This window comes from Meles meles, chromosome 20 (genome assembly GCF_922984935.1).
Source record: "Meles meles chromosome 20, mMelMel3.1 paternal haplotype, whole genome shotgun sequence".
Lineage (NCBI taxonomy): Eukaryota > Metazoa > Chordata > Mammalia > Carnivora > Mustelidae > Meles > Meles meles.
Window position 1 is genome coordinate 14877917 of NC_060085.1, and position 231779 is coordinate 15109695.

General features: G+C 53.0%; 11 protein-coding genes across 28 annotated transcripts; 4 read left to right on the forward strand and 7 right to left on the reverse strand.

Annotated features, from left to right (window-relative positions):
* Window positions 1-33241: 33241 nt before the first annotated feature.
* SUGP2 (SURP and G-patch domain containing 2) lies at window positions 33242-67194 on the reverse strand. Of its 7 annotated transcripts, XM_045990253.1 has the most exons (11): window positions 66838-66969; window positions 65336-65467; window positions 59815-61419; window positions 56514-56634; window positions 47638-48125; window positions 46506-46617; window positions 41788-42308; window positions 39995-40056; window positions 36715-36851; window positions 35899-36019; window positions 33242-33506 (listed from the first exon to the last, which is right to left on the reverse strand). In XM_045990253.1, the coding sequence occupies exons 1-10, from the start codon at window positions 66887-66889 to the stop codon at window positions 35899-35901; spliced, it is 3351 nt and encodes a 1116-aa protein (XP_045846209.1). In that variant the 5' UTR covers window positions 66890-66969; the 3' UTR covers window positions 33242-33506. The 7 variants fall into 7 exon arrangements, with proteins under 7 accessions (XP_045846209.1, XP_045846215.1, XP_045846210.1 ...); XM_045990259.1 differs by having other exon boundaries at window positions 33242-36851; window positions 47638-47827; window positions 47900-48125; XM_045990254.1 differs by having other exon boundaries at window positions 33242-36019.
* ARMC6 (armadillo repeat containing 6) lies at window positions 67177-82919 on the forward strand. Of its 4 annotated transcripts, XM_045990261.1 has the most exons (10): window positions 67177-67308; window positions 71429-71602; window positions 72715-72797; window positions 76785-77358; window positions 78951-79096; window positions 80437-80568; window positions 80900-81037; window positions 81139-81147; window positions 81246-81289; window positions 82158-82308. In XM_045990261.1, exons 2-10 carry the CDS (start codon window positions 71476-71478, stop codon window positions 82174-82176), a joined length of 1272 nt encoding a protein of 423 aa, XP_045846217.1. In that variant the 5' UTR covers window positions 67177-67308; window positions 71429-71475; the 3' UTR covers window positions 82177-82308. The 4 variants fall into 4 exon arrangements, with proteins under 4 accessions (XP_045846217.1, XP_045846216.1, XP_045846219.1 ...); XM_045990260.1 differs by lacking the exons at window positions 81139-81147; window positions 81246-81289 and having other exon boundaries at window positions 82158-82919; XM_045990262.1 differs by lacking the exons at window positions 67177-67308; window positions 71429-71602; window positions 81139-81147; window positions 81246-81289 and adding an exon at window positions 76286-76352 and having other exon boundaries at window positions 82158-82919.
* A 5311-nt stretch (window positions 82920-88230) lies between these two features.
* Window positions 88231-116086, forward strand: SLC25A42 (solute carrier family 25 member 42). Its single transcript, XM_045991654.1, has 8 exons — window positions 88231-88282; window positions 104841-104955; window positions 108496-108601; window positions 110200-110225; window positions 111189-111355; window positions 111730-111846; window positions 112493-112644; window positions 113840-116086. Exons 2-8 carry the CDS (start codon window positions 104875-104877, stop codon window positions 114145-114147), a joined length of 957 nt encoding a protein of 318 aa, XP_045847610.1. The 5' UTR covers window positions 88231-88282; window positions 104841-104874; the 3' UTR covers window positions 114148-116086.
* Window positions 116087-120606: 4520 nt separating this feature from the next.
* TMEM161A (transmembrane protein 161A) lies at window positions 120607-136509 on the reverse strand. 2 transcript variants are annotated; one of them, XM_045991844.1, is made up of 12 exons: window positions 136473-136509; window positions 133521-133624; window positions 132782-132865; window positions 132341-132438; window positions 132073-132154; window positions 130228-130379; window positions 122556-122616; window positions 122311-122454; window positions 122075-122188; window positions 121723-121897; window positions 121500-121596; window positions 120607-121170 (listed from the first exon to the last, which is right to left on the reverse strand). In XM_045991844.1, exons 1-12 carry the CDS (start codon window positions 136473-136475, stop codon window positions 120917-120919), a joined length of 1368 nt encoding a protein of 455 aa, XP_045847800.1. In that variant the 5' UTR covers window positions 136476-136509; the 3' UTR covers window positions 120607-120916. The 2 variants fall into 2 exon arrangements, with proteins under 2 accessions (XP_045847800.1, XP_045847799.1); XM_045991843.1 differs by having other exon boundaries at window positions 132073-132229.
* Window positions 136510-140558: 4049 nt separating this feature from the next.
* MEF2B (myocyte enhancer factor 2B) lies at window positions 140559-158171 on the reverse strand. 2 transcript variants are annotated; one of them, XM_045990965.1, is made up of 9 exons: window positions 158024-158171; window positions 144548-144630; window positions 143824-144027; window positions 142726-142860; window positions 142114-142261; window positions 141810-141943; window positions 141623-141716; window positions 141329-141440; window positions 140559-140995 (listed from the first exon to the last, which is right to left on the reverse strand). In XM_045990965.1, exons 1-9 carry the CDS (start codon window positions 158169-158171, stop codon window positions 140770-140772), a joined length of 1284 nt encoding a protein of 427 aa, XP_045846921.1. In that variant the 3' UTR covers window positions 140559-140769. The 2 variants fall into 2 exon arrangements, with proteins under 2 accessions (XP_045846921.1, XP_045846922.1); XM_045990966.1 differs by lacking the exon at window positions 158024-158171 and adding an exon at window positions 152116-152346.
* Window positions 158172-158184: 13 nt separating this feature from the next.
* BORCS8 (BLOC-1 related complex subunit 8) lies at window positions 158185-173878 on the reverse strand. Of its 3 annotated transcripts, none has more exons than XM_045990972.1 (6): window positions 173782-173878; window positions 170964-171076; window positions 170423-170487; window positions 166685-166795; window positions 165321-165396; window positions 158185-158249 (listed from the first exon to the last, which is right to left on the reverse strand). In XM_045990972.1, the coding sequence occupies exons 1-5, from the start codon at window positions 173816-173818 to the stop codon at window positions 165363-165365; spliced, it is 360 nt and encodes a 119-aa protein (XP_045846928.1). In that variant the 5' UTR covers window positions 173819-173878; the 3' UTR covers window positions 158185-158249; window positions 165321-165362. The 3 variants fall into 3 exon arrangements, with proteins under 3 accessions (XP_045846928.1, XP_045846929.1, XP_045846927.1); XM_045990973.1 differs by lacking the exon at window positions 158185-158249 and adding an exon at window positions 163875-165013; XM_045990971.1 differs by lacking the exon at window positions 158185-158249 and adding an exon at window positions 163875-165082 and having other exon boundaries at window positions 173782-173877.
* Window positions 173879-174600: 722 nt separating this feature from the next.
* Window positions 174601-179742, forward strand: RFXANK (regulatory factor X associated ankyrin containing protein). 2 transcript variants are annotated; one of them, XM_045990968.1, is made up of 9 exons: window positions 174601-174834; window positions 175276-175474; window positions 176800-176879; window positions 177018-177083; window positions 177293-177393; window positions 177550-177675; window positions 178060-178126; window positions 178502-178582; window positions 179522-179742. In XM_045990968.1, exons 2-9 carry the CDS (start codon window positions 175284-175286, stop codon window positions 179590-179592), a joined length of 783 nt encoding a protein of 260 aa, XP_045846924.1. In that variant the 5' UTR covers window positions 174601-174834; window positions 175276-175283; the 3' UTR covers window positions 179593-179742. The 2 variants fall into 2 exon arrangements, with proteins under 2 accessions (XP_045846924.1, XP_045846923.1); XM_045990967.1 differs by having other exon boundaries at window positions 174603-174834; window positions 175276-175470; window positions 176796-176879.
* A 43-nt stretch (window positions 179743-179785) lies between these two features.
* LOC123932590 (nuclear receptor 2C2 associated protein) lies at window positions 179786-181208 on the reverse strand. Of its 2 annotated transcripts, none has more exons than XM_045990970.1 (5): window positions 180901-181208; window positions 180659-180749; window positions 180339-180444; window positions 180195-180262; window positions 179786-179920 (listed from the first exon to the last, which is right to left on the reverse strand). In XM_045990970.1, the coding sequence occupies exons 1-5, from the start codon at window positions 180936-180938 to the stop codon at window positions 179804-179806; spliced, it is 420 nt and encodes a 139-aa protein (XP_045846926.1). In that variant the 5' UTR covers window positions 180939-181208; the 3' UTR covers window positions 179786-179803. The 2 variants fall into 2 exon arrangements, with proteins under 2 accessions (XP_045846926.1, XP_045846925.1); XM_045990969.1 differs by having other exon boundaries at window positions 180195-180286.
* Window positions 181209-186370: 5162 nt separating this feature from the next.
* NCAN (neurocan) lies at window positions 186371-212238 on the forward strand. Its single transcript, XM_045989663.1, has 15 exons — window positions 186371-186469; window positions 191568-191647; window positions 192535-192948; window positions 195098-195272; window positions 195386-195513; window positions 196067-196360; window positions 196740-197330; window positions 197525-198988; window positions 202779-202895; window positions 203934-204047; window positions 205422-205580; window positions 206583-206665; window positions 208579-208723; window positions 209471-209653; window positions 209895-212238. Exons 2-15 carry the CDS (start codon window positions 191575-191577, stop codon window positions 210038-210040), a joined length of 4086 nt encoding a protein of 1361 aa, XP_045845619.1. The 5' UTR covers window positions 186371-186469; window positions 191568-191574; the 3' UTR covers window positions 210041-212238.
* Window positions 212239-216479: 4241 nt separating this feature from the next.
* Window positions 216480-223990, reverse strand: HAPLN4 (hyaluronan and proteoglycan link protein 4). Of its 2 annotated transcripts, XM_045991091.1 has the most exons (5): window positions 223039-223990; window positions 222034-222151; window positions 221377-221739; window positions 219459-219794; window positions 216480-219033 (listed from the first exon to the last, which is right to left on the reverse strand). In XM_045991091.1, exons 1-5 carry the CDS (start codon window positions 223039-223041, stop codon window positions 218642-218644), a joined length of 1212 nt encoding a protein of 403 aa, XP_045847047.1. In that variant the 5' UTR covers window positions 223042-223990; the 3' UTR covers window positions 216480-218641. The 2 variants fall into 2 exon arrangements, with proteins under 2 accessions (XP_045847047.1, XP_045847046.1); XM_045991090.1 differs by lacking the exon at window positions 223039-223990 and having other exon boundaries at window positions 222034-222373.
* Window positions 223991-224116: 126 nt separating this feature from the next.
* TM6SF2 (transmembrane 6 superfamily member 2) lies at window positions 224117-230822 on the reverse strand. 2 transcript variants are annotated; one of them, XM_045991092.1, is made up of 10 exons: window positions 230648-230822; window positions 228821-228924; window positions 228299-228396; window positions 228128-228231; window positions 227641-227723; window positions 227122-227246; window positions 226823-226924; window positions 226419-226511; window positions 225605-225724; window positions 224117-224879 (listed from the first exon to the last, which is right to left on the reverse strand). In XM_045991092.1, exons 1-10 carry the CDS (start codon window positions 230740-230742, stop codon window positions 224673-224675), a joined length of 1131 nt encoding a protein of 376 aa, XP_045847048.1. In that variant the 5' UTR covers window positions 230743-230822; the 3' UTR covers window positions 224117-224672. The 2 variants fall into 2 exon arrangements, with proteins under 2 accessions (XP_045847048.1, XP_045847049.1); XM_045991093.1 differs by lacking the exon at window positions 228821-228924 and having other exon boundaries at window positions 230648-230802.
* Window positions 230823-231779: the final 957 nt, after the last annotated feature.

The following is a 231779-nucleotide window of genomic DNA, read 5'->3' on the forward strand; positions in this document are numbered from 1 at the left end:
CCAGCGAGAAAAAGCAAAATCTACCCCCCGGAAAAGGCATTCTGGCGAGGTGAGGTGGGGGACAGAGGGGGGTCACACAGTTCCTGGCCTCTCTTGGCTTGTAAACCATTTCCCTTGATGTCTAGTTTTATGAACAGCCGGAGGGCAAATGAATGGTGTGCCTTTAACCACACAGAGCGTGGGAGGTGAACAGAAACTTTTCCAAAGGGTGACTCCCCAAGGTAAGGGTAAGAAGGTGTCCCAGGAGGTGACAGGCTGGGGGTTCTGGCCCTAGGGAGGGGCCTCCGGGCCTTGAGTGGCTGCGGAGTGGGACCTAGGGGTTGGGGGTAGCGGAGAGAAGGGTTGCCCTCTCCCGGCTTGAGCTGACACCATAATTGTCTCCAAACATAAAACATGAGCCCTGGGGCCCCATTGGTTGCAGTTCCTGGTTCCTGGTCAGCATGAGCACTCTCTGGACAGAGAAAAAAACAAAACAAAACAAGGGATGCCTGGGTGGTTCAGTTGGTTAAGCGGCTGCCTTCGGCTCAGGTCATGATCCCACCGTCCTGGGATCGAGTCCCACATCAGGCTCCTCGCTCAGCAGGGAGCCTGTTTCTCCCTCTGCCTCTGCCTGTGCTCATTCTCTCTGACAAATAAATAAATAAAATCTTTAAAAAACAAAAACAACAACAACAACAACAAAAAAAAAAGCAAAACAGCCCAACCTAAGCACCTGGGGGAACCTGTATGGAGGTAACAGAGGGGCCTCCCAGTTGTACGTCTACTAAACAGCTGGGGAACAGTCGACATGCTTCCCTGTTGGACGCTCTGAATTAATTACCCCCAAACAGGAAGGAAACGACCTGAGGGCCTAGTTCTGTCTCCATCCTACCCTTGTGAGCATGGTCTTCCAATGGCAGTGTGAGGAGTCATCATAAATAAACAGGACTTAGTGCCGGACAGCTTGCATACAGTAGGTGCTCAATAAATTCTGGAACTGGTTATGATTCTTACAGGCATCCACGCCCCCTGTGATCCAGCTCAGCCTTCTCTCCCACTGTTCCCCACAGTGCAGTGACACCAGGTCAAGCGCAGACCTCCAATTCCCCTTCCACCCCTTTGGCCACCACACCTTTGTCCCAGCAGTGCCCTCCACTTGGAATGCCCTTTCTCTTTCCCCTCTTGCAAAACTGCTCAGCCTTTGAGGCCACTCAGTACCTGCTCCTGAAACAGACAGGAGGTTCTCTGCTTTGAGGCTACTCGACACATCAATTATCATTACCATCATGGGTTTCTAAGAGAGTGGTTCCCTCCTGTGAAACGGGAGTGAGAGATGGCCTCAGTCTGGGCCTCTGTGGGCTGGCAACTGCTTCAGTGGGGCTGTGTGTCCCCCAGGGGCCAGGCTAGGGGGCTGGGCCTGGGGGGGAGGTGGGAGGCAGCAGGTGAGGGGCGGGGCTCAGGAACAGTAGGGCGGGGTCTCAGGCCTGCTCTCCGTCAAAGCAAAGCTGGTGGTGACCTCAGGCCATTAGCAGAAGCTGCACTTTTCTGTGAGGCTGTAAGTAAGAGGTGTATGGGCCCTACCGGGCTGAGGGGCTAGTGAGTGGCAGGCTGCCTCTGACCTTCAAAAACAGGCTCTCCCTATGGCCCAGCAGCCTTTGGATGGAGTGGGCAAGGGGTAAGTACTGGGATCTGAAGCCTCTTCTCTGGCTTCTTCCCAGTCTTCCTGGCCTCCAGTGGGCCCTGCACACAAGGGCAGGGCCCTCCAGGCCAGCAGGGCAGCAATGAGGCCCTCCGTCTAGCACCTGAGGGTGCTGGGGAGCCATGAAGGTATATGAGCAAGGGAGGTGGGCCAGGAGGCCCACCCACCACTCTCTGGGGTGAGCCATACCTGGGGTCTAGGGAAGAATCCCGGTGGGGTCTGGGTGGGAACCTGGGAACCATGGGGATAGCAAACTGGTCAGCTGAACAGCTGAGGACCAGGGACCCGAGTGCATGTCGGTTTGGGCATGAGAGGCATCAGGGGCTCCCCTGGTTTTAGGCTCAGGGGCCCAGAGTAGGTGAGGAGGATGGAGGAGACCAGGGATAATCTGGGGACATGTGGCACCGAAAGAGGGACACAGAGGGAACTTCAGGGCTGAGATGCTGGGTCCTTTCCCTGCCTGCAATCCTGAGGGATCACATGGGGGCACACAGTCAATAACTGTTTGCTGGAGGAAAGAATGGCAAAGGGAGGACCTAGCCTGGGTGTGGAGGATGAGGTGATGGAAGAGGTTTATTGGGCACTCATTGAGTCCTACTGTGTGTCAGCCCTGGGCTGATCCTGGGATGCTACTGGGAACAACTAGAGACCTGGGCCTGTCTCCATGGAGCAATGATCCAGTGCAGAAGATATAGTCAGAGAAATGAATGTCTAAGTATGAACAGAGCTATTTGGAAAGAAAAGAATTTGTTCAATGAGAGCTTATATCAAGGAGCCAGACCTGGCCTGGGGGAGTGGGATAAGGCTCCCCAGGGAGGAGGGTAGCTAGACTGAAGGGACAGAGGAACTCAGTGAAAGGGGCAGAACCAGGAGAAGGAGTTCCTGTAGAGGGCATTGCATGTGCAAACACCCAGTGGTGGGAATGATGTATGTGACAGACGTAGACAAAAAGTAGCTTGAGCTCACTTGCAGGTAGGGGTAGTGGGAGGGTCCAGATGGGGCGGGGCCTTGGTGGGGAGTTTGAGTTCTATTCCCACCAGGCTGGAAGATCACAGGAGGATTTGGAGAAGCCCCCTTCAGCAGAATTAGGGAGGCACGAGAGAGCTGGAAGCAGGGCTGAGGGCTTCTGGGAGGAGACTAGGCCAGCACCAGGTAAAAGTAGGTAGACTCAGGATGTCTTCGGGGCTGAAGGGATAAGCTGTATGAAGGGACAGACTCTTCATGGGTCAGGCTGATGACCAAGGAGGTGGTGGCCATCCCTTCTGGAAAGTCGGCTCCGTGAAACCCACAGCCTGGGAATCTCGGGGCCTCTTCCCTGCTGACCATCACGGCAGTCTCCATGGGTCTTGGGCAGGTACCTGTTGTCTGGGGGTAGGACACCAGAGGTAGGCTAGAGCGCCAGGCTTTGCCTGTCCCACACAGACCCTGGGGGCATCTTGGGTTTGCCCTGTCCTGGCTGTGTGACTGGGGCATGTGCACACCCTCTCTGGGCCTCAGTTACTTTAGCTACTCAAGAGGGCACTGACGCCAGGCTTGAGGGGCGGGGGAGGATTCACTGGAATGAGGAGCAAAGAGCAAGCACTGGAGCGGTTTCTTCTGTCCCCCTAGGACCTGCCCGGTTCTTAATGCCATTCTTAAAGCCCACTTTGCCCACCTGTGGGGCTGGCCGGAAGTGCCAAGTTATCCCTGGAGTGGGACCATTCTGCCACGTCCCCCGGGTCCTCAGTGGGACTGTGCCCCTGTTGCCCAATGTCACCTGCAAGGCTTCTTCCCCATCTTATGTCCCCACCCTGGACCACAGCTTCCTGGGATCAGCATCTGCGGGTCCCAACTAAGACAACGGTGACCAAATTGAACATCATATGCTCTGGGTTTGCTCGTTTTCTCTACAACCCTTTAAAGAGGACCCCTCCCCAGTCCCTGCACACACATACACACACACACACACACACACACACACACACACACACTCCTGGCCAGACCCTCCCCGGCCCCCATCTCCAGGGCATTTCAACCTCCCAGGCTCACATGTTCATCCCCACATCACAGATGCAGAAACTGAGCCCAAGGACTGTGATGGTCACAGCCACAGCCACAGGCCCCGGGCCCATGGGGGAGGAGGAGCAGGGGCAGCACCGGGGGTGGACACAGGCCTGACTCTGGACTCTCCGTGTCCTCCCAACTTCTCCCAAAGCTCCAGGATGTGTGGAGCTTGGAATGTGAGTTGGGGGGTGAGGTGTCTTTGCAGGGGCAGACGTGAGCAGACCCAGGCCAACTCCAGGCCAGGACTCAGTACCTGGAGTTGGCCTCTCAGCCCCTCCCTCTGCCACAGACCCCACAGAACTGCAGGCCAGTCACACTCTCCCCTCCCACTCAGTTGGAGCCCCGGGGGAGGGATCCTCCTTGGTCTCAGATGCCCAGTGCCTGTCCCTCTCCGCTCCTCCCCACTCCAGCCAGACTCAGAAATCTTGTTCTTAAAAGTGCCAAGCACATGCCAGCCTCCAGGCCCTTGGGGCACCTGAGGTCTGCTTGAGGCAGGGGCCAACGAGAAATATTTCTAGAATAAGGGTGGACCACCTGGGGATGGCTGTTCCTGAAACGACCAGAGGGCAACCCCTCATGTCTAAAGCACCTGTTCTGCGGTGTCACCAAGCTCCCGTGGGGGAATTCCCTTTGACCTCACCACAACCTCACAGGCCCATTTTGCAGATAAAGAAACTGAGGTTCAGTGCTGCCCTGGGACCTTGGTCTGCAGGCTTCTCCCTCAGCCAGCCCCCTCCAACCAAGCCTGTTTCTGCATCTCCTCTCCTGGACCAGCTGAGTGAACGACCTTAAATGTTTATTGAGTACGTGTTTTACATGGAGCGACCAACCTACAGGCCCAAAGTTCGCCCTCCCGGCAGCCCCACTGAATGTGAGTAAACTGAGGCAAAACGCAGTTAAGTGCTTGCCAAAGCAAACACGGCTGGGGAACAAGGGGTAGGGTTTTCAAGAGGGAGTGCGACCCACACCCATTGTACAGAAGGGTAAGCTGAGGTTCGGAGAGGTGAAGTGACACCCCTGAAGTCACAAGCAAGAACGCCCAGAGGCAGATATTGGGGGCAAGGTTAGTCCTGTGTTCACTGCACAGAGGGGAGGGGAGGCACAGAGATCAGCAAGGTGCCGGAGGCCACACAGCTGCGGGCAGCGAGGAGTGGACTTGAACCCAGAAGCGCCTGGCGGGTTCTGGTGGGAATGGACGCAGCATCTCTATGCTGAGGCCGTGTGCAGCTTGGAGTCTGGATTTCCAGGGGACGGGTGGCAAGGTTGCACCTGGGGGTGCAGGGCTACTCTACTCGGGTGGGCGGAGCCACAGGGCTGGGGGCGGGGTTACCCCTTGGGGCGGACTAGGTGTAGTACCTGGTGGGCGGGGCCTGGGCGGGGCAGAGAAAGTTTATGGGGTTGAGAAGAAACTGTCGGCCAGATGAGGCAAGCTGGGTTTTTGGAGATTGCAGTGTCCCCTCTGGCAACTCCAGGGAGCAGGTGTAGATGAGGCTGCCGGCCCACCTGGTCCACGCACTAGGAGAGGGGAGGAGGCCGCTGGCCTAAGGTCCTCTTCAGGGAAATGAGGTCGCGATCCTCACCCCCTGTCTACGCTCGGTTCCACCGGGCTGCCCTATGTCTGTTTCCGCATCTGACAAACGGCAGGCCAGGCCATATGTGAGCCAGACAGGACCTTTTGTACACCAGAGCTGGAAACTTCTCTGCACACCGGAGGCTTCAGAATAAAGTCAGACTGCTCTCCTCTCCACCTTCTCTTCCCTCCACTCTCCCTCATTCGCTCGCTCCAGCCACAAGCATTCTTCTTGGTCCTCACTCAGGGCAACAACATCCCCACCTCAGGACCTTTGCACATGCTGGTCCCTCTGCCTGCAGCTCCTTCCCTCAGCTCTTCCTCCTGATTGCCTGTTCCTTCAGGTCACTCAGCTCAAGTGCTGCCACCTGGCCAAAGTAGCTCCCTCCCCTCAGTTTCAAATTTATGAGAGGAAAAATGTTGTTGGGACAACTGGAGAGTAATACAAAAACATATAAAATTGGGTCTATATCTCACCAGGTACAGTAGGATAATCCCTAATGGATCAGAGATGTACTTGTAAACAGACACCTACAACCCTAGAAGACAATGTGTGCACATTCCTTTACTGTTTGGGAAGGAAGAGAGCTTTCCTAATTGTAATTCAGAGACCAAAAGAAGGGAAAGGATGTAAGTCCGTGAATATGTAAAATAGAACAAAAGTTTTGTATGTCACCACACATCATTATCAATGTAATATGGTAGATGATGAAGTAGGAAAAAGCTATATTGCAAGTTATATTGAGAAGAGTTAATACACCTAATATATAGTTTCCAAAAACAAATAAGAAAATCAACTATTCTATGTCCAAAAAAGGGGGGGGGGCAAGAAGTGACAGTAAATAAATACAATTGCCTTGAAAACATGTTCTAATGAGAAATGCAAATTAAAATCCCACGGAGGACATCTCTTTGGACCGTCTTTATTCCATTTCTCCTTCCTACTACCTGGGATGCAAATGACGGCTGGAGCTGAAACAGCCACCTTGAGCCAAGAGGCAGTGGGCATGGAGGTCAAGATGGAAGGATCCTGGATCTCAGAGGACTTTGTGGAGGAGTCACCAGGCCTGCCCTGGACCATCTACCTCTGAACTCTTACAAGAAAGAAATTAAATTTCCATTTTGTTTGGGGAAAAAAAATACATGGAGATAGAAGTGTGATCTTACTTCCTTGGTGAGGCTGCAGAGAAACAGGTATCCATTGCTCGTAGGAATGTAAAATAGTATAATGGCATGAAAGAGGGGAAAGGAGAACATGATGAATGAACAAATCTACATGTTCATTTACCCTTTGAAGTAGCCACTTTACTTCTAGGGATCTTTCCCAAAGAGATGTGAGTGAACTGCTTGATAATAACAGAAACTGTAAGCAACTTAGAGGGGATGGTGGAGGTGAACGACCCATACATCCACCCAGTGGCGCACACGACCATAAGAAGCAACCAGAGTAATCTTCTGTATGTTACAAAGTACAAAGAGCAAAGCAGGGAAAAGTACACAGAATATGCTATCATTTATTGCTTATATTTGAAATGGAAAAATAATCCTCAAAATTTAAGAGTAAGAAACAGGATGAAAGGGACCATCTAAAAGCTGGTTTCTTGGGGCGCCTGGGTGGCTCAGTGGGTTAAAGCCTCTGCCTTCGGCTCAGGTCATGATGCCGGAGTCCTGGGATCAAGCTCCGCATCCAGCTCTCTGCTCAGCAGGGAGCCTGCTTCTTCCCCTCTCTCTGCCTGCTGCTCTGCCTACTTGTGATCTCTGTCTGTCAAATAAATAAATAAAATCTTAAAGAAAAATAAATAAAAGCTGGTTTCTTGTTTTCTAAATGCAATTTTGGGATCATGTCAATTTTGTATGGTTATAAAATAAAATTAAGTGCGCCTGGGTGGCTCAGTCAGTTAAGCGTTTGCCTTCGGCTCAGGTCGTGATCCTGGGGTCCTGGGATCGAGCCCTGTATCAGGCTCCCTGCTCAGTGGGGAGTCTGCTCCTCCCTCTGCCCACTTGTGCACTCATTCCCTCTCTCTATGTCTGTGTCAAATAAATAAAATCTTTGAAAAAAAAATTATATGAGAGAAAGACCAAAAAGAAAAAAAAACCAACAAAATAAAACCTTGAAATCAAAATGAGACAAATGAAACTAACTGTTTTTGAGCTGGTGGTTTAATGCTGCAGACAGGAATTACTTCAGATGACTTTAAAACGCAGTCATCTGAACACAGTACATTCCCTGGTGGGCTTTACCCCAAGGACAAATAGAATCACTAAGACATCTTAAACTGTTTTTGACAATCATAGTGTTAGTAATAATATTGGTGTTGCTATTCTGAAACTATTATATTTTTTGATAAAGTAAATAAGTGATTTTTTTAATGTTAGCAACCAAGGTTTTCAATGTTAAAGGAAAGATGGACCCGTATAAAAAAGCATGACAGTTAAAATTTTGCAATCCTAAATAACTGAATGGGAAAATCAGTCGGAACACAGGATGTATTATCTTCTAAAAAGAAAAAGCGTGCTTTGGCTCAGTCCACTGAAAAGGCCTAGAAACAGTTATCAGACCTGTAGCTAGGAGCCCCTTCATGACCCCTCTGGTCTCCCTTCCCACAAAAGAAGCCAGGGCTCCTTCCTAGAGAAAGCACTGGTTCCATATCTGGGCAGGAGAAAGGCCAGAAGAACCAGGAGTCTGTTGTGAGACCAGAAAGCAAGGAAGCTTCTACAGATCTTGAGGTCCTGTGAAAGGAGCAAACACCGAGGGACGCCTGCAGGCTAACGATGGGATGAGTAAGCAAGAATTAGAGTAAGGACCCTAGGGGTTGGAGCAGGAGTGTTAAAAATCCATGAGTTCGTGTGGATGCTCAAAGGAAAGAGGGAGGGAGGGAGGGAACCAGACAGGGAGGGAAGGAGGGATTTCTGGGTGTCAGATGGGAGGTGCTCAGAATCATCTCACACTTCCACAGCCTGGCTCTGCGCATGCCTGGCACTCATCGGCATTCGGAAGCAGGCGTGTTTGGTCGCTTTTGCTATCATCCTGCAGCATGGACAGCCGGCCTGGATGCCCTTGTATCAGGAGGACCCGGGCTTTGTCCCTCCCCACTCTGTGCCTCTGGGTGGTCAAAGCAACCTTCCTGAGCCTCAGCTCCCCCGGGCCCCTCCTCAGCCTCTACTGGATAGGCCCAGACAGACATTGCTGGGAAGACCTTGATAAGGGCTGGACAGGTAGGGAAGCATCTCTGAGCCTCAGTTTCCCCATCTGGGCTGCCATGAAGCTCGGGGTTCTGTGGATGTTCCCTCACTGGGGTGATGTGGGGATGGGGACCCCCAAGGCCCCAATGCCCCATCTTCTTCCCTGAGTGGGGAGAAGAGGCAGGGGGAGGAGAGGCAGAGGGAAGTACTAGGAGCTCCACACATCAAGACCCCAAAGAAGGCAGGGAATGTAACTATGACTCCCTTCGGCATTGATTAAGCACCAACCACGGCTCCCAGGCCTCCTGGCCCCCCACAGTCCCAGCCGATGGTGTGTCTGGACCCCACCCCTGCCCAAACCAGGTGGAGGGAGGTGGGCTGGAGAGGTCACTATGATAACTATGCCTGCTTTTCCAAGAAGGAAACAGGCTCAGAGTGCTGGCTTTGCCCCAGGGCTAAATCCAGTGGCTGGTGGGGAGGGGGTCTGGGCTGCACCCTCACCCTCCACCCCTACTGGCTGCTTTCAGAGGTACCCATCTCCAAATTGGGGAAGGTACAAGCAGTCCACCCTGTAGCTGGGCCTCAGAAGGGGGTTCTTGTCATTTCCGGTCCCCTTAACTGGATCTGTCCCACCATTCTCTCATCCATTCTGCAAATACATATCAAGGCATCTTTACATCACAGGTTCTGGGCTGGATGTGGAGGATACAATAAACAGAAAAGGCAAATATATAAACACAGAGAGGTCACATGGCAATATGTACTGAGAAGAGAACCAAACAGGAAATGGGAGATGGCCTGGAGAGCATGGTGGGGGTGGGGGCCGCTGTTCTGAGGAAGTGACCTTTGAGCTGAGATCTGAAAGAGGGGAAGAGTCAGGCACTTTGAGATGGGGGAGGAAGGGCATCCCAGCTGGAGGGCACAGCACGTGCAAAGGTCCTGAGGTGGGAAAGGAGTTGGGCATATTTGAGGAAAGGAGCTGGGTGTGTTTGAGGAGCATCAAGGAGGGGGAGAATGAGGGAGAGAAGGCCAGGGAGATGGGAAGGGACTGGGCCTTCTGGCAGGGCTGCACGGAGGAGGGAGATTCCCTTCTAGGATGATGGGAGCCACAGGCAATTTTTAAAGGGTAACTTGGTGTATTTTTCAAGCTCTGAAAAGCCCCTTGTGGTTGATGTAGGGAGAAGGAATCGGGTGGTGGCAGGAAGCATAGGGTGTAACTATTACTAAGTTCAGCATTCATTAGGCACCAACCGTGGCCCCCAGACCTCCTGGCTCCCTGATCATCCCCAGACCAAAGATGAGCTGGAGCAGTCTCTTGGGGAGAGACAGCCTGCCCGAGGGAGTATCGAGGAGCGATCCTGAGAAGTTGGCCAGGGTAGGGAATGTTTGATGAGGACTCTCCTTGATCTGGGGAGACTTGGGGGGCACTGGGCAGATTTGAGGGTGGCCTGGGAGCCTCATATCCACCAATTCCAAGGGACGAAGGGAGGTGCTGGACATGGGCATGATCTTGAATGTCCCCTTGCTGAAGATGTGCTGGATCTCCTGGAATGGATATGCAGCCAAGACAACCACATTTCTCCTTGAAAGAAGGCAGGAAAAGGGAAAAAATAAAAATAGGTGGGGTCAGACCAGGCAGGAGGCAGCGTGAGATGTTTCATCGTCCCTGCAGGAAGGAAGCGAGTTAGAGCTGGCCTGTGCCTCCCCACCCTGTGTCCTTTGGCAATGCTCGAGAAAGTCATTGCATTTTGCTGACAGGGCAAAGCTTGCTCAGCTGGCTGGCCGTTAGGACAGGCCCCCAGGGAACGTGGAGACTGTTCCGGAGTTGAGGGTGGAGTCAGACGGATCAGGCTTGGAATCCCTGTTCCTTCCCTGGTTACCTGTGTTAAGCTTAGACACGATGCCTTTTTCAAATAATTGTTCTGGGGCAACCAGATATCCATGTGGGATCAATCGGACCCCGATCCCTACCTCATGCCATATACAAAATTTCAACTTTAGGCAAAGCCCTTTCTCATTTTGAGTATCCTCTGGGAGATTGTCCCCACCTTGCGGAGTTGTTGTGCTATTGGATCCAGCAGGCCTGTTGTGTGATTGGAACTGAAACACCGCTGCCATTATTGTTATTATTATTATTATTATTATTATTATTATTATTATTATTTTAAATTCTATGAGACACCCATGAGTGCATGTAAAACTAGAGAAATCTGAATAGTCTCTTGATTGTCTTTAAATCAACTTCCTGGTTGTGATAATGTATGAATCATGCAGGAGGTCAGTATCAGGGGAAGTGATGTGAAAGGTAACCCAGACCTCTCTGTATTCTTTCTTCCTTTTTAAAAAAAAAAAAAAAAGCTTCATTGAGATATGACTCACATACCATAAAATTCACTCATTTAAAGGGTTCAGTTCAGTGGTTTTTAGTATATTCACGAAGTTATACAACCATCATCACTGTCTAATTCCAGAATATTCTCATCACCCACAGAAACTCCATGCCCATTAGCTGTCACTTCTCATTTTCCTCTTGCCCCGCCTCATGCTAGCCACAAGTCTACTTTCTTCTGTCTCTGTAGACTTGTCTATTTTGGACCTTTCATAGAAATAGACTCATATAATATGCGGTCTTTAACGTCTGGCTCCTTTCACTCGGCATCATGTTTTTGTTTTTGGTTTTGTTTTTAAAGATTTTATGTATTTATTTGACAGACAGAGATCACAAGTAAGCAGAGAGGCAGTCAGAGAGAGAGAGGAGGAAGCAGCTCCCTGCTGAGCAGAGAGCCCGATGTGGGGCTCTATCCCAGGACCCTGGGATCATGACCCGAGCCAAAGGCAGAGGCTTTTACCCACTGAGCCACTCAGGCGCCCCAACATCATGTTTTTAAGATTATCACGTTTCAGTATTTCATTCCTTTTGGTGGCTGAGTAATATCCCACTGTGTAGCTAGTTCACATTTTATGCGTCCATTCATCGGTTAGTGGACATTTGGATGGTTTCTACTTTTCTTTTTAAGATTTTATTTATTTATTTGACACAGAGAGACACAGCAAGAGAGGGAACAGAAGCAGGAGGATTGGGAGAGGGAGAAGCAGTTTTCCCACTGAGCAAGGAGCCCAATGCCAGGCTCCATTCCAGTACCCTGGGATCATGACCTGAGCTGAAGGCAAACGCTTAAAGACTGAGCCACCCAGGCACCCCTGGTTTCTACTTTTGACTACTCTAAATAATACTGCTGTGAATATTCAGCTATAAGCTTTGTATGAATACATGCTTTCAGTTCCCTGTCTTACTTTTGACAACTGCACATGAATCTAGAATTATTTCCAAATAAAAAGTTTAATGAAATGGTGGGGGAGATATGCAGGGGTGCCTGGCTAGCTTAGTCAGTGGAACATGAGACTCCTTTTTTTTTTTTTTTTTTTTTAGTTTTAAAAATTTATTTGACACAGGGAGAGATCACAAGTAGGCAGAGAGGCAGGCAGAGGGGGAGGGGGAAGCAGGCTCCCCACTGAGCAGACCCCGATGACTGAACCACCCAAGCGTCCTTTTTATTGAGATACAATTGACATGTAACATTACAGTAGTTTGAGATGTACACGATTTAGTATTTGTGTATATTACTAAACGCATACTCTTTAACAGTTAACATCAATGACCACACAGAGTTACAAAGTACTTTTTCTTGTGGTGAGAAGTTTAAGATCTACTCTCTCAGCAACTTTCAAGTATACAATAGGATATTATTAACCCTAGCCACCACGCTGGACATTCCATCTAGGATTTATTTATAATCTCAGGAAGTTTATACATTTTGACTATCTTCACCCATGTTGCCCTCCCCTCTTTGTATTTATTTATTTTTATTTTTTAAAAATATTTTATTTCTTTATTTGACAGAGAGAGAGGTCACAAGTAGGCAGAGAGGCAGGCAGAGAAAGGGGGAGAAACAGGCTCCCCACTGAGCAGAGAGCCCGATGCTGGGCTCGATCCCAGGACCCTGAGATCATGACCTGAGCAGAAGGCAGAGGCTTAAACCACTGAGCCCCCAGGCGCCCTGTCCTTTGTATTTAAAATAAAATAACAAAAGGAAGTCTTGCTTAAAGAATTACCTTTAGGGGCGCCTGGGTGGCTCTGTAGGTTAAGCGCCTACCTTCAGCTCACATCATGATCCTGGAGTCCTGGGATCAAGTCCTGCATCGCGCTCCCTGCTCAGCGAGGGGGACTGCCAGCCTTGCCCTTCCTACATCGGATATTGTGGGTGAAGTACGTATGTCTAATTTTTGTAAGTAGAGGAAAGAAGTATCAAAATTAAGCTTTTAAAAATGTCTTAGGTACAGCGACTGCATGATCTCCATTTTCACCGCGCCCTTGGAGGAAGTCAGAATGATGATCATCCTTCCTGGTGTACAAACAAGGAAACTGGGGCTCGGAGAGGTGAAGCTATTTGTCCAAAGACACACAGCCAGTGGGAGGAGCTGGGATCTGAACCTGAGCTGTCTGGGTCCAGGTCCAGAGCCTTTGCTCATACCCACTTGCTATCCTTCATCTGACGAGCATTCATAGTGTGGAAAAGCACAGAGTTTAACCAGGCACGTCTCTGGGTGGAGGAACGAAAAAGCAACCACTCTGCTTTTGCTATTCTGCATTTTCCAAATTGTCTGCAGTAGATGTGAAGGGTTGCGTGCAAAGAAAAATAAATACTTTAAAGTATTAACAGTTCTCATCTGGGAAATGATAGGTAATTTTTGCTTATTATTTCTTTCTGCTTATCTCGTTGGTTGCTTTTTCTCCAGTAGAATCACATTACTCGGATAACAACGACAACAAAATAATGAGACCATTTTTTAGAGGCTGGAACGCAGTGCCTGAAAATACCAACAGAGATTATCTCCATGCTGGGCGATTATGGGAGAGGTTGTGACTTTTTTCGTTTGTTTTCTTTTCTGCTTCTTTGATTCTCCATCAGGAAATTGCCCAACATTTTTTATAATCAGGGGAAAATGGTCACTGGGGTGGGTTAGTTACCCTGGGTGCACCCCCTCGCAGCGACCGGTCTTGAGGGTGGGTCTCGGCCCCTTGCCCGGTTTGAGCTTCTAAGAGCTTATGGGTGCAGGCGGGGGTCACAGGCTCTGCAATTCCCTGGAATTCGCACTGTGGCTCCTGGAGCAGGAAAGCTCTCTTGGAGGCTCAGTACGCAGGGTTCAGACTCTCTCTGTTGCCACGCCCTCCCTGTGTTGGGGTGACGATGGAATGAAGCGATGCGGATCCAGGACCTCCACCTGGTCACGCCTCCCTGCAGACTGGGGTTCAAATCCAAAGCCAAGAACCTCCCTGAGTGGCTGTTTTAGCCTCTGACAACAAGAAGCTGACATGAGGCCAACATACAGTGGGTGTCATATTATTGCTCTCAAGAGGCACAGAACTGGGTGCCTGAGTGGGTCAGTGGGGTACGCCTCTGCCTTCGGCTCGGGTCATGATCTCGGAGTCCTGGGATCGAGCCCCACATCGAGCTCTCTGCTCAGCGGGGAGCCTGCTTTCCCCTCTCTCTCTGCCTGCCTCTCTGCCTGCTTGTGATCTCTCTCTGGCAAATAAATAAATAAAATCTTAAAAAAAAAAACTTTAAAAAGATCACATTTGTTAAAAAAAAAAAAAAAAAGAGGCACAGAACTGATGTCCATTTACCACGGCAGCATAATGATCCTCATAAGAGCAAGTTTCTCCCCTGCAGGACGTTGAAGTGGGAGCCGGTCTCAGGATGGAGCAGAGGAGGCAGACCTCGAGGAAGACATGGCCGCTGTTTCTGCAGGAGACGCTCCCCCCCACCCCCGAGGTTGCTCTGTAAACAGGGATCCCTGAGCAGTGTCCCTGACCTTGGTGTGTGCACCTGTTCACGGTTCCCCAAGTTTGCTCAATGTTCCTGCCCTCATGTTCTTGCAGATTCCCTCTGTCAGGTTCATCACCACTACCTTGCCACCTGCCGAACTCCTATTCATCTCTCAATACCCACTATCTTTTTCCCAGGAAGCCTTGTCCAACCCCCCAGGCAGGGCCCAGCCCCCTACTCTGGGCATCATCCAGCCTCAAGTTTTTCCCTCTAGCCTAGCCCTGACCCTGTGGGGCTGGGAGTATCTGGGTTTGGTTCTGCTCTTCGGGAAGGGGGGCTCATCAGGACTGAGGTACTTCATAGGTCCAGAATCACTGGGCCCCGGGGCCCTGCACAGAGCGGAGCCATCCATAAAATTTGTAAACAAATGATGTGAACATGAGCATAGTGGCACCAGTTTCTGGAACTACCTTTTATTTATTTTAATTTTAATTTTTTTTAAAAGATTTTATTTATTTATTTGGCAGACAGAGATCACAAGCAGGCAGAGACAGGCAGAGAGAGAGGGGGAAGCAGGCTTCCCGCTGAGCAGAGAGCCCGATGTGGGGCTCCATCCCAGGACCCTGGGATCGTGACCTGAGCCGAAAGCAGAGGCTTTAACCCACTGAGCCACCCAAACTCCTCTATTTTATTTTTAAAAGACTTCATTTATTTGAGAGAGAGACAGAGAGAGAGAGAGTGCATGCACAAGTGTGGGGCAAGGGAGGGGGAGGGAGGGAGTAGGAAAAGGGCAGAGGGAGAGGGAGAAGCAGATTCCTGGCTCAGCAGGGAGCCCTACACAGGGTTCCATCCCAGCACCCAGAGACCATGACCCAGGCTGAAGGCAGATGCTTAGCAGAGTGAGAGAGCCAGGCCCCCCTGGAACTACCTTTTTTTTTTTTTTTTGGTCCCCCTGGGAGAAGTTCAGAACATTCATTTGTCCCAGGCTCTTCATTTTAGAGCCCAAGGAGAAAGATTTGAAGGGGAATCAGCCTGCAGACACCGTCTGCATGGGACTGGTTGTTGGGGACTGTCCCTAGGAAAGGCCAGATGGCGGGAGCAACAAATACCTCAGACGCCGTCCTTCTGTGAGAGGCAGCTGAGGGGCTCTGGCTCAGCGCAGCCCAGCTTGGAAAATTTCTAGGACTGAGGGGCAATTCGGAGCAGCCCCCAGTCCCAGACTAAAGGGCCTGCCTGGTTAAGTGAGTGTCTCATGACAGTGATGCAGCCAGGAGAGAGTGGAAATCGAAACAGTCCTCACGCATGGGAGACCACGCCCACACCGGCAACCCCACTGCTGAGACGTGCCCCCCAGAAATGCAACACCAATGTGCCCCACAGTACCACTGCTAGTCACCCCAAATGGAGACCCCCGCAAAATAGCCCTCCATGGGAAGATGGAGACCCTGTGCTTGAGGCGTCTGGGAGATCCTATAGACTACGAAAAGAGCTGCCAGCCACGTGGAAGGACCTCACAGTCATTCCGCTGCCAAGCTGCTCCCACTTACGTGAGATTCTACCAAATCTCACCAAACAGATCCATGTACAACAGACAATGTCATACAGCGAAAGATACAGGAAAGATAAACAGGGCATGGTCAACCCAACTGATGCAGAAAAAGTGCCCGACAAAATCCAACGCCCATTCAGGGTAAAAAACAAACAAACCTGCTCAACCAGTAAGAGAAGGGGACTTCCTCAGTGTGATAAGGCTACAAAGCAAAACTCACAGGTCACATCATACTCAGGATGAAACACAGAGAGCTTGTCATCTGAGATCGGGAACAGGATAAGTGTCTTAGTCTGTTCAGGCTGCTGTGGTAAAGTAGCTGAGACTCGGTGGCTTATAAAAACCAGGAATTTATTTCTCACGGTTCTGGAGGTTGGAATTCTGAGATCAGGGTGCCAGCACGGTCAGGTGCTGGTGACAACCTTCTGGGCTGTCATTATATACTCATGTGGCAGAAAGAGGGCAAGAGAGTCCTCTGGGAGCTCTTTTATAAGCCCACTTTCGGGACCCCCCCCATGACCTCATCACCTCCTGAAGCTCTCACCTTCTCATACCATCCCATTGGGGGGTTAGGATTTCAACATATGAATTTTGGGGGGACACACTCAATCTAGAACAACATTGCCCACTTTCCACAATTCTATTCAACTTAGTTCTAGAAGTCCTCTCCAGAGCAATTAGGCTAGAAAAAGAGATAAAAGGCATCCAAGTTGGAAAAGAAGTAAAATTGGGGCACCTGGGTGGCTCAGTGGATTAAGCCGCTGCCTTCGGCTCAGGTCATGATCTCAGGGTCCTGGGATCGAGCCCCGCATCGGGCTCTCTGCTCTGCAGAGAGCCTGCTTCCTCCTCTCTCTCTGCCTGCCTCTCTGCCTACTTGTGATCTCTCTCTCTGTCAAATAAATAAATAAAATCTTTAAAAAAAATAAAAAAAATAAAAAAAAAGAAAAGAAGTAAAATTATCTCTGTTTGCAGAGGAGGTGCTCTGAATGTTGAAAACCCCCAAAGATTTCACCATTAAAAAAAAAAAAAAAAACTGCCAGAGCAAAATAAAAGGATATAAGCTCAACATGTAACAATCAGTTGCATTTCTATATACTAACAATGACAATCCAGAAAGGAAATGAAGAAACTAACTCTATTTACAATGGCCTCCAAAGAATCAAATACTTAGGAATGAACCACGGAGGGGAACGACTACACTGGAAACTACAAAATGTTGTGGAAAGAAATTAAAGAAGACGTAAACAGATGGAAAGACCTCCCAAGTTCATAGGTTGGAAAATTTAATATCGTTAAGATGATAATATTATCCAAAGGGATCTATAGATTCAATGCCACCCCTATCAAAATCACGGTGACATTTTTTTTTTCAGAAATAGAAAAACCCATTCTAAAACTTATATGGAATATATTTCAAGGAGTCTTGCATAACCAAAACACTGAAAAAAAGAAGAACAAAGTTGGAGGACTCAAACGTCCCCATTTCAAAACTTACTACAGGGGCTCCTGAATGGCTTAGCGGGTTAAACGTCTGCCATCAGGGTCATGATCCCTGGGTCCTGGGATTGAGTCCCCAGACTGGGCTCTCTGCTCCACTGGGAGCCTGCTTCTCCCTCTCCCTCTGTCTGCTGCTATCCCCCACCCCACTCATGCTCTTTCTCTCTCTCTGTCAAATAAATAAATAAAATCTTAAAGAAAACTTACTACAAAGCTGTAGTAAAATCAAAACAGTACGGTGCTGACATAAGAACAGATATGTAGACCAGTAGGAGAGAAGAGCGAGCCCAGAAATAAACCTTCAAATATACTCAAATGATTTTTTTTTTAAAGATTTTATTCATTTGACAGAGGTCACAAATCGGCAGAGAGGCGGGGGAGGGGGTGCGGCCGCAGGGGTGGGGGGGAAGCAGGCTCCCCGCTGAGCAGAGTCCCAGGACCCCGGGATCATGACCCGAGCCTAAAGCAGAGGCTTTAACCCACTGAGCCACCCAGGCGCCCCCTCAAATGATTTTTGATTGAGATACCAAGACCGTACAGTTCGGGGAAAAAAAAGTCTTTTCAACAAATAGTGCTGGGAAAACTGAATCTCCACATGCAAAAAAAAAAAAAGTTGAACCCTTACCTCACACCATGTTCAAAAATTAATTCGGAATAAAAAAAAGAAAAAAGGGGCACCTGGGTGGCTCAGTGGGTTAAAGCCTCTGCCTTCGGCTCAGGTCATGATCTCAGGATCCTGGGATCAAGCCCTGCATCGGGCTGTCTGCTCTGCGGGGAGCCTGCTTCCTCCTCTCTCTCTGCCTGCCTCTCTGCCTACTTGTGACCTCTGTCTGTCAAATAAATAAATAAAGTCTTAAAAAAAAAAAAGTTAACTATTTAAAAAAACAAAACAAAACTCAAAATGGATCAGAGACCTGAACATAAGAGCTAAAAATCAGAAAACATAGGGCAAAAACTTCACAACTTTGGATTTGGCAATGGTTCATTGGATATGAACACCAAAACTACAGACAACAAAAGAAATATATGTGTATGCCTTCAGCTGAGGTCATGATTCCGGGGTCTTGGGATAGAGCCCTGCATCGGGTTCTCTACTCAGCGGGAAGCCTGCTTCTCCCTCTCCCACTCCCCCCGCTTCTGTTCCCTCTCTCACTGTGTCTCTCTCTGTCAAAAAAATAAATAAAATCTTTAAAAAAATGCATATATATATGTGTGTGTCTATATATATGTATATAATTAGAATTTATCAAAACTAAGACTTTTGTTTTTTTAAAGATTGTATTTATTCATTTGACAGAGAGAGAAAGGGCAGGGGGAGCGGCCAGCAGAGGGAGAAAGAAACTCCTGCCCAGCAAGGAGCCCAATACAGGACTGAATCCCAGGATCCTGGGATCATGACCCCAGCCGAAGGCAGACATGTAACCCACTGAGCCACCCAGACGCCCCTAAACTAAGATCTTTCTTGGATCAAAAGAAACAATCGGGAGTAAAAAGGCAACCTACAGAACAAAAGAAAATATTTACCAATTATATATCTGATAAGGGATTAATATCCAGAATATATAAGAACTCTTGCAATTCAACAGCAAAAAAAGACGAACAGCCCAATTTTTAAACAGGCAAAGAATTTGAACAGACGCTCTTATGAAAGCAGATACACAGATGGCCAATAAGCTCACGAAAAGATGCTCCGCATCACTAGTCACCGAGGAGACACAAATCAAACCCCCAGTGAGGTATCACTTTATGCTCATTAGGGCAATGATGATGAAACCAAAGGGAAAACAAGCATGAGTGGGGATGTGGAGAAATCAGAACCCTCGTGCGCCGCTGGCTGGAACGTGAGAGGTACAGTGTTGCAGCTGCTGTGGAGAACCGCCTGGGTTTTTTTTACTGGCAAAATTAAACTTAGAATTGCTGCATGATCCAGCAACTCCATTTCTGGGTGTGTCCCGGGAGAACTGACAATGGGGACTTAGACGTTTGTACACAGGGCTCGTGGCAGCATTATTTACAATGGACAAAAAGTAAAGGCCACCCAAGTGTCCATTTATGGATGAACGGATAAACAAAATGTGGCGTGTATATACGGTAGGATACTAACCTTGAAAAGGAATAAAGTTTTGATTTGGATGAATCCATATGGATGAACCTTGAGGACATTAGGCTGAGTGAAATAAGCCAGCCACAAGGAGACAGATACTGGTCGATTCCACTGTTACGAGTCCCTGGACTGGTCAAATTCATAGAAAGAGAAAGTGGAATGGTGGATGCCAGAGCCTGGGGGAGGGAAAATGGGAACCGAGTTTCAGTTTAGGAAGAAGAAGTTCTAGGGGGAGGGGGTGCCTGGATGGCTCAGTTGATTAAGCATCTGCCTTTGGCTCAGGTCACAATCCTGGGGTCCTGAGATCAAGCTTCGCATTGGGCTCCTTGCTCAGTGGGGGCATCTGCTTCTCCCTCTGCCTCTCACTTGTTCTCTCCCTCTCTCTCAAATGAATAAAATCTTTAAAAAAAAAAGTTCTGTGGGTGGATGGATGGCGGTGACGGTTTGCACAACCATGTAAACATACTTAATACCACTGAAAAGTACACTTACTTAAACGTGGTTAAGGTGATGAATTTTGTGTTATATGTACGTTTTACCACCAAACAAAAAACTGCAAAAAGTAACAATAAAGAAAATTAAAAATTAAAATTTAAAAGGTAATAACGACAATAATAGCATGCTGTGTGCCCCCTGACATGGATCTCCAGGGCGTCTTGTCACCAAGTTGGAGCATGGTCCCCTTTACTCAGATGACAAACGTGGGGCTCAGTGATGTCCCGTGTCCCACTGTGGGTCCGGGCAGTCCAGGCTAGGATGCCTCCCATGGGGCCATCATGAGGCAGCTGAACTGTCTCCTCGTTTCCCAGAGTCTCCAGCTTCTCATCTCTAAGATTAGCACCCAGCAAGGCTGCTTGGAGGCGCCTTAGGCAAGATCCTTCCATTCAGTCAGTACAACCTCTTGCAAAAAGGTGTGGTTTTTTTCCTGTTCTTGTCAGTCTTACAGAGCAACTAAGTATCAAAAAGACAGAATATTCCCGAGAGGGACGGAACTCTCTAAGACATGGCCCAATGCTCCTCCTTCACCCATATGGGACTTTTAAGCTTTTTGCCATTCATTAGGGGATAGCTGACAAATTGCAAAAAAAAAGAAGAAGAAGAATCACAACTCCTAGAAGAATCTGGAAACACCTTGAATCTAGTCCCAACTGCGAAAGGGAGGATTTGTGCTTGAGGGCAGCAGGTGAAAGATTTGTGTGCTCTTGTCCAAGTAGAAATGTAAGAAAACCTTATAGAAAAAAATGGCGCCGCACCGCAGGGTAGCGTCCAAGGGGCCTCTGCTGCAGACATTCAGGGTTGGGTCCTTGACCTTGGGCAGCCCAAAGAGGTATTTCTGGCACTGCACCCACAGCTCAGGGCTCAGAATGATGGTTTAGCAACTTGTATTCGTATATCCCAGGCTGACTCAGTATCCCCCCCCAGAACCTCTTGAATCTGCACCCCCCAATCCCTGTAGCCCTTGGCCCAGGCCTTGACATTTCCTGCCTGGACTTGGGCCCTGACCTCTGCTCCCCCACCATTTCCCACTCAGGATGCTAATAGACCCATAATAGCCAGTGATAAGTCTTGCAATAGATGGTATATCTAACTAGATACCTGTTCGCAACAGTGCGTATTACGGATCCCCATCACCTGGGCTCCTTGGCTGGCCTCGGAGCTCTTGCCTCTGCTGAAATACCCACCACTCCTCCAAAGGCACCCCTCCCGCTTTCCCTGCCCGCTCTCCTTCTGGCTCCCTCTGCCCAGATGCAGCTAGTCACACACCTCCATGTTCTCTCCTTTGTGGTGGGGCACATCACAGAAGACTTCTCAGAGGAGATGGCATTCTAGGAGTGGTGTACAGGGGTAGGGGTACAGAGGGACAGCGTACTGATAGTTAAAACTTATGTGTCAGCTTGGTCAGGCAATGGTGCCAAGCTGTTTGGTCAAACACTAGTCGAGATGTTACCGTGAAAACATTTTCTAGACGTAGTTAACGTATCTGATCAACTGACCTTAAGGGAAGGAAATTATCCAGGACACCCTGGGTGGGCCTTATCTAATCAGTTGAAGGAGATAAGGGCAAAAGCTGAGGTTTTCTAAGGAAAAAGGCATTCTCTTCAAAACTGCAACATAGACATCCCCCGACCCTGAGTTTCCAGGGAGGAAATAAAGTTGGAAATAGATTTCAGATTTATTAGCTCCCACAATCACATGAGATAATTCCTTAAAACGAACCTCTTCGTATGTATAATATACACATATCATGTTGGTTCCATCTCTCCGGAGAGCCCTGACTGATGCCAGACACCCAGGTGCCTGGCACTGGGGGTTAGTAGGGCTTGCTTTTCAGAGACAGCATTCTCTTGACAAACAGAGAGCGCCCAGAGGCAGATCTCAGGCACTTACCTTGGCCTTTCCCCGGCTGGACGCAGACCAGGCTTTCAGCCTCGGACACTACCCAAGACACCTGCAGGCCAAGGACACCCATTAGAGGCCTCAGGTTTCACAGTCCTGGGCAGAGGCTGCCCCCAAGGTGCTGACCCAGCCCGCTACCCTCGACCAAAATAAACTCTGGAGACAGTGCTTAGATCAGCTACCCCCAAAACCCCATGGCCTGATCTGGGGTCACAGAGAGTTGCAGACCCAATGGTTGCTGAGACATGGACCAACTGATTTAGAAAATTTTCATTCTGGAGAGATCTAGGCAAGAGGAAGTGATTACAGCGGCTGACAACTTTCTGCCTGGGTGGGGGGGAGTCCTGGGGTTCCTCCAAGGCAATTGGTGTAATATCGGGCCCCCGGGGCTCCCTTCACAGATGAGTCAGGACAGGCAGCCCACATTCCTGATTTCCAAGCCTGCACGACTGGATCGCTCCTCTACCCAACCCAGGTGACTACTGACCACAGTTTAACAGGGGTCAAAATAACCAGTCAACACTTACCGATCTCTGTCTACAACTGGGATGAGTGAACATAGACGTCCACACAAACATCTGGACCTACCTGGTCATAGCAGCACTATTCCCAATAGCCAGAAGGTGGAAATTAACCCAAGCGTCCACCAACAGGTGAATAGATGAACACAATGTGGCCCATCCACGCCGTAAAATACTACTTAGTCGTAAAAAGGAACAAAGCTTGGACGCACGTTACCTTGTGGATGAACCTTGAAAACCTTGTGCCAAGTGAGAGAAGCCAGACACAAGAGGCCACCTGTTGGGGGATTCCTTTTCTGTGACATGTCCAGAACAGGCAAATCCATGGAGACAGAAAGTGAATGAGTGACTGCCAGGGATGGGGGGAGAGGGATGGGGAGTGACCGCTAATGGGGGCAGGGTTTGTCTGGGGGATAATTTAGTTTTCTAAAATTGAATGTCGTGATGGTTGATCAAAGCTGTGATTTGCCTAAAAACCATGTATACTTTAATGGATGAATTGAAATGGTATGTGAATTATATCTCAATGAAGCTGTTTTTAAAAATGTTCCCCCAAATCCCCGCATTTACTGAATATCCACTGTATACCAGGCACTGAATTGGGTGCTAGAACAGGGCTCAGATGGGGAGAGTCATAAACAGATGGTGGTAGCAGAGAGAGGGGAAAGATGGAGCATTTGCGTGGACATATGAAGGATGGAGGAGGGCATATGTGTGTTGGGTTTTGAAGGATGAATAGGAGTTTGCCAAGCTGAAGCTGGGGTTAATCATGAACTCAGCTTTATCAAACCTAATAAAGAGAATAAAATAATATAACTGAAATAATGAAAATGAAAATGAGTGCATCCTCATTCATCTTCACGAACTGAAGGAGTAATATACTGAGACATTTCCACACTCATCCTGAACCACACCTCACTCTTCCAGGTCAATTCCCGATGACGTTGCTCATGTCCACCACAAAGACAGTGCTGGAAACAGCATGTCAATCTCTTCCTTCATTAAGAGTGTGACAAAATGAGAAATTCGGGGCCACACACACCTCTAGTTGCTGTCTATGAGGATAAACAGAAGGTCAAGGGTGGGCCTGACCTAGAACCTTCCCCAAGACCCTGCGTCCTCTCAGCCAGGCTAGATTCTTTCTGGCCTCCTTTATCCTGGTGTGGCCAGTGCATGGCTCTGGCAGGTGGCCACAGACAGTGAGGAGGACCGACGTTCTGGTCCGAAAATAAATCGTGGCCCTGAATGGGTAAACAAGAAAGTAGGGCGGAGGAGGGGGCCGGGAGGGGCAGAGGGGAAAGAGAGAATTGTGCCTTTCCCGGGAAGATGAATGCAGCCTTCAGAGGCTGGCTTCCCAGGGCTGGGCTGGCAGCACATGCTCGGCCTCTGCTCCCAAGCGCCTGGTACCCACTGTACCTTCCCTGCTGAGTCCCGACCCCTGGAGCTGATGCCTCTCCCAGCGTGGATCCGGTCGTCACTCCAAGAAGCCCTTTCCCTGCCCTCTCAATGTGGGTTTTGTTTTCTGCAACCCCAGCGTGGCCTTTGACCGTTCACTGAGTGCAAGATGCTTCCTCCCTGTGACCCATTTTACAGATGAAATTGAGGAGGGGGAGAGTGGGTTTTGGGTTTCGGTGGTGGGGGACTCCCGGGGTCCTCCCCAGGACTGATGAGGGCGATTTGGAAGCTGGAGGCGTGTGCAAGGGTGAATGTGCTAGGACAACAGCTTCTGAGCTGAGTCTATCTCAGGGATGGAGTCCTGGGTTTGGATCCTGGCTCTACCCACTCTCAGAGTATGTGCTGTTCCCTCTGGGATTGACATCTTAGCGTGTATAGGCTTCTCCCTTCTCAGCTAGGTCACTCAGGCCCTGCCAGTCGGTCTATTGCGGACCTTTGGTCACTGTGGTTGGTTCAGAGACAGTCATATGCCCCAGGTTGGGTCAAAAGATGCAGTGCTGCTTCCTCTAAAGCTATCAGGTGACAGAGCTTTTGCAATGTTGCTTGAGTGGATAAGGGTCAATCCAGAGTTGTTGGTTGCCATCTTGCCTGGGAACGGAGATGACACAAGGGCAGCAGAGCCAAGGAATGGAGAAAGATGCTTCCCCGTGATGTTGGTTAAGTCCCTTGATGCAGCTGAGCCTGAAGTCATCATTTTCAATTCCATTAACCAATGAGTTCCCTTTTGGTTTTATGCAGCCAAAAAGTTCCCATGGATAGAACCCTTATTAATGGTGTGATAAAGATGTTAAACAACCTCTCTGGGCCTCACTTTCCTCATCTGTAAAACAGGTTGCGATCGTCTAAGAGGAAAGGAACATGTGTGGTGAGCGCTATGTGGTGGGCTATGGCTGATGTTATAAAACATCTGATGTCATTAACAACACTCCCAGCTCCACAAGACCCCTGTTTACTCAGATCTGGAAAGTTTTCTGAGGGACACGGTTGGGCCCAGCCATCCTCGACCACTGCAATAAGCCACTCAGAACACTGAAGACCAGAAGGTTGGAGTGAGTGGGCATCTCTGGTCTGGGCCCTGGGACCATGGTCACACGATGGCTGTTATGACATGGCTTCGTTGACAGGGCATCCATGCACCGATGGAACTGCTTGGAAAATCTTTCCTGGTGAACTCATGGGGTCATTTGGCCAAGCAGCTGTCTGGTGCACAGGGTCGGCCACTCTGTTTCTCTTGGCCCACAGTGAGGGCAGGAGTGGCTTGTACGTGGGGACTGGAGGACATGACACCCTCCACCCTGGCCTCCAGCACCTGTGGCCTGCCCTAGGAGCAGAGCCTGGAGAGAGGATTTGCGGGTGAGTGATTTTGAAAGCAAGCTCCCAGGCAGACAGGGGCGGGGAGCTTGTGAAGTCAGTGGAGGAGGGGGGTGCCTTGTCTCTGTCCTGCTGGGTGGTCTGGAAATGCTTCCTGCTTGAAGGGAAGGCAGCAGGGGTACCTATACCCGCACACCAACTGGTCAGGGCTGCCCTGGGGATATCAATTCCAGCCCAAGCACCCCCCCCCACCCAATCACACAGAGCCAGAGAGAGGATTTGCGGGTGACTGATTTTGCAAGAAAGCTCCCAGGCAGACAGGGGGGCGGGGAGTTTGTGAGGTAGGTGGAGGGAGGCGGGACTAAGTAACAGGGGTGCATTCAGCCGCGTTCCTGGGGCTGTTGCTAAGTGGGGCAGGCATCCAGGGGTGGGGATGGCAGAGCGCAGTGCCTGCTTCCATTCTCGCCCTTCCAGGTTGTTCTTTTTAAAGTATACATTGAAGAAGTCAGACACACGAAAGGTCACATAGTGTGTGATCGTAGTGATAAGAAATGTGCTGAAGAGGCAAACCCATAGAGACAGAAGGCAAATGAGTGGTTGCCGGGGGTTGGGGGAAGGAGGAAAGGGAGTGATGGCTCATGGGCACAGGGGTTCTTTTGGGGGTGATAAAAATGTTGGGGAGGAACTACATAGAGGTGATAATTGTACAATATTGTCAATGTACTAAATGCTGTGGGATTGTTTGCTTTAAAATGGTTTATTTTACATTACATGAATTTTACCACAACAAAAAATGTATAAATAGGGCTCCATCCCTGCTGTGCTCTGAAACCTCCCATGGCTCCCCATTGCCTCAAAACAAAATACACCCTCAAACCCCCCCACCCTTGATTCCCTCTTGCCTCTTTGTCCTCTTTCCACAGCCAGGCTCATTTCTACCTCAGGGCCTTTGCACACGTCATTCCCTCTGCCTGGCATGCTCTTATCTATCCATCCTTCAGATGGCTCACGAAATGTTACCTCCCAGACTGGGCCCTATTACTACCCTTTCTTTGTACCTCAGATGTTTCCTTCAAATCACTGACTGCAGTTGGTCATTTCACTGGGGTTTTAGACATTAGGCAGAAAGTTCCAGCGGTTAGGTGTTCCTCAAATGTGTGGCAAATGAATGAATGAATGAATGAATGAATGAATGAATGAATGAAGAGTGAGCGAACCAACAGATAGATGGAGGAAGGCAACGAGGGTCTCTGCCAGGGAGAAGCTGGAGCGACTTTCACAGCAGCCTGCAGACTGAGGTCCTAAAAGGAAGCGACGCTTCATCACCCAGTTGACACGGAAAGAGACTGTCTCCATTCAAATCTGGTGCTTTTTTTCCTCAGAAAAGCACAGCTGTCTCCAAAACAAAGACCCACAATTGCTGCCAACACGAGCTCCGTCATTTTTACTTCCTTTGAATATTCTTCAATGGATTTTCTTTCCAAACTGCACAGGCTTGCTTTCATGGCGTGACAGGCATGCAGCGGGGGCGGGGTGGGGCGGGGGCGGGGTGGGGGGGCGGGGGGAGGAGGGAGGAGGAAGGAGCAAAGAGGGAGGAGGGGGGGAGGGAGGAGGGGCACAGGAAGAGCCCCTGCCCCGCCCTTACCCATTTCCCCAGGTTAGAAGCCCCGTTTTCTGGTCTTCTTGGGGGCTCAAACACAGCTGAGCCTCCTTGTAGATAGGGGATCGGTCCCCATTGCACAAAATTTCTATGAAAATCACATCATACTTCGTAATGGGATTTTATCTCCATATTTATGCTCTTGGTTAAACGCTCCATCCCATTTCACATCTGTAGTTCCCTTCATTTTTCCCTTTCTTCCCTCTGTTTGCTTTGTCCCTAGGATTCCACCAGCACAAGTGAGAGTCCTAGATCTGTGGATAGACCTCATGCCCTGGGCTGACCTTAGTGGGTTTGCCCTTGTGAGGGAGAGGAACGAGGCTTTTTGTTTTTTTGTTTTGTTTTGTTTTGGTTTTGGTTTTGTTTTCGTAATAAGGCTTTTAAAGACACTGTCTTGGGTGGGTTGGTCCAAAGGCTGGAGTGGGGTACAACCCTGTGGAAAACAGCTTGGCACTTCCTCAAAACACAGAAGTACCTCATGATCCAGAAATTCCAGTCCAAGGTACAGACCCCAAAAAAGGGAAACAGGTGTTCACACAAATCCTTGTACACCTTGTTCACGGCCGCGCTGCTCATGATTGTCAAAAAGTAGAAACCGTCCACATGTCCATCAATGGATGAATGGATAAACAAAATGCGGTCCATCCATGCAGTGGAATGTTGTTCAGCCAGAGAAAGGAATGAAGCGTGGAGACACACTACGATGTGGATGAAACTTGAAAACACCATGCTCAGTCAAAGAAGCCAGACACAAAAAAACCCACATGGTGTGTGGTTCTATCTATAGGAAATGTTCAGAGCAGGCAAATCCATAGATTTAAGGAGGAGATTAGTGGTTGCCAGGGTTTGGAGAGGTTAGGAGAAATAGTGACGGCTAATGGGCACAGGGTGTCCTTTTGGGGTGACGGGACAGAATGTTCTAGAACCGGACAGGGCTGCTGGTTGCACAACATGGGGAATGTACTACCTGCCACTGAATTGTTCCCTTTAAAATGGTTAATTTCATGTTATGTTTACATGAATTAGAAACCAAAAAGTTGGGGCAATGCCCACGGAAGCCAGCAGGGAGGAGGCGTCGTCCTTGCCAACACAGGCAAGCAGGCAAGCGCTGGGTGTTAGCAGTTCTAACATTTAGCTGGCATGTGGTCAGCGGGAGGGCACTTCTTCTCCGGCAATTTATTGGCTGCCTGCATTGCTGTCCTCTGAATCCCTGACACAGAAATTATTCTCGGCTGATGCTCCAGGAGGGGAGGGATATCCTTCTTCTACAAATGAAGAAACTGAGGCATTAAGGGGTGAAGGGAATTTTCCAAGGTCCCCCATTGTGGCCCGCCCAGCACATCACAGGGTTTAGGTAGAGGCTTGCCACCTTTATCTGTAGCAGGAGGAGCACGCCAAAGACGATAACAGTATTCCAAACCTCAAGTTCCGCTTTGCTGGGATCTGCCTCTGGGCAAAAAAAACAAGTCACCAAGACGTGGATGTTGAAATCTCTGAAGCGGAAACTTCACTGCTCACAACTAGACTAGGAGCACCAGGAGCTGAGGGCGGGTGGCACTCCCGCAAGTGTGACCTGAGAATTCCCTGAAGCAAACTAGAGCGAAGCAAAGCTCAGCTCATGAGGTCCCCCTCCCGGGGTCCAAAGGAAGTGGCTGGTCCCCGATTCAGAGAGAGCTTGATTCCTGGGAATGTCCAAGTGACCAGGGCGGTGAGCGTGGGCTTGGTGGGAAGTAAACTGTGTGTACACGCGTACCTGTGAGTACGTCTGCCCGTGTCTGCATGTAGCCATCTTTGCGCTTGTCCAGGCACACGTGTATCTTTGGGTGTGGGCATGCATGTGTGTGTATGGGGTTGCACGTATGTGCACACATGTGTGTGTCTGTGCAGAGCTTCAAAACCAGAGAAGATCAAGTGGAAATCCTGGTGTGGAGTGGGGGTCTGGAGTCACACTGTTCAGGGCCCATTTCTCCATCGAGAAATGGACCTGCTTTTGCTGGATACGAGGATTGGACTCCACCGAGACCAGGAACTATCAGAAGATCTGGCACAGGATACAGTCTGTGCTATGGGCTCTGAAGTTGACACCTGTGATAAAATTTGACTCTCAAAGCAAATTCAAGGCTGAGTTTATCATCCACATTTTCAGACCCTTAATTTTCTTGCCATTTTAAAATGATACAAGCAGAAGCTTCAAACCACACAGAAACGTATGCAGTAAAGCGAATATTTGGGGCGCCTGGGTGACTCAGTGAGTTGAGCCTCTGCCTTTGGCTCAGGTCATGATCCCAGGGTCCTGGGATCGAGTCCCACATCAGGCTTTCTGCTCAGCAGGGAGCCTGCTTCCCCCTCTCTCTCTGCCTACTTGCGATCTCTCTCTCTCTCTGTCAAATAAATAAATAAATCTTAAAAAAAAAAAAAAAAAGAGTGAATATTCTACCCACGACCCAGCCCGCTTCCCAAGGGAACATCTGTTAATAGGTGGGTGTGGAGTTTTCCAGAATTCGTGACCACGCATTTACAGATTGGAGTTTGTATTTCTATTTCTATATAGTCCAATACGGTATATTTAAATGGTGATGGAAACACTGTAGAAAAGTGGATTTTTTTTTTTAAAGATTTTATTTAGTTATTTATTTGACAGACAGAGATCACAAGTAGGCAGAGAGGCAGGCAGAGAGAGGGAGAAGCAGGCTCCTTGCTGAGCAGAGAGCCCGATGCGGGGCTTGATCCCAGGACCTGAGATCATGACCTGAGCCGAAGGCAGAGGCTTTAACCCACTGAGCCACCCAGGTGCCCCGAAAAGTAGATTTTCAATTAATGGGGCATCCTTGACTCCTCTAGCTCACGCTTCCTTATCCAATATTATGGACGCAGGCAATGGAGTCCCAGAGGGCACGGAGCTTGCTCAAGGTCACCTGTTGTCGTAACCCCCAAGTTGAGACGTGGCTACGGTTTACTCTACCTACCCAAGGCGGGTCCCTTCTGTAAGGATGGGACTTTAGACACAGTTCACTTGTTTGTTGTCCTTTCATTAAACATTCACTCGATATGGTCCCCTGTGGAGGCAGCCCCAGCCTGGGTACGACAGAGCTGGGCACCCTTGGCTCAGGGGGTCAGGGACAGGCTTGCGGAAGCCAGGGGGCTCTATTTGGAGGGAGAAGGGTGGCAAGTGGGCCTTGGAGGTTGAGTGGAGGTCCCCACAGACATGGTGGGGTCTGGGGGCAGGGGGAAGCATCCCCCCCGTGTTGGCCGGCTGGGTGGCTTTGGAGCCCCTCAATACTTGACATTCACACGTAGGAACCGATACCTGACTCCGGGGCTAAACTCAGAGTCCCAGCCACTGGCTGGAAAGGTTGCTGCCTGCTGCAACGCCGTGCCAGACCCTCCTACATGGGGAAACTGAGGCTGGAGCAGGTGTGGAGACTTCGAAGGCTTTGAAGAACCGGTGCAGCCTGGAGCCAGGCTCTTCCTCTTTCTGAGCCTCAGTTTCCCCAAGTGTCCAATGCGGGGAGGGGCAGCTGGCAGAGGGCGAGTTAGGCAAGAATCTACCTCCAGCTCCGGCACTGTCACCCTCCCTCCACCCCGCAACTCTCAACCCCCCCAAACACACGGGAGTTCCACATTGCTCCTCTCTGGCTGACCCTAGGCCCCAACCCTTTCTCTCTCAAAGGGGGTTAATTTGGGGGTGTGGTCCCGCCCTCCAGCTGGCAGCAGAGCAAGGCCTGCGTGTACTGTGACTGGGCTTGGGGATCTTCGTGCACGAGGTCTGCCTCCTGGGAGGGGAAACAGGCTCCAGATCAGGACCAGCCCCTCCTAAGTAAGCCCTCTCTCCGTGAGAGGTCCTGGATTACTGCTTTTAATTCTGCAAGCCCAAGGCCTCATCTTCCAGGAAGGCAACCAAGGCTCGGAGAGTCGTACTGCTCACTAGCTGTGGGGAGCTGCTGTGGCCTCCTCCCTGCTGGCCCATCTCTGACCCTCGAGACCTACCTCCGTGGGTGGACGCCAGGCAGCCAGTGGACGGAAGGGGACATCAAGAACTGGAGGGACCCAGGCTCCCCCCTGCCCAGGCCAAACAAGGCCACCCGCAGGAAGCTCAAGGTTGGGGGGCTCAGAGTGGGGGAATCTGGAGGAAGCACAGAGGGGTGGCAGCTGGTTCCCTATCTGGAGCAGAGCCTGGGGACTGGGTCTGGAGGGGTCAGGGCCCACGCTCTGTGGCTCAGTCCACCTTGAGGGCAGAACCTGCCTCTTCCAGGGACCATAGCCCCCCACATCCCAGAGAGGCAGGCACAGCTAGGGAAACTGGGGTGCTAACGGGGTCACCCCAAATCGCATAGCACAGGAATGCTGTGGAGGGAGGCAGTGAAGTGGGGAGATGCCAGGAGCATGCCCTTGGTCCCAGAAATGCCATTTTGATGGCTTAATCCACAGAGAGTGCTGGGATGTAGGAGCCAAGGTTTGGGAACAACTCAAATGCCTCTGGGTGAGGAACTGAAACAACAGTTCATTACATATATATGTAAATTTTCTGGGGAAAATTTTTTTAAAAAAGGATTTATTTATTTGACTGCGGAGCTCCAGTCACATGAGGATGCAAGTCTCCAGGGAGCATACCTGGCGGGGTTTTTTTTGTTTGTTTTTTAAAGATTTTATTTATTTATTTGACAGAGAGAGCTCACAAGTAGTCAGAGAGGCAGGCAGAGAGAGAGTGGGGGGAAGCAGGCTTCCCTGCTGAGCAGAGAACCTAATGTGGGGCTCAATTCCAGGGATTATGGGATCATGACCCGAACCGAAAGCAGAGGCTTTAACCCACTGAGCCACCCAGGCGCCCCTGGCTTTATTTTTATTTGATATTTATATTTCATGTTTATGTGGGAGTGGGAGGGCAGCTTCTGTGTCTCACTCTGCAAGTATCTGCTTCCATCGTTTGCAAAGAATACATACACGTGTTGCTTGAACATGAAGGTCTGCGTGCGTCACATACCCACGTTACGGACACCCATGTGCGTGCACGCTGAGCGAAAGCTTGCTTTAAAACCAAAAGCTGCTTTACACGTTTTTATCAGGGCCTTGGGGCACCCCAAAGGCTTCCAGGAAAGGGTGCTGGGGAGGAGAAGGAAAGGGGAGGGGCCCTCCGGGCCGAGAAAGGCATATTTAGGTCCCAGTAAGCTCTGAACAAGAGAGCAGAGGAAATCCTTCCTGTCAGACTAGAACAAAATCCTCCCCAGGCTGAGGTCAAAGACTAGACATGGGTGTCCCAGGCTGGAGACTCTCGTTCCATGTGTCCTCATCTAAGGGAACTTCACCAGCCCGGGCAGGTTGCAAAAGGAGGTGTTGCCCTGTTAGGGGCAGCTGCTGGAGAGCCATTCTGCACATCCCCTCCCTCCCGTCTCTTGAGAAGGGGTGGGAGATGAGGTGGGGCTGTGGGGTCCGAGTGACCGTCTCAGGGAGGGCACTGAGGCCCACGGTCAGACACTGCCCTCTTGGGCTCTTGTCAAGATGAAGGCAAGAGGAGCCCCTGGGTGGCTCAGTGAGTTAAGCCTCTGCTTACCGCTCAGGTCCTGATCTCAGGGTCCTGAGATCTAGCCAGGTATCAGGCTCTCTGCTCAGCAGGAAACCTGTTTCCCTCTCTCTCTCCCTGCCTCTCTGCCTACTTGTGATCTCTCTCTCTGCCAAATAAATAAATAAATAAAATCTTAAAAAAAAAAAAAAAAAAAAAAAGAAGTCAAGAGAAGGACGTTCTCCAGGACACAGTAGGGTAAGGGGCACCTGGGTTTCCACATCGGCTCCTAGGGGGCCCTGTTTCATCCGGCCCTAACTGGCCCCTTCCTGAGCCCCCTCTGCCCTGGGTCCAACAGCAGCCTGGCTCCCGCATGTCAGTCTGCCCTCAGGGGGAAGCCCCTGCAGGTCTGGTTTGTGCCTGATGCAGCCTCTGCCCTCAGACCTTCCCCACAGGGCCAGAAGCTGTCAGTGGGGGAGTTAGACACAGAGTCACAGCCCGCAGAACAGCAGGGAGCTGAGAAGATGTCCCATAGGCAGGCCTCTTTGGTCAGGGGGAGGCCTGACCAGTAGCCCTGGTCGAACGCCTGACAGCTGGAGCCCCGACACGGGAGTGGGTGAAGCCTTGAAGGGGGCAGTAGGGCAGGTATCCCCGACGCTCTCGAAGGTGGGTTTCATACCCAGCAGTAATCCCCCATTCAGAAGAGGACATGCCCATGCCCTATGGTTAGCCCTGGTCCCTACCTGCTCTCTGGCACCCTCCGGGCTTTCCCAGCAACTCAACAGGCCCGCCGGTGGGGGAGAGCTGGTGGAGAGGCTCCGGCGGGCAGAGGGCGCACCTGGGAGGTCGCGGCGTGTCCAACCTGCTTCCCTGCAGGTACTTCACCATCCGTCACGTGGTCCCCGACCCTCCACGTTTTCAAACCACATCACCAGAGACCACGGAAAATTGGGTTTCCTCTACATTTATTGCAACTGCTAAATGATTAACAACATTCACAACTTCTTAGATTAAAAAAAAGAAAAGAAAAACAAACCGAAAAACTTCCGTTTTGTAACATCACAAATGTCTTCTAGGTTTTACCAAGGACCAAAAACGCTAAAATTCTCTATATGATTTCCAGTGATGGAAACAAGCCAGAGACAGTAAGCACCCAAAGTGGCGAGTTAGCACTTTCCGGATGCCTGTCGTCCTCATGGAAGAGACTCTGGAACTAGAATGACAGAAAAGACACTGTGACTTTGACAAGGCTACACAACCGCACATCGCGCTTGCACACACACTCCCTGCGAGCAGCCCCTGCCAGAGAGGGCGAGGGCGAGTGCAGAGGGCCTGTGTGTCCTGGTCCCTAGCCAATGGCTGGCATGAGGACACACCATCAGGCTCCGTCCCAGCTCCCATGACGCCACCCCCCAGGAAAAGCATCACCTGAGTGCTCAGAGGACATTCCAGGATCAAGAAGGTGTTCCCTTTGACGTTTGCCAAAGGCTCCCAGGGTCAGCTCAAAGCGGGATGTCCCCAGGAGGAAGAGTGGCAGGAGGCTGCGGGGACAGGGCTTATAGCCTGGGAATCCCTATTTTACTTACAGATAAAAGCGGAGTCGACCAAGAGCGAACATACTAGCACAGAGTGAAGATGATGGGAGAGCTATCTATGCTGCAGAGAAAGAGCCAGAACTTGTCTGGGGAGTCCATGTCTTGCTCGGGGCCAGTGGGCGCTCTGTGAAAGGCCAGAGAGGACCAAGGCCCTGTTCTCAGAGTTCCATCCACAAGCTCCACCCACGGCCAACAAGGAAAGCTACCGGAAGGATGAGGAAAGAAAGGAGATGAACCCCTACAGCTGTGGTCCCCCCGCCCTGCAGGTTGCTTCAACCGTGCCGAGGAGTCTCGCCATCTCCCCAGCCATAAAGATCTGCCAGGGGCCCGCGCAACACAGCAGCCAGAAGCAAGGAGAGCCTGGAGGCCGCACCTGATGCGAAGAGACACAGCACAGGCCTGCGACGGGGGGGGTGTAGACCCCCCAAGACGGAGTCTGAGGAGCCTGGGCCTAGAGGCGAGGCCTATGGCTTTAAGAAACGGAAGAAGGGCCAACACGGTAACTCACAGCTGTGCCCCCTCTGTCCCCTCAGCTTGCAGTCAGCAGGATCCCAAGGTTCCCAGATTCCAGCACACATTTAAAGCTTCCACTCTGCTGCTCTACGAGAAAGGCTTGAGAGCCCCGCAGCCTGAGAACCTCGCACGTAGCTGCAAGGAGCGTGAGCCGGGAGAAGAGGGAAGGGTGGCCTAGAAATAGTGAGCAGCTGCAAGCCCGCCCCACGAGGACGCTTTCTGTTCTGTACAAGGGCCCTGACAACACAATTCTTTGCCCTGCGGCGCATGCCAGAAACAAAGCTTCCTGAAGAGTCTACACCCCCACCCCTTCGTAGAAGAGACTCCATATGTGGTTTTTCAAAAAAGCAAACTGCAGTTTGTGGATTCTAGGGAGATAAGCGAATTTGAGGGAAGTTTCATCAACATAATGATTACTCCCCACCAAATACAGCTCTGTTATCCTGTCGCTCAACTTCCACTCCGTCTCTCGGGAGGCATGTAAGAGCCGAGCCTCCATCAGTCACGCGTTCGTGGAATCCAGCATCTCCACTTCTCGGAGAGCTCCCGAGCCCCAGCCTGCAGGCTGTGTGCCAGAGCGGACTCCGCTAATACCGGATTACAGCCCCTATTTATGGCCAGAAGCAACGAAAAGCCCCCATCTGTCATCATTTTGGCACCAAGTTTGCAAAGTGAGCACCTCAGACAGCAAGGCGCCCTGCGACGGGAGACCCGGCCAGAGCCGGCGCTGGAGCACCAACAAGGGACCGGTGCTTCCAAGGGCAGCACCACCTCCTGCGGCGGGAGCCAGAAAAGACTTGCAGGGGACTGGCTGCCGCAGCATTTGGAAAAGGGGAAAGGCAAAAGCAGATCGAAGTAGTGCACTCTCTTCTAAGAAGAAAAGCCAGCGGGACCTCCACACCAGAGCTGCAGAGGCGCTCGTCTCTCGTGGACGCACCAGACCTACTTGGCTACTGGCTCCAGGGCAGATCCGGGCAGAGGTGGTACTTTAAGAGTAACTGCTGCTTCGAGCCTTATTTGTCTCACCAATGGTTTCATCTATTCAGGGAGAGAATGATTTTGTTCATAACTGAGTTGGAAATTACGGGTGGGAAAGCTACTAAGAAGAGAAGAGAAAGAAGGGAATGTTTATATGGGCCCAAGACCCTCGAGAAGGAAAAGGATTTGAAGATGCTCAGAAAAGGGATGCGGCAAAGCAGCTGGCCAGTGCGGCGCCGGTTTCCAGATCGCCCTCACACTCGCAGACACCAGGCCCCTCCCGAGGCCGGGACTGCACGCCTGTGAGCGCCGGGCTCGCGCCTTCAACCAAACCTGGAAGGGGAGAGGTGGGACACATCCACATCCAAACACTCCTTGTTACCCTCACAGAATGTTTTCGTGCACGTCCGTGTGTGTGTGCGTGTGTGGCTTCCTGTTTGGTTTTGGGGGAGGAACCGCCTCTACGTACCAGCACGTCAGCTTGGGCGGAACGCCCCATGCGCCAGCTCCCACACATACCTATTTGTTGGCCCGTTTGTGTCTGTACATCTGCATCATCCTCTGACGGAACACGTCAAATGTGTCTTCCTTGTGCTCCTGCCCGTCGGCACCTAACCCCTCCCCTTCCGATGCAGTTCCCCTAGGAGCAAAATGGAGAGTTAGCCACACCCAAGCACAGAGCCTGGCCACCAGGGGACTGGAAATGGCACAAGGAGTCAGAGTGGACGGAGGCACGTGGGACACGCAACAGGAAAAAGGAGAGGGAAAGTGAAGACACGAGTCACCGCGCCGAACAAGGGTACTCACCTGCGCGGGTGTGCGGACTTTCTGAGGGGCGCGCTCAGAAGCCTGATTACAGCAGAAAGCCTCCCCCAGCAGGTGGTAAGCTCAGTTTTAAATGAAATCCCTGCTGGATACTAATGGGGCCTAACAAACTCTGGGCCATCTTCTCCCACCCTGGCTAGGTGGCTTATGGGTTCCCGGAAAAAGCAAAGTGGTTTTTATTGTAACTACCTAGAATTACCACTGAGCTTTTCTGACAATAAGGAATGTGGCTGAAATGCCAGGGGCCAAGAAACCATTTAACTCATCTGTGTGAGTGCAGCCAGGAGCCTGTAGGAACACCTGTATATGTAAATCATCTGCTTCTCACCTCATCTGAAGACTCCCTTTGTCAGGGAAAAAACCCTGCCAGTTTGAAGCCATGTTTAACATGAGGGGAGCCAAGAAATCAGGCTGTGGACCCAAAGACTCAGGACCAGAAGCCCAGAGAAAGCCTCTTCTCTCCAAGCACGTTGCCCACCCCATCCCTGGCCCCAGGCGCCTGCTGCGTACACGCTGACGGGCTCCCTGATGCCCTTCCCACAGGAGCCCAGGCCGTGGCCCTCCTTCCAGCCCATCTTCTGCAGCATCTGGAACCCCAGGTTCTTGTCAGTCAGCTTCTGCTGGGCAAAGTCAAAGTCCTTGGGTTTCTGAGGAGAGAAAAGGGTATAGCACGTGGTCTGCGCAAAGCGCCCGGAGCAAGGGTCTGCTCGCGCTGCACCTGACTTGGTCCAGCACCCCCTCCCGCCCCTCAACTGACTCTGATTCCGCAGACACTGGGAGACACTGGGATGAAGCCACGGGCCGCTTCCCACTTCCCAGCAACACTTCCTGGGTGGGCTGGGTAGCTTCTAAAAGTGGAGAGTTAAGAGATGCCGCCACAGAACCCAGCCAGACCAGCCTCTCAGGCCCCAGTGTGACCACTAGCACTGAGGTGCTAAGACCATGAGGAAAACCCCAAGGGGCTGGAGGGTCTTGGGGCCAAGGGGTTAGCAGGAAGAGCCCTAAGTGGTGGTGATGACCAGAGGGTACAGCCCCACGCTGGGGGTAACCAGAGCAGAGGCTTGAGGCAGCAAGGCCCCTGGTGTACAGGAGTCAGAGGGGAGGCAGGGCTGAGGCAGGAGGGGGCCGAACAGGCCATGAACCTGCTGTAGAGAGACTCTATGTGAAAAAGTGGCTCGCAGGGTCCTCCCTACTCCCCCACCCCGTTTGGAACACACCTATGGGCTTCCGGAACCTGAGCAGTGACCCTATCCTGGAAACCTCTCCGGTCACCCTCAGACATTGCTCAGCAAACCTGAATGACTTGTTCATCTGTCCAGCTACCCCATCCCAGGTCTGGGAGCTCCCCAGGGGCAGAGACTGGGTTTTACTGGGACTCTGGGATCCATGTCTAGCACAAAGCAGACCTCACTGAGAGCTGGGAAAGCTGGAAGGAATGGGGCTTGGGAAAGACCGTACAAGTAGAAGAGCAAGAAGCCCTGGATTAAATAAAAATTAAAAAATTAAAAAAAAAAAAAAAAAAAAAAAGCCCTGGATAAGACATGGGCGCCAGAGCCGGCTGTGGGAAGACAGGTTAAAAGGCCTGGGGAGAGCCTGCCCAGTGTGAGCAGAAAGTATTTCCGTTTATGGGGTGCCTGGATGGCTCAGTTAGTCAAGCGTCTGCCTTCAGCTCAGGTCCTGATCCTGGGATCGAGCCCCACATCAGGCTCCCTGCTCAACGGGGAGCCTGCTTCTCCCTTTCCCTCCACCTGCCGCTTCCCTTGTTTATGCACGCATGTTCTCTCTCTGCCAGATAAATAAGTAAAATCTTAAAAAAAAAAAGAAAATGTTTTAATTTACTCATGAATATTCGTAAGTACACACTGTCCCTACCACCTGAGCCTATTTTTAAAAACATTTACTTAACACCGAGGACAGCCTGGGTAGGCTGAGAAGGCCGCACGGGAAAAGGGCTCCTCCATCCTGATCAGCTGGTGCTGGGGGTAATGGTGAGAGTCTGAGGGTCCGAGCAGGAACAAGTGTGGGAGGACAAGAGGGTGGGTAAGGCAAGGGAAAGGCCGGCCACAGGTCCCCTAAGGGCAGATCCGCACCCCTCTGGGAAAGTGGCTCAGATGGAGCAAGCTGGAAGCTCTTGGCCCACGGAGAGACTGGAGCTCGCAGGCCTCAGCTGCACAGCCAGTTAACATGCATTTCGTTTCACCCATAAAGCCCTTCTGAAACGGAGACTCGGGAACATGCTGAGATCGGGGGGCCAGGCTGCGCCCGAGCCCGGGTGCCCCCTCACCCAGACCACCGGATGTGCAGCCGGGTGTGAGCACCAATTCAAACTAAGCACATCAGTTAGGACCACGAGCTTTGGGCCCAGGAAAAGTCCCCCCTCCCTGTGTTCACCGACCCTGCCTCTGGCTGCTGAGACCGACAATGCTCTCAAACAGATGTCCACCACACAGACTTTCCTGACCACCCCACACCGGCAGAGACCTCACCTGGTTCCTGACTCATCTCCCTGACCTCTAAGGACCTGGGATGTGCCCACATATGTCCTAGGTGACCTCAGCCAGCCTTACCTGCCCCCACGTATGCACCTAGCTGTCTGGAGTGCACCCCATCTCCCTGAAGACCTGCCCCCCACCCCCGCCCCGGGTCTCTCCATTTCAGACAGTGGCAGCTCTGAACTCCAAGCTGCCCAGGTAGACAACCACGGAGGCGTCCTGCATGCGGGGCTTTGGCTATTCCATCTGGGCAATCCATCGGCAAGTCCCACCGACTGTGTCTTCACCCTCCCGGCCCCTGGCTCTCCCCAGCCCCCCGCGGACAGGCTGCTCTCAGCACAGCAGCCGCAGCGGCCATGTCTTCCCCTTAAACTACCACCATGGGTCCCCGAGGGCCTCCCCAGAGAAGCCTCACTGCTGACATCCGCCCGTAGGCCCTCTATGACCCGGGGTCTCACTGCCTTTATTTCCTTACCTCCCCACCCCATGTGGGTGCCACAAAGGGCTACCCATTGACACAAGACCACCCTGGGGCCTCTCCCAGGCTTCCCTGACTAAACGGCACCCCCAACCCCACATTAGTCCCTATTTCCCTTAGACCTGCTTCCAGCACACAGGCCACAAGAGTCTCACACATTCCTGTCCCTGTTGGCCCTGCTTACTGCTGCCTCCAGGTGGCAGACGGGGCCTGGCACATGGGCAGGGTCTGCTAGTTACTGCACACGTGTGTGCACACACCCATCCACACAATGTCTTGGCTTCTAGCCCATCGGCGAGCTCTGTATCTACATTTACAGTCCACTAAATCCGAACTTGAAGGGCCAGGATGTTACCTTGTTCATCTCTCTCAACACACTGCGTGTATCAGGCCTCACCTATTGGTTAAATAAACCCACCTGTGCTTCCGGCAACACAAAACAGTTTCAAGAAATCCCCGAGAGGGGCGCCTGGGTGACTCAGTGGGTTAAGCCGCTGCCTTCGGCTCAGGTCATGATCTCGGGGTCCTGGGATCGAGTCCCACATCGGGCTCTCTGCTCAGCAGGGAGCCTGCTTCCCTCTCTCTCTCTCTCTCTCTGCCTGCCTCTCTATCTACTTGTGATCTCTCTCTGTCAAATAAATAAATAAAATCTTTAAAGAAAAAAAAAAAAAGAAATCCCCGAGAAAAAATGCTATTTGTTATGCTTTGTACGTTGTGCGGTCTGAAGTACCAGTGTTCCTTAGTTACAAGCCCAGTGTCCTTTAAAACTCTGGCAAATCCCAACTGACTATGACACGTGTGAGAACTCAGTCATGCTCACCTTCTTTTTGGACACGGGCCGACCCCGAGGTCTGTCGTAGGCGATGCGAACTGGTTCATGAACTGGAAGACACAAGAAACATACCCGTACACACACATGTCAATTTCTCCGCATCTCAGCACCGCCCGCACCGCAGCCTGCTGGGCTGCCTCTCAGGAATCACGGGCACCAGGAGCACAAAGGCAGGAATACATGGGCCCCAGTGAGGGCTGCTCGATGGGGAAGAGTCTACTTTAACACAGGACTTCCTGTGTGTATGATGAAGGGTTCGATGCACGGGCCACTTTTCACGTCTGTAAGAACACGCTTTGCTTCAACAAATAAATTATTCGCAGTCTCCTGCCCTCAAGTCTCTGCAACTGTTCCACTGATAAAGACTTAAAGTCCACAGAGAACTTTCCAGTACAAAACAACCGTGCTTCTCATACAGAGCGCTGAATCACATTATAGCCTTATTTTTGATAAAGGAGAGATCAGCAGGGCTCGGTTTTTTCTCATTAACCACCCAAGGAACTGAGAGCTTCCAAAACAGAAAGAGCTCCACTTTTCCCCCATGAGGGACCTGAGGCATTGGGAGAGGCTGCCAGCAGCAGCAGAAGTTCTGAGGGACGTCTGAATTGGGTAGAACAGCTCTCAATCCGTGGTAACGCCAAAGTTTCCAAACACAAACCACAGGACTGTTCTGTCATCAGGAGAAACTGAACTGATGCTCTTGGGAGTAAGTGTGACAGTGAGCACAGAGGTGACACAAGACGGGGCACCGTTTGCCACAACCACCTCCCAGGAAGGTACGGCAGCAAGCACAGCCCAGGCCTGCGTTTGTGATGACACCTGGAAGGGTGGGGGGCACGAGGAATAACGAGGGCCAGGGCCGGTCCATCAAAAGGTCGCACACGATCCCATTCTGCCTGCTGACAGTCTAGAAAAGGCACGATCATGAGGCCAGAAAATGGGGAGGGGACCACAGTGACACACAGACATTTCTGGAGAAAGGCTCCAGCTCCACCGTGCTGGAGGAATTCCTGGCTGTACACGATTGCCCAAACTCCTCAGACTGTGCCCTTAAAGAAGGGTGTGTGTTACTGTTGTTAAACGGTACCTCAAGAATCTTAACTGTCCCCAAGGAAGAACAGCAGATGACCTCCCGTGGCCCAGGCAGCAGAGCACAGGGCACATGGCTCCCACTAACCCTGCCCAAGACCTGCCTCACCTGTGCCCTCCTTCCTTATCATCACTAAGCAGACATCACTGCCCTGGGCCGTCCAGGGACTCAGAAGGCTGGGTACCCCCCAAGGTCACGGGCAGGAAATAGCTGACATGACTAAGGCCTATGCCCTTCATGGCCAGGGCTCCTCCCCTGGACTGTGAGCAATCCTGGAAACACTGAGCAGCCTCTGATGCTGACACACGGCCGCTGCACCAACACAGCAGTGCGTCCTCGGACTGCCAGCCCTACACCAGCTGGCAACACGAGCTTTGCAGGAACGTTTCAGAGTGCTATGCAGAACCACTACAATTATTTTAGGTTAAAAACACAAGACCAAAGAACTTCATGTTCTGTTGGCCCTGGGGGGTTTGGGGAGATAACGTCCAGGCTGGCAGGTATAATCAGAGGTGGGAAGGGAGACAGGGACCAGCTGGTCATCTTGTGGCTAAAAGCCTGGTTAAAGGCCAGTAAACTCTTCCATACAGTCAAGCGACATCAACTGGTCTCCACTGAGAAGCAAGGCTGCTCCTGAGGCGCTGACCGGAAGGCTGTGTTAGGGGAGATGGGACGATGACCTGGCACTCACCTTTGGGCTCTTGGATGAGACACAGCCTCTTGGGAGCTGGGATCATGCCCACCTTCAGGGACTTGCTGCTGACCCTCTTCCGGGGGAAGCAGGCCCCCGAGGAGGCCTGTGATAGCGCAGGTGCCCCAGCTGGGCCATCTTCGGCCGCCTCGCTCGGAAGGCCATCAGTGGAGGGGCTGCCCTCAGAGCCCTCCGACTTGGCCGCCCCTCCTGCAGACCTGGACGACCCTCTAGGAGTGGAGACCTCTTCACCCCCCTCCTCCTCGTCGTCCTCCTCCTCCTCGTCATCCTCCTCCTCCTCAGGCATCACCTCTGGGCTTTCCAGCTCAGCCTCGTGCTGAGGGGGCTCATCTTCGAACTCTCCTTCCCCTTCCATGGGATTAAGGGGGCCTTCCTGAGAATCCGCGCTCTCACCAGGGTGGAGGTTCAGTGGAGATGATGTAAAACAAATCGACGGGCATAGTTCAAATACTTTCTTTCGATAGAACTTGAAGGCTGAACTATTTTGGTCATGGAGAAACCTGGGACAAGGATGAAGGACACTGGTAAATCAGATCTTTACTGATGGCTTAAAAATCAGATATTTACATTCATATTTACTAAACTGTCCAGAAGAGATCCAGCAAAGCTGGGAGTGGGACCAGGGATCAAATAACCTAACCTCTTTCTACCAACTATGGTTGATGGTGTGGCTGCACAAGGAGATAGAGATACGAGGACTCGGGGTAACTGAGCAAAGTTAAGAGGCCTCATTGCTTTTCAGGGGAGGGAGGTGGAGGAACACGGTATGCAGGAATGACCAAGGAATGTGCTGGAAAACGCTCTAGCACTGCAGTGAGAGATCCAACCTGGCCCTCTCCTCATCCCCTTCTAGTCTGTCACCAGCCACTCTGGGACTCCCGTGCACTCACTGTGACTGCCCGGTTCCTTTCACACTGCCAGGTAGGACAGAGGAAGGCATGTCACTCCTGCCCCTCATTCTACAGTGAAGCTGCGTCAACGTGGTGGCAATACCGCCTCTCTAAGTCTCTGGGTCCCCCGGCCACCTTGATCCAGGGCCACAGCTAGTGTGAGAAACTGAAAACATGCACGAGGACACAAATATACTTGGACCCAAGGAAAGAAACCCTTGTTCTTGGCTAGAACAACTCTACCTCATAATGATGTCAATTCTTCCCTGATCAAAGTATCAACACATAAATCTATTTCAATAAATGCCTCATTTTTCCCCTGCATTTGAACATGATTCTAGACTTCACAGAGGAAAAAAAATCTGTAAGGGTATCTGGGAGAACTCTGAATAAAATCAGTGAAGGGTTCTGGCCTTACAGATATTACAGTGTATGAGGCCCCTACAGTTACCGCAGTGTGGCACCAGCCCTTGGACACACGGACAGGAAACACCAACACAAAGGCCAGAAACATGGTATCTGAAGTCAGGTACAGAGATGGCTTAAAAATAAACTATGTTGGGGCGCCTGGGTGGCTCAGTGGGTTAAGCCTCTGCATTCGGCTCGGGTCACGATCTCAGGGTCCTGGGATCAAGCCCCACATTGGGCTCTCTGCTTGACAGGGAGCCTGCTTCCCTCTCTCTCTGCCTGCCTCTCTGCCTACTTGTGATCCCTCTCTCTCTCAAATAAATAAAATCTTTAAAAAAAAATAAATTACATAATCTCCATACCCAACGCAGGGGCTTGAACTCCTCACCCCAAGATCAAAAGCTGTATGCCCTCCCGACTGAGCCGCTCAGGCACCCCCAAAATGAAGATCTTTATTAAAAAACTGAGAAAGAAAAAGTCCAAAAAAACCAATAGAAAGAAGGGCAAAGATTAAGAACTTGAGACCTCCAAAAGACAGCGAGAATGAGAAAACAAGTCAGAGACCAGGAGAAAACATCTGCAAATCATACATCGATAAAGGACTCCGATAGAAGATGTTTAGTGAACCCTCAAAACTGATTAATAAGTTAAAAAACAATCCAATCAAAAGACGGACCGAAGATCCAGACACTTAAGTATAGAAAACACACAAGGACACCTGAGGGCACTCAGCACTGCTAGTCCTTGGAGAAATGAGAACCACAGCATCTCCCTGCGCTGGGACGCTAACAGGACAAAGCTGACACCAGCAAGTGCTGGCGAGGATGGGGAGGAACCAGAACTCTCGTCCAGGCTGCTACAAATGCAAAATGGTGCCACTCCTCGGAAAGGCAGCTTGGTAGTTTCTTCAGAAGTTAACCATAGACCCATCATGGAGCCAGCCTTTCCTTGGTATTTCCTGGAGAAAAATAAAGACCTTATCCACAGCTGCTCACAGCTGCTTTATCTGTAACCGTCCCAGACTGGAAACATCTCAGTGCCATCAACAGGCAGTGGGGAAACCACTGGTCCAGCCACACAGTGGGACACACTCAGCAGCAAAGAGGGATGAACTGGGCGTACACGCAACAAACACGGCTGACTCTGAACGACTGCGCTGAGTAAGGGGCAGGACAAAAAGTGAGCACAAGCTGCATTTACACAAAACTGTAAAAAATGCGAACTATTCACAACACCAAAGCTTTTTAAAAGGACAAACCCTTTTTTTTTTTTTAAAGAGACAAATGAATAGTCCACAGGAAAATAAAGGACACTTAAGTTTATGAAAAGATGTTCAATTTCACTCCTAAGAAAAATGGAAACTAACATTTCATGGAAATGAGAAATTTCTCATAAATCCTATTGACTCTAAGGCACGCCAAAAGGTGAGGGATGGGGACAGGTACTCTGGACACTGCTCTAGGCGTGGCCCTCGGGGAGGGGAATTTCCATTATCTAACAAAATTACAAGTGCACTGACCTTGGGGCCCTACAGTCCCCCTTCTGAAAGATACCTGAAGATTCTCTCTAGGAAGTCATTGTGTGTGAGGCCACCGATAAGGCCAAAAGAACAATGTGAATGCCAAAGGCTGGGGAGTGACCCTGGTGTGGCTGTAAGTGGAGAATGACAGCGGACAAAAGAGTGAAGGGACAGGTGGGGAAGGCACAAGGGACTTCTGGATAGGTGGTGAAGGGTAAAAAACAAGACCCGAAAGTGTCTATTACATATAGAAAGTTACACGTAAGAACAAAGGGGTTAATGGTAGAAGAACAAAGGGGGAAATGCACACACCCCCTAGAACTGAATGCAAATGGTTTCCTGTTGTTGGTGGGGGATTCCCACTCAGAGACTTCTCTGAGCTTACCTTCTGTAATTTCTACTTTAGAACCATTCAAATGCTGAATTTATTCTTAAAATTAAATTAAAAAGGGTAGAAAAATATAGCCCTAAACTGAATCTCTGTAGAAACAAATGAACCTGACTATATGTCAAACTGATGACCTAACCACACACACAAAAAGGAATTAACTCAGATGACTATGAGCACGTTAGAGGTATAATTTTTCTAAAGGCAAAGAAACACAAAGTCACTTCGACCGTTAGTGCGTATGTGTGCTGCTGGGTGCAGTCATTCTCAAACTGCTCCCTGAGCACCGGACTGGGGGACAGAGGGAATCACTCCACCTAATGTTGCCGTACAGTGGGGGACTGTGCGGGGACGGAAGGGACAGTGCTGCCTAAGGAACATTGCTCAGAAAAGGCTGTCAGAAATGGTGACAAATAAACTCAAACCTGGTAGTTGCAGGTGCCAGAAAACTGCAGAACTCTCACTTGGAGAAAGACAGACAGACAGACAGACAACACAACCGAGGGAATGCTCCCAGCTGCCCTTAGCGGAGCCATCCCCTTGACCGGGTCCTGCCCAACTGTGAGGCGTGCTAGGCCCAGCTGGCCCCAAGGTCACCAGGCCTGTAAAAGGCAGAACAGGCTGAACCCCACGAAGCCGTCGGTGCTCCCCAAGGCTGGACTGGGTCTCACAGGAAGCAGGAGGCAGGCCTAGTGCAGAATCTACTCAAGGTCCCCAACAGGCTACATCAATGTGCTGGGTCACTACTGGGTCCCAGCAATGCTCTAGGACACACGTAGTTTTCAACCCTAGTCTTCATTAATTAGACTAACGCATGGCTCTCCAGCATGGTAGCAGCAAGGCAAGGGTGCAGAGTTCCCAGCCGATGGGAGGATACAATTCACACAGCATGGGAGCCCCACCTGGGTTACAGCTCAGTACCAGGAACACAGGGCTCCTGGGCAGCCTCCCCCTGAAGGAGGTGAACCCACCCCATAAGGCAGGAGCAGGCTCCTGGTTCTGTTACCCGCAGGCTGTGTGCTGTGAAGTGGGCACCGCATCTGAGGAAGGACAGTGGTAGCAGCACCCCCTCCTGGCAAAAGGATACCAGGCCACTGGGAAGCGGAAGTGCCGGCTGCCCATGGCTGGACCGGGCGCCATCCAGGGACAGTGCCCCGCCTCCCTCTCCCCAACAACACTCAGCCTCTGCAAAGGTTCTGGGGAACCCACTGGCCTCTCTGCCTGGGAGCTCTCTCCCCCTTGCCCTGATCAAAGTCCACTTGACCTTCAAATACAGCTTAAACTTCCCTCCAGGGGAGGTTTTTTTCTGATGCCCCAGATGAAGGCAGTACCACCCAACACCCCGAAGCAGATGCTTCCTCCTCACAGCCCTGAGCTCGGTAGAAGTGAAGCCATGACTTTTCCTTGGGTGTCTCCTGGGGCAGAAGTGTCTGCCAGACCATCCCAGGGGCTCTCAGGACACTCAAATTCAAAGGGCACGATGGCTACATACCACAAGTCAGGGTTATCCGTGCTGTTTTCTATGCTGAACTGTTCAATCTCTGGTCCCACCTGAGCAACAAATCTGGCCAGTTTCTCCGCAGTCTCCATGGTCTTCATGTCAACTACAAAACAAAGCAACTGTCACATGTCAGTTCTGAGTTGCTGCTTCCAATTTCTGCTTTGGGGGGGTGGTTATGGAGACTAATTATAAGGACAGCCCCTGGTGTCCCCTCACTGCATCCCTGCCCTTTGCCATGGGACTCTGAAGCTCTGTCCAGATCTGCAGAGGCAGATCCTCTTCTGTCCCCCCAAATTGGGGCAGGCCCGGAGCCACCTGCTGACTGACAGGAGGAGGCGACAGTGTGGAACCTGGGCTTGAGGCCTTGAGCGCCTCCACCGCCCTCCTGACTATTGGAGAACAATTCCAGGCTGGCTGCTAGGGGGCGACAGGCATGTGACCCAGACACCTGTTACCTCCACTGATGGCCCCACACAACCTGCTGCCTGCAAACACACGTGTGGGCCCAGCCCAGTTCAGCAGACTCGGAGCACTGCGCCCCCCGTCTGAAGCCACAGTTCAGAATGGCTTGTTATATGGCGACAGCTAGAGATTGTAGCAGCGGTGTAGATTCTGGTTCCCCTCTCCGTTCGCACCCAGTGCTAAGTGGGTCAGGGGCAGGCTTGCCACACAGAGAAAAAGTAATGGCCGGGAGAAACAGAAGAAACTGCAGGTCAGCTAACTCTGAGGAAGGAAACAGAAACCTTGGGGAAGAAGGAGCAGAATAAGAGATGAGGGCAGCCCTATGGAACATAAAGAGGGGCAAGAACAGAGAAATGGATCGAGGCGCTCGAAGCCCCAAGCGTGGGCCCACAGGACAACTCGGGGGTGAGGGGCAATAGGACGACCTTGTAGGGGAGCACGGTGAGTCAGCTCCATCCCCGGACAGGAGGAACATGGCTACAGGACTGGAGGGCCAGCCCCTCTAGGAAATAAGCGGAGTGCGCCTCCGCGTGCACCTGTCCTGGCCAGGTCCCTGTTGCTTCTGCCTGCTACACCACCTCTCAGACCACCCAGGTCTCCCACCCCCACGCCCGAGAGACCCCTGGAGGTTGGAGAGGTGGGGCTGGGAGGGAGTACCCACCATCAGCAGATGGGCAGGGAGAGGAGGTTTGAGGGGCTCCAGAGACTTCCACTCCTGCTGGCTTGGGGGATGGGCCCGAGGCTTCTGGGCTGGGGTCCCCAGGAGAGGGTCCGGCCGGGTCAGGTGGGCAGTCCTTGGCAGTATCATTTCCATCTGGCTGGGACAGCTTTCCCTGCAATGAACCTGGAGCCTGCCGGCCATGGTGTTTCAGTCTGGTGCCCGAGGAGAGGAGGGTCTGGGTCCCAGTGGTTGCTCTCCTCACCTTCCAGCCCCGGAGCCCCTGGGTGCGGAGCAGCCCCCGCCGCCGGCCTGGGAGGAGCCTCTTCTTGAGGCTCCGGATGGCCCGGGCGTACAGCATGGCCCGGACCGCACACTCAGCCGCTGTCGGCTTTTGATCTGCTCCCGGCAAGGTGTGGCTGACCCGCTGCACTTCTGCCAGCTTCAGTTTGTAATACTTGTACTCCAGACTACTGTCATCAGACAGAAACCTACGTAACAAAACAGGCACAGGACATTGGTTAAAATACCACCACGTACCAAATCAATGCTACAATCCCATTTCTGCACACCCTTGCCTGCCGTCTGAGAGGCTCTGCCCCACAGACGACCTGGGTCCCCTCCTGCCCAGAGTAACTGCAGGGCAATGGGGGCTCTAAGCCAGCACTGGTCGTTCCTCCTTGGGTTTCATCTCCAGCGATGAAGGTGCTCACGACTCCTGGTGGCCTCATAACACAGTCACTCTGTAGCCACAGAGTCACTGCTACTCTGTCGCTTGTGGGTGCTGTTTTTGGGAGAGGACATACTTCAGAGGGCTCAGGGAGGCTGGGTACTCAAGACACCCTGGCTTCAACTGCACCACCGAGGCCAGGGTGCCGTGGTTGTGAAATCACATGCCGGTGTCATAACGAGACAGAGGTGCTGGGGGTGGTTAAGTGTCTGCCTTTGCCTTGGGTCATGATCCCAGGGTGCTGGGATCGAGCCCATTAGGCTCTCTGCTCAGCAGTAAGCCTGCTTCTCCCTCTCCCTCTGCCTGCTGCTCCCCCTGCCTATGCATGCTCTGTCAAATAAATACATACATACATACATAAAATCTTTAAAGAAAGAAGAAGAAGAACAGTATAGGAAAGAGAAGGAGGGTGAGTCCCAAGTACTGACGCAGAAAGACACCCACAGTAAAGGCGGAGAAGGCAGCTACAGAAAAACAGCATCGACGTGGACCACGTGAATCTGCTCTGTGTACACAGATCCTTGTGCATTTGCTTTCCTCCCATGGGTGGAAAGAATATAAAGCAAACTTAATTAGCCCTGGGGAAAGGACAGCAAGAGGCATGAAGAGGAACTCTTTACTGTTTTCCACTTCGTTAGCACCTTCTTTCATCTCCATCAATCCTTCCCTTCTAGGGTCTGGGCTTTTCTCGCCATTTCCTTCTGGCCTCATGGGTGAATGCTCACATTCACTCTATTTCTGAAAAAGGCGGCCCACATTGAATGGCTGCAGCTGGATTTAGGGTGCAGAGCGCCCCCTGCTGCTTCCTTGTGAAGTTTCTAATGTCCATTCTCGTTCCCCTTTACTCAAAAATTATTTAGAAGCAAGTTTTATCTTGGTTCTTGCTAGTTTTGACTTATATGCATTGTGTAATGTGGCCCATGTGATTTTCCTTTCCTGGGATGTCCTGAGAGTTTCTCTGGGACCTCTCATATTTCAGGAGTTTGAGAATGTTCAGTTTCAGTTTGTATTCAAGAGGAATGAATACTGTTTGGTGGGCAGGGGAACATTTCCGGTGGCCTTCAGACTGCCTGACGTTAAAAGGTGGCTGAACTGGTGAGGTTCTCGACTAGCAATGACAGAGGCTGACTGGATGCAGGGCTGCATGAAGCAGGGTGTTGGCAGCATGGCCTAATGCGGAGAGCCGCCGGGGAGCAGCTCCCTGGGCAGCCCTCGCTGCTGCTATCCGCACCGTTAAGGTCCAGCTGGATCAGCGGAAACAGGCTGCATGCCCGCTCCATCGCTGCCCTGGACACTCTGCTAGGCCGACACCACCATCCTGCCGGATGGCCCCATAACAAGCAAGGGTTCCCACATAAAGGAGCACTGACTAACAGAAACGGTCTGGTTTTTCTGTTAATTAAACACAGCCCCAGCAAGGGTACTCCCTCACCCAGAGCAGAAAGCAGAGTCAGCACCAAGGTGACTCTGAAGCCCCGGATACAAGCCCCGTTCCCCCAGACAGTTCTGATGCCAAGTGCAGTCTGAGGATGTCAGTCACAGATCCATCACCCAGAGTGGAACATAACAGTAAGGGCACCTGGGTGGCTCAGTGGGTTGAGCCTCTGCCTTCGGCTTGGGTCATGGTCCTGGGATCAAGCCCCGCATCGGGCTCTCTGCTCAGCGGGGAGCCTACTTCCCCTTCTCTCTCTGCCTGCCTCTCTGCCTACTTGAGATCTCTTTCCCTCTGTCAAATAAATAAATAAAATCTTTAAAAACAAGAAACAAAAAACAAAAACAAAGCAAAACAAAATAAAAAAAGAGCACAGAACATCCCCAAGCCAGCCTGCTGGGTTCAGTATATGTGCTGCCGAAGCAAGCACAGCCTGCTGGGTTCAAATCCCAGCATAGCCACCTATTAGACAAGAGATTTACTCAACTTTTCCGTGCCTCAGTTCCTCTATCTGTAAGAGGGATAGATAGTAATAATAAACTACTTCCACGTTGTAAGGCTTGAATTACACTTTTTGTTGTAGGGAAAATGCTTCAGATACTGTGTGGCATTTATAAACTGCTCAACAAATATTAGCACGTCATTTTTACCTGTCTATGCCCGTTCACTGTGTTCTAAATATTGTTATCTGGATGACATGTCAGAGAATTATATTCAAGCCTCCTGCTATGATATAGATTGGTCAATTCCTCTTATATTTCTAAGTATTGTTTATTTATTTACACAGCTTGAAGCTACATAGTCCAGGCATCAATATTCCCAAGTATTGGGGTGCCTGGCTGGCTCCATCAGTTAAGTGTCTGACTCTTGGTTTTGGCTCAGGTCTTAATCTCAGGGTTGTGAGTTCAAGTCCTGCCTTGGGCTCCACACTAGGTATGGACACTGCTACTTAAAAAAAAAAAGAAAGAAAGAGGGGCGCCTGGGTGGCTCAGTGGGTTAAAGCCTCTGACTTCGGCTCAGGTCATGATCCCAGGGTCCCGGGATCAAGCCCCGCATCGGGCTCTCTGCTCAGCAGGGAGCCTGCTTCCTCCTCTCTCTCTCTCTCTCTGCTTGCCTCTCTGCCTACTTGTGATCTCTGTCTGTCAAATAAATGAATAAAATCTTAAAAAAAAAAAAAAAGAAAAAAGAAAAAAAAAAAAAAAAAAAAAAAAAAAAGAAAGAAAGAAAAAAGATTCCCAACTGTTGTAGGTACATGATGACTATGCCTGGTCAGTAGACTACTTTGCCCCTTTTTATGCTTTTCTCTGTTTTTCTGAAATGACTTTTACATACCTCCTTTCTTCTTCTTCTCTCTCTTTTTTTTTTTTTAAGATTTTATGTACTTATTTGAGAAAGAAAGATCACAAGCAGGCAGAGAGGCAGGCAGAGAGAGAAGGGAAGAAGGCTCCCCCACCAAGCAGGGAGTCCGATGCGGGGCTTGATCCCAGGACCTGAGATCATGACCAGAGTCGAAGGCAGAGGCTTAACCCACTGAGCCACCCAGGCACCCCTCCTCCTTTCTTTTTGATAGCATTTGCTTGGTATGTCATTTTTTCATTTTATTCCCTACTCTCTGTGTTTTATTTATCTCTGAGGGGAAACAACAGCTGGTATTTTTAAACCCAAGTCCCTGGTAAAGGTGGTGCCATTGCACTGTTTCCTACTCGCCCTCCTTTTAAACTTTTTCCCTTTCTTGCTTTTTACTGGGATGAATACATCTTCTTTTTGGCTTCACCCTCTACAGTAGTGTGGAAGTTACAAATCCCACTTCCAGGTCTTTATGGGCTAATCAATATATACTTAAACTACTATTTTCTATGTTCAGAACTAGTCACCAGATATATCCTCACTTTTTTTTGGTCAGAGAGAGAAAGGGAGGGAGAGAGAGCACAAGCAGGGGGAGCGGCAGGCAGAGGGAGAAGCAAACCCCGCACTGAGCAAGGTGTCTGAAGCAGGACTCAATCCCAGGACCCTGGGATCAAGACCTGTGCCAAGGCAGATACTTTAACCGACTGAGCCCCGCAAGCATCCCTATATCCTCACTTTTAACAAGACAAGAACTTTAGTATCCACCTCTTTCCTGCTCCTCATCACCTTATACATCTAGATTATCTGGGGTATTAGGGTCCATTGCCCAAACCCCCCACCCTAGGCCAAGCATCAATTTGTTTAGATCTTGTATTTGCTTTGAGGGCCTTGGACAATCCTGCTGGGGCCAGCCAAGAGGGATTTGTGCCCACCTGCCTTTTCCCGAGTCTGTAAACACACGGACATGGTGGGCTGCCCTGGAGAACATGGGGTCAGGGCCCTCCCACTCCAAAGGGACAACTCAGAAGATTCTTTCACTTCTACATCTTGTACTCTTAGGACCATTCTATGGGCCTGCCGCTTTGCACTCTCAGAGAGAACGGAGGAAGCCTTGCCAACTGGCGCCCCACACAAGGAGGCAACACCGTAGTAGGTGTAGGCACCACCGCCAGTTTGGCACATAGGAAGGCGCAGGCTGCCTCAGGGACAGGCAGCGGCCCGTTCTGTCCACGAGGCGGGCTGTGAACAAACCAGTGTTTGTTCCTCCTTGTAGGGAGGTGGGAATCTCAAATCTCTGCTGTACCTTGAAGGGTGGAGACATTGCAAAGCCTTCTTACCTTATCCCTCATGTCTGAACTTTTCATTTGTTAACTAAGACAAAGAACCCAACACAGCATTGGAGCCTGTCAAGTAGGTGGTCTTCTGATGAGTGACTGAGCGGAAAGCAGCTAAAGCCTCACTTATCTTCCGGGATTATCAACAGTGATGCCTAAAACTGACAGATCAAGGCTTATCATCAAGAGGTAACTATTGGAAGCAGCTTAAAATACCGAAAGAGACTGACTCTGAGGAGCAGAACTGGTATGAGAACTAGTCAAAGTGGAAACATTATGCTTTCTTTTTTTTTTTTTAAAGATTTTATTTATTTATTTATTTATTTATTTATTTGACAGAGATCACAAGTAGGCACAGAGGCAGGCAGAGAGAGAGGAGGAAGCAGGTTCCCTGCTGAGCAGAGAACCCAATGTGGGGCTTGATCCCAGGACTCTGGGATCATGACCTGAGCTGAAGGCAGAGGCCTAACCCACTGAGCCACCCAGGTGCCCCAATTCAAATGATATTTTTGATGAACTACATACACGTACTCTTTAAGAATTCTATGTACACACCAAAGCCCTAAGTTTACTGGTTTCTTATCATTCTTTCTTGGCACCATATCTTCTCCTCTAATAGTCTCCAGTAATTCCATCTGAAGGAGTTTTCATAGTCAAGTCTGAGTTCAGCTCCCTAATCCGTTCTTCATCTGGCTCTATTCTAGCCAACCACTGACATTTTTATTTCAACAATGAGACTTTTCATTTCCAAGATCTTTAACACAGGTTCTTTCCAAAAACAAAAAGCTCCTGTTTCATGGATACAATATACTATTTTCCACCTAAGACTGTTAATTATACACGTATATGTTTAGACTAATTATTTTTCTTATAGTAACTCCATCTTCTCAAGCGTCAGCTCTATTTGAGTTTGGTGACTCTTTTTTTTTTTTTTTTAAATATATATTTTATTTACTTATTTGACAGACCGAGGTCACAAGTAGTCAGAGAGGCAGGCGGAGAGAGAGGAAGAAGCAGGCTCCCTGGTTAGCAGAGAGCCCGATGCAGGGCTCGATCCCAGGACCCTGAGATCATGACCTGAGCCAAAGGCAGAGGCTTTAACCCACTGAGCCACCCAGGTGCCCCTGGTGACTCTTCTTCATGATGATTTTCCTCAAATATTTGATTTCAAATTCAATGCTTACTTCTAATTTTGTACCTCCCATAGTTACAACTCTGGCTATGATTCTATCTGTTACCACTGGCCGTCAGTGACCATGAGCCTGGTCAATTGTGATGCAGAGGTACATGTCCTCAGTCTTCTCGGGGTCCCCTTTCTCTCCAGCCCAATCACCTGGAAATTGCCCCTAGGCCTTCCAAGTCTGGAGTACTTTACCCAAGAGGATTTGGTCTCTGCTTTCACCCTTCAATTTGAGGTTATCTAGCTTCCTTCCTTCAGCATGCACACTGATTGAGACCAAGAGCCTGGATGAGATCTCAAGTTTGTCTTACTAGTTTTGCACTCTTTAGGTAAGAGGCCTCTTTGAGCCTCAAGTTTCCTGTCTATAAAATAAGGATGAGAACATACCTGCCTCACAAGGTTTATGAAGATTCAGTGAGCTAGTGCTTAAATCAGAAAAGTGCCAAGAATAGTACCAAGTACAGAGAATGCAAGAGTGTTTGATAATCAAATTTTCAATAAATTATGATGGGACAATTTGCTTATTGGGCTGTTTTTCTTTTTAATTTTTAAATTATATGCACATCTCATTCTAAACATGAAAATAATCCAAATGAGTCTGAGAATCCTGTAAAAGTAAAACCGTGTAAGCTCCAACCCTCCTGCCTGGTAAATGATGCTGGGTTAAGACCAAAACTCTGTAACGTTACAAGGAAATTTATGCTTTTAAAGCACTTTTAGCGATTACAACAGCAAGAATACTGAGTCCAGTATGGGTACAACACTGATCACACAAGACCTAAACAGACACTTAAAAAGAGGAACTACAACTAGATGTACTATGAGGAAATGTATAATCTTTGTTAGTTAACAAAGGAATAGGAGGTAAAACATTACACTATGAAATTATCTTTAAGTAAAAACACACGTGAGGGCGTGGCACGCTTAGAGAGTGGTAACAGGTCTCAACTGGAACAGATAAGCCACGGAAAGTAACCTCGTGATAAAGACTGATGGCTTCCACCAAGGGCAACTCCTGCCCCCGGTGGGCAGGGTCTGAGATGGAGAACTCTACTGGCATCCAGTGTAAGGGGGAAGGCCAAGGATGCTATGAAGTATCCTGCAAAGCCCAGGACAGCCCCCACCAGAGGATTATCCAGTCTCAAGGTCAATCGTGTTGCAGCTGAGAAAAATGACAGAGATCAAAGGCCTCTCAAGTTAACTTTCTCTTTGACTCAGAAATTTCACTCCCAGATATTACCCTAATCAACTGCCAGAAATGTAGGTAGAAATAAATGGAAAATATTGTTTATCATAATGGTGTTTACAGTGAGGAAAAACTGGAAAGAATCTAAGAACGCATCAACTGGCAATGGTTGAGTGTGCTCGGGTACCTGTGTACAACAGAAGAGCACGCAACCGCTGCTAACAGGAACAACGATGTTTAGGTCTGAAACACAGGACACGCTGAGAGGGAGAAGTGGTGGAGTGCTGAGCGATAGCATCTTTACCTTCTTTATTACCTTTTTCTAAAGGACATATGCCACTTTAAGGATTTAAAAAGTTAGGGGTGCCTGGGGGGCTCGGCTGGTTAAGCTCCTGACTCTTGGTTTTGGCTCAGGTCATGACCTCAGGGTCCTGGGATGGAGCCCTGCATCAGGCTCTGCTCTGTGCTCAGTGTGTTGTCTGCTGGAAACTGTCTCCTACTCCCTCTCCTTTTGTTCCTCCCCTGCTTACATGCTCTCTCTCTCAAATAAATAATAAAATTTTTAAAAATAAATAAAATCTTAAAAAAAAAGTTAAAGTGTGAACATTTTCCACTTGCAGCAATCTAGAGGTAATCCTAAACACACAAGAAAATGGGATGCGTTAAGCCATTCACTTAACCAGTTTGAAACAGTATGCAAACAAAATCATTCTGAAAGTGTAACCAGAGAGGGACGGCTGACTGAACTCCGGCCACCTCCTCTATGAACTAACAAACGCAGCTGTCTAAAAATGTTTATGAAAAATAAGGAATACGAGCATTTTCCTGAGCTATCTAAAATGAGCAAGAAAAATACATACATAAACCCCAAAAGAGCAAGATACATTATAGCACAGTGAAATCACAGCTACATGACATGAAAACCCAAACAGCCCACAGCAGGCAGAGAGACAGGAAACAAACAAGGAAAACTGGCAGTAGATACTGGCGGGCACATGGGGGGCTTCCTTCCACGGTCTTGTTCTCGACTTCCTCTAATAAGCAAGTACTGTATATGTATGTATGTATGTATTAAAAGATTTTATTTATTTATTAAAAATTTTTATTTCTTTATAGACAGAGAGAGACACAGCGAGAGAGGGAATACAAGCAGGGGGAGTGGGAGAGGGAGAAGCAGAATTCTTGCCGAGTAGGGAGCCCGATGCTTAACGACTGAGCCACCCAGGCGCCCCAGCAAGTACTGTATTTATGCTGAAAACTTTAATTTTAAAATCTTGTTCCATTTGCGTGAAGAAGCAATAAGGCAAAAGGAAAAGAGAGTTTAACAGACAGCAGCAGTAAGTCACGAGCAACTGCGGTGACCCACCCTGATCTTCACGTGCTCTTTGCACGCGCCTCTTCCCTCATCCTTAAGCCAGCAGAGGCATGAGGGGCTCCCTGCCCGGATGAGAGAAGGCCAGGGTGACAGGGAGACCATGGCAGGGCGGCAGGGTGGCAGTGGCGCTGGGGCTTGAATGGAGGTGAACCCGACCCTCTCTCATGCTCTTCCCACTGGCTAATACCACGCCTCAAAATCGCTACCTCACCCTCTGCATCGGACACCATCGAGACATGAATATTGCTGTGTGTTCTATGGGAGGGATTCAGAGGGGCAACATTTAAAGACCTACCAGTAAGCAGGGTCCTCCTTGAGAAGAGCTCTCTCTTTGGGAGACAGGCTGCCTTCAACAACACGAGTGACCAGTTGGTCGATGGTGTCCACCACCTTGTGATCCGCTCGCTGGGGGACCGCTGGAACACAAAAAAAGGGCTTTTCTGAGAAATACACTGGACCACACCGGGCCTGGGATGACCAGGACGGAGTCAGAGGCTTAGGACGGAATCTAAGCAGGCACGGTGACCAAAATCCTCATTCAAGAGAAATCAGCATTGAAAAGAGGAAAGCAGCATGGTATTCTAAAAACCAATACCCAAAACATCCTCCCAAAAGACAGAAGAGCATAACCACTAAAGGAGAAAGTCACAAGCTTACAATGACTGTGCAGAGCAACATATGCACATGCTCTACAGAAGGAAATGATACGCAGCAACTCTATTCTGCTTGTCAGGTATCGCCTAACTGGAATGTTCACATTAAGTGAAAAACATAAAGATATAAAATGTGACTCTGTACAAAATACATGAAAAAAATCTAGATTACGATTCCCAGTATGAAGGCAGGAGGAAAAGATACATAAATAAGGACACACAGGAAAAAAAGGAAACATGCCAGAATATTAATAGATATTCTTTATGGGTAGATTAACCAGCGACTTCATTTTCTTTGCGCTTTATCTATAAAAAATAAACGTGCATGTGTTTTATAATCAGAAAACATGTATGTAAATTTGCAAAGAAAAATTCCCTAATCAAAGAAGTCAGTGGCCATAAGATAGGTGTTTACAGAAAATATCTGCTGAATGTATGAAAAGAAAAACATTTCTTAAAGAGTAAATTTCCTTCAATACGAGGTGTATTTTTTGTTTTTGCTATTTTAAGTAGGCTCCAGACCCAGTGTGGAGCCCAACAGGGGGCTTGAACTCAGGACCCTGAGATCAAGACTCAGAGCTTTAACTGACTGAGCCACCTTTTTTTTTTATTTCTTTTTTTAAAAATTTGACAGAGATCACAAGTAGGCAGAGAAGCAGGCAGAGAGAGAGGAAGGGAAGCAGGCTCCGTGCCAAGCAGAGAGCCCAATGTGGGGCTCGATCCCAGGACCCCGGGATTATGACCGGGGAGTCTGGGGAACCTCGAAAGCAGAGGCTCCAAACCACTGAGCCACCCCGGCGCCCCCCTGACTGAGCCACTTTAACATGAATTTCAATTTAAAAAATGTCCCTGGCAACACAGAAAAGCATCTGGCACTCAATTAGTAAGACTGTTTCATTTTCAGATATTTGCTGGTTTTAACTGCACAGAATGGTCTGTTTTAGTCATTGGATAAAAACCACTCCTTAACTGGAGAGGTTTCCCAGTTTGTTCTGTCCTTGTTCATGCCTGAGTCGCAACTTTGAGCTTATTTTAAACCTCACTGTGAACTCTTTATACCCGCTAAATGGATTCTTCCATTGTCATGCAATTGCAACTATTTTCCTGTTGAAACTGCTTCCTTTCCTTTTTTTTTTACATCGGCTCTCATCTTACAGAATTGCTAGTTTTACACGATCTTACCAAAGAATAAAAGGTTCAAAGTTGGAAGCCTTGAAAAACAATGCAATTTGTGGATTACTGCAACCATCTCTCGAGAAGGTAACCACAAGCAAGCATCCCAGCTTTGATCCCGCAATCCTCCTCCCCTGACCACATTCTGTAGAGGGGAACTTAAAAAATAACAATAGCGGTAATCCAAACATTCAAGGGAAGATGCCATCCCCGTGTTTCTGACAGTAATGGAAGCAGTGGCGGGGCAGTCCCCCATGAGACGGGCGCTGGTGCCAGCTATCTGCTGTCCAGACAGCCCAGGTTTGCAGACATCAGTTACAAGGGAACCGGTCTCTGCTCAGCCTCAGAGGCCTCTAGTAAAAGGCAGCCTGAGTCCCACATCAAGGGAAGGGTGAGGTCATTTACGTTAGGTCAGTATCATGAGGCAGCAAATGCTGCAGAAACACGGAAAAAGGCCTTTGATGATCCTGTAAAAGAGCAGACTGTAGTGTTTGCAGTACAGCAAGAATGCTGCTGTGGGGGGCACCTGCAGAGCAAGAAAACCAGAAAAAGTGGTGGGCGACTTTCAGTTACGGGTGTTTTCTTCCTCCTTCAAACAAAGTTCTTCATTATCATCATTATGCTAACTTTCCACTCCTCCACTATGAGGGGTGTGGGGAGGAAGGGTCTTGCTTCAGCCCTGAGCCCACTTCTGGAAGGCTCCCTCTCCAGGATGAGGGGTGGCTGCCCATCCATGGCGGGACCTACCCAGTGCCTGATGTAGTCAGGGCTCCATAAGGGTGTAGAGGAGTAAAGAGATTCAGGGACAAACAAGGCCTTCCCACTTGGCTCGGGCAATGGAAGCTGAACACTGCCTTGTGGGGAAGAAGACTTCCTCTTGAGATAAAGGGGGGGTTAGTGCTTCCTTGCTGGTCACAGGGGCACCACATATGCTCATGACTTCTGGGATGTCTGGGCTAGGAGAGCATCCATCCTCGGTGCTAAGAGGGAGAGAGAAGGGACACCAAACAGCCAAATGTTTCTATTACTACTACTTCTTCCTTTTTTTAAAAAACTATTACCTCTTTCTTGGCCTTTCTGGAACCTCCATGAGGCTGACTCATTAACTACACGTTACCAGATGTACCTAACTGACCTATCGACTTTTAGCCATTCTAGAAAAGCAAGTGGGTAGAAAGGTGCATCTACCTGGGCTGACGTGGCTAATCTCCACTGGTCCCTCAACACAGCTCAAACATGGCCTCCCGGCCTCCCCCGGGCTGGGGTCTCTTCCATCCCCTTAATTCTGGCACAGGAGGGTTTCTTGACTTCTGTCCTTTAGGCGCCTAGGGACTCCCCAGAGACAATGCCCAGTGCTTACTTTCCCCTCTATGAATGAGTATCCTGGGGCGGGGGGGAGATGCTAACAAAGGGTTCTTAACCTTGGCTGCAGGATGGTATAAACCCCCCACAAAGCACAGGCAGGATTGTGTACAAATATGTGTGCCTTTTTCCTGGCAAGCGCCACAGCTTTTCATCAGATTCCCAAAGGAGTCTGTGACCCAGAAACGCCTAAAAACTTCTGTGGTAGACAGAAGATTCCTAATATACGCTTCCAGAATGAAGAGCGCACACGCACACTGGCCAATATGAGTTTTCTACTACAACTCTGAATGTTTCCAGTTGGCTAAAAAAACTTTGGGGCAAAAATCTCAAAAATAAGAGACAATGCAAGAACACAAGAAAAACAAACTCATCACAATACACAGGAACTTTCGGGGCTTTCCTTACCATCACTCAGACCACTCAGAGCCTTGGCCTGAACTTCGGGTTTGGTAGGAGGAGCCATTTTCTCCTCCTCTTGGGCTGGCTCAGGTTCGGCTTTCTTGACCTGGAGGGGACACCCACTGCTGACCAGCCAGGCCTTCAGGTGATCGATGTACTCTCTCCCAAACAGAGTAGAGTCCTCGAAATTTGGAAATGCGGCAGGAGAGGGAGCTATATCTTGGAGGCCCACAGCTTCTAAGATTTTCTCTTGCCGGAAAGAGGAGGCCAAGGAGAAAGTCTGTCCCAGAAGGGCTAAAGATTTCCGGCAGAGAGAATTGGTGGTCTCCAGGGCAACAGCCAAGTCCAGGGGGTTACTGAGGGTCTTCATCTTGACACTCAGCTCATAGGCATTGCATGCCATGAGCAGGGGTGTGACACTCTTCAGGAGCCGGTCTTGAAGCCTCATGATGTACTTGTCAAAGGGCTTTATGATTTCAAAAAAGCAATTTTTGGTCTTCACAGCACCTTTGTCTAAAAGCATGTTTAAAAACTCGTTATCAACTCTGGGTGTTTTCAAAGCGGAGTGCTTTAAAAATTTGATAGTAAAAAAGCAAAAATCTCGGTGCTCTGGTTTTAAGGAGCATTTGAACGAAGCAAGCATTTTAGCACAGGTTTCGGTTTCGAGTTCAAAGAGAGTCTGGAAAAGCTGGGAAAATTTAACATCATCTTTTATGGTGTGAAATCCTGCCCATTTGATTATTTCTATCCCAAATCTTGAAAAGACATCAGACTTATCTATGAGGTCAAAGCTCATCTTTCTTCTGGGGAGCCGAATATCCTTCAGATTAAGCCCCAAAGGGATCTGAGTGGGAAACTGGATATCTTCTGTCCCTGGGTTTGTCCCCAGGGTCGCATCAGGACTTGAGGTGGTTTTCTGGATTTGGTTGGTGCCCTGAGTTTTGGGAGTAATACGATTTACAGTGGGTACTTTCTTCGTGCTCACACTTCTTAGTGTGACAAGTTTCCCGACTCCCCCTTTAGTTGGGAGCAGGCCCTGAGTCTCTCCCTTTCCTAAAAGGGCCCCTTCCTGGTCAACGATGTTTAGACCTCGGCCTCTGCCCTGGACTTGGGCACTGCCCCTGAGCACAGAGTCTGCCTCCGCAGGACGGTCCACATCATAATCCCGACTCTCTTTCTCTAAACACTCTTTCTCAATCAGCCTGGAGGAACCAAAGTCCCCCAGGAGTGCAGAAGGACCAAAATTATACTCCTGTGACCAAGGGGATTCTTGAGAAACGGGGTGGGCAAAGTCTTGCTCCCAAGAGCCACGGAGTGCAAATTTCCAGTCCTGAGAACGGAAATGTCCCAATTTCCGGTGGCCAAAAACCTGGTCTCGGGAATCAGGGTGGGAAAATTCCAGATCCCGGCCACACTCTTTGCGAAAGTAGTTGTCTTCACTTACAGAAGGATTGCTTGATCTGAAGGAAGGTCCTGGAAATACATCACCTCGCAGGCTTTCTCTTCCAGTGTCTCGAGCATGGGCTACAGATCCAGCCAGAGTATATCTGCTGTCACTGGGAATGTCATCATACATATCTGCTCTGGCTCTTGGGACTGTCCTTAGAAGATCTGAAATAAATGATTCAAAGAGAAGCACAAAGGTAATTTAGACCAGAGGTTGCAAAAAGACATTCCACATACCAGCAGCCAGGAGGGGTCCTTTTTTTTTTTTTGCCAGAATACATTTTAGAAATTTGTATTTGTTTCTAAAATTTAAAATGTGGGTGGCTTTACTTAAAAATCTGGACTGTCAACTTATAAAAATAGGAGACCTCCAAGCACTGGCCCTGCATGTGCCTGGATGACAGGCCACAGAGGCTGGGCAGTAGTCCCTGTCACTCATTTGGCCTTGCTGTCCAGGCTCTGCAGGTATCTGTTTTATAAGCCCTCTTTTAGACTCACAGAAGGGTGTCTGGCCCCCAAATAACTTCTTTACTACAACTGGAACGCTTGTGTATTTCTACCTTACCACACAGTAGACAGTTCCTCTGGCGGCTGCCTGCCCTCCCTGCCTCTGAGGAGAAAATGTTAGATCACAGTGCCACTACGGCTGGAGCCATGTCTGACACTAAACCCGCCAGAGCCAACCATAGCTCAGCATCTGACCCAAAGGCTTCCTTGCAAATGTCCACTGGGCCAACCAATCCTCTGAAAAAACAGAGAGACCAAAACAGGTAAGAGAACGCAGAAGCTAAACAAGCCACAGAAAGAGAGGCCCTAATGAAAACGGAACAGAGTGTGTAGAAATGAGAAAAACAGGAGCCTAAATTTGCATTTGCTTATTCACACATAAACTCTGTAAGAAGCCAGGAACATGGGAAGAACAGGCCTCAGGGAGACTTTGCAGAGGAGCTTTCTAACTTTCTAGCTTATGGCAGAATATTACCTAGTCAGGAAGTCAAATAAAAGAAAAGGGAGAGAGATGCCAGGAAGGAGTAATGGACCAAGATACCACAAGAAGCTAAAGCTGTGTATAAACCCAAGTTTATTTGTTCAACACATAAGCAAGTGAACAACTACTGTGTGTGCACACTGCTTAGGCAATGGAGTTATAGAGCAGCGAAAGGAGATAGCGAAATTCCTACTCCTCTAGATTTATCAGTTGAGGGAGCCGAACAATAAACAGAAATCCACTACATGTAAGAATCAAGCAGACAGGAGCACGAAGAAGAGAGCCATTTTCAGACAGGCTGGTCAAGGAGGGCTGCTCTGACAGCAACGTATCTGCGCAGCAGAGGCCTCGTGTAAGAGGCCAGACTGTGCAGTTATGGGGGAAGCCTTCCAGGGAGTGGGACATCAGGACAAACCCAGAGGTAAGACTAGCAAGGAACGAGTAGAGCCAGAATGGAAGAGGAACGAGGGGCAAAGTGATAAAAGGTGGCTCCTAACCTCTACTGCTTACTGGAGTCCTTTGGGATCCCCAGGCATCCTGATTTAATTAACTGGGATGGGGATGTGGCCTGGGTGTTAGGATTTTTTAAAGAGTCCCCAAGGGGTATCTAGGTGGCTCAGTTGGTTGAGTCCGCTCATGATCTTAGGTTCATAAGACTGGGTTCCACATCGGGCTCCACGCGCATTGTGGAGTCTGCTTGTCCCTCTCCTTCCCCCTCTGCCCCTCCCCATGCACGTGTCCATGTTCTCTAGCTTGCGCATGTGCTCTCTCACTAAAATAAATAAGTAAGTAAGTAAGTAAAATCTCAAAGGGTCCCCAGATGATTCTAACAAGCAGCAAAGTTAAGGACCCGCTACACTAGAAGATGTGAACAGAATGGGGGTAACAAATCAAGTCAGGCCCTCAATGGGCCTCCACAGTTTATTCTGAACAAGATGGAAAGCCTGAACCTCCCTGACTAGTGCATGGAATTGAGCACCCAGGTACAAGAGTGAATATGGATGTTTCAGCAAAAAGTCCACTGGGATAACACAGGTATTGATGGCTACTGACAGCACGGTTAGGGCAACAGCATTAGGAGCGGTGGGGGATGGGGTCTGCACAACGGGATTTTCAGACGTCTTGTAAAGCCATACAGACTAGAACAGACACAGTGAAAGGCCAGTGGATGGACCATGCAGCTAGTGACAAAAATCTGTGACAAAGTGGTGGTTCCGGAACCATCTATCATCCTGCTGGTTTCCTGGTACAGGTCCCATCCCCCATTTTTCTTGAGGAGACTAAGATACATGTCAGTTAACGTCTGAGTCTCTAGATAAAAATAAACCAAGATTTAAATCTCTAAATATATACATGTGTATACACACACATACAAATACATACATATAAATGTGTGTATGCATATGTCAACACGTAAGTATTCAGGATTACATAAACGTATCATAGAAGAACTGAAGTATTCACAAAACACCACAGATATGGTTACCTCTGAGGGGTAAGGAAGGAGCTAGAAACTTTTCCATTATACTCATAACTACTGCTTTTTTTCTTTTTTTAATTCTATTTATTTGACAGCGCACACTCACGTGCACACAAGCAGGGGGAGCAGCAGAGGGAGAAGCAGGTTCCCCACTGCTCAGTGGGATCTCATATGGGATCCCAGGACTCTGGGATCGTGACCTGAGCCGAAGGCAGATTCTTTTTTTTTTTCCGAAGGCAGATTCTTAACTGAGCCACTCAGGCGCCCCATACTCCTAACTACTTCTTAATTCTTCCAATCCCTTATAATGGGAATGTTCTTGTGTAGAAATACTCAAGCATTTTAAAAAATACAGTAGCTGAAGATAGCTTCTAGGCTTTGGTTTCTCCCCATCCAAAGTACACAAGTTATCCCTGCCCCAAGCACTCAGACTCACTTTATCAACACTGAGGCAGCTTCCTCAGTGGACACTGGCTCAGAGGCTGGTGCAGGGAGCAACACAGGCCCAAAGGAAGCCTGGAGGAGGCTGGCCCACCTCAATTATTTTTTTTTTTTTTAAGATTTTTTTTTTTTTTTTTTTAATTTACTTGACAGAGAGAGAGATCACAAGTAGGCAGAGAGGCAGGTAGAGAGAGAGGAGGAAGCAGGCTCCCCGCGGAGCAGAGAGCCTGATGCGGGGCTCGATTCCAGGACCCTGAGATCATGACCTGAGCCGAAGGCAGCGGCTTAATCCACTGAGCCACCCAGGCACCCCGAGGCTGGCCCACCTCAAAAAAGGGAGTGCTCAGTGGGCCCAGGAGAGCAATCAAATCAACCTCAAAACCTGCTGAAGCTTCCTGGAGGAAGGCACGTGCAAGCCAGGTCTAAGTGCCCGAGAGACTTAACCAGGCTGGCCTGGGCGGGGGAGGGATTCAAAGCACAAACAGGCAGTACAGTGTCACTGAAACATGAGCCCCAAAGGCAGGAGACAAGGGCTGGGGGCGTTAGGTACCATGGTGAGGGACCCCCGTTATCTTGCAAACGGTGTGTGTACCATTTTTGATTCTGTGGGTGTGACCTTTCAAAACTTTCCAAGGACAATGTTTTCAGGCAAGGCCTATATCTGGCAACCTCCCATGCCCTCATCTTGTACACACCACTATTACCATTACCTGGTTGCTCTTGCACTTGTCTTGAGGATGTAACCCCGAAATGGGGAACCCCGAAGAATCCAAGCAAGACCTTGGCCCAGCAAGGCTGGCATTAATAGATCTGTCGGGGAGGGCTGATTTGAGGGGAATGGAGCGAGAAGCTGAGAGACGGTTCAGAAGATTACTGCAATAATCCAGGCGAGAACTAATGAGAGCTCAAATGTGGGCAGTGGTGGTGGGGACGACCGAGACAGACAGATTCAAGAACCCTTCTTTAGGTGGGGGAGGACAGAAGCAGAGAAGCTTCAGATCATAATGCCCACTTCTGCATAATGATTTGACAGGTAGACCAAGAGATAACTTTATCTCCCCTATTCAAGGAGTTGAATAGTTTGCCCAAGACACTGATATCCTCCTGCCCTGACCCTAAAAGAATGCCCAATAACTACCCTCCCCGCAAAGAAACCAAGCACTTTAATTCACCTTGAGCTTTAAACTGAAGAGCTTCACCTACGGCCTCACCACTGGGGTCCATGTGATATCGGTTAGCTTTTTCTTGCAAAACAGCATCAAAAGTCTCCTGTGCAATTCGCCTAGCTGCCATGTTTCTCTGACCTGTAGTGAGAGGGGGGAAAAAAAGACACTAAGAATGACAACTAACGCTCACACACAGCCTGCTTAATTTCACCTAATCCTCAAAGTAATGAGACAGTAATTTATAATTCAAATGGTGCTTCAGAAGGAGGCTGGATTATTTTAAGGGGGCTTCTGCCCTCACGGAGCTCACAGGTGTGTTGGTTAGAAGGAACAAAACAAGCACTGTGATCTTAGACAATCTATCTTGCTTCTCTGAGCCCATTTCCTCAGAATCCCTACCTGTTGGGGCTAAGTGGAGAACTGCAGTGAAGCAACCACACAACTGAATGTAAGCGGGGGGCGGAGCATAACCCTTGCAAATGGTGGTTAGGAGAGATGTGATCTTTCCCATTTCTATTCTCTTGTATCACAGACATGCAAAGAGGCTCTGAGAACTGCCTCTCAACAAGTGAGTGGAGGAATCCCTGGCTAGTGACAGAGCTTGCTCTGTACCAGGTCCTCTCGGAGGAAAGGGGCTCTCACAATCTCCTTTAGTTTTTCCAACAACCCAGTGAAAAGCGGGTCCTGTTATGAATGACAGTATACAGAAAAAGAGAAAGACTCGGGCTAAGTGACCCACCCAAGGTCAGAGAGCCCAGACCGGAATCGGGAAAACAGAGCACTGGTATTGGGGACAAAGCCCTGAAGACTGACTGGAAAAAGACTTGAGAAGCAACGCTCGGGAATCCGGTGGCTGCGTCCTTAACCAAAATACCCCTTCCGTCTTGAAATCTCCAACCTCAAGACCCAAACCTGCCCTTCCTTCGAGCCATTTCTTATAACCATCATCCCCTTTTCTCATCCTTAAACCCTTTTCCTGGGGCGCCTCTTGTTCTCTGCTGTCGAAGGGTAGGGTCTCCCAGTCAGGCGGCTCCGGATCAAATCAAGTGACCGAACCTTTTTGCGCCTCCGTTTCCCCATCCATGGAATGGGCAGCTAATGGTGGGGGCTGTTGTGGGGATTGAACCGGGTGAAAAATGGTCAAGAGCCCGATACGGCGGTCGGCTGCAGTAATCCCCCTACGAACGGAATTGCTCTGGGCTCGGGTGGAATGAATGAACGAATGAACCCTTTCGGGCGTGGCCCGCCTCCTACCGGCCTCCGAGAACGGAGACAAGGGGGCGTCGGGCCCGGGAAGCCGAAGACCGCCCCCCAGGCCGAGCAGGCGGGGACGCGGTCGGCGCACAGCCCGAGGGCCGAGCTCGCGGCGTCATCGCGGGGCCCCGGGCCCCGGAGCGGAACCCGGTCTTCCCACCCGGGGACCCGCCCACCGACAACGCCCGGGCCCAGGCCTCACCCCGAACCCACCGCGCGCGGAGCCGCCCCCGCCGCCGCCTCAGGCTCCTCACCCTCCGCCGCCGCCGCCGCCGCCGCCGCCGCCGCCGCGCGAGGCGGGGACATGCAAATGAGCCAACGGTCTCCGCAGCGCCGCGCCGCGCAGGCGCAACCTGCCGCCGAGCCCTGATGCGCAGGCGCAGGCGGTCACCGCCGAGTCCTCTTGCGCAGGCGCGTTGCTCGCTTCTCGGGGCAGACGCTCCCGAGGCGAAAGATTAATTTGTTGAGAGCGGCGGCAACGGAAAGCGGCCGGGAAAACGCGCCAAAGACGCCGTCGCTGCACACCTGTTGGCTCTTTCGGCTTTTACCTGCGCTCGCGGTCACATCAATTGATCTCTCCGGGAGCGGTCCGTGGAGCTGAGGGAGGCCGAGGCGAGTTGGCGCCAGCGCGCCTGCGCCCGTACGGTGGCCGGAGGGGGCCAGAGGTGGTTCTGCCCGTGACAGTCGGGAGCCCCACCCTTTCCCCACGTGGCTGTGAAAACCGGGTGAGAAGCGGGGGCTGCGGAGTTCCCTCGCGCGGGGAGGGGAGTGGGCACCGCGGGGTCGGGCTGGTGACTGTGGCGCCGCCCTCGGGGACTTGATTTTGGGGAATGACTCTTACAGAAGCCGCCAGAGAACAAAATCCCTGTTTCCCTGGCCTCCGCTTTCTTTTCATTCATTTATTCATTCATTTCTTTTCATTATTCATTCATTCATAACCTATGTACTGAGTGCTGCGTGTCTGACTCCCTCCTGGGCAGGGGGCGGAAGGTGGTAAACAAAGTTGACCGAGCCCCAGTTGTCGTGGAGGTTAAATTTTAATGAGGGGGGAGGAGGCTAGACAGTAAAAGGAAATAAAATAAATGGACATGTAGCTCCAGGTAGATACAGTGCTCAAAAAGGATGGTGCGATAGGAGAGTGGGGCTGCTTTAACCACAGTGGTTATTAAGAACGTCCCTTGGCTGGTTGGGATGCGCAGGTGAGGTCTAGGTAAGGTCCGTGTAGAGAAAGTGCTGGTAAGTAGATTGGATTTTGTTGAGAGGAATGGGACGCCAGTGCAGTATTTTGAGCAGTGAGGTCTCTGTGATTTCAAGTTTCTCCCTGCCTGCTGAGTGGAGAATAGAGGTACAGAGTGTGGCAGGGAGGAACTTGGTGAGACTACCCATAGGACTGTGCCTGAACCAGGGTGGTTTTGTCGGGTGGAGGAAGATGATAGAGACCCTGCCATGTCAGGGCAACGCTTTCTCAGTGAGTGGAACCCTGGCTTAGAAAGGGAAACCGGCTGTCATTTGAGGTCTTGCTAACTCCCTTTCTTTCCTCCAGGACACCTTGCTCCTATCATAGGGACTGGTAATGCTGTTTTTCCCCTTTCCTAACCTGGGACTGTTCCCAGGTGGCTCCCAGATGACCATTCCTAGGCACCGACTTTCTCATGAACTCCAGATACGTACTTTCATTCTGCCACCTAGCCTTGTGCCCAACCTAGGGGACCCCTGTAGGACTTGCTGTAGAGGGGGATCCCAGAGCCAGACATTGATCTCCCAAGCTCAGGACTGGGCAGAGGAAGGTTCATGGGGTAGGGGAGCCAAGGTCAGAGAGCACATACAGGTTCTAAGTGGTCAGGGAAGGCACCCAGGAGGAGGAATCCTGGAAGAGCTAGCAGACACTCTGCAGATAACCCAGGTGGAGGGAAGGCGTTAATGAAGCAGGGCAGCATGATGGCCAGGTCTCTTACTGCTTGTGTGATCTCTAGCAGGTTCTTCCCCTTTCTGAGCTTCAGATTTCTCATCCATAAAGTAGGCATAATTGACATTCACCTTTTGGACTGTGTCGCTGTGATAGTGTGGCCACTCACTGTTGGCCCGCTCAGGTCTGAAGCATGGCTGGGGTGGTGGAAGCATCATTTGGTTGCAGAGTCAGGGACAGAATCCTTCCAACTGCCCTAGCTGGGAAGTTCCTGCCCCTCGAAACTGGTCAGGAACACCCCACACACATACCAGCCTGGATGCCTCACTGAGAAACTCTTTATTGAAACAAAATCCTTATATTTTTTCCTTCACCTTTGACCATGGAAATCCTTAGCAACCCCTAAAGGGATCCTTGTTCTTCTGGGGCAGAAAGAAGGAGGGGGGCTGTCTGCAAGGGAGCAAAGTGAGGTGTTTGATGCCCTTATGCCTCTCCCCCCAATTAAACTGGTTGAATTACTTCTAGGCAACAAAGGAAAGGAAAAACACCTAATGTTTATTGAGCTCCTACTCTGTGCCAAATCCTATTTAAGCACTTTATAGGGATTGTATGCTTGAAATTTCACTACAGTCCTATGAGGTAGATTCTCTTTGTTTATCCCCATGTCACACAAGAGAGAGTTGACCAACCGTGAGGTTAGGCGGAGGGCCTGGGATTCAAGTCGCCACCGCTGGCCCCAGAGCCTGTCCTCCTCCTCCCCCAAAACATCTGCACAAACACAAATGGAGACTTCACTTCCTGTGCCACCTCCAGAAAGAGAAGCGCAGGCTTGAGTGGCCTGTTTCCCATACAGCCCAAATCTGCCCTTGGACTTCTGCCACATTCCCCTCCTGCTGTCCTAGTACTCCCTGTGCCTTTGTTCCCCTAACATTTTCTGTGATGCATGATTCTTCAACAGACCTGGGACGGAAAAAATAATTGTTTTGAAAGACAGCCTTAAGACAATTGAGAAAGTTGGTCATGGAGTGTATATTAGGAAATAGTAATATATCGCTGTTAAATCTCCTGTGTTAAATTTTCGTTGCACTTTGAATGTATGAGAGTGCCCTTTTCTTGGGAGATACATGCTGACATCTTTCAGAGGGAAGGATCTAATTCCTGGAGCACATTCTCACATGGCACATGTGCGTGCAGGAACACACGCTCTCAGAGATTAACTTGGCAAAATGTTAACAGCTGATAAAGTTAGAAGGAAATAGGTGTTCTTTGTACTATTCTTGAAACTTTGTTACAAATTTAAAAAGCGATGTATTTTAACAGAAACTTAATATTATTCCAATAAACAAAGTAGATATAGTAAAAGAAGCAAAATGAAAGGAGTTGTTAACCCCTGTTAGGCTCTAGGCCTGAGGCCCGTTTCCCGCTTTGTTGAAAAGAGAGAGTGATAGGAGCGCCTGGGGGGCTCAGTGGGTTAAGCAACCCACTCTTGATCTCAGCTCAGGTCTTGCTCTCAGAGTTGTGGGTTCAGGCCCCATGTTGGGCTCCACTCTGGGCGTGGAGCCTACTTAAAACAAAAAATAAATACAATAAAATAAAAATAAAAAGTACACGTTCAGTGCCTCCGTCACCCTAGCTATATTTCAAGTGCTAGAACCCACGTGGACGGCACAGATAGAGAATATCCCATCTTCACAGAAAGTTCTATTGGATCCATTGTTAGACTGGGTTTGAGTTTTTGGCAGGAGGACTTCACAGGTGCATTTCATTCCTGTCTGGAGGCAAGTGGTGTTGGGTTTCTCTTCTGGCGATGTGAAATCACAGTGGATGAGGGTACAGTCCCCTCATTGTCACGTTCTCCATCAGTTTCACTCCTCACGGTTTTATGGTCTATGGGGACTGTCATCTAAATCTGGCCTGTTGTGGATAATTTGTTGGACAGTTTCACTCCTCACGGTTTTACGGTCTATGGGGACTGTCATCTAAATCTGGCCTGTTGTGGATAATTTGTTGGAATTCATCTACAAAACAGAACTTTTCCTCTTCCTGTCTTTATAATCTGGTAATTAGGAAGTAGGGTGAATGTTGTATTCTTTATTTGCCAGTTTTCAGCAAAATGAGATGCCTGGGTGGCTCAGTTGGTTAAGTGTCTGCGTTCAGCTCAGGTCATGATCCCGGGGTCCTGGGATTGAGCCCCGCATCCAGCTCCTTGCTCAGAGGGGAGCCTGCTTCTCCCTCTGCCTGGCATTCCCCCGGTTGTTCTTTCTCTCGCTGACAAATAAATAAATAAAATCTTCAACAACAATAACAACCACCACCACGAAACAAGGTACATTTGGAGAAAATAATCCAGCTTCTAGTCCTGTCCTCATCCCTCTTTTTCCTACCTCCCCTTATGGTAATTATTTCTATTAGTTTTTGATTTAGCATTCCACTTTATTATAAATAATTTTTATTTTGAAACTTTTGTTGGTATAATAGCATACCATTGTAAGTAGTTTTATTATTACATAGTTACATATGAAATACCTAAACTATATAAAAAAATGCCATATAGTTCTCGTGTTATATATTACTACAAATATGGCATATCGTAAATAACACATGTAAAATATGGCATTATAACCGTGTTATTTCATTATGATCACGTGGCAACTTATAACCTGTAATATTATTAAGCTATTATTTTATCCTTTGTTGACTAAAAGGACATGTGTTAACATTTTTCTTTCTTAGATAAAATGTCAACTCTCTGCCCTCTTCTGCACTTCTAGAGGCTGTGCAGGTGCTGGGGTATCAGCCTTCCCTGTGACCCAGCTTGTAAGACTTTTTCCTGGGAGGTCCAGGGCTTTGGCCCTTGGTCACTCTTTCCTAAGTGATAGCCAGGCTCACAGTTGTCCTCTCACCCTCCATGAAGCTTTCTTCCTGTCTTGACTTCTCAGTTTGAGAGTGTTTGTCAGGCGGGCACCTGCCACCCCATGAGCAGGAGATGAAGATGTCCTCCAAGCGCATCACCCAGGAGACCTTTGATGCAGCCGTTCGTGAAAACATTGAAGAGTTCGAGATGGGGCCAGAGGAGGCAGTAAAAGAGGCGGTGGAACAATTTGAATCACAAGGTAGGGCACTGTGGCAGGCCCAGCACTGGTCTGGCTTTTTGGCTGAAAGTCACTTCCAGTCCCCAGCTCTTAAGATGCGGAGAATGATTTCCCGCCACGGTTCTGTCTTGCCTCGGGCGGCAGCCCTGGGCCCCACCCTGAGCCGGCTGGCGGCTTCTCCCACTTTGTTCTTATCCTCCCTCTACTTGCCTTGACCCCACCCAGACATCTGCACGGCTGAATCCTTCAAGATGGGTCTCTTTTTTAATTGCCACTTCCTTGAAGAGGCTTTTCCTGACTGCCTCGCAAGAAGCAGGGCCACCTGCCTCGCTGCCTGAGTTCATGGAGGGTTGGTCACCAGCCTGTGGCATTTTCAAAATAGGCTATGGGGGACAGTGGTTAGGAAGGGACTATTTATAGTGGTGTTGCCAGGGTTAGGAGATCCTGCTGGCCATAGCAGGGACCTCCCCGGCCCCACAACAGGCCATAGCTGGGGTTGGAGAGTCACCTGGCAGAGGCAGAGGCAGAGGCAGGGAGCTGGGAATAATTAACCCCACCTTCCCACTCCTTTTGATCTGAAGGCCTATTTCCCATTGGCCAAGCCCAGTCAGATTCAAGAGGGCAAAGGAGCTCAGGGGGTCCAGCCTCAGATGTCAGAGGCTGGTGTCCCCGGCACAGGGTGGTTTATAGATACTGGCCGGGGACTGGAGGAATACCCGCATGTGTCTTGTGCAGTGCAAGCTTCTCCTGGGGGTGTCAGGGAGGGTGGGGGTGCAGCCAGGGTGAAGAACAATGAGAGCCCCAAGGGAAAAGGCTGTGGGGTCCCCTCCCCTCTTAGCCCACCAAGTAGAACATGTCCCTCACTGCAGTGATGACCTGCAGCCTCACGACTGCTCTGTTCCCATTGGTTGGACAGGGCCAAGGGACAAATACCACCCTCCCCATATTCTATATCCCTTGTATGAAGGTGGTCCTGGTAGGGAGGGGTTAGGGTGGGGAGCTGAGCAGACCCCCAAAGGTCTCCAGAGTGGGGTGGTTCCGGAAGAAGGGACATGAGTATGTTCTGGAAGGCCTCTGGGGATGATGGCCTGTCACTTGTTTCTTAAACCACCCTCCCCCCCCCCCGCCCGCAGGGGTTGATCTGAGCAACATTATAAAGATGGCACCCAAAGTCTCTGCAGATGGACCCCAGGAACCTACACATGACATCCTGCAGGTAGGAGGGCGTGGCCCATGTGGGCATGGCTGACCTTACACATGTGGTTCCACACAGGTCACCATTGAACAGTCTGTTAGGGGCACCTTTCCACTGGTTCCTAAATGACAGATGCCAGTTCTGAAGGACAGGCACCCAACGTGTACATGGGAGCCTGAGCTTGCAGCCAGGGCTCCCTGAGTCCACATTTGAGTGTCCTTTTTGGGATAGACAACGCTCAGGTTGGCCCCAGTGTTGGCAGCCCTGGGGAAGAGGGCACCATGGAGGAGCCTTTCAGGAGGACCCTCCCAACCGCTAAGTCTGCTCAAAGATGAGTAGGAATTACAGAAAGTGTGGGATCACAGTAAGGCCACCACCTGTGGAGCACTGACTGTTCAGCAGGACACTATATAGCCTGCCCCTTTAGCACGAAAACTGGCCTGGGAGGTGGGTGTTGTCATCCCTCCTGACTTACTGATGGGCAAACAGAGGCCCAGAGCCTACCCTCACTCTCCAGCACACAGACAAGAAAGGTAAAAGTCACAGAGATTATATGCCATCCTTAAGGTCACCTATTAAACAATGATAAGCTGTTGGTAAAAAGGCAAAAGGCTGTAGTGTTTATTGAGAACTGACTGTGGAGTCAGTTCTGTGCAAGGTGCTTTCTTTGTGCTGTCTCAGTTGTTCTCTCCAGACCCCTGCAAGGTGGGGATTACTATCCCCATTTTATAGATGGGTAGTCCGAAGACAAAAACAATGATTTACCTGACAGCAAGTGAATATAGTGACAAAAGAGGAAGTTGGAGAACACAGCCCTGGGTATGAACCCAGCTCTGCCTAAGGCAAGGTATTTACTTCTCTCTGCTCTCAGGGTCCTCACCATCTCCAGCCTCACAGAGATTTTGAGAAAATTACCTCATTGTTTTGACTTCTTTGCTAGTAAGAAATGCGTTTGTTGTTTTGGCAGTTTTTTTTATTGGGTTGTTCATCTCATTCTTACTGATTTGTAGGTGCCCTTTACATAGGAAGGGTCTCAGTAACAATAGTCTCTAAGAATCACTGAGCACTTCTTAAGTGCTCAGCATTGTGCTAAATCCTTAAAACATATTATCTCAATCTATTGTTAGCCCATTTTGCTTATTAGGAATCTGAGGCTTCCAAAAGATAAATGACTCACTTGTGGTCACAGCCAGTGAAAGGCAGAGCTAGGACCCAGACCCAGGTCCCTCTCCCAGGGAAATCAAGCTGGGAACAGCTCTGTTGTTTTCTACCAGCAGTACAGAAAACTCCTTTTGTTTACAACCTTCACTTTTTTATTCTTCTTAATTTGACTTTTAATTTTATTTTTCATTACTGAAGAAGAATGTGAATATATTCTTGGCATAAAAGATTCAAGCAGTACTCAAGCATTTATAGCAAAATCTGAAAGGCCCTGTCCCCTTCTCTCCCAGCAAACCCCTTCTCTCCCTTCCTGTGTGGGAGGCGCCACACGCTTTGGGTTTCATATCCTTTCACCCTTATTTCTCACCTTGCAATCGAACCAGCCCCTTCTCTTGCCACAGCAGCATTGACCTCTGCTGCTGCCGCGGCTCCGACACGTGAAAAATGCTTATCTGTGGGGGAAAAATTCAACTCGGCTGATGTCTTTTGAAATGAGTCTACCAGAGTCAGGAAGTTTGTCGCGCACAAACTTGCAGAAACAAAACCAAAAAATCTTGGAACACTAAGGAGAAAACAAGCTGGACTGGTTTTATTTATTTATTTATTTATTTTTTTAAGCTGGACTGGTTTTATACGCAAGGAGTGTCAGAATCCAAGCCATCAGCCATGGAGAGAATGACCTCCCAGGGTAGTGGACAAAGCCCCCATCATCAGGCCAAGCTGTCCCAGGTGGGGCACAGTTGACTCTGCCACCTTCACTTCAGTGACTATCCCTTCCTCAGCCACCCGCAGGGTCTGGGGTCGCAGGCAGCACTTAGGAGCCATGAAGACCACTGTCTCAGCCAGCCAGCGCAGAGACCCACCTTCCTGATGCCATCCAGGGCAAGAGCAGATTCCAACAAACTGGACAGAGACTAGTGTGCAGTTTGTACCCTTGATCTTTTCCTCTCTCACCTCACTCAGTAAACCCAGAGTGTTGTAACTCCAGCACTGTGTGCCTTAATGGCACTTGGGCCACCGCTTTTCAGGTTTCTTGCCAAGTTCCTGCTCAAATGCTCCATCCTCTGCTTTGAGTTTGTGGTAAAATATAACACAGATTCACCATCTTAACCATTTGTAAGTGTATAGTTCAGTGACACGAAGTACTTTCACACTGTTGTGGAACCATCGCCCACCAGCCATTTCTAGGACTTTCTCATCTTCCCAAACTGAAACTCTGTCCCCATGAAACACTAACTTCCTGTTCCCCTCCCCTATCCCCTGTCACTCAGCATTCTCCTTCCCGCCCCTCTGAATCGGACTCCTCTCGGGACTCCTCTAAGTGCAATCACAGTTTGTCCTTTTGTGGCTGGCTTCTTTCGCTCAGCGTAATGTCCTCAGGGTTAATCCATGTTGGAGCCTGGGTCAGAATTTTGTTCCTTGCTATGGCTGAATAATATTTCATCACGTGGATGGACCACAGTCTGTTTATCCATTCATCCGTGATGGAAAGTTGGGTGCTTCTAGCTTTTGTCTCCCAGAATTAATGCTGCTGTGAACACGGATATACAGACATTTCTTTAAGACTCCTTACAGTTGGGGCGCCTGGGTGGCTCAGTGGGTTAAGCCGCTGCCTTCGGCTCGGGTCATGATCTCGGGGTCCTGGGATCGAGTCCCGCATCGGGCTCTCTGCTCCGCGGAGGGCCTGCTTCCCTTCCTCTCTCTCTGCCTGCCTCTCTTGTGATTTCTCTCTGTCAAATAAATAAATCTTTAAAAAAAAAAAAAAAATCTTTAAAAAAAAAAAAAAAAAAAAAAAGACTCCTTACAGTTCTTCAGGGTATATCCTTGGAAGTGGGATTGCTGGATCACGTGGTAATTGTATATTTACTTTCTCGAGTATTTCCCTAACCACTAGTGACGTGGACCATCTTTTTGTCGCCGTAGTGGCCACCAGTGTATTTTCTTTGGTGAATGTCCATTCGAGGCACATTCTTTGCTTTAAGCCTATTAATAATCTGTGTCATTGCAACATATCCTCAGTTAAGTCCAGCTCAGGGACGGTGAGCCAACTGGCATCCTTGCCATTCAGAGCAGTGGCGGCCAAATCCCAGCCCTCTGCGTTGGGTTGATGGCGTCTGTAGAGCTGCCTTCCCTAGGGCCAGGGACCAGTGATTTCGAAAGTCCTAGGAGGCTCGGGTTCATCTTGGGCTCATTGCTGAGGCAGATCTGGAGGTCTTGGAATTGAATGGCAGCTAGACTTGGATGCTCTTTTCAAATCGTTTCCTCTCATTATTACTGTTTTTCCCCCAAGGGCTTTGAGTTGAATTTGGGTAAATCAACAGTGTGTATGGTGTGGTTTCATTTGGCAGATAAACGTTTGTGGAATGGATGGGAGAGACAAACAGGAGACATCTGGTAGGGGCCGGTCTGGCAAAGGTAACTTTCACCTTCCTTGGAGAGGTGGCCACTGGAGGGTATGTCGGTTAGTTATAGCTGCACAGTAAACAACCCAGAACAACGGCCATTTTCTTGTTCCTTATGGTTTGACTGAGCTCAACCAGATGGTTCCACGGGTCTTGCTTAGAGAGCCTCTTGCAATGGCAGCTAGGGCTGGAGTGTTGACGGTGCCTGTGCTCACGTGTGTGGCTCCATGGAGGGACCCTGAGATAGCGGGGTCTCTCCGTCTCTGTGTGATCTCTGAAGCTCAAAGCTCCTAGAAGCCTATGTGTGGAAGCCACTATGGCTGGATTGCATTTCCACCACAGGCCTAGGTCCCGGGAAGGGGGATCTGACAGGGGCGGGGAGGGACACTTGTTGTAGAACCTCTTTGGGCTGAGCTGACACTGAAGTCTCTCCCATGTCCTCTAGGCTCTGGATGACCTGCAGGAGTCCATGGCCCGCTCTCGCCCCCAGGAAGTATCCACACACCTCGCTCGCTTTTTGGAGCAGTGCAAGCTGCACAAGGCGAGCCGCTTCCTGGCAGCCCAGAAGGGGGCCTATCCCATCCTTCTCGCTGCCTGGAAGCTTGCTGTAGCAAGTGACCAGGGCCTCCTGCTCCAGGCCCTCAACGCCCTGTCAGCCCTGACCGATGGCCAGCCTGATCTCCTGGACACCCAGGGCCTGCAGCTGCTGGTGGTCACACTGGCCCAGAATGCTGACGCAGCTGATCTGACATGTTCTGGCATCCGCTGTGTGTGCCATGCCAGCCTGAAGCACGAGGAGAATCGGCAGAACCTGGTGAAGGCCGGTGTGCTGCCTCTGCTGACGGGTGCCATTACCCGGCATGGTCATTGTGCCGACGTGGTCAGAGAGGCCTGCTGGGCCCTCCGAGTCATGACCTTCGATGATGACATCCGTGTGCCCTTTGGCCATGCCCACGACCATGCCAAGATGATCGTGCAGGAGAATGGAGGCTTGAAGGTACTCATTGAGGCTGCCAAAGGTAGGAACAGGTGTGAGAATGAGAGTTGGGTTTTATGACGGCTTCAGGCATGGCTGGCTCTAGACTCCGCTTGTCTCTTCTGGCTTACTACCACCCACATGCCAGCCCTAGTGGAATAGTTCCTTACTCCTGGTTGCTCTAGGTGAGTTCCAAGCCAGGTCTCATTGGCCAAGACCAAATCTTGTTCCCATCTCTGGAGCCATTTGAGGAAGGGGCTTGGCTCTGTTCAACCACACAGACTGAGAGTACACGGAAAGGAGAGCTCCCCAAAGGGACAAATAAGGGCGTTTCCCAAAAGTGGGGTCCCCAGTGGAGGTTTACAGTTTGGTTCATACTTAGCTTCAAATCGTTATGCATGTACATGTTCCCAACTGGGATGACCATGACAAGCCATGGGAGACCACAGCACTGATGTTCAGACCCAAAATTCCCTGCCCCCGTCCATTGTACCCACTAGAAAAGGCCTGACTGGGAAATGGTGCACAGAAGGTGACAGGAAAATGAGTTCTTCCCAGCCTGCCTCTAGCTCTGGCCCTATAGCTAGTCTTGTTTGTGTGCCTCTGGCCGTCTTCTGGAGAGGCGAGCCTACCACCTCAGTCTTCTACTTCTGGAGAAGGTGAAAACAGTCCAGCCATCTGTGAAGTCGAGCTCCTTTTCTGAGGGGGAGTTTACATCTCTCATTTGTTGACAGGAGCCCCTCTCAGTCTGGGTTCTAACAGAGAAGCAGAGCCACTGGGGTGTGTGTGTGTGTGTTTCAGGGAATCGGCTCATGTGGCCGAGGGGCTGGTGAGTCTGAAATCCACGGAGTAGCTTGGGCAGGAGCCAACACCACCATCCTCCAGTGAACTTCTTCCTCTTCAGGAAGACCTCAGTTTCCCTCTTAAGGCCTTGAGCTGACTGAATGAGGCCCAGTCAGGCCATCAGGGTTCATCGTGAAGTCAGCTGATCACAGATGTCATCACATCTAGAGAATTCCTCCACCCAGATTAGTGCTCCCGGCATTTCTGGGGCTGTACCCCGACCAGGGAGACATACCAGCTGACTGTCACAGAGTTGTATATAAATTAGGGCTGTCCACCCCCCACCCTTCCACTTCCTACCACCCCACCCCCAATCTGAGCCTCTCTCCTCCCTAGGGCCTCTGAGCTTTGTCTTCGGCATCTGTGTTCAATTTTACCCAGGTCCGCTCTATCCATATGTCCCTCTACAGTTTCTGGGTTTCCCGTTGCACTTAGAAAGGTCATTCCCACCCCAAGAACATAAAAATAGTCTTGGATGTTTTATTATAGCACTATTATGGTTTTCTTTTTTTAGTTGGGATCATCAGTTGGTCTGGAATTTATCTGGGACACAGTGTGGGGGAGGGCATGTCTGGCTGTCTTCTCCTGCGGCCAGCAGGGGGCACTCCAGGCCTGACAGCCCTGGTATTCAGTGGGGCTCTCCCGGTGTGTGTGGCCAGCCTGCTGGGCAGAAGGGCCCCACTTCCCAGGTGGAACAGGATTTGTACCAGGACTACTGGCTCCTGGTTCCAAGCTGGGACTGGTTCTCTCCATGTCCTCGCCCCAGTGGTTCCTCTCCCTCCCTCTCCACAGCATTCTCTGACAACCCCAGTGTCCTGAGTGAGCTCTGCAGCACTCTATCCCGCCTGGCCGTCCGCAACGAATTCTGCCAGGAAGTCGTCGACCTTGGGGGCCTCGGTGTCCTGGTGGCCCTACTAGCCAACTGCAGCGACCACCAGGTGGGCGTCCAGGCCGTCTTAAGGTGTGAAGCGCCGTTCACTTGGATTTCGATTTGTCATTTCTCTTGATGCCACAGGAAGGTTCCAGACCTCCCAGTGAACTCTGCCCCCTTGAGCCCCAGCCACCCAGACCAGCCTGAATCAGAACACATTGGCCCTGTCTGCTGACCCTGGAAGCAAAGTGCAGTTTTCACTTCTCATTGGCCCCTGGGCAGGAAATTAAGTTTTGGGGGAAAACAAATCCACCCACCCTCTCTTACTGACCTTTAACACCTTCGTATTTTCTACCAGCAGTGGGAGGAATGCCAGTGGGTGGTTGGCAGGGGCTGGCCCAGCCCCCAGCTCAGGAGTGTGGTGCTTGAGCGAGACAAATCCTTAGTGCCTGGGTTTCCCCATCCATAAAATGGGGCGGGGCCTCCTATTCGTTATTCTTTCATTTAGCAGCCGCTTAACCCCCTCTCTGCATGCCTGATCTAGGGGGGAGTACCTCCCTGTCCTGTGGCAGCAATGGCGCTGCTGGCCCCAGCCCCAGCTGGTGATATCAGCCAGTCTCCTTCTGGACACATGGCAGAAAGCTGAATTTGTTTTTTGTTTTTTTTTTAAAGATTTTATTTTATTTATTTGACAGAGAGAGAGAGAGAGATCACAAGTAGGCAGAGAGGCAGGCAGAGAGAGAGGAGGAAGCAGGCTCCCTGCGGAGCAGAGAGCCCGATGCGGGGCTCGATCCCAGGACCCTGAGATCATGACCTGAGCCGAAGGCAGCGGCTTAATCCACTGAGCCACCCAGGCGCCCCTTTTTTTTTTTTTTTTTTTAAAGAAGAAAGCTGAATTTGAACCAGCTTAAGCACATGAGGGAATGCGTTTTGTTTGTACTCCTGGACAGCCAGGCAGTGGGTGGTTTGGTTTCCCTCCCACTGCTTTCTCTTTTATGGCTCTGCCCCCGAACAGGGCGGTTAGCTGTCTCAGCAGCATCTGGTCAGCTGTCCTCAGCTCAGGACCTGGGGACTCAGCTATGGCCAGGGGACCCTGTGCTTTGATTCCTGGCCTGAGGCACATGCCCGCCTCTGTGCGTGAGGGGTGGGTGTCCAGGTTGTCCAGACACCTGGACTAGGCACAGGCGGGCTAATTCACAGGTTCCACCTCCCCGAGCCTCCCCTGCCCTTACTGGCTCCGTGTGTGCCCCAGGGTGGCCCCACCTGTTGTTCGGACCGTGGAACAACAGACCCTCCCTCAAGACCCCCCCGCACCCCCACAAACCAGCAGCCAAGCAGTTAGTGTCTGGCCCAGCACAGGAGGACGAGCTGGCCAGAGCTGACCCCCACCTCCCCCCACCCCCATAGGACGTTGTAAAGCAAGTGTTGAGTGCCCTGCGGGCCATCGCAGGCAATGATGACGTGAAGGACGCCATTGTCCGAGCTGGCGGGACAGAGTCCATCGTGGCCGCCATGACCCAGCACTTGGCCAGTCCCCAGGTACCTACCGCGGGCAGGGGGCGCACCCGGTGGGGCACAGTGGCTGGAGTCCCAGCTCAGTGTCTGGGTTCACCTGGTGCTCTGCCCCATTTCCTCAAGCAGGGCTAGGGTGGGGCCCGCGAGAGGCCTCGGTTGAGACCATCCCCCCTAAGCGCGTGGTTGAGGTTTTTATCATCCCTGTTATTACTGATCAGGTGTATACGCGGGCTGGCTGCGGTCTCTCCAGGGGAAACTGCAGGGCACTCACCTGGGGAATTAACAGTGGTGGCCACGGAGGGCCCTCGGGGTAATGGGCATCTGATTGTCTCTGCTGTCCCCGTGACCCCCACAGGTATGTGAGCAGAGCTGTGCGGCCCTGTGCGTCCTGGCCCTGCGGAAGCCAGAGAACAGCCGGGTCATCATGGAGGGCGGCGGCGCCCTGGTGGCACTGCGGGCCATGAAGGCACACCCTGCAGAGGCTGGAGTGCAGGTGGGCCTGGGGGCAGGAGGGCGGGGCACACCCAGGCCCTCCCTGTCCCGGTCCTCATCCCCAGCCTAGCCCACTTCTCTCCAATTCTTCTTCCTTCCCAGCTCCCGAAGGTATCTACTTCCCATCCTTGAGAATGCTCCCAGTTCTGCCCTCGGCTGTCTTCCTGCTCCTTTGCTCTTCCAGCATTGATCTTTTCCTCTCCTAACAGTTCCTTCAGAGGGATAGGAAGAGGAGGAGATGGGAGGAGAGCAGGTGGGGATCTTCTGGGACTTCGGGAAGATTCCTTGCCATCCGTGGGCTGCTCCTTCATGTTCAGCACGTGGGACCCACAGTCCGTACCTTACTGGGGAGTCAGTGAAGCCGAGCAGTAGACAGGGCTGCGTGCGCCCCTGCCTGAAACCCACACGCTTCCTTGTAGTTTCCAGGGCTCTCCCTGCCTCCCTGACTCCCACCTCAAGCGCCCTCCCAGTCCAGAGGCCTCCTTGTTGGTCTTCAGATATACCAGGCTCTGTCCCATTATGGGTCTTTGTCTCCCTCTTCGGGATGGTGTCACCTCGGGAACACTGCACTTGGCTCACCAATCACCTTGCCCACCCCTCACCACCCTGGCTGGGCAGCCTCTCACACCCCACCTACTTCTCTTCTAGTTTCCTAATGGTGGGGTGCTTTGTGGCACCCACACACAGCAGATAAGCAGGGCACAGTTGTTGATGAAAGCGTGACGATGTAATTGACAGGTGGGCCCTGTGCACAACCCCCTCATCCCACTGTCTCTCTGCTCTCCTTTCCTGGGGTCCCTCCCCAGGCTCTTGCCAGCCACGGGGACATCTTGCCCTGAGGCTGAGGGTCCCATACCTGAGGGATCAGCCACACCTGCCAAGCACTTGACTGCCCTGAGCATCCGTTTCCTCACCTGGGAGGTGGGGGAATTAGCCCTGCTTCCCAGGGCAGTTGAGAGGATAAAGCAGAGAAATGAATCTAGCCTGATAAGCCACACAGTGTAGGCACCTACTTTTCGTTGACCGTGGTCACCTTTGTCCTGTTAGGATGAGGGGGCCCTGAGGTCAGAGTGGACCCCACCCACCGGCATACCGCCACTCACCTTCAGTTCTTCTCCCAGAAACAGGCCTGCATGCTGATCCGTAACCTGGTGGCCCGCAGCCAGGCCTTCTCACAGCCCATCCTGGACCTGGGGGCTGAAGCACTCATCTTGCAGGCCCGTGCTGCCCACCGTGACTGCGAGGACGTGGCCAAGGCTGCCCTTCGGGACCTTGGCTGCCGTGTTGAGCTGCGAGAGCTGTGGACTGGCCAGAAGGGCAACCTGGCGCCGTGACCTTAGGCTCAGTCTGGGCCATGGCTCTGGGTGAGTTATGTGACTCAGGAACAGGGAAGAGGTCCATGTCCCGTCACTCTACTCCCCGGATTTCTTACCCATTCAGTGACGGGTGTTTTCTGATGGTCACCAGGTACAGGCTGGGGTGGGAAGGGAGCCATCATGAAGCGTCTACACAGCAGAGAGCAGCCCCTGGGTCCTGGCCTCCTTTCGCCTTGTTCTCCAGGCCAGCTGACCACATTGCTGTTACCCGTCCTGCCCTCCCAACCCCACCCCTGCCCTTTCCTACCAGAAGGAGGACCCTTAGTATTGCTTGGGGGCAAAGTGCTAACTGAAATGTGGGATCCACGCTGGCCAGTCTCACAGGAGGATGGGGACCCTGCTTTGGTTCCTACAAGTCTGTTCTCTCCCCTGCTCGTCTCTTACTTATAATATGGTTTGTAGGTGCCTTGCTCTGCTGGACAGAGAGCAGGGACCAAGCTCTTCTGCCTCCAGGGGTCCCAGGCCAGCCAGTACTTCCTAGTAATAAAAGACTCTGTTAGTTAACAATGGAGGGCTCTCTTCCATAGCGCGATGGAGTATGGGTGCCGCCTCCGTGGCTTCAGAGAATGGGAGAGGCCGATGTCTGGGGAGGCCATGGAGTCTCTGAGGAAAGCAAAGGGGTTTGAGAACTGCCTGGGATATATGGTCTGCTGGGGCCATGGTTCATACTGGGGTCTCGGCCCCAAGGCCACTGTTTCTGATTATGTCTCACTGAGCTCTGTGGCCTTGAGCTAGCGACATATTCTGTCTGAGCCTTGATCTGATCTGTGAAATGGGGAGGGGGGGAAATAGAGTCCCCTTCCGTGGGGTGTGCAGACAGAGCTGGCACGTGGGAGGCACGCGACTATCTTAGCTTCACCACCTCAGTCACCCTCGAAGGACTGTCCTGTACTTGTCTGCCCGGCTGCTTGAGGTCATTGCTTGCTGGGCGGCTTGGGAAGTCTGCCTTCCTTCTTTGAGCCTCAGTTTCCCCATCTGTAGTATGGACATCAGTGTTACTGCCTCAAATACCCACTGTACCTCCAGAGTGTTCTGGGGGTCCCCAAGCAGCTGGGCCTGGCAAACCCCAGTGCTCCTCTGCATTTACACTTCGGGGTCGTGCCGTGGTCACCCGGCAGCTTGTGCATCCCATGTGGCCCAATCGGGTGGTTAGCGTCAAGAGCTCTGGTGAGCTCCAGGCGCGGTACCTAACCTCTCTTGAAACACCCAGTCCACTGCTTGTCATTCATCTCCCCTAGCTCAAGGAGGACCTGAATTTGGTCCTTAATATCAGCTCAAGCCCCTTCCTAGAAGGCTTCTGGTTTCCATGGCTGGGCGAGTAGCTGGGGTGGGGGTGGCATCACCCGGGTCCTAGCTCCCCTTGGTGGCAAACTGTTCCCCACTCCTGGCTGGGAGGGCCCTGCCAGCTCTGGGGGGTTGACGTGAACCTCTAACCCGGTCACCTCACCCTGACTTCCCCCACTGGGAACACACCCAGCATGTAGAAGTTTCTTGCACCTGCTCCAGGCTGCCCTGCCTTGACTTCTGCCACCCATGTGACCTTGGGGCATTCTGCAGGCCCTGTGAGCCTCATGTATCATCATCTGTCTCATGGGAGGTGGGTGATGCCAGCCCATTTCTGGGGAAGCCTGAGGTGCCGTTCCTGTAATTCCTGCCCAGGCTCTGCTCTCAATCTGCCCAAGGCTCCCCATTGCCCTCTCCGCAAAACCAGCTGTCCTCCAGGCCCCGCCCACCTCCCAACCTCATCTTCCCTACGATCTTTTTTATTTTTATTTATTTTTTAAAAGATTTAATTATTTATTTGACAGAGAGAGAGATCACAAGTAGGCAGAGAGGCAGACAGAGAGAGAGGAGGAAGCAGGCTTCCCACTGAGCAGAGAGCCGACATGGGGCTCGATCCGAGGACCCTGAGATCATGACCTGAGCCGAAGGCAGAGGCTCAACCCACTGAGTCACCCAGGTGCCCCCCTGCCACATTCTCTTTTAGTTGTCTTTCTAGCCACATCAGCTTCCCCATTTTCGGGCCTTTGCACATGCTGTCCTTACATGGAGCACCTTTTCCCCAGCTCTCCCCATGGCCGCCTCTTCCCTGGCACCAAGTTCTAGCTCACACGTTGCCTCCATGGAGAGATCCCCTGCTGTTGTCCTTCACTGATGCCCTGATCCCATCACCTCTTGTGCCGTGTCTCTGATCTCTGAGCCTACCTGAGGTCACCTTGCTTGTGTGCTTTCGTGTTTATCTGTCCCCTACTGCCCAGGAATTGCATGTCAGTAGGCTCCTATCTCCCTGCTCTGCTCCAGCTTCCTCTGAATGTTTTTGAATATACACCTAAATAATAAGGGGGTGGTTTGGACGGAAGGCCTCTGCCCCCACAGCTCTAGTGCTCTCCCCCGATGAGCTCCTGGCCAGCCTTCCTACAGTTGCAGGCTTCTCTAGGAAGGCAGGGCTCTAGCTTCTCAGTCCTTCCCACCTTAGTCTGAAGGAACGGACTTTGTCAGTGAGCATGGCTTAGGGTCTGTTTGGAGGTCCCCAGAGTGGGTAGGCACAGAATTGAGGTTGGCCAAACTTGGCTTCCAGTACCTGCTCTGCCGCCTCAGGTGAACCTCAGCCTCCTCCCCTACCCTGAAAACAGGGTAAGTGTGTTGCTATACAGGACCACAGCCCCAGTAAGGTACACAGCCCCTCTCTAAAGAGAGTTTGCCATCTTCGTTGATGACCTGGAAACCACGGCTGAGGAGGAAACCCCTGCAAGGGAGGGACCGGCACATTCAGGCTATGTCTCTACTGCTGTGCGCTCTTGGGTGAGTGGCGCAGCCTCTCTGAATCTCTGGGAGGCTGACTGTAACTGCCTTGACACCAGCTGGGCTTGGGTGACATCACTGTTGCATTCAGCAGGTACCCCTCCACCCAGGGAAGGACCCAGGGTCCTGGTTTATGCACACATCTTTGAGAAGCAGGGCCTATGCACACCATTTCTCAGATGAGAAATAAACTCGCTGGCCTTTGAGGGGCCACAGTGGGATGAGAACCCAGCTTGGCCTGCCTCCATGCCCCTCCTCTCTTGCCAGCATTGCTAAGCTGACCTTGGGCAAATGGCTCTCTGGCCTCCATTGATTAAGCCCTGTCACTCTGCCCAGGCCTGGCTCAGAGCCATTGTGTCAGATGATTCCAGGGATCCCCGAGTCCTAGAGGAGACTGGGGGACAGAGAGACAGTGTCCTGCCCAGAGCCAGCCAGGCTGACACGGAAGAGCTGGGATCCAAGGCACCCTGGCCAGGCACAGCTGAAGTGCCCACAGTGGGGGTGTCAGTCACTGGTGCCAAGGGGCATTACTGGCCATTGTTGGAAGGTGGCAGGGAGGTTGACTGGCGCCAGCATGCTGACAAGCAAAAGAAGCCAGAGCCCAGGCAGTGCCTTTGGCACCCTCAGGAGAGGCATCCTGGTGCTGGGCTACTGCCTGACCCTTGCCTCAGTTGGCACTGTCGCTGGGAGTACTGTGAGACCTTCCAGGAGCTTGCTGCCTCCCTCCTAGGGCCTCGCAATTGGGTGCTGTGGGTAGGGACTCCTGTAGCATGAATATCTCTCCCTCTTTGGGTGGCAAACCCCACCCATACTTGGTCTATGTCCACATTCCATGAAGTACTATTTACAGAAAGGGAAACAGGCCCCGAGAATAGTTTATCTATCACCAACACTCAAAAAGCGCTGGCTGTGGACCAGTGAAGTTGTGAGCGTTTTACTTCCATTCATCTCGTGCGCAACTTAGAAAGTGCTGCCTTCAACCCTGGGAGGTAGTTGGAGAAACGGAAGCAGAGAATTTGAGTCACTTGCTGAAGGTCTGTGGCCAGCAAGTAAAAAACAACAGGGATTCAAACCCAGCCTCTGGCCCTTTCAGCAAAGAACACTTGTAGTGTGAGGCTCAGTTTCCTCATGGGCAAAGTAGGTGCTGTCCCCTCCCCCCACCATCTGGGAATCACCCAGTAAGGATCTGACACCCATTAGGTGTTCAGCAGACCTCAATGACCTCTGCTTGTCCAGAGAGCAGAATGGAGATCAGGGCCTGGAAGTTGGCTGGGAAGCAAACCACAGTAGGGAGGTGTGGGAGAGAGGCCCAGGTGGGAATATCACGGGAATATCCTGAGTCAGATGGTGGCCTCAGGTTAGTGACGTTGACAGTGTGAGCCTCAGTGTTTTCCCTGTCCTCCTTATCCGCAGCTCTTTGAGACGTTGTGGATTAAGCACTAGGCAGGGGACTTGCCCAGCCCTGAAATATGAACACTTATTAAGGCCTAGCTTCAGGTTGCTCCCTCCCAGCATGCCCTGGTTCTGAACTTGATCTCCACCAACCTAGCCAGCACCTAGAGGAAATAAGAGCCAGTATCTGGGAACATTTGTAACCCTTTCTGCCCTCGAGATTAGGAGAGTGCATTTGGTGAGTCAGAGAACTGGGTGGACTTGGGGGGAGTGCCAGGGACACAGCGAAGCACTGGATGACAGGTTTCTTCTCTATCTGTCTTCAAAGAATCCCATGAACTTCACCTCACAGAGAAGCTGAGACTCATGGGCCAGATGGCCCTGCTGAGGGTCCAATGCTTTCACCAGAAGGTCAAGGCAAGGGCTGGGATATAAGTTCTCCCACGGGAGCAGCCTAAAAGAGGAAAGATCAAAGTGTAGGAATCGCTGTCCTTTGAGGAAACTGATCCACAACCACCTTGCCCAAGGTTATGTCTTGGGCCTATGGCTGGACATGGAATCGGCCCAGATGGCTCAGGGTGGCTGAGTGGCTCTTCTCTGACACTGCCTTACCCCACTTCCAAAGAGCAGGCTGCTCTAAATGCACCCTTAGATTCAGCCACTTGAAGCGCTGTGGGCAAGGAGCTGGACCTCTCTGCACTCTGTTACCGTAAAATGGCCAGTGGGAGGAGGCTGGATTGGGGCTGTCATTGGATCCCCCTAAACGAGAAAGCTTGAAATCAGACAAGTACAATACTTGCAGAAAGCCATAAAGCTCATGGGTAAGATTCCACCTGTTTCCGCGTCTTCACAACAACCCGGAGCTGCAGAGGACGAGCCTGAATGATCTCAGAGAGTCTGCCTTCTCTTTGTAGTTGGTAGGAAATAGCGGGGAGTGAAGGAATGTAAAATCATCCAGGAGTCTTTTCAACTGCGATGGCCCGTGTTCACAGCCAGAGTTGGAGGTCCAGCCTCAGCGCTGCAAGGTTCGAGGGCCAGCCTCTTCGACACAGCCTCAGGGTACCCGGCCCAGGGCATCTGAGGCCACCTACAGCCGGCGCGCTCCGGGCCAAACTCTGCACCTTGCGCTCTCCTGCCCTGCCGCGAGGCACACCGCCCACGGCCCCTGCGATCGGCCACAGGGCCTGCCTGTCTTCGGCGTCGCAGCCAATCTTCATCGCCCTCTAGGCTACGCCCTCCGTTCTCTCGCCAGCCACGCCAGCCACTTCGGAGCTCTGCCCTTGCCCCTCAGAGATTGGTCATTAGAGATGCTCGTCTTATGCCAGAGCTCCAATCCTCGCCTACCGCCCCGCCCTCACCTCCCAGCACTTCGCACCCGGCAGGACCACCTCTGGGACCGAAAACCTTACCCAATAGCCCGCCTCTACCCATCAGTGACTGGCCCTAGAGGCTGCCCGTCTGCTTCATGACAACCAATCGTTGTCTTTCTCAATGCCGATTGGCCATCGTGCAGCCAATCGGAGTTTGGCGTGAACCCCTCCCGCCGCGCGCGCTTGGGAGGGGTGGTGCGCGAGGCGGAGCCGAGGTGTCCAGGAGGCGGCGGTGGCGGCGGTGGCGGCGGAGGCGGCGGTGGCGGCGGCGGCGGCGGTGGTGGTGAAGGCGACGCGTCCCAGCCGGTGAGGGGGAGCAGAGGGCGCGGGGTGACGCAGGCGTCCGGGGGCCCGCGCCCCTCGGGCCGAGCCAGGGCGAGGCACGGTCCTGTAGTTGGTCTGGGGGCGGGGGCGGGAGCGAGCGAAACAGGGCGTGACAGCAGCGTCGCAGGGATAGGAAGAGGTTAAAGCCCCCCGCCCCACACACACCCCGCGTCTGGTGCTCTTTGGGGGCCCTCCCAGCCGGATCTGAACCCTCACGGTCAGTCCGCGCACACCTGACACCATGTCCTTTCTTGTTGACACCCCCCCCCCATACACCTGAGACTGTCCACCTCGCTGACATCCCCCACGCCTCTGGGGTCGTGGCACAGGGGCTTGGCACAGTTGGATCTTCACACCCACACGCACTTGAGTCCGTGTCCCCACCGATATTCTCCCTCACACACCTGCCACCGCCCCCGTCCTCATGGATACCCCCCAGATCACCTAAAATCCTTCCTCTTGATGAAACCTCCACACCCAGCCCCCACCTCTTCCACTGGGCTTACACCCCCTCCACTTATGCCTGAGTCTGTGGTGCCCAACTCGTGGCCCTCCACTCACACCTGGGCCAGTTCATATCCCCTCATTGCTTTTACTCACGTCCAGGTCTGTGCCCCTCTCTTGCTTCCTTCCTTCCTGTAGCCACTTGGGTCAGGGCCTTCAGGTAATCTCCCCCATCCCTCCACCTGCCCCCTTTCCAGGCCTTCTCCATCACACAGCCCAGTCTATGTGCCCACCTGTACTTTCTTACATGTGCACCTGTATTTGTGCCCCTCTCTGTAATCCTTGAACCGCAACTCCCCCCCACACACACACCCAGGTCCCCCAGCATTCACCCAAGCCTAGTAATCTCAGGCTATCACCCTCCCCCACCCAAAAGAAGAGCCCACCCAGATGTTATCTTTTCTTTTCTGACAGTCTGTAAAGTGATTTCCAGGCTTACAATAATCCCTTTGGCCAGGCAAACCCAGAATTATCTCCATTTTATCAGCAACAAACATAAAGAGACTTGAATTGGGGAGGCAGAGCCCATCCCTCCCTGAGCTTTGCTGACCCTTCTTTGTAGACTTTCCCCATTTTTGCCCATCTTTTGTGCTTTTCTCTGAGGGGTTGGTAGGGGAGGGGACCCCCACCTTCTCTGCAGCTGTTCCTCAGGAGTCATGACTTTTGAGTCCAGAAAGACTGAGCTGGAAGGGGCGGCCCCTGATCGTTGCTGTAGCACGTGTCTCAGTGTCCCGGGCTGGGTGGGGGTGGGGACAGTGCAGGAGCAGGACTTCAACACCTTAGCTGCCTCCAGCGGCTGGTTCGCCTGGGAGGGCGTTACAGGCTTCCGGCCTCTGACCCCAGCTCTTGCAGACCGAAGCCCCTTGCTGACCCTCAAGAAATCCTTGGGCTCTTAAAGCCGATAAACCTAGAGAGTAGGGAAATGCTCTTCAGAGTGAGGAGAGCTAATGCTATAACCACTCTGAGCCAAACTGTAAAACTGATGAGCTGCTGCGAGTAATGATCTTTCTGGAACTGTGTAAGTTCCCTGGAGTATGATTTGCAAGTGTGCAGCATAGAAGGAGACAGTAGCTTTGTTGTGGCAAAGTCATAACATGGTGTGGTTTCCTGTGAAGTCTGTATAGTGCCTCACCCCCTCTGTCTCTCCTGGCAAAGATGGTGCCAGAATGTGCCAGAGGGTCGTGTCACCTTCACCTTCAGAAACCGAAGCCAAGGGGCTTTTCTGTCCACATTCCAAAAGTGTCATTTAAAATGTGTGTGTTTATGTATGTGCATGTGTGTGTATATGTAGACATATACATGCGTGTTTATATTGCATATACACACATTTTATATACTACAGATGTACATGTTATATATGTACGTATGCAAATATATAAACTTGGACAAAGTAATTGATTAATACGGGTAAAAAAATACAAAAGGACATATAGTGAAAACCAGGCGGGTTTGTCTGCACCCTGTACCCTTCTGGAAGCATCCATTGTTAACTTGCCCTGTTTCCTACCAGAGATAATCTATGGCTTGTATATCCCCCACCTCTTTTAAACCCCTGATAGATTTACCTGAGATTCTTACCAAATGGGTGTGCCCGTTTCATAGCCAGTCGCTTGCCCATGACTGTTGAAGTTGTCACTCATATTTTCTTCTACAAGCTGCGCTGAAATGAATTGATGGACCCAGGCATGAGCAGATATGCGATGATCGTGTGTGGGTTCCAGCCCAGATGCTTCTGAAACCTCCTGGTCTTCAGGGAGCTTCCTAGGAGAGGCCAGGCCAAAGGCCATGTCCATTGAAATGGTGAATGTTCCTCCAGAGACTTTGTGCTGCCCTCAGTTTTCTCTTGGCTGTAAAACTGGATTTCTTGTTTCCTCTCCCAGCAGCCAGAACAGTTAACTATCAAGTGTTCTGGTTTCTCCAGTCTGATAGGTAAAGCGCAGCCGGAGAGATCCTTTTGAACGCCACTTCTGGGCTTTCTGTCCATCTCTTGGGCGTTCTGGCCCGTACAGTGGTGATTAAACATTATATCTCTATTCCTCTTCCCCAGTTGGACCAAAGTTCAATCCAAGGAATATTTGAGTTCCTCCTCTGTGGAGCTCTGGAGGAAACCTTCGGTTTGGCCGGGGGTGGGGTTGGGTGAGGGTGGGAGTCCGTTACTTGCAAGAGACAGACCTGGGCATTGGCCACAGTCCTGGGAGGGGAGATTTAAGATGTTGGCGGTTACTAAGTTTTTGTTTTTGCCGTTGGATCCAGCAGGAGAACTTGACTGCCAGATGAGATTGAGATAAGTCAGATGTTAAATCTTTTGGGGGAAGTTGTCAACCGTTTCCCGCTGTTGGTGCCAGGTGGAGGGCATCATCAGACTGAGGCCAGGCCTTTTCCCACCTGTCATCCTGTTTCTGTTCTTCTGTTTTGGCAATTAGACACTAGAGGAATGCTGAGATGATCAGAACTATTAGCTTGATTGGGTTTTGCCAACCAGCTCTTTTAAAAATTCGTTATATTTTCTATTTGGAGTGCGAAATATTTCTTAATATTTCTTAATAGCAAGTCAGTAATGTGCGTGTGAAAAGAGAGTGTGAAGATGTGCGTGTGAAAAGAGAGTGTGAAGGACAACAGAGCTGACACTCAGCTGAGGAGGTAGAACATGGCCCCCGGCGGCACCTCCCCGGTCCCTGCGCTATTTTTAAAATATGCTTGTCAACGTTTGTTTTCTTCCCTGAGTACCTTTTGCTGCAGATGAGTGCTTGGGTTCTAGGGTCTCAACAAAGGTCAGCAGAAGCCAGGTTTTCTATCAGAGCTGTGTCAATAGGGCAGCCTGAGAGATCCAGGGAGGGGAGGAATGACCTCAGGGCCATGGGCAGGGCACTAGCCAGTGCCAGGAGCATTGGCCTTAGACTCCTGTCATGTCAGCGTCCTGGGGCTGTTGTAACAGATTACCACAAACTGGGTGGCTTCAGACAAGAGGGAGTCATTCCGCCATAGTTGTGAAGGTCAGAAGGCCAAAATCAAGGTGTTGCCAGGTGCTAGAGATGGATGGTTGTCTCCCTGAAATTCCTGCATTGAAAGCTAATCCAAACGTGAAGGCTTTAGGAGGTGGGGCCTTGAGGAGGATTAGGTCAGGAGGGTGGAGCCCTGCTGAATGGGATCAGAGCCCTTACGAGCGGGCCCCTGCCCCTTTGCTCCGTGAGACACAGCAAGAAGCCATCTGTGGACTAGGGAGAAGGTTCTCACTAGACACGCAGTCTGCTGGCACCTTGATCATGGACGTCCCAGCCTCCAGAACTGTGAGACATATTATCTGGAAGCCACCCAGGCTATGGTCTCCTGTCACCCGCCCCAACAGACTAAGACTGCAGGGTCGCTTCCTCCCAGGGGACCTGAGGGAGAATGTCACCAGGCCCCTCTCCTGGCTTGGTGGCTGTTGGCAGTCCTCGGGGCTTTGGCTTACAGCCACGTCAACCCAGTCTCTGTCCCCATCTTCACACACCGCTCTTTCCTTGGTGTTTTCCTTCTTACAAGGACACCCATCGTGGGATTTAGGGCCCGCCATAAATTCAGTATGATCTCATCTCAATATCCTTAACTCATTTCACCTGCAGAGACCCTATTTCCAAATATGGTGACTTTCTGAGATTCTGGATGGCCATGAACTTGGGGGGACACCATTTAACCCCTCCAGCTGCAAAGCCAGAATTTCTGCCAGGATGTTATTCAAAGAAGTGCTTGTCTAGCTGCCTCTGCTGTTTCAGGCAAAACAGGGCTGGGCAGTTGAAGTGGGCAACCCCTCACTCACTCTGCCTTCTTGCTGGAAGGTGGAGGCATCTGCCCAGAGCTGGCAAGGATGCAGATAAGTGAACGTGTTGCATGTATGTTTTGCTCTTTTCCTGCCCTCAGCCTGTGTTTACTGGACTGTGAACTTGGTCCTAGATCATCCCAGTCTACAGAAGAGTCACCAAGGGGAGAATATAACAGGAGCCAAGATGGACGCGGGTCAGCCCGAATCCAGACCCCTGTCCCTTTGGCAAGTCACCGGTGGCACTCATGATTTCTGCTGCTGTTAGACATGGGCGTCTTTTTTTTTTTTAGATTTTATTTGTTTATTTGACAGAGAGAGATCACAAGTAGACAGAGAGGCAGGCAGAGAGAGATGGGGAAGCAGTCTCCCCGCTGAGTGGAGAACCCGATGTGGGGCCTGAGATCCCAGGACCCTGAGATCATGACCTGAGCCGAAGGCAGTGGCTTAACCCACTGAGCCACCCAGGTGCCCCGACATGGGCGTCTTTAAGACGGCCGAAACGCCACCACAGTGCCTGGAGCCTGAGCTCCAGGAATGGGACGAACTTGAAGCCTGACCACACACCATTGTTCTACAGTCTGTAAATACATGTGAGACAGGGACAGATGCAGAGAAGGCAGAAACACTGGGTCTCAGAAGGGTAGGGGATGGAGATGTGGATCCGTTCTCACCAAGTGACCGGGGCTCTGTAATTGATGAGTTCTAGCAGAGAATTGGGATGCTAACTCAGGGAGCAGAAGATTCTCAGAGATCTGAAAGCCAGCAAGGAGTTAGCTAGATGGCTAACCATTGCATTGCAAGCAAAGGGAACAAGAGAGCCTAGGTATTTGGGGACACAAGGCAAAGAGTGTGAGAGGAGATTGAGGGACCTGGTCCATGGAGCTCATAACAGGCACAGCAGGGGACTCAACTTGAGGCCACTGCCAACAAGGCACAGTCACCATACCTGAGCTCAGAGCCTTTAGCAGCCCGTGCTTCCCCAGCACAGGGGACCAGGACCGGGGCAGGAGGCAACACCTTGTGACCAGTTGCAAGCCTGCCTTGATGAAATGTGCCCATGAAGTGCTCCCGACGGATGTCATCACCGTTATTCCATCCCTAGGTCATGTGCCTTTGCCATGGGATGAGTGGAAAAAGAGAACATACATGTTTCCATTCAGTGCTAATTAGCCATGCTGACCCAAGTCCCATCCAGTCTGCAGTATGTGTCCTTGCCCTAAAGGGCAGGTTCCCAGGCCTCACCAAGCAGACCCCAAATTAAGCCTGAGGAGGAGCTCAGGAATACCACACAAGTGTCCTGGAGATTCTGGGACAGGTGTTCCTAGAACTCCCTGGAGTAGCAGCTCAGAGCTAGAGGAAGATCCTGTAGCTGAAGGACGGGAGGGACGAGGCTGGCAGGCCTGGCTTCCAGCAGACTGGACAGGCAGACAGGACCCATTACTGGTCAGGCCTTAGGCTGGTCTAGCCTTGGGCTGGCAAGGGGGCATGTAGGAGCCAGGCCTTGAAGAAGGGATAGGTTTGGGGGCTGTGAGCAGCAGCCCCTTTGGCTTGGAGCTCACAGGTCAAAGCCAAGTGTCAGCTAGCTCTGAATGTCAGAGTGGGAGACGGCGCCGCCCATTGTGCGGGACAGGGGCGCTGACATTGGCAGAGTGCTTGGCTGGAACACGTGCTTCCTAAACCGTTGTCATGTGGTGGTCAGCAGGGCCCCGCCGGCCAGCTTCTGTTTAATGCTTTGGGGAGATGAACCTGGAGAAAGCAGGGGTGGGACGATGCTGGACACCAGGGACTGATGCTTAGCTCTTTCAGGGACCCCGGCATGGGGGATGCAGGCTGAATGGTGAGATCTAGGAACCGGGGAGGCCCGCTCAGTAGGACCGGGTGGTGTGCGATGGGCTCCATCCCAGCTCCGTCTGACTCCTTAATATAAGGCGGAATGATACCCACACCCATGACCCAGCTGACCAGCGCTACTCCGGGAATAGAGTAACGGATGGAAACAGAGGCCTAGGGAGGTTTAGTAACATGCCCAAGGTCACACACTGGACCCCACCAGCGTGGTGTGGCTGGGAGCCTATATGCTCCTACTTGGGGAAGGACGTGGACAAGATAGAAGAGGCATTTCTGCTGCCCTGTGAAGGGTGCCCGAGGGGCCGGATGACAGATAGCAGAAGCCCCTGTTGGCAGGTATGTGCCTCTGACTGCTTGCTAAGCAAGGACCCTGAACACAGCCCAGGCCATTGCCTCCCACAGAATCCCCAGTCCAGCTGGGGAAGCCAGTGGAAAGCGGCCCCGTCTCGTGCCACAGGGAACCACAGAGTGCTCAGTATAGGGCAGAGCAACTAAGTTCCGGGAGGTGAGGCCAGGACATTTAGGAAGGGCTTTGCAGGCTGCGGAGGAGTTTTCCAGGCACAGGATGGGGAGAGTACAGCCAAAGCAAAACTTGGTATGTCCAAAAAATTAATGACTTCAACCAGCAAATAATTGAGTAGATAACAAGCACTGTGCTAGGCTCCCTGCAGCGAAAACACAAGACTTTTTTGGGGATGAGGGCTTTCCACAGGTGTACCCTCTTATGAGAGGAGCATGAGTAGGGTTGAGTAGCTTGGTTTGTTGTAGGTCATTCAAGTGCAGTTGGTAACAGGTGTCAGCAGCCCTGTGTTGAAAGGACCCAGGACAGTGATTGACAGTGGGATGTTCTGTGTCTTGCAGAGGCCAGTTTGTCTGGAAGACCCGAGTAGAAGGGAATGCAGCAGGGAGAGGCGGGCAACAGCTGGTCAGGGCTGGGTTACCAGGGAACAGCCATTATGTAAGATGCTACCGCTCTCTTAACGGCAGAAGTTAATGCCCATTAACTGGAAAAGAAAACAGCCTTTATCAACAGCCAGAGAGGATGTTAATTGGCTTCCGTTTACTGAAAGATTACAGGATCCATTCTGTGACGGCTTATAAACTCCATCAGCTGCGAAGCTGCCCCCCTGTTTGCGCAGACATTTTCTTTGTCGCCTGGAGTGGAGCACCACGCACTCACCAACAGGAATGGTGGCCCTGGCCAGGGAGCTGAGGGAGTCAGGCACACGCATGTGCGTGCGCCTGTATCAGGATGGAGGCACACGTGGAGCCGCGGGGGGTGGGGGCGGCGCTCACAGACTGGGCTGCTTAAGATCCCAGAGCCCTGGTTCCTGTTTCCGAGACCATGCCATTCGGTATGTTCGCTTGTGGAATTGCCCCCCCACCCCCATCCTGCTTTGCTGTGCGTTTTGATGGGTGGTAAGATTGCCTGAACAGAAATGATGTGAAAAAATGAATTCTTGTTCACTGGGGCTGGTCTGTGGCTGCTGCCTGCCCGTGGCATGTGGGGCGGAGGTGGCCCCATTGCACTTGACCCCTGGTTCTTAACCCCGCTGCTGGGGAAGACTCTGGCACCTGAACCCAGTTCATGGGTACCCCGTGTGTTCCAGAGAACACATGGGGGCCGGGACCACTGGGGCCGTTGTCCACGGTTGGACACGCAGCACAGGGCTGGGAGAGTGTATGGGAAACACAGGTCAGGGCTCTAGGAGGTGCTGGGGACAGAAACCCATCTCAAGCTGGCTGAACTGGAAGGGGAACTTTGTGGGTTCTGGCACCTTCCATGTTCTTTGATAGCTCCCGGGTTCTTCTGGCACCACCGGGCCTCAGGACAGCCCAGCTCGGCAGACATCCATCCCCCTCCCTCCCTGAGCTTGGCTCTGTGTCAGCTGCCTTCAGGGCCTGCCTGCTTTGCTTTCCCTCCTGAGAGAAAGGGGACTTCTGACCCAGCAGCTCCCTCAACATTCCCGGTCTTTGGGTCTGGTGCTCCAAACTGAGGGTCACCTCGGTCACCCTGGAGTCAAGGGAAGGGTCAGCCTTCCCTTCTCCAAGGTGACAGAGGCGAAGTGGGTGGCTGCCCGCTGTGCTGTCTCCAAAAGGGGCCAGATAACCCCCTGCACATGTGACTTGCCTTCTAGGAGCTTAGACATCTCTGGGCTTTTGGTCATGGCCAAAATCATCAGCAGGTGTTCTTTGCAGGTGAGGAGGAAGGTGAGCAAGAGTGAGCAGTGCATGTCGTCCCTCTGGTGCCATTAGCGTCCCCTGGGAGTTGAGAACACAGTACTCGGGCTCACGTCAGTTGGTCTGGGAGAGGCTGCGCAGCTTGGGGTTTTTTTTAATGTTTAAACTTGTTTTAAGTTTCGTACAGTAAAGTGAGTAACTCCTGTGTACAGCTCAAGGCATTTTCCACGTGTGTTCCCATGTGGAACCGGATCGAGGTGCAGAGCATTGCAAGCCCCCAGCTGGCTCCTCGCCGACCCTTCCCTGTCCCGCCTCCCACAGCCAACCCCAGTCGGATCGTTATCACCGCTGATGCTTCACTGTCTGTGTTGGATCTTTCCAGATCGCGACCTAGTACACATAATGTAAAACGTGCGGTCATCGGCTTTGCTTTGTGTGCAGTTCGTCGACAGCGCGTCCTCCTTCGCGTGCACCTGTCACCGCCATCCCTCTCCAGAGCTTTTCCGTCTTCCCAGACTGAAACTCGGTGCCCGTTAAACCCTGACTCCCCGCTCCCCTCCCTCAGCCCTGATACCCACCGCCCTAGTTTCTGTCTCTATGCATGGGAGGACTCCAGAGACCTATAAGTGGAATTAAATGTTTGTCCTTCTGTGACTCATTCATTTCACCTCGCACGATGTCTTCAAGGTTCATCTGCAGTGTGGCACGTGTCAGAAGGTCCTTCCGCTTTACAGCTCAGTGACATGCCACTGTTCGGACAGACCACATTGTGTGCCTGTGTTTGGATTGTACTTAGACTCAGTCAGTGCTCAGTCTTTCGCGCTGGCTTCTCGCTCTCCACTGTTATGTCCGAGGTTTGTCCCTGTCGTCGTGTGTGACAGCAGCTCGTCCTTCTCTGTCATGTGGCTCCGGAGGCGTGTGATTGTGTTCACAGAAGGTGCTCGCATCCCCGTGAGACACGCTGTACTAGCGTGCCGGCGTTCCGAGTCCCCAGATGCAGGCTCAGGGTCGCCAGCTCTGAGAGAGGTGCTGGGGGAGGCGTGTGGCAGTCATCCTGGCTGCGGTCCAGAGGTGGAAGCGCCAGCGGGGGTGCTGTGGGGCGGGGGTGTTTGGCGTTCTCCCACGAGCAGAGCCTTCGATGGCCCGCGTGCACTCAGCCTGAGCTGCCTCCAGGCTTGGGGCGTCCCCTTTCTCACTGCTGCGGCCACCCGGGGAGCTCCTTCCAGCACTCCCATCCTGCACATTCCTCAGGAAGCCTTCCCAGACCCCAGGACACACCCTGCCCGGCATCTCTCTTGCCACAGAGCCCCACTCAGCAACATCCCTGTGGGCCATCTGCCCACCCTCCCCATGCCATCTCCCCTGCCCACTGTGGTGCCGTCTCCCCAGGGTGTGCACTCAGCAGGCACATGGTTCATTGGATTCAACCCCAGAGGGGTGTCAGTATTGGACCAGAGCATGCCGGTCTTCAAGTCTCCCCTTTCTAGGACCATCCCCCCGAGTGTCAGGACAGGATTCTAGAAACTTCAGCTCCCACTCACAGGCTCCCAGCCTGGCCAAACCCTGGCCTGCCCAGCAGTAACCATTCCAACTTGTCCGGGCTCCTCTTACTGGGAGCAGAGGAGTGAATTCCCTTCGGTGCCCCCTGTCCGGCCACCGGGTAACCCAGACTGCCCTGCAGAAGGCTGCAGGGGGAGGTGTCCCGCAAGCCGGAGGAGCACGGTGAGCCAGTGGGGTAGAGGGATGACATGGGAGCAATGAGGACCAGGGTGATGAGCAGCGGAGCTGGGCCTCAGGCAGGAGCTTGCCCTGGTCCCTGCACCGCGCAGCCTCACCTCTGCGTCTGCTGAATCAGGCTCAGGGCCTGCAGGCACACATTCACACCTGTCTTCTAGCAGCCTGGTCCAGCTCCTGCAGCTGCTGGGATCCTCTGGACTACCGCTTGTTATCTGCTCGGTGTCCGTCCTCCCACTGCCCTCCTGCCCCCACCCCCACCCCAAACCTGCCCCTCCGCCTCCAGTGGGCAGAAGGCATCTCGGCCTGGGGCGAGCATTGGAACAGCAGATCAGTAACAGAGCCTAAGTAACCGTCCACAAGGTCACTGTGATCTGAATAAATGACTGAGGAAGTCGGTCAGTTGGGGAGAAGAGAGCACAGTCTGGTGTAAGAACTCCTAGTCACGGATGTCGATTCTCCCTCTCCAGGAGGGGAGCTTAACTTCCCCCACTCCCCATGGGGCGCTGGTTCCAAAGAGAAGAGTCTGGAACAGGGTCATTCAGCAGGGGGACAGATGGCTGCAGACCCCACCTTGACCAAGAGGTCCAAGTCGGCCTCACCGGGATTAAGTCTGTGCTCTCAGGTATAATGTCATGAGGGGGGCTCAGCTCTCCTCACCGCCGAGGTCCTCCCAAGACCACACAACCGCAGGCTCATGGCGAGAAAACACCTCAGACAGATAAGCTCGGGGCGTGAGGGAGTGGGATTCTGGGGCAGAAGAGGGCAGCTGGGGGACTAATTGGCCAGACGGAACAAAGCCCGGAGTTGTGTGGACAGTCGTGTTGGAACGGGAGTTGTAATAGTCTCGCCAACCAGGCCAGCCCGGGCCCCCTTCACGACCAGCACCTCGGGCCAGGCTCCCTTCGTGGTCGCCCTTCTTGGCTCTTCAGGCCATGGCACTGGAGGGTCTCAAGAGGCCCTGCTGCTGCTTTTTCTGTTTTATCGGATGCCACCATGGGTCACTTTCCGCTGCCAGGAAACCAGAGCCTCGGAATCCCTGGGCAGTGTTTCCCGTGAGGCCCCACGTCCGGAAGGTAGGACAGCCGGGGTTCCTCCCAGTCAGACCTTCGGTCCGTGTTTTCAGATGTTCGTGTTTCAGAATGTGTTTCAAACGCCCAGCCTGCCGGGTGCCTCATGCACTTAGCTTGTGTTCAGGATATTAGGTTTTTCGAATCATGCAGGGCCCAGGGTATCAACTCCCAGACATGATTTCTGCGAGCTTCTTCTGGGCTTGTGGGAGCCAGCAGACCAGGGCTACCTTCCAAGTTCAAGACTGGAAGTTCTTGGGCCTTGGTCCCTCAGGGACCTCTTCCCATTCCTTCCTTCTGCCAGGTGCCAGCCCACAGCAGGAGCTGCTTACCCAGTGCCCCACCTTGTCTGTCCCTGCGGGTGGCCTCGCCAGCCCTTGTCTGCCTCTTCCAGGCTCCCATCCCAGGGACAGAGCCTTGGGCCCCTTGGCTTGCAGCCCAGGAACCCATGCTGTCCATTTAGGTGCACGACACTTCTGGGAACAGGTTGTCTGAGGTCTGGGTACAAGTTGTCCTCAGGGGACGCTTGAGGGAAGCCGGACCTTCACCCCGCTCTCCCTACCCTGCTGTTCCATCAGGTTAAGCAAAGTCTTAAGGGGCACATGGTTCTCTAGGAGAACCGTTCAGGTCCTGGGGCTGTCCAGGGGTAAGGGCTCCAAGGAGAAGGATATGGCCATGACTTTGGAATCCGGCATCAGGGTTGGATTTTTCTATGCCCTTGGTCTGACCCAAGTTTTTCCGTGTCTCATCAGCAAGGTGGAGAGAGAAACCAGTGACCACGACACCCCTAATTGATGGTGGCAGCGGTTACCACCATAGTTGTCTCCAGCGGGGGACTCATGCTGCCTTAGTTTCCCCATTGGTAAAGCAGCACCCCTATCGGTGGCGAAGGCTGGTCAGATTAAAGAGCACGGGAGCAGGGGGAGTTCCTAAAACCACCATCGTGTCGTCGTGCGTAGCGTCTGCCTTCACCCTGTTCTCAGGCCACGTGCAGAGCCACAGATGGGCCCTGGGTGAAGGCCTCAGCCTGAGGCCCCGCAGCTGTGACCTCCAGCACCCCGCTCCCAAGAGAGACCAAGGTCAGGCTCTCCCCGCCAAGAAGGGTCCTGGTCTCCCCACAAACTGGGAGCCCCAGTCCCTTGCACGGGGCTCCCGTGGCTGCCAGCGCCCTTCCCCAGCCCAACACACTAAGCCCGTGGCTCGGAGGCCCCAAGTGGACAAGGAGGAGCCAGATCAGCCCCCCAGCCCCTCAACAGCCACAGGCATCTGAAGTGTGTTTCTCTGAAACCTCTGGCACATCCAGAAGCTCATGGTTTTCATAGGGCATTTTTTTCTTTAGCCTTTATTTTAGGGTGACAGAAAAGTAGCAGAAATGCTAAGAGTTCCAGTAGACGCTCCACCCCGCCACCCCCAGTGTTGGTTAGCGCCGTACTGGGCACAGTCAGGTGGCAGAAAATAGGCAGCAACGCCACGTGGGAGCTTCCCCTCCAGCCTGGCCGAGGGCCTCCTCAGTGCTCCCCCTAAAGGGCTCCTTCCGGTCCAGGGCCCCCCACCCCACCACCGTCACACTATCTGCCTCCTCTCCCGGAACCGTGACGGCTCCTTGGTGCCTCCCTCATTGTCCACAAACTTTGGACTTGGGCTGAGAACTGCTCGGTCGGGTGTCACTGAGCGTCCCCTCCGTGTGCTCTGTCCGCTGCTTCCTCATGATCCTTTGGGAGGAATCCCGCTGACGCCACGGGGTGTCCTTCCTGGGGCACCACATGGGGGAGGCGAGCTGTCTGTCAGCCCTGTGGGTCCTGTCACCGGTGGTGTTGACCTTGATCACTTCGTCAAGATGGGTTCTGCTCATGAGTGACAGACAGGCTGGGTGGCCTTCCCTCGTGGGGATGTGAATCACACATTCCCTCCGTCCCCTCCCTTTGTGTCGCTTCCCTTCCAGGCCTTCACTGGCGCTTGCCTACTCACTGTAGTGGCCCCGAGTCCTCATGCTCATGTATTGGGGAGCACACATTCCAAGGCGTTTGCCAGATCCCCACGCCCCCCTGCCGCAGAGAAGTGCCCCCCCCCCAGCCTCCCTCCATGCCCACCCCCATCTCATGCCCGTTGCGTTCCTGGCTCTGTACTTGCAAACTGCCTTCACGTGGAGTTCTGTGAGCACAGTCGGGCGCCTGATGGTTTTTTGGTTTTTGTTTTTATCATATTTTAAAGTTGTTTCCTGGTGACCTGGCTGCTTCTTTGCCTTTTTTTTTTGGTCTTGGGTTGGTTTTTCTGTTTTTTTTTTTTTTTTTTACTGACTTGAAAGAGCAAAGAACTCTTTATTTCTTAGAGAAATTAGCCTTTGGCCCAAGGGACAAACTCTTGAGATCTTTCCCCCTTCGCTTCCCCAGGGCAAGGATCTCCTTTCCACCCTGTGAGCCTTGGAGAGCTGCCAGGAGGTGCTGAACCCTAGGGAGCAGTGGGCAGTCTGAGACTGCCCGCTCTGCTGGGGGGGGGGGCCGGGACACTCCCCCCTTCCCTAAAAAGGGCCCTCAGTCTTAGTGTCCTGTGGCGGCCGTAACAAGTCGCTACAGACTGGAGGCATGAGACAACACAATTTCATTCTCATCATTCTGGAGGTTCAAAGTTCGAAACAGGTGCGTGGTGGCGGCACAGTCTCTGAAGGCCCCAGGGCAGGATCTTGTCTCTCCCAGTTCTGGAGACTCCCGGGTGTGCCCGGCTTGTGGCCACATCACCCCGGTCTCTGCCCCCAGTCGCATGGCCTTCCCGTCTGTGTCTCCCCTTCTGTCTGACCAGATCACGCAGGTGAGGGGATGATCTGGGATGATCTCCCTTCGAGATCCCTTCCTTAATTACATCTGCAGAGACCTTTTACCCAATCCCTTTGGATCCAGTCACGAGTCGCGGGTGGACATGTCTCTGGGGGTGCTCCCGTGACTTGCTTCCGGCGCGCTGCCACCTGCAGTGACACAGTCTCGTAGGTCAGCACGACTGTGTGTAGGGACACTGTTCTGTCCACAGCCACCCCACCAAGGCCCCTTCATGAGTGGTCTGCATTGAGTTTCCAAAGCAGGTCCCGGAGCCAGGCACCTGAGGGAAGAAAGGTCCAGCAGGCTCGACAGGCAGCCCCCTCTGAGCCCGCACGGCCTGCCCAGTGAGGAGCCACCCCCCGCCCTGCCGGCTTCTAACCAGCTGTTGTGGCCTGGGTGGCTTGGAGCTGGAGTTGGAGGGAGGGTGAGGCCACAGAGCAGGGCTACTTGAGGTGGGGACCAAAGGGCTGGATCCTTTCTCAGGAAGGCACTTTCATAGACTGTGTCCACAGTAACGTGCCCACATCCCCGACACACCGTTGAGAAAGGCTGCACTGTCCATCTGCATGCCCAGATGTGGGCACCGTCCCCTGGGGTCCATGGCCTCGGACGACAGCTGTCCGCACCACGGGTCGGGGTGATGCGGTCTCCGTGCCGCCCCCCCACAAGCGGAGACCCCAGCAGCTGGCTTGAGACGTTCCCTAGGGCCTAGGGTCTCCCTGTGGGGTTGTGAACAGTTTGGGATTTATATAAAAATTGGCAAAGGTACCAGCTCCCCAACTTCCCACACACCTAACTCCCCCTACTCATGACATCTTACTTTCCTTTGGCACATCTGTCACAACTAATGAGCAGATACTGACAGGTGATATTAATTATTAAAGGCTCTGGTTCACTCAGACTGCCTCGGTTTTCCCTGATGTCCTTTACTTGTCCCCAAATCCCACCTGCATCTCGTCGTCATGTCTCCTTGGGCTCTTCTGGGCTGAGACAGTTTCTCAGACTTTCTTGTTTTCAATGACCTTGACCGCTTTGAGGAGAACTGGTCAGGTGTTTTGTAGGATGACCACACAGTTGAAGTGTCCTCCTCGTCACACCATATCCATGGCACATGCCGTCAGCCTGACTCTTGGTGGCTATTGACCTTGATCACCGGGCCGAGGTGGCCTCTGTCAGATGTCTCTGCTGTAAACTTACTCTCTTCCCCCTGTGGGTGCTGTACTCCTTGGAAGGAAGTCACCACATACAGCCCACACCCAAGGGGTGGGAAGTCACACACACCCCTTTCCTCCAGAGCAGAGCAGCTACACAAATTATTTGGGATTCTTCTGCCTGGGAGATTGTCTGTTCTTATGTATTTATGTATTCAATCATCCTTTTCTTTCTTTCTTTCTTTTTTAAGATTTTATTTTTAAGTAATCTCCATACCCAGCATGGGGCTCGAACCCATAACCCTGAGCTCAAGAGTCGCACGCTCCACCACTGAGCCAGCCAGGTGCCCCTAATCATTTACTTCTAACTGTGGGTTTGAGATTATTTATTTTGTCCCTCGGGCTGTAATCCAGTACCTGTTGCTCAGGGTGTTCCAGCTTTGGCCACCGGCCGCTCTTTCCTTCCCCTCCCTCTCCCGTTGTCACACCTGCATGGGTTTGGTTCCTCCCTGGCAGCTCAGGGTGCTCTGGGATCATTCCTGCCCTGTCTTCCAAGCAGCCATTCCTCCTGGAGCCAGGGCCCATTTTAGGTAGGAATCAGCAGCAGAGGACAAGTGGAGGGGAATCCCATTTGTGCTTTCTAGGACCTTCTCCCCACCCACCCCCGACCCCGGCATTGATATAGGGTCCCTGAGAGGACCTGGAAGGCAGGAGAGGCCTTCACAGCCCACTATCGGGATGTCTGCGTCATTTGCAGCATTTTACAGGAAAGCGCCTTGATTTTTTGGATAATCTTAAAGCACAGGAACCGAGACCCCAGAAACACCAGTGCAAGGCTGGCATCTTGGTGACACCCGTCCTTCATCCATTTTTCAGTCTCTTCCTCTCCCTGTGGTTTGCCGAGCTTTGCAGGTACTTCCCCCTCGAGGTTAAATGGAGGTTTCCAGGGACAAATCCTCAAGTATGAGGACCCTTTACTCTAAGCTTGGCCAGAAAGATCAGGCAAACTTACAGTAGGAAAAAGGAATTTCCTAAATGTTTCTGTAGAGAGATACTCAGGTCCAAGCTGACGAAAGCCCAGTGGGCGCTCAGGTCTAGACAGGTGGGACCACCTCTTCCTCCCGCTGACCTTGCCAGGGTGGCTTCACGTCTCTGAGCCCATCTGCCAGGGTGGTGCTAGATTAAAAAAAAAAAAAAAAAGCTCAGAGGCTTGTGATGATCAGATCAGAGAGCTGACCCGAGGAGGGCGCTTCTCAATGATTAAGCGACCTGCTCCAGGGGCGGGGGTTGGGTGGCAGGATCGCAGGGACGGAAGCCAGGCTGGGACGAGCCCTGTGCTGGGGCAGTTTCTGGCTTCAGGTGACTCAGGGATGAGTCACAGGCCTGAGGCAGGTCTGGGTGGCCTTCCTCTCACCAGGTCTCACCCTGCCCCTTCTGTCCCAGGACCAAGTCTCCTGCCGCCCAGAGCTGGCCTGGAATGGGTAATGGTGTGAAGGAGAGTACGGCGCGTGTGCGTGAGGATGCCGAGGCCATCCTGCCCTCACCCGTCAGTTCCAAGGCAAGTACCCTGCCTCCCTGATGGGCGTCTTCCTGAGGTCCCTCTTCCTTGTTCCTGCACGCCATGGCAAATCACACCCCCCCCCCACGCGCACACACGCACTCTGAGCCAAGCTGTGGTGTTGGGAGACCGTGGGTGGAGTGGGGTGCAGGTTGGCCACCTTCTGTTCCATTTCAAGTCCCGTTTGTGATATGGATCCAGTCTGCCCAGCCACTTGGTATGATGCCAGAACCTCGCCCAGATTTTGGCTAGGATGCCAGAAGGTGTCCTTGAACTCCTCTCCTTGCTGGGATTTGCGACCAGGAGCATGAGAGGATGAGTCACGAGCAGGGCCCGCTGCGGGGGCAGATGCTCGCACGCAGGGTGTGCTCCCAGCTCCAACTCTCCTCTCTGAGGTTCATCTCTGAGTCCACCCTTCACTTGAAGAAAAAGGATATTCCCTTTGAAAGAAGTGGGAGCAGCCCTGTCCTTGTTCATCAAAGAGGCCCGGAGCACAGGCTGACCCAGCCCCACGCAGAAACCCGGCTCTGGCGCCCACGGGCCATTCTCAAAGTCCGTGGGACCCACGGCCGCAGCAGGGTCATCCTCCGCCCCATGCCCAGCTTTCCCCAGATTCTAGATTGTCCTGGGAAGCAGCGGGTGGGCAGGAGGACTGGTTTGCAGGGTCAGTGTGTGGGGCTGGTGTTGCCATGCTGGGCATGGTGTGGGGGACCAAGGCCAAACCCCAGAGCAGACACATCTGTTCCTGCTGGTGTAGCGAAGTCCCCAGCCCCTGGCAGGCCAGCTGAAGCCCACCAAGCGGATGTGCCTGGCCATAGGCCCGGCTTCCTTCATGCACCAGGACACTGCCGGGACTGGTTTTGCTCTGCGCTGGCTGGCATAGCCGTGGTCAGTCTGGTTCTCGCGGCCAGACTGATGGGGGGAGCTTACTCTCTCAAGTCCCACGTCTTTGGTGAAGGGAGCCGTGGGGCGTTCACAGCCCACCTGGCTCCTATCTGGGGCTTGCTCACTTTCTCTCTGCTGGGCTGTCTGGCTCATTCTTCACTTGCGGGTTCTCCCCTGAGGGCGGGTACGGAGCCTGGCCATTCCGAGATGCCTGGGCTGAGCTCTTCAAAGAATCAACCGGCCCTGGTCACTTAAGAGTCACCGGGAGCATTGGCCAAAGGCGGCGGTGGCCCCCTCTGCTGAGCACAGGGGTTGGGCTCACAGCACATTCCCGGAGCGCCACATCCCGAATGAGGGTTTAAGGATGCACGTGCCAGGCACATGACTGTGAGCACCACAGGTGGCCCAGGCAGCTGCCTGGTGAAGGCCACGGAAGGGGCACCTCGGCTCTGCCTCTAGTAGCAGCAGGGCACACGGACCAACCACGGATAAGCTCTTAGCTCACAAAGAACGGCTCACGATGTGAACGGTGCTCACCTTGACTCCTAGAGGAGATTGGGGGCCGGCTGGGCCTCGGAGCTGGTGCAAGGAATACCACTGAACCTTCTAATGCCTGACATCCACAATTCACAAAGTGGGTGTAGATAGCCAGACCTCCAGAACCTTGCTGTGTGATCCAGAAAACGCAGGGGTCCCCCAGTGACAGGCTTCTATCAGCAAGGAGGAGGTAGAACCCTGCGGTGAAGCTCCACCTCAGAAACTTAGAAGGGAAAACAGTGCCGTGGGAAGTTGCTTCTTTAGGGAGGGGAAGTCCTGGGGACATTAAGAGAAAGATGCTGAAGCCCTCCAGGGACAGGGCCGGGTCGCAGGGTGTCACGGCCCCAGGGAGCACCCAGACCTGGCCAGCAGACAGCACGTCGGTGTGTCATAGGTGAGGAAAGGGGGATCAGAGAGGCACTGGTCACTGTAGGCAATCAGAACAGAGCCCAGGTTCAGGCCAGGTGTGTAGACAGACTTGGAGCCCAGCCCTTTACCCCGATCCACCCACTGAGCCAAGCAAACCTGGGGAGTGGCCCTGGACCCCATCATGCCCACTCAGACCCAGGCTGCCGGCTGTACCCCCCACATGCCCCTTATCTGTGCCCTGGTCTTGCCCCCCGTCTTTTCAACTTGAGCTTCTGCAGGCGCTGCCTCCCCTCTGGTTCCAGTTAAAGTGTCTGCCTACTCCGTGCATCTCCATTTCTCTTCCGGTAAACACCAGCCTGCTTGCTGAGCCCACAGGCACCGTGGAGTCTAGCCCCCACCCGCCTTTCATCTCCTCCTCCCTGTGCCCCCTCCCTTTCCCTGTGTCAACCACCCTGCCTTTCTTGTGGTCCCCTGGGACCCCCAGCTTCTTCTCACCAAGGCCCCTGGGTGTTCCATTCCTCCCCCTCTAATACAGTCTCGCACACACATCCCGGTTAGCTGCACCTCAGCCCCCTACCCCCACCCCATGTTCTCCTGGGACCCTAAGCCCCCCCTAGACTGGTGACTCCACACATTTTTATTTAATTTTATTTATTTATTTATTAGAGAGAGAGAGTGAGCTTGAGCAGGAAGATCAGAGGGAGAGGGACAAACAGACTCTGTACCGATCGGAGCCCAATGCGGGGCTTGATCTCAGGACCCTGAGATCACAACCTGAACCGCAATCAAGAGTTGAGCACCTAACTGCATGAGCCACCCAGGCACCCTGCACGTTTGTCTAAAGCTTTAGTTCATGTCTGGCTCTCCCTGTGGATTGGCAGCCCCAGGGACAGTGGGATGTTGTACACATCCCTACCCCACACAGATACACACACGTGTCTCACAGCCCCTCGGGGCACCTGCTTCCTGTCAGACTCCAGGGAGTCCTGGGATCACTGACTGGCCTGCCCCTCACCGTCCTTCCTCACTGCAGAGCCAGGGAAGACGGGAGCCCCTCCGGTCCCCAGTGCTCCTCATGATTGCTTGGCAAGAGCTCTGTGGCCAGGTTAGCTGGGGGGACGGAGACTGCAAGCTGATGAGGGGACTTCTTGTGTGACTCCTCACGGGGAGCTTCGAGAAGACTCGGGAAGGTGCTGGCTCTGAGGCTGGCCTAACCGGTCACCATCACCATCACCCTCGCCTTGGCTGACCACTGCGGGCCTGATGGAACGTTGTGGAAAGGGGTCACATGGACACGGGGTCTACTTGCCCAACACCAACCTGATCCCCGGACCATAGGGGCCCTTGTCCAGCACACACAGGCGGTAGGCACAGCCCGAGTCTCCACTTGGGGTGGGGTGACCCTTCTGTTTGGGGTCAATCTTAACTGTAGGCTGTCTCTGAGAAGTTGGAAACTCATGGGACAGCCCTACCAGTGGGTCACCTCTCATGCTGATGGTCCCTGTCCCCTGGAAGCTTTTTACTATGTCCCACCCAGATTCTGTGGCTGTTGGACTCACGACAGCCTTCCCTCTGCCCCACTGTGCCCCGGGCCCAGCAGGACTGTGAAGCCTGGACAGCTGTGCCTTTTACAGCCCTTGACTGGGGACAGAAGGAAGATGCTCCTGCTGGGGGAGGTGCCTAGCAGAGCCGACCCCTATCCATCCCTCCCTCCCTCATGACAGACTGTGTGTGTGTGTTTTCTTGCAGAGTGATCACAGGCAAGTTCTCAGCTCCCTCCTGTCTGGGGCCCTGGCTGGTGCTCTTGCAAAAACGGCTGTAGCTCCCCTGGACCGAACCAAAATCATCTTCCAAGGTAAATGCTTCCTGTGCGTCTGTCGTGTGTGCCAGAGAGGCTTCCTGGCAGCCCCCCCCCCCCCCCGCCCCACAGCTCCCAAACTGCACTTACAAATGGGCTTTAAAAATGCCTCTTTAAAATCCACTTAGAAACTCCGTTAGCATTCTAGGGCTGCCATCACAAAGTACCACAAACCAAGCAGCTTCCGTTCCAGAGGCCAGAAGTCTGAAATCGGGGTGCCAGCGGGTCAGTTCCTTTTGTGGACTCCAGGGGAGGAGCCCTCCTTGCCTCTTCCAGCGCCCTGGGCTCCAGGCATCCCTGGCTTGTGGTCGCAGCACCCCAGTCTCTGCTCCCCCCCGCCCCGTGTCGGTGTCCTCTCCAAGGATACTTGTCATTGGATTTAGGGCTCATTCCACTCCAATATGACCTCATCTTAATAAAATTATATCTGCAAAGACCCCGTTTCCAAATAAAGTCGCCTTCACTTGTACTGGGCTCAAGGGCGCAGACATATCTTTTGGGGAGGCCCGGTTCAGATGACCTTCACTGGGTTAAGCAGCCATAGGATCCCCTGAAGATGAGGCCTTTCTGTCCCACAGACAGTGACTGGTGCCTACAGGAGGGTAGGCATAAGCTGGGACCCCTGGCCCTCCGCTGTTGGGGAGGAAGGGACTGCAGATTCAAGCCAGGCCATCCCCACTTGCATGAGCTGGTCCCTTAGCCTCCCCATGCCTTGGTTTCCTCATCCGCAAAACAGGACGTTCATGTCAGCCTCCCAAAGGCGCAAGCTGGCATGAGGAAGGGCATTCAGCTGGGCACCCAGCATCCCTTGCGTCGGCAGCGTTGTTACCTGGAGCGAAGGCACAGCATTGTGCCCGCAGGGAGCTGGGTTTAACGCCGGTCGCATCGGTGTGCACACACGTCCGCACGGATGGGTGTGCGAGGGTGTCCTGGGAACACGGCAGACACTCCACAGATGCTCCCGGAATGCGGAGAGGGAGGCTGCGGGACCACAATCCCTTGTGGCCGCAGTGGCTCAGGCCCCTGCCAGCAGGGCACCAGGTGGCATCAGGGAGCAAGGTGCAAGCCATCGAGGGTGGGAGAGGCTGGTCAGGGGCGCCATGCCCGTACCCGGAGAAGAAAGGGCCAGCTCTGGGCAGAGAGCACACCGGGGCCTTGTTCTGAGAGGCCCAAGGCCCTCCGTCGCTCTGCACAGCTGGCAGCGAGGAGGCCTTTCCCGAAGGGGTTTGGTTGACTTGGGGTCCAGCCGGGTGCAGGGTGCTGAGTGTCAACCCCAAGAGGCACAGGCGTCTGCAGAGACCCTCACTTTTCCCAGGAGTGAGGTGGCAGCTTAGTTCCCCTGCCTGGGGATAAGTCAGCATGTGGGGTTGGGGGGTGGGGAGGTGGGCTGGGCAGGGGGTGGTGGTGCAGGGCGCAGCAGGTGCAGCGGTTCCCTGGAGGAGAGTGACCCTGCTTGGGCAAGCCCCGGCCCTTGGCCCCTGGCGGGGAAGCATCCACAGGGGTATTTCTCACTCCCCGTGCATTGGGGGTCCCACAGACCCAGCTTTGCCCTTCACAGCTAATGGTCTCTGTTATGTTTTTGGTTTTTTTTCCAGTGTCTTCAAAGAGATTTTCTGCCAAGGTGAGCCACTAGGTCACCAACTCCTGGCTCTGGGGCCATCACCGTGTTCCCTGCTAGGCTGGCAGGAGGTGGGGGAGGCATGGGCCCGGCGGTGGAGGGAGAGGCTTTACAGAGTGTTTTTTTCCATCTGGTTCCTCCATAAGCCAGTTCCCCGAGCTGCCGGGGGCCACCTGTCCTGGCACCCCAAGCTCTGTCCAGATGTAGCCCATTCTGGCAACTAACAGGAGACCCCCCTGTCCTTGGGGCGGTGGGGAGAGGACTTGGAGTTTACAATTTATTCTTTTTTTAAAAAAAAATTTATTAGCGAGAGAGCAAGTACAAATGCAAGAGCTGGGAGAGGGGGAGGGACAGGGAGAAGCAGGGAGCCGGATGTGGGGCTTGGTCCCGGGACCCCGAGATCATGACCCGAGCCGAAGGCAAATGCTTAACCAACTGAGCCACCCAGGTGCCCCCTGTTTGATACATTTTTTTTTATTTTATTTATTTATTTGACAGACAGAGATCACAAGCAGGCAGAGAGAGAAGGGGAGGCAGGCAGAGAGAGAGGGGGAAGCAGGCTTCCCACCGAGCAGAGAGCCCGATGCAGGGCTCGATCCCATGACCCCGGGATCATGACCTGAGCCGAAGGCAGAAGCTTAACCGACTGAGCCACTCAGGTGCCCCCCCGTTTGATACATTTTTAAACAGAGGAGGCATTACCTTCTTGGGGAAAGAAAAAGCGTATCTTTCAAAGCTAGACTACCAGACCGACCGACCACACACCCTCTCTGTGGGGCTGCCTGGCTCACTTTACTCCTTGGTCAGGGGTCAGGGCAGTAGGGAGAGACGGGTCCCCATGTGGGGGCCCAGAGAATGTGGGGGAGGTAAGGTGGCGGGGAGGGGATTGCCAACGTGGGCCCCTGTCTCAGTGGTGGACAAAAGAGGGTGTTTACCGGGGAGTGCTGACCTTCCCTTCCCCGCCAGGAGGCCTTCCGGCTGCTGTACTTCACCTACCTCAACGAGGGCTTCTTCAGCCTGTGGCGCGGGAACTCGGCCACCATGGTGCGCGTGGTGCCCTACGCCGCCATCCAGTTCAGCGCCCATGAGGAGTACAAGCGGGTCCTGGGCCACTACTATGGCTTCCACGGGGAGTGAGTGCCTGCCCCCAGCTGCCCCCACCTCCAGAACCCTCTTAGCTCTGTCCCATCACGCTGCCCTCCTGCCTTCCGCACGGTCACCACGGCAGAAGTCCCTCCCTGAGAACCCAAGTCCCCGCGGGTCCCATGATCCCAGCTGTGCCCCGCAGTGTCTGCAGGGAAGGAACTCTTCATTCATTCATCCGCACAAGCCGTCGGGAAGGGACAGCAGCCATGGGAACCTCAAAATGACATCCACCCCAGGGACCCCACTACTCGGTCATGAGGAAGCCAGCCCCTGCCCTTTGTTTGGTTCTCCCCACTGGCTGAGACCTGTGGGCACCCCGAGTCTTGAGGGGGTCTCACTTTCTCGCCTATCCCTCTTTCAGAGCCCTGCCCCCATGGCCCCGCCTCCTTGCGGGTGCGCTGGCTGGAACGACAGCTGCTTCACTGACCTACCCACTGGACCTGGTCAGAGCCAGGATGGCCGTGACCCCAAAGGAAATGTGAGTTCCCCGGGCCGGGCGGGCTGCCTGCAGCCACTCTAGAAAGGCAGTAATTGTTCCCTTCGCCCAGGGCTCAGCTTCTGCTTATATCGCATCCGAAGTCTGCTTTCTTTAAAAGATTTATCCATCCATTTTTAGAGGGAGGGTAGGGTAGGGGTAGGGGCAGAGAGAGGGGGGGTGCACAGATCCCAAGCAGACTCCACAATGAATGTGGAGCCTGACATGGGGCTTGATCCCATGACCCCGAGATCATGACCAGATCTGAAACCAAGAGTCGGACCTTTAACCAGCTGCACCCCCCAGGCACCCCCCGCTCCCCTCAAACTCTTCATTTTGAATTAGCACAGATAGGTTACACATGGCCACGGTTAAAAGACAAGGGCCGCTCCCTGCAGTGATCTGGCCTGTGAAGGTGGGATATGGCCTGAGGCACCCATTTCCCCCTCCAGTGCCAAAGATTTCACAGTGCAGTTGTGTTCCTTAAAGAAAGCAAGCACCCAAAAAAAAAAAAAAAAAAAAAAAAGAAAGCAAGCACCCACATCCAGGCCCCGGGACTCCGGGAGGGGCGGGCCCGCTGCGCATTAGCGGAGGCCAGCAGCCCCTCTCTGTGCCCATGAACCACCCGCCCCGACCCTCTGTCCTGCAGGTACAGCAACATCTTTCACGTCTTCATCCGCATCTCCCGCGAAGAGGGACTGAGGACCCTCTACCACGGCTTCACGCCCACCGTGCTGGGGGTCATTCCGTACGCCGGGCTCAGCTTCTTCACCTATGAGACGCTCAAGAGCCTGCACAGAGGTAAGGGGCTGCGGCGTGGGCCACGCCTCCCCGGAGCCACTCAGACTCAGGCTGTTCAGAGGCGGGCCACTGAGGTCCCTGCCCTGGGAGGGACAAGCTCCCGGCCAAGGTCCGGATCAGAGCAGGACTGACACCAGGCCACCACAGAGGCAGCTGGACTCCCAGCCTTCCTTGCCGAGTTTTAAGACCAGCTTGGTGACGTCCTGACTGTCACCAAGAGCAGTGAGGGTCACTTGTGCCCAAAGCGTCCGGGTACAACCTAGCCGGAAGGGGATGAGGCCTCTTGGGTGGTGGTAATTTTGAGGAATTCAGAAAGCGCAGAAGCGTACAGAGAACAGTATACCGCCACCTGGACCGGCTACCCCAGGCGACCAGGTGTTAATAGTGTTCCAAGATGGTTTTTGTTAAAGAAAGCAAACGTTCCAGGTGAAGCGAAGGCCCCCTGTTCCCGCTCCCAGCTCTGCTCCCTCCGCAGGGCCCCAGGCCGCCCCTGAGTCCATCCTGCAGTATCCAAAGCTCTGTCCCTTCGGCTCTTTAAGCAGCAGAGCCGGCCTCCCCTGTTCCCAGGTTGTCAGTGATCAGCCTGACAGTGATCACAGGTGATCACCCCGGAGTGCCTCCCTGCGTGTTCTGTGCGAGCCCCAGGTTTTGGCATTGACTCCACTCCCCCCTCTGCCTAGCCCCATCCCTGCGCACTCACCCGCCTTGGGTGCTGGTGGAGTCCTTCACCTTCGGCCAGTGTGGGGTGGTGGAGGAGCGCTGTCGCACGGGGCTTGCTCCTGTTAAATTTATAAGCCCACGTTCTTAAAGAACTCCGTTGTTTGGTTGCTGCCCCCCACTCCATCCTGCCCCCATGTCCTGTCCTGGCAGCTGCTCTCCCTGCCTACCCCTGTACCCCTGCGGACAGTGCCCACGGAGCAGGCTGGGGGCGTGGGGAGGGCTGCCAGCGGGGACAAGGGGGATCAGATGTGAGCTTGCTCTGCGCAGTAGGACTTGCTTAAGTGATTATTTGTGCATTTCTGACTTTCTTAAAAAGTTTTCTTCTCAAAAGGAATGGCTAGAGGGTGAGGGGGCCCGGGGCGGGAAGGCCCTGGGGAGCAGGGGGTCGGATCATGAGCTCTGAGCCCCAGTGAGCGCCAGCGCCAGGGTGCGGCCCCCACAAGATGACGTGCAGCCCCTCTGTCCCCGCCCGCAGAGTACAGCGGCCGCCCGCAGCCCTACCCCTTTGAGCGCATGATATTCGGGGCCTGCGCCGGCCTCATCGGGCAGTCGGCCTCGTACCCGCTGGACGTGGTGCGGCGGCGCATGCAGACGGCTGGGGTCACGGGGCACCCGCACGCCTCCATCGTGGGCACGCTGCAGGCTATCGTGCGGGAGGAGGGCGCCGTGCGCGGCCTCTACAAGGGCCTGAGCATGAACTGGCTCAAGGGCCCCATCGCCGTGGGCATCAGCTTCACCACCTTCGACCTCATGCAGATCCTGCTGCGGCACCTGCAGAGCTAGGGACCCGCGCGCCAGGGAGCCGGGCTTCCACGCGCGGCGGACCACCGACCCCTTGTTTCTGAGCCCGTGGGGTAAGGGTGCGTTCGGTTCCACCCTGGGAACCGGGACGTCGGAGCACCTTGTAGAACAAGCTGGGGGACCTTGTCGGGGTCCCAAAGGTAGCGGCCCTTGAAGTGCAATGTTGGGACTGGTGGGCGGGGCCTCTCGCGCTCTCCCCAGCCCTCCTGCCCAGGCGGGGCGGCCCTGTTTCTGGGAGGGGCTGCCCTAAATGCCCCGAGCTGGGAGTGACCAGCGCCACCTCCTGGTGCTGTGACCTGGGACAGGGTCCTGGTTCTAGAGACCCAGTGCCCACCGGGCCTGGAGCCAGACTCCGCCTGCCCCTGTTCTCACAGAGGGGAGGGAGCCCCAGGATGGACAGAGAGGCCCCAGCCTCCGGCCCTGGTGAGGTGGGGCTAGAAAAACAGCCCTTACCCCGCCAACCCCGCTTCCTCCGCCCACCTGTCTTTCCTTTGCCATTACTTCGCAGATGACAGGATTCCTCTGTCACCAGAGCCTCCTGATCAGGAACAGGCTTCTCCCAAGAGCATTATTTGGGTCCTGGACTCTGTGGCCCAAATAGGGCCCCAGGAGTGGGTCATCCCCTCTGTTGCCCACCCACCCGGTTTGTAATGTTCCCAGGAGGGTCGTGCCTCCTCCAGCCAGCAGGGTTTGTGGAATCGCCATGGCTTTGGGTCTGAGTCCTTAACCTGGAGGCATCTGCGGGGACCCAGGTCATCTCCTCTGGGCCAGGAAGCTCCCACCACTGTCCCACAGGCCTCACCACCAGAGGCCAGGCCTCAGGCCCTAACCCTCAGCCCCTAGGTACAGTGGCGCGTGGGGGGCCTGTGGCATCTGATGTGTCCCTGGCTCCCCCACTTAGTGGGCACTTGGCCAGGACTCAGGGCAGCCCGAGGTGGTCTGATTTGCATAAACAGAGTGCATGGAGGCGACCCGCAGCCTTGATCCTCCCAAAGTGAGAGCCCCTGAGACATTGTGTGGCCTGGGGGTGGACAGTCAGGGTACCCCAGGGCACCCCCAGGGAGTGATCTCATGGAGATGTTCCCTGGGGTCTGCCGGGTGTCACAGATGCAGAAACACCCATTTCTGAATGACCTGTGGAGTTTCTTGATTTCTTTTGGCTTTGCTTTTCAATCAGGCTGCCCCTGGCTCTAGTCACAGTAAACCCTAACTGGCCTGAGCTGGTTCCAACAGAGAGTGACCAGAGGGTGACGGGATCAATAGGCAGCCGCCCTGTGCAAAAGGGTCTGAGAGGGCATGTTTGCCCCACACACATTTCCAGTCATGACTTTCATTTCTCCCTCGTGTTCTGTCCCATTTCTGTTCTTGCCTTGGGCCTGCGGGTGTGAAGACCGCTCTCTCTGTCCTTCCTTGCATGTGTCCACTGGCCGGCCTGAGTCTCGTCCCTGGGGTCCATGGCTGTTCTGTTGGGGGGCTTCCCACCTCCTCTGCCAGCCTTGCCCCGTGCCCAGGAGAGGGAGGAGAGGCAGGGGCCCCTCTCAGGGAGATGGGGTGGGGACCCAAGGGCCCGCTGGGGTGAGAGAAAGCAGCAGGGGCTGGGGACCACCCCAGGCAGGTGAGACCAAAGGAATGGTTAGGTGGCACCCTTCTCTGAGCCGCAGGCTGAGCTGCAGAGGGAAGAGCCCCCAGGTCCTCCTGGCCCTGGTGTGCCTCCCCAAGGTGGCTCTCAGCTGAGATGCCTCAGCAGCCTCTCCCCCCCCCCCCCGCCCCCCGCTCCAGCCCTGCACAGAGCTGGGCTGGTGCCCTCCTCAGCCTCACCCCTCCCACCGGTGTCCATCCTGATCTGGAGTTAGATTTTGATGCCATGAAGACACTTTGTTTATATATAATGTTTATATATTTTAAAGATTTGTGCCAAGAGAGTATATTTAATAAAAATTAAAATGATTTTTTTTTCCTGACTATGTTCTTCTTTTCTGCGACTTTAACCCCCGACCTCCACCCCCTGTGAACCAAAAATAGTTAGAGTTGAGGTTATTTTGACAGATTTTTTAAGTATATTCTTGAATAAACTTTTTTTTCTTTAAAATAGGCCCCACACCCAGTGTGGGACTTGAACTCAAGACTCTGAAATTAAGAGTCACATGCTCTGAGCGCCTCCATGGCTCAGTGCGATAAGCGTCCACTTCTTGGTTGGGCTCAGGTGGTGATGTCAGGGCGGTGGGATGGAGCGGGGCCTCGGGCTCTGTGCTGGGAGTGGAGCCTGCTTGGGAGTCTCTCTCTGCCCCTCCCCTACCTCTCCCTCTCCAGGAAAACAAAAACAAAAACAAAAAAAGAGTCAGTGCTCGAAAGATTGAGCCAGTGAGGTACCCCTTGAATAACCCTTTTTAATGTGTTTATTATTTGAATTATTACTACATACAGGTCTTCTAGAAAACTCCCAACTGCAGAGAGGGTTGCAGTGAGAAGTAGGTCCCCCTGCCAGTTCCCTCCACCGAGGTGTCTTCTGTTACCAGTTTCTCATGTGTCCTTCTGGAGACATCCTGCAGCTGGTTTAGGAGAAAGAGTGGCTATCTGTGGGCCCCGAAGTCGAGGCCGTCACAGGTCTCACATCGGCCACTGAGACTTGCTTCTGCTGCAGCCCAGCTCCTGGATCAACTTGCAGGGCCCAACCAGCCAGAGGCAGGAAGTCGGAGCCTCCACGTGCCAGGGGAGGGGTGACTAGGCGAGCATGTGTGCCTGGGTGGGCGTACTCTGCAGGGTCAGCCTCGGTGGCCTGGAGCCGCTCTGCCTGCTGCTTTCATCCAGCCGGATTTCTTATACCTTGGTCCTCACTGCATATGGTTGATCTCATTGTTCAGCCACAGTTTGGTGTTTCCCCCAGGGTGGTGGCCTGTGATGCCCTCTACCCATCCTTTATTGATGGCCGTCAGGGTTGTTCGATGACAATGCAGTGGCGGCTCCTGGGGCCTGCCCAGCTTGCCTCTCACGTCCTACCGATTTCTGTCCGTCCCACCTCTCGTCCCAGCCCCTGAACCTTGGAAGATGGGGATCAAATCCCCATTTTCCCCCAACCACCGTGGCATCCCCTAAAATACAGAGGTGGGCACATGACCCCATTTGGGCCCATGACAGCAGGGGAGATGTTTGCTAACCACTTCCAGGGAGAACTTCTAGAGGCACCCTCCCTCTCTCCCACTGGCCTTGAGGGAAGAAACACCAGCACAGGCAACTGGTGGGACTGTCCTATGATTACAAGATAGAAAGTGATCCCCGGATGAAGCTGACGCTGCAGAAAACAGCACAGATGAAGAAAGGAGTGAGGTTATTGGTGATATTGTCTGGGCTGCTGGATTCAGCTCTGCCTGAAGCTCTTGATTACTTCTCAGTGTCTAGCAATAGGAGTGGCTTTATCCTGTCTATTGAAGGCAGTTAGGGTTGAGCTTCCTGGCATTTTCTGAAACAAATCTTGTACATGCCTCTTTGCTTCTATGCACTAGCGTGCCTGTGGTTTTTCGGGGACAATTGGTTAAGTAAAGATCAGGGGATATGTTAACCGACGCTGCCAGTGCCCCTCACTAAGTCCAGCATTCACGGTTGCCAAAACTGCTGTGGGCTGTAAGCTCCTGCAGCCCGCTCTGGGGGCCCCTGTGAGGAAGCCCTGACACCCCAGGAGTGGCCCTCAGCCAATGACTGTGGACAGCCTCTCGCCACTGGGGTGGGTCACTCAAGTGAGATCCACCGAGGCCCCCACAGGACCAAGCCCAGGTGGCTCACTTCATCACCTGTTCATCGGCTCCTCCCTCCCTGTTTCATGTCTCTGCCCCCAAGGAGTCTTCCTGGGTGACCTCCCAGGAAAACCATGTGCCCTGAGTCCTCATGACAGGTTCATCTTTGGGAGGAATCCATCCAGGGAAGAATAGAAATGCCAGATACTCCCACAAGGAGATGGTAGCATGTTTTTAAAAAAAGATTTATTCATTTATTTTAGAGCGAAGGAATGCGCGCACTTGATGGGGGGGGGGGGGGCGCGGGGAGACGGGCAGAGGGAGAGAGAGAATCCCTGAGCAAGAATCTACTGAGCCGAGCCAGGTTCCAGGGCCCTGAGACCATGACCTGAGCTGAAACCAAGAGCTGGGCACTTCACCGACTGAGCCACCCGGGCACCCCGATGGGAGCCTTTGTACCTCATACCCTCACTGTCTTGAGTTTCCTGTGGCCACCATAACAAAGTACCCCAGACTAGGGACTTAAAACCAATTTATTCCCTTCATAGTTCTGGAGACCAGAAGTCCAAAATCAAGATAGCAGCGGGTTTGATTCCTTCCGAGGCCATGAGGGAAGGGTCCGTTCAGGCCTCTTGGCTTGCAGCTAACCAGACGGCTGTGTCTTCACATTGCATTCCCTCTGGGCGTGTCTGTATCTAATTTTTCTTATAATGAAGAAAAGGGGGAAGGAAAAAAGCACATTTCCTCTTGTAAGTATACCAGTCTTGTTGGATCAGGGCCCATCTTATGACCTTATTTGAACCTGATCACCTCTTTAAAGCCTCAGTATCCACATAGAGTCCTATCCTGAGATCCTAGGGGTTAGGACCTGCACATAGAATTTGGGGAGAACATACTTCAGCACCTCCCCTTGGTAAGAGCCAGTCACCAGCCTTGTGGATCTTCACAATTCGGACCGGGAAGCCCCAGGACGTCCAGGGCCTGGGTGGTGACCAGGCGGCGACAGGGGAAGAGACAGCAAGGTCAGGAAGCCCAAGGGCTTGACCAGATGGAGGCCCCAGGGACCTGGACCAGAGTGGTTCGGAGGTGTGAGCTGTGTGGGTGCATCTTGGGTCCCGCTTCTGATTTGTTACGTCATTTCTTTCCACTGTTTTTTTTTTCCTTTGCTCACTTCTCTGGAGTTGAAAGTTTTACTTGTCATTGGGTTTCTTTCTTTCTTCCTTTTTTTTTTTTGTAAGATTTTATGTATTTGTTTGAGCCACAGAGAGCACAAGCAGAGAGACCAGCAGAGAGAGAAGCAGACTCCCCCACTGAGTAGGGAGCCTGACGCGGGGCTCAATCCCAGGACCCCAGGATCGCGACCTGAGATCCCCCAGGCACCCCGATACCTTCTGTTTCTTGTAACACAGGGCTTCTGACATCCGGGCTCCTCAGGGTGCTGAGCAACAGCCTTGGCCTCCACCCTCCAGACAAAGTAGCGTCCCTGTCCCCTCTCGGTCGTGACAACCAAAACTGTCTCTGGAAAGTCTCCAGACACTGACTAGTGTCCTTTGGGGGCAGACTCATCCCCTCCTGACGCAGGTGATGTGCAGTGATGACCACTGAAGCCAGGTAACAGGAGTGTAACACTTCTGAAAACACAGGATCCTGACCACCCCCTTCTAGCTTCCCTATTTTTCCCTGATTGTGGTTCCACTTTGTTTCTTTCTTTCTTTCTTTTTTTTTTTTTTTTCAGTTGTGAAATGTGTCCCAAAGTCTGTGGTTTAACGCTTGGCGGTGAGAGCCAGTGGCCGTCGGGAGTTCTTCCTGCCTTGGCCGGCCTGTGGGCCCCACACCCCCTTGTACCTGCTGTGCCTGACACGGTACCACTCATGGTCTTGCTTTTCTTTAGGCTTTTCTGCCTTCCTGTGTGTCCCTGAACCTCAGGGTGTTGTGCTCTGAGAGCTGAGAGCACGCATGGCCCTGGCTGAGCAAGCGAAGGGCTGGGTGGCCAGACGCACCAGCGCCGCTGGCTGACGCTGCAGGGGCGAGGGGGGACTGTGCCAGTGGGCTCCAGCCGCCGGTTTCAGGGACTCCTGAGGTGCAGGCCACAGTGCAGAACAGGCAGAACTAGGAGACAAACTCCATCATCTCCTGATTCCAGGTGTGACCAGTCCTGGCACGGAGCTGGTCTTCATTCTGGAACTTTCCAGACACATGCCTTGGCATGGGGCTCTTGTCCCGCAGCACCTGGAAGCTTGCGGTCCTGGGGATTGCCATCGCCTGGTCCTGTCAGGGTCTCCCTCTGTTCCAGTGTCTCTTCCCAGAAGTCCCTTTCTTTGGGAGATCTTCCGGGCTGGTTCTCTGATTGCCTTTGTTCCCCACCCTTTGTTTTCCATCTTTTATCATTTTGTTCCTCCTGCAAGATTTCTACAGCTTCATCTGTCATCTCCGTCTCCCTCCCTTCTCATTCTTGAGTCCCCTCCCTGCACTCTCCCCCGCCCCTGGCCACCCCCCCCCAGGCCTAACCCCCCTGTTCTCCTTCTCCCCTGACTTGTGGCATCTCCTCTCAACTTTGTTGCATTTCTTCTCTCCCCCTCACTTCTTGCTTCCAGGCCTTTGCTTACTGTCGGTGTCGTGCCCTGTGCTCTCCCTGGTCATTCCCTTCTCTCAGCACCAAATGTCAACATGCAGAAAGCTGCCTTTCAGACCACTCCAATCCTGACAGTAAAAATCAGCCTGTTCTTTTATTTGTTTAGAAGAATGCCGCCCCCCACACCTCTGCCTCAAATGGGGGGTGGGGCGGAGCATGCAGTCACTGGGATCCTCTGCCCCTGGGCCCAGGGCAACAGTTTTGAGGCAGAAGCACGAGATCCGAGGGGCCAGGGCTCAGGCACTGCGGTGAAGTGGGCGGGCACAGCAGGTGCTGCGGGGACTCCCGGGCCCACCTGGCACCTGAGGACACTGAGGCACACACGGAGGAGGCGGCCCTTAGCCGCTGGCTCAGGCCCGGACCTTGGGGCCCCGGGGCCCTCTGCAGGTGGCTAGGAGCCCGCCAGGTGCCGGTGGAAGTAGAGGCCGAAGAGGCTGGAGAGCAATTGGCAGGCTGCTGTCCACCAGATGAGGAAGGTGAGGACGGCGCGGAGGAAAAGAGGCGTGAGCAGGCTGCCCAGGGCTCCAGCGATCCGGGCCGCCGTCTGCTGGGCCTCATCCTCCCCGAGGCCCACCAGGCGGTCGCGGGCTGAGGACGCGGCGGGGGACAGCGTGAGGACCGGGCCAGGCCCCCAGGAGTAGCCGCCTGTGCCAAGAGGAGGGTGGAGGGAGGGAGGGGTAGAAGTACAGGCGGGGTTTGACTTCTGGGACCCTCCCCTAGCCCTAGGCTCCGCCTCTTACCCCCGCCCCGACCCCCAACTCTTTCTCTCCTGCCTCCCACCCCAACTTCGGCCCGCCTCCTACTCGCCCCTCCTCCGAGCCCTCCAGGCTCCGCCCCAGCCCCGCCCCCGAATATTGCCAAGTCCCGCCCCGCCGCCACCTCGCTCTGCTCCATCCCCGCGGGGCTTCGCTCCCCAGCGTCCCGCACCTCCACGCACCCGGCTCCGACCCTACGCGCCCCGAGCCGCTTCTCACCCAGCGTCTTGAGCAGCAGCGTGCAGCTGAGGGTGAGAATGAGCGGCGTCAGGTACTGCAGGCTCACCACCGTCACGTAGCAGTAGACGCGCACCACCTAGGGGGCGGATAGCAGGGACTACGTGGGGGAGGGGGCATTCTGGGCTTCCGGTAACCCTAAGCCCCGGGGCCTGGGACCCCTGCCCTGAGCCCCAGGTCCCCTCCCAACCTTCGGTGCCCATACCCGTCTCTGGATCTCACGGGCCTCTATGCGGCCGGCCTCCCGCCGCAGCTGCTCCACGCGGGCCTTGGCCAGGCACAGGTAGGCCTGCAGGTGAGGCCTGGTCACAGCCAGCCTTAGCAGGCACAAGGCCACCAGCACCCAGAGGCGTAGAGAGTCAAAGGCTGAGTCCGACAGCCTGTGGGGAGGGAAGTGAAGGGGCTAGGGAGGCCTCCCCTGCTCCAGGATGTCCCTCAGGATCCAAGGCTTCTCCCTGAGCCTCAGAGACTGGGCTGCACAGCACCCACCCCACCACCCCACCCCCTCTCCCCCCCCACCTCCGCCACACCCCGTCCAGGCACCACCGGATGCGCACAGGGGGAGGGGCACCTCCCCCAGGGGTGCCTGGTGCAGGAAGTCCCTTGCAATGGGTTTGGTCCAGAGCCACAGGATGATCAGAGGGGACACGAAGCTGGTATGCAGAAGGAACCTAGGGATAAGGGCACAGAGGAGTGAGGCCTGGGCACCCACCATCCCCCAGCCTCTCATTTAGATTCCCACCTGCCCCCCCCCCCCCCGCCCCGCCCTCCCACTCTGGCACTCTGCATTAACTGCAGCATGGGCCGGTCCTCCGACATGGTCAGTGCATCCAGGTGTGTCTGGGCCAGCCGCAGGCCTGGAAAGGTGAGGAAGGCACCTAGCATGGATCCCACGAATGCCAGCCCTATGCGGACAGCCAGCTTGGCCAGAGGGAGCCTGGGGAAGAAGAGAAGGGTCAAGAGGCCCCAAAGCCTGTTAGCACCACCCACCTACAAGTCCCAGCCAGCCCTTGCCCCACCTCACTTCCCAGGACTCACGCCCAGTCCCAGCCCTGCATCTTCAGAAGTGGCTCCAAGTTCTGGGTCATACTGGCCAGGCCTGGGGAAGACAAGGATAGAGCAGAGTCTAGTAGACCCCTGGAGACTCACTGTCTGCTCTGTCCCCCTCCCAGATAGACTTTTGCTCCACCGGTAGGAATGTACCAGTGGGAGCCAGCCCTGGGCCAGGCAAAAGGAAAACTTTATTGTGTTCTGGTTATGTGCTTTTTGTTTTGTTTTGTTTTGTTTTAAAGAATAGGAAAATGTATCAGGCAAACACCCTTGATTGGACTGGGGGAAAGAAGGGCGGGGCGGGGGGGGAACCACTGAGTCTGAGTTTCTGGGACTGTACCAGGAATCTGGAGGGGCATGAAGGACTCCCATAGGAGAAAGCCAAAATCCTCGAAAGAATCCTCAGTTCAGGCCCTCGGATTTTCCACAGAATAAAAGCAAATAAAAATGAGCTTACAACCCAAATCACCAAACACACCACTGAACAAATCACCATAAAGCAGGGGGGCAGGGGGAAGACAGGTTTAGACCCTACAGACTACAGAAACTTTGCAGGTGTTATTTTGTGTGAAATTACTGAGGAAAATAAAAGGTGGAATCACAGAACAGGCAACACGAGGCTACCTTAGATGACCAGATATATCTGCAAAGGAACCAGTTAAGCTCATCCAAAGGGAAAATACAATTATTGAAATGATAGGTTGTTAAATGGCATATTCAAAACAGCCAAAGAAAGAAAGAATGAACTGGATCTGAAGAAATCACTCAGATTCCAATTCAGAAAGATAAAAAGGTAGGTAGGAAATGTGAAGGGAGATTAAGAGATAAGGAAGACAGAATAGAGAGTCCAGCATAAGTCAAATAAGAGCCCCAGAGAGAGAAGGGAAGAGAGGATGAAAGAGGAGAGGGGATTTGGAAGTTGGAAAGACTGTGGAATGAATGACACACACAAAGTATATCAAACCAGAATAATACAAAGAAATCCATACCTAGACACCGTAGTGAAACTGGAATACCAAAAACAAAGAGATCACAAAGCATCCAGGGATTTAAGACAGATCACCTATAGAGGAAAGACAATTAGACTGGCAGCCAATGTCAACAGCAATCACAGAAAAAGAACAAAAAGAAGGTGAAATGGTAAGATGGTAGAAACAATGCCAAATATGTCAGTAATCATAATAAATGTAAGTGGATTAAACTTTGAAGTTAAATGACACAGACTGTCAGACTTGAAACTATCTTGCTGTGTGTTTTTTAAGAGATATAACTCAATACAAGTTCCCTGTAAGTTGGGGAAAAAAAAGGGATGTTAAAAAGATGTGACAAATACTAATCAAAAGAAGGGTGGTATTGTATATTTGAGAGTTGCTAAGAGTAGATCTTAAAAGTTTTCATCGTAAGGAAAAAAAGTTGTATGTGTAAAAAAGGAAGTTAAGCAGATTTATTGTGATTGTTTTGTAATACATACAAATATTGAATCATTATATTGTGTACCTGATACTAACAATGTTATATGTCAATTATATCTCAACTTTAAAAAAAAGCTGAAAAGACTATATTATTACCAGATAAACTAGTGTAAGACAGAAGTATTATTAGAATCAGAAGTGGTTAATATACTATGATAAAATGGTTGATTAGCCAGGTATATACAGAAATTCTACACTTGTAAATACCTTGTCAATTAGCTACAAAACATATAAAGAAAACACTGACTGGGGTGCCTGGGTGGCTCAGTCATTTAAGCATCTGACTCTTTATGTCAGCTCAGATCATGATTTCAGTTGTGAGATCGTGCCCTGCACCAGGCTCAGCACTGGGCATGGAGCTTGCTTGGGATTCTCTCTCTCTCCTTTTGCCCTTCCCCCCTCTAAAAAAAGAGAGAGAGAGAGAAAGGAAAGAAAGAAAGAAAGAAAGAAAGAAAGAAAACAAATCATAATAGAAACTTAAAAATCCCCAGAACTGTGTGATAACGAAGATTACAAATCAAAACTTAAAGTGGGACTTAGTAAAATATTTATAGCCTTCCATGCTAGAAATGCTAGAAAGAGAAATAAAAGAAGCTGAAAACTAATGAGCTAAATAGCCAACTAAGAAATTGGAAACAAGAAAAAGAAGCCTACCAGAATAGTGCTAGAAAATCCAGAGGTCCTAGCCACACAAGAGAGAAAGACTGGAAAAGATAAAAGAAAAACCAAAAGAACCCACAATTCACTAAAAATACAATTGTACAGTAAGGTTGTCCCATGGAAAAACACTCAGTTTCATCCCTACCTCATAAGACAGAAGTGAACGACCAGGAGTTTAAGGGTTTATGCGAAAGGCAAAATTGAAATACCACGTCAGAAATATAAAATAACTTTCTGATTGTAGGGAGGAGAGGGGAATCTCTTCAAGACAAAAATCAACTAAAATAAGGAACTGCTATTCATCAGAAGAAACCAGAGGTGAGGGCAGCAGCTATATTCAGTGGCTGAGCCCAAAAAAGTGTGGTGTGTTCATGTGCGGAGAATAATGCAAACAACACTAAATGAATCTAGGTCAAGGGCATTATAGGATTCTTCCTCTAAGAATCCTCATTAGAGGATTCTTCCAACCATTCTGCAGGTTTGGAATTTTTCAAAATAAAACATTTGAGGACAATTTTTTTTAAGATTTTATTTTTTAGCAATCTCTACACCCAACACAGGGCTTGAACTCACAAACCCGAGATCAAGAGTTGCATGCTCCACCCACTGAGCCAGACAGGTGCTCCACAATTTTTTTAAGACAAAAAAACACCACAAAGAAAGTAAAAAGCCATGCCACAGATTTGAAGACACACTCCCCACCCCCCACTTTAACTTCTTTAAAATTGGAACACACATGACCATTGATGACATGCACTAGTCTAAGTAACAGTGGTTTTAATCTTTTTTCTGCGGTTCCAGAAATAATGGTGTGTCATATTTCATAGAAGGAAGTATGTGCCACACATGTAACAAAGGATCAATTCCCACAGTATATAAAGAAACCCTACAAATCAACAAGAAAAAAAAATAATAAAGATACACGGCCCAGAAAAGCTTCATAAAACATTGGATTTGGTGATGATGTCTTAGATCTGGCACCAAAAGTAGGAGCAACAAAAGAAAATATAGACAAATTGGACTCATGAGAATTAGAACATTTTGTACATCAAAAGATACTACCAATAGAGTGAAAAGGTAACCCACAGAATAAGAAAAATATTTGCAAACCATATATCTGATAAGGGACGAATATCCTAAATACGCATACAGAACTCCTAAAACTCATCACCCCCCCCCCCAAAAAACCCAACAAAAAACAAAAAACCCGGGTTCAAAAATAGGCAAAGTGGGCATCTGGCTCGCTTGGTTGGTGGGAACGTGTGACTCTTGATCTCAGGGTCATAAGTTTGAGCCACAAGTTGGGTGTAGAGATTATTTGAAAATAAAATCTTTGAAAAAGAAAAAAAAAATAGACAAAGGAGTTAAGACAATTTCTCCAAAGAAGATATACAGATGACCAACAAGAATAAGAAGATGGGTTCAGGGGTGCCTGGGAAGCTCAGTGGGTTGAGCCTTTGCCTTCACCTCAGGTCATGATCTTGGGGTCCTGGGATCGAGCCCCTCATTGGGCTCTCTGCTTGGTGGGGAGCCTGCTTCCCCTCTCTCTCTGCCTGCCTCTCTGCCTACTTGTGATCTCCCTTTCTGTCAAAAAAAAAAAAAAAAAAAAAGATGTGTTCAACATCACTCATCATTAGGCAAATACAAATGAAAACCACAATGACATACCACCTCACACCCACTAGGATGGTCACTCTTAAGGAAAAAGAAAAGGAAGATAACACATGTTGGTGAGGATGTGGGGAAGCTGGAAATCTTGTGCACGGCTGGTAGGAGTGTAAAATGGTGCAGCCACCCAAGAAAACAAGTTTGTTGACTCCTCAAAAAATTAAACAGAGAATTACTACATAATCCAGCAATTCCACCTCTGGATCTGTACCCAAAAGAATTAAAAGTGGGGACCTGTACACCCATGTTCATAGCAACACTATTCGCATCAGCTGAAACACAGGAGCAACAAAAATGTTCACCAATACATAAATGGATGAGCAGAATGGGATATAGTCCTGCAAACAGAACACTATTCAGTCTTTAAAAGGGAGGAAATTTGAAGGCAGGCTACAGCGTGGATGAACCTTAAGGACATTATACTGAATGAAATAAGCCAGCACAGGGCACCTGGGTGGCTCAGTGGGCTAAAGCCTCTGCCTTTGGCTCAGGTCATGATCCCAGGGTCCTGGGATCAAGCCCCACATGAGGCTCTCAGCTTAGCAGAGAGCCTGCTTCCTCCTCTCTCTCTCTCTGCCTGACTCTGCCTACTTGTGATCTCTGTCTGTCAAATAAATAAACAAAATCTTAAAAAAAAGGAAATAAGCCAGCACTGAAAGACAGCTATTGCATGATTGCCCTCATATGACGTGTCTAGGGTGGCTGGATTCCTAGAGACAGAAAGTAAGATGGTGGGTGCCAGGGGCTGGGGTTGGGGGGAATTAGTGTTTATTGGGGACAGAGTTTCAGATTTGCAAGATGAAAAGGGTGGGGAACGGATGGTGGCAATGGTCACACAACAAGGTGAATATGCTTAATGCCACTGAAATGGACTCTTAAAGACAATTAAAATAATAAACGTTACGTGTCTTTTACCACAATTTTAAAAAATGGAGGAAAAAACACACACCGCCTCAAAGAAAAATGGGCAACAAACATGAACAAGCTCTTCAAAGAAGAGGAAATGAGAATCTTGACTAGACAGACAGGAAAAGCTGCTCAGCCTCCCAGGTAATCGGAGAAATGCATGTTAAGACCACTAAAGGCATCATTTCCCACCACAAGACGGGCGAAAATCAAGCACTTCCCACAGACCTCAACTCACTTACACCTGACCGTGTCCCTGTAAGGTTCACCACCTTACAAGCAGGGAGGTGAGGCAAGGGGCTGGTGCACCTTCGCCCATGCTTGCCCACAGTGGCTGGGACTGAGCCAGGGTCCACCCTCAGAAGCCCCGGCTGCATGGCTGGTGGGCGTGGGAGAGAACTGCTCTGAAAATGCCGAGGCACCATCTTATGAAGGTGAACACATCCCCCTTGTCCCCAGATCCCGTGCCCAAAAGAAATGCCTGCACATGCGTACGAGGAAACGTACAAGAATGTTCCCTATAGCAACTGTGAAAAAAGCTCAAACCTGGAAACCACTTAGATGTCCAGGACACTGGACAAATAAAGACAAGGGGCCTCACAAGAGAACGCCATTCATCTGTATGAAGAGAGAAGTGAAAGCTGCCCAGACCAACAGGGCCTCGTTCTGTAAACAATATCAAAAAGACTGAAAAGCACCAGCTGGCAGATTACACAATGGCTGACACCACCCACAACAGCAAGCAAACTGTACGATGAGTTCTTTAGGGACAGAAACATATGTGATGAATGGGGAGCCTGGGTGGCTCAGCCAGTTAAGAATCCGACTCTCGGTCTCAGCTTGGGTCTTGAGTTCAGGGTTGTGAAGTTTAAGCCTTCCATTGGGCTCCACACTGGGCATGGAGCCTACTTAAAAAAAAAAAAAAAAAGGCAAAAGAAGGATAAACACAAGATTTGAGAGACTAGTTGGGGCTGTGAGTAGGAGAGGAAGGTGGGAGGATTGGAAAGAAGCACCAGAGACATGCAAGAACATTGGGAAGGTTCTAGTTCTCATTTAAGAAGTGAGTTTGTGGGATACCTGGGTGGTTCAGTTGGTTAAGCAACTGCCTTCAGCTCAGGTCATGATCCTGGAGTCACAGGATCAAGTACCTCATGGGGCTCCCTACTCAATGGGGAGTCTGCTTCTCCCTCTGACCTCTCCCCTCATGTTTTCTCTCTCTCTCTCTCTCTCTCTCTTTCTCTCAAATAAGTAAAACTTTTAAAAAATGAGTTTGTTACATTATTATTTTGCTTTGTAATTTACATATACATGTTCTATACACATGCATACATATCAAACATTATATAATTTTTTAAAGATTTTATTTATTTATTTGACAGAGAGAGAGATCGCAAGTAGGCAGAGAGGCAGGCAGAGAGAGAGAGAGGAGGAAGCAGGCTCCCTGCTGAGCAGAGAGCCCGATGTGGGGCTCGATCCCAGGACCCTGAGATCATGACCTGAGCCGAAGGCAGAGACTTAACCCACTGAGCCACCCAGGTACCCCAAACATTATATAATTAAAAAAAATTGAAAAGCAGGGAGAATTGGTGAAGATAAAGTTCAAGGAGCATAGCAAGGCTGTGCACAGCAGAGTGAGTATTTTGATCTTTATCCAAAGATCACTAGAGTCTGGTATCAGGCAGAGAAGTGATATGATCCAGATTATATTTTTGAAAGATCATCCAAAGAATAGAGAAAGTCAAAAGAAAAATGGGAAACTAAGAAAAAGTATTTGCAACTACTATCACACACAAAGGCTAAAGTCTCTAATATATAAAGAGCTCTGACAAATCAATAAAAGGGTCAACAACTCAGTAGAAAACTGGGCAAAAGAACAGACTTTTCTGGAAGGCAGATAGAAATGACTTTTCCACATCAGAAAAGATGCTTAACCTCACCTACGTTTCACCCATCAGCTTACCCAAGACAAAAAAAAAAGTCCAAGGAAACACATTGGAGAGAATATGGGGAAGTAGGCACTTCATTAATCTTTTCCTAAATGGCAATTTACAACATTACTGAAATTACAAATGCACTTACTTGAACAGGGCCACATGTGCAGAACTATTCCCATATGACACTGTTGTAACATAACATGGTTTTGAACAACGACGTTTAATAGTCAAAGACTTAGATGTCCAGAAGTAGGGGACTGGTTAAATAATCATGAAACCTCCATAAAATGAAATACTATGTGGGTGTTATAAAAAAAACAACACACCACAAGCCCACCCACACTGTATGTAGTGTCAAGGGACAATCTCCAAACTGATGCCTTTGAAGGAAAAAAGACAAGGTGTAGAGCCATCAACACTACTGTTTTATGGGGATAAAGGAAAGTGGCCTCCCAGTTTTCCTCTTGGAAAGAGAGCCAACGTGGGTGATTTTTACTCTATGTATATCCTCTTGTACTTTGTGAATGCTGTGTCATTTACCCATTTCCTTCACCAAATTAAATTAGAATGGGGAAATATGAAATCATTACAGCTGCCGGGGAGAAGGGCAGAGGCGGGGAACGGACGTGCCCTGCGAAGAACTACAGCTACGGGGAGGCACCTGGGTGGCTCAGTGGGTTAAAGCCTCTGCCTTCAGCTCAGGTCAAGATCTCAGGGTCCTGGGATAGAGCCCCGCATCGGCTCTCTGCTCAGCGGGGAGCCTGCTTCACTTCCTCTCTCTGCCTACTTGTGATCTGTCAAATAAATAATAAAATAAATAAAATCTTAAAAGAACTACAGCTATGGGCTGCCATCAGAGGCAGTGAGACTGGACATCCTCTTGCCCCAAAGCCCCCAGGAGACCCCAGGACAGGAAGCAGCCCTAGAGACTACTCGGGCCCAAGGAGGCCCCCTCCCTTCACCTGTCCTGTGCTTCTGTGAGGGAGTGATGGGCGTGGTGACCGCAAACGCTGCACGTACCTGGCTCCAGGCCCAGCTCGAGAGTCTCCTCCTGGACCACCTGCACCAGCATGGCCAGAAGCAGGAAGAGGAAGGCAAAGGTGAGGCAGACAGAGCGTTCACCCCCCTCCTCTGCACTGAAGTACAACCGGGTCACCATCAGGAACATCTTGCTGGAGGCAGGGCTAAGGAAGCCCGGAACAGCTAGGGTGCCCCCTCCCCACTCCCCCACTCCCAGCCAGGGATTCCCCCAGCTGCAGAACCCACACACCAGCACTTCAGTTTGGCGTCTTGGGGAGCAAGGCAGTGACCCAGGAGAAGAGTGAGCCGCCAAGCAAGCTGAGGACAAGAGGTCCAGGGTGGCTCACGCCTATGTCCGCAGACTTGGGGTGTGGGTGGGTGGCAGGCGTGCCTGGGCCTCCAGCTCGGCCTCAGCACACTACCTGTGGCCATTTCTTTCTTTCCTTTTTTTTTTTTTTTAAAGATTTTATTTATTTATTTATTTGACAGAGAGAGAGATCACAAGCAGGCAGAGAGGCAGGCAGAGAGAGAGGAGGAAGCAGGCTCCCCACGGAGCAGAGAGCCCGATGCGGGGCTCGATCCCAGGACCCTGAGATCATGACCTGAGCCGAAGGCAGCGGCTTAATCCACTGAGCCACCCAGGCGCCCCTCTTTCTTTCCTTTTTTAAAACATTTATTTTAGAGAGAGAGAGAGCGAGTGGTGGGGAGGAGCAGGGGAGGAGGGTATGGGAGGGGGAAAGTCAGGCAGACTCCACGTCAAGCTTGGAGCCCAAGTCAGGGGCTTCCATCCCATGACACCGAGACCATGATCCCAGCTAAACCAAGAGTTGGGCGTTCAACCAGGCATGCCTCCCTGTGGCCATTTCTCCCTGAAAGAGCTAGCAAGTCCGTTTCTTCAGGAGGTCTGGCCTCCCTGACCCACCTAGTCCAGCTGCATTCGTAGCAGGGGAATTTCCCATTCCTCTGAGAAGCTCTCAGAGATAAAAGGGCTGTCTGTATCCCGAATCTGCCCCGAAAGAGACCCATGGGGCTTTCCAGAACCAGTGTGGGCTTCAAGATGGACTTTTCTGCACAAACCCATTCCATGAGCGCATTTTCTCAGACTTGGGTCCTCAGTGTCACAGGTTGGCCTCTGTTCCCAGGGCAGCTTCATAAAAAAAAAAAAAAAAAAAAAAAAAAAAATAGCAGAGGGACACCTGGGTGGCTCTGTGGATTAAGGTTCTGCCTTTGGCTCAGGTCATGATCCCAGGGTCCTGGGATGGAGCCCCACATCAGGCTCCCTGCTCAGCAGGAAGCCGGCTTTTCCCTCTCCTTCTCACTCTGCTTGCCACTCTCCTTGCTTGTTCTCTCTCTCTCTCTCTGTCAAATAAATAAATAAATAAATAAATCCTTTTTTTTTTTTTTAATTAAAATAAAAAGAAAAAAAAAAAGCAGAGGGGGCATCTCTTTTCCTGTCCCTGCATCTGGGCGGGTGACTTGCTTTCACCAAGAGAACAAGAGAAGGGACAGGGATGGGGGTGGGCCAACTTTCTGCAAAGCCTCATGAGGCTCGCAGCACCCCTTCCTCCTTGCTGGTGTTTCTGCTGCTGGGAGGAAGCCTGGCTTAGCCTGCTGGAAGGTGGGACCCCTTAGAGCAGAGATAAGGCTGTGGGGCTGAGCCCAGCCCAGGAGGAGATCAAACAGAATAGTGACCGTTTTACACCACCACCCAGTTTGGGGGAGTTTTGTGGGACAGTAGCTGATAACTGATACACCAATTCCGGGACAGTAGGGAAGGAAAGCTCCAGTCCGGTTCCCACGAGCCTCCCGCCTCCCTGACCGCCTCGGCAGCCTGGGGAAGGATACATGGAGAAGGCGACGGTGAGCAGGCACCAGAACACAGCGATGTTGGTCTCCTTGGCCGGGCCCAGCACATAGTAGTAGGCCTCTGTGAAGACATACACGCCGCACGAGTACACGGCGAAGTCCACGAACCACTGGTACTCCAGGAAGAAGCGCAGGACTGCGGGGAGTCCGCGGCTCAGTCCGCAGCCCCGCGCGGGACACCCCCCTCACCAATCCCCCCCGGGTGTAGGCTGAGGCTGGGACGCTGGGGACCCAGCTGGGCTGTTACCGAGGGCATCAACCGCTGTGAGGGGGCAGGTCTCCAGCTGGAAAGGGGCATCTCGGGGCACAGACAAGGGCTTTTCTTCACTATAGCCATTGGCCCACCTGTTGGGTGGGGGGGAGGCGGTAAGGGGAGGAGGACTGTCAGACCAGCATCCTCTATTCTCTCCTTCCCAGCCAGACATGGCAGCCCTCCCCACACCAGTCTGGAAGGTTCCACCATGCCATCCTCGGAACACAGGAGGAGCTGGCTTGGGAGGTGCCTTCTCCCCAGCCGGGTCTCGGCACACCCGGGTGCTCACAGGGCTGGCCCAGAGCAAACTGCCGGCAGAGGCAACCAATGAATGACACTGACATCTTCTTAACCTGGGGTGTCCACCATTCTCCTCGGTGCCCAGAATTGCACCTGGAAGGGAAGCCGTTTCCCTAAGGCTGGGGCCTCACTCACCGCTCCTTCCTGCCCCTGGGCCTCGGTGGCTTTCCCTCCAGGGCCCGAAGCTCTTCCTCAGTAGGGTGCTTGTATCGGAAGAGACTGAGGGCAAAGACGGGAAGTCAGGAAAGCTCCAGCATAGAAGGTTCAAGGCAATGAAACCTCAAACCCAGGACTGGTATCGTGGGAGACCTGGACTCAAAATGCATGGGACAGGATGGGCAGAGGCTATGCAAAACCAGGGGAACGCCTGGGGGGTGGGCTGGGGGTTTGCTGGGGGGAGTGCCCTGAGCAGCTCTGGGGAGATGGCAGGGTGGCCGGGAGTCCCGGACACCCCTGAATCTGCCAGCTATCACTTCTGGTGGAGCAGGCGTGTGCCTTGTCCTGGAGGGAAAGTTCACAGTTTCCACCAGGTCTCAGAAAGGGTCCGAGATCCCAACAGGGACAAAAGCACCGCAGGAAACAGATCCACAGCAAGAGTAGTGTGGAAGGGGGGGTTAGATTCCAGGAAGGCAGAAGTGGGGGAAAGCACTCTTCCCAGTGTGGAAATGTGGTCTCACGGGTGTGGACATCTGTCAAAACGGATACTGTGTGCTTCAAATATCTGCAATTTATTGTATGTCAGTTATATATCAATAAAGTTGTTTTTAAAAAACTAAAAACACTTTGGAGGGCGCAGGGCAGGGTTGGGAGGAAGCCGAGGGGGCGGGGCCCGGTGGGGGCTCCTCCCACCGCCCGGGGCGGGGCTGCGGCTCACCTGCCGTTGCAGAGCAGCCAGCGTGCGAAGGAGCAGTGCGGTGCCAGCCTGTGCATGAGGGTGGCGGTGAGCAGGGTCACCACCAGCTGCACTCCCAGGACCGCCTGGAGGGAGAGGACACGAAGGGCAGTGCCTGCCAGGAGGTCACAAGCTCACTGCCTCAGAGCTCAGGCTATTTATAGAAAGGCTGGGGCCAGGTTGGAGAGGGAAGGCGTCCTGGGTTCCAGTTGCGTCTTGAAGGAGGGGCCTGCGGTGGGCTCAGACTCAACTGGGGGAGCCCCTGCTGCGTGTGGATTCCCGCACTCCCTACCACCCCCACCTAGCTGGGGGGTAGGGTGCTGGAGAGCTCACGCTGGGGTTCACTTCTGGCCTTTGCTATGGATTTCAGGAATTCATCTCCCTGAGGCCTCAGTTTCCCCACCTGGAAATGGGGTGCTGCCTATTTTGTTTCATGTACTGTCGAGACCACTATCCGGACCTACGAGGAGCACAGCCAGTGAAAGAGGCTCCCCTCCGTGGTTCCCCCTGGCAGCTCCGTGTCCGTCTTTCCCACCGGAAATTATCCTCATGATTCCATCGCCCTCTCCTTCTCCCTCCCTTTGTCATCAATCTCCTTGAAAAGCCTATTTCTGGCCACTACCAGTCTCAGGACAAAAGACTTACACATATGAACGGGATGGCTTTTTAAATTAGGAAATTCTCACTAAGTTCTACATAACAAAGTTTTTACCAATTCCTAACACGTTTCCCTATATTAATTTTAAAACGTTTTAGAAGAAATGCTTTTGGTAATCAGTCTGAAGCTGGGTTTTCCTGCTTGAATGCAGTAAATACCAATTTGGTATCAGTAATTATGCAATTATATAAAATTATGTGCTCAGGAGTGCTGTCGACTAGTATTATGATATTATAATTAACAACTAAAGTGAAATAAAGATTACTTTAATATTATAATTAATTATTAAAATTATCCTTTTAATCAGGCAAGACTATGCTGACTTCAATAGGAAAAGCTCTAGTGTGATGGGTTTCGGGCCAACACAGTAATTCAGAACCACTGCTGAGAAATCCATCATTAAGATAACTAACAGGATATTTTCTCTATGCCTGTAACTTGTAACCCAGAAACATTTTCTCAGTAATGAGGTTGGGGTCCCAACTTTCTGGTCATTAAATCTCACTAATTTATTCTCACTGCCCACCCTCCCTAATCCCCAAGTGCAGGCTGGCTAGGGGTCACTAAAGACCGTGGGGACAAGCACAGTCAGGGAGCCCCCTCCCAAGATCAGTGAAGCGGGCCTCTCGGAGGCCCTGCACCTCCTCCTACGCTCCTCTCCGTCCTTTCCCGCGCCACCCCCAGCCTCCCATCCACGACTCCAGACATCAGATCCTGGGGCTCCCCTGCTGATTTTCCTTTTTCCTCGGTGGCCTCCACCATGTGACTCAATCTCCTGCTAGGTTTTTAACCACTCACGGCCCTGCACGACCCCAACACAGCGGCACCTCTAGCCTGCACCTCCCTGCGTAGCACGCAGACCATCTAGGTCTCTAAAGGCCCCAGTACCCGCCCCCGACTCCCGCGGACACAGCACTTGGCCCTTTCCGGCGAGTGGTGATGACAGTCAACATCCAACTCCTTTTTGCAACTCTTGGAGGGCCCCGACTCAAGACAGACACCCTGCCTCTCACTGGCCGGCTTTCTCGGTAGCCCTCTCTGCGTCCGTTCACTGGGGTCTCAGAGGCCCTCCCAGACCCCTGGCCTCTCCACTGCAGACACCTATCACCCTCTGACACCTCCCAGGGAGGAGACCGTTGTTCAAGCTTCCGTCCCAGCACTTAGGACAGGCAGGAGGGAAGGAAGGAAGGAGAGAGGGAGGTAAGAAGGAGAAGCAGGGAGGAAGGGAAGAAGGGAAGGAAGACAAGCTTCCCTTCACCTGTGGCTCCTGAGGTCGGTCCAGGGATATATTTCAAGCCCCGCCCCCCCAGCAGCCTCTGGTCTTGAGGTCCTGCCTCTGCAGATTTCCAAAGATACCTGGAGCCTCCCATCAGCTCACGTCCCTTTCCAGCTCAGTCTTTTCCCTGGACCTACAATCTGAGAATAGGAGACTCCTGCTACCTGCTAACACCAATAAGGCTTTCCTCCATCCTGTTCTGGGGAACCCTTCCTCTTATCTCCCATTCCTTCCTGCACCCAGGCCTGGAACCATGCCCACTTTTCAGGTTCAGGCGCACTTCCAATGCCCCTCCTTGGGGAATCCTCCATGCAGGGTCCGGTCGTCCTCCAGGGCCCCTCCTCTGCCCAGTTCGAACATTTAGGGGTTGGGAGCTCCCGCTCTCGCCCCGCATCAGCCTGACCCACCGACAGTGGCCAGGCTAAGTCTGAAGAATAAACTCAATAGGTTGGACCCAGGGCTGCGTGAGACCTGAAGCTTCCGACTGTGCTGTCTCCGATTCTGGGACCCTCGTCCGCCCCGAAGCCACCCAGATCCCCTTGGCTTGGCTCCTCCTCTCAGGGCTCTCCCTAGCCCTTCCACACACCTAAATCCACGCGGCGGCCCTCATGCTTCCGCAGGACTCATGTCGCCAGCCTGGGCTCCAACAGGACCCCCAAATGCCCCAGCGAGGATCTGTGCGTTCCCCAGTCCCCTTCGTGGGGCTGTGACCACCCCTCGGCAGGACCCCAAGCCCCTAGAGGGCCCTCAGAGATCTTCCAAAATTCCCGAACGCTCGGAAGCCTCCAATCCTTTAGGCAGAACCCCCAACCCCCACATAGGTCCTGCAGGGAGACTGAACACAGAGAGGGATACATGGCCCTCAGCGCGACCCAGAGTCCCTCAGAGTTCCCAATCCCCACAAACGGATCCCAGTCCCCTCGGTGCCTCCCTGGACCCCCTCGGCTGGATCTCCTGCCCCTCAGTCAAGGCCCCCCCAAGCCGCTGGCTGCCGGCTCACCATGTCGCCGGCGGGAGCGCGGTCCGCTGACCTGAGGCTCCGGGCGGCTCTCGGGAATCCAGCCAATCAGAGCCCGATCTTTCTGACAAACAGCCCTTAGGACCAATTGTCAGGCTGCAGCTGGAGCAAACCACGAGGGACATGAGGCCGCTCGCGTTGCATGCTGGAAATTGTAGTTCGAAGTCCACGGCAAGCTCAGCCACCCGTGGAGTCAGGACTCTCTGGTACCCTGTGTGGCTGCCCTCTCTGAGATTTAGTCTCCTAGCCTCTGCACCCATCTCGCAGGTCTGAGGCAAATTCACTCTCCCGCTGGAGAGTTCTGAGTGTGGAACTCCCCCGATCAAGAACATTCGCTGGCTCCCACTCACTAGACTCCCAAGTGCTCATAGTCTCATAGTAAAGTGCTCTACCTGATTTCAGTCTGTCGCCAGCACATTGTACACACTAGAATACAGCTTGCCGCTGGCCATGTTTTCTGTAAATGCTATCTTTCATCTCGGAATACCTCCTTTCTCCATCTTTTTCATTTAGCAAAGCCTTATTCATCTCTGTAAGTCAGGACTCTGATTGAACACACACACATGCACACACACACACACACACACCAACTCAAATGGGCTCCAGCAAAAAAAGGGAAAATTTTGTGACAAAGAACTCTAAAAGCATAGTGAGCTTGAGGCATGGCTAGATCAAGGACAAAAAAAAAAAAATGTCAGTCTCAAGAATCCAATATATTGTGTTTTGAGGCTTGGAGGAAAGGGCTTCTAGCATGGGTACTTAAGTTTTTATGGATAAGTGTGTCTACCTGAATGTGGACATATATGTGGGTATGATGAGATGTCTGAGCTGTTTTTTAATTTAACTTTTTAAAAGATTTTTTTTAAGATTTTATTTGACAAAGACAGAGAGATCACAAGTAGGTAGAGCAGCAGGCAGAGAGAGAGGGGGAAGAAGGCTCCCCACTGAGTAGCAAGACCGATGCAGGGCTCGAACCCAGGACCCTGAGATCATGACCTGAGCCGAAGACAGCCCACTGAGCCTTCCAGGTGCCCCCCCCTTTTTTTTTGAGAGAGAGCAAGTGAGAGAGAGCTGGAATGGGGTGGGGGGAGGGTCAGAGGGAGAGGAACAAGCAGACTCCCCCCTGAGCAGGGAGCCCAATGTGGGGGCTCAACTCCAGGATCCTGCGATCATGACCTGAGCCAAAGGCAGTCACTTAACTGACTGAGTCACCCAGGCGCCCCAGATGTCTGAGGATTTTTATGGGGCCTTTGCGTGGGGCCTGTATAGTTGATTGCCTTGTCTCTGTGGGTGGTTTTTTGTTTTTGTTTTTCAGTTTTTTTGTTTTGTTTTTGACAGGCAGAGATCAAAAGTAGGCAGAGAGGCAGGCAGAGAGAGGGGTGGGGGGGAAGCAGGCTCCCTGATGAGCAAAGACCCCGATGCGGGGCTCGATCCCAGGACCCTGGAATCATGACCTGAGCCAAAGGCAGAGGCTTTAACCCACTGAGCCACCCAGGTGCCCCTCTGTGGGTGTTTTTGTCTTTGTTTATGAGCACATGTGGATGTCTGTTTGCAGGGGATTCACTGTTGTTTTGGTCCTCTGGACACAGAGTGTCCTCTGGAGAGAGGGTGGGTGACAGTTGTGGTGAGGGGCACTGGGATTTCCCTGGACCAGCATGGGTTCTGTGAGCCAATCTATGAATCCATGAGGGATCCAAGGAAGCTGGGACTTGGGAAGGGTGTCAGAGAAGGGGACCAAGAAAGAAAGGAGGGACATTTGCTGCAGGTCTCCCGAATACCAGGCTGGGGGGTTGCTGATGCTTGTGCTCCTTCTAGTAGGCTGAAGTGGCAGGACCATTGTCTCCATTTCATTGACGAAGACACTGAGGCTCTGGGAGGCCCAAATCTGTAGACGGCACCTTGACCTCTCCTCCTGGACCCAGGGCTTATGAATTTAGGTGTCCCAGCGGCGCCCATGCGGTGAACCACGGGAAATTCACACAGGCGGTTCTGATCTTCCCTCCAGCAGCTCCCCATCCTCCAGGTGATCCACAAGCTCTGGAGTTGACCTTGACTCCTCTCTCACCCATACATGATCTGTCAGACCCTCCTGATGATTGTTCCGCCTTCCAAGCGTAGCCAGTCTCACCAGCCCCACGACCTCCACCCAATCAACTTCCATCTTATCTCTGCTGCAGTCCCCAGCTCCCCGATCTCTCGCTTCCCCCCCGCACCTCACCTCACCCCCCCCCACAGTCTATTTTTCCCAGAGCAGCTTGAGGACACCTCTTAACACTTAAGCCAGACAGTGTCCCTCCTCTGTTCTAAAATGGACACTCCTTATTCTCCACTCTACATTGGATGTGCATGTTGTCTGTTCCACACTGGACACTCCTTGTTCTCTGTTCTCCACTGAGTGAATACACATTCCCTGTCCTGACCTGGGTACTCCATGTTCCCTGATCCCTCACTAGACACTCCCTATGTCTGTCTGTATTAACCTCCCAGCTTCCCTGACTACACTGAAGTCCCCACTCTCATTCCACCATCTCTGTGTACGATGCTCTGGAAAATGCATCTCTCAGGTTTCCGATTCCCGTGGCTGCATTTGTGCCACAATTCCCAGGATGATGCTTTCAGCCAGTGACGGAGCTCCTGGGAGACTCAGGGTCCCTCTGATGGTGACAAAGGCTCTGACTGACACCACCATGGTGTCCTTAGAAAGGCTGGCAGAGGACTCTTTCACACAACCCTCACTGCTCCCCTCTCTCCTTGGGCAGAGCCAGGAGGTGCAGAGCTGGAGTCTGGACAAAAGGTGTTTCCAGAAGCCAGTAGCCTGCTGCTCAATGACCTCTCGTGACCCAGGAGACCCCAAGCTGTACAGTATAATTGTACATGTGCAGGCAATATGTGACACAGTCCTTTCTGAGTCCCCAGGCTCAGACCCTGAAAACATGTGGTGAAGCCCCTGGAAGGCCAGAGGGATCTTATCTTTTAATTACTATTTCTTTTTTTTTTTTTTAACTTTTGAGCAAAGCTCGCTATTGGGCGCCGCCTAATGGACGATGGCGAAAGTGCAGTCTCCCAGGATGGGCATGCAGAACCACACCCACCCGCCCATGTCCCCCATCCCCCAGTCTTTGAAAGCAGCCCACATTTTTAGGAACTCGACACAGGGCACTTAACCTGTGGGCACTGACTTCAAGGACTGGCCTGGCTTCTTGTCCCCTGTGAAGGTGAGATCCAGAGGCTAAGAAGGGACCCTCTCCAGCCTTGGCTCCATTTCACCCAACCAAGACTTGGGACTGGAAATATTTCTAGGGGCGGGGGTCAGAGCGGGAGACATGGTGGGCGACAGGGGCAAACAGAGTGAAGGAGTTGGAGCAGTTCAGGAGCTCGGAAAGGTCAGGGATTAGATCTGAGTGTTATAAACATCCCACGAGACAACCTCGGGGATGAATGGACAGGAGAACCAGACGGAGCTCCTTCCTGTTCCTGGACACCCATCTGCGCTCAGGATAACCCCCGAGTGGGGGGATTTTGTGTAAATAAAAGCCCGGCTCCCTCCTGCCTCCTGCCTCTGGCGGATCGAAATTGCTGGGTCAAGGGATCACGGGATATGCCCATTAAAAGATGAATCGTGTAGTGACCACCAGCCGGCGGGTAGATAGCGCAACGTCAAGACTCCCAACTACTTGCTGCAAGCGATCGCAACCCAGCCTGGGAACTTGCCCTTGAGTACAGGACTGGACACCCTCAGAGGCTAGTAGCCCAGCCTCTAGCCCCTGGAGTGGAACCCCTATAGGTGCGCACTCTAAGCCCCCCCTCCAGTGGACCCACGGACGGAAGAAGTGGGCAGCGCTGCCCACGGAGTCACCTGCTCGCTGGCGCCCCCTGCAGGGCTCCTCTCTGTCACATCCCTATCCCTCAACTGCCTTCCTCCGGGATACACACCTTCGAATCCTAGTCTCAGGATAGGATTCTGGAGGGGGGTACCCCAAACCGAGACAAGGCAAGACTGAGATTTCTTGGGAACAGATGAGAGGCCCCGGATGTGGTGGTGGCTCTGAGCAGCGACAGCTAGTTTCGTCCATGGACACCATGATCGTTTTATTGGTAGATACACACACAGGAAAGGGAGAAGGGAGCCCCCGCGACCGTGGATCCGAACTCCAGGCCCTCACTTTGGAAGGACGTAACTGCTGGCTCTTCTCTAACGAGGCGGGGAGGGAGATTGGGACCCCACGTGTCCTCACCCAGCCCTGCGTGGGAGGAAGGACTGGTGCCACCCCTGGGTTCACTACCGAGCCCAGCCGTCGGCTGTGGGCAGCCGGCGCAGGGGGGGCCCGGGCCGTAGGGGCTCTGCCAGGGGCCGGGACAGGAGCAAGGGATAGGGAAAAGTCTTGGGAAAGTCGCCGGGGCCCCCGGGGGCCGGCGAGAGGCGTTCGGACTTGATGCTGACCGGGGGGGTCGGCGGGGAGGCGCCACGGGCGGGGGGACCCTCCTCACTCAGGCTACGGCTCCCACTGCAGGGAGAGACAGAGAAAGAGAAGGAGGGCTGTGAGCTCAGCGAGGAAGGGAGGGAAGCCAGGGAGGTGGTATGGCTTGGGCAAAGGCTCGGCAGGAGGACCTTGGGAAAGGAGGGGGTGGCAGTCCCTCTTGGGGTTTCCAAAATAGCCGCTCATCCCACCAAGAACAGACGGGAGGGGCTGAGTGTAGAACCAGGAACGGCCACCAGAGGTCAGCAGTGGCTAGGGCTTGGGAAGACTTGGCGGGACCACACAGAGGAGGGGAGAGAGGGACTTGGAGGGACCACAAAGCAAGGGAGGGGAGAAAGGAAGGACAGTGGGGGCACTTACCTGGGCTGGGGTGGGGCGGCTGGGGGCCCATCACCCCTCGAATGCTGCCAGGGGGCCAGGGTCGGGGGCTGCAGCAGGCCAGGGGGCGGAGGGGGGTCTCCCAGGCCATATTCTGGGGGGGGGGGGGGTAGGAGGAATAAACTTAGGCCTTGACCTCAGGGAGCCCCTTGCCCAAGCTTGACCCATCCCACCAGCCAGTTTTCAGTTCTGGTGGGTGGGGAAATGCTGACCCCCACCCCCAGAAGGCGAGTGTATGGATGTCTCCCAGGGCAGGGTACAGTGGGGGCCGTATACCTGGGGGACCTGCCGGGAGGAAGGGGAAACTCCCGAGTGGGGGTCCTGGAGCTGTGGCAGAGCACGGACTCTGTAGGCTACCGTAGAGGCCTCTCTGTGGGGAGACAGGGTCAAGGGGAAACTGAGGCCCACACCCACACCATCCTGCCCTCCCCCATCAGTCCTGCCACATTTCCCCCTCACTCACTGAGGTGCTCAGTCCCCCTCGGGCCCCCGCCAGGCTTCCAGGCAGGTCCGGCCTCCGCCCGTCCGCTGCTAAGTACAGGGGCGGTGGTGTCTTGCTGGCAAGGTGGCTCGGTGAGAAGAGAGGGTGTGCCAGGCCTGAGGAGCAGGAAACCCCCAGAGAGAGGGCATGTGGCCACGTCATCGAATGAAGTCTGAGGTCCAGAGGTAATACACACAGACAAGCAGGGCCTGAACCAAGATCCCCCCTACAGGCCCCCCTGGGATTCCTGCCTCCTTTTGCCCCAGGGTCTATGACCCATGCTCACCTGGGGGCCCAGCTTTGGGGGCTGCTGGCCGAAAAGGGGATGGGCGGCTCTGGGCGGGAAGGGCCTCCCCAAGCCCACTGGGGTCGCAGCCTGGGGGAGGCAGGGCTCCATATACCATGTCCGGGCTGGACATCGTAGGGGCTGCAGGCTGAGGGCAGAGAGGACGGGATCGGTTGGAAGAACATGGAGATAAGGACATCAAATCCAAGACAAAACCAGAGGCCAGCCTCTGCCTCCGGAAGCCCTTGCTACACTTCCTTCTGGCTCCTTCCACATGACGGACGGAAGGAGCCTGTGTCTGGTGCTGTCACTCCTCAACAGCTAAGCCCAGAGCTGAGGCTTCATGTTCAGCATGGGATTGGCACTAAGGGGGCTTCCCAGAGTGTTTGATGAATCAAAGAAATAAAGAAGGAAGGAAATGGCTGGCCAGTGAACTCTTATTCATCCTTCAAAGCCCCAACTATAACGCCAACTCCTCCAGGAAGCCTTCCCATTCTACCTAGGCAGAGACCAGCTCCCTAACTCTAGGTCCCTGTCTCAGTCTCAGCCTTGACCATTTGGGCCTAGGAGGTGAGGGAGGGCCCCATCATCGTGGTGCAGGAAGTCACTTACATAGAGCCGGGGCCGGGGCAAGGCTGGGTCACCCCCGTCACCTGCCAACCTCCGCAGCTTCTCTCCTGGACCATCAGGCCCTTCATCTGGCTCCAGCTCTGGTCCATCGAGGCCCACACCCCTCCGCTTCAGTGTCTGTGGAGAGGGGAGAAAATACGGTGACCCTCCCCTCCCTCATCCTAGCCAGGGAACCTGGTTCTTTGGGAGAGGGAGGAGACCTACCCACAGGGCTCTGTGGGCAGACCCATTGGAGTGCAGGCAAATCCCTTTGACGCAAAACCCCGGTGAGTTATCATCTAGCAAATTCCAAATGTGTGCGAGAGAGGGACTGTCCTGCCCTGGGACCAGAGAGGCCCAGGTCACACAGTGATCCACAGGCCACAGGATCCAGCGGCCCTGCTGGTGCTATCCTAACTCTCCTCCTGAATATGACCCTGGTGTCTCCATTCCGCGCTCGAGCGTAGTCTGCGCGCCCAGTGTGAGACAGGTGTTTTGTAAATGTTGGAGGACAACCTTCTAGGCTTTCCTGAGCTGCCTCCCCCTGGACCTGCACACTTCTGGACCCCTGCCTCTCCTTTGACAGCTCCTCCCCACCCTCCTGAAACATTAGGGGGGTGCCACGCGCAGCCCTAGGCCTGCTGGTCTTTCCTTGGGAAAAGATTCCCATTTCCAAAGGGAAGTGATCTCACCCATCCTGGGTGGCGGGTGTGGGGGACGAATCAGTTGGTGCCAGGCTGCCTCTTTCTCCTGGGGACACAGCAGCTCAGACAAAAACACTCCCGGCCCTCAGTGAGGTCTCCCTTGCTTCGATGTGCTCTTTATTCTGTTTCTGGCCTTGCCAAACAGGGGACAGGATTCAGTGAGATAAGTTGTGTGCGGGGCACGCCGTGGAGCCCTCGCTGCCCAGTGGTGGGTGTTTTTAATCTCTACAATGGGGGCAGCTGCCCGTCGGAGGGACCCCACATTGCCTCAAACCTTTTACCAGCAGCAAAGCTAGATTGCAACACTCATCTTTTGTACCAACCCAGAATCCCTAGGCTCGGAGCGAGCACCGGGAACTGGACATCAGGGCGCTGGGGAGGAGGGCCCCAGGGGTACCTCGAGGATGTCGGTGTTGGTGCGGCTCTCGTGGGGCTCGCTGTACTCCGTGTACTTCAGGAGCACGCGGTCCATGTCCGTGCTGGCGTACTGGAAGAGGCGATTGGCGCTGTTGAAGATGATGAGGGCGATCTCACAGTCGCAGAGCACGCTCAGCTCGTAGGCTTTCTTCATCAGCCCAAACTTCCGCTTCGTAAATGTCACCTGGAGCCGGGACCCACAGGCAGGGTGGGAGAAGACATGGATTGGGGGTGGCAAGGAGGAGAGGGAGGGGCCAACTGTTCCCCGAGCACGCCTCAAGATTCTGTCGGGCTTTGTGCATGCTGTCCATTCTGACTACACTGCTCCCCGGCTTTCCACTTCTCAAACTCCTATTGATGCTTCAAAACCTAGCCCGAATATCCTCTCCTTTGGGAAGTTTTCCTGGGTCTCCAGGACAGGGCCCACGTTCCCTCTTTGGGCTTCCTCCGTTCTGTGCCTTCCTCTGGACCAGCCCTCTGAGTTGGGTGGGTTTGTGTCTCCTATGACCAGGGCTCCCGTCATCAGGGAGAATAAATGAATAAATCAGCATGAAAATGAGCAAATGTTATATTTCAAACTCCAGACACCACATCAAGGCTCCCCATTCCCTCGCAGTTCCCTCAGATGGACAGGCCTTTGCCCAGGCTCGGTCCAGTGCCAAGAAAAACTTTCCCCCAGCCGCTGTTCCACCCAGTGAACTCACCTGCCGATTCCTTTGGTCCAGAATGCGTGAGATCTGGATTTTTTTCCTCCCCATTGTGCCAGGCTGGGTGGAGCGACCTTGACCTTGGGGGGAAGGAAAAGAGGACAGAGTGGGTGGGTGGAAAGTGAGACCAGGTACCCAGCCTCCCTTCTGTCTTCCACCTGCCCCTGCCAAGCACTGAGAAGGGAGATGATGGGGGATATCAAGGCAGTCTGGCAATCCCACAGTCCCCACTCAACCAACCCCAGATGCGGTAGATGCTCAGTGAATTCCACATGAAGAGAAGGCTAACTGAGGGCAAAGGATTGGGGTATAGATGCCCCACCCTTGGCCCTAAAATGAAACAAGCTGGTAATTGTGGGACCTTGGGGGACCTTGACTAAGCCCCTCGGTGTGTGCAATGGCTTAACAGCGTCACGCACAGCCCAGTGTTGTTGGGAGATGAAATGAGCTAGCTCATGGGAAGTATTCACATCCACCCAGCATACAGCAGGTGCCACATATGTGCTGCTACTATGAATACTGCAACAGCCTAAAAGACCTTCATTGGCCAAGTTGGATGGACATCTGATGCCCATACCTGGTGGCGCTCAGGAAACATTGCTCACTGAATCACTAATCTCGAGCCACTGGAAAAAACAAAAACAAAAACCCGGTCCACACATCAGACACTGGGAAGCTATTCAATCCTGTAACGGCTCCCCAACAAGCAAGGTCGAGGGCTGTGGTTCCAAGAAAACTTATTTAAAAATTGCATGGAGCGTAGAAAAAAGACTAGAAGGAAATGAGCAAGATAAGAGTCACTGCTGGTGGAAATTTATGGGTAAAGTTTCCCCTCTTTAAAAAAAAAACTTAGATGCAATTCACATCACCTGAAATTCACCAGTTTAAAGCGTGCAATTCAGGAGCATGGAGTGTGTTCACAACATTGCACAAACACCACCTCCAGCTAGCTCCTGAAAGTTTCCATTCCCGCAAAAGGAGACCCCACTCGTATCAGCAGCCACTCCTTATCCTCCCTCCCCAGCCCCTGGCAACCACGGATCCGCAGTCTCTAGGGACTGGTGCATGCTAGATGTTTCATAAATGAAATCGTACAATGTGTGACCTTTGGCCTTTTTTTCCCCCCTTTTCGATTACCTGAATTTTCTAACTTTCTAACTTTCCCCTCTTAGTGATTATAGATTACATCCATTTAAAAAGAATTGGGGGCACCTTGGTGGCTCAGCGGGTTAAGCCTCTGCTTTCGGCTCAGGTCATGATCTCAGGGTCCTGGGATCGAACCCTGCATCGGGCTCTCTGCTCAGCGGGGAGCCTGCTTCCCCCTCTCTCTCTGCCTGCCTCTCCGCCTACTTGTGATCTCTCTCTTTGTAAAGTAAAGAAATAAAAAATCTTTTTAAAAAATAAAATAAAAAGAATTGGGCCCTGGGTGGCTCAGTCCGTTAAGCATCACCTTTGGTTCAGGTCATGATCCCAGAGTCCTGGAATCGAGTTCCACCTCAGGCTTCCTGCTCAGCAGAAAGCCTGTTTCTCCTTCTGCCCCTCGCCCTGCTCATTCTCTCTCTCTCTCTCAAATAACTTTAAAAAAATATTTAAAAAAAATTAAAAGAATAACAGGGAGGATACCTGGGCGGCTCAGTCTGTTGAAACTCTGAGTCTTTTTTCCCCCACTCTTGTAAAGATTCCATTCACTTATTTGACAGAGAGAGGGAAAGCCCAAGCAGGGTGAGCGGCTGGCACAGGGGGAGGGAGAAGCAGGCCCTCCACAAAGTGGAGAGCTGGATGAGGGGCTCGAACCCAGACCTCTGGGATCATGACCTGAGCCGAAGGCAGACCCTTAACTGTCTGAGCCACCCAGGCATGCCAAGCACCTGACTCTTGATTTCGGCTTGGGCTCTGATCTCAGAGTCCTGGGATCAAGCCCTGCAGGGCAGGGTGGTAGGTTGGGGGGAGGTGGTTGCGCTTAGCAGGGAGTCTGCTTGAGGGTTCTCTCTCCTTCTCCCTCTGCCCCTCCCCCCACAATGCATAAATGTATCTTTAAAAAAAATACATAAACAAGAGGCGCCTAGGTGGCTCAGTGGGTTAAAGCCTCTGCCTCCGGCTCAGGTCATGATCTCAGGGTCCTGGGATCGAGTCCTGCATCGGGCTCTCTGCTCAGCGGGGAGACTGCTCCCCTTCCTCTCTCTCTGCCTGCCTCTCTGCCTACTTGTGATCTCTGTCAAATAAATAAAATCTTTAAAAAAATACATAAACAAGAATAACAGGTTGGAGTAGGTCCCTAAAAGGACCTCGAGCATAGAGTTCACACTGGGATTTGAGCCTGAGGTCGGCTAGAGAGAAATGCTGCACCCTTCTCACGAGGACCTCCCTAGAAGGATGCTCAAGGGTAAGAAGGGAGAGCTCGTGGAGGGCAACATGTCCCTAAGACAGGCAACATGGTGGGCTCCCGGCCTTCCCCAGCTCTCCCCATGCCGGGCTTCTCGGAATGAAGGAGTCACATTGCCCGTTGTACAGCACGCCTCCCACCATACGGACAGCCTCCCCAAGACATCCAAGACCCCTTCCACCACGTCTCCGACCACATGACCTCCTGGCACTTCTCATGTCACAGATGACTGAGGCTTTAGGTGGGTGGCCTGCCCAGGGTCAGGCGGGCCTGCTGGCAGATCCCAGACAGCCTCTGACCCACGGGGCAATCCTCAGCAAGGCAGGCCTCTCCCTTGGCCTCCGTGTGCTGGTCTGGGTATGAAAGGGGTTGGGTGTGAAATACAGAGCACCTGACACGAGGTCTGGGAATGAGCTCTTGGGAAGTGGAGGAAAATGTAGGTCCATCTCCAGGAGCAACCATACCATGCTTCCCAGACTCCCTCCAGGGGTCTGGGTAGGACTTCCCCTGCCCCTCACTGTCCCAGAGTCCCAGGGCCCAGGAGTGTTAGACACTGTCGTATTTGGCTTGCTGTGTGATCCCAGGTGTGCCCTCTACTCTCGCTGGTCTGGGTCTCTGAGCAGTCACAACCAGGCAGAGCCAGCCCTGGCCCCCCAGCTCCAGCTCAACTTGCTAAATTTAACTTCCCAGGCTAATTTTACTCCCTGGCCGGAATCGGGTGCGTTCCCACGGCTGGAACGTGTTGCCCCAGCCCTGACAGGTCCCTGGGGACAGAAGGGGGCCACTGGTCCGGAGGTCCTGGTGCCAAGGTGACTCCGGAAATGCCCCCGTGCCTGGGGTCCCATGGGAACAGGGGACTCAGACATGAATCTCCGGGCCTGGCAGATCCTTCTCAGTCTGTCCCCAGTTTAGACAAGGACATGCTGGCCAGGGCAGGGTTCACATAATGAGGTAGATCCATGAGCCAAAGGCTGGGGTGATGGGTCTCTTTGAACTGAGACCCAAGAGCCAAGACAGGAAGTGAGTTCCAGGTAGAGGGAGGGGCAAAGGCCCTGAGGAAGGGAGAGACATGGTAATGAGGCTAGAACAAGGTGGCCAGGGGTAGAGGCCGCAGAGATCACTCTGGGTCCTCTGATCTGTGGGGAGGACTATCCGTTTTGGTCTAAGTGACAGAGAGCTATGAGAGGGTCTTGAGCAAAAAGGGATGGGGTTTTGATTTATCATTTATGAGCTTAGCCACAGCCGCCATGGGGAGCAGGACTGTTGGGGGCCGGATGAGAGAAGACAGGAGACTTGAGGGGAGATCAGGGCTGTGTCCGTCAGGGGAGAGACGAGGGGTGAGATCCCCTCTGTTCTAGGCCTATAGCATACACTTTAAGTCACTGTACTCCAGGGGTCTTTGGTTCCTCCTGAAGCCACCAGATCCTCTGCCATCTCTGGGGCCAGGCCTGACAGATGCAGATGGGCTCACGCAGGGGCTTGACTCTTCTGACCTTCAATGACTTTGGAACCCCCAACCCTCACCCAAGAACCAAAGTCATCCCCAATTCTGGCCCTTAAGTGATTTACCCAACATACAGCTCTGATCATACCCCCTTCCTGCTCACACACGCTTCATGGCTCTCCTCTGTCCTCAGGAGAAGTTTCTAGTCCCCAGCCTGGCATTTGAGGCCCTGCCCCAATCAGCCCCTGCCCATCTTAATCTACCTTCAGCAAAATGACTCTGCCTGGAAAGCCCTTTTTTTTTTTTTTCACTTGGCCAACTCCTATCCACACTTCAAAACCCGGCTCAGAAAATTCATTCCTCTAGGACTCCTTCCCTGCCCTTACTCTGGACTCCTACAGCTCCCAAATTTCCCCTCCAGTTTTGACCCCATGGGGCCAGGGGTGTGTATATCCAGCTCTGTCTCCCTCAGACTGGAAGTCCCGCAGGCCCAGATTTAGTGAATGGAGCAGGTCAAGAGAGACTCTGAACTCCCCCCAGCTTCCCTCAACAACTTCCTCTCAGACTCCCCCAGCTGACTCCCTACCCAGAAATACATGGGCATGCAAATCCAGTCACTCAGCGTTGACCTGTCTCAGGCCCAGGTGTGAAGGGCCAGCCAAGGAATGCGGAGGCGAAGGCCCAGAGTGTGCATATATATTTGTACTCACATGCAAATCCCCACCGAGCCGCAGACAGACCCGGTGGCCTGTTCTCCAGATGTCGGCGTGATCGGAACTGCTGGGGGGAGGTGGCAGCACATGCTGAATGTGCCAGGCACGAGGGGGGAGGCCTCTTCTGTGCACACATCACCCCCCTCCACCCCCATGACAGCCAGCTAGGAGGCAGAGAGGCAGAGAGCTCGTGGCATCTGCCCAGCAGAAGAGCAAAGAGATGGACCCATTGACCCAAGAAAGGAGCAGCAAAGAAGGGCCAGGAGAAATCCAAGAGGGCATCTCAGAGGAGGAAGCATGTGGTTGGGCCTTGAAGGACAGGTTGGATGGGGGCCTGAGCAGATGGGAAGGGGGTAGGCATTTGAAGCCAAGAGTCCGGCACCTGCCTACCCTTTTCTTCATACCCTCATTCTTAGCATGTAGTTGGTATCAACCATGTGCCAACCCCCGCGATAAGCTGATCACAGAAGAAGTAGAAAGTTTAAGTAGACCAATGACCATAGAAGAACTGAAAAGTGACTCAAGACCTACCATTAAAAGGACAGCAGGCCCACATGGTTTTATGACTTTTATCAAACCTCAAAGGAGAGGGAAACGCAATGTTATTGAAACTAACTCAGACGGCTGCAAGCAATGAGAATTGCCCAAGTCATTTTTATGAAAAATCCTAGATGTCAGAATCCGACTAAGTCCAGAAAGAGATGTGTGAACCATGACAGGGGCAATGGGAACGAGGGATTTCAGGAAAGACCTCTCTGAAGAGGTGAGATTGGAGCTGAGAGCTGAAGCACAAGAGAGACAGTGAAGCAAGGGAAGAGCCGGTCATGCGAAGATGGCCTGGGTTGAGGTGGGGGGATGGGGGGGATGGGTGGGGGAGGGGCAGGGGAGGGTGTTTCTGACAGGGGGATCTCCAAGGGCAAAAGTCCAAAGCAATCAAGAGTTTGGTATTTTAGGGGCGTCTGGGTGGCTCAGTGGGTTAAGCCTCTGCCTTCGGCTCAGGTCATGGTCTCAGGGTCCTGGGATCGAGCCCCGCATCGGGCTCTCTGCTCGGCAGGGAGCCTGCTTCCCCCTCTCTCTCTGCCTGCCTCTCTGCCTACTTGTGATCTCTGTCTGTCAAATAAATAAATAAAATCTTTAAAAAAAAAAGAGTTTGGTATTTTATTTTTATTTTTTAAGATTTTATTTATTTATTTGTCAGAGAGAGAAAAGCATAAGCAGGAGGAGCAGCAGGCAGAGGGAGAGGGAGAAGCAGGCTCTCAGCTGAGCAAGAAGGCTGATAGAGGACTTGATCCCCGGACCCTGGGATCATGACCTGAGCCAAAGGCAGATGCTTAACTGATTGAGTCACCCAGGCATCCCAGGAGTTTAGTATTTTAAAGCATTTTTTTAAAAGATTCTATTCATTTGGGGCGCCTGGGTGGCTCAGTGGGTTAAAGCCTCTGCTTTCGGCTCAGGTCATGATCCCAGGGTCCTGGGATCGAGCCCCATATCGGGCTCTCTGCTCAGCAGGAGGCCTGCTTCTCTTCCTCTCTCTCTCTCTGCCTGCCTCTTTGCCTACTTGTGATCTCTATCTGTCAAATAAATAAATAAAAATCTCTAAAAAAAAAGATTCTATTCATTTACTTGGAGGTCAATGAGGAGCCGTGGAGAGTTTGGGGGTCGGGATATAAATTTACAGTTTGAAAAATCCCCTTGCAGTCTCTTACTGGCCGGTGGGAGGGGGAAGAGGTGGAGCCACTCTGGAAACCTATCCCGGGTCTACTAGGTAAATATCCATCTTCCCTAGGACCCAAGCAGTCTCTTTCCTCAGTATTCACCCAAGAGAAATGGGTCTGTATTTTACCCAAGGACACAGATAAGAATGTTTTCAGGAGCTCCATTCATCCTTGCCCCGAGCTAGAACCCATCCAGATGCCCTCCCTGGAGAATTGGCTACTGCTTTCCACTAGAGTCCGCGATGGACGACTACGGAGCCCAGTAAAAGGAAGCACTCCCGCTCGGTGCGACCTCATCATGGACCTCCCAGACAGCGGGCCCTCCCCACAGTGCTGGACGCGACAGCGGGGACACGCCATGTAATCCCATTTACACGAAGTCCCAGAAGAGGCAAAATTTCCTTACAGCGATGAGGGTCAGCTCAGTGGCCACGCTGGGCAGGCGCTGTGACTCGGCTGTAGGAGTTGCCGGGGCCGCTCGCTCCCTGGCCCAGAGTCCAGGCACTCAGACGTGCTTAGCTTGTGCAGGTGTGTTAGCCCTACTCTGACGATTGGTGCCTTTTTCTCTCCATGATGTGTATGAGTCAAGGGTTTTTTTTTTTTTTTTTTAAAAGCATCCCACGGGGTACCTGGGTGGCTCAGTGGGTTGAGCCTCTGCCTTTGGCTCGGGTCATGATCCCAGGGTCCTGGGATCGAGCCCCGCATTGGGCTCTCTGCTCAGCGGGGAGCCTGCTTCCCGCCCCCCCACCTCTGCCTGCCTTTCTGCCTACTTGTGATCTCTCTCTGTCAAATAAATAAATAAAATCTTAAAAAATAATAATAAAAACCATCCCCTGTTCAAGGATGCCGTGGGGAGTAGCATCTGAGAAGGAGGAAGGTGACTGGGAGAGGCAGGGGCAGGTGTTCAGGTGGGAGACGAGAGGCCTGAACTGGGACAGGGGTGGAGCGTGGGGCAGAAGCAGAAGAATCCTTTGGCAGGGAAAAGGCCCGGATGCACTGGTGGCATCCACGAGGGGTGGGAGAAGAGCCCAGCTCCCAGGCCTGAGCACTGTGCAGGCAAAGAACTGAGAGGACAAAGGATGGTTCCACGAGTGCCCGAAGCACCATAAACTCTCTACAGCTATCCCTGTGGTCACTAAGACGATCAACAAACATGTCTGGGGTCCTTGAGGCCATAGCCTGTCACCTCTTTGACCTGGTGAAGCCTTTTAGCACCTTGGTGGTGGAGATACGGGAGCTGGAAAGAATGCCACGATCCCACTGACCCTTCACCATGGTGCACTCCCTGTCTGAGGACTCAGTCTTCTCACCTGTTAAATGGGGGTGAGACTCCTTCTCCCTCACCAGCTGGGGAGGACGGGGTGATGGATGGTTCTGCTGACCTTGTCTTCTGGCCCTTCCAGAAGCCAGAAGGAAGAAGGGCCGGGCCTTGGAACTGGGGGCGTTGAGTCAGCATGCCATCTTGGAAGACCACAGCGACACACACAGCGACAGGCTGGGTGACATCAAGCCCCCATAAAATGGGTCACAGAATTCTGACCTCAAAGGCCTTGTGGGGAGGGTTCGAGAGAAAAGACCAGGAGCCAGTTAAGTTCCCCTTCTTGGCTCCCAGTGGGGCTTAAATGGGGGGATGAGTGGCACAGTCACGCTGCCCGACCCCGGAGCCCAGAGGCCACAGCTTGGCGGAGCACCCGGACCCGGGACAGGAGGGGAGGAAAGGAGAAGTGAGAGGCAGGTGGGTGGCAGTGGGGGGGGGGGGGGGAGGGGAGGGCCCACGGGGACTGGCGAAGCGGGAAGGGGGCGCTGCTCCTGGGCGGCCACAGCGAATCAGGCCTGGAGCCCCGCCTCACGCAACCCAGCAGCTGGTTTCATCACCTGTTCCCCAAGTACCTCATTACAGGAGACAGGAAGAGCCCCTTGGAAAGCTGGGACCCTCCCCCTCCCCTCTCCTGAGGGCTCAAGCTGTTCTGACCCCAGCTGCCAGCGACCCTCCCCTCCCCAGCAGGGGCCCTGGGCCTGCCTCCTACCCTGGGGGCCTGGGGGAGATGGTGCCCCAAGTGGGGGGGCCTCTGTGGATGACCTAGGACTGGCTCAGCCCACAGTAGTCCCTGAGGGCAGGTGGGCTCTGGCAGTGACTCTGGTGTGGCCAAACTTCTGTGGGCCTCAGTTTCCTCCACCAAGAAATGGGAGGGTCAGGGCTACCTTGCTGAGCTAGGGTAAGGGGGCGGGGGAGGGGGCTGCTGAGGCTTCCGAGTAGGTCCTCTCTAGATACTGATCCTTCCCCTGTGCAGTCAGCTTTCATGGTCACATGGTCACCTCTGCTCAGCCCTGGGAGGTGCCCAGATCTCAGCAAGTGCCCTGGGCAGACTAGGCAGGGGGGCTGAGGAATAGGGAGACAAGGAGAAAGCTCATTCCTCAAATGGACAGATGCAGGTAGGGAGATGCCCCAAACACATGCAGAGCCCCTCAAAATCCAAAGAGATCTCCTGGACACATGTATCGCCCTCAAACACAGTAGATCCCTCCATACAAAAGACCCCAGAAGACACGCGGCTCCAAATACCCAGGGACCCCCTTAAGCCCAGGCAGCTTTCCAAACACACATATCCCCAAACACTCGGAGCGTGCTGTGCGTGCAGACCCCCAAGTATACACAGACCTCTCCAGACACTGAGCCCCAACACACTCTAATTCCCCAAATGCACACAGACTCCCCAATACACGCAGACACCCCCCAGCATACCATGCCCCCCCAAAACATGCATGCTTCTTGTCCGTTTCCTGTAGAGCCGCAGACACAGGTAGGGCTCCCAGCCCTGCAGTGGTAACAATGCCAACCCACCGGCTTCTGGAGGCACAGTGGTCAGCAGCTCCAGGGGGAGGGTGGGGGGCTGGGGAGTCTGTTGGAAGTGAGCATCTGGGAGGGGTCACATATCGGAAGCCTCATGCGGCTCTGAATCCCAGAAACTGAGAATGTTCCAGTTGGAGAAGGCCCCTCAGGGGTCCCTTGTCCCTGAGGCCCTCTGATACCCATGGGGAAGCTGAGGCCCAATGGGGTCCCTCAGACCTCCCCTCCCAAGGTCTGCTCCTAGGAGGCCATGTGCTGAGAAGCCAGGGCTGTGGCTGTGAACGTGGCCACACCATAGTTTTCTCAGCTCCACCGCACATTCACTGCCTGACGTGCTCCGAGCCTTAGTCTCCCCATTTGTACTCTTGGTCCCTGGGAGCCCCCCAGGCGCCCACCCACCTGTGCCTCCTCTTTAGAAAGGCCTCATCTACCAGCAAATTCCCTGTACCCCTTCTGCCCCTTTTCGGGCATCTGACACACTTCCACCACCGGGCCTTTGCCCAGGCTGGGCCTTTCCCTGGGACCACTACCCTTGCCAGGCTTGCCCAGGTCCGAGGAGCTGCTCCATGTCTTTTGGGACCAGGCAGAAATCCCTTTTTCTGGAGGTGCCCATTTTCCCAGGGGACAGCTACCTCTCCCTGAGGCACTCGGCCCCACTAGAAACTTTCTCTGCTTCTTTGCTACTTTCTTTGAGGCTCATGCTGCCCCACTCGGATGTCCACTCGGTGAGGGCAGGGATGGAGCCCCCCCCCCACTGCCCGGCACACAGTAGGCCCCCAGTCACCCTTTCTTGAGTGGATGAGCAAACTGCTTAATCAACGGAAACATGGACAACTCGTTCAGTTTTCTTTCAAGGGCCCCGTGGCCACTAAAACAAATTTGCACCCTGCCCCCTTCCAGTTGGAGACCCCTGCTCTAAACAGCCACCAGCACAAGAGCCAAGTGAAGGCTCTTGCTCCTCTCAGGCCCAGGGACTGACCCTCCGTAGGTGTCAGTGCCCATCCAGGAAGGAAATCTTGTCCGTCATCTGGCAAGAAGGCCAAATTTCTTTGACACCGCCACTGCAAACAGAAGCCCACTACCCCATCACACCTCCCTGACGGGTTTGGGACCCTGACACTTGGAGCTGGGAGAGCCTCTACATTCAGAACCCAACCCTACTGTCCCAGGTTGGAGCCTAGGGCCACCCAAGGCACCCGGTGATGTCCCCTGAGCCTTAGGGGCAACTGCAGGGACGACCCAAGATTTCTCTCTCTTTGTTCCAGAGAAAGATCTCCCCATGGGACCCCAGAAATTTATCCCCTGAGGCCAGGGCCTCCCAGCTTGGGAAATTAGCACATCTGTCAGCACTGGGCAGGAGGCCCACAGCCCAGCAGACCCAAGACACAGCCATCCAAAGATGGGGTCTTTGGGCATCCCTGGCCCCCACTCTCTTCCCCCAGAAATGTCTGAGAGCACACAAAGGGCAGGGACACAGCGACAGGGAGTGGACAGATCAAGCCCAGTGGGAGCGGGGACAACAGACACATAATCATGGCAGAGACAGAGGCCTTCAGGGAAGAAATTCAACAGGGGGAAGCAGGAGGGGTGGGTGGCAGGGGAGGGAGCTGCTTTGGACAGAGGGGTCAGAAGGGCCTTTCTGAAAAGGGGGGCCTCAAGGACTAGAGGACAGCAGCCAGGTTGGGATGTAGGGGAGAGACCACATGTTGGAAGAAATGGCAGGTGCAAAGGACCTGAGGTGGTCAGGTGTTGGTCAGCTTCCAGGTGCAGGGCAGCCAGTGTGACTAAAGCAGGGAGGAGCCGATGGAGACAGAGGAGGACAAGGAGACCACATGGGGCCTCAGGGGTGGGGATGAGAGGGTGGACTAGAGAGCAATGGGGAGCCATGGAGGGTGCACAAGGAGGTGAGAGCTGTGGTCTGATTCAGGGTTTTCAAAAGACACCATGGCTGCTGTGGGGAGAAGTCCTACTGGCGCAGGAGGCCAGGACAGCATTTTGCGGAAGACGGGGGCGCTGTGGGTGTGGACGGTGGACAGGGGCAGGCCTATGTCCACAGCCTATGCCAACCGGCCTCAACTGCTCACTGCTGAGGGCCCTGCCTTGATCCTGGGTGGACCTGGACCTGGAGGAAAGCAGGCCAGGAAAGCAGACAGCTTTGAGGCCTCCGAGGCCCTGGTAGAGGGTGGGGTGGGGATGGGCCTAGATGGGGCTCACAGGGATTTCCACTTGGTCACAGTCTGGATGGTACCTCCTATTATTGAGTGACTACTGTTTGCCCAGGCCTACATGCCACCTCATTTACACACAGAACCTGCCTGACCCACAAACAGTCCAGTGAAGCGGAGATCACTGGCCCCATTTTACACTAGAGGAAGCAGTCTTCTCCGGGCCACATAGCGAGACCCCCCCAGATTCTCACTCTAGGCTAGGCTTGTGCCCCAGAGCCGTCCTGCCGTACTCCCAAATCCCCACCCTTGCATAGTCTGGGAAGTGAGCCTGAGGCATCATCGGGGTCCCAGACACTCATTCTTGGGCCTGGGGCTGGTGACAGGGCAACCTCATAGCTCCCGAGATGCAGGCCTAGGGAGACCCCCCCTTTTTGGGGGTTGGGAAACAGGACCCAACCTGTGTGTGCACCCCACAGGGATTTAAGGGTAAGGGCTGGGTTGAGCTCTCTGACCCTGAATGGGATCCCAGTGTATGATAAATGCTCTGAAAAATAACATCGTCTTCAGGTGCCTATGTTCCTCAAATCTTCTAGAAGGCCAGACCCCAAAGCATTGCATCTGAGTTGGGGTAACAAATGATTTTAATTCCCTTTCCCCCCTTAATTTGCATTTTCCAGATGTCTGCCTGGTTGGCTAATGATTTAACGAAATAAATCATTAGTTGGAGGTGGGATGTAAAACTGAGCTCAATGCTCAGGTCACGGGGCAACTACAGAGCTCAGAGAGGTGCAGGGATCTTTCTGAAGTCACACAGAGAGGGGAAAGAGAAGACTAGGCCCTCATTCCTGGTTTTGTTCTCTCTGGATGGCAGAGGGGCAACCTTGAGCCCATACTTTCTCTGGGGGGCCTGGATGGCTCCATCTGGCCTCAGTCTTCCCTCCTGCAAAGTGGGCACTTTAGACCAGATAAACAGCCTCCAGCTCCTGCAGGTGAGACCCCCGCCCCCACCCCAGGCCCTCGATGTTCTAAAATTTAATTCCCTGGAAGTCAAGATTCACTCCTTGACTCAGACAGGCAGTAGGAGGCAGACACGGGGACAGGAGGGAGGAAGGCCGACTTCTCCCAAAGTCCCTTTGACCTATGCAATCAAACCCCACACACTTGTCCTTCCCGGTCTAAATACTGCTTTGAACCCAGTTTCTGTCACCCCAATGGTCTGAGAGCTCTCATGACTGGATGTCAAATGTCCAAAGGTCCTGACCTTCCCGGGTGAGGCTTTTGGGGCAGGCCAGGAATGGCCTCAGCTATTTCAGACTTCTCAAGTCTGCAACAAAGGGACCGAGAACAGCCAGGTAATCAGTCAGCCAAGTCTGCAGCCCTGGACCCTGGGAGAGGTGTAGGGGGTGCAGGGAACGCGGGTAGGGGGAGCATGACTGCGAAGGTAACAGAACCACCAGCTTGTCATGTGCTGACAACCTCAGAAGGCTGTGACTATTGTTCCTGTACCCATCTCCCCGATGGGGAAACTGAGGCACAGGGAAGCGGGTGATCCTGGTAGCTATGCCACCCCCCCCAGGGCTCCACACCTCCTATCCTGCCCCCAAGCTTCACAGGCACCTCGTGGGCCCACCTGAGGCCCCACACTCACAGCCTGAAGCTCGAACAAGGGTCCTGGCAGTCACATGCACACATGCAGAGTCACGCCACATGCAGGTGCAGGGCAGTAACACACAAGGGCACAGCAACAGCAGAGAGGCTGGGGTTCTGTACAAGGGCCCGGAGGATGTGCAAAAGGGATGCATTCCCGGAGAGGGGCACACTCCTGCTCACAGACCAGACACACAATTCACAGACACGTAACGGGGGCCCAGGGTCCCACAACTTTGGACATGCAATTTTGCAAATGACATCAAACCCCTCAGACACGTGCCCCTTGGACACACAACCTCTCAGAAACACAACCCTTGGACTCGCAACCCTTTGGACACACCCTTCCCTTGGAACACACCCCTCAGATTCACACCCTTTGGCCATAACCGCTCAGGACACACAACATCTCAGACTCACATCCCAGGACGCGCATCTCTTAGACACACACAACTCTCCAACGCACAGCAGCACACTTGGACTTCCAAACCCAACCCTAACCACAGGTGCCGTTCAGGTGACACCGCACAAACCACGGCCTGACGTGACACGCACCTGCTGGGCCCGGGGCCCTCTGGACGCTCGCGGACGGGTCTGGCAGCGGCAGCAAGGAGCTCGGAGCGCGGGGCGGCCACAGGTGCCTCCAGAATGGGCGGCCCCGCCCCCGCGGGAGCTGATTGGGTGCGGTGGTGAATATTTGCATATGGACCGTGATGGGCAGGCACTTGGGCGTGGCCCCGCCCAGGGAGTTCTGGGGACCGGACTCAGACGCCGGAAGACGCTGAAATGAGGAGGGCGTATAATCAAGAAAGGGGACCAGGGCGGGGGCTGGATCAGACCCGCGAGACTTCCCTCGCCCTCACTGCGGGCCCTGACCTTGCTACTGTGACCCTGACGCTGATTCGGACCTGGTCTCTAGTTCGGATCACTGCTAACCCCAACCCTAGACTTATTCTAAACTGAGTGAAATACAACTTGGACCCGAGACCCTGAAGGCTCCAGGGGTGGTGCCTGGAAGCCACCACTGATCCTTGCTCTCACCCAAATGGAAGGACTGCAGAAAGTTGACTCTGGGGTCCCCGATGAGGTGCCCCTGTAGCCGGATGCTTGCTTGCTTCCTGCGTCCCCACAGGAGGGCAACAGACCCTCTGGCTAGGGGGGGCTGGCCTCCATTTGAAAGGTCAAGTGTGTGTGCAGGGGGTGTGGCTTCCAGAAGCAGACCCCAGCCCAGACCCCTGCATCCCACTTCCTCCCTGGGATCCCAGCACCACCTAGCAGGGGTCCAGGCCCAAGGAAATCAGAACAGGACTGGTGAGAGAATCAGTGCGGATAGAACTGCAGAATGAAGATGATTTTGGACTATGTAGTTCTGGAGAAATCACTGGTCTGGAGAAGGCAGAACCGCCACACACACTGACACACACACACACACACACACACACACACACACACACACACACCCCTCAAGCTCTGGGGAGTCAGTACTGGGCCAGAGGGGCCAGGGAGGCTTCCCAGAAAGGGAAGGGGGGCATTTTACTGGGCCTTGAAGCATGAATAGGAGTTTGCCAACTGGGAGAAGGGTTTTCCAAGAGGCAACACCACTTGCAAAAGTGTAGAGGCAGGGGCGCCTGGGTGGCTCAGTGGGTTAAAGCCTCTGCCTTCGGCTCAGGTCATGATCTCAGGGTCCTGGGATCGAGCCCCGCATCGGGCTCTCTGCTCCGCAGGGAGCCTGCTTCCTCCTCTCTCTCTGCCTGCCTCTCTGCCTACTTGTGATTTCTGTCTGTCAAATCAATAAAATATTAAAAAAAAAAAAAAGTGTAGAGTCAGAGAGCAGAGTGTTCTTTGATCGGGGAGATGAGGGAGATGAAGCCAGAGCAGTAGGAAGAAGCAGACTGGGCTGGACACTCAAAGAGAGGCTGGGAGATGGAGAGGAGGGGGGAGGGATTTGGGGGGGATTTGGGGCAGATAAAGTGGGAGAGCAGGTGGGTTGCAATGGCTGCCTGGTATCCACCTTCTTGGAAGATAGCAGGAGATAGCTAGACTCCTGGACTCTGTGGGGAGCATGCAGAGATGTCAGTGTGTGGGGGACACTGAGGCAGGGAACTGGGGTTCTGGAAGGCCTCTCCCCAAACCTCAATCTACCCATCTGTGACATGGGCAGTTTGGATCCCTAGTCTGGGCAAAGCTTTCATCTTTAGACATAAGCTAGGGTTCACATTGTCATAAGAATGTAGGGACCAGGGGTCCTGTCTCTGCTCCACTGGGCTGCCCCACAATGCTCCACACCAAATGCTCAGATGTCCCAAGAACACACCAGAGCCCAGGCTAGGATGGGGGCTTCTGCCTTGGCTCCAAAGCACAGAACAAGGCTTGGGGAGTGTGGAGGTGGCTGGGGAGCCCCGGGCCCCCCGAGGGCTGCTCTGTTTACCCGTGGCTGCCCGCCCGCCTCTGATGCAACAGGCAGGCTCTGGTTACGTGAGGGCAGCAGCTGGAGTAGCTCTGGGAACAGCCAGAGTGTGTCGGGAAGGGTCTGCCTGATTTGAGTTGGCTGGGTCTACCCCCATGCATCCCACCCACTGCCCCTTCCCACCACAAGAGCTCCCTCCCATGTTCCTGCCCCCGCTCACCCACCCCCTTGTTCCACACCCTCTCCCCATTCTGGCCAGTCCCACCTTTTACCATTCATCCTGTTTCCTCTAACAGCCTCTCCTTTTTGTCTTTACCCCAGTTCCTGTCCTGTACCCTCCCCCATCACTGGCTGTGTCATCCCACGTGAACCTTCGTCCCCCATCAGGGCAGTCAAAGTCTCGACCTCAGTCTTCTCAGATGAGGGGACACCCTTGGTTGCTGGGGGGGAGAAGCGAGTAGAAAGGGTCATAGAGGGGGATTTGGGGGTGGGCCTGGAGAATGGGGGATGCGGGGAGGTGGAGGTACAGGCAAGAAGACAGGATGGAGGTGGAAAAGCTGCCTCTCCCTCTTCCAGATCCCCTCCCACAATGTCAGGATGGGACAGCTTTGAAGGACCCGCCATGGCAAGTATAGTGTGACCTAATAGATAGGCCCAGAGTTAGAGAGCCTGGGTCCCCACCACAGCTCTTGTTCCCACTCACCGCGTGACCTCAAGCTGCTCACTGCGCCATGAGCCTGTTTGCTCATGTGAAAAATGCAGACAATAGCAGGCCCCTCCTCCTGGAGGCTGGAATCATCTCGGGGCCCGCCCACCTTCAATGCCCCCTCCTCCCATTTGGGGTTCTTTACCCCCATTCCTCCTCCCAGCCCAGCGCTGACCCAGGCGGTTGGGGATGTCTGTGTGTGACTCAGTTTCCCCCATTGTGGAGGCTCCCACAGGCCAGATCCCGTGTGGGGTCGTACCTCAAGGGTGTCTCCAAGGGTTTCCTGAAGAACTAAAGAGCCCTGGAGCGGGACTGAGCGATGGAGGGGCATGAGGACCAAGCTTGAGGCATGGAAAGACCTTGCTGGGGGATGTGGGTGAACTAGGAAGGAATTTCCTAGGGGTAGGGCCCTCTGGGAGTGTAGAGCAGGTCTGAAATAAAAAAACAGAATTTAGATTGGGGCTAAGGACAAAAAGTCAAAACTGAAGTCTGATTCCCATCCTGATCACTGTGGGCCAACTAGGGGCAAACCACTGCTCTCTTGTGCCTCCTTTTACCCCATCCACAGATCTGAGAGAGCCTGGGGTAGCCTCACAATTCACCCAGAGCTGAGATCCTTTTCAGGTCATCCCTACCCTCATGGGTTCTAGATTCCAGCTGGAATGCCTCATGGCACAGGGAGCTCACTGCCTCTCTCCCAGCGACCCCCACCTCCCATCTCTGGGGCTGTCCTAGGAGCAAATCCTACTGAGTCGGGGCTGGGAATGCCCACACTTCCACCTTGGCAAGGAGGGGAGACTGCCAGCACAGCCCAGGAGAACACGGGGGTTGGTACGAGATTCTGCTGGGTAATCCGACCTCATGGAACCTTAATCCACTTTCTGAAAAATGGGGGCAAGGACATATGGGGTGAAAAGGTAAAGAGGATCACAACACATCCACCAGAAACAGCCAAGAATGGGGATGACCACTTGGGAGGCCCAGGGGCCTGACCAAGTCTTTGCCTCTTGCGCCCCCTGGTGGCCAGCGGGTGTGGACGTTCTTTAGGTGGGAAGTGAGAGAGGGCCATGCAAATGAAATGCAAATAAACCAGGGACATGGGGAGCCCCCAGGCAGGGAGCTGAAGGGGTCTTCAGCCCAGTCCAGCTCTTTGAATGGAGAAGACTAGGAGATCGCACGGAGGGACCGTGGATGATGGGGAGCCCTGGGAGGGTCTGGGGGACCCCACAGCTGCGCCCGCCTAGTTCACAGCACGGAGCAGCCCACAGCAGCCCCTGGAGTATATGCAATGAACTCACTCGGCTGTCCGTCTGACCCCTAGGTCTGAAAGGGCTGGGCTTTCCTGCTCACCAGGGCATCCCCTGGGCAGGGCCTGGCCCACACAGGGCAGTCAAGGTTGGCTGGACAAATGGCTGCTTGATGGACAGGTAGAAAGACAGCTGGACAATAAGTGCCTTCAGAGTGGGCCAACAGAGGGCGAGTGACTCTGGGGGTACCACACACCAGTCAAGGCCACTAATGGGATGGCCCTAAGGATCCTCCTCGCCGCCAAAATGAGCTGGGGGCAGCGGGGAGGCAGGATGATGAAATGAGGCCCCTAATACACCCTAGAAAGGGGACAGAACTGACCCATTTCCTGGCAGTGGGAGGCAGTCCTTCTCCCACACCTCCTGTGTCCATGAACCCTGTCCTAGGCCCTCAGGCTCCTCCACAACACTGACACCCCACCAGGACCCTCTCCCCCCTAGGGTGACCCAATCCTTGCAACCCCTCTCTTCCAACCACCCACACCACCAAGGGAGGTGTGGGGATCCTCTCGGAGCAGCGGGCCTGGGACCCACCCAGACTCCACCCCCAAACGACTCCCTTCTGATCTCCCCAATATGTGGTGCTGGACACCGCACCAGTACACAGCTGGCCTCGGCAGGGGACAAACTGTGCCATGACCTTCCAGCCTTGACATTCATAGCGGTCAGTGTGGGCTCTTCTGTAGTCAACAGAAATGGACTCGGAGCAATTCTGGTGAATATGGTAAATTGCAGACTAATGAAACTGAAGAATCAAGTTTTGCTAGTGTCGGGTACAGCTGGGTCCAGGAACCCGTGAGTGTTCTTGGTCTGCCATCTGCCTAGCTCAACGACCCTCACGGGAAGATGGTGACTTTCCCATGCTTCCCAGCAAAATTCCTGGGTAAGACCTCTCACCGGGTCACACGCTCATGTCCACCCCATCACAGTGACCTGGGAGATGGAGGCTCTGATTGGCCAGGCCAGTGTCCCACGGCCACCCCCGTAATTGAAGGTGGCTTTTCCATATGGCCTGAGTCTGGGGTAGGCATTTCTGCTCAAGACAAAATGTGGGCCACGCATGCAGGCACACAAATGTCCGCCTCAGCCTGCAGAGAAGGTCCAGGCCAGTTTTTCTTGTCCAGGTGGAGAAAGAAAGGACCAGAGAGACCCAGCTCTGAGGTCCAGGTCACACAGCACCTCAGAGACAGGGCTGGGACTAAGCCAGACTGGAGTCTGCTGACCTTGTACAGCTCATGCCACCTCTTGAAGGCTCTTTTTCCATTTGTACTTACGGGTGACACCTGCCTTACAGGGCTGCCTGAAGATGAAGGATGAAAAATATGAGCCTTCCAAAAACCCCAGCACGGTGCCAGGCACACAGTGGGTGGTTGATCAGGTTTAACAGGATGGCAGTTATTGGTCTGCGGGCCTGTGGCCATGACCGCGTCCCTGATTGATGGGGGGCAGGTAGAAGTCCAGGAGCAGCAAAGCCTTGTCTCTAGACATTCACAGAGGGCCCTAGAGGCCCCGGGAAGAAGAGGAATGTGCTGGCCACACTTGCTTGGTTTTTAGTCCCTGCCGGATCCCAGACTTGTGTCCAGAGGCCCAGCTCTAGTTGGGCTGAAGGGGGAGGGTTAGGGAGAGGTGGGAGACCCTCAGGGCTGCAAGGCCACCCGGATGAGACAGCACCTGAGGCAGGAGCTTGGGTGGGACTGGGAGAAATGAAACCCAGGGCTTGGAGGGTCTGGGTATGACTCCCACTTCTGGTCAAGGGCAGTGAACCTGCCTCACCTCTCAGAGCCTGTTTCCTCTTCTGTAAAAGGGAACCGTGCGTACAGGCCCAGGACTGGAAAGGCAGGTGAAGTCAGAGGCCAGGGGAGACTAAAACTTGATCCCTGTGGGGAGTGGTGCTGGGGGGAAAGTGGGGATGAAAGACTCTGTGAGGGACAATGGGCAGCAACTCGAAGAGGAAGGGACCAGGGTCTGCAGGGACCAGGCAGGATCAGGAGGAGCCACAGAGCATTTTATTCCGAAGGCCTGCAGCAGCAGAGGACGGCAAGTGACGCGGGGTGTCGGAAGGGCAGTAGCCTTGAGGCTGGATGGTGGGGGAGGGGTACCGGGGCAAGAGATGGGAGGGGAGAGATGGTGATGTGTGAACCCAGGGCTGGTGGGCAACCTGGTGCAGGCCCCTGGGTGGGCTGCTCAGCCTCTGGGCAGCCCCTCCGGCTCCAGGCCCTCCCAGATGCCCCCTAGATGCCCCCACAGCCTACAGGAGTCCTCAGTACCCCCAGACAGAGAGCCAAACCTGGCACACAGCAGGTGTTCACTGAGTACCCTCACTGCACAGGCATGAGCTCTGCTGCCTGTTGGCCCTGGGAAGGGGCTGTGTTCGGGGGCTGTGAAGGCCCCGTTGCACCCATGCCTCCCCTACCCTCCGAGAGTACCATCACCGTGGCCGGCAAATGACCAGGGCTTTGAGAGCTACAGGAGTTAAGGGCTAGAAAGTCCCTCAGGGGCCTCCCATCTGCTGGGGTCTGTCCTCCATGGGCAAAGAATAGCATGTAGCTGGCCTTGACCAAGGGGACAACCACAAGGGGAAGCAAAAAAGACGCTGGATGAGCATGGGCACGCTGGGGCTGCCCTCTTGGCACCCGGTCCCCAGAGAAGCCTGGGCGGGCCTGCTGGGGAGGCTGGGCACAGGAGAACTAGGGCCCCAGCAGCCGACAGCACTGGTCGAGGTTCAGACATGTGAGCAAGGCCACCTCTGACTGGGCAGCCCCAGCGAACTCCGAGGAGGGCCAGATGGTGGCCTCCGGCTAAGCCCCGCCAAACTGCCCAGCAGACCCAGCCCACGCTGCAGAACTGTGAGCAGCCAGATGACTGGTGTGTCGGCCGCTAAGCTCTGGGATAGCTTGTCACGCAGCAGCAGCTGACAGCTACAACACATGGCAATGGGCAGTGCTGCCTGACGAACCACTCTGACAGGAGGGAACAGCAGAGACCAGAGAGGGGAGGGACTTCCTCAGAGTCACGCAGCAGGTCCGCAGTGGAGCAGAGATTCCTGAGCTGGGTGGGTAACAGCCATGCTGGGCTCTGCCTCAGAGAATGTGCGTGAGTAAGGCAGGCAGCTGGCATGCGGCAGGCTAGGAGAAATATGGGAACCCCTTTCTGTCTTGGCAGGTGTGGCGTGGGGTGGAGACAGGGCCTGTGGCCTGGATAAGGGACAGGGAGATGGCAGAAAGGGCATGAGGGAGAAGGGCTGATGACATCCCGAGCAGCAGAGACCTCAAGGTCCCTACGACCCTGAAGCCTCACACTGAGGAAAGTATCCTACCAGCCCCAGGGAGAAAGCCCCAGAGGTTAGACAAGCGGGTCCCTTCTGGGACACAGACAGGGTGGATTAGTTCAGAACACAGAAGACAGAGGCTCACGACCCCACTTGTCACTGACCTGAGTCAGAGGGGCCGAAGCACCTCCAAGTCTCTCCTGGGATCAGGCTGAGGAGGGCAGGGATGGTTCATCAGGGCTGGAACAAAACATGTGCAGTATCCCTGAGGCCAAGGTCAGAGCCCCTTGGGCCTGCTCAGTCAGGCTGGAGACGGGCCTGGGTCCCCCTCTAGTCCCCTAAGACCCCCGGCCTCAGCCTTCAGGGAATCCTCTATAACCATGGGCCCAGCCACCGACTTCAGAGGTCACAGTGAGGACTTGCACAGGCCCAGGCCCTTCAAAGCCACAGGGCCTGCTCAGGGAAGCGGCAGCAGTGCCTCAGCAGCTCCAGCCTCTTTCGGAAGCGCCTGCGTCTTCAGAGCGGCAGGCACAAGCAAGGCCTTCGAAAGCACTCGGCGGACCATGAGCGAAGGATCAAGAGCCATGGCCCTCCGCAGCCCTACTGTGTCCAGGGCGCCATGTGTGACACCACACAGCACACTCATCTGGACGGCTGTCACCGCCCCGTGGCAGAAGGAACACAGAAACACGCACGTGGGACTACCTCAGAGAGACGGCGACGGCGGCCACATGCCCCTTCTCACACATCCTTGGGGCTTTTTTGTTTTTGACAATTCTTGTGTCTCGGTTCTCAGAAACAGTGACGCAGATTTTTTTCCTTTCTTTCTAAACGTCTGGTGGGGGACAGGCACGCCAGAGCCCCAAACTGCAAGGGCTGGACACCTCAAAGTCGAGCTCCAGCTCATGGCACATGCCCGTGGGTTCAAATGCATGTTTATTACGTTAGCATGAAAATGAAAACAAAAACTCTTTCCCCCGGCTCAAGGACTTGAGGGTGTCTGGTCCCGGATCTGAAGCCTCCTTCAGCTCTGGAGCCCCTGCCCACCCTTGTTTCCACACTCCGGCCACACCTACCTCCTAGCCCTTCCTCCAACACCAGCTCCAGGGCCTCCGGCCTCACCCCTGTCCAACCTGGAGCACCCTCCCCGCCGCACCTCTGCACAGTCTGCAGTCCTCTGCTCCCACCTCCCTTTCCTTCCTGCAGGCATGTGAAGTGCTCTTGTCTGCTCTGTGTTTACACAGTCGCTGTGTGCCTCCCCGTGAGACCACGAGCACGCAGGTGTTGGTCACTGCCGTGTCCCGTCCCCAGCCCGGCGCCGGGCCCACAGCAGAGCTCAGGACGAGAAGCTGAGTGGCTGAACTGTCCCCGCTACAGTTGCCAAAGGACAGGAGCAAGCCACCAGACACCATGAGATGAGGAAAGGGAGCTGTCGGAGGAGCAAGAAGCGGCAGGTCCCGGCTGAGCAGCAAAGGTCCTCACAGCGAGGAGGCTGAGGGCAGCAGGAGCAGGTGGTCCCCAGAGCTACCTGTGGCCCTGGGCGGTGGCATTCATGTGGTCCCGGATGCTGATGGCCTGTTTGAGAAGACCCTCCACGCTGCGGAAGTAGAGGCTGCTGTCCACCAGGTTCTTCACGGCGCTGAAACGGGAGGACGGACTGGTCGGTACCACGCCTGCCATACCCTCCCTGTCCCAGAGGTTCATGGGGGGCCCACAGGGGCTCAGGGCCCAGCAGGCACCCTGAGGATTCAGGCACCTCCTCCCCAAGGGCTCATCGTGGCCTTCGAGTTTCAATTTTCCTGCCCTGCCTAGACGGCATCCATCCAATAGAACACATGATGGCTAGATGCAACTTTTAAGTTTTTATTTATTTATTCACTTAAGTCATCTCTACACCCCGCATGGGGCTCAGACTCATGACCCTGGGATCAAGGGTTGAATGCTCTTCCGACGGAGGCAGCCAGGTATCCCTAGATGCACCTTTTACATGCCTGCTGCCAGGTCACCTAATGGTTTTGTTTGGCTGAAGATTTTATTTATTTGAGAGAGCGTGTGTGCTTGAGAGAGAGAACGCACAAGTAGGGGGAATGGCAGAGAGAGAGAGAGAGAGAGAAAGAAGCAGGCTCCCCACTGAGCAAAGATCCTGATGTGGGGCTTGATCCCAAGATCCCAGGATCATGACCTGAGCCAAAGGGAGACGCTTAATCAACTGAGCCCCCAACCGACTGAGCCCCCCAGCCGCCCCAGATCATCTAATGTTTTGAAGAAGCTATAAGCCTGTAAAGATGGCCTCAAAGACAGCTTAGCTTTCCTCTCTGATAACCTATTCCTGCCTCTGAAGGAAGCTTTATCAACTCAACTATGAAAAGCTCTGGAGGTGCACCTGGGTGGCTCAGTGGGTTAAAGCCTCTGCCTTCGGCTCAGGTCATGATCCTAGGGTCCTGGGATCGAGCCCCGCATCGGGCTCTCTGCTTAGCAGGGAGCCTGCTTCCCCCCTCCCTCTCTCTGCCTACTTATGATCTCTGTCTGTCAAATAAATAAAAAGTCTTTAAAAAAAAAAAAAAGAAGAAAAGAAAAGCTCTGGAGGTTGAGTTTGGAGGGAACTAGAATAATTCACCACCAAATGCGGGTGGGGGGGGGCGCCACGGCAAAGCTGTGCTAACCGCATATTGGTGCCACACTGAGGAATGTCTAAGGAAAGTGGCCCTTCCGAAAGCACTGCAGGAAAATATTTACCAGGCCACTCAGGGCCTTGCTGATGCTAGCAAGTCACCAGCATAACAGCTGCAGGAAAAATGAAAAGTGTCTTTTTAAAACTCTTCTATTAAAGACAAAGAAATCACTTCCATTTGTTATCAGTCAGGGACCTGCTGGAAACTGGCCAGGAGATCAAAGCCAGGGGTGGGGTGGGGGGTGGCAGGGGTGAAGGGGCGGGTAGTGGGGAAGGAAGAAACCTTGGCCGACACCTGCTGTTAGCTTGCTCATCTTAGCACCACCAAACGCGGTCAGCTCTAGTGTTTGCCCACCTTGATAAAAAACTTTCCATTGTAAGTTCCCTACTGAATAGTTTACCCCAATTCGGTATCTTTAAATTTCACACCAACTGTTAACACTGCGTAAAGCATTCGAACAACTAGAAGATAAGGGCTCCTTTCACATCCCCAAAGGAAACCTGGTCTCTTAGCAGAGAGAAATTCACATCTTCCTCAAGAGAAGCACTCAGAGTTCTCCAGCCTCCTGTCTAGCTCAGCATGGCCTGGTGGAACTTTCTGGAACATCTTTATCCACTGACTTGGCTGCTAAGCAGTTAAAATATGATTATGTGAGACAGAGGGGCTGTATCTTTTATTTCATTTTGCTGCATTAAAATCTGAGTGTGAACAGTCCCCCAGAGCCCAGACTCCTGTGCTGAATGGGGCGGCTAGAAGAACCGGGAGAAAGTACAGATTCTAATGTGTTCCTCCTCGTGGCTGTCCAGGAGCGGTCTGGCAGCTGTTTGGCGGACGTGAGAGAGAAACTCCTCTACTTCTTGACTACTCTTCCTTGAGCTAATCAAGGAGGGTGTTTGAGGCCATCAGCCTCAAGAAGATGCCATCTGTCTGGGCTGCCTTCTGTCCCAGCGGAGTTGTCCAGGCTGCTAATGGCTGAACACGCAGCTCAGTACCCCTGGCAGCAGGACTGACTGTCAAGGAGCCTTCGCAGGAACAAGCAGGCCAAGCCCGTGGTGCCACAGATGAGAACGGCTGGAGTTTCTGGCCTCCACCAAAATGACTTAGCCAACACAAGGGACAAGCAGCACTTCTAAATAAAACTGCCGGGATGCCGACGCAGACAGAACAAGCCAGGCCATTAAACATAGTCAGGGGAACCAACAGAAGAGCGGGAGGCGAGACCTGCAAAGGAGCAAGGATGGCAAGGAACACTGCCTGCCAGTTTTGGCTCTCTCACATATCCTTCCCTTGGGGAGGGGGCAGGGATCTGAAGATTTAGCCAAAGCTAAACACAGAATAGGAAGAATGAGATTCGGTGGTCCACCCACGTTCACAGCAGCGCTCTCCACAGAAGCTAAAGCATGGGCGCCACCTGGAAGTCCATCGCCAGACGCCGACGACACGGTGCCTCCACGCAGTGGGATACCACCTGGCCTTCAAGAGGAAGGACATTCTGACTCAGGCTGTCGCATGGGTAGACCCGGGGGACAGCACATGGAAGGACAGGAGAGGACACGAAAAGACAAATCCTGGAAGGCTCTATTTATGTGAGGTCCCTCGAATGGCCAGATTCATAACCAGGAAACAGAATGGTGGGGGCCAGGGGCTAGGAGAGCGGGGGAGGGGGGTTAGGGTTGAATGAGGAGTTTCAGATTTGCAAGACGAAAAAAATTCTGGAAATGGACGGTGGGGACAGCTGCACAGCATTACGAATGTATTTAATACCACTGAACTGTACACTTAAAAATGGTCGAGGTGATACATTTTGTGTGTATGTTACACAGTAAAAATAAACTGGAGGAGCGCCTCGCTGGCTCACTCAGTGGAGCCTGGGGCTCTTGATCTCAGGGTTGTGAGTTCAAGCCCCACACTGGGTGTGGAGCCTACTTAAAAATTAAAAAAAAAAAAAATTGGAAAGAAATAAAAATTTAAGGGGCGCCTGGGTTGCTCAGTCTGCTAAGCATTTGCCTTCAGCTCAGGTCATGATCCCAGAGTCCTGGCACCAAGCCCCACACTGGGCTCCCTGCTTGGCAGGGAGTCTGTTTTTCCCTCTCCACCTGCCCCCCCCCATCCCCACTTGTGCTCTCTCTCTCTCTCAAATAAATAAGGAAATCCTTAAAAAATAAGTAAATAAAAATAAAAATTTAAAAATAAACAGCCATATTTGTGCTTTGGCTCTCCCCACAAGCTGCTGTTCACCCCACTAGCCAGTCTGTGGTCCTGGCTGTGGCAGGGAAATGCCCCTTGAGGCCTTGGCTCCCTGGCCCAGGTAACACCTCCCTGAAACCGTTACCACCCTGTGCCACATGGGGAGGGACTCGACTCCGGAAGCAACCCGTCTGAGGCACATGTGGGTTGGGGCGATGGTGAGAGGAACCTGCCTGGGCTGGAACCTGCTGTGTGGCCGGGTAAGCTGAGATCCACATGCCCCAACTCAGGTGCATTCAGCAGGGCAAGATTCACTGGGCAGATGGCTGTGATACACCTGAATGCCCAAGAGGTGACCCCGGGGCACAGTGGGACCAGCCCGGGAGTGGGGAGGCCACCTCGCTCACCTGCAGGCATACTCCACTGTGTAAATGGCTCCCTGGCTCTGCTCCTCCCACCGCTGCATGTCGGCCTGTGGGGGATGGGAAGCTGTTAACAAGAGGACTCCCACCTCCATCCTCCTAGTTCTCTGGGATGGAGCACCTGATCACCCATCACCATGGCCACAGAGACCAGCCCCCTCCATCCCGATCTTTCCTCCTTCAGATCCCCTGCCCCACCAGTCTGGGCTTTCTGTGAACACCTGGCTACCGTGCTTTGGGGCCTTTGCTCTGGCTGTTCCCTCTGCCCAGCACATCTTTCCCTCGGGTCCACGAGCAGCTGCCTCCTCCCTTCTCACCACACAGGTCACAACTAATGCACATCCTGCTGCCCCCTTCTTCTAAGTCTGTCCACCCAAGGCCCCAACCTGTCTCAGTGACCTTATGCCTCCTTGCCGGTGTCCCAGCCTTGACTCCTCCCCCCAAAGCCCCTACTCCACAGAGCAGGTCACGGCTCATGACATGAGGACTCTCAGGGAGGACAGGGGCAGGAGCAACTGGGGCTCACCTTATGCTGGGCCAGCTCGGGCAGAGAGCGGCGCACATGCTCCTGCAGCCGGTATAGGGCCACAGACGGCTCGTTGGCCAGGACATAGACGCTCTCAGTGAACTTGTCTGTGACTGGATCAGGAATCGACAGTTGGGGGTAGGAGTTGGCGGGGCGGTGGGGGGCGGGGGGGTGGTGGTGGTGGCAGAACAAGGGGAAGGGTAGGGAGACACAAGGAGACAAAGAGTAAGACTCTTGACTGCTTAATCCATGAATCCAGCTAGAGCAGGGACTGTCCAGGAGCTGGGCCACCTGTGGCCCCAGGGATAGGTTGTAGGAGATGGTCACAAAACGGCCTCAATTAATCATGATGCTAACACATCCAGGGCACTCACGATCTTTCCCCACCCAAGCCTGCTTCTGTCCACTTGGACCCCCTCACATTCCTTTTATCCCAAGGAATGAATCTGAGATTCTTCTTCAGAGGAACCCACCAGTTACTGCATCTGAAAATGCCTGAATGCTTAGATCCCTGGATGGCCTTCAGTCATGACTGACCGTGAAAGGGTATTAAATCATGCCCCATGCCTTCTGCTGGGACAACGTACAACTCATCCTTCTGAGTTCTCCTGAAGGATCAGGCTGAGAATTTTACCTGACATCACTTCTTGCTCACCTTCCTCCCTATCCTGTTTCCCCCTTCCCTCATTCCTTCTTTTTTTTTTTTAAAGATTATTTATTTATTTATTGGACAGACAGAGATCACAAGTAGGCAGAGAGGCAGGCAGAGAGAGAGGAGGAAGCAGGCTCCCGGCTGAGCAGAGAGCCCGATGTGGGGCTCGATCCCAGGACCCTGGGATCATGACCCGAGCCGAAGGCAGAGGCTTTAACCCACTGAGCCACCCAAGTGCCCCTCCCTCTTTCCTTCTTACACTACACCACACCCACTGGTCTGGGTATGGCCACCTCCCACCTGGATACCAGGTTCAGTCAGCTCCTCTCTGGTCTCCCAGCTCCCCCTCTGCCAACAGTCTGATCTCCACACCAACAGATGGAGTAAGCATCTAATGAACATATCAAGTATGTCCCTCCCTTGTCTGAAATCCTCCCATGGCTCCCATCTGCCACAGCATAAAATCACCTAACTTACTATGATCCATAATGCTCTGTATATTCTGCCTGCTGTTGACCTCCCTGCCCTCCCCACCCTCCACCCATGGTGCAATGGCCTCCCGGCTGTTCCTTGAACACTGCCAGGACTGTCCAAAAGAACTTTCAGAGATGATAGAAAGGTTCTATAATCTATAATTGTCCAATAATGTAGCCACTAGGCACATACGGCTACTGAGCACTTGAAATGTGGCTAATATGACTCACAAACTGAATCTTACTTTATTATTTTTAAATTTTAATTCCAGTATAGATCACATACAGTTTTATATCAGTTTCAGGTGTACTAATGCAGTGATTCAACAATTCTATACATTACTCGGTGCCCACCCTATGAAGTTTAAATTTTACCTAATTTCAGTTAAATTAAATACCCACAAATATTGTGTGACCAGGAGTTGCTGTACTGCTGCACAGCTCTGAACACTTTGCCACCTCAGCACCTTTGCATCTGTTGTTCTGCCACTGACTCGCCCTTCCCTCACTGGCTGGCCTCTCTTCACCCCTTCTGTCCCAGATCAAATGTCACCTTCTCCGCAAGGCCTTCCCTCATCAGCCAGCTTAGTCTGATGTACCTTCCACCTCATTCTCAACCTCAACACCTTGCTCATTTTCGTCCACTTAAATTCTCATTCTTTATTAGCTTATATGTTTACAGAAAAAAAAAAAAAGTCAAAGCTTGGACTCTGGAGGGCAGGGGCTTCTCTGAGCCTCAGTTTCCTCATCTGTAAAATGGAGCGTTAATAGCACCCACCTTGAGGTTTGTTACGGAGATGGACCCCTTGCTATTGCCCAGTATAATGTGCTAGATGAGAGAACCCCGATGTGTGTGTGGGAGGGGGGGGAGTCAAGGAAGGCTGTGCATGAGTCTGGCTAGTGGCAGTCCGTCTAGCTAACTACTGCGTGCGCCCTCAGAAGGGCACAGCCCATCCTGCCATCTCCAAACTGTACCTACTCTCATCTTCCTAGCCCTCCTCGTTTTGAAAATGAGAACAGCTTACCCTTTGGTGTTGTTCCAAATGAAATGTACTTGTGCCTTCTAAATAATTATTAAAAAGACGTGTGTAGGCGCGCCTGGGTGGCTCAGTGGGGTAAGCCTCTGCCTTCCGGTCGGGTCACGATCTTGGGGTCCTGGGATCCAGCCCCGCATCAGGCTCTCTGCTCAGCGGGGAGCCTGCTTCCCACCCTCTCCCTGCCTGCCTTGCCTAACTTGTGATCTCTCTGTCAAATAAATAAGATCTTTTTTTTTAAGTGTGTAAGAAAATAACAAAAACCTTTGTGACTTAAAAATCGTTTTTAGCACTTTGTAATTTGTAAACACGTGACTCACAAATATTTTAATGTAAACCTAGACAAAAGCGTAAACGCATTAGGGAATAATACGCACGACTGCCAAGTCCCAGGCGTTCTTCCAATGCATTACAAATACCAGGTCATTGAATTCTCACAACAAACCTATGGGGGGCCGGGAGAGACTATTATACACCCCGTTTTACAGATAACAAAACCGAGGGACGGAGACTTTCTAAAGGTTTTAAAAAACTAGTCATCGGCCAAGCCAGGGTTCAATGGTAGTTCAATCAGTTCCCCCGCATGCTCCCTCCAAGCCACTGCCCCCTTCTTCCCTCTGTCGGGTCACCCTGCCGTCCAGCCCAGGGCTCCGCACCACCTTTCTTTCCCTTGAGCTGCATCTCCGGTTCCTCCATAGCTACAGCTGACCGTCCCGAAGACCGGAAGCGGAAGTCCGGCGCTGGGGAAGTATACTTAAACCTCCCTCCTCCCCGTGAAACCAGACGCTATGCCACTCTAGTTCCGGTGTCAATGGGCCTGCGTTCCCCAGTCCTCCCTGTAGCCAGGCTGGAAAGAAGCCCTGAGTGAAAGACTGGGGAAGGAGGCACACCGGTGGGCGGGTGAGGAAGGGGCGAAGACCCCCTGAAGCCCCAGAAGGGACACCCAGACAGGGAGGGGCAAGGGTGCCCTCCCTTCCCGAACTCCCTTTTCCGGGGGCAGACGGATTGGAGAAACGCTCCAGAAATTGCCCACTTCGGGCTGTATAAACGGTCCTTCTGTATCCTTTTTGCTGCCATCAGATTCTTACAAATGCTCGTAAGCCCCCAGGACGCAAAGAGGGCATTGTTGTGGACGGGTGCAACGGTTTGTCGCCCCTTTAAATCCCTGACGCCCCGACTGCTCCCCGCCCACCGCCTTCCGACCGGAGAAAGCCCCACCCATCCGGCCTCAACTGGAGCCTAACGGCGAGCTCCGGAAAGACCTGTGGGCGGAGCTGGGAAAGAGTGACGGAATACAGGCGCAATGAAATCCTCGGAGCCCTCTGAGGCTCCACCCATCCCTCCTGACCCGGCCGGGCTCTCTCCGGAGTTGCCGGGGCAAGAACGCGCAAGCGCAACAGAACTGCTCGGGCCCCCAGCGGAAACCACGCCCCTCCCTTAAGCCTTAAAGGGCCAGGAGCAGTTTCTGCTCTCGCCTTTAGGCACTTTTGGGGAGGCAGGGTGCGCAGGCGCAGTGGGGAACTCTGGGGTGGGGGTAGCGGTCGTGTATCAAGTTGCTCCCCGTCCGGGCAGAAGAAACGGGGACGCTGAGGGTCCAGGCTCCAGCTTGCTCCCTCCTGTATCAGTTGGAGGAGAAAAGTTTGTGAATTGGGCCCCCAAGTTTTGGGGGACCTGGGCTTGCGGCGTGGGGTGACAGAGGAGGCTCGTTAGAGGTGAGTGGACCCCTTGGATCTCTTTGGGAAGGGCCGGTGGGGATGGGACCAATCACATCTTTGTTGAACACTCACTCGTTCCAGGGACCCCCCCAAATAACTACAGGGAATGTTTATTAAGCTCTGCCCGTGTGTCAGGCCCCCAGCTTAGCTGTTTACAAGTATGATTTTGACATCACTTCCCTATTTTATGAGGCAACTGAGGCTCAGAGAAGTTAAATCATGTGCCCGGGCCTATTAAGTGGAGGGATTTGGACCCAGAGGGTTGACTCCATTTTTAAGTTAAGCATGTTATATGTGTCCTGGTTTGGGGGGGGTGGAGGAGTGGACCTGAAAGCAGTTTAGCCACCCTCGCTGTGCAAGGCTGGGTATGCTGTTGGTGTCTGCTCAGTAGGAGTTGTTGATAATTATTGTTCTCTCCCCTTTTGGTGCTTCTTCCAGCTTCCCCCATGGAGCCCACCCAGCCTGCAGAAGACCTCGGTGTGACCCAGCAGCTTCCCATCCCAGAATTTGGGGACCCTGAAGATCCTGGGGATGAGGCCCCCGATGGCTCAGACACTGTGGTGCTCAGTCTTTTCCCCTGCACTCTGGAGCCTGGGAATCCTGAACCGGACGCTGGTGCCTCCTCACCTCAGGGTAGGTGGGATATTTCCCCTGGACTCGTGCCTCTGGTATGCAAGGACAGTGGAATGTCAGGCCCCAGATAGGACCTCTGTCTTTGTGTTTCTCTGCCTAGCATGTGTCTTCCCTCTCCACCCAGTGAGAGATTGCTTTTACATGTACATAGACACACACACACACATGAATATATATGTATATATGATGCTTAAATCCACATAACATAAAAGTTACTATTTTAAGGAGACTTGCAAACAATTCAGTGGTAGTAAGTACTTTCACAATGTGGGTAACCCCCCATCTCTTGTTACAGACCATTTCCATCACCCCAAAAGGGAACCCTATTCCCATTAGTAGTCACCCCCCATCCCTCCTCCCCTGCCTCCCTCAACCACTAATCTACTTTCTGTCTCTAGGGACTTGCGTGTTCTGGACATTTCACATAAATGAATCATACAACATGTCTTTTGTGTCTCACTTCTTTTGCTCAGCATGATGGTTTTTTGTTTTAAGTTTTGTTTATCTAATCTCTACCTGGGGCTCAAACCCACGAGCCCGAGATCAAGAGTCACGCGCTTCTCCAACCGAGCCAGCCTGGCAGCCCTCAACATGATGGTTTTTGAGGTTCGTTCGCATTACAGCATGTCAGTGCTTCATTCCTTTTTCTGACCTGGTAACAGTCCCTTCCAGACCACATTCTGTTTATCCGTTCACCCACTGATGGACACTAGGGTTGTTCCTCTTTTGGCGATCGTGACTACTGTTGCTGTACACGTTGGTGTACAAGTTTTTGTCTGAGCCGTTGATTTCAACTCTTAGGGCTAGATACCTAGAAGTGGTATTGCTGGGTCAGATGGTGATTCTGTTGACCCTGTAACGGACCCAAGGACTTCTTTGGACTGGAATCCTAGAACATGTCGAATTCAGTACCTCCTGGGGCCTTGGTCCCCGCTTCTCACGCCTCTTCCCAGCACTGGTTTCTTCAACTGACCAAGCTCTCTGTTGCTCTGTTGGTATCCCCTCCTCGGAGTGGCCTTCCCTGACCACCTTGTCTAAAAGGGACTCACTCCCTGCCCTCCCCTCTTTCCGCTCTTCCACCTCTTTCTCATAGCTCCTGAACACCTATTTCTCTATTCTGTCCCCTCCTTGAGGGCAGGGACTGTCTCGTCTGCCCAGTATATCACCAGGTGGAGAGGAGAAAGGCTCATCTGGGTATCCAGGAGGGCAGAGTGAGTGAACAATAGTGTGAGGCACCGTCTTTGGTAGCTCCAGGCACCCAAGGGCTTGTCTGAGGCCCCAGAGACATACTGAGGGGAAACCGAGGCCCTTCCTCTCTGTTCCAGGCAGCAGCTCCCTGAAGCATTCCACAACCCTCACCAACCGGCAGCGGGGGAATGAGGTTTCTGCCCTGCCGGCCACCCTGGACTGTAAGTGGGCCTGTAGTCCCCCAGCCTCCCTAAGTAGTAGGAATAGCGGGGGCTGAGGGGAGCAACTTCGGGTGGGGTAAACAGAGGCACGGAGTGGGGACGGGACGGGTGAGGACTCTGCCTCTCTCTGGCCCCTAGCCCTGTCCATCCACCAGCTCGCAGCCCAGGGGGAGCTGAGCCAGCTGAAGGAACATCTGAGGAAAGGTGTGTGTCCACATGAGTCCGCTGTTGTGTCTATACCTGTCCTGACCACATGTGCTGGGGTAGGCCTGTGGGTACCGAAAGGACCTGAGTGTCCGCATGTGTCACTCCCGCTCCCGTCTGACCCCAGCCACCCGCCCCATCCCTGCTCCCGCCCCACTAGGGAGAGTGGGCAGGGGTGCATCCCAGTGGTACCACCCCCCTCCTGCCAGGCGACAACCTCATCAACAAGCCGGACGAGCATGGCTTCACCCCCCTCATCTGGGCCTCCGCCTTTGGAGAAATCGAGACTGTCCGCTTCTTGCTCGAGTGGGTGCGTCCCAGCCCAGCTCGGGGCTTCCCAGAGACTGGAGGGTGGGCCGAGGTCTGAGTCTGCTGGTGCCCTGTCTGGAAGATGGGGCTGCTATAGGTACTCCCTCCCCCACCCCTCCCATCACCACTCCCTCTGCTCCCCACCCCACCACTGCAGGGTGCAGACCCCCACCTCCTGGCCAAGGAGCGGGAAAGTGCCCTGTCACTGGCCAGCATGGGCGGCTACACAGACATCGTAGGGCTGCTACTCGAGCGTGATGTGGACATCAACATCTATGACTGGGTGAGGCACCGCCCACCAGCCCTGGGTACCTTGCAGGGTACCAGGCCTGTTCTAGGTGTTTAGAACACAAGACAGACCCATCCATGACTTCGCAGAGCTCCTAGTTTTAGGGGAGGGAAGACGACACATAAACAGTCATCTGAATTACAGTGAATAACACTGTTAATAACAGACACACAGGCAACTCCAAGAGCCCAGAGGTAGCCTATATAGCCAAGGGAAGTCAAGGAGGGCTTCCTGGAAGAAGGGGTATTTAAGCTGAGACCCAAAGGCAGGAATTAGACCAGGTGATGAATAGGAGGAGGAACCACATTAAATTAGAGGGTTGGGGGTGTTGTGGCAAACTGGAAAAGACAGAATGTTGGTTGCCCTTGCCCTTGACAGAATGGAGGGACACCACTGCTGTACGCCGTGCGTGGGAACCATGTGAAGTGCGTAGAAGCCTTGCTGGGTAAGTGGGAGTAACAGCTGGCCCCACAGGAATCCTGAGGACCAGGGAGGGGTCCAAGCTGATCAAGCAGCTCTTGGGATGGGTGGTCACGATCTGCTTTTCCCAGAGGACCGATTTGGGAACAGGAGATGGTGGGATGGTATGGGGGTCTGGCTGACAGGTTGAACACCCGTACCCTCCGTGCCTCAGGGACCCTGGAGGTGAGGATGCTGTTGGCCGCATTCTTTGGAGAGCCCAGGTTCTCCTCCAGGCCCACATGGGCAAACAGCAGGCCTGTGGCTGTACTGTGAGGGATCCCTGGATCTCCCAAGTCTCCATGCCCCATTCTGGGCTCCCAGTATCCCCCCTTCTCGTAGCACCTGCTTTGCTTTGCAGCCCGAGGAGCTGATCTCACCACTGAGGCTGACTCTGGCTATACCCCAATGGATCTTGCTGTGGCCCTAGGATATCGGAAAGGTCAGCCTGAGACATGGGGCGGTAACAGTGTGCTGTACGCAGGGTGACCGTAGAGGGGTACACAGGACATCTCTCTTGGATATGTCAGATGCTAGCAGTGAGAGCATTCATGTTAGCAAACATCTAGTGCCACTGTGTACCTGGCCTGGGCACGAGCAGGAGGCCGACGTGGGTCAGCGACTGGGTTCATCATGGGATACACACAGGTACTGGGAGGCCCACAGGAAGCCCTGGCCCAGCCCCATGATAGGTGGGGGGCAGGGAGGGCTGCCTGGAGGTCTGACAGGAGGGAAGATGGTGTCCAGGCTGGAGGAACAGTACATGCAGAGGCCTGGCAGGATGAGAATACCAAGGAGGGGCTGGGCCACAGGGCACAGGCTCACTGAGGCCAGCCCTCTCCATGGCAGGAGGTGGGTGTGAGCAGGACCATAGACAGACCCCAGTTTGATTTTCTACTTCCCCCTTCAGCTTCCCCATCTCCAAAATGGAGAGATCCTACCAGAACCAACCCCTTGGGGTCATGGAAGGATTCCTTTGAGATTTATCCCATTTGGGACAGAAATCATTCCTCATGGTCCTTCTCATTCTTTAGTAAAAGTCACAAGTCACCAATTTTGTTTGGTAAAGATTATTTTTATGACCCTAAAAAGCCTCCCAAAGTGCATTTCTACAAACCATGGGGAAGTTGAGTTTCCTGGCTTGGGTGCCTCCGTTTTCCCAGCTGTACTCTGCAAAGAAGAGTGTGGGTTTCCCCATGTATGAAGCAGAGCATCCATCCATGTCCCAGGGCTTGGAGATCCCTGTCTGTCCCCTGAGAGGCAGGTGCAGTTCTCCCGGTGGGAAAACCCAGCTCATCCCCCAGGAAAGTGTATAATTTGGCTGGTGCCTCTGCAGCCTCCACTGGACTCACGGCCCACATCTCCCCTGTCCTGTTTCCAGTGCAACAGGTTATCGAGAACCACATCCTCAAACTCTTCCAGAGCAACCTGGTGCCCGCAGATCCTGAGTGAAGACTGCCTGCCGGGCACTCAGATACTCAGGGAACAAAATAGTTGACCCAGAGCTGGGGAAACCCAGAACTGGCTTCAAAGGCAGCTCCTGAACGGACAGCGGGAGGGGATCCTTCCCAAGAGGAACCAATAAACCTTCTGTGTGCGTAACTTGAAGGGCTTTACTGTGCTTCCCCAGGGACCTTCTGGTGGAGTCAGCTACCCAGGGATCTCACACCCTCTCCCCCAGCACCCGAAGGTGATAGATGACAACTCGGCCAAAAAAGTCAGTGGCGTCCTCAAGGGTCACCTTCAGCTGGTCCACCTCGGCAGCTGGCACAGGGAAGGTGTGAGCACAAGCAGTCAAGGGAGATAGGTAGCTCATCATTTCCCATCTGCCAGGCCCAGCTTAGACATGACCAATGTGCCGTGTGACCCAGCACATTCTGAGCCCCTCTGAAGCTCTCACACAGGACAGGGTACCACCAGCTCATTTTACAGATGAAGCGGTGGAGGCCCAGAGCCCACTTACTCAAGGTCATACACCAGGGTCCACAGCTTTCAGAGGCACAGACCGCCCCCTATCCCCCCACCTTGCCACCCCAGAGGCTCAGGCAGGATATCTGAAGGGAATTGTTGTCCTCGGGATAGAAGTCCACAATCTTGCTAAGAGCCTCACTTCCCTGGGAACCTGCAGCAGAGAAAGGGGTAGGCTCTGAGGCTGAGGTGTCCCTCCCAAACCCCCACCTTCCAGAGTCTTCCAGTACCTTCCAGGTGGCCCCGGCGACTGGAGAAGCCCCCCTGGAACTGGATCTGCAGCTGGGAGACACGGATGCGCTGGGGAAACTCTAGTCTCACCCATTGGGAGGGGCCCTGGAAGGAGACAGGGAAACTGAGGCTCACAATCACTTGCTCAGAGCTCTGCTATTCCAGTCCCATTCACACAGTCTATGGTGGGGGCGGGGGGGGGCGGAGCGTTGGCACCTTCCTTCCTTGGCCAGCTTGACTCCCCAGCAGGAGTGCTCCTTAGTTCTCCCATGAATCTGACTCACGGGAGGGGTGGAGGGCCCAGGAAGAGGTAACTCACCTGGTCCGAGTTCCAGCACGTCTCCTCATTCTGGTCGAACAGATGCTTCTTTCCAAACTGCCGGGTGTCGCGATTCAGCACTGAACTCACCCTGGAGGCACCAGAATACCGGAAAAATGAGGGACTGAACGCGGCGCTGAGGTCCCGCCCCCCACCCCACCCCTCCAGCTTCCCCCGGCGGACCCAGGTCAACTCGGGACTCAAGGGCCACGCCCGCCGCTGCCCCAACCCTAGGTTCTCACCTGCTCACTGTCTCTGGACAAACCAAAGAGTGGGTCATCTCGACTCCACAAAGCCTCGCAGGTCTCAGAGTTGACTTCAGCCGGTGTGGGAATCCCGGCGCCAACGCAGCCACGGCAGCACGACCTTCACACCCGATTCTGCAAGGGTTTCAAAGAAACTGCCAATGACCCGAGGCCAGAGTTTCACAGCAGGGTTAAGGAAGGGAAACAGGTTTCCTGTGGGTTTCGGGAGGCTGCTCGAGCTCGGAGCCTCAGTTTCTCCGCAAATAGCTCCGAGAACCAAAACGAGACCCGGAACCACGAGGACACCGCGCAGGCGCAATGTGACTCAAACCCGCCCAGCCGGTGCTCCGGGGGCGGGATGTATTCTGAGCCCCGCCCCTCCGTGCCCGCCTCTTAAAGGGTCATCATCCAGCGATTAAGTTTCCTTTGGAGCTGGAGGAAGAAGGCGGGCGTCTAAAACATTGTGTGCCGAGTGTGTGGGGCTCACAGTCTTGGGTGCCTGTGGGTATAGGGCACTGGTTTTGGAGTCTGAGAGACTTCCTATAATGATGTCTCCCTACCCGGGGAGGTCTGCCAAATCCATTCTGTAACTGCTAAGGCTGCCTCGCACCTCACTGCCTCCCAGGGACCAAAGATGAGACCTTTCTCTCTCAAAGATGAGAGAAAGAGACTACGATGTTGCCTGTACAGCGAGTCTTCATCAACCTCCCGTGTTCCAGATGGAACACAGGCTTAGCCTCCAAATCTTTCTTTCCAGCAAATGCTGCCTGGGACAGGCTTCATGGAGCAGGGCGTGTGAAGTGGGTTTTGAAGGACGAACAGGGGTTTGCCAAACCAGACTGCACAAAGACTAAAGATTTGGTTCACTGACTTACTAAATGACTCGCTCCCTACTGCTCAGCTCTGTGCTGGGTGGTGCTGGGGACTGTGAAAGGCCTTGGTTCCAGCCCCCCACCTGAGAGGCCCCCAATTTGGGTAAGACACAGCTAGACACACTCACTCCCAGACTCATGTGGCCAGGGCTGAGCAAGAAGGAGAATAAGGCTGGGAGACCAGGGGTTCTACCTGGAGGGAGGGCTTTCTGGGAGAGGGGATATTGTGTCTGTCCTTTAATGGATGGGCAGGAATTTATCAGGGTAAGAAAAATGGGGTTATATTTGTCCAGGCGAGAGAACAGCATAACTAAAGGCCCAGTTGGTCAAAGACCATGATTTTTGATAAAATATATGGAGCAAGATCCTGTGTCTGAAGGTGTTTGGGAAAAGGCAGGACACTGTCCCTGCTGCATGAATGGAAGGTTCTGAGACAGATCAGCCATTGGCAGGAGGCTGCAGGTTCCTGGCTTTAGCTGAATGGTCTAGAATCCAGCCCCTTTCTTCAAGGGCTAGGGGAATGGTTCTCTTGGCATCCTGCTAGCATCATCCCAAGCCCACTCCAGGAGAGGGGGCTGGCTGGGAAACTGGGGCACCAGCGGAAGGGCCGCCCCATCAACCCCTGCCTGCCAGGACTTCCTGCATTCAGTCATGGCCTGGTGCCATCTAGACCTGGCTCTCTTTGTCTCAGGGCTAGGGCCAGGACTGTGAGTGGCAGAATAGACCTCCTTACTCCCAGAAGAAGGTGGGAAGAGCATGGACCCTGGAGAGTCCAGATCTGGTTCGAATCCTGGGTGGGTCACTCACTCACTGGCCATCTGATCTTGGACAAGTATGTTGACCTCTCTGAGCCTCGATTTCCTCATCTGTAAAATGGAGGGAATTCTATTTATAGGGCTGCTGGAGAATTCAGTGGATTCTATGGGCTGACACATAACAAAGTGGCCAGCCCATCCTGTTAAGAGCCCATCCTGTGTTTGACTTGAAGTCACATTCTGTCTCCATCCATTGGCTCATTAAACCTTCTGTATGGGTCCATATCACCTCCATTTTACAGCTGTGGATATAGCCAATATCTCCCAGGGAGGATATGCATGGCCCTAGGGCCCCCCACACCACTCTTGGTCTTGGCATGGAGCCACATTGCCCATTGGGATGAGGCCAGCTCAGTACCCTCTTCCCGCCTCCTCACCCCACTGGCGCCTGGGCATGAAAGAACCTCCTGTTTCTCCAGGGAATTAGCAGCTCTAAGCTCCCAGCAGGGCAGCCAAAAGTGGCCCATTCATTTGCCTGGTGCCACTCCCTCCCTCCTCACCCAGAGGATCAGGGCTGAGGAGGCTCTGGAAGAGCCAGGAGCTGCCACTCCAGTTCACCAAGGGAAACTGAGGCACAGAAAAGCAAAGTCATTTGGCTAAGGTCCTCCAGGGGAACCAGGATTCAAATCTGTCTGGCTCTGGAGGTCTTTTCCCCTGGACTGGGTTTTGCATTTGTCAAGAGAGGGAACAGACTCAGAGAGGGTCAGGTATTTGCTGAAGTCACACAGCCAGTATGGGTCAGCGAGGTCTCTCTCTGGGGATGCAGCCCCACCCATTGCAAAAAAAAAAAAAACAGGTCCAACTTCCCATAGGCTTGTCACAGCAGAGCTGGGTAGGGAAAGGTCTTCAGAAAGCTTCAAGCCTTGGTTTCCCCCTGGGGGATAAGTGAAATGAGTGCTTCAAGGCCCCAGTCTAGAGAGTCTGTGGGGGTGGAGGTGATGGTTCCCAGGCCAGCAGGCCCCAGTGGGGCAGGTCTAGGTGTGATTTACCTGCCAGGGTCTGCCTGGTCCCAACAAGGCCCACCTTAGAAGAGACAGACGCACACTAGCTGCCGGCTGGACTTGTCAGTCCTGGCGAGGTGCGAGCCTGGGAGCCTGGGAGCCTGGAGAAGTGGAGATGACAGTAGGAGTGGGAGGGGGTGGCCGGGTGTGTTGAATGGTGAGCACGAGTGGCTGGGCTCTGAGATGGATCTCGGGCGGACTATATGTCTCTGTGCAGGTGCCAGGGGGGCCCAGTGATTTTAGTTGGGTGCTGGCTCTCTGGAGGTGCACCCATACCTATAAACAGGGTTGGAGGTAAGCGATGTGGGACAAATGTGGGCTGTTGGTGGCTGCCGGCAAGGCAAAGGGGCAGTAGGCGTGAATGGCAGCGCGTGTATTTGAGTGTGAAGGGGCTAGAGGTACGGCTGGGATCGCAGCTGTGAGTTTGGTTGTGTAACACGCGTGACTTGGGTGTGACCAAATGAGGTCGTACGTGGTTGGCGTGACATATATGTGACCTTGTCTCATGTGGTTCTACATAAGCCACCTGTGCTGTCACAGTGTGTCTGGGATGTGATGTAGGTTAAGGGTTTGTTGGTGACATTGTGTGACACATGTGAACGGGACTGCTTGTGTCAATTCCGTGTCACCTTGGGTATGTTAAGAGGCACTTTGGAGGACTACTGTCCACCCCTAAGAACCAGCTCTCCTGGAAGCTCCGACCTCCTGGCTCCTGCTCTTGCCCACCAGCCTCCTCCCCTGTTTCCTCCCCCAACCTCGCTCCAGCCCCTGGCCTGGGCCCCAGTATGGGGATTCAGAGAAGGCACTCAGGGCTGGCGGGGGTGGCTCACCCAATCCCAGCGCAGGCCTATAAATAGTTCTTTGAGCCCAGCAGATTCCCAGGCAAGGTTGCCTCATTCAAGCCCCCAGCAACAGCTCGCCCCTCCCACCTCCCCTGGGCCGCAGGCCAGTCCCTCTAAGCTCAGTCCTGGCACTGGCCAGGGGGATCTGGGGGTGGGGAGGAAGGGGTGTAGAGAGGTGGGGGCAGTCAGGGGCGAGGGTCAACTTAGCTCTGAGGCCATGAACCTAGGCTCCCACTTGGCCCGTATCCATATTGCACAACCTCAAGCAGATGGTCCCACGCCTCTGAGCCTCAGTTTCTCCAGCTGGAAAATGGGCAACAGCCCAACAGCCGCCCCCATCTTATGTGTTTACTTCCCACTTCATTCTCTCAGCAATCCAGTAAGACCGGGACTCTTATTAATTTTCCTCCTTTTAGATAAGGTAACTGAGGCACAGAAAGACGAAATGGCCGGCCCAGAGTCACTCTCTTCGGAGTGGAAAAGAGATGTTTTGAACCCTGAACTTGTGGAGGCAAAGCTGCTTGGATCCCTTGCATGTTGCACAATCACAGCCAGACCCCCAACCGCCTCACCCAAATGCTGCCAAGATCACCCCATACACCAGCCTGTCAGCTGCAGACACTGTATCATCATGATCCCTGACCTCCATCTCTCCTCTGTGATGAGGACTGAACAGTAAGCATACCTCCCCAGTGTGTCACTTTGACCCCTAGGGCCATTACTCGCCCACCCCAGGACCAGAAGACTGGGGCCACATGCACGAGACACGGACCCGTACCGATGCTCTGAGGCAACATTGCTCCCTGATCCTTCTTCAGCCTTCACTCATTTCCATCCCCTCTTTGCTCTTTGGTGATCTTGTCAAAACTATCTTGTCACCTATTTGTCTGTCCCCCCATCAGCCTGAGACCCACCCCCACATGCACGCGCACAGGTGGGACAGGGGGAATTTACCATTTTCGGGTGTACAGTTCAGTAGCATTAGTTATATTTGCCTGATGGAGCAACGATCACCACTATCTTGTCCTAGAACACTATCATCATCCCAAAAGGAAACCCGGCACCCATTTGCAGTCATTCTCCATTGCCCCTCCCCCAACCCCTGGTAACCGCTAATCTACTTCCTGTCTCTGGATTTGTCTGTTCTAAACACGCCATATAAGTTGAACCATACTATGGTGTTTTGTGTCTGGTTTCTTTCACTCAGCATGCTTTCAAGATTCATCCATGATGTAGTGTGTAGAAGCGCTCCTTTCCTTTTTATGGCTGCATAATATTTCTTTGTAATGGATCTAGACTTCTTAAGGTTGAAGTCTCCCTGCAAAGACTTTTGCCCAAAGAAAAAGCATTTCTGTGATAATAATGCATGCCCACTGGATAAAGGAACGAATGAAAGAATGATACATTCAGGGTGCAGCTGATGGAAACAGCTGTGGGGTGTGACAAGCCTGGGCTCCAGCGCTGCGAGTCTCTCACCAGCTATGTGACCCAGGGATATTCCTATCCTCTCTGAGCCTGAGCTTCCTCTCTATACGGGAGATAAAACAGCAACTGTAGCCAAAACTGCTTCAAGTGTGAGCCCTGGAAAGTCAGGCAGACCAGAGTTGGAATCCCAGCTCTGCCCTTCCTCTCTGCGCTAAGGCGGGAGCTACTTTGTCTCCCTGGGGCTCAGTTTCCACATCTGTAAAATGGGACAGACCCCACCATGGGGAGTCTGGGAACATTTAATGTGATTCCTGGGGCACATGAGCGAATGGGCAGGAAATCAGACGCAGTCTTCCCATGGGTGGGGTGTGAGGTGACAGAGGTGGGGAGGGGGTTTTAGGTAGGTGGAGCCCCCGCTCTCGCGCAGCGGGAGGCCTCCGGCAGGCAGGGGCGCATGCGCAGAGCAGCCCCGCGGCCCCTTTATAAGAGCTGAAGCGGCTCTGGGGCGAGAGGAGCGCAGGGCGCAGGGCTGGACCCGGCGCGAGCAAGGCGAGCCGGAGCGTCCTTTGTGCCGCGCGACCGCCCCGGGATGCGTTCGAGCTAGGAGTCAGGTGGGGGGGTCCGTCGTGGGGAGGGGGCCGCGTTGGGGGAGAGGTCCTCTCGATTAGAGACAGCACGAGATTGGGGAGGGGGCTGGGATCAGAGAGAAGCCCCCAGAAAAGGGGGGGGCTGAGAGGGGGGAGGGGAGACCCAGGTTGGGGAGAGAACGCAAACTGGGAGGGCGCTTGGGAATATCAGGGGGACTTGGATTTGGGGGTCAATTCCCGGCTTGTCCGGGGAATGCGGAGACAATCCCAAGGTGGGGAGGGGGCAGGACTGGGGGTGGGTCTCAGAAGTGGGGAGGGGACACTGTGAACCAAGGCTAAGGGAGGGCACCCTGACTTTAGAGAGAAGAAGGGGACACCCAGATGCTATATGGGGGCTCCAGAACTGGGCATCCTAGTATCTGAGCCGAGACACCCCAGGATTTTAAGTGGGGATTCCCAATTTGCAGATGAATGGAGGAATCCAGGCTGGACTGCAGCGGGGAGGGGGCCCTCCAGATTAGCCTGAGTATGATGAAAGGGGGTCTTTCCTGAGTATGAACGGCCACAGGAAAGGGGCACCCTACAGTCTCCCTTTTGGCCCAGGTCCTGTCACAACATCCTGATTCAGGGAGGAGGCTCCTGGGGGCTCCTTCCCAAGGTGGTCCCTGTTGTTCCCTCAGATCTGGAGTTGGGGTGGTGTCCCTTCTCTCAGGGAGCACACTGGGTCTCCCAGGTGAATGCTAGGTGTGAGTCAACAAAAGCCCCCAGTTAGGATCCCTAGGACCCATGAGGGGCACCCAGTGCCAAGAGGGGGGCCGCTCCCAGCACCTCCACATCTCACCATGTCCTCACAGAGAGACACAGACTCTTGCCTCACCCCTTTAGTTCAATCTGCCCACAGAGATGCTTGTGGAAGTCCTGGCTTGGTTTGGGGGCATAGGCACTAGAAAGTAGGGGACTGGGACCCCAGGCCCAGCCTAGGAAGGAGCAACCCCCATTTCTGTGCACGGGGCTTTGTTCCTCTCAGCAGCATTAATGGGAGACAGCCAGGATGAAGAGAGGGTTGGCGCTGGGCCCCAGCGGGGGATGTGGGGGAAGGGCAGAGAGGGAGGGGTGGGCAGATCGTGGGACCTCAGAACCCAGCACCTTCGCTGGCTCAGGGACATTCCCAGATGGAAGGTGCCCCCGCCCCAGGAGGTGGGGGTTGCGCGCGCGCATGTGTGTGTGTGTGTGTGTGTGTGTGTGTGTGTGTGTGTGTGTGTCTGTCTACCCCATGCTGAGAGATGTTGTGTGCCCATGGAGGGTCTGGGGTCCTCTGTGACTCTAACGTGACTGAGATTGTGTCTTTGTCAGGAAACTTATGCCGGGGGCCACATCACCAGGTGGCAAAATGATGTGTGCCCACCAGTCACCAAGGCCACATTTATCCAGCCTGGTCTGTGCCAGGGGCTGGCATCACCATGTGTGAGTGTGTGTGAGGAACTGTGTCTGCTGGTATGGCCTCATCGAGGGGTTTATGTGGAGAGCCTGAGACTGTGGGTGTGTGTCTTTGTGCAGAAGACGTGCTGCCTGCCTTGTAAGTGCCCATATTGTCTCTCTTTGTTAATGTCACTGTGAATCCGAGTGTGCGCGTGTGTCTCCCAGGCTCTGAGTCTGGGGTATGTGGCTGCATGTACAGAAAGGGGGTCCTCTCCTTGTGATTGGTGGTGTGGACCCTGAGCATGGGGGTGTAAGATATGGTCTGTGTGCAGAGCTAATGGGGAAACATTGGGGTTCAGGTTCCCAAGGGGCAGCCTGAGATGGTTTATTGAGCCTGGCTTCCGTTCTCCTCTGAGGAGTTCCACGGTCATGCCCATGCTTACGAATATGCCCAGACTCCAAGGCTAGAAACACACATGTGCTCACGGCCCCTGCAGAGGGACACTCGGACCCGCACACCAAGAGACCAGAGTGGGTCTCCTATGCTCCATGCACAGAGCGGCTGCAGACCCGTGCACACATCCATACATCACAGGGCACAAGTTCATATCCTTGCCTGGACACAGCATCCCGACGTGCATCTAGGCACACACAAAACGCCTGCTGGAAATCTCACCCACATTCAGTCCCCACTAAGACAGGAGGTGGGTATGAGGGAAGGATACATACACACACACACACACACACACACACACACTCCTTCCGGGCCGCCCCTCCTCCAAGGCCCCACAGGCCCCTGTTTGCATATGCATGAGGCTTGTGCATTATTCATGAGGGGACGAGCCCCAGACAGCTGTGTAAATGCTCACCTCTGGCTGCTCTGGGGAGGAGGTATTTTAAGAGAAGAGGTGTGAGGGGCGCCTGGGTGGCTCAGTGGGTTAAGGCCTCTGCCTTCGGCTCAGGTCGTGATCCCAGGGTCCTGGGATCGAGCCCCACATCGGGCTCTCTCCCCCATGGGGAGCCTGCTTCCTCCTCTCTCTGCCTGCCTCTCTGCCTAGTTGTGATTTCTCTCTGTCAAATAAATAAAATATTAAAAAAAAAAAAGATTAAAAAAAAAAAAGAGAAGAGGTGTGGGTGTGTGAGGGTGCAAGTGGAGGGAACAGAGTGCATCTGGGAGGGCAAGTGTGCACGTGGGAGGGTGCACCTGAAACTGTCACTGTGTTGGATCACCTCCGTACATTTGTGTGTGTCCACGAGGCTTTGTATACAAAAAGCTGATTTTTAATTTGACATTTCTAGCACGTCACAAGTCTTAGCTTGTTCCATCCTCACCATAACCCTATGAGGTACATGCTGGGTGATCTCCATTTTACAGGTGGGGAGACTGAGGATGATGAAGCAGCCTGTTTAAGGGGTCATACAATGTATGAAAACCAGAGGCAGAGCTTTTTTTTTTCCTGCTTAATCTCTACACCCAATGTGGGGCTTGAACCATTGACCCCAGATCAAGAGTCACATGCTCCTCCAACTGAACTAGCCAGGCACCCCTGGATGTAGTCTGTGCTTTTTTTTTTAAAATATTGTACTATTTTATTTTATTTTTTAATATTTTATTTATTTGACAGAGAGAAATCACAACTAGGCAGAGAGGCAGGCAGAGAGAGAGGAGGAAGCAGGCTCCCTGCGGAGCGAGCCCGATGCGGGGCTCGATCCCAGAACCCCGGGATCATGAGCTGAGCCGAAGGCAGAGGCTTTAACCCACTGAGCCACCCAGGCGCCCTGTAGTCTGTGCTTTTAATCATACTGTGTGTGTGTGTGTGTGTGTGTGTGTGTGTGTGTTCTCTGAACTCACCCCCTCCTAAAGCCGTCTTGGGGCAGGTGCAGCCCAGAGTCCTGCCCCACCCTCTAATACCTTGCCAGGCGTAGAACAGCCATCAGGGGACACCACACTTATTCAAGGTTCCAAGGTGGAGAAATGAGGATAGCCTGGAATGGAGAGAGAAGTTGCTGAGATTTACGGGCTGGTAGTTGGGGACACCATCCTGGGGTCTGGACTCTGCCCTGCTGTGCAGCCTTAGGCAAACCACTAGCCCTCTCTGGGCTGGAGTTGCTGCCAGAAGAAGGCAAGGAGACTTAAGTGGTGTCCCCTCTGGGCAGTGTTTCCTCACTGCCGCCCCAGGGTTCAGCACCACGGATAGGTCCCTGGCTGGCCTCCCAGGAGGGCCTCTGGGATCTGGAAAGGTCGTTGGGGATGGGACTAGCTGTCCTCCACAGCCCCCATTCTGGCTCTATCTACACTCCCTTTCTCGGGTCTATCCTTTTATTGGGGTAAGGGTGCAAAAGCTGGGTTTATAGAGTGTGCTCTAATTTGCCATCTGTCCCCACCTCCTGAGCCCCAGTGAGGGGAGTGGTACAGAGGGTTGGAACACATTGGGGAGGGACTACCTCCCCAGGGTTTCTAGTCTCTGGGAGAATGTGAAACCTGGGAGGGCACTGCTGTGTCCCAGTGCCTGGATTGGGCCTTATGGTTGGCACTCAATAATTGCCCATTTTATGCCGGGAGGACCACAACCCCTGGAGAAGGCTGGACCCACAACTGGAGTTTCTCTGTCGACCGAGGAGGCAGCTTTACTAGGTGGTATGAAGTCAGAAGGAGGTTGGGGTGGGCAGGGGTGAGGCCCCTTCCTCCAGCTGGAACTTGGCAGCTTCTCAAAATTCCCAGAAACCAAGAATAGAATCTTGGCGACAACCAAATCCTGGAATTGAAGCTGAGAATCGTGTCAGTCAGCAAACCCAGATTAAAGGCTGGCATGGAGGCCAGCCTACTGCCAGGACTGGGGACCCCAGGCAGACTGGGACTGACTGCTGCCCTTTAGGAAACCCTAGTCTTATGGGTGAGGCCAACCTGAAAAATGGGATTTTGATCTTGGCTGTGTTAATGTCAATAATAATAATAACAACAGCTCAGGGGAGGCTGGTGGCTTAATTGGAAGAGCATGTGGGTTTTGATCTCACGGTCATGAGTTTGAGTCTTAGGTTAGGTATAGAGATCACCTAAATAAATAATTTTTTAAAATAATAATAATGATAGCTCAAATTTACTCCTTCATGTGAAGCAGTTCTAGGCATTTTATTTATTTATTAGACAGAGAGAGCTAGTGAGTGCACAAGGAAGGGGAATGGCAGGGAGAGGGGAAGCAGGCTCCCCACAAAGCAGGGAACCCAATGTGTGGCCTGATTCCAGGACCCTGGGATCATGACCTGAGCTGAAGGCAGATGCTTAACTGACTGAGCCACCCAGATGCCCCAGTTTCTATGTATCGACTGTATTTATGCATCTGTTCCTTCCAACTACCTGATGTTATCCTTGTCTAACCTACAAAGAAACCAAGGCACAGAGAAGCTAATCTGCTTTCTCCAGGTCACACAGCAAAGAACAGGCAGAGAGATAACCCCAGGTCTGATTCACTCCAGCACGCATGCTTCTGACCGTGAGACTTGTTTGTTGGGATTCTGAAGTCAGCTGGTCTTGGGCTTCGATCCTGGATCAACCCTTGCTTGCTGACTGTGTGACCTTGAGTGACATACTAGCTGCTCTGAGTCCCAGTTTCCAGATGTGTAGAGTGGGGGGACTTGGTCCTTCCACACTGTCTGGGAAGGTTACACTCACTCCCATTCTGCCTATCTCTCCATCTTGTTCCAGGTCCAGGATGGGGGCCACGTCTGTCTGGGCCTCAGGCCTCCTGATGTTCCAGATGCTGCTGTTTGTGGCTGGGGAACAGAGTGAGTGGGCTTGCGGGGTGGGAGAGGTTGGTTTCCGGGGTACTGACAAGATGGGGAAGCTTTTTAACTCTAGAGCCTTCTCCTGCTGGCTCTCTGGCTTGGTCTGGAGAATAAAATGAGAATAGATGAAAAAGGTCTTTGAACAGTCAAAAGCGAAAAAGACACCTGAGAGGTTATTTTTAGTCATTTTTTAGTCATTGCCAGCGGAGGCTGGAGGTTCCTGCCTCTCACTGTTTTGCTGAGATGAGCGGTGAGAATAGTGTAGCGATTGATTAGTGATGCCTGCCATGGGTGGGGCAATTGAAATAAGGTATGTGTGACTCTCCTGGCATCTCCCCAGTGCTGGTTAAAAGCCCAGGCGTTAGAAATGCCTCCTGATTTGTTCTGTGGTCTTAGGCAAGTACAATGATGTGTCTGAGACTCAGTTTCCTCAACTCCCCCGAAACACGATGAGACATGGCTACCTCGGCCTGTGGTTATGAAAATCAAATGAACTGATTGCTGTGTGTAGAGTGTCCATTATCTAGAAGGGACTCCACAAACACAAACATTTCCCTTCTCATGGCTACCTCTTCCTTAACTTTTGGAGCAACTGTGACTGAGAGAAGGACAGCGACTTTCCCATGGCCGCACAGTGAGTCAGTGACAGAGAGTCAAACCCCTGGCAGCCAAGATCTGGTTTTGGGATTTTGGACACTGGATCTGACCCTGTTATACCTCTTCTGCTCACAGGTCTGTGCACATCACAGATCCGCTGACTGTATTAGGACGTTTTAGCACCCTACTCTCTCTGGCTTCAGTCTCTCCATCCATAAAGTAAGGGAAATAACGTTCTCTGCTAGTCCTTGTCTTTGAGTCCTGTCCTCTTTCCACGTTCTCCACTCCAGGCACACAGGACGCCTCTGCTGCTGCCTCTGCCGCCATCGACAAGGGGCTCCACATGCAGAAAGTGGGGTCAGGGTTGGTTCGGGCCGCGCTGGCCGAGCTGGTAGCCTTGCCCTGTCTCTTCACCCTGCGGCCACGGCCAGGTGCAGCCCGAGAAGCCCCTCGGATCAAGTGGACCAAGGTGCGGGCTGCATCGGGCCAGCGTCAGGACTTGCCCATCCTGGTGGCCAAGGACAACGTGGTTCGAGTGGCCAAGGGCTGGCAGGGACGCGTGTCCCTGCCTGCTTACCCCCGGCGCCGGGCCAACGCGACGCTGCTACTGGGACCACTGAAGGCCAGTGACTCTGGGCTCTACCGCTGCCAGGTGGTGAGGGGCATCGAGGATGAGCAGGACCTAGTGCCCCTGGAGGTGACAGGTCAGTTGAGGGCAGGGGAGAGGACAGGGCTGGGAGGGGGGCTGAGCCTGAAGCTCATCCACAGAATGTCACCTTAGAGATCACTCCTTGAACAATGATTCTCTTTCGAGTTTTCTGATAAAGTCCCAAAGAAAAACTTCTCCAGGACTACCCTTTCTATCACACTTCTCTCTTAGCTAAGAGAGAGCAGCTTCTGGCTCAGTCTCTTGTGGACCATAGTATTTTATAGGCTTTTATAACTTTAAGTCCCTTCCATGGTTACCTATTTTCCCATAAGACAGAGTATATTGACTTTCTATTTGAAATAGGAGTACAGATTTACTTTTATAATAAATTTATGTTTTTAATACAATAAGATAAATTTACGTTTTAAAGAGTGAGGTTTTCTTTCTAAAGTCAATTGAAAAAAATATCTTAAGTAAATAACAGTCCTCAAATACCTGTTTAACCCACTCCGGTATTAAATTCCTTCTGTTGAAATATCCTGTGCTTCTCTTTTCCCTGACTGATCAAGGTGAACAAAACAAAAAATTTTTTAGATTATTAAAGCAAAGTCCTAGAACAGGGTGTGGCACAGTTGATGCGTAAAAAGGTAATGGACAAAGGACTCAGTGAATGCGTGTTGTGTGAAAAACATCCTGTGGATGCTTGCTGGGAAGTTGATTTCCCTTAACCTTTGTTGGCCACGGGCAAGTCCCTGCACCCCCAATCTTCCCCCACCCAACAGTGTCTCACTGCATATTTTATGCTGTCAGCCAACTATCCCTTTCCCAAGGCCTTGCTGCTCAAAACGGATAAAGCTTGAAGGAAAATGGTAAATGAGGAAGGAAGTAAATTCCACCTCTGGGCTTGTTCAATCGATTCATTCAATGAAACATTTATTGAGCACCTACCATATGCTAGTCTGGTGCTGGGGATAGAATCATAACTGAGATGCAGCTGTTGCCTTCCAGGGGCTCTGATAAAAGAGAATAAAATGTTTCATTCCTTTGTTTTGCTCAGATATTTCTTTCATCCCTAAATCAGAATTTCAGTCACAGTGAGCCCATGTCACCTCCTCCAGGAAGTCTTCCATGACTCCGTTTCCAGGCTGAGCAAGAAACACTTGCTCTCCCATTGTCACCTCCCATAGCTTCCTCTATCAGTACATATACTTAATCCTCCCCCTTTTTAAAAAAAGATTTTGTTTATTTATTTGACAGAGAGACAGAGTGGGAGAGGGAACACAAACAGGGGGAGTGAGAGAGGGAGAAGCAGGCTTCCTGGCGAGCACAGAGCCCGATGCAGGGCTCCATCCTAGGACACTGGAATCATGACCTGAGCCGAAGGGAGATGCTTAACAACTGAGCTACCCAGGCGCCCCTTAAGATTTTTTTTTTTTAAAGATTTTATTTATTTATTTGACAGAGAGAGAGAGATCACAAGTAGGCAGAGAGGCAGGCAGAGAGAGAGGAGGAAGCAGGCTCCCCGCGGAGCAGAGAGCCCGATGCGGGGCTCGATCCCAGGACCCTGAGACCATGACCTGAGCCGAAGGCAGCGGCTTAATCCACTGAGCCACCCAGGCGCCCCAAGATTTTATTTTTAAGTAATTAAAAATACCCAATGTGGGGCTTGAACTCACAACCCTGAGGTCGAGTTTCCTGCTCAACCAGCTGAGCCAGCCAGGTGCCAGCATGTACTTATTTCTTAAAAGGCAGAATTTCTCACACTCTTCTCCATACCTCCTGTCACTCCCAGGGTCTAAACCTGGCCATGGAGAATGCTATCTTTGAAGCCAGACCATCCTGTATGCGAATTTTGGCTGTGCCTCACACGGGCTGTGTGGAACTGGACATGTCCCTCATCCTCTCTTAGCCTCAGTTTTCTCCTCTGGAAGTGGGGCTAATCATAGTGTTATTATAAGATTTCAATGAAAAAAGCTTATAAATGCTTATCATATGGTAAACCTTTGATAAACTGTAGCCCTTTATGGCCATTTTTATCAGTTTCCCTATAAAAACGGGGCCATATCAGTCTAGCATGGTACGGGGCAGTATAGGGGAGCAGGTCTCTTATTATCAAACCAGGGGAAGGGGCATTCTGCAAGAGGGAGGTCTGTTCTTGAAGATCCCAGCATGAATCAGCCCCTGTCCTGGATGTTCTCCCACAGGTGTTGTGTTCCACTACCGGGCAGCTCAGGATCGCTATGCACTGACATTCGCAGAGGCCCAGGAGGCCTGCCGTCTCAGCTCGGCCACCATTGCAGCCCCACGGCACCTACAGGCCGCCTTTGAAGATGGCTTTGACAACTGTGATGCCGGGTGGCTCTCTGACCGCACCGTTCGGTGAGAGGACACACAGGATCAGGGGACATGGAGACCTAGACCCTGGGGAAAGATGGTCATGGGGGAGCCCCAGGCTCACATATTTGACAGGGACCCCCTCCTTGTCTTGTCAGGTATCCCATCACCCAGTCCCGTCCTGGTTGCTATGGCGACCGTAGCAGCCTTCCCGGGGTGAGGAGCTATGGGAGGCGCGACCCACGGGAACTCTACGATGTGTATTGCTTTGCCCGTGAGCTGGGGGGTAAGTCTGGGGCTGGCAGGACACCCCCACCCCGCTTCCCGGAGCCCTGGTTACCTCCCCAACCCCCATGCGTCCCTAAATCCTTGCCTATCTCTCTTAAGTCTCATCCTTCTCTAAACCTGCAGCCAGTATCTGAACTCACCCTTTTCTGAGCTTTCCTACCCTCCCCCAGACCCTCTCCTTCCCTGTGCCCCTTCCCTCTCTCTGAGACCCCGTCCCTTCTCTGAGCCTCTCCTCCTCCCTGGCCCCTCTCCGTCTTCCTATCGTCCTCTTCCTCTCTGAGCGCCCCCTGGCCAAGCCCCTCCATTACTCTGAAACCCAGCACACTCAAGGGCCTCAGTTACCCTGTTTGTAAAAAGAAGTTAAGGCCCTTCTCTTAGCACTGCATGAGAGGTAAAGACTTGGGTCAGGGTGAGCACAGCTGTGGCTGTCCCCGCCTGGTTTAGCCATCACCCAAACCCGACCAGGCTGGGGTTTAGTGTGGGACCCCCTTACCGGGCTCTGGGGAAGGATCCTCCAGGCCCGCGTGACGTTAGCCCGCGCCTTCCCGCAGGCGAGGTCTTCTACGTGGGCCCTGCCCGCCGCCTGACCCTGGCCGGCGCGCGTGCCCAGTGCCGCCGCCAGGGCGCCGTGCTAGCCTCGGTGGGACAGCTGTACCTGGCCTGGCACGAGGGCCTGGACCAGTGCGACCCGGGCTGGCTGGCCGACGGCAGCGTGCGCTACCCGATCCAGACGCCCCGCCGGCGCTGCGGGGGCCCAGCCCCGGGCGTGCGCACGGTCTACCGTTTTGCCAACCGCACAGGCTTCCCGGCGCCTGGAGAACGCTTCGATGCCTACTGCTTCCGAGGTGCGTTTAAGGGCCCGCCCCGAGGTGACACATCCAGGTCAAGGCCATGCCCCTGGGAGTTTTGCCTTGTAGTGGAGGCGGAGCCCAGATGGAGGAGAGATCTTTGGAAATGAGCTCTGCGATGCGCCATCCCCGGGGTGAAAGCCTGACTGACCTTGACAGTGGGTCCTAGCCTGAACAGTGGGGGGTGATAACTTCGCATCTCCCTCTCTCAGTCTGGGGGAATCCCAGAAACCACTCAGGAGTTTCAGACAGAGGGGCACAGAGAGACAGATACACAGGTCTGTGCTGCAGCATGCTGGAATGGGAGTAGATTTCAGGTATAGAACTTCCCAGCCAGCCCCGGACCTGACACAACCTTTTTGGCTTTCTCCCACAGCTCATCACTCTACACCACATCAACACGGAGACCCAGAGACCCCCTCATCTGGGGATGAGGGGGAGATTCTGTCAGCAGAAGGGCCCCCAACCCAAGAACTGGAGCCGAACATCAGGGAGGAGATGGTCACCCCCGACTTCCAGGAACCCGTAGTGTCCAGTGGGGAGGAAGAGCCTCTGATCCTGGCAGAAAAGCGGGAGTCTCAGGAGACCCCCAGCCCTGCCTCTGGAGGCTTCACGCTAGCCTCAAGGCCCCCCCTGGAGACTGAAGAAGAGTGGCCGAGCACAGTGGCCCCCAGCCCTAGCGGCCCTAGCACTGCAGTGGGCACACACACAGAGGCCACTCCTACTGGCCCCATACCCAGAAGGAGGGGACGCTTTAAAGGGTTAAATGGGCGCCACTTCCAGCAGCAGGAACCCCAGCAAGGCCTAGAGATGGGGCTTGAGGACGGCACCCAGCCCCCGACCCCAGAGGCTGCTGGGAATCACGTGGAGCCTCTGCTGGCCACGGGAGCCACAGAAGCCTCGGGGAAGACCCAGAGCCAAAGCCCCTGGGCCGTGCTGACCAATGAAGTGGATGGGCCTGAAGCTGGTGAGTGGGGCTCAAGGGGGAGGTGGGACCTGCTAGGGGGCGGTCTGAGGGGGACACAGGAAGAGGCTCCACATCCCAGCTGTGGCCCCCGGCCTCACCAAGCCTCAGAAGCCCCCTCTTGCTTGGGCCAAGGGGACTCAACAGAAGGCACCACTGAGAGATAATTCGAATTACTCTTGTTAATATTGTTTCAGGTTTCCCTGGTGGCAGGAGCCCCCCAGACCCCTGGCTGTGGCCCCCAACTGCTGTACCACCTAGCATCCCAGGCCCCAGCAGTGTCCTTGGCCTGAAGCTAGAGGAAGCCAAGGGCCCCATTGTGAGGCCAGCCATTCCTGACCTGCCCTGGTCCCCCTCAGAGGCCACTGCCCTGGAAACCAGCCCCTCAGAAGGCCCCAGCACTGCCTCCTGGGGGGTGTCCCCTATGGTCTCTTCCCCAGACTTCCCTGTCATGGCCATGCTTCGTGCTCCGAAACTGTGGCTACATTCACACCCTACGCCCCTCCCCACGCAGGCCGACAGGGTCAAGGGACAGAGTGAGGTCATGGCCACTGGTCCACCCTCTCCTGCCTCAGAGACTGAGGCTGTCCCCCAGGACCCCATCCACCCAGAGGAGCATTCCCTGTCCCTTTCCTCAGTCCCGACAGGACAGAGTAGAGAGACCGCATCCCCGACAGTTGGCAGCCACCAAGCCGGACGTGCAGTAGCTTCTTCGCAGACAGCGGCAGACACGCAAGCCGGAGCCAGTCCTGACTTTGGAGAAATGGGGGAGAGCCACCCTACTGGGTTCAGCAAAACTGAGCTCCCCAGGTCCAGTCCACAAGCTTCTGTGGACAGGAATGTGGCAGACGATTTCTATCCTGCCGAGATAGCCACTGAGCCCCCAGAAGTGAGAGACAGCTCGGGGCCTGAGTCTGGGGTCTTCAACACAGCGGAAAGCCCCAGGTCCAGTTCTCAGGCCATCATGGACGAGGCACAGGGCACCTGGCCCTCACTGCACGCTGGTAGGCTGGACTCCCGCTCCCCATCGGCGCCCTCAGGGGGCCCCAGAGTCTTCTTGATTCCTGGGGTCACTCCAAGTTCGGAGCCTTGGGCCCCTATAAATGGAGAAGCCATGTTGGACCCCACAGATTCCACAACCACACTGGATTCCAGTGATGCTGGTGGGATTTGGGAACCTGGATCCCACGTAGTTGAGGGAGCCCAAAGCCCTACCTTGAGCCCTCAAGTGGCTGTGGAGTCAAGCATGGCGATGTCCCCCTGGTCCCTGGACCAGGGGGACAAAGTTGGGGCCCTGGCCATGTCCACAGTGGTCTCCTCAAGCTCCCAACCCCATCCAGAGCCAGAGGGCCAGATTGTGACCCCGGGAACACTGGGAGCCTCGGCCCCTTCACATGAGGGCAACCCTCCAGAGGAGCTGGTTTTTCCTTCTTGGACACCAACGGCAGCCAGCGTGGACAAGCCTGCCTCAGTTTCCTCAGGAGCGCCTACAATGCCGGGGGACTCCCCCAGCACCCTTCCGCCTGCCTCCCTGGGCCCAGAGGAATTCGAGCTGGAGGTCCTGACAGGGAGCCCAGGTGTGGAGGGCTTCTGGGAAGAGGCAGCGAGTGGAGAAGAGCCGACCCTGCCAGGGACCCCTGCAAATGCGAGTGCAGAGGAGGGTGAGTTCAAAGCTTGTGACTTCATCTAGCCCACTGTGGTCATGGCTGAGGGGCAAGAGGCCAGGGAGCTCAGCGCTGGGAAGGGAGGGTTATTCCCGGGGACCCAGCGAGGAGGTGTGGCAGGAAGGGCCTTTTGTTCAAGTGGGAATTGAAAGTAGGATTCAGCAGTGTGGATCGTGGGGGCCCTTGAGCCACAGGGAAAATGGGTACTGGGAAGAGGCAGGAGGGGTGGGCATCACCCCCACTTTATAGAGACCAAAATAAGACTTAGGGAAGTATGTCTGCTTCCTAGTGAGTAGCCAGACTTCAGTCAGAGCCCAAGTCTGTGGAAGCCTTAACCTCTCTCTGCCCGGGGGAGTCCAGAGAAAGTCAAATGCCTGGTTCTCCTGGGCCTAGTCGGCCCGCCAGCTCAGCCAGCAAATGCTGGCTTTTTTTTTTTTTTTTTCCTTTTTGGTTAATTGAGGTTTAAAAAAAAAGCAGCAGCAGCTAATTAAAAGACACTTTTTCTGAGTTGCAAAACACTCTTATTAACACAACTGGTTTTACACTTGCTCCTTTTTTTTGAAGGCCGAGTGTGGCCGTGCTGCAGATAGCAGAGGCAGGGTTCCATCTTCCACCACCCCACCTCCCCGGTCACCCCTGGGCGGTGTCCAGGATAGCATCCCCTTTTCTCCGATGCCCAAGAGGCAAGCGGACTCTGGGCAGGGGCACAAGCCTACTCAAGGGCTGAGGCTTATCGGCGCTTGTTGCTTGCTTGGCTTGTTCCGGGGCCTTTTTTTTTTTTTTAACCTTTCTTTTTAGGATCAAATGATTTTTTTTTTAAGATTTTATTTATTTATTTGACACAGAGAGAGAGATCTCAAGGAGACAGAGAAGCATGCAGGGAGGTGGGTGGGGAGCAGGCTCCCTGCTGAGTAGAAAGTCTGATGTGGGGCTCGATCCAAGAACCCTGGGATCATGACCTGAGCTGAAGGCAGAGGCTTAACCCACTGAGCCACCCAAGCGCCCCTTGTTTTGAGGTCTTTACTGGAATCAGCTTGGTCCATCCTTATAATGTCCGTGTGGAACAAGTCCTAGCATGATCCTCACTTTACAGATGGAGAGACGGAGGCACAGGGAAGTCAGGTAGCTTCAGCCGAATCATGCCACTGAGGAGAGCGTAAATGCTAAGATTTGAATCCAGGCCTTTGGACAACAGTGTGTCCTGGACATTAGGTCGCATGGTGCATATTTCATTGGTATCAGGAACAAACACCCGAGGTCTTGGGGAAGGGGTGAGCTCACCCAGGGAAGGAGCAGAGACTGATGGCGTGGGATAGGCAGACGGAAGGAGGCCCAAAGCCAGAGGAGCTAGAGAAGGGGTTGCTCAGAGAGGCAGGAGGGGGAAATCATGGATAGGGGTGCTCAGGAAAGGGCTTTGGGTGGAGCCCCCCAACACCATAGTTGCGTCTGTCTTGGACTCTGCTGGGTTCTTGGCTCCAGACTGAAGCCAGTGGCAGCCTGGGTAGAGAGAGGCAGCCAGCGCTGGGGGAGACCCAAGCGCCTACCCACCCGCCCGCTTGTAGCAGAAATGCTAATGAAGCCAAAAATAAACGCAGCACCAGTGAGCGACTGAGTCACCGCCAGCCCGTGGGTAGGTGTCGGCAGCTCGGGGCACCTGGCGGGGCTCACGCGTCCCAGCGCCCGGCAGCCCCATGCGTGTGCACACACGTGCTGGGATGGTAACAGGGACGGATCCATCCAGCCACAGGCCCCTCAGGCCATCCACGGGGGTACATGCCACCACCCCGCGGACAAGCATGGGTGTCTGTGAGTGACAGAAGGGCCAGCAGCTACTTGCATTCAGTTAACAAGCAATTAGTGAGTGCTGTGTTTCAGGCCCCATCTGGAGACCAAGTCCCTTGTCCCCTGGAAGCTGACGTTCTAGGGCAGCATTCTAGAACTTTAAAATGGTAGAAATGTTCCAGAGCTGTGCTGTCTAACATGGTAGCAACCAGCCACGTGGGCTTCCTGAGTCCTTGCAATGTGGTTCGTGTGACTGAGAAACTGTGTTTTTACTTTTATTCCATTTTAATTTGAACTTGAATGACTATATGTGGCTGCCATGTGGAGCGTCAGTTCTCTGGGGGAAGACACAGACCAGTAATGATGACCCCAGTAAATAAGCAAATTATACGGGAGGTTAGAAAGTGATATGGGCAAAAGAGAAAAATAAAGCAAAGGGTGGGGTATCCCAGTGGGAGTTTTCTCATAGTGGACAGGGGGAGTCAGAAAGACCTCTCCAACCACATGAAATCTGAACAAGCCGGAAGAAGGTGAGGCAAGAGCCATGCAGAGATCGAGAGGAAGAGCATTCCAGGCAGAGGGAATAACCTGGACAAAGGCAGACCCCTGCCTGGCATGTAGGAGGAACAGCAAGGCTAGAGTGGCTAGAACAGAATGAGCGAGGGGAAGAAAGGAGGAGGTGGGGCAGGGAGAGGTTGGGAAAAATCACACAGAGCCCTGTGGGCTGCAGTGAGGACTTTGGCTTTTCCTCTGAGGGTAATGGGGAGCCATGGAGGGACCTGGGCAGAGGAGGGATGTGACCTGACTCAGGTTACATAGGCTCTCTCTGGCGACTATGGGGAGAACAGCCTATGGAGGGTGATGGCAGAGATCAGGCCAGGGAGGAAGCCAGCTGGTTATTACCATCTCAGTTTCTTGGGAGGCTTTGGACCAGGAAAAACAGAAGCGAATTCTAGATTTTAGGGGCCAGAGAGAGGCCCTTAAACTTCCAGAACCTTGGAGGCCAGACTTGGTCCTTATGCTGTTCTGCTGTGTGACTTTAAGCCAGTCCCCGCTCTTCTCTGGGTGATGGCTCTAGTGTCTGCAGTAGAAGATGGGAGGTTGGCCTGGGATAGGATGAGAACTCCTGCTCTGCCCCTACCAGGCCCCAGGGGGGAGACCACCCACCAAGGCATCTGGATCTCAGAGAAGCCAAGGGGAGACTCAGCTGCCTCCAGGGAAACCCAGCTGATGGGGGGAAATGGTGGGCGAGGGAGAAAGGACGCATATTCCTCACTGCCCTGTGAGTGCCCAGTCCATACCGAACAATGCTGAGACTCTTCAAGATGCCTCAGGTTGATATAGACAGAGCCAGACACGACATTATGGTCGTGACGGGGAGAGGGATGAAGTTTTGATTTCTATCTTGTAGATGAGGCAACTGAAATTCAGAGAAGTAATTTGTCCAGGGTCCCTAGTGAGTGGCAGAGCCAGGGATTGAACTAACCTGATTCCAGAGCCTGTGGTTAGAACTACTATAATCCACCACCTCTCTGTAGGATAACCACTGAGGTTGCATCAAAAAAGATTGAGCCACCAGAATGAGGGAGGTGATGATTCCCACTATTGCCAGTGCTGCTTATACCCCACTTGGAACCTTATGTCCACCTCTGTGCTCCAAACTGGGAGAAGTATGATGACCACTAGGGCATGCCTCAAAGAGAGGGACAGGTCAGAGAGGGACTTACACCCACATTCCAGGAGACTTCCAAAAAGAAGCTTCAGGAAGCCCATTCCCATTCAGTCAGTGTGCATAAGCAGAGTGGCCCACTGATGCTCTGGGCAGTTCCTGAGGGGAGTAAGCTCCTCATCACAGGAGCATGTAAGAGGAGATCGGTAGCTGCCTACTGGAAGTTATAGAGGGGACTCCCTGGAGAGGGTTTTTTGGGAGTCTTAGGTCTAGCTTCTGGGAAAGCAGGCAACATGGCGGCCTACCTCCTCTCCACACTGCCTGTCCCTTCTGCAGCTGTCTTGGATCCGTGCGAGAACAACCCTTGCCTGCATGGGGGCACCTGTAAGGCCAACGGTACCATGTACGGTTGTAGCTGTGACCAGGGCTTCGCCGGGGAGAACTGTGAGATTGGTGAGTGCCCCAGACTCAGGATGGGAACCTGGACTTGCTTGAATCTGAGCCCTGGGGTCGACCCCAGCGGACATCCCCAGGAGGACTCAGGGATAAAAAAAAGGCTGACTTCAGAAGCTCCCTCCCCTCTCCCTCTCCTCGGAGCCAATGAATAAGCCCCAATTTGCTGAACCAGCACCAAACAGCTGAGCTCTTGTCCTGGGGACCAGGGCTCAGGTGTGCTGCCTCACATTGCTATCAGGCAGGGATGAGAGGGGAAGATAAACGATAAGGCTCGGACTCCTCCCAGATCCGAGGGGGGTCCTTCTGAGCCCTAAAGCTCAACACAGTAAATAGGAAAAATTACGAAATTTTAACAACAAATATAAATGCTATCAGTCTTGACCTCTGCGCACTACCTCATCGACTTCACAACCACACTAATTACAGAATTATAACAATAAACATAAGCAGTGTGATTTCTTGAGCTCTTTCACCGACCGTCCACTTACAATCACCCTTGAGAAGGTGCTCTTTTCATCACCACTTTGCAAAAATTAAAGAGTCCCAGGGAGGGGAAGTGACTTGCCCAAGGTATACAAATCCCAGGCCCTGTCTACACAGGAGTTAGGAGAGCTCAAATGATAGCAAGCTCCACCTACAAACAGCGTCCTGCCTCGGCTTGTGTCCTTGCAAATGCTGTGGATCTCGGTTTCCCTAAGTTCCGCATTCTGGAAAGACCCTCCATCTTTGACATTCTGTGACTCTGGTTGCCAGAGCATTACCTTCACTGTTCCAAAGTCCAGTGGAACATTCCACACACACCCTGGCCCTCAGCTGGCCCAGTGGCATCTGCTCTCATTAATGCTAATTCATGTTAATTGCGTGGGGTTCCTCCCCTTGACCTCCAGAGTCCTTGGGCCAGCTGTGCAGACCACACCGTTGGTTCGCTCTGGCCCAGGACGGATGGTAGGATCATGACCTCATCTTCTGCCTGGTTCCTTTTGGGGCCTGGGAGCCAAGGGGAGGCCGACCTCTGACTCTGTCCCACCCCTCCAGATATTGATGACTGTGTCTCCAGCCCCTGTGAGAACGGAGGCACCTGCATTGACGAGGTGAACACATTCGTCTGCCTTTGCCTCCCCAGCTATGGGGGCAGCCTCTGCGAGAAAGGTGAGTCTCTCCCAAGACCCTGGAAATAGTACCAAGGAGTGGGTCTGGGGGCAGCCATGCGTGCCCCTCCCGTGCTTCAGGTCTCCATCTCTGCTTCTGTGGCCGTGGGTTGAACAGATGACCAGTTGTCGTTTGCAGATGAAACTCACATAACATAGAATTAACCTTAGAGTGTACAATTCAGTGGCATTTGGTACATTCACAATGTTGTGCAACGACCACCTCTAGCCATTTCCAAGACATTTTTGTCACCCCGAAAGGGAATCCTGTATCCGTGAGCAGTCACTCCCCATCCTCATCTCTCAGCCCCTGGCAGCCACTGATCTCCTTTCTATCTCTATGGATTTGCCTGTTCTAGACGTTTCATATAAATGGAATCCCGCACTGTGTGTCATTTTGTGTCTGCCTTCTTTTGCTCAGCATGTTTTCAAAATGCATCTACATTGTCGTGTGAATCAGGGCTCCATTCCTTTTTATGGCTGAGTAATATTCCATTGTAGGGATCGACCACATTCTCCTTATCTGTTCATCACTTAGTAGCTATTTGGGTTAGTCCCCCCCCCCCCCCCCCCGTGGTTAATATGAAGAGTGCCACTGTGAGCATTCATGTGTAAGTTTTTGTTTGGACACCAGTTTCCTTTCCTCTCACCTCATTCTTTTTGGTTACACCTGGCTGGAATGGCTGGGTCACTATGTTCCATGAACACAGCAATGCTGTGTTCAACATTTGGAGGAACTGCTAGGCTGTTTCCCGCAGTGGCTGCCCCCATTTTACATTCCCACTGGCAATGTACGAGAGTGCCAGTTTCTCCACATCCTCGCCAACACTTGGTGTTTCCCTTTTTATTTATTTATTTATTTATTTATTTAATTTTATTTTAGCCCTCCTAGTGGGTATGAGGTGGTGTCCCATGATGATTCTGGTTTGCATTTCCTAATGGCTAATGATGTTGAGCATCTTTTCATGTGTTTATTGGCCATTTGTATAGCTCTTTGGAAAAAATGTCTATCTGAGCCTTTTGGCAGGAGAGAAATTTTAGGACGTCCTAAGATCCATTTCCCGAGTTCCCCGGGGCCACACAGCATGTGCGGCTCAATCAGAGAAGGAGACGTCAGAGTTGGGATGAGAGGGGTGGGTGTAAAGATCTCCAGTTGAATCTCTTCCTGCAACAGAGAAGTGAATATGGGAGGGGAGAAATGACCAAGGTGGGGGGAGGGCAGAGCCTCTGGGGATGGGGACAGGAAGAGGGGTGATCTGGCCCCACAGTAACCTTGGGTTTTGTCCTCTCTCTGGCCCACGGGCTGTGCTCATGGCCAGGAGGGCGGGGCTTGGCCCAAGGTCAGTCTCCCTCACACTCCCATCCCACCTCCCAGACACGGAGGGCTGTGACCACGGCTGGCACAAGTTCCAAGGCCACTGCTACCGCTACTTCGCCCATCGACGGGCGTGGGAGGACGCCGAGAGGGACTGCCGCCGTCGGGCTGGCCATCTGACCAGCATCCACTCACCTGAGGAACACAGCTTCATTAACAGTAGGGACCCTGGGGTGGGCAGGGTGGCCCTTGCTCTCCCTTTGCCAGGGCATCCCCTAGGGTCCTGAAGACACTACCTGTCTGAAGCTATGTGCATTCATGCCGGCCCTGACCCCTTGAATTCACGTGTCCGTTTATCCACTCGTCATTCCATTTATTCACTTCATTCATTCATTCACCAAAAATTTACTGAGTATGTGCTGGCACCGTTCCAGGCGCTGGGACACAACGGTGAGTGAGACACAGATTCTCCTGTCTTCAGGGATTGACGTTCTTGCGGGGGCTATAGGCAAACAAGTAACTATCTAATTAAATAAGTCTGTACTACAATTTAGCTAGTCCTGAGTGCACAAATGACAAAACAGAGCCAGGGGAAAGAGGGCAATGAAGAGGCATCTGTGGTGTGGGGGATGAAATGAGGACGGAGCTCTGCAGAAATCTAGAAAAAGAGCATTGCATCAATTAAATCTGGCGTTTATTGATTTATTCATTATCCCCGTGCCATTTGCTCATCCATCCAATTATTCATTCCCCCATCCCCTCCTCTGTTAATTCCTTCATTTGTTCATTCCCTGGTTCCCTCATTGTTGTTGTTGTTTTCCCCCTGCACCGTAATCAAACACATGCTTATCCTCGCTGACAGTCAGTGACTAATGCCCTCACTTGGTCACATGCCTGCCCTGTCCGACTCCACTGCTGGTTCTCCTATCCCTTACTCTCCTTTTCCGCAGAGATCTGACGCGTCTCTGTTTATTCCTTCTTCTGGCTGTTTGTTTAAGCCACAGATCATGGCAAGACTGGAGCTTAATCCTGGCTTTTTTCATGCTTCCCTCCCCCTCCCATTCTCCTCTGTGTGGGAAGCGAGGAGCGGGAGCAAGCCCACACAGAGGCTGGGGGAAGGGCTGGGCTCCTCCCTTCCCACACCTTCCACCACTCCTCCAGCCCACATCTCAGGCTGGGGGAGGGGTGGGCACCCAGCCCTCAGGATGCCCCACCTCGCAGGCTTTGGGCGTGAAAACACGTGGATCGGCCTGAATGACAGGATCGTGGAGAGGGATTTCCAGTGGACGGACAACACGGGGCTGGTGAGTGGCAGGAGCCAGGCTTGGGTCTCCCTAGGACAGTGGGATGGGTAGGAGCTACATGGGCTCTGTGCTCTGGCCTGACTTTACCCTCTCGTGCAGATCCACCAGACGTCCTTATGGCTCTGAGATTCTCAAGTTGGTTGGCAAAGGAGCTTCAGCAAAGCCCCAAATAACCCTTGACTTCCCAGCCCTGTAAACATCTGGTCTACCCAGTGGCTGAAGTTAGAAACCTAGGACCGGGGCCTGAGGCCTTCTCTTGCTCACGACCCTGTCCTCCAGCCACGGACTCTAAGATATTCCGACTGCCCTACAGCCTCCCTTATCACTCACTGGGACCCCTCCAGCAGCCCCCCAACCCCATCCCCAACACACTCGCTACCCACACTCCTGCCCCCCCCACCTGGCAGCCAGGAGAACTTTTTTGAACAATTGTGGTGAAGTTCACATAATATAAAATTAATCATTTTAAAGCTTCCTTTTTTACATTTTTTATTTAAGTCATCACACCCAGTGCGGGGCTGGACCTCACAACCCGGAGAGCAAGCGTCGCATGCTCTTCTGACTGAGCCAGCCAGCTGCCCCCCAGATCGATCATTTTAAAGTGTATAATTCAGTGGTATTTAGTACCTTCACAGTGTTATGCACCCGTGACCTCCGTCTGGTTCGAGGATGTTTTCATCATCCCAAATGGAAAACCTATATACACGGGGACCATCTAAAAATCACGCATCAGATCACGATTCTCCCTGCTTCGAGTCCTCTCAGGCTCTCTGTTGTTCTCGAGATAAAAGGCCACCTCTTCCTGCTGTGGAAAACAGTCTGGCGGTCCCTTAAAAAGTTAAAGTCACACAGGATTGCCTCATGACCCAGAAACTTCACTCCTAGGGAGATACCCCAAAGAAATGAAAGCAGGTACTCAAACAGACGTTTGGACCCTCATGTGCACAGCAACACTATTTACAATAGCCAAAAGATGGAAACAACCGAATGTCCGTCAGCAGATGAATGGGTGAACAAAATACCGTCCATCCATGTGATGAACACTGTTCAGATACTAAGCGGAGACGTGGTACAATGGGGATGAAACTTGAAAATATTATGCTTAATGAAACAAGCCAGGCATAAGAAGGCCACCTATTGTATGACGTATGATTCTATTTACGTGAAATATCTAAAATAGGCAAATTCGTAGAGACAGAACATAGATCAGTGGTTGCCTGGGGCTTGGGACAGGGCCGAATGGGGAGTGATTGCTAATAGGACAGAGTTTCTGTCTGAAGGGATGACAAAATCCTGGGGATAGATAGTGATGAGAGTTGTACAACGTTGTGAATCGTATTAATGCCAATGAAATGGACACTTAAAAATGGATAAAATGGTAAATTTTATGTGATACGTAGTATACTCGGTTTAAAAGAATCCAACTCCTCTGCTGCAAAAACTGGCCCTTTGTCCCCTATTGACCACACCCCAACTCCATCTAACAGCTCCCGCCCACTGGCCTCCGTTCTGTTCCTCAAACAGGATAAGCTCTGTCCTGCCTCTGGGCCTTTGCACTAGCTCTTCTCTCTGCTAGGAATTCTGTTCCCTGCCATTTCTATCCTTGAGTCTTCAGCTATCCCCTTGCCTCCTCAGGGAATCCCTCTGAGACCTTTGTTTAGCTATTCATGTAACAGTAACCCATGTGGAAAACAGACTGTCAGGGAGAAAGGAAGGAGGTAGGAGGGCCGAGGAAGAAGGCACTGCCGCCTCTTGGCCAAAGGAAGGGTGGCTCCGAGTATAGCAGAGGCCACTGTCAGGCAGAGTGGCGCCCATTGTGTAAATCAAAACACCGAGTCCTTAAAAGTTTGACCAGGGGAGTCCTGCGCTAGGCAGTGACAGAGCCTGAGTCCCTCTCTTCCTTACTCCCGCAGCAATATGAGAACTGGCGGGAGAACCAGCCTGACAATTTCTTCGCGGGCGGGGAGGACTGCGTGGTGATGGTTGCACATGAGAGCGGGCGCTGGAACGACGTTCCCTGCAACTACAACCTCCCATACGTCTGTAAGAAGGGAACAGGTATGCTGCTACTCGCCCCACCGCTTCTCTCCTGCCTCTCACACTCACTGGTTCTTTGTTTTATTTCCATTTTTGTAAGTGTAAGTCAGCCCTGCCCACTTTTCACTACAGCACTGTGTGAGAGTGACCGTTTTTTCCCACTTTGGCCAACTCTGTGTGTTCTCCAACTCTTTGTTCTTTGTTCATCTGAGAGGGGAAAAAAATAGTATCTACTTGTTATGGTCGTTTGCATGTCTTTAAGCATGAGAATAACCAGCTGTTCCTATGTCAATAAGCTATTTGTATATGTTTATTTTTCTTTGAAAATAGTTCATGTCCTTTGCATAACTTTCTATAGGTGTGTTGGTCTTATTGATTTGTAAGAGCTCTTTACATATTAAGAGAACACTTGGAAGCATTCTCATGTCCACCTATCTCTGATACTTTTGTTTATTCTTACTTGTGTTTCTTTGCCAGTTTTCGTGTCCTTTCTTCTTTTCATTTGCTCAGGTTTATTCTTGTCTCCCACCTCCTTCTCTGCCATCATGCATAAGAACTGAGGAGGGTGGGATGTGTCCAGGAGGTTTCTGTCCCTAAGGAGCTCCTGGTTTGGATAGAGGAGACAGACACAGTCACATCCAGCTGGAGAGGTCACAGCTGGGCAAAGGGCAGGATTTTGCTGAGGGGTGTATTATACCCCAAAAGAGAGGAAACCAGTTCAGCCCCAGATGTGGCCACTTCCCTAACTGGTGGTTCCTCTGTCTCCAGTGCTTTGTGGTCCCCCTCCGGCAGTGCAGAATGCCTCACCCATTGGTGCTCGCAAGGCCAAGTATAATGTCCATGCCACTGTACGGTACCAGTGTGATGAAGGATTTACCCAGCACCATGTGGCCATAATTCGATGCCGGAGCAATGGCAAGTGGGACCAGCCCCAAATCATCTGTACCAAACGTAAGTGGCTGTCCCCAGACACCCCAACACAGGTTTCCAGCTATTTGTAGTTTCCAATCACAACAGCTTATTACTACACATGTTGATCTGCCTGGTAATACAGCCCTGCAGATAAGTGGGAACTTACCAGCCTGCCTGGTGTTTCCTTCATTTCTCCTCCGCCTGGAAAGGCTCGCTGCATCAGGCCACCCTCCTCTCACCACCTCTTGCCACTTCCTTGTCCTCCCTCATTTCCCCGCAGCCAGACGGTCCCATCGGATGCGGCGACACCATCACCACCACCAGCACCATCACCAGCATCACCACCACAAATCGCGCAAGGAGCGCAGAAAACACAAGAAACACCCAGTGGAGGACTGGGAGAAGGAAGAAGGGAATTTCTGCTGAGAAACCAGGCAAAAGGAAGCACAACCCCCTTCCCACACCTTCTCTGGAGCCTTCACCTGGGGAGACAGAGCCCAGAGAAAAACAAGAGCGTCTGGAAGCCCCTGTGCCCCAAACCACATCCCGCCCCCATAACCCTTTGTAAAAAACTACTCTCTCCTCTTTCTTATATACACAAGGTCCACTTGGCAGGCAAAGCCAGGTATCTGAAAAGTCAGTTCTAGTCAGGCTGAACTCTGGGAGCATCTCCCAGTGGAGGGAAGCACAATCAGCAAAGATCATTCTTTGCACTGGTTAAGTTTTTTGTTGGCGAGGCTGACTACCAGTTGTTGAATAAGGCTTTGATGAGGGTGCAAGGGTATATATTTGGATTCACACTAAGGAATTGCTTATCACACCAGACATGCAGGCTTAGTAAACCATCAGATGTCCTAAAGGCGGGCTGGAGCTTTTAGTTAAGGTCGTTGGCTTTGGGAGTTGAAAGTTGAACTTGACAGCTGCTCTTCCTCCACCCTGGACTTCAGCCCAAGTTCCATCTTTGGTCTTGGGGGATAAATGGAGTGTGGAACTCCAACGTACTGAATTTTAGATGTTTTAGAACAACCTCCTCTGTGCCCTCAGAGTTGGGGGTCAGTATAGTCAGAGCAATATATGGGCAATGGAGGGAAGGTGTATTGCTTACCCTCCCAGGTCGAGTCCAATGCTGAGATTTGGTGGTTCTGTATGTGTGGTGAATCTCTCTCACACACACAGAAGAGAGGATGTTTAGGGCTTGATGAGCCCAGATTTCTTCCCCCTCCATCTCTCAGGGAGACAAAGAACCTCCTTCCTGGACCAAGGAGGTGCCAAGTTTTCTAGCTCAGTGCCCATACCCATCCCTCAAGAGACATCGGTAGTGCCCCTGCCCTGGGTCCCACGCCTATTCCTGCCCCATCCCTATCTCCATTCATTGCCTGGCGGACTAGAAACGCTTAAAACTTGAAGTAGTGACATCTACCTGCAGTCATGTTGTAGAGAAATGCACAGTGTTAAAACCGAAACACACACACACACACATTTTTCTCTCATCGTTTAAAAAAATCTTTTAAGTGGGAAAGAACTGACTGAATCTGTTCCCCCAAATCTGCAACCTGTAAAAGAACTTACCAAGCCAAAGGCCAGGATTCAGCTCCCTGACCTCTGGCAGGAGAACCCACACCTTATCCTCCATGTTTTGTCCGCTCTCAACTCCTCTACTCTGGGCAAAATCTGTGGATTTGTGTTAAAAACCACAGTGGAGAATGGTCCTCTGCAGGAAAGAAAAATAAGCAAACATATGGTCCAAGGGTTCCATAGAGAAAGAAACGTGTTCATTGAGCCTGTATTCCTCCTGGGAAATAATACAATACTGTGGAGTCTACACTGAGCTAAAGACACACACTGTCTCCTTGAATCTTCTCAGCAGCCCGGTGATTTGGGAACCATTATTTCCTCATTTTATACATGACAAAACTGAGGCTCAGATAAGAAAAATGCACTGGTTTGAAGTCACAGCCAAGATGGGAGCAAGGATTTGGTGCAGCCACTGTGACTCCAAACACTGCCCTTTCCTTTGGGGAGAAAGAGTTGAAATATAATCGCCCTCTCTCACATACGTGGCAGACTTAGGATAAGACTGAGAAGTGCAAACTAGACCCTTGTCCTTGCCCATGGTTGTCAGTCTTCCCTGCTGTAGACATTATCCACTGTTCCACCTTATAGTCATAGAGAAAGCCCAGGGATGTACATTTGCCTTCTTGCTTTGATAATTTTTTTTTGTTTAAAAATATAATAACACATCTTCAGTAATTCATGTCATAAAATAATTTTCCTTTTGGGGGTGGTGCTGGGGATGCAACTTTTTTTTGGGGGGGGTCTTGGTTTATGCTCCCTGCCCTTGACCCCTTTAGTCCCTTGCTCTGCCTCCATCCCAGCTCCGTGGTGGGAGGGGGCTCTGGTCTTTTCTAAAGTGGGTGGTTTGTCTTTTAGTCTTTCCCTTTGGGATGTGCGTGTGTGTTTGCGTGTGCCGCGTGTGTGGCATGCGTGTGTGTGTGCGCGTGTGAACAGCTTCAGGTTCTGCTGGTTTTGCTGTGAGCTGCAGTGTTCTGTGGGTCTGTGGTATCTGACACTGTGGACATTAATGTACTTCTTGGACATTTTAATAAAATTTTTTAACAGTTCAACCTGCCTGTTACCTCCTGGGACCTTTCTTCATTTATTCACTCAGCAAGTACTTACTGAGCAACTGTTATGAGCCGTGTACTGTGCTGGGAGCTGGGGAGACAATGGTGAACAAGACAGACATGGCCCCTGGGAGGTGGTCAAGGAAGGCTTCCTAGAGGAGGTGAATGGAATCTAAAGGAGGAATAGTGTTTACTAGATGAGAAGAGGAAGAAAGGAAGACAATTTCAGGCAGAGGGAAGAGCAAAGGCAAACATCCTCTTGCAGAAAGGACATCGGTTATTTGAGAAACAGCAAGGAATCTACAGTGGCTGGAGCAGAGTGGTAGAGGTAGACAGTGGAAGGAAATGGGGTCAGAGATGCAGAAGATGGACAACTCAGACCATAGAGGCTACAGTGAGGAGTTTAGGTTTTATTTAAAAAGCAATAGTGGCAGGGGCGCCTGGATGGTTAAGCATCTGCCTTCGGCTTGGGTCATGGTCTTGGGGTCTTGGAATGGAGCCCCACATTGGGCTCCTTGCTTGGGTTGGAGGGGGGAGCCTGCTTCTCCCTCTGCCTGCTGCTCTCCCTGCTTGTGCTCTCTCTTTCTGTCAAATAAATAAATAAAATACTTCTTTAAAAAAGATTGAAAAGTGGGGCACCTGGGTGGCTCAGTGGTTTAAGCCACTGCCTTCGGCTCAGGTCATGATCTCAGGGTCCTGGGATCGAGCCCCGCATCGGGCTCTCTGCTCAGTGGGGAGCCTGTTTCTCCCCCTCTCTCTGCCTGCCTCTCTGCCTACTTGAGACCTCTCTGTCAAATAAATAAATAAAATATATTTTTTAAAAAGATTGAAAAGAAAAAAAAAAAAAAAATAAAAAGATTGAAAAGAAAAAAAAAACAGTGGCAAAACCAAAACAAAACGAAAAGCAAAGCAAAACAAAAAACAAAGTCAAAAGGCAAATGCCAAACTTGGGAACAATTTTTCAAATCAGAGATAGAGGACTTAATACACAAAGAGCTCCTACAAACTAATGGGGAAAAAACCCTAATAATCCAATAGCCAAATAGGCAAAGTATATGAATAAAACGTTGACAGAAAAGGAAATACAGGGGCACCTGGGTGGCTCAGTGGGTTAGGGCCTCTGCGTTTGGCTCAGGTCATGATCTCAGGGTCCTGGGATTGAGCCCCACATTGAGCTCTCTGTTCAACGGGGAGCCTGCTTCCTCCACTCTCTCTCTCTCTCTGCCTGCCTCTCCGGCTGCTTGTAATCTCTGTCAAATAAATAAATTAAAACAAAAAAAGAAAGAAAAGGAAATACAGATGTTCTTAAACTGCAATGTATACTGAACAAAATAATACACATTTTGCAAGGACACCAGGATGAACAAAGAGCATATTTTTTAATATTTATTCATTTGACAGCGAGAGACACAGTGAGAAAGGGAACACAAGCAGGGGGAGTGGAAGAGGGAGAAGCAGGCTTCCCGCCAGGCAGGGGGCCCGATGCAGGGCTTGATCCCAGGACTCTGTGATTATGATCTGAGCTGAAGGCAGATGTTTAATGACTGAGCCACCCAGGCTCCCCAAGAAGAGCATATTTAAAAAGAGAATCAAATAAATCTAACAAGAGAGGGGACTTGCATTGATCAATAATGACAACACACCCAAACTGTGAATGATTTATGACTTCCTCACCCACCTGCACCTAAGGTCAACGTGGGAAATGTTTGCTCAGGCTCACACATAATAAAAGAATTGCAAGTGACAATCACAATGAGATTTTTTTTTTAACCTACCAAGTTGGCTAAAGAAAAAAGTGTTAACACACGATGCTGATTAGGATGTGTGGAAAGAGGCAGGTACATCTATTACTGGTGGGGTATAAGTTGGCCCCGCCTCTAAGAAGAGCTGGAGAGCGCTATCAAAATGGCAAGTTTCACTCCTTGATTAAACAACTTCTAATGTCATCCCCCATTTATGCTAGAATTTGTGTGAGGTGAGGCGGGTACTTATTAGTAACAGCAAAATAGGGAAATCTAAACATCCGCCATTATGAAACAGGCTACCAAATTATGGCGCATCCAAACAATGAATGCTCCGCCAAACTTCAAAAGAATGTGGGGGTGGGGGATCTTGATATGGTGATTGAAACTATCTCCAAAATAAAATACTAAGTAAAATGAGAGTGAAAAATAAGTAAATAAATAAATGAGGGTGACTTGAAAAGTATACGTGGCACATGGATGTTCATAGCAGCATTAGTCACAATCACCGAAAAGGTGGAAAAACCCAAATGTCCATTAACTGATGAATGAATAAACAGAACAGGGCATATACATGACACAAAATATTATTCAGCCATAAAAAGGAATGAAGTTTTGATACACATCACAACATGAGCCTCAGAAACATTATGCTGAGTGAAAGAAGCCAGACACAAAAGGAAACATAAGATTCCATTTATTTTTTTTTTTGTTTAGAGTGAGAGCAAGTGGCGGGGGGGAGGGGCAGAGGGAGAAAGAGAGAATCTCAAGCAGGCTCCACACCCAGCTTGGAGCCAATGCAGGGTTCCATACCACCACCCGAAAATACAATCAGAGCAGAGAATCAAGAGCCAAACAAAACAAAACAAACGAAAAAACAAAAAATCCTAAAGAGTGAGCCACCCAGGTGTCCCTATATGATTCTATTTATGTGAATCAAGAACAGGCAAAACTAGAGAGACAGAAAGTAGATAAGCAACTGCCAGGGCAGAGGGGAGAGGGAAGGAAAGAATGGGGGTGCGTTTGCTTAATGGGTATGGTGTTTCATTTGGGGATGATAAAAATGTCTTGGACCTAGATAGATAATCTCCAACAGTGTGAATTGTGTAAATGCCATTTGTGTAAAAATGGGGGAAAACAGGGGCGCCTGGGTGGCTCAGCGGGTTAAAGCCTCTGCCTTCGGCTCAGGTCAGGATCCCAGGGTCCTGGGATCGAGCCCCGCATCGGGCTCTCTGCTTGGCTGGGAGCCTGCTTACTCCTCTCTCTCTCTCTCTGCCTGCCTCTCTGCGTATTTGTAATCTCTATCTGTCAAAAAAATAAATCTTAAAAAAAAATGGGGGGAAACACATATGCATGTTTGCTTGAATGAACACAAAACATCTCTGGAAGGATTTGTAAGAAATTTTGGATGTCTCGTGACAGTGAACTGGGAGGTGTAGGATGGGAAAGAGCGATTTTTCGGAATATCTGGCGTCAGGAAGGTTTCTTTTCGGGTTGCCAACCCTTAGCTCTCCTTCAGGTGGGCCCTGGAGACCTCCACTCCAACAATGCAGCAACTCCAGCAGAACGAAGGTTCCCGTGGCCCAACTGGTTCAGCAAAATCCCAGGGACTCGGAGGCACGGTCCCCCGCCTCCTCCCCAAACCAATCAGGTTTTCCCAAGGAGGTGTGGCCAGCACTCATTGGCTGAACTAGAAGGGGGTGGTGTCAGTCCCTCCGACTCTCATTGTACCGGCGGTGGTTAGAAAGTTACATATTCACGGGAAAACTAGAACACTGGAACCACGGAAGGAAGAAAATATGCCAGCGGGGAGAAGGCGGGATTCTAGAAATCCCATGCCTCATGCCTGGAAATATGCCCCCTACCATTCCCCTAATCAAGGAAGCGAAGGCCCAGCTGGAGCCCAAGGCCGGCTAACCAAAGGGCTGGGCGCTCCCTTCACATGAGTGGTTTGAGTCTCTGGAAGTTCTGTCACGTCTGGTATGGAAGGATGAGAGGTAAGTTAACATCGACTATCTCACGTCTACAGCCTATCACGTTTACAGTTTCCTCTTCTCCCTTTGCTTGCATCCCAGAAACTTACAATGTTTCTCCGTCCACGATCCCTCCCACCCCCACCCCACCTCCGCACCAGGGAAAATTTGCAATCTCTCTGCCTTCCTGGTGCAAGAACTTTCCGTCCAGTTTTGCACACTTTGTGCCTGGGGGATTGAGAGGGACCACTTGGTGTGTTATCGACCCAGTCAGGCCAGGGCTGAAAGGGGCCAGACACATGGGGGGAGGGGATGATGCAAGGAAGAGAGAGAAGGCAGAATGAGGGAAGGCAGAGGGGGAGACATTGGGGAGTGAGGATGGTCCTGAGGAATGAGGCGGATGCCTCCCAACCAAATCACCACCACAGCCTCCCAGCTGGGAAACATTTTGTCCACCAAAGTGCATTTATGAAGCAATTACCCACCAGCTGTCCCATTTTCTCATTCACCCACAAACAAACAAACAAACAAACAAACACTTTTTTAATTGAGCCCCTGCTGTATGCTTTGCACTCACTGGGATCTCAGAACAGCTCTGGTACAGAGGAGGAAAACAGGCTTGTCACTTGGTCACACAGGCAGGATTCGAATTCGAGCCCACCGGATTCCCAAACTCACAGATGGGTTTCCTCAAGATGGATGTGACAATAAGGTGGTGAGGGAGGGGATCCAGGAAGTACCTCCGTGCTACTCCAAGGAAGACCTTGGAGCTGAGGTTTGCCATGGCTGGGGTGGCTTTGTTCATGGACCGTCTCTCCTGAGCTGGCTCTCAACACCAGGAGCGGGAGGGGTGTCTGGCTAACTTCTTAGCACAAATTGCCCTTTAGCCTGGAGCTCACTGTGGATTTTGAAGCTTAAAAACATTCCATCTCTGCTGGATCTCTAAGGAGTGGAATGTGAGGGCCGGGGACAGTTAGATGAGAGAGGAGCTCTGTGAGAATGGAGCTGTGGTCTCAGAAGGGAAGGGGGGAGCCCAGTGCTTGCACGGGATAAAGGGCCAGGCCTGCCAGAGTCATTTGGCTCATCTGTATGGCAGCAAAGCCAACACCTGGGGGTTGCAAGGGTGTCTCGTGCACTGTTGTCTGGGATAGAGTTAGCGTGCAAACGGAGGGTGTCCAGCAGCTCCAGAAGTCCAGCCATATCTAGGGATGCTGCCCGGGGGCTGGGCCTATCTCGTTAAGGGCAGACATGAAGCCCTAAGGGGTGCAGTTCCAGCCCCCAGTAAGAAGTTCCTGAGAGCTGAAGTGGGTTGTCATGGGGATTACGCTGGCAGTCTCTATGGTGATAGTTTGGTGGGGCGGGGCCCTGCCGACCTGGGAAAGCCTAGAGGGAAAGGTGTTCTGTGACCTCAGACACCAGAGTTTGGTCTCCATGGCAACGGCTATGGGTTTTAGCAGCTTGGAGGCAGAGTTTGGAGGGTGGCAAGAAGCTGGGGTGCACTGGGGCAGCCTATTCCCATGGTGAGAGCTGGAGAACTCAATGTTGGGTCACTCTTGGGACAGTTGGGGGAGGAAATGGTCTTCAGGCTGTTGGTAAGAATGGGGACATTCAGAAGTAGAGTTGTAGCTCTCTGGAATCCCAGAGGTGAGATGGGAAACGTGTGGTATCCATGGTTACAGCTGGAGGAGGCAGGCACTAGCTCCATGGGTGTGACTGATGAGGGAAGGGCTGTATGACTAGGTTACAGGTAGAAGTTGGGCTGGTCGCCTTGGTAACAATGGGAAGTGGGACAGCTCATCTCCATAGTGAGTGACATGGATCCTATGGATCCCTGGGCCCAGGGGATGGTCTCTTTGTTGACAGTTGGGAAAGAGGCCGTCCATCAGATGGGAGCGGGTTTTCTGCCTCCAGAGAGATACCTGAGGGCTGGGGCACGGCCACCAGTCATGCGAGCCAGCTGGGGCATATCATTCCGTTTTAGTGGTGACAGACAAGGCTTGTCTCCCCTGAAACTGGAAGGGTGGGGGTGTTCAGGGTGACCTGGGAACATGGCCTGTTATTCGGCAAACTTCAAGGGATTCACAGGGAAAGGCAGCAGAATGGGAATACCCAATTTCCAGGTCACCACAGGGTAGAGGACAGAAGCCCAGTTTCCATGTGACCATGGGGCATGATCACCTGGTGAACTCCGAGGTTTCTCTACGTGTGAGGGGGAGGAGGGTTCAGGGTCCAGATGACCATAAGGGAACAGTCTTCAGTCTCCAGGGAGATGCAGAGGGCCTGAGGCTACTCTCCAGATAATCCTGGGGGTCCAGCCTCCAGGAGACCGGGAAGGGGGGTGGTTCTTTCTGTTTTCAAGTAACCTCGGGAGGCGTGGCCAATCTTCAGGAGACCTCAAGGTTTGTTGTCCTCCAGGGGTCTTCAGGGGACATGGCCCATCTCCTGGGGAAGTCGAGGGAGGAGGGAGATCCACTGTCCAGGAGAGGTGGGGGCTTGATCAGTCTCCCGGAACTGGCAGTCTATGAGGACCCCAGGAAGGGCAGCCAGGGTTCAAAGACCACAGGAGACCTGGTCAGCCTGCAGGGTCCCGCAGGGGGCGTGGTCAGTCTCCAGTCACGTGGTCTGTTTCGAAGAGACCGCAGAGCACTCGGCCAGCCGCCGAGCACCCAAACCAACTGCGCCCGGGGCCTAGACGCGCAGCGGGGTCCAAGCGGCCGGGTCGCGCGCGCCTCCGGCCCAGCCGCCGCCTCCGGCCCAGCCCCAGCCCCAGCCGCCGGGTGCGGGGTCCGGCGCGCCGGGTGCACGGTAGCAGTAGACGCCAAAGAGCCGGCGCGTGGCGTCGGGGAAGCCCAGGCTGCGAACGCCGGGCCGGCGCCCGCCGCAGCGCGCGCGCGGATTCACGATGGGGTAGCGCGCGCTCCCGTCGGCCAGCCAGCCCGCGGTGCAGCGGTCCAGCAGCTGCAGCTTCCACGCAGCGAACAGCTGTCCCACCTTGGCCACGGCCGCGCCGCGCGCCGCGCACGCACGCGCTGCTCCCGAGAAGGGCACAGGCCGCAGCGGCTTCAGGAAGAACACACGTCCTGCAGTGGAGTGGGGGAGAGTGGTTAAGGCCACTCCCGGGATCTGGCCTCCTCCGGGTTCAGAACGCTTCCCACCCCCCACGTGCCTGCAACCCAGGACCCCAGCCACAGGATTCAGGAACACCCTCTCTCGTGCAGTCCTGGACCCCAGCCATGTCGAGGGTAGTGTTGGTGCCAGGCGATGCGTGATTGCTGCGCCATGGCAGTCCGGGGGTGGGGTATCCTGGTCTGGACCCCCGAGGACCAGAGTAGATAGACGGGCTAAGAGGAGGACCAGAGTAGATAGACGGGCTAAGAGAGGGTGGGAGAGACTGAGAGGGAGGGGGACTGGGGAGAGGGTTCTATGGGGGCGGGGCCTCACCGGCGGGGCGGACCCCGAGCCTGTGGAGGGCGGGGTCTCCTTCCTAGGGGCGGGGCCTACACACCGGGGAGGTTGGAGGTGAAGCAGAAGGCGTCGTAGCGTTCTTCGGCATTGTGGCGGTAGCCGTAGTTGCGCACGCCCCCGGAGGCGGTGCCGCCGCCGGTCCCGGCGTTCCCGGCTCCGCCCAGGCCGCCGCAGGGCTCCCGGGGATGGCTCACCGGGTACTGCACGGACCCGTCGCGCAGCCAGCCTGCATTGCACCAGTCCAGGCCATCGCGCCAGGCCGCGTGCAGCTGTTCTGCCGACGCCAGGATGCCGTCCTGCTCAGCGCAGGCACGCTGCGCCTCCGTGAAGGTCAGTTTGTAGCGGCCTCCACGGGGGTGGTAAGGGAAGACAACTCCTAGGAGGACGTACATAGGGGGTTCAGCTGGGGAATCCCAGCCCACCCCTACCCGCCTAACGTTTGGGGTGCTGCGTGACTCTTAAACCTAGACTTTCCACTCCATCCCTCACTCTGGACGCAGACCTGACCACGCTATTCCCAACCTCACAACCCCTTGTGATTCCCTTTGCCTTAAGTCTGGGATTCATTTGCCCCTCCCTCTTAAGATATTTAATCTTATCCATTCCCTTTCCACCACGGGAGATCTGTTTATGTACTTTCCATTTCTTCCATCTGCTGAACTCCTATTCATCCTTCAAAACCCAGCCCCCACAACCCTTCTCCTTTCAGTCTTCACTGCTTCTGACATTCCCCCAGCACTGGGAGCTTCACGCTGGTCAAGCCCTGAGCTGATGGAGCTGGGAATGTTTGTGTCCAGTGCTGACTCCTCCACAGGTAGCCCCTGAAAGTATGACCTTGGGCAAAAGACCTCTTTGATCCCCAGCATCGTCCAGGGCAGTCCCACTGGTTTCTCTTCCACCTTCAGTTCTTATAACTTGCCCTCATTGGACCCACAGTCAACTCAGTTCAGCAGCATTGTGTGTGTGTGTGTGTGTGTGTGTGTTTGAGAGGCAGACCTTGGAGGGGCAGATGAATCTTTCAGCAGACACAGGGAGGAGCAAACAGGGGCCAAGAGAACACCTGACGCCTAAAGACCGAGGCTTGAGTCCTAACTACGTCACTCACATGTACCTCGAGCAAGGTCTAACCTCTCTGAGCGTGTTGCTCATTTCCTGGTAATAGCCCCTCCCTCAAAGTTTTTGGGAAAATTAAACAAGAGATTTGTTTACTTTGGACAATAAGGAAACCTGCTGCTATTATTGCTGTTATTTGCTGTTGTTGGGAGGTACAACAAGTGAGGGCTCTGAAATCTCTCCTAGAATCTTCTCAGGTGGACTGAGAAAAGCAAAAGACAGGTGGGAGAGAATTTTTCAGGTAGAAACCCTACCTCCCAGTTCCATAGTCAGCCAATCAGAGCATCCCATCTCCCAGTCACAGTAATTGGTTTGTGGATGGGCACATGACTCAACCTGGGCCAATGAGGGACAACTCTGGGACTCCAGCTAGCACTGCGAGGAAATTTATTGCCAAGTTGGAGGACGGAAGCCTGGCACTACTTTTTGGATCCATCGGGGGAAACCTGCCTGAAGAAAGCCCACTTAGGGAAAGAGAACTGAGGGAGGAATTCCTGACATGGTATGAGAGGATGTCCCTGGATCGCATCTCAGCTCCAAGGGTTTCCCAAAGTCTGTACTATTGACATTTTAGACTAGTTCCTTCTTTGCTGTGGAGGGCTGTTCTGTGCATTGTAGGATGTACTGCAGCCTCCCTGCCCTCTGCCCACTAGATGCCCTCAGCAACCCATTTCTAGACATGGCTAATGTCCTTGGAGAGCAAATTCACCTCAGATCAGAACCATTACCCTACCCTACCAAGCCTCAAATTCTTTTAGGCCAGCTTGATTTGGTTTCTGTCCTTTGCAATATTTCCCCCTCTTCTCTCTTAGAAACATGCTTTATTCCGTCCACAAGCTGGTTACCTTCCAGGTCTAGCTTGACCATGCCAGTGTCATCCTCCAGCTCATTGGTGACCTCGCATTCATAGCGCCCATAATCCTGCAGTGTAACGTTTCGGAGAACCAGGGAGGCATCCCCGGGTCCATCGCCCTGCAGCTCGGCACGCCCACGGTAGCTGCCAAATGCTCGGTGCTGGGGGCCCAGGGCCACGAAGACGTCAGCAAAGGCCAGTGGGTCCACCACCTTGGTCCACTTGAGACGGACGCCGTCGTGGTCGTGGGCAGCTGCCTCATAGTGGTAGCGGCAGGGCAAGACGATGGTGCCACCCCTGTGACTGACCACCTGCCCAGGCGCCGTCTGCACCACCACGGAGCCCGACTCACCCTCTGCGGGAGGGCCAAGCAGGGTTCAGGAAAGGTCCCAGGGGGCGGGGTGGGGAACGGGGAAGGGGATCCCACGAAAGTGTTGTGGGAAGAAGGCTTGGGCGCAGGTCAGGGGATCGTAAGGTTAAAGGAGATCAGGAAAGGGAACTGCGACTCAGAGAGGGAGGGGCGAGTGTGGGGGGCTGTGACCGCAAGGAACACTCCATGCCCTACCCCCTATATCCTCCCTGCATCCAGACAATCATATTGGGCCACTGCTCCTGCGGGGCAAGACCGGTTTCCGCTATCCAGACTCACCGAGCACGTGCACGACCTTCTTGCGTCCGCGCTGCGCCCCTGCGAGGGCCGTGAGCAGCAGGACTCCCCAGGCCGCTGCCCAGAGTGCGCCGGGACCGAGGGCCGCCCGAGCACACACCTGGGAACACAGGGTACTCAGTCCAGCCTCCTGGACTTTGCCTGTCGTAGGACTAGCCCCCCGACCTTCCTTCCCCACGGCCAGGACTTCTCGCATGCCCAGGTCCCCACCAGGCCAGGGTCCCAGGGGACTCTCTCAAGGAGAAGGCTAGCAGACCTTCCCAGCCCTCACCCCCTGTCCCCCGCACTCTCCCCGGACTTCACACTCTAGCTCCTACGCAAAGCCCATGCCCCTGGGCTCACCTGCGCTCAGTCCAGCGCCTGCAATCCGCCAGATCCCCTAACCCCAACACCGGCAGCTCCGAGCTCCGCCCCCTTCTCAGGCCTTGGTCGGGATCCGGAGGAGGGGGGGGAGGAGCTGGAGCCGCGGTAGCGGCAAGGTTATCTGTGCGCCAGGAGACTGCAGCAAACCGGCCGGGGTGTGCGGGCGGCGGGGGGAGGCGGTCAGACGCGAGGGGTAGAGCCACAGAGATGTAGAGACTCGGGGAGAGGGCGAGGAAAGGGAAAGAGACAGAAAACCAGGGAGAGATGGGGGTGGAGAGGTAGAGACTCAGAGAAGGGTATGGAAAGATGGAGAGACAGACTGAAAGGGAGAGAGCAAAGAGAGCAAGAGGGGAAAAGAGAAAGAAGAGGGGGCTTGGAGGTAGGGAGAGACGGAGACTCAGAGGAAAAGAAAAGGGACCAAGGAAGACAAAAAGAGGGAGAGAAAAGTAGGGAGAGGCAGAGTTCGAGAAACAGAGATACAAGAGGGTGAGAGACGGAAGGGATGGGAGAGACAGAGCGGAGAGAGACTGAGAAGAGGAACCCGGAGGGACGTAGATTAAGACACGGAGCGAGACAGAATCCCAAAGAGGGACCTATCGGGACCCGCGCCCGCGCTCCACTCACCATCTTGCCCGTGCGGCCCCCGCCGAGCGGCCCCTACGCGCCGGGACTGCGCTCCCCGCACACCTAGGAAGGACTGGGCCAGTCCCTTCGGGCAGCGCAATCCCGGCGTCTGCCTGCAAGGGGAGGAGGGAGGCGGATGGGGGTGCGGGGAGGAGCTTTAAAGGCGACGCAGCGACGCGCGCTCAGCGAAGAAACCCGGGCGCGGGCGGAGGAAGGACAGCACTGGACAGTGAATGCAGGACCACGTCGCTGATTCTGCTGGCTGATCTTGGGCGGGCAGAGGAACCTCGGGGCGTCAGTTTAACTCTAAGATGCAGGAGGGGGTACCTGACGGTCTTCCATCTAGGATGCCCACGGTGAGCCAGAGGTCTGAGTAACCTGGGAAAGGGGCTTGGCTTGCACGTTACAGTTTTCCCATTTGTCACTTGATGGCCATCGCCGTGTCCTGGGCTCTGACACCCAAAGGTGCTCACTCTGCGGGGTGGGGCCCCACAATTGTCGCACACTCTGCAGAGGGAAACTGCAGCAAGTCCAAATCTGTGCCTCTCACCTGCTGCAGGACCTTGGAAGAGAGGCTTGGTCTCTCTGAGCCTCAGTTTCCACCTCTGGGAAATGGGAGTGCTGGTTCTTTGGTGAAGAGCCAATGGTTAGACATATGATAGGGGACTAATAAATGTCAACAGGAGTGGGAGCAGGGGAGACTGATCAAGCCTCTGACCCACTCTGCGGCTGAGTCATGCCCAAACCTGGCCCTTCACTCAAGTTCAAAAATCCAATCAGGAAAAGAAAATGTGCCTTTCCCCCAACCCCTTGGCAGTTTCCTCAGCCTCAGTTTCCCCAAAATATGAGCCAACCATACAGTAGAGGCAGGGTTATAGGGCCCATGGTTGCATAGGCTAGGCTGGCACGGGGTCCTGGAGCTCAGATGCATCTAGGAGCCATGACCTCCAACCAGGACCTTGACTGCCTACAGGCTCAGTTTCCCCATCTGGAATATAGGGTGAGATCCAGCATGTAGCACTTGAGTTTGGCCCTTGGTGATGGTATATGGTAGGTGCTTAATAACTGTACCACACCATCATTTATTATAATTTATTGTCAGAGCTTGGATTTGGGATGTTTCTCTCCTGATCGTGACCTCAGACAGGTCTTTGGACCTCTCTGAGCCTCCGTTTTTCCCATGTGGAAGATGGAGCTGTACACACCAACCAGAGGCAGACTTCTGCTAGCCAGTACCTCCAGCTCCGATGGTCATGCTGGCAGTGATGGTAGGCTCCCAGGGAGTCTGAGAAGTAATCCCTCGCCTCTGAATCCTGAAACACTCAAGCAGCAGCAATACTGGGGCTTTAAAAGTTTTTTTTTTGTTTTGTTTTGTTTTTGGGTTTTTTTTTTTAACTAAAAGGATCCATGTGAGTATGATGGGTAAACTCTGGCATAGAGCAGTCTGTGTGGGATTGGAATGCCGTGACAGCGGAGGGTCCCTGGGTGTCCCACCCCATGCGTTGGGCTGATACACCATAGCCAGGACCAAAGACACCTGGAAATATACTTCCTGCTTCTAAGAGACCCAGCCCACCCTTCCCGGGGCAGGGTTCTTTGGGCATGAAAACAGAGTCGTGGGGAGTCCCCAGCTCTCAGTCCTCCTTCTTGTGGTGGGCCAGGGGCCTAGGGGGCGGGTGCAGGAAGAAGGCAGGCCGCCACAGGCAGCGGAAGGCCAGCAGCTGGGGACCCAGCGCGTACAGCAGGTTGCTCCCGAAGAAACAGGCCCAGGCGTCATCAGGCACGCGATAGGTGAAGGGCGTGCGCACGTGCATGGAGGCCCCCATGTGCGAGAACTGTGCCTAGTGGTCACACAAGGAGGTGTAGGTCAGGGATCAGGAGAGAATAAGGCCCAGCATCCCTAATATCCCACCCTAGGGAGCCCAGAGAGTCCCTGTCCCTCTCACTGGCTGCTGACCTGTCTCCCCTCTCTAGTCCATCTGTCTGCCTCTAAATAACACTGTCACATTTACTGTGCCCTTGTCCATCTGTCTGTGAGCCTCTTCCCAGCTGTCTAACCGGAACTATCTTCATTCTTTCTGTGGGGCCCGCCCTGTTTCCCATCTCCTTGACATGGGTCCAGCTTCTCCTCCTGCTCTTCCCTACCCCAGGTAGACTCTTGTGCCTCTGACTCTCTCTCTGTGTTGTGGCTGTGCTAAACCACCATTCCCCTCTGTGTCTTTATGCTGTTCCCATTCCTGCAATGCTCTTCCTTGCCTAGAGAACTCATACCCATACATCAAAGCCCAGCTCCTAGGCTCACTCTCCTAGGCAATCTTCCCCTTCTGCAATTGCTCTCAGCTGCTAGTCTTGCCTCTCCCCAGTTCTGACCCCATGGGGTTGGGAGTGTTAGTATTAGGTCCTTTCTCCCCAAGACCAGGGAATCCTAAGGTACGAAGCTGGGACTGGGGCCTCTTAGAGGCTCAGCAACCCCCCTGCTCAGGGAGAGCATGAAAGGAAACTGATGGGGAGGCAGAAACTTTCTTCCCTACAGACCCCACCCCTCTGCCCCCACATTCCGCCACACCTGGCCAACAGCTCCAGCAAACACCAAGGCCCAGTCAGGCAGCCAAGAGCAGCCAGGGAAGATGAGGCCGTAGGCAGCCAGGCCATAGAAGGGCAGCACGTAGAACATGTACACCAGCATCTGAGGGGGACACAACCCATAGGATGAGCAGTAGCTGCCTCCCTGAGCCCCCTGAGGCGGAGGCCCCCAGGGAGGATCTGGCCAGCCTCAGACACTGCCCAGGATTGGGGGGGGGGGCTCTCTGAACATCGCAACCCTGTGCACACTGCTCCTCGATTTCCCTCGACCCATCCCCAGCCCTGGCCACATGCACACACACATACTGAGCCCACCCATGTTACTCTAGAAGTGGCATATGACCCAGGCCTGGCCAACTGGACCACTCCAGGCCCCCTGGCCATAATGATCAGCGACAGGATGCACCTGTTATTCAGCGATGATGGCACGCAGGCCAATCAGAGACTGTCTGAGATTTGTGCTTAAGCTCTGGAGAAATAATCGCTCACATTCCTCTGGGGTGGCTAAGTAGGGCAGATGGAGGCCTGCTGCTGCCCAAGGCTATCTCTGCAATCCCACAAAGTGACTACCTGGGCGTGGAGACCATGCAAAGAAAACAGAGCCCTGAGACAGAGTTATCCTCGGCGCCTAGATCCAGCCATACTTGAAGACCATATCTGTCTTCATTGGAAGACAGACATTTTTGGGAGGACAACAGATTGACTTTTGTGTTTCTGGTACCTGCTTCCAAGAGGGCTTGCTAGACCTCTACCCCTGGCAGAACCATATGGTCCTCTCTTCCCATCTGTCCTCTCACCTGCACCTTCGGATAGGCCACAGGGTCCCGTAGGTATGGCTCGTACTGATAGATGTAGACAAAGCAGGCATCTGTGGGGCAGTCGAGCACCACCTGGAGCAGACAGACAAACCAACAACCCACCTCAAATATTTTTCCCACAAGAAGCCTTCTCCACCCTCCCAGGTGGGTCCCCTACCCCTTGCTCTGGCCTCCCCTAGCCTTGGTTCTTTCACTTTGGCTGGGAAGGTTACAGGGAATGGGGCTTTGTCATGGACAGACATGGATCAGACTGGATGAAGAACTTCCCGGATGGTCAGACAGGCGAGCAGTGGCCTTTTTGCTTTGGTTAAAGGAAGATGATTGGTGGGGACAGGAAAGGGAGCTGGGGCAGAAGAAAAGTAGGCTGACCACTGCAGACTCACCAGGCCCCGAAAGAGGGTGAAGAACCCGGCGAGGGTGAGGTATATGACAAGGGCCAAGTCTACTGGACGTCGCAGGATACTCTTGCTTTGTTCCTCCCGTATCTGCCCCATGGGAGAGAGACAGCGTGAGAAGTCTGGTATCCAACAGGCACTCGATAAAGGCTCATCCCTTCTTTCCTAATGGCCAAGGAGATCCTTCCAAAGAGGTAATGTTTTTGACCAGAAGCAATTCTAATGGGGGTCAGGGAGAGCATTCAGGCACGTTGGCACAACGAACTGTCCGGGGGCAAGGCACTTACCACATTGGGGGCATAGCAGGTTGGTGCCCGGGCCTGTTTGAAGACCCTCACACCAGCCCAGCATGGGACTAGCACGTAGGGGATGGCAAGGAAGAAGGCAGGTCTGATCTCTGAGCTGTATTTACCTGTCATGGTAGGAGAGAGGGGGTGTCACTCAGGGACGATCCCCCAGGCCTGGCCAGACCCATAGGTGAGTCACACCAGAATCTCTGGTTGGAAGCAGTAATTCATAAATGCAGTCCTTTTTCAAGCTCCAACACCTCTGGCTCCCCAGTGCTCATCAGATGGTGTCCAGACCCCTCAGCCTGGCCTACCTCGATTTATTTTCTGGATATGGCTTCTTTCTCTCAGCTGTTCTTTGCTTCTCCTGAATACACCTTGTGTATCTCTCTAGCTCAGCCATCCCCACACACTGGGCTGCCTCTCCCCTCTACTTCCCAAGACCTACCTATGAACCTTCTAGGTGCAGGACAGTAACCCAGCCTGAGGAGGCGGGATCCTTCAAAGCCAAGTCCTTACCAAGGATGTTTCCTGGGAGGAACACCAAGACACTCATGACGAAAGATCCCAGCCAATATAGTCCAAGGTTCCTGTATCTCTTCCTGTGGTGGAGGGGTGACCAACAGATGCCCGTTCCTGTCTCAGAGCCCTAGCCAGGGCCCAGGGTCCACCCTTGGCTCTCCCCAGCTCCCCAGCTCTCATTTTTGTCCAGGACAGAAGGGACAACAGGGAAGTGAATGAGGGACTGAACAGATTGTCTGTCCAAGGACAGAAATGGTTGCTTAGGCACAAGGGTGTACAAGAGAAGAGAGCTGACTACCACTTACACCTTGGCATTCTGGAACCTTCTTCGGGCTACTCCTGCCTGGAGCCCTAAGAGGACTCATGATTTCCCCTACAGACACTGCTGACTGCATCCAAACTTGGGACCCCACCTGAGGATTTGATCTCCAGGGTCCAGGTGCCACACCACCCCCACCCCAAATTCTAACCCTGCCCCATGCACCTTCTGCGGATGGCACCAGCCATGGCCAAGTAGAGGAGGTAGTGAACCGTGCCGTCCCAGTAGCAGATGAAGACTCCGTGTGCGGTGCGCAAATATGGCTCTCCCTGCCAGGGCAGATCAGGGCTCAGCTGGGCCGCAGGGCAGGAGGCAACCCAGGCGAACCCTACGTACCTCCTTAGTAAAGAATTCCATGAAGCCCCCCGCGTAGCCATCTTCCTGGAGAGCAATGAGGAGATCCACCACCGAGGTGAAGGAGAAGACGGCGAACACTGCGGGGAGAGTGTGCGGAGCCTGTCCAGGATGTGGGCGGGGCCTGAGGCCACTAGTCTGGGACCCAGAGTCCAGGCAAGGAACCACACCCAATTGCTCCCAGTTGCCCCTTCACAGGTCACATGACCCACAGCCCTGTTGAGGAGGCACACTCCTGCCTTTGGGAGGCCTCAGGCTGAGAAGGCACTGACCCTGCCCTGAGGAAATCCCAAAGTGATGAGGAAGTATGGTCTTTCAGGGGCTCCCAGTCTGATGGAAGAGACAGTCCTGCTCTCAGGAGCCCCAGGTCTGAAGGGGGAGGCCCTTTGAGGTTCCCCAACCAATGTGGTTTCTCCAGTGTCTTTGAGGTTCTCCAGCCTGAGGGGAGCCCTTCAAGGGGATGGAGGAGGCCCCCGCTCACACAGTTCCCTCTGACTGACTCACCAGCATAGAGTGGGTCATAGTAGATCTCGCCAGGGGACAAACTGTAGATAGCCACAAAAAGCAGGCCCAGGATCAGGGCACTCATCAATGCCAGCCCCAGGGGGCTGTGGAGAGGGAAAACAAGTCAGAGAGGCCAGGCTCAATGCTGAGGCCCACCCACCCTGGTGAGGGCAAAAGCAGATTCCAGGATGCTCCAGATGTTGAGACTGCGGTGTCTTTCCATCCAGGAATCTCGTTCCCTGCAACTGCTCTTTTCCATCACTAGGCTGTTACCTGAGCTGTTTCTCCCTCCTGGGACCTCCTTCTAGAAGTCTCTTCCACTTGGCAAACTCCTGCTCTTACTTTGTGGCCTATCTTTCATGGCTTCTCCTCCAGGAAGCCCTCCCTGACTCCTTAGAAAGAATCATTGCCCTACTTAGGCCAAGTACAGAGAGTGCATCAGTCAACTCTTTCTGACTATACAATCCATCCCATGTTCAACTCAATTTGCTCTCAGTCATTCAACACCACCAAGCCCCTCTGTAGCCAGACCCACCTCCCAAGCGTACAAGGTCTCTAGTGCTCAACCCTGTACACCTCACTTTCTGAAGCTCCTGACTCCTCCCAGCTGAAGTCCAAATGCTTATGTCAACCACACCACACCCCTGCCCTGATCTGTCCCATCAACCAGATACGACAGGTCAACCAGTTGCATAGATAAGAAATAGAAGTCAGGTTGGAAGCCTCCAACAACAGGTGGGCAGAGTGGGTGGGTGGGAAAGCTATCCAGGGTCCCACACTCCCCTACATGTTCTCCAGGCTACTTCTTTCTCATGGACCTCTCTGACACCTAAGATTCCCATCCTGGTCCCATCTGACCAACAATGACAATTATAGTAATCAGATAAGACTATACAAGTCTTTGCATACAATTTATAATTCTTAACTCTACCTATGAGTCAAGGTCGAGGATTCTGTTCACTATACATTGAAGAAACTCAGGCTCCCAGAAGCAACCTGACTTACCCAGGATCCAGGGGGAATGGAGCCAGGAATTTGTACCCAAGGAGCCAACCCCACAGTCAAGACTCTCTCTACTCCATGTCTTGAGTGGAGCTAGGTTTGGGAGTATGAGGGGCCTACAGATGCCCAGTACCCAGTGGCAGGATCCACAGGACTGGGGTCTAGGGTTAGGAGGCAAGGGAGGTCACAGCATGTAGGCGAAACTGAGGCTAAAGACAGGGTGGGCCAAACCTTAGCAGAATAAAGTCTCAGGCCTGAGACAGGCAATGGAGGGGCGAAACTGAGGCTAAAGACAGGGTGGGCCAAACCTTAGCAGAATAAAGTCTCAGGCCTGAGACAGGCAATGGAGGGGCTATCTGCAAGGGGGGGGTAGAACAGAACGCGAGTCCGAGTGTGCCTGTGTCAAGAGCTGGGTCATCAGGCCCTTATCTGGGGCGATACTTTGACCTTTGGTAACTTTGGAGCTGGGCACATCCCTGGGAAACTCCAGAAACCCTCCAAAACTCTGTCCTGTGTGTGTGTGGGGGGGGGGGGCGGCGGCTCTCCTTCTCAACCTTTCTCCTCAAACCCTAAACGTCTCCGGAGCGACTCTACCCCCACCACGCAGCCCGCTGGCCGGCAGAAAGGGGACTTCAGGTTGGATGGGGCTGGGGTAGTTCCGGCCTAGGTCCCTTCCTCCCGGCGGGAGCTGCGCAGGGGCTCCGGGTTCCGGGCTCCGGGCAGCCAGGATCGCCGCCCGCGCATCGTCCCTCCCAACCACTGCCGATCCGGCCCCGCAGCCCGGCCCCCCTCCCGGAGGCTGGCCTGGCCCCTCCCCTCACGCACTGCGAGAGCGCCGAGACATGGTTGAGCGCGTAGGACAAGGGGAGGGCGCCGAGCGACAGAGCCGCGATCTTGCCGGCCAGCGGCGGGATGTCCATAGTGGCGGCGCCGGGACCCCGGCTCGGTCGCCGCGCGGCCTCCAGGGCAATAGATTCTTCTGAGGCCGCGAGTCTGGGTTGGGGGATTGCCAGGGCCCAGGTTCGGCCCCGCCCCGCCCCGCCCCGCCCTGCGCAAAGGTCGCCCCCCGCCGCGCCTTGGTCCCGCAGCCTAGCCTAGCAGTGACCGTCCCCCGCGCTCCCGGGGAGCCTCCGAGGCCCGTCCCCCTGGAAGCGGTCCCTTTCCCCAGCCCTCCCCCTCGCGTCACCGTCACTGGACTCAGCGCGGTTTCAGTGGCCTTCCCCGCCGCCCAGCCTTGGCTTCACTATTAAAGTCTAGAAAGCCGTGTTGCCCGACGCTTCTGCTCTTGAGGCGCGGGACTGCAACCTGGAGGCCCTGGGCCAGATATTTCATTCTAGGGAATTTGTTCTCCAGGCCTCCTTCTGTACTTCTGTTTCTCCGTCCTAAGCCACCTGTGTACCTACCTCACATCTGAAGGGGACCCTTTTAAATGCCACATTCCCGAGACCTTCCTCCCTCTAGGATGAAGGAGACATTGGTCATTCCGCGGGCATGGAGGAACCTGTCACTTGGACACAAAGAGTTCCTTGGATTTGAGTGTTCAGGCAGTGGCCACACACATTTAAACACGTGGCCAGGTGTAAAGCTTTGACTGGGTCTGGAGATCATCTCAAGGCAGGCAGCCAAGGTCATGGTTGGGTGGGGAGGGGGAGGTCTCTTGAAGGACTGTGTGCCGTGTTCCTTTCATATAGCCTGGGCCTCTTGTGGGCAGCTGAAGCTGTGCCCCTGCTCAGTGGGTGGTGTCCAAGGGAGGGAGTCCAAAGGGTGGGCTTAGATTAGGCGTGGAATGCTAGTTTGGTGAGTTTGGAACAGTGTGTCTGGCAGGGAGCCTAGTGAGCTCAGGCCTGAGGCTGAGGTGTGGTGAGGGTCTCAGAGGGTCAGAGGGGAGAGCTGAGGGAGTATTCTCAACAGCCTGCAGGAGGCTGGGCTGGGTCCACTGGAAGACACAAACGGTATT

Coding starts and splice junctions, on each gene's coding strand:
- SUGP2 (XM_045990252.1), bottom strand. CDS start 66,889: ATGTCCCCGCCTCGCGCGGCGGCGGCGGCGGCGGCGGCGGCGGCGGCG. Junction 48,126..56,513: donor AAGGAGGACCCTGCTTACTG/GTAGGTCTTTAA, acceptor TTTGTTACGTAG/GTTTCTGTCTGATGACAGTA. Junction 40,057..41,787: donor TCTCATCCAAGAGCCCAAAG/GTGAGTGCCAGG, acceptor TGTGTCTTCCAG/TTCATGAACCAGTTCGCATC.
- MEF2B (XM_045990965.1), bottom strand. CDS start 158,171: ATGCAAATATTCACCACCGCACCCAATCAGCTCCCGCGGGGGCGGGGC. Junction 144,028..144,547: donor TGGACCAAAGGAATCGGCAG/GTGAGTTCACTG, acceptor TCCCGGCTCCAG/GTGACATTTACGAAGCGGAA. Junction 142,262..142,725: donor TGCCCCGGCCCCGGCTCTAT/GTAAGTGACTTC, acceptor CTCTGCCCTCAG/CCTGCAGCCCCTACGATGTC.
- TM6SF2 (XM_045991092.1), bottom strand. CDS start 230,742: ATGGACATCCCGCCGCTGGCCGGCAAGATCGCGGCTCTGTCGCTCGGC. Junction 228,397..228,820: donor CTATGACCCACTCTATGCTG/GTGAGTCAGTCA, acceptor CTCTCCCCGCAG/TGTTCGCCGTCTTCTCCTTC. Junction 228,232..228,298: donor TGGAATTCTTTACTAAGGAG/GTACGTAGGGTT, acceptor CTGCCCTGGCAG/GGAGAGCCATATTTGCGCAC.
- TMEM161A (XM_045991843.1), bottom strand. Junction 132,439..132,781: donor CCCAGGGGCAGGAAGGAGCG/GTGAGTGAGGCC, acceptor CCCACCCAACAG/GTGGGCCAATGGCTATAGTG. Junction 122,189..122,310: donor GAGGACCGGCCCATGCTGCA/GTTAATGCAGAG, acceptor CCTTATCCCTAG/GTTCCTTCTGCATACCAGCT.
- NCAN (XM_045989663.1), top strand. CDS start 191,575: ATGGGGGCCACGTCTGTCTGGGCCTCAGGCCTCCTGATGTTCCAGATG. Junction 191,648..192,534: donor GTTTGTGGCTGGGGAACAGA/GTGAGTGGGCTT, acceptor TCTCCACTCCAG/GCACACAGGACGCCTCTGCT. Junction 198,989..202,778: donor AAATGCGAGTGCAGAGGAGG/GTGAGTTCAAAG, acceptor TCCCTTCTGCAG/CTGTCTTGGATCCGTGCGAG.
- HAPLN4 (XM_045991090.1), bottom strand. CDS start 222,247: ATGCGAGAAGTCCTGGCCGTGGGGAAGGAAGGTCGGGGGGCTAGTCCT. Junction 221,740..222,033: donor GAAGGTCGTGCACGTGCTCG/GTGAGTCTGGAT, acceptor GCCCTCCCGCAG/AGGGTGAGTCGGGCTCCGTG. Junction 219,795..221,376: donor GGTCAAGCTAGACCTGGAAG/GTAACCAGCTTG, acceptor ACGTCCTCCTAG/GAGTTGTCTTCCCTTACCAC.
- BORCS8 (XM_045990972.1), bottom strand. CDS start 173,818: ATGGAGGAACCGGAGATGCAGCTCAAGGGAAAGAAAG. Junction 170,488..170,963: donor CCGAGCTGGCCCAGCATAAG/GTGAGCCCCAGT, acceptor CATCCCCCACAG/GCCGACATGCAGCGGTGGGA. Junction 165,397..166,684: donor GCCACCGCCCAGGGCCACAG/GTAGCTCTGGGG, acceptor GTTTTGTTCCAG/CCCTGATGAACCATCCCTGC.
- RFXANK (XM_045990968.1), top strand. CDS start 175,284: ATGGAGCCCACCCAGCCTGCAGAAGACCTCGGTGTGACCCAGCAGCTT. Junction 177,084..177,292: donor GAAGGAACATCTGAGGAAAG/GTGTGTGTCCAC, acceptor CCCTCCTGCCAG/GCGACAACCTCATCAACAAG. Junction 178,583..179,521: donor GGCCCTAGGATATCGGAAAG/GTCAGCCTGAGA, acceptor TCCTGTTTCCAG/TGCAACAGGTTATCGAGAAC.
- LOC123932590 (XM_045990969.1), bottom strand. CDS start 180,938: ATGACCCACTCTTTGGTTTGTCCAGAGACAGTGAGCAG. Junction 180,750..180,900: donor TGTCCAGAGACAGTGAGCAG/GTGAGAACCTAG, acceptor TGGTGCCTCCAG/GGTGAGTTCAGTGCTGAATC. Junction 179,921..180,194: donor AGGACAACAATTCCCTTCAG/ATATCCTGCCTG, acceptor GCTTGTGCTCAC/ACCTTCCCTGTGCCAGCTGC.
- ARMC6 (XM_045990260.1), top strand. CDS start 71,476: ATGAAGATGTCCTCCAAGCGCATCACCCAGGAGACCTTTGATGCAGCC. Junction 72,798..76,784: donor CTACACATGACATCCTGCAG/GTAGGAGGGCGT, acceptor CATGTCCTCTAG/GCTCTGGATGACCTGCAGGA. Junction 81,038..82,157: donor CTGCAGAGGCTGGAGTGCAG/GTGGGCCTGGGG, acceptor TTCTTCTCCCAG/AAACAGGCCTGCATGCTGAT.
- SLC25A42 (XM_045991654.1), top strand. CDS start 104,875: ATGGGTAATGGTGTGAAGGAGAGTACGGCGCGTGTGCGTGAGGATGCC. Junction 108,602..110,199: donor AACCAAAATCATCTTCCAAG/GTAAATGCTTCC, acceptor TTTTTTTTCCAG/TGTCTTCAAAGAGATTTTCT. Junction 110,226..111,188: donor CAAAGAGATTTTCTGCCAAG/GTGAGCCACTAG, acceptor CTTCCCCGCCAG/GAGGCCTTCCGGCTGCTGTA.